This window comes from Anopheles arabiensis, chromosome 3 (genome assembly GCF_016920715.1).
Source record: "Anopheles arabiensis isolate DONGOLA chromosome 3, AaraD3, whole genome shotgun sequence".
Taxonomy (NCBI): Eukaryota; Metazoa; Arthropoda; class Insecta; order Diptera; family Culicidae; genus Anopheles; species Anopheles arabiensis.
The window spans coordinates 68,298,160-68,586,517 of record NC_053518.1 but is presented as its reverse complement, the minus strand read 5'-3'; the positions used below and the strand labels follow the sequence as shown (position 1 = coordinate 68,586,517).

The following is a 288,358-nucleotide window of genomic DNA, read 5'->3' as shown; positions in this document are numbered from 1 at the left end:
CTTCCATATGTTGTTATATGTTTATGGTTTTGTTTGTTTTGGTTGTACGTTATGTGAGAATTTTATGTCTCGTTAAATAATTTATCGTTCGTAGTTTAGGGGCTGTTTTGTTTTGGTTTCTAGCACAACTCATGGATATTTTTTTCTTTTAGTTTATTGCAGGGGTCTCCAAACTACGGCCCGGGGGCCGCATGCGGCCCTCAAGAGCTGATGATGCGGCCCACGATGACTTTGCCAGAGTTAATATAAATATTACGTTATTATGACTTTTTCAAATAAAATTGTATTTTTTACTTTTCTTATACAAAACTCAAACTTTAGTAACGCGAAACTGTACAAGTAACTTTAGTATTTTGTTATAAACACGAGATTTAAAAGTTCAATCATCAGTTAAAGGTAGCGTCAAATGGCCCTCAATATTGTTATTTTTGAAGCAATGCGGCCCGCGAACTGAAAAGTTTGGAGGCCCCTGGTTTATTTTATTGTGACTTCAATATCCTTTCATTCAATGCAGTAATTACTTGGCTCCAAGATTATCTATTGATGATAAATGAAAATTATGCAATAATAACAAAATATACTAATAAAATATAATAAACGTTATACTATAAATGATAGAATGACATCTCCATACTAAAACAAAACAAAATAAACAAACAAGAAACACAACAATTAATAAATAACAGACCTTACGAAATGGATTTAAAAACTGTAATGAGTAAGGATAAAAACACATGTACACAATATGTCATAAATTAAACTTCCGATCTTAGTTCAAAAAGTAGTAACAATAAGTAAATTAGTAAAAATGTAACAAAACTGTTAACAGAAGAAATTTTCGGGATTGATTCGATTAATAAAAACACATTAAATGTGTAATTCATCACGCAAAAAGCAAAACATAAAATGAACAAGAAAATCCAACCAATAAATCATATCTTCCAATACTAAAAAACCGCATAATGCACTATAGCGTTCATGCGATAATTGAAATTTTATTAATATTATCCAGCACCGCACCACGCGAACTGTAAAAGAAAATTCCCCCGCATGGAAGAAACCAAACAAAAAAAGTGTGCAGAGAAATCGACAGCCGCCAGTCATCGAGTGAGGAGTGCATTATGACGGGTACCTACCGGCAGCAATGTTTAGATGGACGGCCTTCGCGGTCAACCTAAATCACCGCCCAGCACACACACACACATACACTCTTGTCCGAAATTGCCTTCATTGAGGTCGACGGTTGGTTTGGGGTGGTGTTTTTCTTTGCCTCTGCCACGGGGCCGTACTGTCTAATTTTGGCCTAAGTGTGTGATTTATTTGGTCATCAATTAACCAAACCAAGCAAAAAAAAGACGTAAACGGACCGAAAACTTTTCCTCCCCGGAGACAAAAAAAAACACAGCATTTCACCTGCTGTCGATTGTGAAAAAAAACTGTCGTAGAGAGCGATCATATGGTTACACACGCTTGCGGATTTTGTCTAGCGAATTCACAAGCGGGAGAGATTTCGTGCCAAAGTTCAAACAGCGTTGACGGTACAATGCACGCTGGCTGCGGGTGCTGCGTTGTGATTTGTATCGAGAGAAGCGCGTCCCATTCGCGGTTAAACTTTCGAAGCGCGTGCGTCACGTTCGATTAAGCAAGTCGTTAGCAAAACTCCATTTCCAAAGCAGCAATGTCAATTCTTTACTTCCGGATCTATTTCTCCTTTCTCTTTCAGGGGTGGGGGGGGGTATTTCCGGTTGACAATGGCAGAAAAAATAGGCACATTTACATTTTGCCAATATGTGCAAACAAAAAAGAAGAAATAAATAAATCACCAACCGTACACATCGTCAAACCCGAACTTTTGGGGCGTAAGTTTTGCGATCCTCGCAGTTGCAGAATTTTTAATTTTCATGTATAAATATACAACAACGATTTTCCACTTAGCAAAAGAGGAGAAAAAGAGGTTGAAGACGTGAGGTATAGGAGGGGCAAATAAATTCGATGCGATTCACCGGGCAACGGGCGTATGCTTGACCATCAGTACGGTTGATTGGAGCTGCGGCATTTCGGATCGATGGCTCGAGTAGCCCATTAGCATCAAAATGCGATCAATAATCATCCACACCCACCCACACACGCACGGTTGCATTTGCACTATGGCAGCCCGGTGAACGGTACATTAGAGCTGGTTTGGGATTTAAATTAGGTGCAAATGCTCATAAAGATCAGATTAGACGAAAATTTATGACATTTGCAAAACATATATTTATTCAAACATAAAATATACATGTCAATCATTGCAACGATCCATGGGGTAAAACTCGTGTTACTCAACCCGTCAAAACGCATTTTTGCACATGTCGTTTATATCGTCTTCCTGGTTGGTGGTTGAAATTCAATCCAACCCAACAGTTCACGCCCGTGCCTGCCATCGGGCCTAAACGAACCGGTAGTAGCGCCAGCCTTCAACCGCTATCATAATTCCGCCAACTGCACTCAGTTATGCATAAAACTGTATCTTAATGCAGGGCCCCATACATGCGGGAGCTATAAAAAACCGCAGCCACACGTAGGATCCGTTGTCCAGGCGGGAAGGAAAACAAATGACCGTTCTCATCGGCACACCCAATGAGTTGGTTGGTAAAGTTTGCACGCGCGCGTCTGTGGGTAAGAAGGTGCGAGCAGGGAGAGATGCGCTAATGAACTTCAGCAATTGATGCAAAAATATGGGAAATATGGATGTGAATCTGGTGAATCGCCGTTAGTGGCAGTAGCGAAAATTATCGATCGTTAGATGGATTGATTGTTTTCCACCTGCTAATGATATTCGTTTTACTGTTGGACGGTTGGTTTGGGGGTTTTTAATGAGCAAATTTTGTTCCCACATGCAGGAAAAGCTACTGATTACCACGTACAAATGTAGTGCATAAACATGTAAAAATGAACACAATTTTTGCGTGATGTACCAATAACAAAAAATGCAGATAAAGTTGTTATTAAAGAAATAATAAATAAAAAGCTTAAGCGGCCAAAAAGCTCTCTCGCTTTCTCTCTGTGACTTAAAATTTACTCTCATCAAAGCTTGAGGCTTAAATATCTTGATGAAGCTGCACATTGGGATGAAATGTTGTTAAAATGGATAAATTTAAGTTACTTTGGGGATTAAAAAATAAAAATCTGTAGCATAATGTGCGTTTTAAAACACCCTTTTTGTGGTAATTTTACCAGTCTCATGCTTAATGGGAAAATGTTTCATAACCAATAAAACTTAAAACTAATAAACACAAACGTAAAAAAAACAAACAATTAATAACAAGCAAATGATAATAATTTTGTGTTTATTGAATATTTGAATGAACCTACTTTTGTCGTAAATACTCAAACTCATCCTATTCAGTCCAGATATGTTGTGGCAATGTGTTGCTTGTAATGTGTTTTTTTTTCAATGAAGATTGAAATATATTTTTAACGATAATAGGCTGTTTGATTTGTTGCCGGTCTCACTGAAATTAGTCACTGAAAGCCAAGGCCACAAGAAAACAAAAAACTGCATATTTTGATTACTATAAGATAAAAGTATATTAGGAACTTCGATGATCGCAATGGCATTATGTTCTACTTTTTCCTATTTTAAATTTATAGTAAATTTATATTAAATTTAGTACTTTTATTATGATAAAATAGATAATATTTATAGATAGTATATCATTTATTTGATACGATTTGTACAAACAATTCTTTAGTTTCTGGCTGTTAAACGCATCAAATGTTTTAGGAAAAATGCAATTTATACTGCACAGTACAATTATTGAAACAAATTATACTGATTTTATGTTTGCCATACACATTTGCCATTTGTTATTTATTAATTTGAAATTCAACGGGTCGCGTGGCCCTTTTGAAGCATTTAATAAAAATAACATTATAACATTTAAAACATAACATACAGATTTGAACAGACTGTATTTTAAGCTATTCAAGCGATGAGCTCTGTCCCAACAGGCTCCATAGTGTTCGTTATCTTTGCGAGCAAATGGACACCCTTTGCGCTCTTTTTTCCGCTTGCGCACTCTCTCGCGCTCTCTCACTTCCAAACAGTGTACCGGGAAACTATTTCCCTCACATTCCCTCACAAATGAACCGACTTGGGGTTATCTCACTCTAACTCAGCTGGAGCAAAGGCGAGCCTCACGTTCCCTGGGAGCAGAAGTCTGAGCACTGAATCGCGCCAAACGGTGGCTTTCGTGCTGACCCAGCACACGAGTTCCAATTGCATCGTCGACGAGTGCGCACAGGTGAAAACTCGCTGGTCGATCGCCCCTTGCACACAAACACACCTTCTATCCGGTTGCGATCGTGCCTAACATTTTTTGGTAGGTTGGTTGTGCTGATGCGGGCAGTGGTGTAGTTTAGAAACGGAAGAACGGAGTTCATCTACCTTGCGAAAGAGAAGCTGAGGGTCACAAAAAAAACAAAAACGAGTGACGATCACCTGTATTTGAAGTGAGCTCTCGATCAACGGAACATACGTTTGCACATCCACGCGATCGGCGTTGTGTGTGGTTCGGCCCGCCTGCGTGTTACAAGTGCTGCGTGTGTCAAAGTGTGTATCATTAGTCGGTTGTGTTTGGCCCCATCGGAAGGGAACGGTGCGTACCATTAGAGGTCAGGCTCCTCCTGTTCGACTTTTCGATCCGCTGGGATGAACAAGCTCGTCAAATTGACGTCACGCAGATAGGCAGTCAAAAAAAAAGCGATTCATTGCCGTAAGGTTGTGCCTGGTTGGTGCCGCCAGTCGGTTTTGTTTTTAAAGTGTTTAGCAAAGGGAAGCATTTTGTACTAGTTGAATCATCCTAAAAAAAAGTTGTGTAGCCGAAACCAAGCTCCATTTAGGGGGAAACGTTTGCACAGGTGCAGTGTAGTCAGACCGACCGAAAAGGTGGTTTGCCCGTGCGTCGAGATAGAGGCAGATTAAATCAATACCCTCTATCGCTATCTGCCGTTTCAAGTGGTCGTGGTGGTTCGGGGTGTATTATCGATTGATAACGCGTAAAGCCGAGACCCAACCTTAGCTCCAGCAATCATCATGAGACAGATCGGAATGGAGGTAAGCGTTTTTTTTTTTCTCTCTTAACAGTAGTTGACTAGGAAGCGGCTTTTTAAGTACACCGATTGTTTGGCAAACCTCAACCTTGCCCGCGATGTGTGGCTAATTGCCCTTACGATCGGATAGCATGTTCCTGGTCATCAATAAGCCGTCTTAGATTGGGGCCTAATCTTTGATGGGTCACCATCACCGACTCTATTTCCGGGGAGGTTTTAATTAAAGAGCAATCAGTAATGTTTGGCAGTACAATGATTACAATGAGTATTGAAGCAATATGACAGTGGCTCAATAAATTATGATTACGCTATTAAATTAGCTATCTTTTGCTTAAGCTTGTAAAACATGAGTTTAAGAAAACGAATCGAAAATGGTGGTAGCCAGCACCAGGGAAGAGTTAGCATTAATTTCCTGCCCGATACAAAAAGGGTCTCCATGCGGCAACCGAACCGAAACGATCCGTTTCCTGCGGGAACCCTTCCACCAAAACAAAAAAAAGAACTGTAATTCGATGAACGTTAATTTTCAACTCCGCACCACAACGTCCCCATCGTTTCGGACAGCAGCAAAGCCGACCCTTTTGCTACAGTGAGCCCTTTCTACTGCATTTTACGGTGTCTTCTTTTTACTGTCGGCGGTGTGACGGATCGCTGGCTGGCTGGGTTGGTTGGTGAAGTGGATCAAAACACCACACCACCATACGCACGGGACCATGTGGTGCGAGCGATCGAAGCGAATGCGTTGGTCCCCCGGCGACACCTGAGCCGCCCGGTATAAAATTTGGTATCGAAGGAAGTACGGCTTCAGATGCTAACAGGCTTCTACCACCACCACCACCAATCGACCATATGGTCCAGCGGTCAACCCGTGACGGTGCGTGTCTGTCTCGACCGACACCGCCGGACAGCTGATTCTGTAACGTCAGTGGATTGAGCATTTTTTCTTCTTTATGTTAGCTCGTGTTTTTTTTTGTTCATTAGAGCGTGTTGTGTTTTATTCTTTCTAAAGCGAAACTCTTTTTTGTAGAGCACAATTTGTAAAGTGATCATTAAATTTTGGTTCTGGTTATAAGCCCAAGTGTACATGAAGATTTTATTCTTTTTTCCATGCTTTTGCAAAAAAAAAAAACATTACCTTGAAGAGAGTATTAAATGAATGAATTTGCACTCTGTGTTTTGTATGAACGCATTAAAAACTTCAACATGGCAAACAAACAACAGCAGCATGTGGCAAAAGGTGTTTATTTCTTTATAAGAAATTCACTTCCCATGCGCGCAGCAGAGCTTTGCTGTACGCTATAACGCACGATAGCACGAACGCGAAGAGGGCACGTAACTTTGGCCGCTTCCTGGAACTACGATCCTAAGCCCGTTTTTATCGGAGCGTTAGCCCTTTATCAATGTGAGAAAATAAGCTCCAAAATAATCCAAACTCATACTATTTCCACACGCTTGGTACGAAAAAAACAGAACTAAAGCTTTCTGTTTTTGCTGCAAAAGTGGTCCTTTTAAAACAATAAACTTTGCTTCTGTTCCGGCACAACCATTTGGTTTCCGCATCGCCACTTGCTAATGTGGACATTATGAAGGGCCAAGACGACGGTTGAAGTGTTCATCATTTAATTCACATTTTTTCATCTGCCTGTCTGGTTAATGCAACGAAAGTAAAACAACAGCACAGAGCTTGATGCATATTGTAATGACCTAAGCCGTGGATGCCACTTCCTTCATTAGAAGTGTGAATCGTGTGTGTGTGTGTGGGGAGGGAAAAAGTCCTACTTGTACCTCTTCTTCTGCTTCTTGTGCGAAGAGTGTGAATTTTATTAATGCATCACTCTACAACATCCCCTGGTTTTTCCCATATGTGTAGAAGCGTTCCTTTCGCTTTCCGAACTGGCCGGGCGAAAGTCAGTTCCATTCCATTACATCTACGAAGCAGCGAAACAAATGCACACTTCCATTTGCTGTGGGGTGCAATAAACGAGTGCACTTCCTAATTCTTCTGCTTCCCGCCATTATGCTGATGGCGCTCATAATTTGTAAGCACCTTCCTACCAACCCCAACCAAGACAAAAAGACATACAGCGTGTCTTCTCCTTCAAGATGTAGTAATCATTTAACGGTAGTTTACTGGTGGGAGCCGTAGCCGGGCAATACTTCTATAAAATAATACCCCAAAAAGGGAGCCCCCTGTGTGTGTGAGTTGCCTTGTGTTGTGCCCGTAAGCTTGCGGGAAAAGTGATTCGGAAAGTGAAACAAAAAAAGCCGGAGTGTAACGGACCGCACGCACGAAGGTGCATCCGATCAAGACAAAACAAACACACACGCGTACATTAGTACATCGTGAGAAATTTATGGAATCACCACCATACTCTTACCCTCTTCCTCCCTGTTTGAATGTTTGATTGAAGAGAAGTGAACATAGTACAAATACACGAACCGTGTTATGCACAGGCGAGGTGCTGAAAGCGAGAGAACACAACAATTGGCAATAATTTATACACTGGTGGGTGGGCGGAAACGGAACCCCACGGGGGGAAGTTTCCTAATCCCTCCCCTACAGCCCAGGCTATCAGCAGGAAACTAATGTTATTATAAATACTCGCCAGGCACGCCAACGCCTTAGATAAACGATAAGCCGAACGTTACGCGCATGGGGCAATTATGCAAAAAAAGAAATCCTCAACAACTGAAGTAGAATTTGTTGCTGCAGTGATTATTATAATCGGCACACATCGGTACCCGGGTGTAATAGCACCCTAGCAAACACCGTACTAAAGAAACGTACCAATCAAAAAACAATAACCCAACAGACAGACAGATCAGCGCCGGGTTAAGCCGCTGAGAGTTAGCTCTATCCACCTAACGCCTAACGCCTCATTCTTTGTCGTTTCGCGTTACGCCGAAACACTTGTACAGCTTCTTTCGCCTGACTAGACGAAAGGTTGCATTGTTGCTTCAGTTCAAAACCTTCGAAAGTGTGTCTTGCCAACGTGTGTTGCAAACGCAGCTGTTGGTGTGGTGCTGCTTTTGGTGCACAATTATGTTGCCACTTTGCCACTTAGTCGCGGTCGGAGGACTATAACTAGACACTTCGGGGTTGGGGTGGGAGTGAGAATTAGCTAGCATCAGCACTTAGTGTATGGATGGGAACTGTTGTTTTGTAATGCCTAGCAGCAGCAGGTGAAAAAAAAACAACAACCACAAAATGGGCAAAATGTCAAGTAAATCTGATCGTCACCTTCGGAAGGAGAGTATTTTCTTTGGCAGGTTGGAGCGAAGTGAAATGTGCGTAATTTGGTGTGAAAGGTTATTCGGTTTTGAAGACGAGCTTTTTTTCTGAGCCGATGTGGCACTTACTGTCACTTTTACAATGACAACGAGACATTATTTGTTGGTTCGGGGAAAAGTGGCAAATAATTTTAAATATTTATGCGTAAAAACTGCCTTCGAAAACTTCCTTCGTTCCGTCATAAGTTTAGTGAAGCTTTAGAGGGGTTAACCATGTTACTACAAAGCCCTGTACTGATTCTCCTTGACGAGCAGGTGTAAAAATACGTCATTATGAGAGGAAATATGGCTATCTCCAGATAAAATAAAAGAAAATAAAATAAATAAGAAAATAAAAGAAAAAGAAATATTTAATGAAACATAAGTTTTTAAAACAAGTAAAATGAAATGAAATTGTAAAAAGAATCCTTTTGTGCATTTTCCTCTCGAACGCGGCTAAGAGGGTTTCGTCAGATTTGGACAGTGTCCATATCTCAGAGGCGTATACGAGTACCGGCACTATATAGGTACTATATAGTCCCAGCTTCGTCCGTCGCAACAGGTTTTTTGAGGTTAACTTAACAGGATTTCTCAGGCTGTAGAATGACCGGTTGGCTGCCAGTATTCTTGCGAGCAACTCTATAATAGTCGTTGTTGACCTTTGACCCAAGACAAGTGAATTCGGAAACGACTTCAAAAGTGCATTCACTTATCAGTACGTCACGCTTACGTAGGTTTGGATTATTTAATGATTTGAAATCGTTTATCCGTAATCAGAGGATCTTTACCGACAGGTCATCCCTTGGTAGGCTTCTGCAACATAGGAGAGCCGCAAACCAATAATGTCTATATCATTGGCGTATGGCAGGATCTGGGTTGACTTACAGAAGATGGTTTCCGTGGTCTCCACCCTCGAGTTCCGAATGGCCCTCTCTAGCGTCAAGTTAAATAGGAGACAGGCTAGACCTTCCTCCTGGCGCAGACCTTTGGTGGTAGCAAAAGGCTCTGAGAGTTTTCCATCCTCCTTCATCTGGCAAGTGACGTTTGTCATAGTCATTCTAACTAGCCTTATCAGTTTGACCGGGATTCTAAATGAGCTCATAGTGTCGTACAGTTTTACCTTGGCTATGCTATTATATGCAGCTTTGAAGACAATGAAGAGATACGGAACGTGTTGTGTCTGTATTCTGCCATCTTCGCCAAGATCTACAGCATGGTGAAGATCTGATCAGTGGTTGATTTTCCGTTTCGGAATCTTTTTTTGATAGTTTCTCGGAGAGTTTCGGATCTGATAGTCGGAACTATCTTTTCGACGTGAGGGACAAGTCAATCCTGAAGGATCAGGGAGAATATTGTATAGGCGGTATTCAACACCGTAATACCCTTGTAGTTGTCCAACCTGTCTCCCTTCTTGTATATGGGGTAGATGATGCCAAAATTCCAATCACAAGGCATCGATTCGCTGTCCCACTCCTCAGTAACAATTTAATGAATCTCATTTTCTACTCGTGCATTTCTATTATTGATCAGTTCAGCAGCGATTCCGTCGGTTCCGGATGCCTTGTTATTTTTCAGCCGACAGATAGCTTTTTGTGTTTTTATATGCTAGGTGTCAATAACATGACAATATCAGTTGGGGGGGCCTCTAACTGTTGATTAAATTGGTCGAAAAGTAATTCATCAAAGTACAGAGCCCATCGCGAGAGGACCTCTGGTTGGATACTAACCACATCTCCATCCTTGATGCAACAGTAGGTTACCTTAGGTACAATGTTGTTTCGGTGACCTGCTATCGCTTGCTAAACTTTTGTGTTGGTCCGTACGCCTCTCTGGTTTGCTCGAGTTCCTGCATGTTTTACTCTTCCTAGAACAAAAACTGTCACACCCAAACATACATCTTCAAACGTTACTTATTTCCCACTTCTAATTCATTATTAGATCTAATTAATGCTAAAGAATCTCTGAATCCGCTAAAGAATCCGATCGCGATCTCTGTCAAGTGTCAAAGTCTTCCGGATCCGAAGAAACTGCTACTTTGCCCATTCTCCAAAGCGATTGAAGAGTTCCTAACGGTTACGTTCCCTCCGTAAAACACGTCCGTTTTCTCCCACCCACCGGGAGGTGTGAAAAGCTACTCAGCCAAAACAATGACGCGCGCTCGTCGTCTCCATCGGGGAAGCAGATGTTTATCTGTTTCATTATGTACTATTAAAAAATTGTGACGAAAGATTGCTACCCCAAACCCACGGTATCATTTCACTCCGTATCTTGTGATCACTCGGAATGTTTGGCGCATCAATCTGGCCACAGAGGGTGTGTTCTATTGTACCGCGCTTTTGGTTGACATGTCTATCAAGCTTTCTTTATAATACCATTAATTAAGTTGACACGCTGAGCTGGGGTGGGAAACAAAAGGCAGGAACAAGATCAGCACACTTTATGGAGTTCGGTTGGAGTGGGAAAAAACAAAGGGAAAGGGAAATATGCAACGTAAGCCAAAAACGATAAAATAGCAAAGAAATAAATTGAGCCAAACACACAACAGATCTTAAAGCTCAAACCCTCGTTCATCTTACCATTTCGCTTTCTCTCGGCGCGAAAAGATCGAGAGTCCTCCCCGCTCAATATATGTTCTTTTGCCGTTCAACAACATTGTCGGGGGGCTGTTTATTGTGCATCTTACCTCACCGCGCAGCGTCGGTACGTTTTCACTGAACTGAAGGATGTTGATTTTGCTGCTGCTGCGGCCGTTTGCTTGTTGCGGATTTTATCGACCCACTAACAAACACTCTTCAGTGGGCTTCCCCGTGTTTACTGTCAGATTATAATTTCGCTTTTTTTTGCTTGCTTCTGCAATCTGCAATGCTTGTGCGAGTTTCATTGCTTGATGCGTACATGTTGCCCCGCGCGAGGAATTGCTATTTGGAAGGTAATGAAGGGGTAATAGGACCGATCCTACAAGCGCAGGTGTTGATGGGCAAGTCAGTAAAGCAAAAAAATCAAACAAACGAGGAAGCTCACAAAAGATGCAATTGTTAATGGTGTTACTGTTGTTGGTTAACGCTGCTTATCTGGCCCTCGACTGATTTTTTTTTATTGCTTTTGCAACTCTTTACTGCTGAATCAGTTGGAAGCGCTTCACGGAATGCAAATGCGTGCCTGCAGTGGTCAGACAACAGTAACAGTAACAAAGCACAAAAAAAGGAAGATAAATTCAATCACAGTGGGAGCAAAAACCCAACCACAAGTGTGTATGTGTGTGCATGCTTCAAACACATGTGAACCATGTTCTCTTGAGGCACTTTCTCCGGTGTACTTTGTGCAAAAAGCAAGAGGGTAGAGTACAACTTGAAGCTGCAGCAGCAAAATGATGATGGCTGTGATTTTGATTTCATCGGGCGAAGCCGGTTTGATGGATTTAATCGTGCAAAGATCGGGCAGATGATCGTAAAGAACGTGCTTGAGTGATTTGGACACAAGTGTAACTTTCAAGGTTTGTGCATCTTATTGTGCATTTCAAACGTGTCTTTGGAGTAAAAAATGCTTATCTTAAAATAGATTTAAATCTGCAGCTCTACAAAATTACACGCTACAAGCATAAACATAGCGATTTGCTTTTTGTGCAATCATGAATATTTATTTCGAAACTCAGATTACCTCACAAAGTCAGCGCGCAACGCTCAACATGGTAGCACATTTGGTTGAAATGCAAAAAAATCAAACCACCCTGTCTGATGCAACCGGTTCGTTCGAATGTTGATAAATGACTTACATTTAGCTGGACCATTTTGTTGCCAAATTGATCATGCCGCCAAACAGGGAGATGAGTTATCGTGCTGAAGGAACCGAACTGAGAGAAATATCGCCCAAAAGCCCTTGAGCGATCCATCGCACCCAAACCAAAAAACCGGTCCCCGTCACCTTCGCGCGAAAGGAAAGCGTTCGAAATACGATCACGAGCGGTAAACGACGACCGGAGGAAAGTAAAAGTCGCTCGTTCCGTCCCAACCGCCGATAATGGGTTCGTCGCTTGTTTATATCGATCGGGAATGCCATTCCAGGTACAGCAGCATCAACAGCAACATATTGGGGCAGTGTCATTGCCTCTCCTCCGATATACCGCGAGGCGCGCCATATATGCGACGGACAACAACAAAAAGGGCAAAATTTTGGGAAATTGATCATTCAGCTCGCATTTCCCGTCCGTTTCTTTTTTTGAAACGCTGAACGATCATTTACAAGATGCTGCAATCGTGCCTGAACACTAGGGAAGCAACAGGGGCAAACCGGTGCGGGGTAGAAATTATTCAACAGCGACGAATTCCATTGCAAAAGCAAAATCGTTGGGAGAAGAAAACAACGTGATAGTGCGCGGCCCCCCATCGCACATCGCACGGCCTCTGGGGGAAAGTGAGAAAGGTCACCTTCGTGCGTCCCATAAATCGAGCTGTTTTCGGTTCCGTTCTGCCGCAATCAATACACGGTATTGTGTGATTTGCGATGACTGGTGGTTTGCCAGCATTCGCGCAGCAACCCTCCTCTCGGTGCACACCACGCCAAAATGCTTTCCATTTTTGCTTTCATCGTCAGGTCGAAGCGTAATTTGCGCCAACCCTCAGAACCCTGGGGAAGCTAAACGAGAGGGGGGCGTTTGTGTTCAAAACGGGAAACTCGTGGAGTATGTAATGGATGGTATCTTGGGTCCGTGGTACGACCGAATAGGGATGAGGTATTATAAATTTTGCAAGCTTGTTTGCTTCGTGTGCAATTACGTGTGGCGAAAAGTTCAAAGCGCTCGGGCAGGCAGCTTGATAAGCCGATAGTGTGGGTCTTTCACTTTTTTTATCGGCGTTTTGTTCGTAAAGGTTATTTTGGTACTGGAATTTAGGCAAACGTTTGAGCGCGCTTGAGGTGGTCTGTATGACGAATTGGATTGTCTACTATGGGAAAGGTTATACAGTGTGTGAAATTCATAAAGCAGCAATCTAGCAGCAAAATCTTGATTGTTCGGTTTTTTGTTCAAGGCTCATCATTAGAGGCTTATCAAGAATTGTTTTAAAACCATTGCCAGAAAAAAAATAGAAAAGAGACCAGAGCAAAACTGTGATTGATCTCTTTTTTATTTTAAACTGGAAAACAAAATGTTCAGCCTGTCAGTGGAGTCATATATTTCTTCGGGGTTGTATTTTCCAAACCCATTTGATAGTTGCAGTCCGCCATATTGAATTTTTCCAAATTTAATACTAGAGGTCCCCGAGATCACTATCAGCGGAGATCGAAAACGGCCGCAAAATACTTAAATTACCCAATTTCCAGTCAAAATATCACTAACTTTCGTGTAATTTGGCTTGACGTGTTAGGTTTAGGGCTAGGCTGACTATTAACCGATCATTCTACAGTCTGAAAAATCAGTTCACCTCAAAGAACCTGTTGCGACGGACGCTGGGACTATATAGCACCTATATAGTGCCGGTACTCATACAGAAAATAAGAATGAAACAGACAGTGTCCACATACGTCGCTGAGATATGGACATTGTCCAAAAATGAGGAAACCCCTCTTAGCCGCGTTCGAGAGGAAGATTCTCAGAATGATACTTGGCCCCGTATGTGTGGAAGGACAATGGAGGAGCCGCTATAATGACTAGCTATACAAGAGGTACGGCTATGTCAAGTGTTTGGTTTTAGCCAAGAAATTAATTATCTAATATTCAATAATTGTAATTCTGACTGTATATTGCAATTTAAAACCTTCAAAATACTTATAAAATTGTACCAGAAGGGAATTTACTTTGCATTTGATAGTTGATGTGTCAAATCACTACAATTTGCTCAAAGAACTTATGAAAGTAAAATATAACGCATTGGATAAATGTTGTATTGTTGTAAGCACTACACACTCACTACTTGGACCGGTCTCGTGGTACAGTAGTCTACTCGTACAATTTATCAACATGCTCGTCATGGGTTCAAGCCTCGAATGGGACTGTACCCTCATACGTAGAACTGTCTATCCTGCTATGGTGATCAATAAGTCACTGAAAGCCAAGCCCATTAGTGGGTATAGGCAGGCATTGGCCAACGGCGCTTCTTATGCCAAAGAAGAAAGATCGTACTCTTATTAAAAAGTGCAAAATAATTACCAAATATAAACCTTCACTGAAAAGAAACAAATATACAGCAAACAGAGTATTTCTCTTTTCCTACTAACGCTTATGACGCTACACTGGACCATATCGAGTGAACAAGCGCTGGTGATTGGTTATCAATTATCGTACATGACAAGACGAACTGGAGACAACGTTTTTGATAACAGCTCACAACAAAAACCCCTGTAGCGCATACCTTTATCGGACCACCAGTTGCTGGACCGGTCGAGTTGAAACGTCCCAAAGATTGATGAACTTGAAAGGCGTCTTGAAAGTGCTTGTAGAAAATACATTAGAAAACGCAGCTACAGTCGTTTTTGGTTGACACCAACAACGTATTCGCTATCTTCATTTGAGTAATCGATCAATAGGTGCAAATTCCGCAAAACAAAACAACACAGTAGTAGATCAATAAAAATCATGCTGATCAATTAGCTATGAGAAATGGCAATAACGACAGTGGAACGACTACTCCTATATACATAAATTCCAAATTGAGCAAAATCTATTTTTCTTTACAAAAAAAAAAACTCTTTACTTTTTGCAATGTTTTCTTCTGAAATGCACTCCCGCAGTGCGGTTTAGAAAAACGGTCCATTTTACCGTGCCGCTGCTGCTTGACCGGTATTTCACCAACGCTCGCTTTATCTTATCAGCCCTCCACGCTCGTTGTTGGGCTCGAGGGAGCTCGACTGAATCAAGTGTCTCTCGCGGCTGCCCATATCGCGGCGCAAACAGCATTTTTGTTTCATTAACACCGGGCCGGAGGTACGTTTAGGTGCGTCCGGAGGAGAAATTGTTGCTGCCACTGATGTCATCTACCGTCCGCAGGTTGTTGTTGTGCACCAAGTAGGACCGGAGGAGCTCGAGTGTCTCCATCGAGGGGAACCCTTTGGGGCGATAAGGCTTGGTGCCAAAATTGGAAAGGCAATTTAGTTGGAACATAAAACATGTTTGCCATAAAAAAGAGGTGTACCGCGGCGGCAGGTATATGAAACTCGTTCAACTCGATAATGAATTTTGGCATCATTTATTAGTGGTCTTTTATGTTCAACCAAATTTGGAATTTAAAGTGCGTGAATCACTGGGCGTCTAGTGACTCAGCTTCCCGTAGAAGGAGAGGGAGAGGTATCGATTGTCAACGAAAGGGGTCCAGCCGCATTGCAACCCACTGCGTGATAAGATAATGTGCGTCTCTGCATCATGATATCATATTTACTAATTTCAAAAACACTATTGTCTTTAAAATTGATGATGTACTGAAATTGTTATGTATTTTGTAAAAATAATATTAATTTTTTTCTTAATAAAGAGCTAAAACTGTTTTCAACGTTTTTTATGGCATCGAAAAATGATTTTTATAGCATTTCACTTAGTATCTTAGTACTGTTTATTGAGTTTCAGTGCCATAGTTTAGAACTTTCAAGCCTTTTCATGCCATATCTAGAGGGTGTGTCCATCAGAGATTCGAGAAAATCTGCTAACTGTTTCAGCAAGCATGACAAGAAGCTTTATACGTTCAAACCGACATTATCAAAATTAGTGAACGACAATGTGCTCAAAGCTTGTTTATTATATTCATGTTATGGCTTAAATAATTTCATGAATATATAGCTCTTCTGTGCTATGACATCTAACCACATTACTCCTCTGAGAGTCGAGAAAGTCTGTTAAAAGATCCAGATAGTATGGAAAATTCCGAAATGCTTAAAAATGGGTCACTATTTGATTTAATTTACAGTTATTTCGTTGGAAGAAATCAAATCTACACCATAAACGATCGAAACAATTATACAAACACGGTTAAATCATACCTATTGCTATTTCTGTTCTATTTCCAACAAAGCTTACCTTCCATCGTTTGAAGTGGTCAAAGATGGAGGGACCTGTGGATTGTATTTACCTTCCGATAGCAGATAACAACACATCAAAAAAACGTGCGATTTGAAATGGAATAGCCATGTTCCGCTTTTTGTGGAGAGTGTGTGCCCTCGTTTTATTTACGTGACTCTTGAGTGATCACAAACCATGTAGAGGAGGTTGCAAAAGTGCATTCCTCCGGTCGCTAATACCATCCCGATATGGCACTGTTTGTCCAACCCGGTCCGGTCAATGGGGGATGTGAGTTTAGGTATGGTGCAGGTTAAAGTTGGTTTGAAAATGAGATAACATTGCCAGGTGAATTTGTTCGTGCTTATTTTTCTTTCTCTCTTCACCTCGATGCAGCTAATCATCTTTCCCGTTGGTGCCCACTTTTGCATTGATAGTGCATTAGAATGAGGCAGCTTTTCTCGCAACCTACAAGTTAGTTAGCTGTACAAAATGTAAATTGCGTAACGGATTTTCCGGATCTAGCAACGAATGCTAAACGGTCTCGAACAGCTTTCATGCAGCTGTTTCCAAATCTAGCATTGAGATCCAAATTTAAGACCCTCACGAAAATCGAATCAATTAGGCTCTCTCTCTCGGTTTGATTGACACACGATCAGGATGTCAGGAAATTCACTGAATAGTTTCTCTTACATTTTGCTGAGCATATCTTGCAGTGGGGAGCTTCGCTGCGGCAATTTCATGTCACTTTCAACACACCGGTAATTGTTTTATTGCTACTTCTGCGCGGTTCAAACTGTACGCTAGGCGGAACCGACACTCCGAACGTGTTGCCACGTGTTGGCGATCTAAATGTGTGAAACAAATCGGTCCTAAAACCCGTACGTGTGTGTCATCGACCTGCCGCCGGAGCTGTGTGTTGCTCGGGTGACGTCTTAAGTGTCCCGAATCAGCGGCAGCGGCAGCGCATCAACGTCTTCGCTACGCCCGTCTCGTTATCCAGCAGCACCCGTGCATGAACCGTGGACATTAGCGCTGCACTGCAGCGCCACGATGCCCACCACGATTGGAATAGGTCATGCTGCCGGGAAAGGGAAAGTGACAATCGCATCCAATCTAATCAGCGTGCCGTCAGCCGCATGGCATGTGAGGTGATTGAGGCAGCAGCAAAACAAGGGAGAAGAGCACACCCTACTAATGCATTGCAGGGTATGGGTTTGATTTCAATTCCGATTGTTGTTGAGCTGGCTTTGAAGAAAGAGATAGAGAAAAAAGCCCATGCCATAATCGGTTATCGTAAAGCACCGGGTGGAGACAATGTGCGCGTGTGTGGCAGATAACGAACGAAATGGATGTGGAGAGAATGGAGAAAACAGCAAAAGCTGGTGGAATTTATACCACCCAAAAGCAATAGAAAACTCATCTTTAGCGTTTCCTCTGTTTCCACTGCCTATCGCTGGTTTCTCACCTGCAGGTTGTTGCGCGTTCCTTCCAGCGCGTATTGCGCAACGAACGAATTTGGATGAAATTTATTATAGCGCGGCGCTGCTGCTTCGGTTGAAACGCGGGCTGCGATGCGATGGAATTCTATTAATTGCACCCACCCAAAACCAGGCGGGTTTGCGGGTTACGTGGCCAGCAAAGCCCCCGTCCAAAGTTCCGATCCGTCACGTAACGAATCGGCGGTGGATAATCGGATGAAAAGTGAAGCGCTTTATCATCCGCTTTGGAGGATGCTTTTGCTTTACTATAGCCTCATCTAATGTGCTTTCCGTGCTCCGTCCGAATTGTGGACTGTGTTAAATGCGATTAAAGGTTTCATGGTGTTATTAACATGTCATCTTCGGGGTGGTTATTATGTTTTAGCCACCAGACGTCCACCAAATGCATAATGGCGAATGAAAGGGAAAATTATAGTATGAATGCAACGTAAACATGTGTTATCTAATATTGAACACGATATTAGTTGTTTCATTATTTTTATAATTGTTTTAGCTAACATTTTGACAGGACTATGTACTATTCAAACCTTTTCTTTCTTCAGCCAATTTTCAATAAATAAAACCAATTCAATTGTGTACAAACAAAGATGCATTTTTAAATTGTTTTATTTTCTTTTTTCTGTTTAAAATGATTCATAGTACTTTTATTTAACTTAAAACAAATCCATCAAAATAATTTTCAACCTTTCTTGGGAAAATAATTATCCTCAGCAAAAAAAAAAACTCAATCCTTTCTTGAGCTTGAGTTTGATCGCGCCTTGTTTACATATTGCAGCTTGTTTACACGAATCGGCGTTTGTTTACGTATTATATCAGGATGAAATAATCTACTCTGAAAATCTGAGGCTAATTTTGTGTGTGGTTTTGTATGGAGTGTATGATTTTAGCCGCCAATTGTCCAACTCCATATAAAAAAGCTGGCTGATATCGTTAAAGTCCCCATTGTTGGAAATAAGTTTAACAAAAATTGCAAAACTAATTCAATTCTATGAAACGTTTCTATCTTTCGCATAAATTCTTAATGTGCATACTTGATGACCATTTTATTTTATAGCAATTGCATTGACGTGCTATTAATAGTGCAATAAGTTAGTACGATCATCCGTGATCATCGATCTTACTAGCGCATAGCATACATCAAATAGTTCAATAATTCATAAACTTCCATTCCATTTAAACTATTCAACTATCTCACGACCTCGACCATGAATTGTAATGCAATGTGCACTTTTACCTCCCCCCCTTGGCTTACCATTATGCAATGGACGCCGCCGTCATCCTTGTGACATCTTGTGCACGCTCTTAATCTTTCTGCTCGAGCTTTGTTTGCCGCTAAATCGCATCGCAGTGTGAAGGCACGGAAAAACAACAGAAAAACCACCACCGGTTGCACTTTTGTTGGTCGTCGCCGAACCCACTGGAAACAGTTTCAGTGGGTTAGTAAGGTCCGATGTGGTGAGGTAAGCGCTATGCAAGCAGACAGGCACGAAAATAAAGCAACGAAAACGAGAAAGCCAATGCGACAAAGTACAGAGAAAAAACCGCTGACCGGGCGTAAACGTGCCTATCGTCAGCCGAGGTCAGCCTTGAACGATGGTCAAATATTAGACGAACGTCGTCGGAGATTTGCTTCGGTCGTGGTTGATTGGAAAATAAGAAGGGAAAAATTATGATTTCTTTTTGGGTTTCTTCATCAACAACAAACCCGTTTGTTTTTGTGTAGTGTTGCTTAATCCGTTTTTAAGAGCAAAGAGATTTTGCTTTTTTAACTATTGGCTTCTTTGAATATCTTCAATATCTTCTTGTGGTTTTTGCACTTACTAATAAAACAACGCTAATATAAATGTTTAAGCTTCTCCAGTGTTTTGCACAAGCTTCGACAGCCTGCAGAGCATTATGTAAAACATTAAAGCTACAAAATACACGGCCCAATGTTCAACCCTAACTAACCATGGGTCGAAATGGGAAGGTGTTGAAATGAAAAAAAAAATGCTTTAATTTCATCCCCGCTTTTATATTGACACACTCACCCACCCGAGAGAACAAACAAAAACACACACACACACACCAGAGGGAGCTGGCGCAAAAGTGCAGCCACAAAGATTAAAAAGCAGCTGTTCTCGCACAAACAATAGAGTCGTTTAATTGCTTCAAGTGTTTAAGGGGGAAACAGTCGGGTGTACCGCTTTTTTAGCTGGTGGACGGTGGCGAGTAAGTAAATAAATAAACATAGCCACATACACATAGACACACAGGCTAGGGCGCAATTGTGGCATTGCTCGCGCAATCTTGTCCCGTGTGCAAACCGCGCCAAATCTCCCAGGAATAGAAGAACAAACAAAGATTTGGTCACATTTGCGTCATAATTGCTGGCAGTGGTGCAGTGCAAACGAGGGGGTGTTATGATGAAGTAATAAGGTGTTTGAAGTAGTGGAATGGGACAGTTTAAAGAGTCATGTTTGCATTTTAAAGACATTTCAGGTTTAATAAATGATTTGTGGAAAGCTCCCAAAAGTGAGAAAAGCTCTTTTGACACATAGTCTTATTGAGAGTTTTGTCACTATTTTATGCATTCAAATGAGCTCTAAAGATCAATTAGATGACTTTAATACAATCACCAATGAAGTAGATTTTAACTCATACAAGATCAAAACGAGATGGTTGTAAAAATAACACAATAACAGTTTTTTAAATGTAGTACACAAATTTACAAGTTGAAGAAAAAAAATATAAATAAGGAAATGTGTTTAAAAATGCTCCAATATTCTGTTTAATTTCGGCTGTTAAATGAAATAGAACAATAATCTGAAATACTAATTTGACCTTTTCAATCAATTCTTCACACTATGATGCATCTTTGGGCCAAGTGTAACTTTAATTGCAACACCTGCAATCACCTTCAATCAATGTTCAATCGAACCTAATTTGAAACAACATGTTTAATTTTCATCCTTGAATCAACGCGACACGACGGGACGAGATGGAGTAACGATGAAAGCTCCTAATGAATGATCGTACACATTTCTCCCCCCGAAACCGACAGAACACGTACCGGCGCGTGCCCAATTGGCCATCTCGTACACGGCGGCATCGTAAAGCATCCACGTGTCGAATCATTTTGGCATAGACGCAATACGCGCATAAAACTCCACGCTGGGCGCTATACGTGGCTGGAGCCTAAAAAATGAATGATCGTTTGGCGATATACCGGTACCGTGTGAATGGGACGGGGAGCGAGGCAAGTAATAGACACATTCCAACGACCATTCACTTCCGCGGGTAACTTCGAACATCCCCCTAAAAAAAGAAAAGAAAAAAAACATTCGAACTAAGCGCTTACGCACACACACTCTCGCGGCAAAAGTTCATTGGGCTCTATTCCCACGATTGCAAACGCACGCACGAAAAAAAGGGGGCCACAAAACCCGCGCAGTAGCCTTCCGAGCCCTCTCACACTGTAGTACATGTATGTGTGAGTGTGTGTGTCAGTGCGCAAGGGCTGGTGCGCGACTCACATGCGCTTTTAGATAGGTTTGCGCCACAGCTTCAATTAACCTCAATATACACGCCCGTACCGACCGAACGACCCCAAAAAAGTTCTCCAAAAATCTCTATGTGCACGTGTGTGTGTGTTCGCTACCGAATTTTCCTACTGGGGGGAGTGGAAAGATTGTTTTCAATTTTTGTTTCTATTTTTGTGCATACCGCGGCACACGCCGCTTCCTACCTTCGCTGCGTATGCTTGCGCATTCCATCCAAACGCATCACAGCGTGCCATGAAAAAAACACATAATGCTCACCATCACCCCTGTTGGGTGGTATGTTAACGATCGTCAGCAAAAGCGCTTCCTCGTGCGGCGTAAAGAAGAGATGCGAGTTTGCAAAGTTTGGCACCGGGCCACCTTTTTGTTCCTATATTTTCATTTGTTTTGTTTTCCTTAACTACCATCCCTCTTTATGTAGTGCCTTTTAATGGTCCCAGTTTAAGGGTAGTTAAGCAGCAAGTATGATTGTGTGGTTTCTTCTTCGATTTTTTTTTTGGTACAATTAATTGATTTTATCACTTATTGTAGGGGCAAATGCGTTTTTTATTTTGCTTTTGCATTTTCTCTTTAATGATCCATACTTCAGCTTAATTAACACTTTTCGTGGGTGGTTAATGATTAAATTAACGTGCCACGGCTCATATATTTTACCGATAAGAGCTTTTATTTTAATAAGCAAAAGTATTCGTAGGTCCATTTATGAAGCAAACTGTACTAAACAAAATTGCACCATTGCGTGTCTCTTCTGTTTTGGAATTTCAAATCGTTCTGTCAAAACCACCAAACTGCCAAAAAAAAGTACCGTTCCGTTGGGGCTCAAAGTTAACGACCGGTAGAAGAAAAATGATCCCCCTAGCAAGCGTTCCAAGCGTCGGAATCGCGCAAGCTCCCTCGCCACCGGTAGATTTTGACTACTTTCTCGGCTTCTAAGCTTCGGGCTAATGCTTGAAGCTTTTCCCCGTTTTTACACCGGCCGCTGTCCCGCGGGAACAGGAAAACGAACATTAAAATCAATCAAAAGCAATGCGATTTTAGGGGGGCTAGAGGAAGCAAACGATCAACACGAAATGAAAAAAACGCTAACACTTTAAGAAAAGCACCAACAATGTGTTTCCTTTCGGTGCGCGAGGTGTGAGGCGTAAGAAAGTTTTTCTTCTAGCTTACGTGTGCCCACCCCATTTAGCGTTCAATAAAAGGGTGTCTCCGTGTTGGCGCTGACTTTTTCTTTTTGCCTGTGGCATTTATTTTTATTTCCAACACAATTTTTAAGCCGTTTTCCCAAAGCCACAGGCGACAGCATGCTCTTGGCGCTCAAACGAAAGCCTTATTTATTGGACGAATCTATTCGAAGCGATCAAAAATGCAGATCAAGCTCGCCCCGAGCAGATTGTGTGTTGTCTGTGTGTCTTAATCGTGCTTGAGATGATTTATATCTTGTCCCGGAGCTGCGCAATATCAACTGGAGGAGAAAAACGATAGCTAATTAATAACTTATTTACAACACCCGAAACGTCCAAACGATCGAAGTTGTTTTTTTATCGTTATTGCATTGATCATGATAGAAAGTTGTGTAATCAGGGGATTGTTTGGAACGGAAAGGGGGACACAACCCGCCAGAAGGAAAAATACTATCAGACAATGTCCGATCGGGTGATTTAAATGTAATTAAAGCGCTTCAGCAGAAGCATTCAAACAAAGTGAGCCATTACGGGTGCGAGCTTGCGTCTTGCGAGATCTTGCTAATGATGGGAAGGAAAACTCTCACCCCACAGCTCTCGGCTCACCGTTTTACTATGATTGTTTTCTTCTCTCTCAAAAACAAATTGTACCGGGCAAAGCTTGGTGCCAAGTCAACAAGCGCACGCTGTCACTGTATAAACGCGCTAATTGAATTGTCAATTAAACTACCTTTAAAACTGTCCAATTAACTGATCACAGCTCGATTAGAGGGAGTAAAAGTAACTACATGATTTTCCGGAATTTTCCTCCACCACCAACAGCAACGGCAAGGTGGTAAGAGAAAACCGAAATCATATCTGCCAGTGCCGCGTTGTCAGCCGCGATCTAGCGTTGTCTTTCGCGGGTGACAATCTTGCCCGGGTTATCGTGCTCGGGTGAAACTGTCGAGGGGCCCTGTCCTGTTGCTGTCCTGTTGTGGAAGAAAAAGTGTATGTTACAATTCCGATGCGCGAGGATAACGCGCCGGTTGTCGGCCGGTTGCATTTCACTTTCAAATTGAAAACTGTCCCTTTCACAGTACGCCAACGTGCTGTTGCTTCAGCTGCTGCTCGCTTCGATCGATAATGAGCGCAAACGCAAATAAACGGTCCACCGACGCCGTGGACCTTTGTCACCGAGCCAAACGATCCTGTTTTTCCCAGGTGGTCATAGACCGAACCAAGCGGGAGGAAAAAGAGAAGGCCCTCTCCAGGCCTTAAGAGGGGCAATTAACGTTACTGCAAAGATGGGGCGCATCTAGAGAGCACTTGCTCTAAATCTTCATGTTCCCCCCCGTCGGAAGAAAGAAGAAACCCGCTCGATGGCAAAACGTAAAGACGATTAGACACTGTTTTCTCGTTCAGCGTGTATGGGCTACAAATGGAGTGGGCCCGTGCCAAGGCCGAAGGCCAACGCCGGTGTGTGTTTGTATCCGCTGGCGTGCACGTTTAGCGAACTTGAAAGTGAAAAGTTTCCGGTTTGACTGGCTTTGACCGTCTGTAACAGTGCGGGAGGTTAGGTGGAGAGTGTGCCGCTGTGTAGCAGCGAGTCTCGGGCAAGTACCTTTTTGCTGGATGCGTGCTACAAGACCGATGATGGCCTAGTTTCGGCTGAAAGTGTCTGCCCGTTGGCAGGTTGAGCTGGCAGGATAGCTGGCCGGTAGATGTCTGGTAGCTATTTTGATCCGATCGTCAATAATCTTGCAGTCATCAATCTTGAGAAATCCATCCACTACCAGTCGCAGTGGAAGCTCCATTGCCGCCAGGTAAACATCGGGGCTATCGGCACACATCGCATCTACCGGCCGATGCGAGGCTGGAAGTGAATAATTTCGCAACGGAATTTCAACGACAATGACCATTTTTGATCGGATCGTTTGGCTAAATTGCTGACAAATCATCGACCGTCGTTGGGGAGAATTTACAAAGTAAGGTTTAGTGTAAAATGTAGGCAAAGAACTGAAGGGGAGCAGTAGAGAAAGTAACACGCAGATGAAATAGTTGTATTATTGGAAGAGAAAATAGAACGCATCGGGATGTTTCATCATTTCTAACCGGTTTGTTTTTACTTGTAGTTTGACACATGAAACAATGTTAATACTTTTTATTGAACCTGAGGCGTTGGTTGATAAGCTGTAGCGAGAAAGAGAAAATCAAAAATTGATTTATCCTTTGTTTTGTAGGTATCTTTATACAGTGGCCGGCAATATAAAGTGGCCACTACTTACAATTTTACATTTTTTCCATGTATTCCGTGAAAAATGAAGTTATTGTACTGCTTTATTTTTTGAAACATTGTTCACGATATGTTTAAGAATGCGCAGTACCATAGCATGACAAAAATGAGAAGTTTGCTTCAAGAAAAAATATGTTTTCCAAAATTGATCAAAATCACTGTGCCAAAATAAAGTGCCCACTTTATTCATTCTACAGAAAATATTTTTCTAAACAAATATAACATCAAACATATAGTTTATATGCGTTCCTCTCGCATTCTTTACATGTTCGAGGATCTTTGACTTTATTTTTTTTTTATTTGCACATATTTGGCATTTGTTCTTCTTAGGAGTATTTCAGAGCTTTAACATATTTTGTTATTCCTAATCACGTCATTCTCACCACATTTGCATCAAAATTTGCACACGAAATCTCGATAGGATTAAAGTTAAGACTAAGTGGGAGCCATTTAAGAAGTTTTATTCGATTTGATTGAAAAAAAAAAATAAAAAATTCTTCGTGTATAACTTGAGTCGTCTTCCTGTTGTAACATAAATTTATTTACTCACTCCGTATTTTTCACAGAAAACAGATAAATTCACACAGGATGCTTGTATAGGTATTAGCTTTCATTATGCCGTCGATTCAAACCATGCTCCCCACTTCTCGTATAGAAATCCCCTCCTTGGTCATCACATTGCACTCTTCATACACATAGGTTTGTTGGATCGCGTCTACTTATTTTTGAACATCAGTTCTAATTTGGACTCATCTGTCCAAATTCCAGTTTTTCATCAATCTAACGATATATCTGCATGTTCTTGATCATATTGAAGCCAATTGGCTTTGTTAGATTGCTGTAGCTCGAGCGAGGAAGTTGAAGGACGCCACATCTAACGGGCAGTAAATTACGAAAATTGCAATGTGATAGCTAGGGGGTGTTTATCTTTAGAAGTAGCGTAAAAACTGGTGTGAATCGAAAGTACAACTATGGCTGATACCTTTTTTAACATTCTTCATCAATACTTTGGGATATTTCTTTTAAAAAAATGGGGTTTGAAAACTAAAAACATGTTCCTACAGGCTAGCATCTCAACACACACAATCAATACAAAAAACATTTCTCTATTAGTATCGTATGAAACACCTTGCATGTCCTCCATGAAGTCTAAATCTTGGTTCCATCGAGAATTTGAGGCAGATTCTATGTGCGAAGGTGGATAAAACTGGTGTCACAAACAAATAAATTTAAATTTAAAGCTCTTGATAACGCTTGAGAAGAACCATATGCAAAAACTAGATGCAGAACTAGATAAACCTTTAAAAAATAGAAAAAATACGCCAAAGATCCTCGAACATGTAAAGAATGCAAGAAAAACGCATATAAATTATAAGTTTGGTGTTATATTTGTTCAGAAAAATATTTTCTGTAGAATGAATAAAGTGGGCACTTTATTTTGGCACAGTTATTTTGATCAATTTTGGAAAACATATTTTTTCTTGAAGCTAACTTCTCATTTTTGCCATGTTATGGTACTGCGCATTCTTAAGCATATCACGAACAATGTTTCAAAAAATAAAGCAGTACAATAACTTCATTTTTCACTGAAAAAATGGAAAAAATGTAAAATTGTAAGTAGTGGCCACTTTATATTGCCGGCCACTGTACATATTTGATCAAAAACACTTAAAAGCTGTTCAAAAATGAATAAGTTAGAAACGAGTCACTTTCTAGTGACTTTGAGAATAGGATCCTGGTCATGGCACCAACCGTTTCAAAATATTTTATTTAAATTTTTTTGCTCAAATTTGACACGTTTAAATCATTTCAAATGTCCACTTATCATGCACGAGCAATGCCCAAATGCAATGCCTGTAGCAAAGACCTTCAAATCTGCAATAATAGATCATTGTTGTCACATTTGACTGCTATCCACTGAACAAAGAGGCAGTAGAAGCACCAGAAATGCTCTTTAAACAGGCAAAATCACCCCAAATAAAGAGCGATCGGGCGGTCGAGCGTCGGCTACACATGTATGAAACCGGAAGATATGATTGTACACACCGGATTACAGCCATGACTGCCATGGCATGTTTTAGCCAGAGCAACAGGGCAACGACGTGTGGTTTGTTCGTGTGGTGGGTTATAGTTGGTTTGTTTCTGTGCCCGCGTGTTCATTTTTGTTTCATTTTATGCGTCACAGTTTGATAGCAACCCTCACCATTTTTCCTGAGCGGTTGTACTTTTAGTCTGTGTTTGTTGCGTTCTGCTGGTGGTGTTCATGGATGCGGAACCGTTGCAGAACAGAATGGATCTGTTCGGGACAGTTGAAATTATCTCTTTTTTATTTTTAACGCACTGCACTTCGTTTCGCTCTGTTCTTTACATTGGGGCACGAAGCTGATGTTTGTTGAAATACTTACAATACTTGATTTTAAAGATAGCCCAAAATGTAGCAACACGTTTTACAATTAAGAGGGGGAAAAGACATGGTCAAGAATTTACCCATTTTAATGACACTAGCAGCCATGCTTGAATTCAATGGAGCAAAACATTAAACAAAAATAGCCATAAATCCACTCCAAAAGTTAAGCGTAATGCCTTTGAGTGCACAAAGCACTTGTTTCGCTGCCACAAATCCAGCGGCCGCCAATTAGCTGCGATAGATTGGGAATAGATTAGGTGGCAATAAATAACAACTCCAGGGGAATGAGTCTTTCAACAGTGCTCGTTATGCTGTTGAAGCTTGGTTACTTTTAACCAAAGCTCAATGATTTTGAGAGCTGCCCCAAGAGCTGCCCCGCAACGATACAGATCGTTTGCTACTGCAGTGCCTCTAACGACCAGCAGCCGGTCCGTTTTTCACGGCCACACCGAGTGGAAGCGAACCTGACGGAGGTGTTCCCGTTTGTTGGAGCGTTCTTATCACACAACAATTCAATTTATTGTGCACTTCTAGCATTCGACAATAAACAGAACCCGCCTGATAAGATAAACATCGCGGACCCCATCGGTTCGAATCGGTCCCATCGATTGCAGTTTGCTGTTTGGTGGTTTTTATTCCTTTTTTTCTTACGTTTGATCAACCAGCGATGTCGCGAACGACCCGATAGCGACGGGTGAATGGCTAGGCGGTATCTGCTGCCACCGTGTGGTGCGGTGGTACACGTCGTCGACCCTCACCTGTCGCACACTTCCGGCCGGAAAAGATCTTTCCTGTGCGATAATCATCCGTTCGCCTTACCGCAAGCGCTCGTGCGCCTCTGGTCGATGGGAGAAATTTTAGTAGCCCCAATTACCGCCAAGGTCCGTCTGACCTGCCGTGCAATGGAAAGCAGGAGGAAAACACTGTGCTGCTGCTGTGCAGAGCGGGCGAATGAAGCAAAATTCGAGTCCAAAAATGTAATAATAATGAGGTTCGTCGCTTCGTCTAGCGCACGCGGTCGTTGAAGTCTTTTGTTTCGCATCTCCCACTGATGTGCGGTTTTTTGGTACGGCCGACGTTTAGCTGTGCCACCGGTCAAAGATGAGGGGACGAATTACCACTACCCATCTTTCTCATTTCCGTTTCCGTGGCCGATCATAAATCAGAGATCAGAGATGAAGTTTTGGACATTTCGTGGATTCCCAGTGTGGTAATTAAATTTTGCGAAAACTTGGCTCAAATGCACGATGGCATCTGGATGGAGGGCCTTTTTATTACAGTGCTAGAGAGTTGTGTTTGACGTTTTAATGCAGTTCATTTTGGAAAGTTGAAGAAAAATGCTTCTTTTAAAGCATCCTTTAATGAGACCTTCGTTTCTGGGTCTGAACTAATTTTTAATTGGTTTCTTAGAAGTTTTACACAATTCTACCGCTTTACGCAAGCAACCAGCATCTTGTTCTTCACTCTAACGGCACATTTAGGTTCTGAAGCGATCCGTTCGTCGAACTGCACCTACATTAACCAGGGTGCATGGGGCCCGATATTTACACGATCTATTTACACACACGCTTCACTGTTGCTCAAGTTCCGGTATTTTCCACCTTGTTACTGATGGATAGAAAATACATAAAAGCAAACACACACAAACACACACAGAGGCGCAGAGACTCGAAAAAGACCTACATTCCGTGCACATCTCGCTGACACCATCGTCATGCTTCGGGAGGCAGAACTAACCTCTCACCCGGGTACTGCTCCGGAACCCTTTCCTTCGCCCGGTCGCCCGGTGCCAACTTTCCTTCCGTTCCTTCCGTTAGCTCCGGTCGGTACCGATCGCATCGCAGCGCAGTGCACCCATCCATGATGATGGTGATCATGCTGGTGTGCTGACATAAATGCATCTTCTTTGCCATCAATTTTCGGAATTGGGCTAGCGAAATGCGAGCAAGCATCGTCTTCGCGACGTGCCGGGCGTTGCTCACGTTTGTTTCCTCCGCCATGGTTCCAAGCTCAAGGCTTTTTCCCCCCCGTGCGCGTCAGCTGTTACCCTGGCTCATGCGATCTTTGCCGGTGATCATTATCCGCCCTACGACCCCTGTCGCTCAATCAACTCAGCCTGGGGAGTTGAAGAGGTGTCTGTGGCAGGGAGATAATAAATTATTTACGCCGGTACGGATCGCCTCAGAATTAAGTGGGTCATGCTACCCGACAGGAGGGGGTCGATATCCCCCGCCGGCCGTGTGGGTATGTGAGGAGAAATTTTAACACGTGCCACGTCTCTTCCCGCCTGCTCGCCCAACAATATTACCTATCGTCCCGCCGATAGTGGAACACCATCTTGCTTCTCGCTTTTCTATTAACGCATACCACCAGCCGCCCGTGCGCTCGCCTGTGCTTTGGATTAAATTGCAAATTGCACCACCATTGCGCTAAATCGCTCACGTTTTGTTCGTTGGAAAATGGACGGGGTAGCGGTGCAAAAGGGGAGCGAGTGGGAGCCGGTGATCCCATAGCCATTAACCGTGACCTCATGAGCACGACCGCGCGCGCGTCGGACTCCTTCGGTGTGTATGTAGCTCCAACAACATCAGCAAATAAAAAAGAAAACACCTCCTCTCCGGTGAACGAAAAAGGTTGGTCAGTTTTCTATTTTCCTTGCCGTGCCCCATAGACGCTTTGATCGAGTTAAGTTGTGTTTTCCTTTCCTTTCTTTTTTTGATTTGTTTTGTTTTGTTTTAGAGTGTGTGTGTGTGTGTGTACCCGGTCACCGAAAAGCGTACCCACATTAATCGTGACGCCCATACGTGGGCGTTGATCGGGGCTGCGTTGATCGGACACAAAAGGGAAGAAACCTCTCTACCAGCCAGAATGGCGAAAGAAAGGTTCAACGTGCTCGAGTGGTACTAAAAAAATATGTTTTGCAGGGCGTTTCTTGCTAGGATCGGGCCTAGAGTGTTAACACGGTTCCTCAGTAGGCTATTTAATTGAAATCCTAAATCAAATTCCTACGTAATCTGATCGGAAGGAAATAATTGAAATTAAAGGGTAATTGATTTTTCTGTTTGCATTTTCTTGCCGCTGGGAATTCAATAAGGAAATGCGTTTACTGCATTGCTTGTCAATTATTTGCTATCTGATGACAGCGCTAGAAACTGATTGTTATAATGGGTAAGCAAGCAAACGATTAATTTAAATGATACAAAGCCTCAGATTGAATGTTTTGCAATTATTTCTATATTAGAGCAGAGCACAGATTTTTTTTTTATTAAATAGCTCATGTGTTTTATAATACATGTTCAAAATTGATAGCAAAATATATAAAAAAAATACTTATAACGAAAAATTGAGAAAAAATCGATGGAAATATGAAATATAATCTCTTGCATCCTGGTCATGGCACCAGCAATAATCCGTTTTTATAAAATAATATTAATCATATTTGATGTTCGTTAAAAAAACAACCAGGTCCATTGTATTGTCAAAAATTGTCCACCAGTCTTGTGAATAATGTAAAATATTTCACAAAATTATTCAACTGGAAAGCCCTGCCTAATCCTGGCATTAGACAGGGCGTGCTCTCAGACGGGAACACCAGTTTTGCTGCAAACAATTTCCGCCCGTGCTTTCTATTGAAAATAGAGCCATTAAACGGGTTGAACTCGCTACAATCACAATAAAACGCTTTGCAAAAAAAAACCCTCAAACCCCCTGACTCGCTGTTCAAATAAATCCGATTTAGATTTGTTAGCTTCCTGTCACCGTCGTCTCGTTTTTAGCACGCGTTCGGTGGCCGAACGCTTGGGGCCCGATCTTATTATCTAAAGCCTCACCATTTACCGATGGCAGTGCAGTCATGCGTAGGATCGTTGCCGTTTGATCATTGCTCTTTGTTTTGCTCATTCCCCAGGGGGGTAGGGAAATAGTTTCCATTTCCGGGATTGGGTTGAAGAGGCCGATGTATCTTAATTTCTCGTACACTCTCATTCATACGCAAACGGTGAATTGGAAGTGAACGGATGCGAATTTGTGTTTGCAAATTTGCGCGCGAAATTCGATGTACAGTGTACCGTTAAGTTCGATGCTCGGTAGTGGAGTGGGGTATTATTTTCGTCGGAGGAAACAAACGTAAACAAGACCCAACGCTAAGAACACGTGGTGGCATTAGAAATATTGTATTTTTCCTTTCTTTTTCCATTTTACCGCAATATGTTTCCAAATTTTGTAGTTAATTCACACTGAACATGCTGCCGGTATTGTTACAGAAAGCTTCTCGGGTGTAAGAATGGCAGCTAAAGCAGGAAAAGAAGTAGCCGATATATACACTGCTAAACGTGTTCTACGGCGGCATGAATTAAAAAAAAAAAAACGCTTTACAACTTGTATGAAACTGATGGGATGGATATTCATTTGGTTTGTTAACTTCAAGTGATGCTTGCTTTAACGCCAGTGGCATAAAATTACAATTAAAAATAACGAAGCAGAACATCACGGTTGAGCATTCTGTCAGCTTGAGTTAAGCCTTGTTATTACTTGATATTTTATTGTTATTACATGCTTTTTTAAATTGCCATTTTTGTGTTTTGTGTTTTGTGAAAGAAAAGTTGCAAGTTGTGTTATCTGTGGGAGGCTTGTCTGTAAAATTATTTTCATCAAATTGTACAGGAAATCATTCGAAAAACATTAAATATTCCTATGATTTAAACAAAACCATTTAACTCCTTGACTGCAAAAACTTAAAAATAAAAAAAATATATAAAATCAGAAAGAGAGAAAAAGAGAAGTATAAAGAGGGAGAGAAAAAGCAAGCGAGAAAATTAAAAGAAATAAAAGAGGACAAAAAAATAAAAATTAAAAAATATAAGAAAGAATAAATAAAAATCAATATTATCCATGACGCACAAATATTTTTTATAAAAATGACTAAAATCCAATAATGAATGTATTATAATACTCTCATTAAATAATATAACAAAATTGAATAAAATTATATTGTTGAAGTAAATGATTAGAAAAATTTAGTTCTGGGCCTTTATATTTAGAGGAAATGCGAATTTTCCCCTGAAATAGAACAGCTTCTCCTTATTGCCGTTCAATCTAATCCCAAGAAAAATAACATTAATACTTCAATTCTTGGCACCGTAGGCAATCGAAACCGTAGACCTAATTTTCGCTCGCATTGCAGTCTAGTGCCGGCGCCGTAACCTATTTTCCACCTTTCCATTTATGACAGCTTCTCCCGCGTACTCCCACTGCACTCCTACCCTAATTGAAGTTTCGACCAGATCGTATCAAATTATCAAGTGGTATGGCGGGGTGAAAAGTACGGCGCAGCTTCAGCAATTCCTGCACGTGATTTCCTAACCTCGCACAAACATGCACAACCGTATGCAGATGATGTATGGAGAAACCGCCCGGCTCAATAATGGGCTCTAATTTGCAGCGAATAATTTCCTATTACTTGCCCGCAGCTTCGGACGGCTCCCGGTTCGTGCGTGGAAAGTGCTTAACACTGCACGGGCCAGCGGGATTGAAATGTGGGTTAGTGGGTGCGTAAATGAGGAGATCCATTGCTAGACGCGAGGAACGCGCGCCGGCTAATTGACGCCGATAAATCAGTATCAGATTTGTTCTTAGTGGCTGTGCGCTAGATCGGGGAGCCGCAATTGTGACCGAACAATAACCTTATCCGATGCACGGTAACGAGTTGGAAGTTCCGTTGTTGGAAAGTAGTTTGGATTGTGGCGCAATTTTTCATGATTTTCTTCAGTTTTTTTTTTGGCATTTGTAAACATTGTTTTTTAATAAGTGATCATCGCTAACAGAACCATTTCTTCCGTTGTTTGCCCCACTCATTCCAGATCGAAGACCCGCTGAAGCGGATACAGGAGGAAATCAACGAGGTGACGCGCCGGGAGCAGGAGCTGCGCGAAGGTCACCGAACCGGCACCGAGGAGCGGAACGGGCTGGACCTGAACGATGACAACCTGTCGTCGGGCAACTCGGACGATTCGGGCCTATCGCTGTCGCCGACGCCGGTCCACTCGCCGTCCGTGTCCAACCTGAAGGACAAGCTGGAGCAGAACGGGAAGGAGACGGCGCACCAGCGCCGGGCGGAAGAGCAGCAGCGCCGCGCGTTCATCTTGCCGAGCCCGAAAACACTCACACGGGCCCGCTCGACGCCACAGCTGTTCCACACTTCGACGCCCCCGAGACGCTTCAATCCGAACCCGAACCATCGCGGCATCATGCAGAAGTTTATCGCTTCCCGGGGCCGGCTGAGCAAGCTGGCGGCGAACGGTGGCGCCGGGGGCCACAACGGGCCGGCTTCAGCCGTGCCGCAAATGATGACAAGCATGGTCAGCACGAAAGCAGATCCGATCGTGGTAGGTTTTGTTTCATTTTATTTTGTTTTATTTGTTTCGCAGGAGGTTTTCTAGGAGGGCTGGGAGAAGATGAAAGTATTCAAGAGGTTATTTAGGTTCATTTCTTTCTTTGTGCGGATTAGTTTTGCCTCTTTTATGTTCTGAGTCCAATGTTCGCATCAGTGGCGATCGTATCATTTTGCTCTGCATTGGGTGGTCTGGTGTTTTGGTAATAAATAGGATTTGGCAAACTGGTGATGTAATCAAAAGTGACATTAATCTTTTTTCTGGACGTAGCTGTATCTTTTCAAACGAAATACTATAATTAAGTCGTACGAAGATCACGATCTTCCGAGGTCTTAAGTTACAGGCGGACAATAAAATGTTTTGTGAGCGTGTTTGCTATTTTTAAATAACTGTGAAAGTATTAAAAAAGAATAAAAAAAAGAAGAATAAGAAGAAAAAGAGAAAGAAGAAGAAGACTCAGAAGAAGGAAAGGAAGAAAACAAATAAGAAGAAGAAGAAGAAGAAGAAGAAGAAGAAGAAGAAGAAGAAGAAGAAAAGGGAATAAGAAAAAGAAGAATAAAACGAATAATAGAGAAGAAGAATTAATAGAACTTCAGAGATTTTAGAGCTTTGTACATCGTTTCATACAGGGTTTGAAAATGAGTTTTAAGAGTGAGTTCCTTCAATGTTTAAACACAAAAATCATGAAGATCCTAGGTTGAATGAGGTCATGCTTAAATTTTATGTTATTTGTAGATCAAATTCCACCTTCTTCAGGCTCTTTTGGGCATCCAAATTATTATTTTGATATTTTAAACTACAACAGCAAATTCCTGATAGCATCAGAAATGAAGCGAGACGCCAAACAGTAAATTAATAACTTCTTGTCTGTCTCTCCCTTTCCAGCCTTCGGTCGATCTGAGCCGCTCACATCTGATGATCCTGCCGACGGCCATCTCCACACCGCCCACCATCGAGCGGGACTCGAACGGCAAACCGATCCGGCGTGGCTACGTCCCGGTGGAGGAAAAGATCCAGCGCGAGCTGCGCGATCTGAAGACGCGCGAATGCGAACTGAAGCGAATCCGCAAGCTCAACCGCAACGCTTCCCAGTCGGACCTGTTGGACATGAACTATGATGCGTAAGTTGGACCAAGAGGGGCTAGTTGCAATGTGGCAGCACTGGAAAGCTCATCACACGAAACCACGCTTCCCATTGCAGGTTCGAATCGAGCGAGGAACTCTCGGACGAAGACAACACGGACGAACCGATCTATCCGCTGGCGAGAAAGCTACGGTCGACCAAATCGATCAGCGAACTGTGCGACGCCCTGACCAACTCTAGTCTTTCGCCAAGGTACGATAGGCAGCGATTAAGTGGGACTAAGCAAAGCAAAGGTGTCAAAAACGTAAACTGATTCTCCATTCACCAACCATTTGCAGGGAAACTCCTTCGCCACTGTTTGAAAACCGCTCGACGCGTATGGGCACCGGATGCGGTGGTGGCATGCGACCGGCAATGTCGCTGGCCCAGCTGTGCGATCTCGACCCACAGGAGGCACCTTCGTCGCACAAACTGATCGCCCAATGGGAAAGTCTCATCCAGCAGAAGCAGCAGCGATAGATTGAGCGGGAGGGCGAGTGGGAAGAATCATCCCGAATCCCGCGCCGCAATGCGGAAATGTGCGTTAAATAGTATCAGGAAAGTGAGCAGGGTTGCAGGAGGGAACGAGTCCCGAGTCCGGTCGACCCGAAATGAAAAGTTAACTAATTTAATGTGATGTGTTTTGTTTTGGTTGCGTTCAGTTCTACATTCCGTGTGCAAACGTAAACAATCGTAATAGTTTAGTGAGGGTTTCGGTTCCACTTTTCCATCAGCTGCTCTTGCGTTTTAATATGTTTTTCTTTTTTCCGTACTAAGCCACGATTTGTTATTTTTTCCCATCAATAATAAATGGCTTTTTTGCTTTTTATTTGTCACTTTAAAGAGCTTCAGTTACATTTGCTTACATTTTACGCTTACTAACCTGGCCGTTTTGTTTGAAATAATTTATTTGCTACTTATCAGAAATTGCATTATCAGCGTTGCATGCGAGTGAGTGAAGCATTTGAAAAGTGGTCACTTGCAGAAGCAAATATTACAGAGTTGTTTTATAAATTATTTAAACAGGAATAAGCAAAAACTCAATCTAAAATTCTTCAATAAAACTGCTTGAGATTAAGTTTCCTACTATCAAAAAGCAAAGTAGATAATTTTGCTTTTGTCATGAAGATGTCACTTCCTTACATAATCCTACGTTAAAGCGTGTTGGTCGAGACGCTTACACGAACCTACCTAAAGCTGAACTCATGCAACAAGAAAATAGGCTCAATCTTATCGTAAGACGGTAGTCGCTAGGAGCTTGTGTATTATATACTTATCGTGAATGTTTAGCATTATGCACAAAACATATAGTTGTATTAAGGAGCGTTAAAAAAAAACATTATATCGTTTATACTTCCATCGGTTTGCAAAGAAATAAGGAATTTTCGTCGGTACTGTTTTGCTAGTATGTAATAATGACAGAATAGCTGACAGCTGGAGAGGCAAATTGGAGGCATTTTTTTTTAAATTTTTGTCAGCGAGATTAAAAGAGTGTCCGTATCGAGCGTTTTCGTACGTTTATATGCTTAATGTGTTTATATTTATGCGTTTTTTTTTTTGTTTTTTCTTCTTTACCATTACCGAGCTAACTGTGCGTTAGTAATGGACACACTTAAGCAAGGATAATAAAATGAAATAATTTGAAAATAAAGTGCTTCTGCGATGTGCTATATCTAAGAGTGTTCGTCATTGTGTTTGAGTTCCGGTAGTTATCAACATGAATCAAAATTTTTTTTGTCATTTTCATTAACAGGTGAGATAACTTTTGTTTATTGAGAAAACTAATAATTAAACTAGATTGAAATATGAATTGTTTTGCAATACTTTTAGATCATATGTACTAAGTGTAAAGTTTTTAATGAAAATATGAAAAATGAATTTCTAGAAGCTCCTTCATCTCTCCTTCAATCATTGAACATTCTCATCTAACGTTCTTTGATATGGTGCCCTCGTAAAGCGTTTCATTTTTTTGTAAAAATAATGTATATAAGATAATTAATGTTACTGACAAACACAATCTTCACTATTTATTTATTTATTTATTTATTTATTTATTTATTTATTTAAATCAAAGTTATCGGGCAGTATGCCTTAATAACTTAATGCTTACAGAGTACAAGTTTAAAGTATGGCCCTAGAACTAACTTGAATATGCTGACGCAGTTGACTAACGGATTGATTGAAATCTGCTGATAACCCTAACCTATTATACACATCAATCATTTTGAGCAGTGGATCGCTGGCACCAAAACCAGTCGATCTAAAAGGGCTTCTTAGTAGCTCTCTATTTCTAAGACCTCTAGAGGGAGTAGAAAAGCAAATAAAATTTAAAATGTCAGGTGCATCAAAATCTCCAATTAATAATTTATGCATAAAAGTTATCTGAGCCGTAGTTTTCCAATGGTGTAAAGTCTCTAAGCCAAATAGTAAACACCGAACATTATACGAAGGACGTGGAATTTGGTTTGACCAGGGAAGACGATGAAACATAACACGTGTGATTTTTTTCTGAATTTTTTCAATTTTATCTATGTATGTGATTTGATGGGGACACCAAACTACACTGGCGAATTCCAGGATGGGACGGATTAAAGAACAGTATAATGTTTTTAAACTGAAAGGATCTTTAAAGTCGGCCGAGACACGTAAGACAAATCCTAACAGTTTAAGAGCTTTAGTGACGATAGTTTGATAATGGCTAGATAAACTAAGCTTACTGTCTAAAATAACTCCTAAGTCCCGAACCTGAGAAAAACGTGGAACGCTGTCTTCATTGATTTTGTAGTTATAAATAATAGGATTTTTTTTCTTTGAGAATGTTATACAACTACATTTGCTAACATTAAGTAACATTTCATTGTTAAAACACCATGCAGAAAAATAGTTTAACGAGTTTATTATGACACAACATCATTGTTATAGAGTAAAGCAGTTCACTATCATACATAAAGATATATTATACTTACAGATACCGATATACTTAATATTTATATTAACTAAAATTTTGAAATATTTTAATTTTCTTTTTTCGCATATTTCGTATCACACAATATTCTGTGAAACAAGTATACTTTCAGAAAAACTTGTGCAGTTTCGTAAACAATTAAAACTGAAGATTTGTGATGATACTTAATTTATTTTATTAGTGTATTACTTAATCAATAAATTAATTTATTTATTGAATCATATTAAGGCAAAGAAAACATATTTAAAGAATATTTATATTTAAAAAAGGTGTTATGACAGCTTCCCGAGAAATTGCAACTTTAACAATAACGAAATAAGAAAATAAAAATCAAACAAGAAAAAAAATGATTAAAGGTTCTGATAAAATCAGTCTTATTCTATTCTTGCAGTCGAGATGTAGAGTTGAAATATTGCGAGAATTTGGCAGTTTTGAAGATAAGTATTATTAAAACAGTTTTACAGTTTTCTGCTCTGGAAAAGTAAGTACTGATATGTGTTTAAATTATTTAGAATATCATTCAATCACCATTAAAACCAAATTGGATGAACCTATATAAGAACAAACTGTAGTTAAATCAAATTGGATTATCAAAGATAATTTTCTTGATAATTAGAAAATTTCTTGTTTATTAGCAAACGTTTTAATTTTGTACGCGTATTTTGAAGTCATCTCCGAGAGTTGATCCGGCGATTTTCTCTGCTAGTCTTCTAAAACAACAGGTAATAATTCAAAAAGCAATAAAATTTCTCGACTCGACTCAAATTGAGTAAATTAATAGAAAGAGTCTCAATTAGTATCAAATCGAATCAACGAACTAGACTGCTGATTTTTATCCAATCTTCAATACTGGACTATTCATATCGCAACAGTCGCAATACGATGATCTTAATACAAAAGCATGAATATATATATTAAAAAAAGGACATGAATCAAAAGGACTTAAAGCATGTTTAAAAAGTGGCCAAATTTTATATGTTTTATATGTAGTAATGACGTAATGGAAAATAAATGAAACTGAAAATAAAGTTTTAGAACAATAACATAAAATCGTTTGAATATCGACCACTATCCAGTTGATCATCCGGTGGCATAGACCACTGTTCGACTGATCGTGCAAACGCGTTACGCTGTGTAACAAATGTTATTTTATTTCACTCCCTCCCTCAATATTTTGCTATTGTTGCAAGAAAATCTGTGATTGTAAAAAAAAATCTGAGATTGTTATTTTTGTTTCTGCACAAAATCGGATGATTTTTTATTAATTCTTCTTTTTTGACTTCATTGTTGTAAATTCACGTTTTGGAATCGAAACAGGATAAATTTATTTTAACATTTACATAACTAGAAGTTGTTCCATATAGTAATCCTAGTATTATCCGTCCTCCTAGCAATGAAGAATATTCAAATCACGAAAGGTATCAAAGGTTTTCGTAAACCTGTTTAGGCCGACATAACCGCGTAGGTTGTTAAGTCGAGAAGAATAGGCACCGTGTAGTACGCATTTTCTTATTCGAAAAATGGTTTACAAATATTTTATTTTAGTTTACGTTACAAAAGATTAACTCCCTCCCCCATGTTACAAATCGTAACGTTTGAGGACCCCCCCTCCCTATCAGCGTTACATAATTGACGCCTTACACATCCCATAAGAGTCTATCTGTTTCAGAAATATTTCATAATTTTTATGTTAAATTTTTAAATAAAAAAAAGGCCGTACAGCCTTCCTGGTAGATAATGTGGTAGATAATGATCATTAAGCATTTTATGTCCTTTAAGGGTGCGTAAGATATACATTGTTAGCATGTGTGACAAAAAGTGCTATATTGAAATTTATTCCGGAAAAAATTGGATGAGCAGGAGTGTCAAACCAAACAGAACGTAAAACTCATTTATATTTTTATATGTAGACTCATAGACAATACACAAAATATCATTGTCAAATATAAATATCAAATGCAAGTCTTTGTAGAAATATTGTTCAAATTAAATTGTACTTTGGTGAAACTTCAGTTAAAATAACCTCCCATAACATTACAACAAACCAAAAATGCCATAGACACCCTGTGCCATTGCTGCAGCATAATCTCACGCGAGAGAAAACGCATATGCGTTGTAAAGAGAAATGATCGGCTCTCTCCTTTTCCGGGGTACGTTTGAAATTCCAATCCCTTTTGTAAAAGAAAGAAACAGTTCGAAAACTAAGAAAATCAAAATTTTAACATGTGATAGAAATAAAACGATTCATTGGAGGTAACCATATGAACTCCCAAACCCCCCAAAACCATCAGCATGCCGCAAACGGGCACGCATCATTGAGCAAAGACGCAGCAGCATCATCATCGGAGCGAAGCGGAACTGAACCTCTCCCTTAACGTAATTGCCTACTGCTGCTGCTGCACAAACGCAATCCAAGTTGCCTGGAGCGAGAGCGAGAAGCACCGGTCGCCGAAGCACTGCGTCTCCATGGATGGGTGCGGCGACTGCGTGTAGGTAACTGTTGATTTTCTTCTCACCTCAGCAACCCGCGCGCGGTCCGCGGGGGGAGTTTATAAAAGCAGCCGCCCGTGCCAGCGGACGACCATTCTCTCATCGGTTTGGAAAGCATCCTGAACAGCTATTCCCAAGCGCGAGGAAGTCATCGTCGGTAGCTGCACACCAACTCTCCATACAGTTTTGTGAATTTGTGCTCTTCAAGAATCGAAAACTCGCTTCATCATGGTAAGTCTAGTGGAGCAAAAGGGCAGTAATACGAGAGGAGTGGAAAAAAACGGTGCCAGTGACTCATCGGAAAATTACGTGTGACAGCTTGTGCAATCAAAATTTTCCATTTTATGTGCATCTCCAGAAGTTAGTTTATTTTAAAGCACCAATTCTTAGTTAGAAATGTTCGTCACCCAACGGTAAAAAGTGGCCACGTTCTTAATTCATTCCCTATTTTTACCGAGGCAAAACTGCCTCGCTTTGCTCCACCAAACTGTGTACGAAGAGAAACGAAATCACCTTCCGATGAGAAAGTACCGTTTTCTTTTCGTCAAGCCTCTACCCTCCCCATGCCCCGAAAAAACAGTCCAATCGGTCGTTTTTGATGCCAACCCTTGCGCTTTCGTGGCAGTTTTCCGTTCCATCAAAGTTTCTCCTTTCACCTGGCGCGCCGCATTTTCATCGCCGCCGCGTTCCGCACCAATGACTACTTGATCGAACCATTTCTCCCTAACTCACTTCTCCCTTGTGCCTTTCCCTGGTTTCTTCCTTTAGCGTGAGTGCATTTCCGTACACGTCGGACAGGCCGGTGTCCAGATCGGTAACGCCTGCTGGGAGCTGTACTGTCTCGAGCATGGTATCCAACCGGACGGCCAGATGCCGTCGGACAAGACGATCGGCGGTGGTGACGATTCGTTCAACACCTTCTTCTCCGAGACCGGCGCTGGCAAGCATGTGCCACGTGCCGTGTTCGTCGATCTGGAGCCGACGGTCGTGGATGAGGTACGCACCGGCACGTACCGCCAGCTGTTCCACCCGGAGCAGCTGATCACCGGCAAGGAGGATGCGGCGAACAACTACGCCCGTGGCCATTACACCATCGGCAAGGAGATCGTCGATCTGGTGCTGGACCGCATCCGCAAGCTGGCGGACCAGTGCACCGGGCTGCAGGGTTTCCTGATCTTCCACTCGTTCGGTGGCGGTACCGGTTCCGGCTTCACCTCGCTGCTGATGGAGCGTCTGTCGGTGGATTATGGCAAGAAGTCGAAGCTCGAGTTTGCCATCTACCCGGCGCCGCAGGTATCGACCGCCGTGGTCGAGCCGTACAACTCCATCCTGACGACGCACACCACGCTCGAGCACTCGGACTGTGCGTTCATGGTGGACAATGAGGCGATCTACGACATCTGCCGCCGCAACCTGGACATCGAGCGTCCGACCTACACCAACCTGAACCGGCTGATCGGTCAGATTGTGTCGTCGATTACGGCGTCGCTCCGCTTCGACGGTGCGCTCAACGTCGATCTGACCGAGTTCCAGACCAATCTGGTGCCGTACCCGCGCATCCACTTCCCGCTGGTGACGTACGCGCCCGTCATCTCGGCCGAGAAGGCGTACCACGAGCAGCTGTCCGTGTCGGAGATCACGAACGCCTGCTTCGAGCCGGCCAACCAGATGGTGAAGTGCGACCCGCGCCACGGCAAGTACATGGCGTGCTGCATGCTGTACCGCGGCGATGTGGTGCCGAAGGACGTGAATGCGGCCATCGCCACGATCAAGACGAAGCGCACGATCCAGTTCGTGGACTGGTGCCCGACCGGGTTCAAGGTGGGCATCAACTACCAGCCGCCGACGGTGGTGCCGGGCGGCGATCTGGCCAAGGTGCAGCGTGCCGTGTGCATGCTGTCCAACACGACGGCCATTGCGGAGGCGTGGGCCCGGCTGGACCATAAGTTCGATCTGATGTACGCGAAGCGCGCGTTCGTGCACTGGTACGTCGGCGAGGGTATGGAGGAGGGCGAGTTCTCGGAGGCGCGTGAAGATTTGGCCGCGCTGGAGAAGGATTACGAGGAGGTCGGCATGGATTCGGGCGATGGCGAGGGTGAGGGTGCTGAAGAGTACTAAAATCCCTTCCCCCAACACGGAAAAAGGGCAATTTTGCTCTGTGAAATGGAAAACATTTCCCACCCCGCACTCGATCGCGAAGACGAAAATGCCGGTTTTCTCCATTTTGAAGCACAAATTCAAAATTCCCAGAAGAGGTTGGTGTGCATTTTAACTTAATTTATTCTCTGTTGATGAAATAAAACAATTCCAACAAACAACATAATGCAAATTGTGTTTATTTTACTAAAATTCCTTTTGTGGAATTGTAGTCGAATTTCGTTAAATGAAAACCGAAAAAGTCCCTCTGAATTCCAAATGTTGCTCCAAACTAAGAAATGAAGTCATTGGTTGTAGAATATTTTATATCGCTCCATGGTCGAAGCGCACAAAGAAAAGCAATACACACACAAACAAGCAGACTGACGTAATTGTCAATACCGTTGTCATGCTGGTTGCCATCTAAAATCCCACCCCAAATCCACTCCCCCATCTCTCTGCCCAAAATGGGCCCATCGATCCACATGTTTTTAACTTCTATCACGTTTCGGGCTTCAACGTTGGAGTAAAAACTATCGATCGCCGCGATGACATCAGGTGAGCAGGTAAGTGCGGCGGCCAGTTTCGGTGTCATTCGCCCATCGCGTGCAGCAATATTCAACGGTTTCACACGCATATGGCGCCCCATTTCTTCGTACCGGTTGCGGCTGTGCGGACGGGTGTAAAAAATATGGGACTTTTCCTTCCGGTCCGGGGTTTTTTTCTTGCTCTGCTTTTGAGCCTCCTTTATGTAAATTAAGGACACGATGACATAATGTTAGGTATATCCTGTATCCTTTTGTGTGGAAGGCAAGAAGCTCCTTTTTGTTGTTGTCGTTGTTGTTGGATCAATTATCAGGGAGCATTGCACTCGTACGTTTGAAGACAAGTTGGTATGCAAGGCAACCGCGTCCAAGGTGGCAAACAGATGGTCTGCAGGGGCATTCTATGTTGTTGTGGTGAGGTTTTTTCAATACGCGTTGATCGGCGTATTTCCAAAAACGATTCCAATTTGTGTCGGGTAAGACGGACGGCGCGAGAGAGCGCGTGATTAAATATGCAAGAAAGTCATTCATGGTTAGATCACTTCCGCTGTTTGCTTCAAAACAAACTACACTAACATGCGGCGGATTAAAGCAGAGCGTGGGATGCTTTGCCCATTCACTTGCCTTAAGTAGGTAAGCCTTTCGGGCGGTCTTTAGCTATTGCGGAAGAAGCTTGATTTCAAACGGCTCTTCCCACAATTTCTGGGAGATTTTCATGGCGTTATTTTTAACTTTAATTTCACGTCACTTTTGGAAGCCATGGGGTGGGAACAGCACCATTGAAGGCTCAGTTGTGCATGTGCAGCATAAAATGGAATCATCGCGACACGCCGCCTGTGGTGGGCTATAATTAGAGCAGCTCTGTTTCCTAAATAGGGAAGAAAGGCAGTCCAGAGATAGATTTGTTCGTTGCGCTGAACGAACCGCACAAGCATTCAATTCAACAGCACCGCGTGTTTGAGAAAACATGACCGTGTGTACTAACGAACAACGACGGAGACTTGTACATCGTTTTTGGAGAATATGTTTTATTGCTCAAAATTAATATTATAAACAATTTGTTAATAAATCTGCAAACAAAACAAACCCGTCATGGTTTCGAATTTTGGGTGGATTAGGACTAGTCGACAATGTAGGAGTGGCTGAAATAAGACTCATTCCAGAGTGACTAAAGTGTGGATTCTGGCGACTAATGCGAAGTAGGCCTTTCTGGCATCAAAAAAATCATTTAATTAAAGATTAAGATACTTATTTTACCTTTCATGTTTAGGTGGCTTCTTAAATTATATATAAAATATTGGTTGAACTGGTTGACCTTCGATTCTCTACCTACTATTGAACGTTTTTATATGAAATTGAAAAAAAAAATCTCAACTGGCTATCAGACTTTTGTGAAACTTTCAGAAATTAGCTTTTACACAAACATGCATGCTTTTTGATTAAACTGTCAATCAACTATCAAGCGTTCAACTAAAAATCAGGCCAACTAAAAACTATTGAATCCTGATTTTAGTGAATAAATGAAAAAGTATCATAATTGAATAATTTAAATTAATAATAATTTCTTGAATATTGTGAAAAATACTCACCTTCCTAGAATTTTGTTAAAGGTAATATAGTTTTTTTTATTTAAAGTTAAACTGATGGGCACTTCAGTCCAACTAGTGTTGGGGTAGCACAATGGTCGTTCCTTGATTTAGAGCTTTCGCCGCTGAACAACAGATGGCGCTAGTGTCGTAACTAGGTATTAAATTTCGTTAAATAAAATTTTGAAGCACGAAAAGAACAATCAGTATTTCCCCCAATTTTGTGTATTTACTGAATGCATCATAGATGTAAAATATTAATTACATCCTTAATAACACACATTGTGTCGTTTTCTTCAATCTACCTTCACTAAATTGAAAAAAAAAACTGAGGGGAACGGAACTTACAGAATGAAACATTTTTCATGATAATTTTGATGAAATAGCTCATGCTTCCTGATAAAAGGTTGTCGCTTCGATTATCCACCAAATGTGTCCAACCTGTGTAATGTTACTGCACGATCACGAACTACTTATGCATAGAAAATCTATCCCTTAGTTAAATTTTTCGCAAAAACTTCCCTGCGCTTGGTCGCATTTGTATTGTATTGAATACATTGCCTTGCACACGTGTGCAAGCGGTCTTCTTACGCAACGCGCGCGCGGAATCTTTTCTGTCATTCTTTTTTGTTGATTTTTCTTGACTGTTATCGCAGAATTCCCAAGCAGCATAACTTAAACCGTGGCTATACCGGTAATATTTAGGTAATTTTGAGATACACTTGTACAGCGGTGCTCTTGTACAGCGGTACGATGCATCTCATTGTATTGCATTGGTTTTCCGTGTTTTTTTTTGCAGAAAAAATGAAATATTATGAACAATTTAAAATTATTTTGTGTTTTAAAAAATATTACTCTGTAATTTACTGTGGTGTTTTAGGTACTTTCTATGTTAAATACGAATAAAAAGAAATAAAATAATGTCTCGAAGTTATGAAATAAAAACATTTTTGTTACAAATTTTTCCACACTTTATACATGGTAAATATTTCAGTCAAAAATATTAAATAGCTTTGTTAGGCTTTCTGTTTTTTTCCGTTTTTTCTGATAAAAATGTTTAATACTTCAGTATAATATTATTGCAATTCAATATAGCCGGAAAACTGGATTTTTCCCAATTTTGTTAGTTTTCTTTTTTTGAGTTAACATATTGATTTTTGGCGGAAGATGGATTGATATGCACCGGCCAAAAAATACATGGTTACGCTTAAAATATTGCACTGTGAATAATAAAATTTGCATTTTAAACTGCCAACAATAATGTGCTTACAAGTAAAAATGAGACCAGTTAGATTCAAGGTCCTGCAAGAATAGTGAATTCCCTGGAATCTACTTGACTGATGGCTTCAACACCCTTTCTGATGCCCGATAGAAAAAAAGGCGTAATGCCATTACTAGAAAAAGAAGATAAGGAAAACGCCTAGTAGATGGTATTACTCAATTGCAAACGAACTTCAAGTAACGGGTGGTAGGATAACACCGAGGCGGACCGCATTCTGAAAGCGTGTACCATAAATGTAGGAAATGAAAAGCCACCCTCGACTGGCGTACGCCCGAGCGAGGATCCACGCGCCAGCGAAAAGCTTTGCGTGTTTTATTGGCCCACCAATAGATGGTAGTGGATGGTGCAGCCCAGAAAGTCCTCCCATTTTTCCAGGGCTAACTTTTCTCATTTGCAATAAATCATCTCGCACTTGTCGGTTTCGTTTGGGGGCGTTTTGCGCGCGAAACCAGGGAGTGCTCCCAAAAATCACTGTGTGCACGCATAGCCATGTTTTTTTTGTTGTTGCGTTTGCTTTATTGTGAAAGCTCTCCAGGATAACCCCAAGCCATGGCTTGCAGGATATTCGAATGCACCACATCATAGTACCGGGGTTTTGTTCGGGTTACCGTCGATGGTTTCAGCTGATTTTTTTGTGCGTTAGTTTGTGTAATTTTTGTGACTATTAGTGAACGTATACAGGGTGAGCATTTCATTCAACCATTTGGCCAGCAGCTTCGCTTCCCCCGCTCTATATGGTCTGAGTAAGATGAATTGCATGGAAGCGACAGAGCTAACTAGCAGGACCGGGCGGAACCGTTAAAGTCTGTCGGGTCAAAGTTTTTCGCCTGCCAGCTATCGTTCGTTCGAAGTGTCCTGCCACCGTACCAGAGGGTCCATGATTTATGACTCGAACGGTGAACTGAAGAAGCGGAGGAGGAAAAACTTTTGCGCGGGAACATTGCTCCACGCACGCACACCAGCTGGAAAAGCGCAAGCGAGCCGTAAAGCCGAACGGAAAGATTTTGGAAGAAAATCGATACAACCAGCGTGCGCGCTTTACCGTTGCGGCGTTACGATGCGTTACGGGAGAGTGAAATGCAGTGGGTTACTATGATGATGTGTTAGCCTTCTTGGCAACACTAGTAACAGTTGCAATGCAACAAAACTCCCCATCAGTGCGAAATACGAAGAGAATGAAAGAGAGTTTCTCTATCTCTCTTCGTGGAGAGATGAAATTTGTGAGTGCTCCAACTTCTCCAACTTATTTTTATGCTCTCGGGAGCGAGCATAACTGAACGAAGGTTGGAGTTAGTCAAATCGAGCCCTCGTTTTCGGGGGACTGAATGATCTGCTCCCAAAATGTAACATGTGGTGGAAGAACAGTCTTCTCAACCACCGGAAAAGAGCGATTGAAAGTTTTGGTCAGTTTTAAACGCCTTAGAGGATGAACATGTGCAATCAGGTGCTGAGAGTTTAGTGCATTTTAACAACATGAAAAATAATAAACATTGTTTCAAGCACAGAATATATTTTTTTAAAATTTTAGCAGAAAATAAAAGCAAAACTTCAAGAAAAATGTACTTTACTGTAAAAATGTACTTGAATTAAACTTAAATGCTTTATTATGAAACAGAAGTGTTGGTAAGGTAAGGTAGACGAACCATTAGTCCATATTTTCACACTAAGCGGCTACTTCCTGCTCGGTAAGATATTAATAGACGCACCAGTAATGCACCGTTAATCATATGCATACGGCGTAGGGTTGTGTGTCCACGATCGACGAGATCGAGGTGGTTGGAGACCTGCTGTTTTTGCATCTACAGACGACCCCAATCGATCACTTCCCGATGGGTGGTGCCGTGTACCCCTTGTCCCTCAAAGCATCGAAAGTAACACTTTTTTAATCCGTAACAGGAGAGCAAAGGGAACTTGTGCTACCCCATCCTAAAACTTGGCGATGTGTGTTTTTGTCCAAGAAAAGTTAGCTTTATTCTAGATTTGAACTCAGACCGTGTAGAGTATAATGCCGCGGACTTGGCCACAATACTGTACGCTCCGTGTCAAGAGATGACGTTTGATCGCCTACCTATTGCTTAGATTCAAAGTGCGTTAGTTCAATTTAACTCAAAACTGATGGAATTGTAAAAACGTAGTAAAACAGTTGGACAACAGTGAAAATAGTAAAAAAAATGACATCTATACGTCAATACGCCTTAAATTTTGAAATTTTTTTCTTCCTATTTTTCATCTTAAACAACCTTTCTCGCATTGCAACACATCAAACGCCCGGATTGATCCAACATCATCCCATCCAGCCCTAATGGCCTAAAGGCGTACGGTCGGTCATAGTTGGGTCCACAAGGTTTTTTTGTTTTGCCACCGCGCTACCGGCTACCCAATGACAATGTCAATTTAACACGGCTGTCCCGGGAAACCGGGAAACTGACGAAGGGGAGAACACTATTCCATTCCAGCACCTTCCGTCCCTTGGAAGGCGATCACTATCGCGGGTGAAAACTCAATTAATTCCACACCGTGTGTCTCGCGCTTCACACACGCGCGCGCGGGTCTGTCTGTGCTTGCGTTGTTGCTGCTTGAAGCTGGTTGGACCTCGCTGGACGGACAGGGCCGCTTTAGGGACGGAATTTTCACGGTCACTCTCATCTCTCCATGAATGACCAATGGTACGGCAAGGGTCGCTGGAATGGTACAGGATACATGACCGGAAGGTTGGATGGCTCGTGTGGGCTGTTGTTTTTGTCCCCCGAACGGACAAATGTGTTCGTTCTTCAGAGTTGTTCTGTGTTGCAGAAGCGGTAGGAACTGCTGGTTGACGCGAGTGATTTGCAGCATGCAATTTGTGTGCATTTATGCGGGCTTTTCCATTTTGTTGTAGGTTTTGATATGCTTTTTCTCTTATTATTTGTGTTCTTTTCCATATAGGTTTATTTTTTACATCATTCCGTTTTGTTTTTGTTTAACACTTTTAGTTTATTGAAATGAACTACTTGAAATGATATCAATTAGTGCAGTATGTCTTTAAGGTTTAATTAACAATCCGGCTCAAATATCTGCACGCTTTACCGTCCTTTCTCAATCCATCACCCGTAGCAAAAAAAAGACACAACAAACCAACTTGACCCAATATTTACAAAACTGTACAGAAAAAGTGTCCTTTCCCGTCCGGGCATCTCGTGCAAAACCGATCGATCTGTTTAAATCATTTTATCTGTTGGTTCGCATCTTTCTCGCCCTTGGCAGTCGTGCAGCAGTCCGGAACGGCATGTTCCAGCCAGTTCACAGTTACCCCCGGACGTACAATCTGCACGTGGCATCAACGTTTTCGTGTGTGAGTGTGTAGAGCATCGATTAACTATCACTATCAGGTCTTGGACCTCTCGCCCCGAACCTTTTTTTCCAGATCGGTATCGCTAACCTTTGCGCCTCTTCGTACCCGATCCCGTCGAATCTCTCGCCCGACACGAAAGTCGGGCTCTACGGGCATCGCTGACACAGTGCGTTCCAGGCACGCTACGAGGTGTCGACGGGAACCGGTTGATGGCACACGATGTGTAACGTCTTGTGCGCAAATGGGAAGTGTGTGTGTGTGTGTGTGTGTGGGGAGACCCTTGAGAAAATCAAACAAGCGCCACGCACTGGGTACACGCAGCACGCAGTCGGAAGAGGGATGGCGTCAGCTGTTTTTCAGCCACCTCCGAGCCACGATTTAATCCATCCAGGCGTGTTTCTTTACCGCTGGATGCTGTTGCACGGTGTAGATCGATATTTTATAGCTCGCTTTCGTCTTTATTCTCTAATCGCCACCAGGCGAAACGCTTTGTCAGATTTTAATCCGTAAACTAAACAAAACACACACGTGCGCACATGCGGTCCAAAGAGTGTTTTGCTGATAGTGTACGTTGGAGAGGAGCAAACAAAAAACGTGGTAAAAAATCGATTTGCTCTTTACATCGTGACATAGTGGGGGCATTTTTTGGGACTGTTTTTGTTGCTCCTTCTTTTAATTTGCTTTCCTTTTATTTTATTGTTTGCCAACGTGCTAACACTTCGCTACTATTCGCGTTTCATGCAATCGTTGTCTGAATATTTGTCGTTTTTTCTTCTTTTTTCTGTTTTTCTAGTTTAAATGTGCGTGAAATTGATTTTTTTTCTTCATGTTGTTCATTGCACACCACTTTCTTTCTCGATGTTTTAGTTTGTTGTGTTACTTTTGTCCTTTGGTTCTATGTTTTGATTTGTTTTGCGTTTATATGTGTAAATTTTAACTTTCGCAGTCTATTTTATGTATATTTTAACAATTATTTCTCATTACTTATATTGTTATATTTTTTCCATGTTCCATTGATCATGACATACTATCTGATTCTGTTATTTGTTTGTATTGTTGTTATTTTTTTTACAAATTATTTGTTAAATTCATAAGTATTTTCAAAAATCAGTTTTAGACATTCAGTGAGATATTTATAACATCTTTTGCATCAATATGACCGTGTTTTCCTTTTACTTTTGCCCACTAAACAATTTGCTGTGGTCATTTTTTCCCACCTACCTTTTTTGCACAGCTCCATTACTCCTAGTGTGACATTATTGAAGTGTTTATTTGCCCAATCCTCGTACAAATCCGTCCAAGTTTGGCGACCAGTTTATAGGCGATCGTTTTATGTTTATTTATCAATCGTCACCGGCTGGCGGTGTTATTTGATGGACTTTCAAACACAACCGTCCGTGTGCGTAGAGCTGTGGAAGGCTGTTGAAATGTGTGACAGAATCGGGGCACTCGGCGGAGGCCCATCCCAAAACTGCGCATGTTTATGGTCGCATCCCCATCATGTAGGGATGATGAAATCGTGGGAACTTTGGCACAACGCTAGACCGCATTGGCTTTTCACGTTCCGTAGCATTGCCCCATCATCAAATCCCGTTCCCGCTGCCCACCGATTTGTTTGCTGAGTGATCTTAACCCATCACATCAAACAGCAAACCATCACATCTTGAAGGCCAAAGTCATCCCAAACCACGCTGAAAACGCTGGCCAAATTCGACAGGAAGGCGTGCTTTGCGGTTAGAGAGCCTGTGTTGCCTGTTTGACCTGGATATCGGTTCTGGAGCGTTTTGCAAACGCGTACCGGGGCCCCCACGTCCCATGTTTTGACATGGCTCATTGAACGTCCGGTCCTTAGCCGAGATGGTTAGTGCAGATAAATGAAATATTTTAGCCATCTTCTCCGTCAATGGCAAGCGGGTAAGCAAAACTGATTTGCATGCCGTGATTGATGGGCTCATTTGTAACGTCCAGCAAATGGAGGCGCACCGGCACCACCACCAACAGCGCTGCGGCTGACCCTTTCCGATTCGCTCTGGGGGACCGTGTGGGATATGTTTACAGTTTTGCTTGAATGTTTCAATGTGAATGTATGGGATTGGTTTTCTTGTTGAAACTAAGACTCTTGTTCTAAATAGAAACTATTTAGTATTTAACAGACTAGACTAAATAATTTATTTAGGTTTAAATCCTCGTGAAACTAATTTTACGTTGCAATTTGTATTCTTAATTAAACAAATTAAACTTAATGTATTGAATTAAATACGAATTAAACCTAAGACAGATTCAGAAAACCATGCAAGCTAATTGCAACTCCAAATTAGAACAAATTGGAATAGTTTGAACCCGATTGTAATCGGAACCAATCACATGCCTGTAAATTCTTATCAAGCGTGATAGAACTGGCTAATTGTATCCCATTTACAATAAAACACCATCAAATTTGATGGTCAGTACTGGAAAGAGCGAATCTGCTCAATGTCACTACGGGTGAGGTTCGATTCGTAATCCACTTGATTCCCTCCCGTTAACACTCTTACCTATCCGGGACAGTAAACTGACCTGTACCACCACCTGGTCTGCCCTGCAGTGAAAGCGAAAAAGAGAGCAAAAAATAGTAACAGATAAAATAAAATCCGAAAATGGTCTCAAAATGGTTCTGGAAAATAAATCGCTGAAATCGAAACCCATTGAATAGATAGCGATCGCGAGTCGTGTCACCCGATGCTCGATGACCTCTCATGTACAACGGTGGGGGAGGAATAAAATGTCCATAGATGGGGTAGGGATTAATGTCCGTTCAGCAGGAAACAGAAGCCAGCGGTATGTTGCAGGCGCTTACACTATCAATTATCAAACGAGGGCTTCACTTTCGGTAGAAAACGTGTGCACGATGTTGAACAAAAATAGGACCGCTGTCGATGTCAACAGTGAGCGGAAATCCTGTGCCATGCTCCTGAGACTATTGCACATGTTGTCATAATTTGATAACAGTGCAACTGTTGGTGGTCAAACCGGTTTTTGAAATTGATTAGCCTAATTGGAACATATACTGGTTGTTTGTTTCCACTGCCAAAAAAGTGAGCAAATAGGCGTTCGTTTTAATGTTTTTGACAAGAAGTATCGAGTGTTTTAAAAAGGGACATGGTCATGTAAGTGTGATAATGAGGGTATTGTATTTAATTTCGCTCCATGGCCGTTATCAAAATAACCGAAATTGAATTGAAGGGCAGTGAGAAATAGATTACAACTCTGAAGAACAAAAAGGAAAAGTGATTAATTATTGCTTAATTAAACTGTTGCGTGGCGATGGTGTGTTTGTGTGGCGTGCATCTTTTTTCGGATGATGATAAGGAGGATTGTAAGGAGTGAAATAAAGTACATTCCATATGTTTCCAATGTGGTACGCATAATCAATGCAAGAATCAGTTCTGTAGGTTTAAGATCTTTTTCCAATCTTTCAATCTTTGCGGAAATCGCTTGATACTCTCATTTTTTTCTTAATACAACCTTTTTAATAGAATTACAATAGAATTACGTCAAAGTGTAAAACGGTGGTTTTTAAGTATGAAACATATAAACCAGATACGGCAGTGTCGTAGCAAAACAAATTCTTCTACACAAAATAATAAATAAATAATTAATAAATAAATAAATAAATAAAAATAAATAATTTGAAAAAGAAATATATATTTTAAGTAAAATTAGTAAAATACGTAGTAGACTTAGTAGACTGTCAAAATTGAGTAATGATTTTGTACACCTCAATTCTGTGATCATCTTTGGCACTACAACCGGTGTCGGTCAAAACCACCCTGAATCAATACAGTTATTGACTTTCAGTAACTTATCGATTATCCATAGCAAGATAGTCAATCTTACACATGGGAACACGGTCCATTCAGAGCTTGGACACATGACGGACATGTGGTTAAGTCGTTCGAGTTGACGACTGTACCAAGGGACCGGCCATCCAGTAAACATGTAGCTAAAATATATTTTGCATGTCTCATAAACTTCCCATATGTAAATTAAAACAGGTCTTTACTTCTTAGATTAGTAGTTACAATTTATCTATAATGGCATACATTTTAAAGAAGAAAGCTCCTATTACACCGTAAAGAGCTAATTTTTAGACCGTTGCACACATATTACACCCAAACATGGTTTAAAGCTCATATTACTAGAAGTTTGATTTATCCAGTTTGACTGCTCGTTCAGTATCCAGACCATTTATAGGTCTCGTTCGATTTTAGTCGTGTCCCGTGGTATTCAATTTCACTGTCCAAATAGGTGTAGGCCTCGGCAGACTCACTAAAATGTTAAAAAATGGCAACCAAAAATTGTTTACGGCTTTTATTGTACAATAAGCTCTATTCAATAATTTGGTTCATCTGATTGCTCAGTTTTAAATCTGTAGATGAAGAATCAAATGGCTTGAGTGTTCTTGACATAAAGGTTTAAAAAATTCATAAAATTCTATTTTTGTAAATGTGAGTCTGCTTAAAATACTTAGCTACTGGTTACGCCACCTGCTGTGAAATTATGCAACCACGCCATAGCTATTCGATACAACTCCAATCCAGTCAAACAGAACTCACTGCCGAGCGGATGTTTTCCTTGATATTTCTCTCCCGCAAGGCCATAACTTAATCACACAAACTACATGAGCGGGTCTAGCCATGCTTTTCCTTTGACGACTCGGTAACACCTCGCGGCAGAATGGTTAGCAGCGAGTGACTCAGCAGCACACGTCAGTGCTGCAGGGTTGTCGCCCTCCCCGCGGTTAGTGCTTAAAACAAAGCAAGGAGTGTCCGGTTTCGCTTACCTCTCCGGTCGGTCGTTCGGGAAGGATGACAGGTTGGTTAAATTCGGTGGCGAACAAATCGACCCGCAACGATAAGATCACAACGTCTTGCCCCGTTTTCTTCTCCTTCTTTTACTTCCTTGCCTTGTAATGGGGCGGTGTGAAAGTTGAAAGTTTAACTCAGCGGTGCGGCGGCGGCGGCGTATCCTTAGGAGGTCGTATTGCGGGCGAGCGAAACTGATTGACAAGCTCCACCGTCACGTTAGGCCCTGGGAGTGGGCAGTTAAAAGCACACTAATGGGTTACCACCCTCGATTTGCATCTATTAATTGGATAATATCCAATGATTGCGATCATTATCGATAGAGAGGGGCGTGAGTTTTGAAGGCTCCCCATGTAGCAAACCATTAATGGTGTATCTCGCTCACGCCTTTCCACCGACACGCTTGTTTGCTCTGGCGGAGTGTTTTTTTTTGTTGTTGTTGTTTGCCCTGATTCCCCTGCAGGATCCAATTGCCATGACCCGAGCGGAAAGTTTTGGAGGAGGTTAATTTTACCGTGGCAACGAAATTGGTCTCGTTTCTGCCGGAGACATACCCCGAGGACATGAGTGGAAATCAATCGATTAATCGAGTAATCCTTTGCCTGCAGTACAAGCTAGGACCAGCAAGGCAAACGGGATATCTCACTGATCTCACTGAGTAATGGCCAAAGGAAATGGATGGCAAGAGAAAGAATGAAAGAATAGGAGCAAAACAATGGCCATAATCGAACGCTCGGCATCGAAACCGTCCTACGCACAGATGCGACTGCCGGAGTTCCTAGCCGGGGAGAAGTCTATTCCAAGCCACTTCGTCCGTTTGTTAGCCTTTTCCCGTGGATGGTTCCCGGCAAACGTCATTCAACGAACCATAACTAACACAAAATGGACCCGGTTCCTGGAACATTGCTACTGCTGCTGCTGCTTTTGTCATTCGAAGGAATGTCTTCGATGCGAACTCGCTCACCAGAGGACAATGAGCTAACGTAGCGAAATCAATGCTTAGTCTAGCGTGAATCGCTGTCGCTGTTCGGGAGCTCTGTAAGAAAAACCCGGGCGAGAAGTCCCCGCTGGGACGTCGTTGTCGTTGTTAGCTACGTGTTCGGTGTTTGTTTGGGGATGGGAGATGGAGAGCAAAACCCAGTTCTAGTCTGCAGTGCTACAACTTCATGCTTCAAATCATCCACTGTCCATGGCCACTGGCAGGCGGCAGCTTATTTCTGCTTAATCCTGCTTTCCCAACAGCCCCTCAACGAAGAACGTTCCGGTGCCCTATTCTGTAACCTGACGGGATGCAACATTCCTTCTGATACGGGCGGTGAAGTGGCCGTGCGAAATCGAACGACAAGGAGCGAGTCAAAATTCCGGCAGATAAAATCGAAATGTCAAATACAATCAGTGAAATTGAGAGGAAACCCCATAAAAGCCATCTCCTGTAACAGGAAGCAAGGTCTGAAAACCCTGCAGCATGCCGCTGATAAGAGCGGTGTGTGTGAATGGAAAATTTTCGGGCGCACAAGCCCAAATGGATTGGATTGGAGCGATGGAGAGATGGTTAAAATGGTTATTATGAGGTGGCGGTCCTTGGTGGATGGTGCGGCGAAATATTACAATCCGAGGCAGGGAGCAAGTGTGTCCTGCTTACTGTAAGGTCATCCGCCCCCTTGACAGACAGGGCACAACGCTCCGTTGATGTGCTGTTCATAATTTTCCGTGGTGGGTTTCTCATTAGTTGATGCTCGAAGAAGACCTAATTTTCTGCAAGAGATTGATCTTCGAGTCAGCCGGGCGGTTTGGCAGTGAACCGTAGTGGGCCATCGGGAATAAATCGGTTGTTAGAAATGGGTATTGTTAAAGGCAAGCACTTTATTATTGAAAACGACGACGAAACACTGATTAGAAAGGCATGCCTACGGGTTTGTTTTGGCCTTTGGGAAAGGACTATTGATTAATTGGTTATTCGAAATATCTTGGGCTATTTGTTGTGGAGTTCTTGCAGTTTCTCACTCAAGCAAACATCAACCGAAACCCGAAGCAGCTTAAGGATTTGTGGGCATAATGGAGCAGTTTCTTTGATCGTGGCAGGATTTTTCGATTACGAAAATTACTAAATAACCCTTTTTCCACATCAAATCCCTTTTTGCTGGTAGCTTTTGATGAATGATGAAAGACTTCAAAGATGTTGCGCAGAAAAGCCTGCTGCTGTTGCTTCTTTATTATCACCAAATGAAGCAGAGCTCAGTAGCAGCTTCGGTTTTTGGGGGAGATGAAATAACCCCCTTTCTTGTCATCGATCTTCTTTTTTATGGCACCAGGTATTTCCTGGAAGCTAGTTGCTCCATCGGACTGTTAAATTAATTGGCTTTGAAGGCTTTGAGAGGTCGTACGGCAAATATCACAATAGAATCGATAGCAATTATTCAAACAATCGTAGGACATCTGAGATTAAATACTGCAACGACACTAGGATAGGGTAATGTTGTTGTTGTTATACTTCTATCGTTGAAAGCAACAGCTTTTACGCTTCTTGTTAGTTGAAATACTTTAAAGCTTTTATTTAGCAGATAAAATTAAGATATGGACCTAAAATTACTTGATTCAAACTATGATACTGTGAAATTGGTTTTGGTTCTCAAAGATTGTTAGGCATGAAGCCTTTTACGTCTAACTAAGTACACAAACAAGTAAACCAGAACAAAGCAAACACATGAAAACTGTCTTTCGTACTACAAAATCTCATCTTTACTACTTCATTTCACTTTCTAGTGCACATCTAGTCCACAAAGCATTGACAAAATTTAGCCAAATAACCATTATTCCATTTTCATGCACTGGCGTAGCATTTTCGTCTCCATCTAAGCGTTTCGGCAAGATTAAGTGTAGAAATGGTTCGCGCTGGCAGGATGAAATTACTTTTCCGGCACCGCGAAAATCCTACCGTTTTGCTATCGATCGAATTTCGTGGCGGGATTACCACTGCACAGATAGGGAAGCGTAGATAATGGCAGCTAGATTTTTGAATCTTTCAAATGTACTTTTTTGGGTGCGCCTCATTGAGCTTAGTTTCTTTTTTTAGCATTTTTTTTCTTCTTCTGCTCAAACGAAGGATCCAAAATGCTGGCAATAAAACTCAACTTCCGTCTTATGGCGCACGATGAAGCTATTTTAAAACCTTTATCCGGTTGGCGAAGGGAGCAACAACAAAAAACTTAAAGAAAGAAAGAAAAGTGGAGGAAAAAGCACTTTTTCTCCATTAACGAAAATTGAGCAAAAAAAAAGTGTGACGGTGCCACAGTAGCGGCACGAACCTATTTAGCTTTTCACCTTCTCGCGTTCGTTTTCGGGGTATTTGGGCTCCATCAGGAAAATGAGCTGAACTTCCGACAAGCACGTCCCTTTTCGAGGTGGGGGTATATGTATAAGAAAGCATTGGCAGGGTGGCGGAAGAAGGAGGAAGCGCGTATATTAGGAGCGTGTGTAATGTAAGGCTGAAAGGGAAAACAGTTTGAAGAAAGGAAGCAAACAGGTGAGCATAATGTTATTTTAGCATGGTTAGTGTAGAAGTTGTGGAATTTTGCAGCTCTTTTGAATTTAGATTGATTTAACTTACTGAAATTCAAAGTCCAATGTGTGGTCCTTCGAACCGGATTTTTTTGAGGTATTGAACCACGGCTTATAAACTGAACATGAATATAACAGAAACTCTTCTCTAAATCTAAATATTCAAGCTGTTTTAAGGATACCAATATCGGAACCGTAGATTTATAAGTCAACCAGAGTATGTGAAACGTGCATCTTCCGCATGTTTTTCACAGCCACCTGACAGATGTCTTCCAACATATTAGATTGTACTATATTAAAATCAATCAAAGATGTGCTAGTTTGTTTATATATTCAACGTTGAAGTAGGCAGTAGAGAAGTTGAATGTTGTTGCAATATAATGACAAAATTAAAAGCTACCTAAAATCGTGATATAAACAAAACAAAAAATCTACACTGTCCTTGAGCATCTCCATCAACGTATGAAGTGGGTCAATATTTTCAGCCACATCCAATCATCAAAGATCAAATACCTATCTTAGGGGCAATCACCAGTCAATCGTCGACCGATTTTAGGGTTTAGGCTTTTTTTACCCAATTCGTATCAAAACTACAACACAGGTGCCAGGTTGATCCAGCTAGATGTACTTTGCTCAACTGCCTATCAACTGCAACTCTCAACTGTGCTGCAATCTTTCATCGTGCGTCGATTGATGCGATCCCCCTTTCCACCTTTCCTGTGGTTCAGATTTTCTTCTGCTGCAATGTGCTGCTCATCCGGTGCTGAAAAGATTTCGTATCACCGAGGTTTCTTTTTTCCCCCTTTCCTTCAAACATCTCATGCAGCACAACCACAGGTTCGAACAGGTCCCAGCGTGCTACCTGACGCACATCAGGAACACCCAGCAAGACACACTCACACTCGAATGGAAAGGTTCATCATTAGCCGTACAATCGGTGGCATAGAAAAGAAGGCAACTGCACCACTTGACACGTTTCCTAGCGCCGGCAAACGATGCATGCATGGGGAGTGCATTTTGAAATTTGAAGTTCCTGCGAATGAAAGTCGAAGCCGGGAGTGTACATTCGAAGCGGAAATTCAAACCGAAAATCGTGTACCACCCCGGCTCGGACGCGGATCCTCCTCAGGTTTCGTTCGCTTCAGTTGTTGTTTACAATCGACTGCATTCTGGTGGTGCCATTGCGGCACTGTCAGCAATGGCGTTGTGTGTTTCCTTTGCTTCGATTGCCAAAGCCGGGTAAATACGGTCAAGGCAGATCTGGCAGAGACCGCCTGCTAGTTGCTGGTACCTCATCCCATTTTCGGTTAGTACCTTCTATTGGATGGCTCAACACTCAACAGTACCATTTTGCTGAAATGTCCGAATTTTGCCGGTCCACCGGACCGATGCTGGTGGTGCAATAAACATCCGTCGATCTGCATACGGCGGCAGGCCGGCATAATTCACGCCCTCCTCGCGGTCACCGTTGTGGTCGTCGAACCTTTTGAAATTCTGATCTTTGCTCTTCCGTTCGAGTGACGCCCGGAACGTAAAGTGAAATCATAAACAACGTACCGAGGGCCAGAGAAATTATGATTCACTAAAGGGGACTGCAGCAGCAGCAGCATAACTTTATCACTTGGACGATGGTGTCCAATGCAACTTCAAAGGCTCCCGCCCGAAAACCCGAATGCAGCGGATTCGGTGATTGTGTGGTTCTTGACTGTTTCGATAATCTCTCTCTCTGTCGTTATCTCGAACGGTAGGTTCTTTGCTGATGCGCGTTTGCGAGTCTATGTGGTATTGTCGTCCGTGATGCTCTTTCGATAGCAGTAGCTTGGGGTGATTAAAAAATTAAAAATTTTAATCAGCTTCTTAGCGGAAAACCCTTTCATAGTAGGGCTCAACGTGAATGACCATCACATGGGTTGCTGTGTGTGTGTGTTTGTGTCATACTTGATGCACCTGTTTGGATGGCAACGCATGGTTAGATGGAATTTGTTCTAGAGAGCATGGTTGAGCAACTTGTTTGAATTACAGTAGAACGTTGTTAGCAGCAGTCGTCCAAATCCTCAACTAAGTCAAAAATGTTAAAAAAAATTAAAACAATTTTAGAGTTAGAGTTTAGAGTTTAGAGTTAGTATCTAAGCATTAAGTATACAATTGTATAACCCTTGAGGCAAACAATTTTCAATCAATAAATAATAAAATAAATAAATAAATTACTATATATTTGATTCTTTTGCTTGATAAAAGTAAATTTTAAAAATATTGTTTGTTTTGTTATTAAAAGATTTTTGTAGCTACATCTTAAGTAGCTATTAATTAATGATATATTAACTATTAATAATTACTGTAATTAGTACAACAATACTATGTAAGCGCTACTAGTTATGCAAACTAGTTTTAGAACATCATGAACTTCCTATACTATAATGAACACGTAGGTTAGTATTAGTGTAGGGTAAGATCTGTAAGAATCTGTAGTGCGGGATAATTAATTGTATAAATAAATTAAATCTAAGCTTAATACACGTGTGTTGCACAAAATTTCGGCGAGAGGGCGCATTATCTAATCAATAAACCGAGTAGATCAAGGTGTATGTATTTGGTCAAGGGTAACTGCAAGCCACAAATGGCTTGCAAAGAAGAATGTTAGATTTTAAGCTTAGAAATAATCAACCGATTGAAAGAGACAATTGATGCCTTGGCTCAAAGTCTCTATAAAAATAAACAACAACAAAAAAGTTCTGTCATGTCGAGAAATGTCAACTTCACTCTGAAACTCTGAACAATTTCTCCTTGTCATATTCACCTTGGAGTAGATAAAAAGAGTAGATGTGTCATTTTTTTTTTAATTCTTGCCTTCAAACTCTATGGAACTAGATTTAACATTTCTTTTCAAATAGAGAAATAAACTTTTTTAAATCTTGTTTATGCTGCTGCGTTTATATGTTATAGAAAAAAAACGGTTGACCATCCCTGCGGCTAAGAGAACCGACGGTGTCAGTTAAAACGGTGGCGTCCAAACTTAAAGGGCTAAATTAATTTTCACCCACTTCCACAAGGTGTGCCCGGGAACGAGGGTTGAAAATTGAAATGAAAATAAAATTTCATGCCCACTGAGTCTTTCCTATCTTTTCCCACCTTTTCTCCCATTCTTCCAGTGTCGTGCGTTGGTCACCATTCGAGCCCACCGGAATCAAGAACAGTTGGTGAAGCTGGTCGTCGAGCTTTATTTTTAATGTTTTCGTTTGTAGCATTCTTTTAAGCTTATTATGTTTTACTTACTTAAGGAGCGTATCGTTGGGCTTATAGGCGGCGTTGTTGTGGTTTCCGAGATTTTTGGTGATTGCTTTTTTTGCTGCCTGGCACCCGAAATTGGACTTAATTTATCATAAATTTAATTGCTCTATTTCAGTACCGTGGGAAGCCAACAGAATAGGTGAGCTTTCGGACACAGATATCGTGCTTCTGGCGTGAAGTCACTGGTTGTCAATTACTGGACGCTTGAAAGGTAACACTAAGGGTTGGTGCCACACACACACCTGTGTTGCGTACATCATTGGCATGATAATTGGAGCGAACTTTCTGCGCGGTGTTAATCAGTAGAAAGTTGTGATTGGTCTATGGAAGCATGGTTTTAATTGATGCTGAGAATGATATTTATATTATTTATTTTTTAAAGACGGAATTGGGTGCCATGAGTTCAAAAGAAAATAACTAGATTTATTGATTGTCTTCATTAAAACTAATCTCTTTCCCTTCATTTTAATCATGTTGCAATCAATATTTTATACAATATCTAATAACAAGCATGTTTGTGTGTTTGGTATTAACTAATCTCTCGCTTAAACTTACACTTAATCTCCTGCGATAGTCCAAACTCTTGCTTGATCGATGGCTTGACCGATGCTGCGCCAGGAGCAACACAAACCCCTTGAACAATAGAAACCAATTTAGCGGGAAGGGTCCAAAAAGCTGCTACGCGACGCAAACATGGGTGCTTTTTTCTACCCATTTGCTGACCTTTGTGTTTGACCAGAGATCCGTAACCGACTTGCATAACAGCTTTTGGGGGGAGCTTAACTTTTTTCTCTCTTCTACTCAGCATACACAGACATACAGCTAATCTTCGCAACTGTAAACGTGTCATGTTTCCAAGCGTCACAATAGAGCAGCAGTGAGTATCAACTGCAAACAAAAAAGTGTGTGTGTGCATGTAAAATGTATGCGGCTATGGTGAATTTTTGGGAGCCGGGGCCGGGAGACACCAAAGCCGGTGGAGCCTGTGGGCAAGTTAATGATGGACGGTTTGATCTCAAGACCAAATTTAGTGTGCTTTTTCTCTCTTCCTCTGTAGGCCACCAAACCGAACCAGTCGGGGCCGTGTAGGTTAATCACCATTATGGGCGACGAAAGCATAATTAGAATATGAATAATGAACACGTTAATTTGAAATTTATTCAAACTAACACCGTGTTCGCGGTGTGCACCAGCTAATGGGTAAATCGGCTCTTCTTTTTTATTGTTTCGGGGACGTTTGCCGGCAGCATCACTCATTTCGTTATATTGAGGACTTTAGTCAGCACCTGTTTACGAGAGGGTGAATGTTTTGTTGATGGTTTGGCGAAATGGTTTTTGGTCCACGAAAAAAATAAGCTTTTGCAGTGCGACTGACCGGTACTTTGCATCGGAGACCGCTTCTGTAAAGCTTGGTAGGTCATTGCCGTGGAGAGTGGATAGCACAATTTGAAGATTAAACGATTAACCTATAAACTGATGGACTAGATTGAGAGTTCAAAGGGGGCTTTTTTAAATCGTTGTAATATCAAAAGAAGTTATTTTTGAAAAAGAGGCAAATGTTCTAAGAACGTTTGTGGTCCAAATGTAACAAATAAATAACTTCAGACATTGCACAACTTTGCGTTGAAAGGCAGAGTCCGTCCAATGTTATAGATTACAGTCATATGCTTTTGTTTAGTACAGTTTGTCTGTATGATACACAATAGATGTTTATCACGGATGTACTGTAAGTTACATTCATAACGATCCTCAAGTATTCTGCCTCAAGTGAATTAACCACCTTGTTTTGATTTCTTCGGAATACTCTTTTCGTTTTCGGTTATGTTTGTACGTCTTCTGTGGTGTTCATATCTTGTGTTACTTTTCATTTTAAATTAAGAATAGTTTTCTATGTTTAGTTTTGGTCTAAAATACCTCAGAATAGTGTACGTATTATTGAAGTTTATTTGATTGTTTTTCAATAATCTTTACAATTTTTAGTTGCACTTAGAAGGAACACATATTAATTTTAATAAATTTAAATGTAAAAGTCGCATGTTACGATTTTTCAGCTCAAAACCCTAAAAAACTGTAACTCTAGTTAATGATTTCAGCTCATAATGTACCTTGCATGTTTGCGTGTAATACAAATTTGGAGATTGTTTTAGTTCGCCACAATCAAATTTTTACACTTCTCACTAACGCTTTTCCGATGAGTCTCACTATTGGGAAATGGTACTACTATTCCGGCATGTTTAATCAATCTGCCAATACATATCGTGTTATCGGCATGGAATACTTTATGATATTATAGCCCAATCATCCTATCTTTTTGCCATACTGACTTCCCAAAGAGTCAGAGACCACTCCATGACGAGGAAACAGTTATCAATTGACTCGGTTAGCTTTTGGTTTTACAACCAATTCCTTTCGAACCCTTTTACTCCAAATGCAAACTGCATCACGATATCGCTCTAACGATTGAATTACACCGAACGACCATGACCATGAGCTAGCGGATTTTTCTAGCGTCAGACACTGAACTCAACATTCCACCATCATCCTCCGAACCGGTCAGAGAGCCCCAAAACAGACGAAAGAAAAAAAACGACGAAACCAAACCGAGAGCACTAATCTAGATTACATGATTTTATTTGTGTTGGCAGCAATGAGTTTGCTGAATTCTCGCTCGACACCGAGCATACAGCAATTTAGCTGGCTGTGTATGTGTTTCGAAAAACCACTGCACCATCGATGTTTCCGTCTGTTCGGGCTCAACCATCGCTGCCCATTCGGATCATGTTGTAGTGATAAAAATCTACAACTCTTCTGTCAGTGCAAACGCTGAGATGAGATGTATCCTGAACTGCAAACTGCATCCCATCGATGACGGTGGGAAGTCTGTAAGTCTGTATCTGTCAATGTTAGGTACGATTGCATTGCAAGTTTGTTTGCTGTTTCACTAGCGATGCTACACCTTTAAGATTGTAGGTGTTTCGTACGTACGGAATCTCGATGGTAGACAACCAAGCTTAACAACAATCGAACATAATTGTCAATTAGTGCGCATGTCAGCAGATGGCATTACGACGCTGAGCCGGAAGAGCGTGTATGTGTTTCTTAATAATAATGAGCCATCCTTCCACCCCTTCCCGTTTGACAGCTTGTTGGGGCGAAATTTCTTCATTAATTTTATCGTTTTCATTTCACCCACCCGACCAAGGGCGGACGGCCGGTGACTATCAAAACTGACAGCCCCGCTACGCAACGAGACGAGTATTGATCGTGGCTCATCATTTGTATAGCAACAAATGGTTCTCTTTTCCCCGTCGCCTCCGCCGACCTGGATGGAAAAAATACTCGATTACTTGCGCGAGCTCCAATTACACGGCAACGGAACGCGATCGGGCCCGCCGATAATGTCAACCGTAGGAACATGCAGCCGTGCTAGTAAAGCCCGTGTTCGTTAGCCGTCGAGCTGAAGGGATATCTATGACCCGGTGTGCCAAGCGAGAAGATGAAGCATCGGAGATTAATTCCGTACCGCAGCGATACCGAAGCGGCACCAGCGGCCCCGGTAACGAACACCACTACGAGCGGTGCCTCAAGCATCAATCTGCTACCACCGGCACCGGTGAGATTATCGACAAATGATGAACCCGGTGAGCTTGTGAGCTATTGCACTTGGAAGTATGTAATAGATGACGTTGGAGTTGTTGTTTGGTTTGGTGAGTGCCTATTTACTGTAGCATTTCCCAAGTTGCCATTGCCAAATGTTGCAATGGGGAAAGCTTGTTCATCGTTCCGTGGATTAATTTTAGTCTCGTCACACGGGCAAGTAATTTAGCAGGACATTTTTGTGCTGGAAGAGGTTTTTGAAAGGTTGTGCACTGATAGCGTGATAAAGTATGCTAAAAATTGAAACAAATATCCTAAAGGGATAATTTCACTAGTAACCGCAGTGCAGATTACTTCCATTACTTTCCTGTTGAACTTCTAGCTAGATGTTGCTGGGTGCCACACCATATTAGTTTTCCAGTAACTTTTACATGACGTGAATGTGAGTTTCAAAATATTTTGAGGTACTAGGAGACTTCTAAAAGCAGCTTAATGCACTTTGATATGATAATTTTTTCTCAAACAGTTCAGTTTTGCCCATCACATCTTGACAGGTTTTACTAATCTGTAATCTACGTATCGTGTTTTCAAGGTGTTTTGTCTCTAAACTGCTGCAAATATTTGATGTTACGACTTTGAATACTGTAATTTCTCCTTCAAGCTCGTAGCATCTATTCAACTTCTTCCAAGTGAAACCTCCTCTAATCCGACAGTTCCGTAATCTTGCAGATTAGAGCTTGTTGGCTGTATTGATTTTATTGATCTTTGCAAATTGATGTGAAATAAACCACGACTCTTGAAATGTTCATTTTACCGGTAATTTTTTTTCTAGAAATTGATTCAGTGTCAAAAGTGTGGTCCTTCAAGTTGGCGTTTTAGATGACTAAGAGTTGCCTAAACGTGGTTGCGGAAATTCACTCAATCGTGTTTGGGATATTACAAGTCGTGTTCGACCTCACAAACTATCGCAATATAATTTTAGTGTCATTGAAAAGAAGTGCCAAAGAATGTTCAAAATCCCTAGAACCCGACATCAATTCTGAAAAATTGCAGTTCTTTAAACGTTAATGTTCATTACGTCCGTAGTTTTATGGTTTTATGATCTGAAATTGAAGTACTCCATCTTTCAAAATTCCTAGAATATACTGACACGACCACCACGTTATGCACTTGAATCCTAAACCATTTCTCGGACCCGGTAGTATTCCTCTTACGGTAAACGGCCTTAAATTTTCCACTGGAAAACAACTTTCCCACACATTTGTGCCAACTCCATATCCTTTTTCCAAGCAGCCGAGATTGCTCCCTGTTCGACACCGATCCACCAGCTACTGCAGAATGCCCTGATTGACAGTGGACAGTAATTTATGCGCATGAATCTCGGCCCAGTCCCATCACGTACGAAAATGCTCCTTTCCTTCTAGCGCCCGTTCAACACGGCCGCCCGATAATGCTTCCCCAAAAAGCCAGACAAAGTTCGGTGATTGTGCACTCAGTGCACGAACGAACGAACGAACGATGCTTCTTCCTGCAGTGAGACCACCAGACCACCGGGGGGCCAGTTTTAATACGCTGCCGACCCAGAGAAGCACTTGAACTATTTAACAGTTTTCTGAAATTAATTTCTGACCCATCCGTGCGCGGTGTGGCTGCGGGACCGGCCCCGGTCACTGGTCAGACACTGGCAGTGTATGTGGTTGTGTGTGCTGAAGAGATTTTGAATTTCAAATTCATCACCGTTAGCCCAATGTACCGGTAGAGCATTAGAGGGACAGAGAGAGAGAAAGCGCGTATCCCGGGGGTAAGTGTGTTTGTTTTGTGCACATTGCACGCGAGCACCGGCCCGACCATTAGGTCATTATCATCGAAATGTGTATTTTGAGCTGTGTTTGACTTTTTTCTTTCATTCTTCCTGCTCCATCATTTAACAGGAGAGAGAGAGGTACACAGGAAGGGGATACGGGATTATACGCACATCTTCGCCCGCCCGGTGGGAGATAATCCGCCATGTGAAGCTGACACTTGGCGTTTACGGTGTTACAAGTGCTAGGCGCCCCGAGACCCTTCCAATCGACACTTTACAGGTGCATAGTGGTAAAAATGTGATGTCTGGTTAAAAATAGTATTTAGTTTCGTCATAAATGTTTTAGACTTAATATCATAAAATGCAAGAAATAATATTTTCATGTTTATTTTTATTCCTTCAAATATTTGAATATCACGCTATGTTATAATCAGCAATCTGTATAAAATGGGATTTTCAATTGCCATGTCTGACTTTTTTTTTAAGTTTGTTCTCATATTTTGTTCAACCACATACAATCCATTATTATTTTCATCTCAAATTTGGTATTTGTATTTGTTTAGAAAATTATATCTTCTTGAAAAGGATATTAATTGGATGTTGTGTATTTTCTATTTCATTGTTTTTGAAATCGTATCTAGTTTTTAAGAGCTTTTTATGTTCTGTTATCGTTTTAGTTTAATCTTTGTGTATTTATTACTCTAATTAATGTATATTACGATACTAGCAAACTGTTTTCTATGTATTATATTTAAAATTTAAAATTAAGCTTTAGCTTAAGACTTTCTATATATCTTCAAGTTTAAGCCATTTTCAACTGCTATTCGTTGCTTGTTGCAATTGTGTTGTGTTGTGGGTTATTTATGTTTTATTTTAACATATTTTCTGTTTATTTTAATATTCTCTTAAGACATGGGTACATCGTCCGTACTCGCTAGTGTATTTTAGATTTTCACTAGCTTATCTGGCGGCGGCTGACCGAAGCATGTAGCCAAATAATTTGGAGCTGGTTCAGAAAATATGTTATTTTTTAATGTGTTTTACTTAAACTGGACTGGAAAAGCTGTGTATATGATAGATAAATATATTGTGCAAGTATTTCAGCCATTTTCACATAAAAAAGGTAGAGAAACTACTTAAATTTGAGATCCGGCACGACCATTCCCTCGATGACCAAAAAAAGCTTCCACCAGCCACCGGCAGATGCGCTAGTGAAAATTTAAATTACATTAGCGAGTACGATCAATGTAGCCCGGCCTTTATATTTGATTCTATTTTTGTATATTCTGTTATTTCTTGGTAGTTTATGCATTAATTCTGAATATCGAATGCTTTACTTATTTCACCTTTTCTTATTGTTCATCATCTTTACCACCTGTACTTTCCCACTGTTCTCCACATCTACCCATCCACGTAGCACCAGTGAGAAAAGTAAACTAAAACGATCACACCCTAATCCGTTCAGTGGGAAACTGGGATGGTATGGTTTCGTCTTTCCCTAAAAAAAGGGCAAAAATCACAGCTAACAGCATAAAAAAAATTATTTGTTATGCCATTGCTCATTTCGTTTATTTGCCAACAGCAGAAAAAACCCCGCTCTATTGTTTCCTACTACGGTTGGTCGGATTGGACCATCAGAATGTTCAGAATGTTGTTTCGCCATGCTGGAACGCCATGTTTACGCTCGCCGTAATCGCCCATTGAGCATCACACGCACCGGGCTTTGCCTTTTTTCCGTGTTTTTCGGTCCATTTGCCACTGGGTGGCTGCACTTAGCGAGGCACTGAAATAAATAACACCATTAATGACACCACCTGCTCTGCTGACGTTTGTTTTTTTTTTGAGTGGACGAAAATCTTGCTTTACCCTTAACACACTGTAATCAGTCGCTTGGATGAAATGGTTTCTGCCTTTCCCATTGGGAATTGGAAAACGCGTATCGACTCTGGACCAAATGATGCAAACAGTGCCGGTGCATCATCATTTCCGGTTTCACTGGAACGCATCTATCTGCTGCTGGTGCTGCTGCTCCCCTTTCTGGAAGAGCTGGTCCACCGTTTCTAATCCCTAATTTATGGCCCCGGCAGAGGCAAACACGCGATCGCTCTAAATGCAGTGGATGAATTTAAAAGGTTGACAGTTTATTTTTTCCTACTCGTTATCGTTACTGCTGCGTTGTTGTTGTTGTTGCTTGTGCACCAAAACGCACATCTTTGCCAATCTCCAGACCATCTTGGACTCCAATCGTGTGTCCACACCCACACGCACACGCAAGAATAAAGGAACGGAAGGAAACCGAGGCGAGCGAGAAGAGAAAGACACATTTGTAAAACGGATTGTTTATTGGCCTTTATTGGTGATGATGTTGACGCTCCCACCGCGCAAACGGGAAAGAACTGTATCGCGCGATGTTCGACATGCTATCGGGCGTGTTTGGGAATAAATTTTCAAACTTTAGTAGTGCATGCCCCTTGTGCAGTGTGTGTGTGGACGATAAACGCATGAGTTATGGAATGCAAGAGTCTTGCAGTCTCTCGGAGTGGATGTTTGGCTTTTGTTGTGCTCTGCCTAATGAGCAGAAAAGGGAAGGCTGCAGGTGGGAAAGGCAGCTGTAAATTAATGTATTCAAGCACGGTTGGGGGTGTTCGAAAGGAGTGTGTGTGAGAGAGAGTTTACAAGTTAATAATACAATCATGACCTTGTAAACGGTAGCGGCGGCTAACTGGGCCTCGGCATTTGGCTCGGTGATTTATATCCTGCTGGGGTTTTGGGGGATTTTAAAAGGGAATACTAATGTCAAACAGTTTTGTTACATATTTGCTTCACTTGTCTCCCTTTAAATCTAACCAACTCTATCGAACGGGCTTTCAAAATAAAAAGGGATGGACGTTTCTTAAGGCAGCGGTAACAACAACACGAAGAAAAGTTTTCAATCCCTCTTCTCTCCAACCGATCTACATTTAACAAACGGACTCATCACATCACACGTCACTCTCGTTCTTTTTTTTTTCGTTCTTTACCTTTTTCCCTCAGGAGGAGATTTGCCCTTTCTTACTTCTACAGCACACAGGGTTTGAAATATTAAAAAATTGCAAACAAACCGTTCGGGCATGTAGCTGGAATATTAAAAACGCAACCAAACCGAAACCTCCTCACAAACACACCTTCCAGCCATCCATTCCCAACTGGGTGGGGAAAATGGCAAAAAATGTGTCACTCTCTTCCGTCACCTTAAAGTGACATTCGACAAGGAAAAAGGAAGACTGTGGGGGGTTTCTTTTCCCTACCTTTATCCTGTGCAGCAGTGGCAAGTGACAATGTACCACTTGCAAGGGAAGAAAACTCTGTCCCAGACAAAGCAACAACAACAACAACGAAAATGTAAAACCCCCCAAAGGCAGAATACAGTGCGGAAGCACTCCCACTACCACCACTACCACCTGGCGGGATGAAAATTCTACTGACATCAGGAAAATTAAAATTGCACCCAATTTCGCCCGACTGGATCGCTGCTTTTGGTGTTATTATTTTGTCATGATGCATTTTTTTTTGTGTGCAACCCCGCACCCTTTCTTGCTGCGGGTCCACTCGCCCCTCCTGGTTTGGTATTAATGCTCTAGATAAAGTCGGGCCCCAGTTGGTTAATTGGGTACCGGCGTGTGTTAGTTTGCATTAATACAACAATGCGGTATTCGTTGTCATGGTAGAACCTTGTTTTTCACGTCGGTTGTTTGGGTGCTGGGGAGCATAGAAAATATTAACAAAACATAACGCCATCTGGTACGAGTGGTGCATTTTTCCCTGTCGAAGCAAAGAGTATAGAAACCCATTTGGACTGTAGCCATATGTTACTTTAATGTTTGTTATTTGCTAAGAGATGAGGAATATGTAGGGACATTGTCGATTGTTTGCGAAATTGACACATTATTAATTGCATGCTTGGTAATTAGAAAATTGTCTTTAAAATTAACTGTAAGGTAGCATAATTGCTTTTGTTTAGCACTGTTTGGTTTAAAGTCAAACACCTAAATTGCATAATAATTGCGATTTTTAATTACTTTTGGGAGTGGGCTAGCATTTTTTTGTATTAACTGTGTTGCTGTGACTTCTTGAAATCGAAACGTACTTTGTTTTCTGGTAATGGTTTGTTTGTCTTTTATGAGTATTCAATCAATACCTTTCTGCCCCATTTATACATCGTTCATCAGATTGTTTTAAGAAACGTTTATGGACAGGTCTGTCCAAAGTTCAATTTTAAAATAAATTAAATACATTTAGGATGAAATTTATGGTAGAAGCAAGGGTTTTAACGTATACTCTACCGGATACCTGCCTATACAGGCTTTCGGGACTTGTAAGTACTGACCAATAGCCTTTCTAGCCGATTACTTTGCAGTGCGTAGTAGTGTTTTTTTTAAGTTTCTTAAGAACAGTATATTATAACAACTATTGAAGATTTTGAAATATGCAAATTCTTATAATTTTTTTATATTCTTTTCTTTTTAATCTTCTTCTTAATTTTATTCTTCTTCTTTTCTGCTTCTTTATCTTCTTCTTCTTCATCTTCTTTTTCGTCTTATTGTTGTTGCTGTTGTTGTTTTTTTCTTCTTAGTTTTCTTTTCATCTCTTTCGTCATTTTCTTTCTTTTTTTCTTATGATTATTTTTCTTATTGTTATTCGTCTAATTTCGGATAACAACCTTAGCCTGTGTAAGACATTCTAAGCCACTAATAAACTTGGCTATCTATGATTTGTCTGTGTACTCTTACAGTCGTTGCCGCCATAGAGGCAAACATTGATGCGCTCCGTCAAAAATTGATGCCCTAGAGAAGCGGTTTTCAAACCGGTGGGGAATACCCACCCAGAGGGGGGGGGGGGAATTTTTATCCAAATTTTGCTTGCCATCATGAGTTGCCATGCTATCCCCCCACTCATGAACTTGTGATGGGGGAAGAAGTCCTACATGCACTCTACACGGGAGGAAAAGCTTCAAAAAGGTTGGAAACCACTGCCTAAGAGACAAAAATTATGACACGCTGTCAAAAATTGGTTCCTTAGCGACAAAAATAGGTGAGTTAGTGAGTCAAAATTAAGCAGTAATGACTGTATCAAGATTGCTAGTCCAGCGTACAGATGACTTTAACCACATCAATGTTGTGCCAAAAACATACCTAAACATTGTCCAACACGCTTTTTTACTAGATTACATGTACATATTTCGAAATCTTCATTCATCACGATTAAAATAAGTGTTAAATTTAAGGAAAAAATAGAATATCACTTGAAATCTGATCGAGGTTTACCAATCGCTAGATAAAATATCTCTATTCGTTAAGTGTTATCAGACTATTGCGCTAAAAATGCGCTTAAAACTTTCTAACAAAGGCCGCTACCTTTCACCACTTGAAATTACGGTAAAGCTATCCAAAAAATAAAATAATGATACACATACATTTGAATACCAAAACTTTCAAACATTCTCCAAAAATGAACATGGGCATTGTTGTTCGAACCTTACAGGACCCATCATTCCATCAACCCATTTTAACATACGCTTGCTTGCCTGCTATCAAAAAAACATTGAAAACATGGCCCCGTGCAATTTATTTGCATATGATTAACGGGACGCAGTTCCCGCAGAAACGACCCTGGGCCACCTCTTTTATCAATTTGTTATTCCATAACCCGCACTGTGCGAATTTAAATGTTTAAATTAAATGTCCCCTCACCTCATCGCGCCGTGAAACAAAGGCCGGGCAGGAAGATCGATGTAGGGCGGAACGGCAGCATCGATCTACCGGCGCACCTCTCGCGTGAGAATATCCTTTGGTACCCAAAAACAAAAAAAAATATAACAACATGCTCCACCGAAGCATAAGACTATGTGTTTAACGCGCTTGGAGGGCAGAATGATACGGGGCAGAAGGTTAAAGAGGGGTGGTGGGAATGGACGACGAAAAACCGAAGGAACATTGGGTGCATAATTGACGAGCCGGAAGTTGGTTGGTATAAAATGTGAATTTCGTGTCGCACCAGCATCATGAAATGGCGCTGCTCAACGAGCCGTACGATTGCCAATTCACGCGTGTGTGTGTGTGTGTGTGTGTGTGTGTAAAGGTTGCAATAATTTTTGCATAAAATCCTTCCCCCACTCGTCCCCACGATTTCTCCCAGGTTTAATAGGAATATATCACCATCAGGCGCCGACTGCTACCGTTTTCGGGTCAATTTTTCGCATAATGCGTCCGCGTGTGCACGCAAAAAAAGGTCAGATGTGACCATCGTGCTACCTGCTGGCTGTTACAGCGACGAAAAAAGGGCCCCAGGTGAGCGCAGGTGACGTCATGGCAGGGGAGAAGGACAGTGCGGGGAAGAGTTATGCCACCGCCCTCGACCTCGAACATGATACGATGTTGGTGCGTTGTGCTGCGTTTATGTTTGCGTTTTGGGCGACACAGCCCGGTGCTTGGATCACCAATGGCGGAAGTAACCCCGCCGTGCTTGTTTGTCCTCCTCCCCCATCCCCTCCACCTTTCCCGGTGCGTGTTTTGTGGCACTTGTGGCTTACCGCGCTCGACTTTTCGTGCAGCCCGTTAAACGGAGCTGTCAATTATGAAATCATTTTGTGCGAAACCCTCTCACCTTCCAAGACTCGGCGGCTTGGCGGAAACGTGCATCCGGGGGCACCGCGGGCTTTCCGTGTGCGGATGAGGCAAGGATGGACGGTTATGAAAATGACACACTGCCGGTTAGGTTAGCTCGGATAGGAGCGTGCGCGCCCGCGTTAAAGAGTTATGTTTCGTTTACACCTTTTTTTGTGTGCCTCGGGCGCCCTGTTCCGGGCGTGACCCTGCGGGCTTTGCGGGGTTGCTGAAACAGTTACCTTTTTGTTGCTGGTTGTTTGTTGCGTTTTGCGACTCAACGAGTGTCGTAAACGTACGAGATTAGAGTGTTAAAGTTGTTATCAAATGTATGTGCGTTGTGGTTGCTAAAATTAAAACGTTATTTAACATTTTAATACCGCAATATAAACAGTGATTTGTTCTTAAATTAGGAAACGATTTTTCTTCTTCTTCTTCTTTGGCTCAACAACCGTTGTCGGTCAAGGCCTGCCTGTACCACTAGTGGGCTTTGGCTTTCAGTGACTAATTGATTTCCCCCCATAGCAGGATAGTCAATCCTACGTATGGCGGCACGGTCTATTTGGGGATCGAACCCATGACGGGCATATTGTTAAGTCGTACGAGTTGACGACTGTACTACGAGACCGGCTATGAGGAATCGATTTTTATAATATTTTAATAGCTGGTTTTGGTTGCTCAATTGATTGGTATAACTGACTTGTTTAATTATGATACAATATCATCTTAATGACATAATATATTTTATATCAGGGATCTCCATATTACGGCCAGTGGGCCACATGCAGCTCTTGAGAGCTTATTATGATCATTCCTTTCCAGAGCAATAGGCTAAAATTTACAAAAAAGTTTAATATAACTAAAGCTATGTTTACTTACTTGTGGAAATACTATTCTCAGAGGGTTTGGTGCAAAAAATCTCGTTTTTACGCTTGCTTACTCAAAAACTATCTTTTTTCCCAAATTTCCAAAAGTTGTATGATTGTGCTACCTCTAAGCATCTATTTATATGTGAGTATAAGCGTTCGTCACATTATCTAAATAGTTGTTTGTTTTACAAAGTATCCTCTTCCTATATATGGTCGTTTAAATCGTGAACCATAAACATGATGTACCAATCTCCATATAATAGAAAGTGGATCTGCTATATGGACAATAAGGTGTAAAACAAAATTCCCAAACGACTCTGGGACGATTAATGTATATTTATGGCACTTACTGTGGTAACAAATCAAACGCTTCATGCTAAGGCGTTCCTGAATTGGAGACAATTGCTTGATAGCATTGACAATTGCTCAAGGTGAATGGCCCAATCATCCATCTGAGAATTTGGTAGATGCTTCATAGATATAAGCTTTGTTGATAACGAAGGAAGCATTTGCTGGAGGTAGATTTTTGGGGGAATAAACTGGTTCATGACTTTACAAAAAAAAAAAAAAAAAAAAAAAAACAGCAGAAACTCGCAACATCCAAACGAAAGTAATTTGATTTCATTGATGACTCCTCAAGAAACAAATACATAATTGAATAATCAAAGCATATTAATAGTGTTTTCTAGCATCTTTGCATGCTAAAACCGTGTATCAAATTATTCAAATCAATCTATAAACGCTCATAAATAAAATGGGCTGCCTGCTGAATAGTCTGTGATGACTTGTGATCGATCGTAAAACTAAAGCGTCGTGAAAGTTGCGCGAACCCGGGACAGTTTAGTTTTTTGTCGGCGAGCTGTGTAGCTAACCAGAAGAAAACAAAAGTCCCTGCCTGGTAGGCCATTATAGTGCGGAATTGGTTGCATGGAATGTTTTACGAGCCTTTTATTTTTTGCCTGCCTTAACGGGGCTGAATTCATAAATAATAGATTGATCCTTTATTCGAACCGCAACATTGAGGCTTTTATCTGGAAAACGGGCCGAATAACACAAAAAAGAGCGACACACAAACAGCACCAAAGGTGAAGTGTTCAAAAAGGGTCAACTGGCCAGCGCGGAAGGTGCGAAGCGGAACCAATTTTTTTTGCGGCCCGTCCCAAACGGCTACCACTGCTGTGCCGATCGGAATTCCATTTGCAACCTTTTACCCGGCGTTTCTCATGTCGGTGGCTCATTTGGGAGAGAAATTAAGCACCTCCCGTAGCATGATGGAGTGGTGGCCATTGTTGGTTGGTATAATAAAGGAATGAGACGCAAAACACCGTGGGGAAAAAAGGTAAACAAACCGTCTCCTCCAGTCTGAATAAAGCAACCTAATCAGATGGTAAAGAGGGGCAGCAGCTCCTTGGGCTGCTCGGGCGCTTTGAAACGCCAGCGTCCCTTCCACCCAATCAATAACCTCAACCGAATCCAGCGTGTGCGAGCATTATTGTTTCACCCATGGCTCTAATTAATTAGATCTTTCTCCCCGGTACCGGGATCGTGTGATTTGTGTAAAACTTTTCCTCCGCCTCGAATGAAATAATTTCCGTCCAATGAATTCGCTACCAAGGAGAAGCGAACGATGCCGATCAACGGCAGCTGATTCCGTTGATGAGGTCGTTATTATTCATTTTGGAATAAATCTATGAGTCGCGTTTTGTGGCATACGGGGTGAATTGTTTTATTTTCATCCCGAAGTTTTGTATGGCCCAGAGACTGGTGAATTGATTTCTCCCATGAATTTATGTTTCCGAACTGTGCGAGCATAGATTCGGGGAGTTCGATATTCAAATCACGTTCGCTTTTCATTTGCAACCTGTGTGATGGGTTGGAGGCGCACAGGTGGATTGTGAGCACAATGACCAAGCTGATGGTTTGGGGGTAGCTAAAATCCTGACTGAGCTTCAAATTGATTTGCTTTATACTGATGAAAGCATGAGGATGTCTTAGATTTTGGTCTAGGGCTATTACTCTGTTTAAAAAGCTACGTGATAAGATTTTGATAATAATTACTAGTTTACTAAATAGATTACTACGCTAGCTCTTTATGTGATATTAAAAGATACTTGCCATTTTATAAAAAAAAACAATGATAATTGATTAATAATGATTTTGACAATAATTACTAGTTTACTAAATAGATTACTAAGCTAGATATTTATGTGGTATTGAAAGATACTTGCCATTTTATTTTAAAAACAATGATAATTCTTCATCACATTTTATAAAATAACATTGATATTCACATTTTCGAACTCGCAATTTTGTAGATATCCCTTCAACACTCTCACTCAATCTCAAAGTGATGTCACTGTGGAGAGAAGATGTCAGAAAATGTCAAAAATAACCAATGGTTATAACATGAATAGCTCAATTTTGAAATAAAATAACAAACAAATCTATAGTGAAATGATGGCATGCTGGTCCATCTTACAACATTGTTTTCATCGTCTTTTTTAGGCGATTATCAAGTATAATGGTAATGAGCATTGATTTGTCTTCGTTTTTGCTTCAAAATAGGCAAGTGCTAACGCTTCAATCCTTTGAATTATGGTCTTGCTTGCCTTTTATACGCTTTCTTGATATCAGATATCCGAGTACACCAGGTAGTGCAATGAATCGAAGCACATGCCTGTGTAGAGATGGAATGGTATCGAGTCCTTTCCAGATCGTCATTCCGTGCGTAGGATTCTAGTAATCGTGAAGTTGCATCAATAATAGCTAGCTATAAATGACGGGGGGTATTTAAAGGGTATTTAAATGCAAGAACAATATTGCTAGTATGTAATATTTTGGTAATTATTTTTGATTGAAAATGCTTCTTAAAAGTTTCTTTAAGGCACAATAAGTATTAAATATAATTGCGCACAAGGTTTATATAAAGATATGTACATATTAACTCATAAATGTTAATTGGAGAACCTTCTTACAATCTGTGACATCAATCTAAAATAAAGCAAACAAAAAGCTAAATGCAAATGCGAAACCGATATCAAAGGCTTCGTAATCAACTCTCGCCCTATGCATCATCAAATTGAAACATCATCCAAGGACTTCTTCAAATAAACACTAACGTCGCCAGTTCCTTCCCCACGCCCTGTCACCTTTTATATGACTTCCGCCTTTTTGGTGGATTACTGTTCACGCAGAACCACCTCCATGTGCCCCATCAAACCCCACAGTTGCACAGTTGTTGTGTTGGACATGAATAAATTAATCGGTTTTATCTGGGCTGTGTAAGTGTAACCGGCAGACCGATCTGTAGCCCCAACCGTAACCACCAGTAAGTGTTATGTTATTCCAGGTTGAAATAATGTTTAGCATTCGGGGGTAGATTTTCTGTGATTTCACCATCGAAAAGGGGTTTGTGAAGTGGAGCAAGGGGTCAGAAAGCGCTTCGTACAAATTCGCAATTTGTCCACCCCGTCACTATACTCGATGTGGACGAGCTGGTAGAGTTGTGGAACTCGTGTACGTAGTGCTTCCTGCAAAACCTATTTCATTCGCAGGGATTATTACTTCCAGCGAACCACCGATATTGCAGTAAAGGCGGCAGCAGCAGCAGCATGATGATGCGATGGTTTATACGGTGGGGAATATCCCAAGCGACAAAATCGACATGCTTTCTCGCTCTCTCAGGTTTACTGATCTATTGGGTAGAATGAGAAAGCATGTCGATTTTGTTACTTGGGTATCGGTGCACTTGTACTTGGAGTGGTCGTATGCGTTATTGGAGCGCGTCTTTCCGGTTTGCGCTTGAGTGTGTATTATTAAATTACTGGTCGGTAAATCATGAATTTTCGATGAAACCAAAACCCCCTTTTTTGATGCTGTGGAGTGCTGTGTGTTTCGACGTTTGGAACCCTTTTGGCAGTGGTGGTAATGTTTGAAGTCGTACGTGATTGGTCATATTCTATTAGAACTGGTTCGGGTGGAGGGCTTGCTGGAATGTTAAAGCTGAAGATGTGTCTGAAGATAGTGTAACAAGCAAGTTGATATGAGTTAGAGCGCGAAGCGAATTACACCACCAACAGTCCAACATCTCATTTAAATCGCATAAATTCAGCTTAAACTTGAGTGCAAATATGAAAAGCATATTTACACTGGACTTCTCTGCTCATGTCTGCATACGGAACAGTCTAATGTACATTTCCACATTTAGATATTCCCTCGTTTGCTTTAACTGAAGCTCCCTACCTCCAACTATTTCAGAACCTTTTCCGAGCTTCAACATTATCCAGGGAGCTCCAGAGCGCCCTGAAAAAGGGAAAGTTTCCATCGACCTCCGGAAAACGGTGCAGAACAGCTCCCAGTGGTTTAATGGAGGGACCCATTACATTCGGCATTCGGGGTGGGTCGCTATGCGAAGCGAAAAGCACGATTGTAATCGAGGCAAAAACCCAACATAATTTATGCTCAACGCTCCTTTCCCGTTCGGAGGGAAAGGAATCTAATCGGCAAACGAGCACATGAGCGACATTGGCCAGTGTGGGGTTGTGGAGCTGTGGAACCGAGACGTAGCAAACTAATGCGTCTGCCCAGAATATCCTTTCCTTCCTAGGGGAGATGTCAAGGGGTCTAGGCACACAGGCCTAGACACACATACACCATTCAACACCGAATAGCTCGTAATGTTTCGGGACATTCAGCTCGGATCTTCCGCCTCGTTGCAGTGACAGCTCTCCGCTACACTGCCTGCGTGGATACTTCCGGGTGGTTTTGCTTTTGTCCGGGGATTATTTGGGACCAGCGCACCAGTTTTCCCTTGGCTTTGGGTGGTACATTGATTATTTGTTTATCGTGCGTGTGTGTGTGTGTACTTGGTCGCGCGGTGTACATGCTATTGTAGCTTTTCTGGTGTCGAATGTTCGGTGGAATGTCCCAACCATTTTGTGTGATGGTGTCCCGGCCGATGTGTAATCAGTGCGCGTTATTCGATTTGCCCGCATTTGATGGCGATGGTACCGGTGGCTTTTGGTTGGTGATGGTGGTGGCTTTTGTGTGCACGATGATGATTGCCCCGTTATTGTTCGTCACCATTGGAGAGCACTGGTGATCATGAAAAAATAATTACCATCCGTTATTGGATTATTTAACGCGTAATAAGTAGTTGGGGGGAAATGGGAAAATAACTCATCGACACAGGAAACAATTGTGTTGGGTGTGAAGAAGGAGGAGTGCAACTGTTGTTTTGGAGGGTAAAACTGTACTACAATACAATTTTGTATTGTTCCTGTGAATCGGCCAGACGGCATTGGTTGTGTAAAGCTGTGATAATCATGAATAATGTTGAATATATCATAGTAACAAATTATAAGGATATGTTGGTTATAGTACTGTACGCATTAAGATGTCATGGTGTTTACTTCAAATGAATGCTTTAGATCTTGGATCGAACTTTAGAGAATTGCTGTGAAATTGAAATATTTGTAGAAGACTGTACTTCGTATGGCGCTATTAGTAATCTATTTTGATGGCCTAAATCCTCTGTTCTAATGACTTTTGTTCCAACAAAATATATTACAGGGGTTTCCGAGTCAATTTCCAAAGTCTACAATATTTGTCAATACTTGCGAGATTTTTTTCCAACAGCTGTCAAATATTTTATTTGCATCACAATAATGTTTCAGTCCTTTTACATGATGTTGAATACGTCTCAAGCTGGATTGAGTTTTACAGATCTTTGTGATGTGTTGAGAATCATATGTAAGAACTGATCTTTTATTATCATACATATGCATCATTTGAAAGCTGTTGAAAAACATATTGGGGGCGGTGAATAGTGAATAGGAACATCTTTCAGTGAAGAATAAGAACATCTTTCTACAATTGAATGTGTGGCTCAATCAAGTTCATCAAGTGATTATTCAGCATTCCTAAAAGCGCATATATTATGCGCATGACTCTTAATTCTGATCCAAAGTAGTAGCATCACATACATAAAACAAAGAATTATAAATCTCTAGGACTTTCATTACATCTGGCAGGTTTGATCTTAACTATCCCAAATAGTTTAACCACCTTACAGTATACAGGAAGACTTTATATAATAATCGTGCTTGAGCTTGATAACATGTCCACTAACACTACTTCTATTATAGGTGCTTTAACGAAAACAACTACTAACTGGAAAAATGTTGATTAAATGACAATGAAATACTGTGTACATCTTCCTACTTTCCGATTAATAGCAAGCTATCCCAGAAGAATGCTTGAATACAACTCAATACATTAAGTCCTTAAAATCGGACAGAACTGGAAAAAATAACTTAATCATTAGTTTGATAATGTCTCAAAACGTTTTTCGTTAGGGCCATGCTTCATAATAGAGAGATTGTGAATGTTCTGTGTCATATAAACGGAAAAATTGGTTTAAAACAGACAACACAGAAACATGTTTTAAAGTGCTAAAGATATGCGGGCATACACTTTAATTCCCGTTCGTCATCATTATCTGGAATTGAAAAGACGAATTCATTGCGCGCCCTTAAATGCCGAAGTATTCAATGTTTTCAGACAACCGTTTAAATTCAATTATTACTTCATTTTGAGAGCAATATAATGACTTTATCTATGATATTTGTCAATGTAGCTGCAGGGTTTTGCTACAATAACTTCATCAACATCGTACGATATGTTTTTTAAAGAACATTTTTACCCAGACTTCACTTATTTACAGTTCAATTTCATCGAAATTATGAATAATAATCAAGTTTACCTCTTTATTACGGTACAAAGCAAACCCGCTTCGTTTGTTGAGGGCACATAAAAGGGTTACAGTTCATGCTGTAGTTGCTTGTTTGGCTTTCTGTTGATCAATTCCCTTTTATTTTTTCATGCACCCTGCGATGATACGATACCGCTACGACCTCCGAATGTTTGTCACCAACCCACCACCGCCACACAACTGTACTGATGGCTTCACTGACTTTTCATTTCACGTTTTATGCTCTGTGGTCCGTGATTTTTTCTCTGTTATCTCCGCAAAACGTTACATCTCGGTACGTCGCCCGTTTTTTTATTCTGTTTCACTGTTGTCAAGAATGGTGGTTGAACAGCGCAAAAAAACTGCCTTTTTCATCATAATGTCAATGCGGGAATGAATCGAATAGGATGAAAGCGTCCTTCGTTACCTTTTTTTTTGTTCTACTCTCTCTCTCTCTTTCTCTCCTGCTTTGTGCTGTTTGGTTACATTGTTCGGAGCTTTCGGTTTGGTTTTGATCTAGTTTATGCTTGGGTTGTTTGCAATTTATCTGTCTGGTTTGTCAACAGCTAGCTTACACGTCTTTCTTTTTTGTTGCTGTGTGTTTCAGTTTTCTGCTTCGAAATTTGTTCTCTCGTGATGATTTGTGAATCGCATCGCAGAAAAAAATCATTTTCCTATTTTAAGCGGAACATTTGGTGCATTGCTTTTTCTTGCTGTAGTTTTGAAGCATGGTGAAGTAAATTTGGTTTGGCTGAGATCAAACTTGATATTTACTTTCGGTATGGGGCTCCCATTTTTTGTTGTTTACCCAGTGTAACAGCGCTACACTTTTGTTGGGTTAATGCGATTATTTGTTTTTTTTTGAGTAAAATTAAAACTTCAAATGAATGGCAATCTTTCATTGCAGCCCTGTGTGCGCTTTAATTTAAGCGTGTGTCAGATGTCGCGTTAGTTTTTTTTTGTTAAATAACGCCTGGATTTATTTATTTATTTAGGTTTACGTTATCTGGCAAATTACTGCCTACATAACAAATACAATTTTACAATTAAACATCTAAATCGAATTCGAACATATCTTTGACACATTAATGCTCATGCTGACAAAAAAACAACAATTTACCGTGCAAATGAAAAATAAATGAGAAAAAAAATTAACGAATTTGCATTAATAAAAATGCATTGTGGTAACATTTATTTATTGCCAAAGCGTTTGGACAAAATATTAAACTTAAGCTGCAGGAACATATTTGTTGAAAGTCTATGAAATAGAATTTAAGCTTAATGGTTATTTGTTGCATACTTTATGTTCATTTCGACTTATTTTTATTACTATTCAAAAGCAATAAAATGAAAATAAAAAACTGATCGTTTTGAATTCAACAAATGTTAATATAACATTTTATAAAATCGGAGCAAGTTATATCAAATTCTTGGTATTATTGGTATTATTTACTTCTTATATCTCTGAAGTACTGAGTAGTATCCGCAGAATCATTAGTTATGGATCGAGGAAATAAATTCATCAGAATTTCCATCTAAGTCTGAGATCTAAGTGTTGCAGTTTTTAAAGCAGATGTCTCGTTTAATATAATGTATTAATCCATTGATGTGTCCGTTAGAATATGTCTTTGTGTATCAGATAATGTTCTTGCGATAGTATTCAATTAATTATGTACATCCATTAAATAGTGAATATCGTTACACCTGTTGAGCCCTTTTACATCCATTTGCCAATTTTCATTTAATGTATCCTATTCCCATCAATCCAGTAAGGATGAGCTTAATGGAAGTAATTTAATTTCGAACCACAACTAGCTGCCACATGCGTGTGGTAAATTTTGAGCACAAACACACGACTGTTTGGTATCTCGGTTTAGCAGGATCATTTCTCTCGCGTGTACACACTCCGAACAAGAGACGGACAATATATTCACCTCCACACTTCTACCCAAACCATTAGCCTGCCCAAGGGGTCAATGTATTCTGCATCAGCCCAAATACGACTTGAATGAGAGGGGGTTACATTTCGGTTTACTCGCCCTTGTCGAACGAATGCGCTATTCCTTAGCGTTCACTATGGAAACGCATCATCCGCTTTGGCTGTGGCTGCTGTCCAGTCCAGTCCCATTTCCAGCAACTAATCAAACCAATCAGCATCATTGGATTCGGATATCTGTTAAAGGCTAGCGGGCTAGATTTGTGGGCCGCAAACGTCAATTGAATTAGCCAAGCACAAACGGTCCGGAAAGGGACGCGCACGATGGAAGGCAAACGTTAGAGGCCGCCCTTCCTGTCGCGAGATTTATTCAATTACCGAGCTCTTGTAACGCACGCGAGCCGGGCACAATAATAATGATGTTGGTCGCTTCAGGCCGCCCACACAAATAGACGTCCCCGGGTCTCCTCTTTCTGCTTCTTCTTCTTCGACCTCCCCTCTCAGGCATGACTAATGGTCGTTAGGACGGTCTCGACGATGCGCTCGATGTGCGGAGGTGTACCGAAGATGCCCAGCGATGACTCGCCCGCCTCGATTTACAGTGAGGTGTTAATCCCGAAAACTATTGCGCATCCGTCTCCGTACACGGGGTTGTATGCGCTATGGCAGCAAACGGCACACGGTTCTAATGTTCCTATGTGCCAACTCTCGTTTGGTCAGTAGAGTTGCAGAAGGCAGCGCTAGCAGTTTGTCTGAAAGGTGAGTGCACGTGCAGGCAGGAGGGGTTGAATTATGAGTTAATTAAATAATCTGAAGCACACTCACTCGCACACATTCGAAGAAAGGCTTGCAATGGTGGAGATTTCGAGCGTGCACAGCACCGCGTAAAGGAGGTTAAATATGATTGATGGCGATTCTATATTTACGCAGACCGGAGTCGTGCGGGTTTGGTGCAGTTTCGGACTTTCGGTGCGCAACGAAACCGCAACCGTCAGCGATGCATTTCGCTTCCACTCGCGATCGGGAAGGAAAGGCGTTCGGTGCGGAGTTTGGTGTGCCAAATCCACCACACAATAAACGTTTTCAGATTCGATACAGCCGACGAGCGGACGCAAACGTACGCCAGGATTCGGGATTAATGCCGTGTTTTCCCACAGCAAACCCGTTGCAAAGGCTAGGAATGCAGAAAGGCTGGCAACGGCTACGTCGAACGAGAGAGAGAGAGAGAGAACCGGCTGGGCAAATGTTTTGACAGATGTCAAGATGCAGAAAATGGGTAGCTTGAGGGGATTACATTAATTGCGATATTTCCCGTCCATTTGGGAAGAATGTGGAACAAATGCACCACATGTTCCTTGTGTGCATGTGTGAGTGCGTGTGTGTGTATTTGCAATTTTGCTTTTTGGTATGGATTTCAACGACGACGATGACGGGCGGACAATGTAGGCCGTTGCACCGGGCAAAACCGACGACGTCTAGTGCCCCCAAAAACTGTGTCCCCCATGTACCTGTAGGTGATCAATCACCTGGAAACAGTAACAGCATTGGTTGCAAATTAAAATCAACAGTACGGCCTGAGAGGGTGTATCGTTTATTTAGGCGCCCTTCGTCCCGAGCACGGACCCACAGGATGAACCCTGGAGCCACATCCGCAGCCACAGGGATTTGATTGATGTTCAACATAACCCTTGTAAACCCTTTTAGTCGGAGAGATTGCCATTTTTTTCTCTCTTACTTCTATGTTTCTGTTGTTTGGTTTAGGTGAACGAATCACGCTAAATCAAACATCATTAGGTGTGCAAATAATGTGAACTGTTTTTGTTGCAGGGTATAACTGTGATATTGTGGTACGTGTAGGTACATTACATCTTAGTGATGGGTAAATTGAAATGTTTTCGGGGTACAAATGAAAGCAAACTTACAAAACTTCAACCCAACATAAATATCTTTGCACAGTTCTATCCACTGACCAGGCAGAGGCTATGAGGTTGATTAAAACTTGACTCTTCTGTTTTTCATTTTCAACCCCTTTTTCATGGTTACATTTGCTGAGGTTAATTAGGGAGGTACATGTACAAGAAGTTGTTACAAATCGAGAACTAGCAGGAACATTCTTTGGTAGTGAACTAGTAAAGGATTGTGGGGTAAAATGGTCCTGCTTTGATACTGGCATAAATGAAGTTGAACGTTGACAGCAGTCCTAGCTGACTTTGGTGACATATTTCTTAAGTAAATTATATGTACAAAAAGGGATAGTATATGCACTGCATGCTAACAAATACCTTAAATACTTGAGAAACAGTTACTAAATTGAAAAGAATAAATATTTAGTAAAAAAAACAGCGTAAAAATGCTAGCACTAGAGAGGTTTTGGCATTGGTTTATTTATTTTAACTGAGCAAAAGTGTTGAAAAATTGAAAAAATTGTTTCCATAATTAAACCATTTTTCAAAAAATCTGCACCTAACAGACTAACTGAAATTGTTTTATATTTTACACGTTAGAAAATCATACAAACACACTTTCTCTCTGTAGTTCTCATTTTCTTATTATCTTTTTCTTTATGCAGCACTACGATTGAGGACGTGTTGTGACATGACCCGGACAACAATAATTTCCAGATATCTCAGGTTCTGGTAGCAGCCTTCCATTGATCAAGACATGTATTTCTTCATCTGGTCCAACCAACAAGCTCACTGAGCTCCTCTGCACCTCATGTCGTACTCAGAGTCGATGTCGAACTTCTTGTTGATGTAGCATAACACTGGCGTTCTTGTAATATGATGCAGCCATCGATCCTGACAGCAATCAAAGATTGTAATGACCAAATTTGAAATTTTATTGTTATTTAGCAATAATTATAAAAGTATCAAAAGTGAAGAAATATTTATTTAATTAATATATTTAACTATTATACCCATTAAACACCGTCTTCCCGTAAATCTACATCAAACGCAAACATTTTGCCTGCTTGTTTTTTGTTACCATGAGCCAGCAATGTTTTGATGTAGTGCTGTAGCGTTCTAGTTTATTCCCGGGCAAAATATAATGAGCACATCTATCTTCACGCTTGCTTACCGGCATTGGGGGAGAGCAAAAACAAGGGGAAAGTAAAACTGTGAGTGTGCAAAAATGTATAATTCGTTTTTCCGCAGAGCTTAGGGATACAGCAGAAACAAGATACAACCGTGCGAAAGAGATAAACGAAATGAAAGCTGGGAGGTTTTTGGGGGGGAGGGGGGAGTATGGTTTCCTCAACCGTCAAATATAATTAAGATGAAAGAACCTCACAGCCTTTGCCAAAGGTGCGGTAAAAATTAAAAACTTCCACCAAGGACCAACGGTGGCGAAAGATTAGAACCTGACGCGCACTGCGTTTACCGTCCAGCGAGCGAGAGCGAAAGGGAGCTTGGATTAGTATCAGAAAAAGGAAGTAGTCTTGGAAGATTCAGCCAGCTAGAAAGTTAAGCAGGATGGGCAAAAGAGGAAGTTAGAAGTAAAAAAAACTCTCCACGAGAGACAAGCTATGAAAGCGATAGCAGCTGATGTAATTAAAAATATGTAAATGAGACTCTATGTTGCGTGAAATCGGGGAAGAAAGTGCGTTTTGTAAGACCGCAAGACGAGCCGGTGTAACGGGTGCGGGCGATACCGCTGCCTGGCCGCTCCGTTTCTTTGCTTCCTCCGTGTGTAAAGGTGTGTTGTCCGTGGTAATGGTGGCGGGTATGATGATGCTGGCTTAATATTAACTCAACTTCATAATCATAGTGCTTTGCTGCGGAAAGCTCGACCCCGAAAACAGACGGACTGGAGCATATCTTGCAGATGAAAATGCTGGTGGTGGTAGTTGTGTATGTGTGTTTTTTTTACATCTTCTTCGTCTCATTCTGCGATTAAATACAATCTGTGCGAGTTGATAGTGAAAATATGGAAATATGACGGTTGCTTCACTGCTGGAGAACACTTTTAATTACAACTTTGATTTCTTTCTTTGCATTTCAGGCGTTTGTTTGTGTTTGTGGTGTGGCTTGTCTATCAAGGCGCTTCTGGCGCATGAGCGATCGTGCAGATGGAAACAGCCGGAAAATATGATTTATTGAAATGAAGCAAGCAACGCTATATGGGCTAATTGTATCAATTTGAGGTGTTCTTAATATATTACGTTGAAGGTTTTATTTATTGGCATTAGTTTAGTTTGTATAAGATGAAAATTGATGCATTTATTGTTGTTGGAATATAGCTTCTTCGTTACAGGTGAGATCTATAAATTATTTTATTATTTTTGGTTTAGACTTTGGATACTAAAGTATCAGTACAGTACATTATGTAGCTTTTTGTAGATGAATTGAATATTTTCCTGTGAAACTAAGTACAGACTTACCTTAAAAACAAGAACAAAAGATCCAATAAATCCACGTTTAATGTTCGGTAATTAAGGCGCGAATTATGAGATTATTTAGACGCGGCATAGTAATTACCTAGTGTAGTTTTACATTTTGATTAATTCCTCGACGCTGTGGCGGTGGTGTTCGGTTGCTTTTTATTGAACGTAGATTTTCATCACGCTGTCGACTGCTTGTGGAAATGGTAAGATACAGTTTTATAATTTAATTTAGTGATCCATCACTTTGAGTACCCTTCTTTTTTCTGTGTTATCTATTCAATAATCCTTTTTCAATACTTTCAGCTCCGTTGGCGCCAATGTGGATCGTGTGGACACATAATCCGGGATAGCAAATGATAAGGAAAAGTCACTTGCTTTGCGTTGCGTACACTCATCGATCATAAGCTTAATTCAGGACAGATAACCATTATCCAATTATTATAACAAAAATAAAAGATTGCTATAATCAGGTTATGTGACAGTACTTAACAGGTTTTTGCAGTTAACCTAAACACGTTGGCAACCTTTCATGATCTGTTTTTGTAATACGGTTTTATGTCATCGGGACACATCGATTCGATAGAGTGCTCAAATGACATTTAAATATTTACGAATCGATTGCATTCACAAAAAAAATGTTTGAAACAAAAAAATCAATTATTTTTATAAAAATCCCTCAAGTTCTACAATTTTGTAAAAAATCATCTCTTACAAACTCCCAAAGACTATGTTCAATGAAAACGTCTGCTTTACCCCTCTTAAATGAAAGTAAAAAAATAATTTCTACCCTACCTTAACTAAAGCAGCAATCCTATACTATCTACTAGAAAGGCATGAAATATGGTCTTATGGTATGCCGTTCCTGCTTGAAGCGGTCGTTCTCCTTCCCGTACGATAACCAAACCGAAACGCTTATTTAAGACCATGCTGAAAAGCATTCACTCACTACGCATTATTGTACTTCCGACGCTGTGCGTTGTGGCACAATGGCGTGGCTACTCCTTCTCCAGGTGCAATCCACAGCGCGATATCTGGCTCACCCGCCTATCGCCAATGATGCACCTCTAAACCTCCCCCCTCTGCTACTCTCCCCCCTTAGGGCATATCGTGTGGGCGTGAATACATTCCATGTAAAACCGCATCGCAACGCCGGCACGACTGTTGTGTCCTCAACGACAACGACCACGGCAGCAACCAAGCCAAAGGGGGCCTGGGAGACGCTTCAGCTTCCTGAAGGCTGCCAATGTTGATTCGCCATTTTGATAACCGCCGAAGACCGAGACGCGCTGTTTTCCAGCGCGGTGCCCATTTTGCGCTTCCGGCACAATTGCTGGATGGTTTTCCGCGTTCCCGGTGCTCGGGCGACGTGAAGTTATCGTCTTGATAACGCAAAATGGTTGTAATGACAAAGCCCTCGGGCTGGCCAGGAACTGGGGGAAGGAGAGGGGTTTCGGGAGCCGAAGTGGACTGGTAAAGAAGGTAGAAAGGGCACACTGTTCCAGTGTACCGGTGTGGCGATGAGGTTTTTGCCGAGTTTGGCAAACGGCACCAGACGGTGCTTTTTTGGCGAACCACTGTTAACCATTATGCGAGAAAAAGGGGTAGAATCCCCAATTCTAGCCGCAATCTACCGGCAGTGAAGGTTTTAGCTCGTGTGTGTGTGTGTGCGAGATTCATGCGGTTAGCAAGACGCTAGTCATACCCGGGATTGGAATCGATAGCATGCCAATGGGAAGAGATCGGCAGCTTAGAGAACTATCCTTGCACGTAACGAAAAAATGCTTGGAAATACGGAACCGCAAAAGCGATTACTCCAGATGGTGCTACAGAAGCTGTACATTGGATTTTTGGAGACACTCCGTGCTCTACGGTTTGATGTATGTGAATTTAAACCGCATTCTAGTTTGGAGTTTTTGCATTCTGAAAACAAATTTCGAATCTACGAAATTAGAACCAATCGGTAAGGTTAGGTATTATTGTAAATTTTTGTATAATTTCAAAACTATTTTTGAGATCTAGGTTTAGATCTTCACTACTACAAAAGTATCAGGTAAATGTAGCCAACTAATCTGGCTCCTTTCTTTCCTTAATAACAATGCTGATAAGATATCTTCAATTAAAACAGAAACCCGATTTTGCATTCTGCATTGATCCTACAGAGATGGGAATTGCTATAAGCGCGTTAGCATTGCAGTTGTCGTACATTAAAATATTGATACCAGACCTTTGATAATGAAATATTTTAAAAAATGGCAGTGGACTGAGAAATTCTTACAAAAGACATGTTTTGTTTGTTACAGTTATACTTGATGTTTCATCTTAATAAAGTTAAGTATGGAATTTGAGTTCGTATTTTTTAAATATTTTTAAAATAATTCTTTAAACCTTTGTTCTGCCTAAGTTTGCCTAAGTGCCGCACTGATAATTGGTATGAAAACCTATACTATGAAATCAATATGATAAATATGATAAAACTACTCGGCCGTATCGGGGTGGTCGTTCGTCGAAGAACGTTCGTCGCTCATGAGTGGACAGGGTTGTACCACTAGATTGGGCAGAACAAAACCTAGACGGTTTTCTAATTTTTGATCATAGAGGGCTATGAAATGAGTGAAAATGAGCGTCGCGGTGAACGTTCCCGGGAACGAACGACCACCCCGATACGGCCGACTGTGAAAGCTAATTCTTTGCATATGATGAGTTGGAATCAAACTGACGCCAGGATTTTGCTTTTTTCTATAACATCTATGAGTATATTATAAGTATATATATTTCTATAAGTATCTATAATTAAAACTAACAACTAAAAAAAGAATTAATTCAGCCAAGTTGCCTTATTTTAACGAAAATCAACATTTTCTTTAAAAAATGAAGATACACTTACAGGACTGTCTGCCACTGTACAAGCTCTTCAATTCACTTCTGGCGGCGATGTTTTCATAGTCAAAATTGAATCCACATAGAACGTCGTTCTGCACGTCGTTCGGCCAGGCAAAATAGTTCCACCGTTCCACTTCGGAAAGCCACTTCTGGGTGGAGATTATTGGCAAAAGATTAAAATTTATAGCCACTGATTGTTTTACTCCCGTGGCTATGTGGTGCACTTGCTCGCTTTGGCTAAAACTTTTAGCTCTCTATACGTTTTCATTCCCACTTCCTTCCTTCCTTCTGTTAGTCTTCACTACTAGGAGGAAGACAGCGAGGAGCATTTATGTCCCGGTAAACGCAAACGTCGTATTGTTTGCGATGGAAAGGGGATCCGTTTCCGATAGCGCTGATTCAGCGCACACAGCAGCAAAGCAGCATCTTACCCTGTTGTTACGGTGGGGTTTCTTGCCGCATTCGTGACGGTAACGGCCCAGCCCCAAATCCTCCGAACGGTGTCCCTCTTCTGACCAGATTACCGTAGAAAGACCGGCAAAAGCGAGCATGGAGAAAAACCTGTCATACCCTCAAGGTCCTAGCCCGAGACATTGAGGGTTGTTCCGGGTTGGCGAAAAAAGTTGTGCATATTTTTATGCTGCATCAGCCCCCGGGATCAAACCGACCGAGACGCCTGAGACGTCCTGGGAGGAGAAACGGGATCCGTGGGGTTTTTCTAATCTAAATACTTTCACGGTCGTGTGGGCATCGTTGCTAGCCTTCTGTCGCTAGGGACATAAGGGACAGAGGAAGCTTTTTACCCAATAAATCCCCACACTAAAAAGACAAGCAGCGAAACTTAGGTATCTCTCCCTCTCTGTCGCAACCTTTAAGCCGGTCGGTCTAGATTTGTGTATTATTTTTCGTGATGATCCTCGGCCCCGATCCGTACAGATCGGGTCGGAATACACCGGCTCGTGTGGGGCTCATATTGTGTGTGCGGCGGCCTGGCCTGTTCGAAAGGAATGTTAATGCTTGCGCTATTATTTTATTAACATTAGGAACGATCTAAAAGGCTTGCAGGGCATTTTTGTGGCCCTTTTTCTGCCGCTCGGTGACGGAAGCGAGTGGTGCCCGCCTGACCTGTTCGGATAGTATCGGCTCGTTAGGCTGGGCCGGTGTAGTAGCTCGGGCGGACCACAAGTTGGCACAAGTGACTCTTCCGACACTGAGAAGCGGGGCTGTAGGTAAGCAATGCATTCTTTCCGTTTCGCTGCAGCTTGGTTGTGGTGGGAGGGTTGCTACTCAGCCATTGTGCCATATATGTGATAGTTCCCGCAGCGGGTCCGGCTAGAAGAAGCGGCTTGGGGCAGCACGTATCCTGTACCGGTCGGTACAATAAGAAAGCAAATGTAATTCCACCTCCGCTTTGGTACCGAACGGACACCAAGACAGAAGCCCGGGACACGCTTCCGGTGGTCAAGCGGCGGTCGAGCACGAGACCGATTCGCCTATCGGCCACCAAGATTGTGCACCCAAACATGGCTATTAGTAGTACCGCTGGGTGGCTTATCGCACCGATACATTGTGGTGTGGTATTAGGTGCTACAGTTTTGCCCCCGTAGTACCTACGCGTGGACGGACTCAAGATGCACGCGCCGACCGTTGAAATCACATATCAACGCACGCAAACCGTGTCCGTGTGGGGCGGAGTGGTGGAACAAAACCCCCCGCCTTTCTTTGGTACGTAACCTGGCGTACACGTAAGAAGTCGCGTACTCGCACATTCCACAGCAGTACCTTCTGGCGCGTAGGAAGCAAAGTGTGCCGGTACCGTTATATTGACATATCTGATTGATAAAAACGCAGGCACAAAAACAACAGCACCAATGCAGGCACCTTAGGCTGGTTAGTGAAAGCATGCGGTTGGTGCCGACCGGTGGAATGTGGAGCTATTGGACGCTATTTGCAGGACAAAAATGGAACATATTTTACGTTTCACTGCGGGGATCGTGGGTGGGTTGAATATTGGATTTCTAAATGTCATTCGCTGTATTAAATTGTTTGCATGTCTTCCTCGTTTGCTGGAATTGCATTTTTTGGAAGATTATTACAGGATATCCTAGTATCTTCACATGCATTTACCAAATCATATGGTTCCTCATTTATTACCATTTCTTGATTTTTTTTTTGTGATCTGATATCATAATAGCATCAGTACATCTCATAGTGAATTTCAAAAGTATGCCAAGTAATTCAAAAAAACGACAGTGATCAATTCAGTAACTCTACAGTTGAAAAAAAAACAAAATTCATAATCCAAACAAATCCATCAAATTTTGAAGATTTGATGAATAAAATTCACGAAAAACCCGATATTGACCACTACTAAAGAAACTACTACGAGTTAAGTTGAATTAGAGAGCATTTAAGATATAGATGACTATGCTCCTCAAACCTCCATGATACTCTCAATTTCAATAGTAAAAAGAACAATTTCTTTAGGGGTAAGCTTTATGATTAGCGCGGATATCTCATCTTCTTTCCTGGCTCAAACTAGTTAATGATGTTTTGAGAGTATCTCTTGTAGATTGTTTGTTTTTATAGTCATTTTAGGCAGATTTGCTTCCGGCAGAATTACTTCTTTAATGAGATATTGAAAACTATTGAGATTAATTTTGCGGACGTATGCTCTTCTGAAGTCATATTACGCCCATTATTGTAAAAAAACGATAGATATGGACATATTAACTGAGATCTGAAGATCATCTTGGTATGTTCCACCGAATTTAATACTAAATGACCCTACGTATTGAACATAGAGTGTGTTTTTTAAAGCAGAATTAGTCCTAAAGTATTGTGATGACTATTAAAGAATACAGCAAATTACGCACACATGACATGTCTCGAAAAAATCTTACCAAGCAACCGCAAATTCTTACTCAACTCTAGACAGATTCATGCTGTGAAACGGCCAAACTGTAAAACCTCCCATCGTGAGCCCTCCCGGGCACGGATTCACAGCGAGAAGTTCATGTGTCAATCATAAACATTCTCCGGCTGCTGCTGGATACTTGCTCCGACTTGTGGCGCCCGGTTGGTTGCCGCCCGGTGCAGCTGCACTGCAGCTCCTGCGTAGGGTGAGCATATTTACTACCCGAGCACCGAGAGCGGCACCGAAAGCGGCCGTACGTCCTGATTTCGCACCAACCACGTACGGGCGGCTACCGTGATTCCCGGGCGGTTGGGTGTGGTTGGGATATGATTTATTTGATCATCAGCTCATGCTAAGTGCGCCCACGATTTGTATACCGATAGCCATTTATTGTAGGGCTGGGGTTGTGAAATGCCTTCCCCATGCTCCCCGTTCCCAATGGCCCGACGATCGCCAACCGTTGCCAGCGGTTGCCAACAGCCGACGGACAAATTGCGTGCCGTGTGGTATGGAAGAAACGGCACCGTGCGTTTTGGAACCAGAAACCAGTACCTTGGCATCGCATACAAATCACAAATTTTGTGCGCCGGCAGTCCATTAGCAGCACCGGGAGATGGGGGGGTGCTTTTGTAAATGTGACTGATTTCACCCCGTGTTTGATGGCTTGAGTATCATCCCACGCGGTTCATCTAGCTGTGGCAAATTGTCTTTCTTTTTCTTGTGTGTGTGTGATAACCTTGCCCGCGTTACGGCGGCTGCTAGTACGCGAAATGAATCACTCGAATGTTGTTTACCGTTTCGCCGCCATTTGTAGCGGCCCGGCGGTGTAAAAGCGCCACCGCGCTAACACGTTTTACATGTACGCTGAGGTGCGAATTGCACGTATTGAAATCTTATCCCGGTGCTGATGGGTGGGGGGTTGGGTATAAGTGTACTGGGTCTCTAGCTCTAGCTCCAGTTGCGTCAGCAAATGGCTGTTTTACTAATGCCGTCTTGGAAGTGGACAAGTTAAGTCGCCAGCACTACCGCAGCACCCGGCTGTCCTTCCTGGGCTCGTGTGTACCGCTTTGATGGCAATCGGACGGCAAGACGCCACTGTCTGGCACTGTGGGTTGAACAGGATTATCAAGTATCGGGTCAGGTATCGGAAGATTGCTATTGCAATCAGCTGGAATTTGATCCGATTTTGAGTGGTTCCAGTGTTTGGTTATCATCATTCAGCAGATCTAAGATATTCATAGATTTCTAACTCGGATATGTAAGCATAGGCATTAAACCATTTAACTACACCATTTTTACTATAATACATAGATTTTCATCATGTGAAGATTGATCTTTAAGCAAATACGGGTCGAAGATCAGGGAATATGAGTTTGACGAGATTAGAATTTAAAAGAGTCTTGAATAGGCCAGATAAAAAATATCAAATATATATAACTGTTGAATAATCATTATCTTTGTCATATAAACTGTTAATAAGTTTATTCTGTTTTATAGGATAAAGGATTTATTATAACATCCATTGCGATAAGCTTGATCTTCAATTTCTTGCTTGGAAATCTACCCATAGTGAAATCGTTGCCAAGTTGTTGAGGAAAGAGATACCTCGTACCTAATAGATCGTACCTAAGCTCCTGAAACGTATCCTTATTTACGCATCAGCTAGACAATGAAATACGTATAACAATACAGAGATTTGAGATAAAACTGGAGAGTACACAACATAAGCCTACCTTAAATCAATTGCTACAAACATAGATCGTTGTAGTGCTAGGCACCCATATTGTGTAAATAAATAAATTAGTTGAAAATTGAGCAACAGATTTATCTACTTCACAATTATGTTACACATATTCGTTGCTCATATTTTTTCTACATTAATAATATATAATTGTTTTAATGAAACTTTACAAAATATGGGGCCCTTTCCGTTTTAAGTTCGTAGCCTGAAATTTCAGCCTGTCAGCTGTTTGCATTGTATAGCAGTTATCGAGCAGTTATCTAAGTGAGTATAATATACAGATGGGCTTATCCCGAGGTGTTTGAATTTAGAAGGCTGATTTTTATCGCTTCTCCTACTGAATGAATATTGTAAGAGTGTTTTGAGTATTCGTCAAGCCTCCAGAAAGCTTGTTTGAACAAAAGTTTTCACCCATCGTGTCAAAAAAGTGAATTAATGCACATTGGGGTAAATGTAAACAACACCGTGTTTTCGAGCAGGTACTCGAATCTAATTCTAGCTTTGAGGCTAGAATAATCTAGACTGAAAATTGCAGGCTAGTTTTGTGTGTGGTTTTGTATGGAGTGTTTACATGATTTCAGCCCCCAACTGTCAAACTCCATACAAAAAACTAACTAGAATCGTGAAGGGCCCCTATGTTGGAATTTACATAAGAAAAGTACAATACGAACCATGCTCAACTAATGAAATATTATATTTAATTTATGCTAAATATATTCAAGAACGAGAAGTGATGAATGTACTTAAAGATTGTATAGTAGTAAATTATTTAGTATCTTCGGGCTTAAAACATCCGAATGTGATAAGTTTATTCATGGCGAACGAGTAACCGAACGCATTCTATTACTTCCGCTCTCCGAATAATTCACTCAACCATCCACATTTACATCTGCATTCACGTTTGCATGGATTAATTTCCAATTGGCATCATTGGTATCATGGGTATCAAAGCGTAGCAAGGAGCCTCATACAATATGCGTTTAATTTTTAGTTTGCCATTTTTAAAATGCACATTTTCACCGGCACCACATTCCGCAGTTCACAGGGCTGCATTTTTTATCACTTTTTTGTTTTACAAAACTATTTCCATCTCCGCCGAATTGAGCGCAAAACTAGGTGACGTCAAGTAGATCACACTCCCGGGGAAACGAATTCAGATTGAGTTAGTTTTTCGTTCTCTGCTCCATATATATTTTTTTTTGTTAGATACATTTTTGCTTGTTTGCATTTCACTAGCAACGTGGATGAGTTTTCCCCCCAAATCGAACACTGGTCCGGCACAAAACTCACCAACGAAAAGTGGGCCAACAGGGTAAATTATTCACGTCTGTTTTTGCGCTTTTTTGTAGTGAAACTGTGCCTCACTTTTTATGTGCCATAGTTCTAAAAAATAACATCGTTTTCGCACAACTGATCGCAATGCTAACGGCGGGCGCGCGCTCGTGTTTGTCATTCTTCTGTTTTTTTTTTTTGTTCATCCTGGGCCAGAGCTTCGAACTTTTGGTACATCATCACCAAAACAGGCACAGGAAGAACTGTTTTCAAACCCAATTGCGCCAGTAACTCGTAGATATACGCTGCTGTGCTATGGGAAAAATGAGGAAGATCGTTCTGCATTTTTGGTGAGACAACCACTCAGCTGGCCGGGGCGTTGAATGGCAACAGTTCGGTAGCATCCGTTTTAGTTCTCCTTTTTTTTTCTCTCTCCACGTAGAATAGTTTTCCACACCTTTGCCCATTCATAGCGCAGCGTACATACATATTATCGGGCACACAGATCAACGTCCCGTGTAGATAGAGCGTGTGTACAGAACAGGCGCCACCGAAAGAAAGCATAACGTTGCACAGCAGGATGCATCATCCCGTAGCCGGAATTAAATTTGAATAGGGAATTTATTCAACTCTTGCTTTTTACTCTCTTGCTGCATCGCATTTTCGATCGCTTTTTTTTATCAAAACCATTTCGAATGACGATTGCAGGCGCACTGTGCAATACATCTCCAAAATATCTACCTCAGCAACAGCAGCACCCATTCCGGGGAGGGTGCGTTAAACGATGTGAACTGTTCCATCTGTTTTCCATGCGGTGCAATAACGAGCGATGCTCCCATTGGCAAGGTAGCATGTGCCACCGGTTGGGCGTTCACCAACCAGCTCCGCAGTACACCTAATCGCAAAGGTGATAAAGTTGTACGCCTGATGTAGCTTCAGCATCCGGTCGGGTACCGAGGGTAGCATGCCATAGAGCTCGATCGTTCCGAAAGAGGGCCGGTTCATTCAACTCCGTGGAAGGTCCTTAGCGCGACGAGATAAATATTCATTATTCTCCTGCGCACGTAATTCAATGCTCTGCTTGTTGATTTTCAAAAGAGTGATAGAAGGGAAGGGTGGCTGTTGCTGCAGTTTGAAGGAGGACGCTATTCAAGAGGACGTCGACAACCCGTACCGTGGAGTGCATTTTTGGATCAATCAATTTCCGGTACTTTTCCGAAATGTTTCGATACACTGTTGCTCTATGGTTGGAATCGGATGGATGGATGGTGGGAAGTGTGTCAGATGCTTTCAGTCGGTTGTGTTCAAATGTTTAAGTGGATGTTGAGTTCTGCAATAAATTGTTTGTATCTCATAGAATAATTACAAGCTGCTAGAATAGTTAATCATGAAATTGAATTTCATTATTAATTTGAACATATTTGAACAAGTTTTTCTTTCAAATAAATAATAAATCATTTAATTTCATGTTTTGACACATTTTCATTAACAAAATTTATATATTTCTATCAACATGAACATTGCTTTGCAGTTGAACAAAGGAGTCTATTAAAACAGCTTAAACAAGCAGCGCTGATGGACGAAAAGAAATAGCGTAATGATTATCTTCCCGTCTGCTGCAGTACAGGTTGTGAGATCGAATCTGTGCTGGACCAAAATCGGTTATGTCAGTATAAATTAATATTTGTAAATGTGATCAAATTTTCAAAAAAAAAATCTATGATAACTATGACAAACAGGAGAACTTTAGTATAGTACTGACTTGACGTTTCATCTTAAAATTTAAAGTGTATCTTCAAACCGTATTTCTGACCTTAAAGCTTCGTGATAGTTACTAGAAAAAGCCCGTCAGTATGTTTCATTTTTCAAGAACGGTTTTTTCGTTCGAACGATACTTTGAATCATTTATTTTCCAAAAAGACGGAAAATTCTTCTGCCTATGCTCTACTTTCTATGGCTTTGGCAATGGCAGAACCTTTGAATGATGTGGCAATTTTTGTGTATATATTCGTACAGAAAAAGTCCATCCAAACAACTTGCTACAAAGTTTAAAGAATCAGAAACTATGGTGCCACTTTTTATTTGCCCTCCTTCTCAAAAACTAAACTAATAAATTTTAACGAAATAGGATCCCCTTGGAAGCGTCCACCGATCTCCGGGTCACTGGTCCTAGGTGTGCCAGGAGCTTGAGAGCGTACCAGCACAACCACACCACACCGCACGGTTATAATTTGTCACATCATTCGCCCCGGTTCGGGAGATGCGGTTCGAAGAAAGAGCTCCATCGTCTTGTCGGAGATGTCTTCCCGTTTCCGGGAGCGATCGTCATCGGCTCCTGCCACGGAACACGGAAGTGTGTGGGTGCGATGAGAAATTACTTTTGTGTGCCGTTTTGTATCACAGTTTGTTCACACGGGCGGGCACGAATCAATCACACCGTTGTTGTGCCACCGGGCTGCCAACAGCCAACAGCGGGTTCAATGGGGTTGTTGCGTGTGAGTGGAGTTTCCTATCGCCTATCGTTGTTGTCGAGATTTCTTTTGTTCCTTTTTTGTGTTTGGGTGTTTGAAGCAGTCAAAACGAAACGGTTGCGTGACTTGAAGATGTGATCGCTTCTAGCGAGCTTGCGCACGTGTTGGTCTTTCAAGTTTTTGTAGAATGACTGTTGTATACTTGAAGTAGAATCGATAATTCTATCCTTCAATTCAATCGAATCAACGAAACGAGGAGAATAAAGTACATTAAATAAAAACGAGAAACGAGAAGACGGATAAACACTTTGTGTCAAAAATATCCCAAGATTGAATAATTATTAACGAGACGTAATGTCTGGGCCCTTTCTGTTAAATTTTGAATGAAAAACACAAGTACATAAGGTAATCAGGTTCAAGTTCATAAGACGACCACGTGTAACCATTTCTCAAAGGAATTTATTTGGCCACCATCAAAATATGTTAAAAATACAAAAACCGTTCTAATCAATAAACCGCAGTAGGGATTGCATCACTTCAACCAGTGTAACGCGATGCTTCTCTTCAAAAACCGTCTCCCAACGCCAATTAGTGTATTCAAGCTTAATGCCACTCAGCTCAGAAGATTCACTCAAGTCAGCCGACGTGTGTGCTACGGATCATCGGTAATTATTCATCGTTCACTGGTATCGCCCATCGCCAGACGGGCGGAACTGTCAGTTTGCGTTTCCTAGCCAAGTCAGCGTGTAAAAGATGTTACTTCTCGCTTGACCGAACCCGCCTGTCGGGTCGGAGTTTGATCTCTTTGTTTGTTAGAAATTAAAATTTTAAAGCAAAACCCCGAACACATCAACCCAAATTGATAGCACGAGAGACTGGAGACTGGAAATTGCGTCGATTGCTTCCGCATTTTTTGTTTATTTATCCCCCGGTGTAGATAAGAATTTGAACAACAGAATCGGGCCCAACCCGAGCTGGTCCCTCGATTCATCCCTATCGGTTGCTGGGTGTGTTTTTACAGGTCCTTGACTCGCATGTTTCTCCGCCACTGAGTTCCTACCCAGACTCGGATATTGTTGTTTTTCGGTGCTACCGTCCAATAAAGCCTCTTAATACGCTGAAGCTGTAGCCGCGGGAGGCGCAACCGTTGTCCCTAGATGATGTCAACATAATCTGCCTTCCAGCTCGCCAAAACACCCCAACTCCGTGTGGCGGGATTAATGTTTCTGTTTATTTTTCGTATTATTCGTTCCCGTTTCACCGCCGTCAGTCGTTCACGGCGCTCGAATTGGAGCAAAATTCCTGCCACGATAGTATCGGAGTTTCGTGGTCGTAAGCGCACATGGCTGCAATGGTTGGAGGTGAACCAAAGCCGCGTTCGTTTGCTGCGCTCCCGAATGCTTCCGTGTCGGGTTGGGTTCGGGCTGTCATCTTTGCCAAAAAGGGAAGGGACTCAGAATCTGACATAAAACGGGCATCTAACTGCGTGTGCCGTACGCAATCTGGAGATTGCTAACATTTGGATGTTTGGAGCGTGGTTCTTTTCAGGCGCATCTCTCTCACAAACCGAAAGTCATATTTGTGCTGCGGTTCTCTTGTCACGGTCCGTAAGTCGATCGAAATTTGGTCGGTGTCGTCGAAAAGGTACAACAAGCTTTAATAGTGTCTCGGTGTACTTCAATGCTTCAATGGAAAACTCCCCCCTTGTACTGCAAATCTAGCGTGTAAAAGAGTCCAACTGTACATCTGCAGTCAAAGTTGACGTTCAATTATCGGACCGACCACGGTGGAGAAAAGCCACGACAGCTGCTCGAGAGTACTCGAGTGGTGAAACATTTTGCTTTAGCAAGCATCTTGACATCACTTTTCTTCCCGTGTAACATGGGTTTCGGTGTTGTACCTTGCCTGCCGGTTTGGGTTTTCAGCCCCTGGCCTTCCCGCGCCTCGTGTTAGTGCACTTTGGTAACATCATCAATATTTTAGCAGCGAGATTCACTCGTCTCTCGCTCACTCTGTATGCAGAGGCACATGCTCTGCACAGTTACTTGACACGAGCAAATAAACTCGTACAGTGAATCGTTGCTGTTGCTCGGTTTGTCATCTTTGGAAAGGGTATGCATTGAGGTTTGTGAGTTTTGTGTATTTAGTTTATTTTCCTACCTCAGCAGCTTAGGGTGTGCGTGCGTGCATGTTGCTGTTGATTTCTGACTGGTAAGTTTTTCTTCCCAGCATGACTAAAAGCCGTGCTTCCGCTGTGAAGTGCTTTAGCACTGACATGATGATTTGCTCGGCGTGGTAAAGTTGCTTTTGTCGATAATTTAACAAATGTTCAGTGATCTTGCATTTGTTGACAGTTTAGCGGCGTGATTAGCGTGAAAATTTGGCAATCCAACCTGTCAGATTTCGATCGATTTCTGTTCGACTGTTATATTAAATTTGTTTCGTTTTGTTTTTTTTTTTTATATGATTGTATACAATCTCTTTTTTCTCTTTTTTTAATTACCTTTTCATTCAATTCATCCTTGCGTTCATCTCGTTTTTCTATTTTAATCATTGCTCTCACCTTTTTATTTTCTTATTAATTTATTTTTGCTATTTCTTTGGTGATTTTGATGTTATTTGATTATTTGTTTGTTTATTTTTTTTGTTAGCTTCTTATCTTTCCGTTCCCTTTTTTTAGAACAATTACGTTCATGTGTTATTACTATTTTTTTATTGGGCTTTGCTTACATATCAATTATGACGTTTTTGAACTATTCATGAATTAGTAAATTAATTTATTGTATCTCTTTGTAAGTTGGTATATAATCTCCGAACTCTTAATGATTTGTATTCACTTGATCTTTGTATTCAATAAATCCTTACGGTTATGTATTTGTTTTGTTTTTGTTTTGCTGGTTACACTTATATTTTTATATTTCTATTGATTTAGTGTTTCTGTTTATTTAGTGAATCTTATGTTATTAGAAGGAGTACTTTCAAGATTTAGTTTCAATATTTGTTGTGTTCTGTTTTGTTCACCTATAACTATACCAAACATGGTGTTGAATAATTATGCAAAATCATGTTTTTTTTATCTGACCTTGTTTGCGATTTGCTAATCGAATATTTCATACTAAACCATCGATACCACACAAACGCACCGATCACAAGGCACACCGACCACAAAGCATACAAACAAAATGTCACCACACAAGCTCAGAAATTCAATCAAAAGATACAATTTTTAAATCGGCGTCCATAAATCATCCAGATTACGTGCGCTTGTAAGGCGGTGAATTAAATTAAGGTTTCCCAAAAAAAAAAAAAAGAAAAAAAACAACCCACTCTCACACAGTCACTTCAAAACGGTTCTGCCAATATCAATTAGTTGGATGAAATATGACCGATTTAATCAAATGCGCGATCTTAACCAACCTTTCCGGCACAATATCACTGAAAACTTATGATTTATAGCAGCTCGGGATGACTCGGATTGTGCCATTGGCTGCTCGACAACCTTTTCTGCCTTGTCGAACGCACAGTTATGATTGGAAGTTCCGTACAAGGCTGCCTATATAATGTGCAATTTAACTTTGCAAAATTATCCAAAGCTAAGCCTTACACGCTACCCGGCCCGAAACAACCATTTGGAGGTGCAATACTGTACAAGATTTATAGACACGCTCAAAGATCAAGCTCTCCGCGATAGATATGCGGAAACAATTAAACACATTTGCGGATGAAGGATCACAGGGAGGAGAAACAAATCTCGATCGGGACCTCAAATTCACAGTGCCTTTGCATCATCTCATCGCTCTGCTTTGCGCGTCTGGTGAAGGGGAGGAGATGGTCTTCTTTTGCAGTGTGGGGCATGTGGCGCCTTCGATAGAATCGAACCGATTTATTGCGCTTTATTGCAACCGATTTGGAAATCGGAAATTTTATGACAGCGCGCGACCTGTGACAGCGTCCATCCACCCATGATGCTGCTGCCGCTGCACGAGGTGAGGCGTTTTATGAGATCGTTTTAGCACCATCGCCACGGCATCGGGGCATGCTTTGGCGAGCGTGTCTGTCCGTGAGACTGTTTGTGATCGTAAAAAAAGCAACGAATAACAACATCACTGCGCTGTGTTTATCCAGCATTCGCACTTTTGGTTGCGCACCTTCTTCGTCGCGCCATCCTCATCTGGCAGGGGGTTTATGAGCGTTCGAAAACGTTTTACCTTTTTCGCATTTTTTTCTCGCGTCGGCTGAGCTACAAGGAGGAAGGAATTTTGTTCCCAAAGCGGCCAAACAAACGTTGGCTTTAACGTTGGCACAAACGCGGATTCCTTCCGCACTTTAAATCCATGCCTCATTCCAAGGTAAACTTTATGTTCGTGTTAGTTTTTTTGTGTAACATTTTTGCACCGAATTAAGGTGTTTTCAAACTCTCGTATCTGTGTTGCTGGACGTTTAATTTCTCTTCGGCAGCAGGCAAATTGTGCCATCAGGGATTGTATCCGAGAGTTGGATTGGATAGAGATAATTTGGAGCCCGCTTTTAATTTGCAGTACTACTTGCAAACGGGTTGAAAAGTTTCGTTTACGACTTTCGGTGTTTAAGAGAGTCCAATTTAACGGCTATTTTCGCCCGACGTTATCCTGTTAATTGTCTCCTTCTTGTACTTACTTTTGCGACGCGCGTGTGTGTGTGTGTGTTTGCTTTACTTTTTGTGCTTTCGTTTGCCAATACGTCTTGAACCAGACAAATTGTATGAAGCATTGGCAGGAAACATTTGGTTTTGTTTTGTTTTTTGACGAATATTTCTTCATTCTAAACAATTTGGTGCATTTTAACATCTTCAACATATTGTTTTAGCATGTTTCTTTATATGATGGCGGTAAATCGATGTTTAAATCTCAATTTAATGGTTACAACACTTTTAATACAATACTTTTTTATGAAAAATTTAATATGTCGCTTTTTTTTAATATTAGTTTCTTATGTTATTTACCACAATTATTTTGCTTTTTTAAGAAACTTTTGAATTTCAAATACCAAAAAGGGATTTTTTTATAATTTGGCGCCTTTAATAGTAGTTGCTTGTCTGTGGTAAATTTAGAAGGGAAAATAAAGCGTACATAAAAACAAACAATTCTTTGCTGTATGAAAATGCTTGCCCTCTACACCTTTAACATCATTAGATAATATTCTTATTACTAGACATTACACCACAAATGTTAAATTTTCTCTAGAAATCATAAAATTAGCTTTCCATAGCAATAAAGATAATTTCAAGATTCGAGGAATCAAACACGATTGTACTCTACAGTCACCTGATCCCTCCAGTGTCGTTTTTAAAACCATCATTAATCAAATATTACACATTTCATCGGGCTATACCCTGCCAAGAAATTCCATTCCTTGCCTGAGCAATCAACGGCTACACAAAAAAAGCTGCCAACTCATGCATTGATAAGCGACAATTTGTGAAAATTCAAATTGTTCACCTTACAGAAATTGCCACAAAATTGTCTTACAAATCCATTTGATGGATGGTTTTACGGAATAACGTTCTAATCTACACATTCGTGAGGCTTTTTTTTTCAACATATCTAGCTGTATGTTAATTTCCCCAGCTATATTACGGATGGTACTGATGTGTTTGCAAGTGGCACCAAAAAACCCCTTACTCTATTAAATTACCATCACCGCCGGGCGGGAGCATTATAGTATCCGGAGCATTGTATTACCGCACACGTACACAATCAATCCATCATCGTCTCAAGCGGCACGAGCCTCTTAGAAAATGGGTCTTTCCTTTCAAATTTCCCGCACACAGCCGCTCGGTCTCGGCGGAGTGAAGCTGTCAACGAGTAGTGTTTTGCGATACCCCTTTTTGGCTGCTGAATGACTTAATTGTAGCATTAAGCAACCATTCTGAAAGCAAACGCCGGTAAACTGCATGGTTGTGTCTGTGCCCAGTGTTGCGCCGAAACGGTAATGTGTGCTTCTCCAGGGGATAAGCCAGACGGTAACATGGAGTGGGAGACGTGAAATGTGAATCATTATTTACTTGAGTTCGATCGTCACCAGAAAAGGAAGGTTTGTAGTAGCATATTCCCCTACGGGATGCGTCACAGACGCGGTTTTGCAATATTTGAAATATTTCAACAAACGCTCCAGTGCAGCTGCTTGCGGGGATTTTAGCGAGAGAGAGAGAGAGAGAGAGATTGGGAAAGGTAGGGCAACAAATGCAACGGATACCCGTTATGCTTTGCACTTCAAAAGCTTAATTATCGTCGAGTGGATTTCGTCATTTGTTGTGTTACTTCATTTTACCGCTTTGCCAAAAGGGACGGCACGCGATGGAACAATGGAAACATGTGCGGTATCCCTACGTTCCGTCATGATTGCTATGGTATTCCATCCCGAAACAATGCACGAGAACGCAAATGTGTAGAAGATGAAGTGAGGATTTCCGTTTTCATCACTTCAGCCGACGGCGTAAGGATATTTTCAATTTCATGTCTGAGTTGCAGCAATGTGACGTGTGGTTCCTTTATCTTTCTTGGGGATTTTTTTTGTAGGCACCAAACTGACTGTGGCTCATGCTGTCTTCGCTCGGTGTTTATCTGCAGTGTTTCAGCGAGATCAGCACCGTCCGCCCGGATGGGGAATATGATTGATTACTGCTTTAAGTGATTTCATGTTTAATTTCTTGAATTGCTCAAGCCCTCCCAACGTACCCATAAGAACGTACGCAGCGCAAAAGACACCAAAACGAATGGACATTTAATCGGACGATTACAAATTCTTTCTCTGCAGCTCATCTGCTCGTGAGGGAGAAGGGGAAGTGGTTCTTTTTTTGCAGCGGTTTTGGTCCTACTCGAAGGCGCAGGGGAAACCGGATCTCGAAGGATGTACAGATGGATGGGTTTTGAAAGCTGTGGTCGCGGGGCGAGCTGCAGGTAATTGAGATGAGAGGCACTGGCAGCGAGCAGCTGAAAGCAGCGCTGGGTGCGCCATGTAATGCATCATCAATCAACAATCAGCCCGGGAAGGAAACGGGTGGGGCAAACGTGAGATCGTAAGCAAATGCAACCTGACGGATTCTTCGAGCTGAAATGGGGTTTGGGATTCCCGGAGAAGCGGCTTTCATAAAGCAGGTAATGTGATTTGAGAGTTACGTGGGGTACGTTTTGCAGTTAGGACGTTCGCCTGGTGCGTGTTAGAAGTAATTGGAGATTTGTATCTTATCTAGCTAAAAGCATCCAGCAATGTTTTAGTTTTACATTTTGTGAGTCTTTCTTTGATGCTGTTGATTCAGATTGTGAGAGCTGTATCTTAATTCTGAAAGGTACTTAGCTATTATTGAACTAATCAAAGAACTAATCGTAACATGGTTTGCTTATTGTGAAGAAAAGCTCTTTAGATATTGCAATAACTTGGATCTTTTATCTACTGTTTATTTTCTTTTGAGGTAATATCATTGTTAAGTGCAACTTGAACAAGTTTACTTTTTTGATGTATCTCAAGATATGGAATTCATAATGACTAGAATTCGTAATATGAGTATTGAAGTATTTAAGTTTAAATTTCTTTTTTTAGTTCTTCTGGGTGTGACAGCCTAATAGGTCATGATGTCCTTATACAGATTTACGAGACTTGCTGTAGTATGTAACCAGATATTCAGTCTTTCCAATAAGGTGTCTTATGAATGGAAATCGAACCACTCCCTGCCATTACAGCAGCTGGCGTGTCTTTTATTATTTCAGCACCAGCTTTCAACGTTGACAACTGATTTGATTTATTGAATTAGCAGGAATCAGAATTACACCTTCAACTTTACCAGTGCTGCATCAGAACTAAACTATTGAAAGTATTGTATCTCATGAGGAATAATCAATACGCGTTTAGCTCGACATGAAACAAGTGTAGTTATGCTTGAACATCAATTCTTCAGTAGCCAATTTTAAAAATATTGTGAAAGATGTAGCGGCCTTACTATAAAAACCCTTTACCAATAAACCGGTCAAGGATAAATTATAAAAAATGTTAATGATAATGCACTGAAATTGTACATGTAATAAATTAATTTACTCTGGGCCTTATCGATGGTTAAACAGTCTTTTAATGAAACATCAATAAACATTCATCAGAAAATCATTGAATAACAATTGATTACACGATAAGTCTTAACCATAAAGTATTCTAAATTATGAACAAACTCCGTGCTAGTCCTTCTTTATTTCATAATTACAGCTCGAAAAGATCCATCGTGTCTTTAAACCCAAGTAGTAAAGAGCTGTCATCGTGTAAATAATCTTCCGCGCGTCGTATCTTCCCCACCCACCGTCCCCACTATGGTATCAACAGTAACCAACAACAACCAACAGAGCATAAACATTCAGTAAATTCTTTGCGAATTGAGGGATATTCTTAAGCGCAAGCATTCCTCCCCGTCGTGTGTATATCGTGTGCGACCCGCAGGAAGAAAAAGCAGCAACAAAAATCATGATTCAATGAAGAGATAAGCTAATGATGCTTAAAGAGTTGATTGAGCTTTTGTATTGTCAATGAATCAACTGCCCCAGAGAGTGTGTGTGTGTCGGGAAGCCTGCCGGCGGGGTTTCTTCCTATATGAAGCCCATGTTTTAAAAACCAGTGTAGCGGCAATGCCTGCACCAGGGGTCTCATGGAAGTTCCCACCTGGGATGAGATGATGCGCGACCACGCCAGCCAGTCACCGTTTGCCGCTTGTTATGCATTTATAATTATCTGCTGCACTCGAAACCTGAATCACGGCCGTCAACTCCGGTACATTGATGTGACTATTAAACGGACGGTTTTCACCGCCGTCCTGTCCATACGTGCTGGCCTCGCATGAAGTACAGCCAATAGTCCCATATTAAGCGGGAGAGTATGTGAGCAAAAAAGCAAACGAGGGGGATCTCTTCCAGTCCCTGATAAGTAGACTTCTTGATCTGAAGAAAGCACAAGAAAAAAATAAAAAAAACCCTCTGTTTGATATGCAAACCAACTACGGTAGTTGGTGGGAAAAGCTGACGCCATCAGGGCGCCCCTGCTCCAATCTTTAAGCCTGACAAGCGGTTTGGTTGAGCAAAAAAAAAAAAGAAAATTGCGAAAGAAAATATTCTGTGATTCGGATTCGTTTATCGGTGACGTTGTCACCCGGCGTGATATCCACAATGCAATCGTTGGATGTCCTCGTCGACGCCATGGTCGTACGGTTGCATTCCCGTTTGCACCACTGTAACGAGACTCGGGAAATGATTGGAAGCGGCAAAAACCATCAGTCATTTGAATGGAGATAAATTGAAATCTATTTTAGACGATTGTTCAGTCCGTCACCTAGTCCGTGTAATAAGCCACGCTATCCCCAGCGCTAAACGAGCTTGTACCCCCGTGCATTTGCCGAGCAAGCGCATGCAAATGGTGGTTGTAATATTTCACTCCCGATCGATTCCCAGGACGGATCGAACTTTTCGAAAAGAAACTCATCCTCCCTACGACAAGGGGTGATAATGCGGCAAATGTGTGGCCATTAGTCAACGGTATCGCACCGGCAACGGTACCGTGCTGGCTGTAGGAAGCTGAAACCATTATGAATAGTTTATTTTTACACAATCAATAGATTTAATCAAAATTCATCGCAATCGCAAGGATGGGGTGTTTGTTTTCTGTGGCGAGGTCGCATACTTACCGATGGGAGAAAGTATGTGTGTGTTTGAGAAATACACTACAGCAAGGGTGATAAATATACCCGCACGGCGCGCATGACATTTTGGTGCATTTGTATGCATGCTTTTTCACACGATCATATGACAAATGTGCTGGATTTCATAACAGTGCGGAAAGAGTATGTTTTGCTGGTATTTTCCATACCGATTGTTCTATTGTCATACAAACATTCGAGTCGAAACATTAACAGTAAGTGATGACTTATCAAAGGTTATATCAGCAGAAACGTATATGAAAAGATCCTACAAATCTATTTATGATAAAAATAGAGTAAAGCATAAAAAAATGTGGAGCTGTAAGTTATTCCATTTATTTCAATTTTTGTAGATGGAATAACCTGACAGAGTTGACAAAACACAAAACAAAAAGTAAAAAACAGGACAATGGATTTTCTAGAAGACTTTCAGGCAACATTTTTCTTTATTCCTATTTTTTCTTTATTTCTTTATTTATACTATATAATTCAACAATACAACAAGCAAGCAATTTATTACCAAAATTTTTGCGATTAAGAATTTTACGATCAAGAGTTTTGCGACCAAGAATTTTGCGTCCAAGACTTTTTCGACCAAGATGTTCGGCCTTTGCCTCGTTTATCTGCAGTCTGAGGATCTCTGCGGTCTGCTCGATTCCTTAGTAGGCTTTTGTAACATAGGAGAGCCGCAGACTAATGATGTATATATCATCAGCGTATACTAGGATCTGAATTGACTTATAGAAGATGGTTGCTGTAGTCTCCACCCTCGAGTCACGGATGGCCCTCTCTAGCGCCAAGTTGAATAGGAGACATGCATGCCCGCCCCCCTGACGCTTGGCCTTAGGTAGTAGCAAAAGGCCCTGAGAGTTTTTCATCTACCTTCACTTGGCAAGTGGCGTTAGTCAAAGTCATTCTAATTAGTCTTATCAATTTGGCTGGGATTCCAAAAGATCTCATAGTGTCGTATAGTTTTACCCTGGCTATGATATCATATGCGGCTTTGAAGTCAATGAAGAAATGGTAGTTGTTTTGCCTGTATTCAGCCACCTTCTCCAAGTTCTACCACTTGAAGAAGACGTGAAAATGCTGCGTAAGACTCGGACTATTTGTGAAATTCTCCAGTATATATGTAATGTCCAGCGAATAACACTTCCAAGCAAAGGATTACTACTCCAGGATTAATATAAGACATACAAAGCTGTCTCCATTCAGATAAGGTGAAATGTAATTGTACGACCGTATACACTAAATATTGCTTATTTTTCAAGAGTTGTATTGTTTATAAGTAATTGACCTCAGGGATGAAGTGTTGGTGCCTTGGTTCGTGTTATGTTGATTGGATACTGCTGCTGCACCATATTTAAATCCATTCCTTTCTTTCAACAATATGTACTGTAATGCTTAATATGAACAATATCAGTCTAGGATTCTGAAGCGCTAATGTAATTGTAGTTTAAGAATTTCTTGAGGAAATGCTGTGCAGATTATTCCATAGCCTACTTAACCTCAATATTCCACCATATTGTTTCGATCCCCACTGACCGCTAGAGCATATTGACAAACGATTCACTTTTATACCCTCGTTACCATCACCAACTATCGACGGTTAGCAGATTGTAAAGACCACATTGCACTCAGTCATCAGTAAGCAAGAAGTTATCGTCATCCCTACCGCCAACATCTGAAATAGAAATGTTTATCACGCCCTCTTCGAGCATAAAGTTTTCCAATAAAAAAAAGAAACCAACGACACTGTTCTTGGTCGTGTGCTGTTTGTCATAAGGCTGCAGTCGCCATGATTGGCCAGATCCGGGCGAATAATGCTACAAAAATTCGTAAACAGGTCACCCAACAGCCGGTGATGTAGGCACACAACCTCCCCTCCCCCGCTAGCCCCAACAGCTCCAATGATTACGAGCAGTTTTTGTTCTGTTTTCCGAACTTTTTTATTTACTTCAGAAATATGCTTCTGCTTTACCGACCCCGCAAACACCCGCGAAATGCGCATAGTTTACAAGTTGCGTCCCTTTTTCGAGGGCGACCCGTCTGCTTAACAGCAACAGCTACAGCAGCAGCACCATCGATGGTAAAGAGGATCATTATAAAACTTTTCCAATTTAATCCACACATCTACACAGCGCGTTCGGGCGACGGTTCGATCGACGGTTATTACGAATGCTATGGAGGCATATGATGTACGGTGTTTCTTCGTCACTCCTCCTCCTCCAGACTCCGCAGATAGCACCAGATGGAGACACGTTGCACGTTTTCAAGTAGTTTGAGAAGCCATCATTTCGGAAGGGACAATAAAAACCGTACCACCCGAGCACTCAATTTTTTGCGGAACGTGCTTGTAAGGTGCCGTCGTTAAAATGTCGCACATTTCAGCCCCAGCAACATTACAGAGTGGGATAAAAATCTCATCAAATTCACATCGCAATCGACAATGGGTATCGGAAGGTGCACAGCAGAGCGTCGAATTCTGTCCAGCAGCAGCGAGGTACAAAAGCCACTCCGACGGAACGGTTTTGAATGGATTGAATCTTTATGTTTGGCGTTAAAAAAGGACACGCGAATTGCGGAGGATGGCGTGAGACACCATAAAATAAAGTAATTCCATCCATCCGATCGAGACACATTGCAGGGATCGAAGGGATAATCGGAAGCTAGTAAACGAAAGCATTTTGCAAACTCTCAACACCTTATCAAGGGTTTATAAAATCGATTCGGGTGCTTTTTTCGGGTGAACTCCAGGAGTGGTTTAGCATAGCTTGCATATTTGGAAGTGCAGGACGCGTATCAATGGCGATCAAAATTCTTCCCTTTTGAAGGTGCTGGTGTCCAGGCTTTTATGATGTTGCCAGGTATAAAATTTGACGCAAATAGGGGCCCCTTTCTTTAATTGTACGCTATTAAAACAAGAGCAAAGGTTGACTTGTTTCACGTTCCTACTGCTGTTCGATCTGATTTAAACACTTTATTGCAAAAAGGATAGCGAAAAAAATACGGATGTTTGTTGAAGAAAACTTTAATTTCAAACTACCTGTCGTAAACTGTGCTGTTTTACCCTTGTGCATCCTTCGCTCTGCCGGCACTCAAAAGTACTCAGGTTCAAAGGGATTCAGTTCCGTGTGGTTGGTGCATAAGGCTGCTCTTTCTCTCTCTCCTAGCACAACGATCACAGGTATTGGAGCGAATGTGTCGATTTGTTTGCCACTTTTCTGACTTTCCTCCCGCGGCAGCATTACGACCGCGGGAACTCTGGAAAGTCATAAATTTATCGTATAAATTTCGCCATTCACCAAAGGGTGTAACAGGGTCTCGAACGAGTGGTAGTAGCAAAAAAAAGAAAGGGTAACACAAGAACACGTACTCTCTGCGCGTTACTGTGGCGGTGTAAAGTTTATGGGGAGCGTAGGACAAACAAAAAGGCAAGAAAACGGGAAAACAACGGCGAACGGGTGTGCGGTGTCGTTCGGGAAGTAAATAAATTTTATTAGAATGAATCCTCTCACGGGCATCAATGGCTTCCGATGGGTTGGCTCGTTGGAAATGCAAATACTTGCCGGTGAACTTTGTCAGCCATCGAGACCGAGTGGTATCGGTGTAGGAGTTCGGTTAAATCAGGCACGTTTGCGTATCTTTGCATCGCCCGCCTGCCCGGGGAGTATCGTTATCGCAGTGTGCCTCGTGTCTATCTACGGGCTACAGGTTGTTATCAAAAAGACGCCCAGCTCATGTGGTGGCATGTGAAATCAGAAACTGTGTGTTACTTTTACAACGAGTTTTGAGTTTTGATGCTGTGCTTAAAGGTGGCTTGAAAGTTTCAACAAGGGTTTAGAGTTGTAAGATTGTTTTTCAATATTTTGGTACGAATATTACTTTAAATTGTTTCACTCAAAGTCAGATTTTTTTAAAGTATAAAGAACTTGTTACACATATCCCTAAATATAGTCGACGAAGTATCATCCTTCATGAAATTGATAATTTAGATGTTTTCCTCTCCTATTACTCCTCTATTCTATTATTATCCTCTATTCTCTATTAGTCCTATTACTTCAATATTGACTTTAAAAAAGACTGAAATCTCTGCAAGGTAAACTGAATATCCCATTCTACTTATTTCTAGAGCAATGGCAAATATAAAGTTTTTGAAATATGTAGCCAATCTTAGAAAGACAACAGTTAGACTTCTTTATCATCTTCACCAAGGTTTCAATATTTATTAAAACATAAATGACCCAAGACGTCAAAGCTTTTCAAAGATGGCATCCTAAGAATCATCTTAATCGATTTAAGCTATTTTTAACATCACATAAAATATAAATTATAAGATAAGATGCTTAATGTTTTAAACAAAGCTCAATCTTAAGAACAATTTATAACAGTCACCGTGCTATAATATCTGTATTAAATCGTTCAATTTGGGATGCTCATCTAAGCGCCTATCTCGTGCGATCCATATTTGAAACTCTTCTTGGCAGTGCATAATGACCTAATGGACATCAAGTTTGGTCATTGTGACATCACATGTACATTTAAGCAGAGGCTTGGATACACATGAAAGCTTCTTTAGCGTTAATAACCAAACTAAGATGAGTTAGTGTAAATGGATATCTAAATCTGCCCTTGCTTCTTCAAATACGGTAAATGCTATAAAATAACTCAAGCCCACTTATTCCCTTAAAAGTGTTTCTGAAAATTCAATCACATTTATAAATGTCTCTTTGCCATACGCCCAAATAATAACAACCAGCTGTGAGCCATCTATTGGAGTCACCTTGCCACCAACAACCACCCAGACAGTTTATGGAACTGATTTTCCTATCATATAACTATCATCATCTGCAACTGCATAGCAAGCAGAGGTTACCAAGGTCGTTATCATCTACTTCATCATCGGCGCTGATTGCTATAGTTATGATTATCGCTCGTATTCATCGATTTCGATGGTCGTTTGTTTCTTCATACGGGGGCCTGATATACGGGGGACACATCTTTCCATAACTACAATACCAGGGCAGGCCAGGAAAAAGAATAGAAGAAACAATCTCTTTGAAGATGCTCATAAATGTCCCCCGGACACTTCTCGCGTAAACGACCGAGATTAGCAGCTGGGGAGTATGTGCTTAAAACCGTCTTTCTTAAGCAGTGTAGGCTCTCACACAGAGCCGGAGGTAGTGGAGCAATGTCTGGAGATGCCATTTACCTTTAACGGTTCAACCACCAAGGGCAACCGTTGTCCAGTCAGCCCGCCACTGTCACTCTCTAGTTGACCTAATGTGCCTGTCGGAGCGTATAGCCGAAGGGGGAGGGACGCTGTATTGTCCACCGTGCTAAATTGTCAAGACAAAATGTTTATTGTTTGTGTGCCCCAGCTTCGGAAAGCCTCACCAGGTGTGTATCATCGATACATTCTTTTTTGGTTACGGGTGAATGGTGGAGAGCTTTTCCCCCCCTCAGAGCTTCGCCCTGTGTCCACTTGTTTTGTGAAGACTCCGTTTGAAGTCTCGCACGTCGGCTAGACCATCGACCGGTCTCCCCCACCGTGTTCCACACTGTGCCACTTATTTATGGTTATTGCAAAGGACCTGCGACCCAAGTCATTTACGCTCGACTTCAATCCAAGTGGCTCTTTACCGATCATCATCATCATCACCGGTTGCCACCGGTCGCTCGGAATTGGCTGCGACGAGGGAAGGGTGGGCCGTTGTGGCCGTTGTCTAACACATCGACCGCCATTGACATCGGGCTTCCAAGCTCGCGGTAGCGGTTGTTTGAAGAGGTTCCTGCGAACGTGCCCGCGTGTGTGTGTCTTGTTGGAAGTTGTTGCATACTTTGGCCCAGCCGTCTTTCGAACGCACTCGAGAATATCGAACGTGGCGCGAAGAAGTGAAAATAAACAGCTAAACTACCTGAAAATGAGAGTGCTCTTGTGGCCTTGCTGTGCCATTTAAGGAAGCCACTCCTTTTAAAGTATTCCGCGTGCTTGTGCGCTTTGCTCAGGGCTCCGGGATGATGATGATGCCGTACGGTGGCGGCGTTCTAGTTTCATACCATTGCGATTAATAATTAGGTACGGTAGAGGGTATTGCGGATGGAAGTTACCTCCGAAGCTGGTTTTTGGTAGGGTTTGGATGCAAAATATAATGCAAGGTTAAGGAAAGGACGGCTAAAAGATGGTCTTGTTGGATGGGACTGTTATTAATATTGAAAACATGGTAGCATTTAGACTTTTTGTTTATGGAACTAAGGGTTATATATACAATACAATTTAAAAAAAAGTTATGTGCTATTCACAATATAACAATACAGTCATTTAAGTGTAACATATCAGTCAAGTTCCCAAAAATTCTTACAAATTAGGTTGAAGGTTAGGCTCTTAGATGTATGTTGTAATGTAAATAATTTACGCTGCTCATCAAATGCTTATTAAACACTTGGTATATGGCTAGGATCTTCCAGGAATTCTAGAGGATATTGGTACTGGGACTGCTAAAGATACAGACCTCTTAAAGGGTTATGCGTAGTTTTCAGGGTATTGGGTAACAGTCATCTTACAAGGTAAAGAAATAATTGTCGTTACCAGATTATCAGACAGACTGACTTTTGGCACGATATGTACCTCGTGCAGATTAGCTGCCGTAGTAATTATTAAAACAACGAGCTGTTTTTGGCTTATTTTTATAGAGATTTCGAGCCAATTGACCTTATTTGCCTGTTTAAAACAACGAGCTATTGAAGACACCTCGAAGAGATACAGAAGATAACACCAGATAATCCCAGGAAAAGAGAAAAGGATAAAATGATATCCCAAATGGAAGATAAATGGCTGATCCAAAAATATGGCGTAAGGTCACGAAATAGGATCAAAAGAGTTCAAGACGGGCCAGTTGATCGCTCAAATGGAGGCAGATAAAAAAGTTTTGTGCAACAAATATTCAATATAAACGAAAGTCAGTTCTAAAAATATCTATCAAGCTACTCAACAAATTGTTATTAGGCGTAACAACAGGGACAGAACTATGGATATTAATTTGTATAAGCACCGAGACTCACCGAGGAAATATAAATAAGCTCTGAAACAATCAGGCCATTATAACAACTTATAATCACGATCATACATTGGTTCGGAACAGCTCATTAAATCTAAAACACAAAACACATGATCTTACAGATGAATGAAGACGCTATACAAATCTTATAAATATCACGTGGACAGAGTTCTCACGCATTCGATTTTGCTGAGACGACATTCTGTACAAGATAAGAGCATCAACAAGCACTTTGGATGATACAGATACAGAAGGTAAAATTTGCATCCATTTCATTATAAAATCAAAACAAGGCAATGCATTTTTGTGGTTCTTTTAACGCATTCTAATCCCCCTAAGTATGGTCAAAATGTTCACAAGGAACAAAGAAAAACATTAATCTTTCAATCGTATTCCTCGAGAGAGCCGGTGATATACCAACAGCAAACACCTCATATGCAAATGTAGTTCGGCCTGATTTATGCACCGTCTTCTTGTTCAAAACGCCAGTCCATCATATCATATACCTTTGCTGCCAATACTGTTTCGACACGCGGGTGGGAGAACAAGTGTTCTAGAACCTACTTCTAGAGAACAAGTGCTCTACAACAGCGCAAGGAAAGGGAAGAATCTGTTGAATTGTTTTTAATGTCGGATGCTTTCTGACACGAAAGTGATTGCAAATTTCTACACCCTGCCACATAGGTCCATTTGCGAATGTACCATCCATCGGCGCTCAAGAATTCAGAAACTTCACCAATATGACGTCCAAAGGGGATATAGTCTTTCGACACAATTTTTCATCACACACACACACGCGCTACATGCGGTCCGGGTGCAATGGTTTTCGTTCATATGCAGATCTTCTTTCCTTGCGGTTTGCAAGACATCCATTTAGCTTGACGGTACAATCTATGACAGCAACGAAACGACAACAGGAACAAGCGCACACACAAAAAAGGCTGGAGCCACAGTATCGATGTACATCGAAAGAACATATCTTCTCCGTCGACATACATACACACAGTCCCATGATGGGGTCCAACATTCTTTGCAGACCTGCTCCGGGACACCAAAAGGTGAAACCCGAGCTTCTCCAGTACAAATATGTATATTTTATTCGGCAAATATTGTCTTGCTGAGAGTCGTCCGCATGTCGTCCGCCAACGAGGACGCAAAGTAAGCGAAAGAATTGGTGGGTTTGAGGGGGGGGTGAAGTTTGACATTCTGCTCACTTGCCAAAGACTAAAAGGTTTCGATTATTCTCTCCAAGCTTCGAGTGGAAAGCTTGGCAGCTTTTGGGGAGGAGTGAAGCTAGAAGGATGGGTTTTTAACACACACAAAAAAGCGTTCTCCGATTGGAACTGTCAGCATGTGAAATGGATATTTGCATCAAGTCCGTTGAGCCTGTGGAGGATGTTAGTATAGTACTGAAGGCTTTTTAAATTTTAGGTCCTAGAGCCAGCAAGAGGAAGAAAAAACGGACACGTCCGGGGAAGTGGAACATAAAATAGGCGTTCCAATAATGATTGCATAGCAACTAGAGAGCAAAACTAACCACACACACACACACACCGAATAAGGTCGACATCTTGCTTTTGCAGCATGGCGTTGCTACTTGCCGACAGTCTTAGATATCCTTCCTTTTTTATTTGGTATCGCAATTTTATAGACAAATTTTCCTCAAACTCATTCTCCGTGCAGGAAGTATGATGGCAATTTTATGCCCCGGCATGGGTCACTACAGTTTGGTTGGGTGTGCGCTTGTGTACGTACCACATTTCCGGGCGATAAGGGAAATAAAGGCGACCGTTTGCAGCTACCAAGAGCGTATAAGCAATTATCATTCGGTGAATGTATGGGAGGAAGCTTTATTGGGTGAATGTTTCGGTCAATTAAAAATTTAATTAACATTCTGCTTTCGGCACAATTTGCCGTATATAGATAAGAGCAAAAGGGCTTGTTTCAATCAAGATGCAATTTCACAATAAGCATGTTTGGAGGACCCATTTTTTGTCTCTGCTATTTTGAATTCCTAAAGATCATTATGAGACATATGAACTGTTTTAAGTTGAAGTTTGTAGCTAATTTTGCTACCAACATCCAAAAAACCCTCAAAATAACCTTTAAATTACCCTATGTAGTGCAGTTTAACCTCAATTCTTTACATACGACCCGTCAAACAGCATCACCAAACGTAGCAAGGTGAAGTGTTAGCATTGACTTTGACAGCCACAGCCAGCTTGTACCGTATCATTATCATTTGCTGGGAGGTTACTTTTTTTTCTCAGGGGAAGTTACTTGCCCAAACACGGTACCATCCATCAGCAGTGATTGTTGTGCGCTTGGACAGCTTCTTGCCTCGAGGCACCTGGAGGCAGTTTTGGATGTCCAACGCGTTTGTGTACTGGTTGACGGTCTGCTAACTAGCGCGCAAAGCTACGCATCTAGCAGTGTGATATTTAACCAAAGGTTCCGATTCAGATTAGGATATCCTTTTGTTGTGAAATTAATAGGCATAAGACAAACGGCTGAAGAGCAGTCCGAAAGGGCACGGTGTCAAATCGAATTACCGAGAAGATCATTAAGGTCATTTGCATTATTTGGAGGCTGCTCTTGCATGCGTGTGTGTGTGACTTGCTTATCAACAAAAGGGCACAGTACTGTGATGTCTAAACTCTGTAAAGGTACTTCTCAAATATTGACAACTTTAGATCGTATTTCATACAGTCTTTATACTATAATCATATGCTTAAAATACACACAAGTGACTGGCTGAATAATAGCGCTAAAGCCAAGCCTCAAAAGGCAGCACATGAATGGAGTGGAACATGCTCCATTCAACCATCAAATTTCTTCACTGGCCGATGGAGTTTTCACCTTTGCCAAACCCGCAGTGTAGCCGGTTACGTTACCCGGGAACGCTATAATTACTAGTTTGATGATTTATAGAAGCCTTTGCTGTGCTATTTGATGCTTGTTTCTAACCCGTTCCGGTTAGTTAGGTTGCACATCACCCATCTGGCTTGACGCTTGACACATAATTGAATGCTCAAGCTGTCCCGGGTGCCCGGTGCCGGAAGAGGATACCTGTCCAAGGTACAGCGTTGCGTCCGCAGAACGCCAACTCCCCTGATGGATGGCGTAGCGAGAGGGAGTTTTTATTGATCCCGGAATGGTGAACTATGGCGGCTCTCCTGGGGCTGTTGCAGGTTTATAATTAATATCGCACGAAGCGTACACACATGTACGGTGGAGATATGATCGGTAGAAAGGTGAAAGATGGGCTTAGAGCAAAAAATAAAAAGGAGATATCTAGGAGGAAACGGCGCTAGCAACGATGCTGTTGACCCACATAAAAGTGGGTAAGGTAATGTGTGAGCTTTGCACGTCGCTTGGAGCGTGCAAGACAAATTGACTTATTTGTATTTAATTGGCTAGGTTGGTGTTTATATCTTTAGTAACGAATGAACGAGTTGGAAACTTTTTTTTGGTGCAAAATCATGAGGTTAAGACAAGTTCAATTAAAGAGTGGAGCAACAAACTGAGTTAGTTTAATACACTTCAAGTGCTGAGAATATTTGATTTAGCTGAGATTATTTGCTTTAGCTGAGTAATAAGCCATTATGTATTTGGACATTCGTTTTCACATATTGGGACATTCACTGTTTGTTATTAGTACAATCAAATTGCAAGTTCATGACCAAAACTAGCCTTTAAATTAAAAAAGAACAAAATTTGTAAAATTTTCGTGGAATTATCTTCATCCACACTAAGGAAATGATAAGTGCACTTTCAATAATAGTATCCCATGAGTCAGCAGACAAAATTTGACACCTCTATCAGTCGATCCAGGTGACCAACTTCGTTTAGAAGCGTGCGCCATCAAAGAATAGCACTCCGTAGCATCTAAACCGGACTCGATGCGACAGTTTGTGGACGGAGTGTAAGCCTGTTCCTGCATCTATAACATCTTGGCACTATATAGACAACGATCGTAGCATCGAAGGAATGGCTCCAGTTCCGAAGAAAGGAGCCAGTTCCGAATTGTTGACGACCATGAGCGATTTGAAATTTCAAAGGGAGCTGAAAATTAAGACATAGCGACAAGTGACTACATTGCTGCGTTCGCTTGACCGGGAGGTTGATGCAACCGGGCAAACAGTGAAATAGTACCTTGGAAATAAGAACAATCATATCAGGAAGCAGATCTCGCGTCCACTGGATTCGCAGCGGCAAGCATTGACAACAAAACTCAATGTGATCATTTCAGGAGAATTGTGGCTAAATTTCGATATGACAGCTTAGTCCGCGAACTGGTCCAACATCCCCCAGCTGTGTCACCTCAATTTTTTCGGGACTAACATAATGCAAAAGCTCTACTCCCACATTTTTGTCGCGAAAACTGAGGAGGGATTAATAAAAATCGAAGATTGATTTTAAAACAAGCCTAAACGCATGTCTTCGTTCGCCATGGCGAATATTTCGGATGACGGACGAAAAACAGTAATTCTTTTTCTTCTTCTTTGGCTCAACAACCGATGTCGGTCAAGGCCTGCCTGTACCCACTTGTGGGCTTAGCTTTTAGTTACTAGTTGATTCCCCCCCTTAGCAGGATAGTCAGTGCTACGTATGGCGGCACGGTCTATTTGGGGCTTGAACCCATGACGGGCATGTTGTTAAGTCGTGCGAGTTGACGACTGTACTACGACTGTAAAACAGTAATTATCTCTCTTAATTTTCTTCTACAGTCAGCCGAAAAAAAAACCAATTTTAATACAAACTTTACTTTGAAGTTTGCTTCTAGGACCAAGAGGATCGATGGTGTCATATAATAGTATGCGGCCTACTGCTTCAAAGGACGTGCGATCAAACCTGGACTGGAGCGGATTATCATTAGCCAAGTTTTCCAGTTTTTTCCAAGGTAATTGCTACATAAGGTATTTTAAAATACATAGAAAAGGAGAACAAAAATGAAACGGAGGAAAAACATTGAAATACATACGTATAGTAACGTTTCTTCGAACATTAAAAAAAGAACTCCAGTTTTGGTCACATATATATTAGCATAAGTTAAACGATTACACTACACAAACAATACCACCAACCTTTTTATCTACCTTAATCCTTACCGTTTATCATTTTTGTTTTAATGAAATGTTTGCACATTGATTGCATGTTTGCGCGCACCGGCTTAAAGCCACGCGAATCAATTATCACGCACACAGGGTCCTTTCCTTTTTATTCCCTCTCTCAATACTGCATTTTTTTCTTTCACTCCGGTAAGCATGATCCTTAACAACAAAAAAAAAGAAACCTGTTTAAAAGTGTTACCTTTTGTTATCCACTATTGCGAGGCGTTGTGGTGGCGCGCCGAGGCGTACGAGCAAATAATTATGTTCCCACGAGGGAATTCACAACCCCCTTACATCCCTGTCAGAAGGAGAGAGGGAGGGGGGGGGGCAAAAACCCACCCAGCAACCCAAAAAAAGCTTTCCATTCTTTGGTTGCTGCGAAACGGCGAAACGGCGCCAAAGCATAAAATTGTCGCGTTGTGTCAATCGCGGACTCTCTGGAAGCACCCGCAGCTCGCGCCATGAATGAATGAAAGCCAAAACAAAGGCTTCAAATTCCCTTGGATGGATTTATTTATAGATCGGGGAAGGGCAGCACAACACGCACGCATGTACGCATGCCGACACAGGGCGGTGGGGCTGTGGTGTTGGGAAAACATTAAAGTGAGCGCCGAAGGAAGAACGCGGACAACAGCAGTTGAAAAGCAACAACAAAAAAACGCACCCTTACGCCGTATGATCAAACAGCATCAGCCGGCCCTGTCCCGCTGGTGATGGTTTGCGGTCAAGCCACATCACGTGCGGTTTTTGAAAATGAGCTCGTTATCGTTATGCTGCCCGCATGCTGAAAATAATACTTTGCGCTTTCGGGAATGCTTTGTGTGGTTTTTTCCTGCTCCTTTTTGTTGTTGCTGTTTTGTCATAATGCGTGATTAGTAACGTGATATGTTTTAAATGTTCAAGCACAACGGGCCAGCTGTGTATGTGTGAGTGCATGTGTGTGGTATTATGTATTGCGCGGTTGGTTCGCGAAATGTTGCAATAATTCGCTAATAATGGCGCCGGATCATTAGAAGCAAATTGCAGCACGGCTTCTAATTCAAACGGTATAATGAGTGTGCGGTCAGCTTGGATGCTGTTTGCTGTGGAATAATGTGAGTGATTCTTATGTTCTGTTTAAATTTTAATTGCAATACCTCATTTGTAGGATAATATTCTACCTTATTACTTTTCAGGACATTTTTGCGGCCATTGGATTGTTGTTTAAGGCGAGATTTCCGAAGACATCTCTAGGAAAATCAATCTAAAGCTTGGATCATTTACAAAACTGGTCCTTAGGAATGTTTGTATGTATATTGCTTTTTATACCAATTGATATTGTTACTAGTGGCTGAAGTACAGATGATATAAACATAAACTTAAGGAAATTTGATTTGAACTAATTCTTCGATATTTTAGATATGCTGTGTTATGATATTCACGAACTAATAATGCACGAACGAACCAAACAAATAAAAAGAAATTTTATGCCAATAATGTTGTCCATGTGCAAGTGAAACGTTAAGCTCTGGTCCAAAGTCAATCCTAAATCACACACACGTTGCCGACGAAGTAAAGTCCTACCTGCGAGAGAATAATCGAATTCAATGAGGTGTTTTAATCTTTGAAGGATGTTATTATATTATAATATATGTAGCTTGGGCCGGTCTAGTGGTACAATCGTCATCTGGTGGCCGAACAAATTGACTTAACAACATGCCCGTCATGGGTTCAAGCCCCGAACAGACCGTGCTCCCATACGTAGGACTGACTATCCTGCTATGGTAACAATAAGTCATTGAAAGCCAAGCTCACTTCACTAGTGGGTACAGGCAGGCCTTGACCGACAACGGTTGTTGTGCTTAATGAAGAAGAAGAAGAAGATATGTAGCTTTAGTCAATTGCGAGTTCTAGAGCATTATTTAGGCACCAAGGATTAAAAGAGTCTATGTACTGTTGTACTAAATAATAATCATGCTGAGTTTTAACAGGCAAAAACAGTTTCACATCATCAGCATACATCAGATAAGCATTGAGTGTAAAACAAATGGTAAAATCGTTGATAAACAACAAGAACAACAACGTCCCTAAGTTACTACCTTTGGGTACTCCAAATAAACTAACGAACTCGTCAAACACAACATTATCAATTTTTATTCTGTATCGACGATATGATAGGTATGAATTAATCCATGAACAGTATCATATGAGAAACGTATGTGGAGATGTTTCTTTTCAAGTAGTTTACATATGATTCACACTATCAAAGGTAGCTTTAAAATCGGTATATAATCCATCTATGTGATATCTTTGGTTGAAGAAAAGCGTATACGTTGAAAGAAATCCAAGTAGATTGGTATGTTAGCAGTCCCAAATAACCAGCTCGAACTCCATAGCTGAATTTGAGGCAGTTTAACGATGAATCGTTCCGATGTCGTACTTTGTGGGTGATTAAGAGATGAAACGGTACTTGGTGTAACCATAAGGCTTTTAACAAGCACACGATACTCTTTGGAGCTTTGCGGATGACTAGTACTATCTGTAGGGTTGACGATGGAACTTTGAGGCTTTTTAAGAATGTGTACCGAACTTGGTGGAACTTTCGATACAAGGTGGATCTTGTCAAAGTGTCTAAGACAGACACCGTCAATCATCTCATTGCTGCTGTAAAAGTTAGATAAGTTGATTGAAGAAATTATTTTGAGTGAAGTGATTGTGGTTGTACAGTAAATTGTGTGAAATTTTGTGTATTTCATGAATGTTAAGGATTTAAAAATAAACACATGTACTTAAACAAAACAATTATTGTTGTAAATCGACAATTATTTCATCGATGACGCTTGCTTGAAAATAAAACACAAAGAAAAATAATCCCCGGCACCGCGGCATAAGGAAGCTGCTTAGGCGCTATTTAGTAGGACCTCCTGGAACTTCCATGCTGTTTATCTACTGCAAAAGGCGAATTCAAGCAGCGATCTTTAGCATGCCAAAATTAGTTGCTTAAGCAATTTTGGCTATTTGGGAGTGGAGCGTCAGGGAACATATCTATGTTGGCAGAATGCGATGTAGGGACTGCACTAATGCATGATAGTTCTTTGTACAGTCAGTTCGAAAATATAGCTCCAGCACACACATAAGTAATGCCACGATAGTTACCGATTATGCCTTTATCACCCTTCTTGTGCCGGTACTCCATCAGGACACATTATTGCCCACGATTTCGTTGAATCATGGTCATGGATTTGATCCACAAGGTTCAATAGTTCTTCAATCTGATTACTATACTTTGCGATTGCTCTCTTCATCTTCAATTTTCATAATTCATCAATCTCTCTTCATAATCCATCTATTTATATGAAATTGTGGGCTATCAGACAGCTTTACTGTACTGACATTAAATTCGAATGAATTTGAGAATCTATTATATTCATCAATTTACATTAATTTTGCAATAAAAAAATTGATTGTTAAAAAGTTTTTTTAAATAAGCAATCATTTTATCCAGACGTTTGATTTGCACCACAAAAGTAAGAACACAAATTTTTGGTCAGTGCACTTCATATATTGTACTCAAACATAACAATTGCCACTTGAAAGCTTTTACACCTTTCACTATCCTCTTTTTTACACTGCTGAATCCGAAGAAGTAAAAAGACAACATGTTAAGGCGTGCGAGAAATTAATTGTTTTGTGCAATTGCGGCATTGTCTCTTGTTTCTTGTACCCGCACCTTCATGAAGCTTTTTGATAAAAGAAAAAAAGTCACACATTCTTAGTGCCGTCTTGACAGCCGTAACAAAAAATAAAAAATTAACGAGTCAAAAGATGGCTACAAGATTGGTGTATGGTGGTTTTTTTCACTGGTAAAGCTCTCGTTACCGCCCTAAAGGCCCTATCCCCAGCGCCCACAGCATTCGTGCCGTGGGCAGCAGCGGCAGACGGGCGACACTTACGGGGCTGGCGGGTCATTTGCAGCAGAAAAGTGCGTACCAAGAGCAAGCGTATCGCCTTACCTTGCCAAAGCCCTTGGGGCTAGGGACTATAAGGGAAGCAGGTAGAGAAAAAAAGACCCTTCCCCAGATGGAAATAGGTGTTGGGGGGGTTTTGTCTCAACCAACGCAAGCACCACCACGCCATGGCTCGTGATAGCTCGTGATCGACAATGTGATGGGCGTTTGGTGTAAAAAAAAAAATTAGCATTGAATCGTAGTGTCGTAGTTTGTTGTAGTGGGTTAAGTGTTTATTGTTTCTTCTGGAAAGGTGTACACATGGTTTGATTGTTTCAATAAAGAGCGTAAAAATAACCTTAACAGGCGACATAACCAGATGAAACTTAGTGGAGTGAATGAGAGAATAAGGCATGCAATCGATGCTTAGTATGAAATTTACTCGGTGTTAAAAACTCATTATGAAATTTTTCTCAAAAAAGCTTAATTCAACCCATTCGAAGGCACAGATAAACATCATGTTATCAATTCAATTTTAAATGAAATTAAAACCTTAAAAACCCCTCACACACGTTGGCTGAACTTTCAATCACAACCTCGAATTATCTTTCCTCGATTGTTAAAAATGGCTGTAATTACGATAAAAAATATGAGCCCAAAGTATAGGGGAAGGTAGGTAAAGACGGACACGTTAAGGGAAATGGTAAAAATCTAGGGATATATAAGTACAACGATCTTGAAAATGTGCATATATTATCTTACACTCATGTTTTATCAGAAAATGTGTTAAAACTTTTAAGTTTCTATCGATTTTTGCGTTTTTTTCATGAATGAAAAACATGTTTTTTTCGTGCAGTTTTGAAATGTTCGGGTAAGACGGACACCTGATATGGGAAAGATGGACACCATGAAGGGTAAGATGGACACCTGTAGAAAACGTTGGAAAGTGAAGAGTTTTACATTATTTTAACAAATTCTATCGCTTTCCACGTCCTGGTACGTTTATAAACCAATTTTTGGCCTATTGCAACGACGATTCATTCAGCTGTGGTTTTAGAAATTGTAAGCACCGCTTCTAATATATCGTAGAATGCAGAATCTAAAGCATTATTGAAATATCGCGCACTTACAGCTGACGTTGCTCCAGCTTACAGAACAACAGTCTAGAACTGCCTTTAAGGAAATTACCCCAGTAATTTTTGAGGGACTTGTTAATAGTTTAATCCATTTTCCACCATGTCAAAATTCAACATTTGATGTTTGTAGTCCCATAGAATTTCTCATCTATTCCTGAACAATGTCGTATCAATGCCTCATCTTTTTATTGTTTAAAGTTGTCCAAGTCGTGACAAGATATTGGATTTCGTGAAGCGCCTCATCAGCGTCGAGCGAGTAATAGCATAACGAATGGCTACTATTTTGACCGGTGTTTCATTTCTCGCTTATTTCACTACTATCTCTAGTTACTGATTGATTTATAGCTTCGGAATACCCTTATTTAAGATATTTGAAGAAATATATTCATCACCAATTGATATAAGAAGTAAAAAAATCAATAAATTCGGTGTCCATCTTTCCCTACAGCAAAGTGTCCGTCTTTCCCGCTTTGGTGTCAGAATGTTTAAACCACCAGAAAACAATATTTTGTATTGCTTTTATCCTCGTTCTTTCGCCAGTTTTTTCATTAATGATCACGACAACCCATTCATGAAATAAAACTTCCGGAAATATAAACAATAAAAGTTGTAGAGCTTAAGATCCGTAGTAGTCAAATTAGATCCACAAGGATGCTCATGATTGAAAGTTTATTTTGTTCGCTGATTTAACCAATTTTGCATATATATTGCCAAAAATGTTCTCAAATGTGTTGTTCAACTTTAAGTTAGGATGCTGTATTGTTGATTTTTTCGAAAATTACCATTTTGATGCATTTATGAGAAGTGTCCATCTTACCCGCAGTGTCCGTCTTTACCTACCTTCCCCTACAACAAATAGCAAATATAAAAATCAATTTTGCTCGATTGTTATTTGCCCAAAACAACCCCAACGAGATGGAAACCCTTTTTGCACAGCAACCCGCGGAAGAGGAACCCAGCCTGCATGGGCGTTTCGAGTTCGAACTTCCCGAACTGGAAGCGTCAGTTGCGAAACCGAACTACCCGCGCAAATGGTTCAATGAAGGGGCAATAAATATCAAATGATTGGACCACGCGCGTCTGGCCTTTTTTGTGTGTGTGCATTATTTCTGTTATTATTTTTGCGCCAGCCTCGCTCCCTATACTCTGTTGTAACTGAACCTTTTTTATCCCTGTTCAACTGGGAGTTTTAAGTTTCGGCAGGTATCGCGGTACAAGCTTTTTTATTTATCGTGTGGCGCGTGATTTTGCGTGTCTGTTATGCAGTGTAAGCAATGCAAAAATGGGAATTTTGAACGTAATTTTAGTGTTGTAAATTTCGCGGTTTGATATGGAATGATATCAAGCGAAGAGTGTGGGAGATACTATCGTTTTACGCTATTATGTTGAAGATGAATGTAGAACTGAAAAGAGCTTGCTTGCCTGCGTTAAATTAGGTAACAGTCGTTTAAATGTATTATGTTACATAGTGGTGCTATATTTTACTATTATTTATGTTATAGAATGTTGAAAATATGTCAATAACATCGTATAAAAACAATGGATGGCAAGAACCAAGAATATTGTCATTAGGAGTAGAACTCATTCCAAAGGAATTCTGGAATAAAAGGATGTGATCTTAAAAACGTTTTATTTCTTGAAAAATATGTTTTGAGTCTGTCATAAATTACAAAAAGTGTAAGCTTAAAGGTACCTCCTTTTAAAATATCTTAAAATTGTAAAATATCTTAAATAAATTCAGTTTAAATAACCCAGAAAGGCGCAAAGGTGCGAACTATCTTTACGCCTGTATTTATTTGGCAAACAATCTCATTGCACTTTACGCCAAAGGGACGCCTGTTTTGAGTCCGTCAACACCAACGTAAGGGTGGCCCCAATATCCATCTCCTCCCTTCACACCTTCAACCGTTCCCTCCTCCCTTCTCTAATCGTGTGTCGGCCATCTCGGCCATGTGCCAAGTTTCACATGCGGTCTGTTTGAGACTGGCCGGTTCGTTTTTTAAATTTTTTTTGCTACCCAATCTGTCGAAACATAACTAATTAGTTCCTTCAGTCTCGCGACCCGTGCAACGATAACGACAACCTGTCGTCGTCGTCATCTGTGGTCGTCCGCACGGTCCCGCAGGAACCGCGAGGGCGAAAAACCTTGAGCGGGCGATGCGTTGTCGCACAATTCAATTCGAGGAAGTCCGGGACCGCGGGTCGTTGTCGATCGGCGTCTTGCCAAGCCCACGGATGCCAGCCCACCGACACCGGGCACTGCAAACACCTTTCGGGTCGGGGTGCCCTCTTGGCCAGAGAAAGTTGAACGATCGGCAAATGGTGGTGGCGCGCTCGCGGAAAAAAAAAATGCTGTCAAGAGTTGTAGTTGGCGCCCCGAGTGTGTAGCTGGTTGGGGCCACATGGCCGAGGGAGCAATCGAGATCGAGAGCGTGGACCACGACGACTTGGTTCGACAGCGTTCGAAAGAAAGCCCACGCAACGCTGGCGAGCCTTCTCGCCTTCTGGCTGACAGGGTAGCCCGTTGGATAATGGAATTTTTGTGCCGCAAAAATGCTTGCCTTTATAATTTGCACCAGTTTTCTAGCGGCGACCGCGCGCACCAGCGGCTCGTGAGGTAGGTGTTGCATTGCAAATGCAAATATGCTGTACCCCGTGTGTTTCTTTTTTTCTTCTGCTCTGTAGCGAGGACAGATCAAGTGGTTGTTACATTAAGATGTTGTTAGCATTACTTACACGCTGCCAAGATAAATGAAGACAAACTTGACTTTGACTGAAGTGATCGTTCTTATTTAGGTCTTGTGAGGCGGAGAGAAACATAGATAAAAACATAATGCTTTTCCGAAAAGGAAATATTCAATATGTAAGTTGTTAATTTGTTCCTGCAATTGAAATCAATTGAATCACAATTATGTACATGCCTAGGATTTAGAGTGAAATAAACAATGTACTCAAAGGACCAAGCAGCTTGAGTTTGATTCGAAACGCAAAATGCAAAAGTGCAAATTAAAACCATTGGTTTTGGTTGGTCATTAAGAAAAAGGAATATCCGCAAATAGATAGAGTTGGGAATGAAAATGGGAATGCTGACTCTTTTCTAAAGACTTTCGCAATTTAGTATTGCAAACCCTAAATATATATGGAGAAATCACATAATATTGAGTAAGGACAATAGTCTAAACAATAAAGTGATTCATATAACCAGTCTGTGTTGAGTTGAATTTTTACATTGATTTGGAGGATTTAACTCCACTCACTTACTTTTACTCGTTATGCAGATCTCAAGTAGGGAAGAAACTTGACTTCATAAACTCACAAAGGCAACACAAAAATTTCTTAAAAAATGTTATTAATAATTTTTAAATAATTTTTAAATTACCTATTATAATAAAATCATGACTAAAGCGGCCTCAATCGAATTTGATAATCCACTTAGTACTCTGGTTTTCGAAACTATTGCCAACATCGGTCAAAACGTAGCATCGAAGTTAAATCGGCTCATGTGTTCGGTGAAACAATAACAACTATGACAAAAAATTAGCATTATGCAGAGACAGTTCTATTGAGACCAAAACTATTCAAGTGTTTCATAATTTTAGAAAAATATTGTTTTCATGTTTTTAACCAATAAAAATACGTATTTATATCAACACGTCAAATTGAATGTGTTTCGTAGAGATAGGTATATGAGAGATGCCCGTAAACCGAGTATTAATGGTTTCAAAGGTATTAGGTATTATTGTATTAAGAAATTATGCATTTATATTCACACAATTATCAACCACTGTTTTCGAAAATATGTGTCGTATGTCGTAACATGTAGTAACTTCGTAACACGGATTTTTGCGTAAGTCAGATATTACGATTTTCAGACAACATTTAGTTGATAAAATGTAGTGTTTTAATTCGCTCAATTTCACAATTAATAGAATTCTTGTTGGATTAAATTTGGTTAATAATGTCCTTTAAGGCTCGGGCCTATGAAAATGTTGCGGAACATTTGTTGCCAAAACGTATGGATGAACTGTCAAACTGTTGTTGCGGGAACATTTTTGTTGCAAGAGAAACAAATCGATTTGTTTCATGTTTATTTGTAGCATGAACATTTTTGGACTTGTTTGCACACCAAAACGGATACAAAATAATTTCAACTTTATTTTATAAATGTTTTTGGGAATGAATTTTTGCACAGTTTTTTAAATAAATAGGAAATTTCATAAATGTTGCCATTGAGCAAATGTTGCCGCAACATGTTCATATACCCAGGCCTTAGCGATTCTATACGTTTAGGAAAATTGTAATATATTTGGCATTTGAAAAATATTGGAAAAGATAACTAATCTTACACATGAACTGTCTAAATTTAAAAAAAATGCCCTACTAGAGTGTCGCGTAACTTGGCGAAAGACTGAACATTAGATAAAATCTGTTTTTTAGTCCGGCATCATTCGTTACATTTATTACAACATTCAACTACATTTAAGGCCGTGTCTGTGCTTCATCGCATGCGATTTTATCGCACGTGCTGTCAAGCGCTTTTTCGTATGATATTACGATTATTTGGATGATTTTAATAATATAATGATTATGAAAAATTAAGTTTAGTTTGCTCCTACAAAACACCACACATTTAGTTTGACAGATAAAATCGGATGCGGCGTCGTACGAAGACATCGCACGTTCGACGTTATCTGTCAAATTCCATATAAAATTTTGACAGGCTTCAGATAAAATCGCATCCGATGGAGCACAGACACGGGCCTTACTGGAAACGATTTAATGCTCACATAGTCACAACGAATCCAAAACTAATCGATTTATTAATTGATTTCTAGAGTAATAACTCTTTCCAACACCTTCCGGTAGATTTGTAACGCGTTACGCTTTTCCCTGGGTAACGCATCACTTTCTTCCCCGCTGGATGCGACATTCGCTGTGTGCTCTCCATGCATTTTTTTACTCTCCTGACGAACCCTGCTACCCAAAAAAACGCACAAAAGAGAACAAACACGACACAAAGAAAAAAAAAACAAATCCAGCGAGAGCAAAACCGTCCCCAAACACGAGAGAGAGAGAGAGAGTGAGCGCGACAACGCGAGCAAAGTTTCGTTAAGCTCGTGTTGTTTACGATTTTTATTTGCTTCTCTCTCGCGCTCTCGCTCTTTCAACCGAACGACGACTCGGGTCGCGCGAGGCTGGAAAACTGAACGAAAGCCGCTCCAACGCAGCGGCGACCGAAAACATTCGTTTAGTTTCTTCCCTTCGGTGTGTGCGGAAGCGTGTGGTGCTGTCGAAGGTTTGTTGCCGGTTCGGCGCGCGCGTGTGTGAATAGTGTGCGCGGTGTGCAGGCTCGGAAAACAATACGCGGCGTGTTTTGTGCGAAATTTGCCACAATACCACCCGGAGGTCAACGTTCAACGCGGAATCATTCCGTTTGTGTTGCGTGCAGGTAGAAGAGTTGTTTTTGCGTCAAAGTTGTGTGTATTGTGTGGTGTGCCGATATAAAAACCACGTTTGAAGCAGTTTGCTTAATCCCTAACCTCATCGATAGTGTGTGGCTATTGCGGCCGGGAGTTCTAAAATTAATCCTTGATCGTTCATGTTCCATTAGTGTTCAGGTGCTGATGCGCTCTTCTTCCTTTTGTGTGCAAAAACGTCGATCGTTGTGAGGTTGAAAAGTGCTGAAAACTGGGCAAAACTCCGAAAAAAGTGGTTCCGTATGGTACTGCCAGTGCCTACTTTTCACCATCAATATGGACGGCGGAGGCGAAGATTCGATCGACGGTTGCAATAAAATGCATTTTACGACACCGCGGCGATGTGCGTGCGGCCGGTGCAATCCCCCCCCTCCTTTGCCCTCACCACCGTAATCCGCCCGAAAAGGGAGCAAGGGGGAGTTATTAATAGTCACATTTTCACCCAGGAAGCAACTCTCGCGGCAGAATGTGCTCTGTTGTGCCCGTCCGAGTATGAGATGATGAGACCCACGGGGGAATGGTTTTTATTAGAGAAAAGGAAACCGTGTGCGTACCGAATGCGTGTCAGTGTGTGAGCACGTGTGTGTGTGTAGAGTGTGTGTATGCTAATGATTTAATTGCTGCAGAAGATTAGTGCAATAAGCAATTTGGCGAGTGCCGGGTGTGTAAGGGGCAAGAAACGTGAAGGCAAAATTCAGATCGTTCAGAAATTTATTAAAAGGGCAAACTGTGCCTGTTCTTGAAGCAACCGTGAGGGAGAATCTGGTGGAGTTGTTGTTGGTGCCTTTTTAACGTTTTGCGTTTTTGACAGCAGCGCGAATTTACTGCACCGGCTCGTGCTCTAATCGAAGTTGGCAACGGTACGCGCGTTCGTCGTCTGCTAAGCGCGAGCAGAAGGATTTCGTTAGTGCCGTGTGGTGGTGGTGGTTCAGTAGCTCCCAAGATAAATGGCGGAAGTGTGGTGTTCAAAAGGCGGCCGGTAGCGAGATGGAATTTTTGGTGAATCTTTTTTAATTAGAGCAGAAAGAATGTTGCGAACAAGTAGACAACGAACCCGCAGTTTTTTTTTTTTGCGAAGAATTCATTGGATCCTGTGATACTGAAATAGCGGTGCTGAAAGGTGTTTTCGCACAAGGGATTGCATCCCAAGGAATACTCGCGGAACGATCTGCGTTATATCCATAACCTCTCTTTTATTTCCCTCCGTGTATGTCTGTGCGTACCTACGCTCAATTTATTTGAATTATGTGTGTTCTTGCAGTGTTTCAAACGAAGATTTATTTCCACATTACACGTTTGTGTTCGGTCGAAAGTGTGTGTGTGTGTGTACGGTAGAATGAAACGATAAGCAATGGCGGAATATCATCCTGTAGGTTGGCTCCACCGCCTACTAGCACACAAACGTTCGTATCGTCAACGATCGTTAGGAGAGGAGGAGACCCCAGGGTTAACCTTCCTTTATTTCCATAAATCAAAGGATTTATCAGACGGTGTCCGTCCGTGCCGCGTCTCTCTTTTCCTGATATATGCTCCCCTGCATCCACGGTCCCATGGTGGTGTGGTAAGGACGTGTCAAACGTCACACAAATCGTTAAATCATGGCTTTATTCTTTTTGAGGCTTTCTGCGCTTAGTTCCACGCTGTTGCCTTGTTTTTTCGCTGACACACTGAAATGTCCTCCTGCACGTGCTCCTTTTGTGGGAAATTTGATTTTTTCCAGTGAACTGATTACAATAGGCAGTCGTGTGGCGGACGTGTGTGGTGCTGCTCGCTTGAGCTATTTTTCGTCTTTCATCGGCATGCGCTTTTGGGCCATTTTAACCAAACACAAAAGAGGAGATTGCATACCCCCGAAGGTGTGTGCTGCTGCTACAATGTGGTATCACTTTATGCCATTAACCTCACTCTCTGCCTTTTGCATCGGGCAAGCGGATTTAACAGGTTCGCCGTCTAGCGCGAGAAGGACGGTTTTTGGTAGTGTTTTGCATTTTTTTCGTTAGAAAAAACACTGCTACGATACAGAGACAAACCAAAACACAAAAAAGGGAAATCCGTGAAGGGGAAACGGAAGGGAAAGGGAAACGCAATACACGCATGCACACGCACTGCGAAAGCGAAATGCTTTTATGTGTTAGGGCCATTTATTATTATTGATGGCGATTTATGGGACTCCGGGTTGTGTTTTCTGGTGTAAAACGGTGTCATACGGTTTTTGTTTTTGATTTTGCTTTTTTTTCGACGGGATTTTTATTTCCCGGGCATTGTTTTGGCTGGCAGGGAAGAAAATTGATGATGCGTGTGTGTGCGTGTGGTGATGGAATGGCCAACGCTGTATTGTTGTATTATTTTCGTCCCTTTCTTTATTCTGAGCAACAATGAGCAACAATCAGAGTGTTGGTTTGTCCACGTGCCATACATTTGGTTTTCCGAGATATCCATGATGGACGACCTTGTTGATGATGTCTCGGCAAAAACACCTATAGCTTGAGGTGGGCACGAGTCACAAAAGCAAAAATAATAATAATAATCTTCAAAAAAATGATTAAAGTGGATTTTTTTTGCCAAAGATGATAAATAATTTAAAAAAATCGATTTTATTACAGCAAGTGAATGTATGTGTAGTTTTTGTGCTAGTTGCTGAAAGTATGTGAAATAATGTTAAACGTAAATTAAAGAAAACAGAAGAAAATGGCATAAAAGAAGTGCTAAAAATAATGAAAAATGTAATACAAGCTGCTGCGTGAAGGCGAGAAGTGCGTGAAGTGTAAAGCAACGTTTTGAGTGTTAAAAAGGGAAATAATTTCATGGTAAAAAGAATTTCCCTTTCTAAAGATCATGAAATATAACAATCGAATAGAGTCCAGCTGATGAAAGAATAGTAAAACCGCAATCGAGATATAGGAACCGGCTCCATCTTCAAGAGATATTCAAAACATCGAAAAATGGTAAGCGAAATGAGTGTGATTTTACGATCTGTTTATTTTGCACTTAAGTTTAATCAAAATATTATGCTCGGCTTTTAGCTCCAATGCCAAATTCTCAAAAGAAAGAGCCCATTGATTCCCTAAATTACTTCTCATCCATGTCGAAAGCAATCGGGAGGCTTTCAAATGGAAAAGCGATTGAAAGCCCTTTAGATCTGGCATCATCGGACGGTTGTTGTTGAATGTTGATTATTTGCCTTTCTATCTCGCATTGAATATATTGAATTTATTAGAGTAAGAGTGTAGTTTGCCTGCTGTGTGTTGTGTGCCAAAGCGGTCGAATTTGGCTTTTCTGCTTTTCACAACGGTGCACAACCTATAATTTAGATAACCTCACTCTCTGCTCCGTTAGAAAAGAAAAGGTACAGCAAAATGGGAAGAAAATATGCTTCAATTTTGGCAGCGTGTGTAAAGGGTTGGTTTGATTTGATTGGTGATAATTTATGAGTGCGAGTCAAAACGTAACAATTTACCGCTCTTTCGATGCGCGTGTCTGATGAGGGGGGTTAAGCGATTTTAAACTAAATTTTTGCTCTTCAATTTTGATATCCCCCCAAGCGCTCCTGTCTGTGCTGGTAGCACTCACCTCACATTTCAATAATGATAATAAAATGGCATCTGTGTGAGTGCAAAAAACCAGGGAACATCTTTCGAAAATCGTTAACAATTTCAAGCACAAACCCCACACACTAATGCAAACATCGTTACGAATGTATCTTTCTTACACTATATCCCACTCTCTGGTTTCTGCCCGCCAGACGCGGAAGCTCGCATTTGCAACGTGCAACAGAACATTTAAAGGTTCTGTTACGACGGCGAACGGATCTGTGGGCCACGCGAAGGATGCGGCCTTGTAAATCAAACCCGCTCGGGTAACAGCGATCTTCTCAACCGTTCAACACCAATAATAAACCTTCCCGCTAGTTGCTCTCTCAAGTAATTTGAGGAGCCTATGCCGCAGAAGGGGGTGAAGAGGGATGAGAGATTTCTTTCTTGATCCGAATATGCAAAATTAAAAAAGGCGAAGTTTCTTAGAGTTGCAAAATCCGAATGGTTTGTTTATTAAAAGTTCGGTCCCTTTTATACCCCCGGAAGCCCATACAATTTTTAGGGTGTTAGTTTATCCTTTCCGAGGATAATAGTACATAAGTGTACGTACGCGTGAGTGCCGCATGTTAGTGTATGTGACGCATTTTTATTCCGCTTTTACACGTAGCGTTCCCGGTTTCTAGATTAAGGTGATCGCGCACCACGCGAATTTACAATTTGACACGTCCGTTACGAATTTAATAATTGCGAACGTAACATCCTTCCCCTCGTAATTCATTCTCGTGAATTACGAAAATAAAAAAGTGAGCGATTATTTCACTGGCTGCCTGCGTTGCTCGCTAGCCCAATCGCAGGCCGCAGCAAAGCCCTACGTCGGTGGGGTCTCCCCCTGTGTCGAAGAGTCTTTGTAGTCAGGGGAGCCAATTCCTCGTCTCGACAGGATCTCGTCTTCCTCGTTGGTAAGCGGTGGATGTACATATGGTTGTGGGTTGATCCTCATCTCCATCAGAACCGCTGCCGATTCGCCTGGACAGGGTTGTCGCACTTCCTTCTCGACAAACCGTTGCGTGGTGATGTCAGGGGGCTCAAGATGATCTACACCGGTGTGTAGTGGTGAGGGGTTGTGGGGATGTGTTCCACACAATGGCAAGGGTGCCATAGAAGAATCTGGAACCACAGCTTCATGATGGTGAAGTACGGGGATCGATATACCGCGATCTTCTTCATCTGGTTCCGCGATACGCTGGTCCTCGGACCAAGCTCGATTTGGTACCGTTTCCACGAACGGTTTCTGGATTATTTCCTTTCCACGATCGATCTCTTTTGATATCATCGTACTATCTGCATCGTAGTGGATCATCGGCTGATTATGAGGCGCTTCGGTTCCTTTCACGTTCATCCCGAAGACAGTCCAACCCAGCTTGGTCTTGATTGCCATTGGCTCATCACTTCGGCCCATTTTGCGCCCTAGTGGTATTAGTAGATGGCTATGATCGAGACCAATTAGTATAGTTGGCCTTGCGCTCTCGTAATCGCTGATGTCAATTCCTCTCAGATGAGGACATTTCTCTCTGAGAACGTTGCAATTGATTGATTGCCTCGGGAGCTGGAGATTCTTCACAGTTCTCATTTTTTCCAAGACCCGTTCTTTCTTCTCCTTCTCTCCTTTCACTAGGCAACTTACTCTCCTACTTTCTTTCTCTCGTATGGACAAATTCTGCGTCCACGTCATCGTAGTCGGCTCAGTCGGCCCTTCTAACTGAAGCTGATTAGCTGTTTCTTCCTCGATCAACGTAAATGATGACCCTGAATCTAACAATGCAAATGTTTTCAGCGTTTTATCTTCGTTGCGTAACACGACCGGAACAATTTGGTAAAGTATTTTTTGTTCTTGATGACAATTCTCCTCCGCATCGGCTGTGAAGTGCAAACGGTGATGCGTTTCTTCGCATGGATGTAGGCCGCGTTCTCGTGCGGCTGTGCGATTCTGTGCGGTGTAATCTATTCCATTTCTTGCGTATGTGTTAGTGGCCGGTGAATTGTTTTGTGCGTTACCAAAGTGGTTGTGATTGAACGGTCTTTTTGTGTTGGGCGCTGAAGACTGGTGAACGTTCATCGAGTGTTTTGGCCTTTCTGGCCGTTTTGGCAATTCTTTAAGTACCTTTGCTTGAGGCAGCAACCATTTGCCAAAATCTTCCAGCGATGGAAGAACACCCGGTTTGATATTGGTGGATTTATATTCGATCCATTTTAGATGCCTATCAGTAGGCAGTTTACAAGCCAACTCATTTACGAGGCGATGGTCTTGTAAATACATAGGCATATTTATTGCCTTTATGTTAGTGATCATGTCCTGAATCGCGTCGGACAAATCAGGTATTTTGTGCTGATTTTCAACACGTATGTTTTGCACGTCTTTAAGCAGCTCGTCGTACACGAGTTCTGCTCTGCCGAATTGCTCTTCGAGCTTCGTAATTATTTCCGGCACGTTATCTGGCTCGAGAAATAGACGGTGCACGCATTTATACGCCTCTCCCTTAAGGGCGTGTTGAAACCGGGTCATGTTTTCAACATTTGTATATTTAGCCTGCTTAGTCGTTTCCTCATACGCACGCTTGAATTTCAACCATTCTTTGGCCTTGCCATCGAAATCAGGTAGCTGATCAAAGGTCAAGCGTTTGAGATATGTGTTTGTATCTAAGCTGCTACCTTTAAGCGCTTCGATTAGGGCTGCAATTGCCGTGTTTTGGTCTGAGCCAGTCGACGCTGGAGCCTTAATCTTAGCATAGTCTTTTGTGCATTTTATGCACAAGAATGGTTCGTCTGCTTTAGGCAACCGGTTCAGTTTGGCACATGCCATATGGAACCAGCGATCGCATTCGTCGCATTGGACCATATTGGGATCATCAATCCGGCTGCATAAGCGGCAGCTACCATTGTCGTTATCGACGAACGGAGTAAGGTTTCTTTTCGTAGTCATGACGTAGCTAATGTGCTGATGAGTTCGTGTGCGTGTATAGTGCACAGATTTTTATCAGTGGTGTGGGTGTGCGATGTCGCACTGGTTCAACGGTGCGCAAGGGCTCTCCCTTGGAGCTCTCGCTTAGTGCTCTCTCACGCTATCGCATACGCAGCTCGCTGGAGCTGTACACGTATTAGTGGAGCCTATACGTGAGTGCAAAAGCGTAGGTGGAGAGCGGATGCAATCCTATCGGAAGCGATGCTGTCTTCCTCCTAGTGTGAGTGCTTCCTCTGGAGCGAGGATAGGTTCGTCTAGGAGCGAAGCAATTTCTCTTCGGTGAGAATGTAGAAGGCTAGAGAATTTGCGGAAGCTTTCATACCACGGGCAAATCTCTCTACCATACAAATATGAGGAAGATTCCTCTCTGGAGCCACCAAATATTTACGACTGGACCCCGAACGGATCTGTGGGCCACGCGAAGGATGCGGCCTTGTAAATCAAACCCGCTCGGGTAACAGCGATCTTCTCAACCGTTCAACACCAATAATAAACCTTCCCGCTAGTTGCTCTCAAATGGCTTTGAGGCTATACACGCTCTCTCGTCCGAAGGGGGTGATAGGGATGAAATTTCTGGTCAGGCAAAATTAAAAAGGCGAAAGTTTCTTGAGTTGCAAAATCCGAATGGTTTGTTTCATTAAAGTTCGGTCCCTTTATACCCCCGGAAGCCCATACAATTTTTTAGGGTGTTAGTTTATCTTAGTGCGCGAGGAATAATAGTACATTAAGTGTACGTACGCGTGAGTGCCGCATGTTAGTGCGTGTGACGCATTTTTAAATTCCTCTGCAATTTCGTGGGGAATCTTTATAATGCTGGAAGCGGTTTCGGTTTCCTGTTTGAAATTAAGGTGAATCGCGCGCGTCCATCTTTCATCTTGGATGCCATGTGGGTTTGGTGAGAGAACACTGAGAAGGGTGGAAGAGAATCGTTTAAGGGTTCGGAGGGAAGAGGTGTTTTATATGCTTCCTGGTTTAGTTGGGGGATCAGTAATGTTATCCTAAACTAGTGCAGTATTTTATTTCCGCTATTTACTGGCATGAATAATTGCTTGTTGTGTTCGTTTTGGTGTTATACTTCAGATTTTATTCCTGTTCGTGTATTCTTCGAAGTAGTTCAAGCATTAGTATAAAAAAGAAATGAATATCATTTGATCATTTCTTGATGACCAAATGCAGAAATACTTCAATTACTTAGAATCAATATTTTCGTATCCGTAATCGTTTTCTGCTAAACCACGGATCCTGAGGTAATTTTAAAATCTCCAGAGATTTGTTTATATTCATAATTAAGACTTCCAATCATCCTTCTCACACCTGAACTAAGCTAATGGAAACTACCGCTTAAATTTTGAGATTGTCAGAGAAATAGTTTTGTTTTGAGAATTCTGATGAGATTGTTTTAATAATTCTGGAGTTGTCGATTTTAGGGCCTTACATTCTGAAGAACATCTCTTTTTTATGTTGGCAATATTGTGTACTACGTATTTGTACCGTGATGTGCTTTCTGGAGCACAAACATGACTCGGACCCGACTCCGACTCCGAGTGACTTCGACTAAGGACGACTCCAATTTCGGGCGACTCCGACTTTGGACTACTTTTACTACGGCTCCGGATGACTCCGACTCGGACTTTGGACTAATCTGACTCCGGACGACTTCGACTCCGACTCCAAACGATTGGTTCTGACATTTTTGGAAGCGTATCGGAGTGTATTTCTTTACTCATCACTAGTGACGTTCATTATTTATTTATTTATTATATGTCAAATGCAGTTTCCAATAATCCTGTAGACTGCTCAATGTATTGCCTAACAACGTGAAGTAATTGTCCCTTCAATCCATCAGACAAATATACAAAGCCAATTTGAACATCTTGCTCAATCATATTCCTTCAGCATCGTTCGTTTCTCTTGAGAAACCTATCAACTCCTCGCAACCTCCTCGCAGACACCTCGCACCCCCTACACACTCTCACATATCAATTAGTCCTCAACACCTTTTAGCGTATCGGGCACGCTCGCGCTCACATCACAATCAATTTACACTTTTTGTGTTCGGGGGCATATCATCATGTGCCGCCGGTGTGGTGTGTGTTGGGCGCGCGAGAGCGGTTCGCATCGCTTTCCGTTACCGATATGGTTTGGTCACGTTTTTCCCGTCAAGCCACGCGCCGGAAAAATGACACACTGCTGGATAAATGTCGGAGAGAAGAAGGGACTCCTCTCGTCTTTGTGACATTGTCTGGGCGGGTGGGAGATGTCTGCGAAAGACGACGACGCGCTCGGTAATTGACACATCGTCCCCGTTTTGTGTGCCGCAGAGGAATACCCGGCGGAGTAAGCAGCGAACCGTTAAATGAGGCTGAGATTTAGCATTTCTTTGTAAACGGTTCCTTTGCAGTGTGTGTCGGTGACGTTTATTTTCCAATAGCGTCAATTTTCGGTTGCTCGTGTCTGCCGGAGACACATGCATTTAATGCCCAATTTGAAACCTTGGTGAAAAGAATATTTATGGGGGGAAAATAATTTAGGAACCAATTGGAAGACGTTTATTTGCCGGCAAAATGACAACTTCAGATTGAACCAGATCTTCTTTTGTTGAAAGATGATTGGTATGACATATAGATTTAGGGGATAAAAAATGGGAATATGTGGTTTATTTCCTCTCTTCTTGGGACAAACTCAACCGTTAATTCTATTATAATTCTAAATGTCAATCTCTCAAGCCAAAGATCCACAGTAACTAACAAATTAAGATGCTCTTTTTCTGAATTTCATACCTTGTCTTGTTGTCCCGAAAATTCAAGTTCAATGACATCAAGAAATCCCGTCAAAATACGCCAATGAACCTGGAACCTGAGTAGAGGAAATTTGAGAATGGTATTTTTTGTTCCTTCCCTATTACTTACTATCCATCGGCTTTTGGCTCTCCGTAGGTACACGAGATATATGCCCCGTGATGGTGATTTTCGTGGTGGTGCGCGTGCTCCCTTTGGTCTTTTGTTGTACAAATGCACGATCGTAAAACATGAAACTCTCTGTGGCCCTCGGCCTCAGCGTATAGCGCATCGTAACCTTGCTCCTGCTGCCATTTCTACCGAGTTCCCCTAAGTTTTGACTCCGAAAAGAAGAAGGTCGATAGCAGGAAGGTGTACTGTGCGGGGAATAAACCACCACCCTGATGTACGTACAATCGTGGCGTGCGCACGGACTAATGAAGGAATTAAAGATTACCGCACGGGCTTTTTTTCGGGGCCTGGAAACACGAAACTTTTTATATATCGGTGGCTCCCCGTTGTCTGACAATGATGACGATTTGATATCTTAGTCACCAGAAAAATCGCGCCTCCTTCCAGGGTGGAGTGGGTAGGGGTTTCCCTCTTGCACACTCCCCGGTGGTGGCTTTTCAGGCCACGGATTCCGGTGCTGTAAATGATGCCTACTTTTGGTGCGTAGGGGTGGTGGTGGTATAGGCGTGAAAGGAAGAAGCAATGATGAAAAGCATTAAAAAGTATTATCGAAGAGAGTTGGTGGTGTTGGGTGGCCCTTGGTGTGGTGGTCGATAATCTGTTTTGTGTTGGGCTTTCTTTTACCACCAAGTTCAAGTGGTAAGAGAATGATTAAGGCGGGACATCGAAATGAGGGCTTGATTTGAGATAATCTGTAAAAGTTACTAACTGTTTGTTTCGAGTGCGACCTCTTGGTGAGGCGTGATAAATGATACATTAATTATAATATCGTGGATTGCGGAAGTGAGAGGTAGATTTTTGGTTTCGGGAGCTATTTTTTTCCTGAATTTTACAATGCATTTACAGGCATGAAGTAGCTTAATTTACTTACGGATGCTTTGGATAATTATGAATATAAATTCAACTTAGAAAATATGACCAGCATGGATTATACATTTGATTTAATGCGAATAGGGTATAAGCTTATCTAGAATCCGTGGCATGACGCACATTCGTTATTTGCTTTCTACTTTTTCACATCACTATGAGTAGAGTGCCTGCTGTTTAAGATAAACTTATAAATCTTCATTACGAGTCGAGATCGAATGCTGCGTACTTGAAATACATAGCAAACGACACTGCGATTCAAGTTAGAGTGCCACCTGCTTAAGATATATGAAGAATTCATCATGACGAGTCGAGATATTGTGCCACTTTCTCGAAATAAACCTATACATCATGTTAAATTAGTTTAAACATTATAGATCCAATTTTGAAGCAGTTCAATTGTGTTAATAGATTAGTTTTGTACATTATAGGCAATATTTAAGATTGTATTTGTTTAACAGACATAGTAAATTAAATATGAATATTTTTTCCATTTTTTTTATAAGAAGTGATACTGTTCGTCTTTTAAACAGGTTTAGATGTATATTTTTGTGTAATTCATTTGAATTATAAAAGTATTAAGTATTAAAGTAAGTAACAGTATATGTAACTAACTATGCATGTAGAGTTCCCCGTTTTGCTAAGAAGCTTATCCCAAGTCGCCTCTGATTACTGTCAAAGGCGGCAATGTTTACATTAGAAACATCAGAATCTAAGCGCAATATCTATTTAAATCTAGCACTGTCGCGTACTTGTTTGTGCACACGGCTTCTCAATTATCGACCAATTCCCCCCAGCACTGTCGTATCAACTAACTGTGTCTTCCAGCCCTGGCTGGCATCGACAGTAGCATGTCGCATTTTTCCGTGTTTCTTTCCGGAACGCTTCCATCCTGGCAGCAAATTATGCTGGGCTCATCTAGCATCAACTCCTCCTCACATGGCTGGTGTGGTGCAGCAGCTGTTATTACATCCATGATTTTTCCATCCAGGGCACACTTACACACGCCACCAAGAGTAAGGGAGAAACAGAGTGTAGAAGCAGAAACAAGAAGGACAGGGCCCCGTGCAACATTCCAAGACCACGGCGTGTTGCCGCGTGCGCACTATGGGTTGCTTGTTGTGTGCGTTTGTGTGTGTGCGTGTGTATGTATGTCATCCTGACTTTGGGCCGGAACAGCGGAACATATGTGCGCTTTGTCGTCAGCGAGACCAATTCCTCCTCGCATTTCGTGTTTCCTCCTCCTCCGGCGTGTTTGTGTCATTGAATTGCTGCTGTTAACGCTTTCTGTGCGACCCTAGGCCACAGAAGCGGGGCACACATTACAGGAAATTCGATGCCTTTGAATTGGAAAATCAAAGGTGCTGCTCTGGGGTCCCGGTGCTCGATGAAATCCCCCGGAGAGAAGCGAAGGACTGCTGCAACTACTATTACCACCGTGCCGAAAAGAAGGGTCTCGATATTTCTGGGTGTCCCAAAACTGGTAGCCTGTGCCTGACGGTGATGCTGATGGTGTGCGTTACACACCAAAATGCAGTTGATGCTGTGTGTCGATCCTTGTGGGACAGGGTGAAGCGACGAACACGCATCGAAAAGTGTGATCAACTGTGACGCTTTGGGACGTCGGAGGGTCCTCGGGACACAGAATCCCGTAGGATCTTTATGCCACACGGCTCCGATCGATCCCTTGTTGTGGGCTTAACTGGGGTTTTGGTGTGTGTGTGTGTGTGTGTGTGTTTATGATTTTCCTCTTTTACTTAGCTGTGTGTGTGTTATTTTAACTCCCTTCGCTTCACAGATTCTTCAACCCTCATCATAATAAGCTTCATTTTGTTGTGCGCGCCCATCCTTCAATTGCAGGCCATCGTGCCGAGAGAAGATGGAAAGAAAGCAAGCACACACAGAGAAGGGACAAACAAAACCCGAAAAAACTCTCTCTAATTGATTGCCATTTATACCAAACGTATTATTTTACCCGTCTATCAGCTGAGAGCTGCTGCAGGGAGGGAACACAACCACTACTACTGTCAGCTGGAGAGGAAAATTTGCGTGAAATTACTGCATTTGGATTTGGGATTTTTAAGGGGCCCGCTTCCGATATGATATCGGCAAAGCTTCAAAGAAAAAGTTGGGCTCGCGGAAGCTTTGAAAATATGGATTTGCTTCACACAAGATAAAAGGCGCTCTGTCGGATTATCCACGCTTTTTGTTCACTGTGTGTGTATGTGTGTTTGCGCCAGGTAGGGTATTATTTAAAGGTAAGAGGGGCACGCTTTTTGTACGCGCTGCTATCAGGGGTAATAATTCTCTTTAACTGATGATTTGACGACAGGAGGCTGAATTTTTACGTTTTCCCTTTTTTATCTAAATACGTAGCTGTTGGGTGGTCTCTGCTTTGGGGTGTGTATTTTTTATGTTTTTGATGCATTTACACAGCTGGTTATGGTTGCAAAACTGTCATTTTAATTCATTTTTTTTAATTTTGTTCAGACAAGTTTTCTAGTTTAGAGAAACAAGCAAGGTCTCAAGTGTTAATACTTATTTAAGTATTTTCTGTTGTTTCATTATTAGTTTTGATTTTTGTAATTTATTCCTTGATTATCTATAATCAGAAAAAGGTTTTTCAGTTAGTTTAGTTACCATTGACTAAAGTAGGCTCGAACTCATGTCCTTTGTGTTGTTTTATCCGAGCGCTCTGTCCTACCCTACCGGATCGTCTCCGATTGATGAAGTTTATTGTCGATCTGTTGATTCACGCTATATGAAGGTCCTTTCTTGTCAAAATGTTCTTACATAGTGTTCACATTTACCTTTACTAAAAGGACAAACTTCAGGAGAGTTTTGAGCAAATTTATTGTGCTGCTTGTCACGTACTTTTTTTATTCGTTCAGTGTAAATATGCCTTAAGGCATTGATTACAACAGTCCGACCATCCACATTTTATCTCCACCCCTCGGATAAGCATTTTTCTCCCCACGGGCAGAAACCAGCTCGCAAAACCACGTAAAATGGCGCCTGGATGGTGAAAGGAAAACACATTCTCCTTCAGCACACACACATACAGAATGTCACCGTTCATGTGCGCATGCAAAAGAAAGGTCCCCGGCTATATGCGTGCGTGCGTGTACTTACAAACCTCGGTAATAAATTTTCTGCACGCTCCCAAAGTCATACATACACACACAAGGGGAGACCAGAACACGCTGCAGTAAGTCGAGCGTCGCAAAAGTGAGATGTTATCAATTATCAAATATTTTAATAGGGATTTGCGCCTCAGGGGGAAACGCAGCAGCACACGTTCCGCATTTAATCGTGGTTTGTTTGGTAAAACTGTTTTTTCGTCATGGTTTCGTCACCTTTCCCTAGCGGGCAGAAAGGCGGCGATCCCCTCGGAGCGGGGGAGAGGTCAACGCACAAACGGCACAGAATGCTTATCTGAATGCTAGAAGCGTTTTTTTTTATTTTGGAGAAAGAAAAAACGTGTATGAACTGTTGTTTCTCGTCGTTCGCTGGAGGGTGGCGCTCCCATTTAGTTTTCCTGCTGCTAATCGCTCCACTTCTTGCTAACAAATTGAAAGACCGGTCGGAAATTGAGCGTGGTGTGGGGATGATGCACCTTACTTTTAATGCTTGAAGGATCTTGTACATAATTTAATTCGCTTGTGCGTTACTATTCGTGAAAATAACATTCCCTGTTCTTGTGTTGGCTCTGCTTTTGAAGTTTTCTACGTTTTTTTTCTTCTTCTTTTGTTTGACCATCCAATAACAGTCATTCCATTACGGTGTAATTATTTTATCCAGCCGATTGAAATGGAGGCAATTTGTTTCTCTGTTGCTCTCCCATCTGCAACAAACTTTACCGGAGCGTGGAGTAAGAACATTAATTAAACTGAACCAGAAACAAACTTTGCCCAACAAGAAACAAGTATATTGGGCAAAGAGCATTTTCTTAACTCAAATCTTTTCCCGTATTGGTTGCTAAGCGAATCATTGTCCTTCTGCGTTTTGCCCGTAGGGTGATGAGATGGCAAACATCGATAGTAAACTTTGCTAAACGATTTATGTTTGCCAAGACCAGAGGAGACACGTGACACGCGTTTGGGTGGGAGTAGGTTGAAAGATAAAGAGATTCGTACAGCTTGCGTGGGACCCGGACCGGCAACGAAATTGTTGTCCATCAATAAAATAATATCAGATCAGTCCGGAGAAGAAGAGGAAAATTAAAGCAAAAAGGGACACGTGACGGTACAATTCCAACGCGCAGCAAAAGGGGTGTGTGGAGAGTATATATAGGGCCGCCAGCGTTCGAGCAGAAGTGATAGGCATGCGATAGGATTAGGATGTAATTGGCCTTGCTGGGCCAATTACTTTAACTGGTCGGGCACGACGGTATTGATGTTTGTTGTCGCGTAGCATCTTTTCGCCCCTCGCAGATCGGCGCTCTAATTGGTTGATACGAATTAGTTCAGTTGGTATGATGAAGTGAAAGCATTCTTCATATGGAGGCTATAACGTATTAGAGATGGCACTTCCAAGTTGTTGTTTGTTCTACAAATCTCGTCATGTTTCTCATTTTAAGTAGTACATTACGTTTTGCAGCCACATTGTCTTTATTATGAAGACTAGAAGGATTTAGTTTTTCGTAGCATTACGATTAAGTATGAAATGACTACTCGCTACAGATATTTTTCATATTCATATTGCGTTTTACGAATCTTCTCATTACTCCTTTGCGAATCAAGTAACTCACTCTTAGCTAGCCTTCACTCTTTTGTGATTCAATTCACTAACTCTCCACGCGCAATAACTACTCGTTATATTGGTATTCTACTTTCAGAATCAGTGTCAATGTGCTCATTGATAACAAAATTAAAAGTGCTGAGTTGAATCCACACTAGAGATGTGCTCCCCTGAGTAAGAGTGAGCAGAATCCTTCAAAGTGAGCAGAATCAATTTCAAAGAGTGAGTGAGTTTAACACGTTCAGTCCGGCGTTGATTTTCGTAAACTTTCCGATCAGCCGGCATCTAGAACGCAAGCAGTGGACTATGAACCAAACATGCATGTAGAAAAAATGAGTTTTTTCGCTATAATTTCAACTCTACTCTGTTCATCAATACTGTTGAGTGTGGGATGAGGTATTTATCAACCGCAATAATTCCTAGAACACCATTCTTTTACTTGCCCGCTGCTGCTCCGAGTAGAGTACAGTTGTTCGCAATGTTTGTTATTTCACTAGCAAAAGACCAATGGTAGGCCCCAGGGCTTGCCACCGGCATACGGGAAAGTTTAATGGCAGGCCCTGGGGCCTGCCACTGGGCTTAACGTGTTAATCCGAAATGAGTGAATCAGTCGGAGAGTGATTGAGAATATTAATTTTTTATGAATCTCTATACTCACTCTTATTCTTCTTCTTCTTTTGCACAACAAGCGTTGTTGGTCAATGCCTGCCTATATCTACTAGTGGGCTTGGATTGCAGTGACTTTTTGATTACCCATAGCAGGATAGTCCGTTCTACGTATGGGGGCACGGACCATTCGGGGTTTGAACTCATGAGTCGTGCAGTTTGACAACAACCTCGATTCAAATCACTGCGAGCGAGTTTTCTCATCTCTAGTCCATAGCATACAGTCTCTTGCAGGATCCAACTCCCTTACGCACTCGCTCTTACTTGCAGTGATCATCTCCAATCACAATCATATCTCTACATCAAATATCCCTACCAAAAAAGCGATCATTTTATCAAAAAATTCAGTGAATGGTTAGGTCCTCAACGATCAAGTATTCATTTACTTGAAATATAAATTGCAAATAAATCCTTAAGCTTTTATTCACATTTCATGTTTTAGCAGTGCCTTTCAATTTTACATATGTTTCTGCAATTCTGCAATTCTTCGTCTTTTACTTTGTTTCATATTATGATTTTTCTTCTCAAAATAACTGCCTAGTTGCACATAAACGTTACCAGCATCTTGATGTTTTGATCTCCGCTTCCACCTACCTTTTTTAATCATTCCTGCACAATCACGTTGTTGTTGGTCGTTGCTAGTGCGGAAACATTTAGCATACTGCCTTTGTCCCATTTCGGTATGCCTCAATCTCTGCTCCCATTTCTAATCCCCCGGCACCAGGTACAAACTAGAACAATAACCTCAAAACTGAAGCGAACCAGAGTGTCGTCGCCCGAGAAAACATCAAAACAAAAATAGTTCTTCCCCCGCCTGCCTGATGCTTCTCCTATTGCTGTCCGGCGTGGTGTTGCGACCTCTCCGGACTCTTCTCCTCGCGTCTGTAGACACAGGGTCTCGGTTTATTTCAACGCCTCGAGGGTTTATGCATGTCATTGATTTGTATGCTCTCTCCGTTAGCCTTGTATGGAGCTCTGGCAATGTGTGCGTGTGTGTGTCTTCCTTAAACAGAACCATAATCGCTCAAATGCATACGAATTGAAGATGCTCTCGAGTGAAGTGAAGGAGAGCTCTCTCTTTCTCTCTCTCCACTCACCTTCCTTTTGGTCACGTGACTTTTACGCGCTGACACCGGAGAGGACACAAGATGACTTGAGGTACGCGTGTTGTGAGATACGGGAAAGAGCGCGCTGGTGGAGACCACTCGATGCAAAAGAGGGCTCCACAAGGGCCTCCCTCGCTCAAGAGGAGCATCGCAACCAGCAGAAGAGGTGCCGGTCGAAGAGGAAGCAGAAAGCGGTTCATATTGTAATGTTTTTGTTCCAGTACACATGCACATTGGTATTCAAAACAAAAACAAGAATAAAAGAGAGCGAGAGCCCCCGGCGGGAAGCCTACGTTCTTTGTAGAACCTAAAACCCAGGCAGTGGTCCTCTGGATGCCACAGTTCCTTCGTTGGAAGAGGTAGTGCAGATCGTGCCTGCTGTGTGAGCCCTTCGCTCTGGAGAGGAGGTTGGTGGACCTTTTCAAAGTGGAAGGGAAGATCCACTAGAGCCTCATTGCTTTTAGCTCATGATCATGGTTGTGGTGGTGGTGTTGTCTTCTTCAAATCATCCACCATATGGTTAGTGGTTTTTATCATCGTTTCGTTTGCTCTCGTTTCGTTTGTCCTAGCTTTTACTTCTACCTTGCATCCACCATTGCAACTACAACCACCATCCATCGCGCGCGCTCTATGTGGTGGTACTTTTTATAGTAATGATATGCCTAATGTATGCACACAGGTCCGACCCGAAATGCATATGTAACGACGACGAACGGCGGCGTTGTCTCGGTTTGTCGATCCGCAAAAGGTATTGTTACGGTGGATAACAGTAGTAGCGCGCAGACCCTGAGGAAGCATCGCGTTCGTCCAGACATGGAACAACGAGAAGCATAAATGAATGCATGAGCGCTCTCGGAAGCTCTTCTTTTTCGGTAGGGCAAACGGAATGTGTGAGTGTGGTACTTTTCTGGTGCTGCCTGCCTGCCTGCTGTTATTATTATCGCTCATGACCATGAAAAGTAAGTCGCCGGTTGTTTGTGCGGCAGCAGCAGCACCGTGCCCTCCACCAGTGCCAGAAATGCGAATGTCGATCAAAAGAAGCGAAACAAAATCGCAAAAATAAAACGCGCTGCATATTATGTTTGTGCTCGAGTTTTGTGTAGAAAGGTATCAGGAGACGCCGAAACATACAGCCCGGTCGCATTATATGTTTATGGGGTGTTCTGACTTTGCAGCCAGACTTTGCAGCACAGAAAGGATCCTCTCGGTAGCTGTTGTGTGGTGTTGACTGAGAAGGCCTGTTGTTGGGTTTATGCATCGCGTTCGCATTGTTGCTTCCAGAATTGGTGCTGTGTTGAGGCATGTGAAACGTGCTCCGAAAAACTTCCTTTTTTGCACACTTCTTTTGCTCGCTTCACATACCAAAGCTTCTTATGTTTTTTTTTTGCTTTCCATGAGGCAGTGTCAGCTTCATACTTTTTTATGCTTTATTAAGTGCGATGATATGCAACAATCGTTCCGGATCAATTACATTTGTTGGTTTGGGTTTGTTGTGTATGCGGTGTTGGATGTAAACACATGGGCGGGTGTGTATATGTGTGTACATCGGGCCGCTTGGGGTGTTAAATGGTTGAGATGAAAACATCAGCCACATTTCGTGTGTTATTTAATTTGCTTTAGGTCCGACATTTGTTTAGTTGGCAGATGCATGGGAAGCATTTTTGGAGAGAAGCATAAAAAGCGCTTAGTAGTTATGTTGCAGCAATAAATATTTTCTTAAACATCGAAAAACAGTGTGCATTCATGTGTTAAATAAAATGATTGACACTCGTATGCATTTTAAGAGGACATGTTTTACACTATCGGACTAAAATCAAAAGACATAATAAAATTTAATTAATTTCATATTCGATCGAATGTATTTCGAAACGATGAATAGAAATAAAATCCGTAATTAAGAAAAATAATGCAATTACTCTTTTATTTCCTTGTTTTGTTCGAGTAAAATTTTATTTTAGGCGGCTTTCTGGCAGCCTTCGAACAAGACATCTCTGACAACCGAAACATCAGACACAGAACAACTCCGAACCCCCCCGGACGACTCTGGACGACTCTGGACGACTCTGGACGACTCTGGACTACTCTGAACTACTCTGGACGACTCTGGACGACTCTGGACGACTCTGGATGACTCTGGACGACTCTAGACGACTCTAGACGACTCTGGACGATTCCGAACGATTCTGAACCACTTCGGTTGACTCCGGATGACTCCGGACGACTTTGGACGACTCCGCACGACTCTGGACGACTCTGGACGACTCCGCACGACTCTGGACGACTCTGGACGACTTTGAACGACTCCAGACGATTCCGAACGATTCCGAACGATTCCGAACGACTCCAAGTGTCCGGGACTTTTCCAAGTTTCCAGGACTTTTACAAGTTTCCGTTCGTAGTTAAGGCTAATATGTCTTTTTCATTTTCATCAAGTCCATAACTTCAGTTGAATATGCTTATATTTATGCTTATAATCAACTGGCTTATAGATAAGGAACAATGTTGTTTATGCATATACTTACGATTTAGTTAGGGTTCTTGTTCTCGTTTCCTTTTGAAAATGCATCACACCAAAGAAAATAAGAAAAAATATCGTTTCAATATTTACGTTCTCTCTCTATGTTGAGTTGCGTTATTTCTTATCCACATTTTAGTGGATAAAACATTTTTGAATCTTTTTCTGATGTCAAATTTCAATGACCAATGACTGTATATATATATTTATCAACAAGATTCTAGGTATGGTTTTCTGATTGCTTAACTTATTTATCATTTTTTCTTACGTCACAGCTATGTGCATGCGAACTTCGGCAGCTTCTTGCAAACCATTGCCAAGAAGATACACCGTTATTATTAACCGGGCAAGACAGACTCTTGATACGGAAACGTTGAACTCCCCACTTCGCAGTGCCTGGGATTAAATCGGTAGGAGCACACGAAACACACACAAAAAACCCATCCTTCACGATTTTTGCAATGCTGGGAAGAATGCTACTCTCCGAGACGCGGGATGGGTGGCTTTATGGGGTTTACGAGAGGTGCGGTTGTTTGTAAACAGCGCGCGAGCTACATAATTATTATAATAATCAAATGATTGTAGAGCAGTAACAGCAGGCGAGCACGAGCGAGATGTTTCCTACTCTCTCTGTCTCTCTAGGCATGAAATCCGGCGGACAATCCTCCCATGGATTGGAGTGTAGATCTGTGTTAGATCTGTTGGTTTGCATTAGTCGGGTTCTCTAGTGACTCGTGTTGTGTGTCGGTTGAGGCAAGGTGCGCAGCGTTTGTTAGTTCGTTGACCAGTCACACCAAGGCCTGGGGAAGTTACCCGGGTAAGAAGCTCTCTGTGCAGAAAGAGTTAATAATGCTCTACATTTTGTGCGAGCACGTCTGTCGGATGTGTTTCCTACTCGCTTGCGCCTTTCGTAGAAGGCAGCAGCGCAGCAGCATATGCTGGGTGCCTCTCCAACGGTTGCTCCATTTCGTCATTGTGGTCAAGCCAGAGCCAGCCAAGGCAGAGTCCGCGCGCGCACCGTCCATTAATATCTTTTGGGGGCCACCCGATCACGAAATAGGGCTCCTTCCCACTGTCTTTGGGGCAGTGGGATAAGGGAGCGGATGCAATCGAAGGAGAATGGGGGAGACAACAGACAGACAAAAGGGTAGCTGTAATTTAGGTTGAACATAATTTTTGCTTTATGCCGTGGAATTTGTGCACTAATGTTGGGCGCTCTCTCTCTCCTCCTCTCTCTTTGTGCTTTGTGCAGCAGCAGTCGCGGCTGGTCAGGCGGCAAAAATGGAATCGTGTCTCCTCTACCTGTGCTTTTGCACCAAATAAGGGATTGAGCATGGCAATGGTTTTTAGATCGATTTGGTTATGATTGAACTTTGCATAAGCGCGCTCGCGCGAACCTTTCGATGGGAAGGCATGAAGGAGCAGGAGGGGCGACTTGCGGTTGAGGGGTTGCACACGAGAACCCGATTTGCTAAAGAGAGTGATTATTGAACTCCTCTTCCCCCACCATTGTGTTGTGTTGTGTCTTTTAGAGCGAGCTGAAGGAACGGAAATACACAAACCCAAGACATTCGGCTGTTGCGCCAGGGTATTGCTGCTTCTGCCATTGTAGTTGTGTGTACATTGAAGATAACCTTCCCTTTTACTTTTTTTGTTATCCACCTTTAAGCCACCAGGGGCACACACACAGGGTGGCAATCGAAGCAAAAGGATGATACGCGCGTCTCTTGCAAACAATGACCATTTATGGGAAGAGCGCGCCTGCGAAGGGATTTGTATCCCGGCCGTACACTTTGCAGGCAACAACTTCTCTGGAGGAGGAACTGTTGTACCTTACACTGATGCTGCTGCTGCTGCTGCTGCACTGATGCACAACTGCTGTCGTCTCCAAAAGGGTTTGTCGCGGTGTGATATTTTACCCCTTTGGTGGTTCTGTTGCTTGCTAGTTTTGTTTTTAGCGCTGCTTTCCATTTCAACGTGCTCTCTTGTGTTTTATGGATGATGGGCAAATGGAATGTCGTGTTGTTTCCTTGTCCTCGGGGTTTGTTTTATACTGCTGCCTTTTCACCGAGGCTCCATTCCCGCCTGTGTGGTGTGGTGCTGTCTGTGTCGTCCATGTGGGGGTGTCTTCTTCATGTGCCCGGTCAATAATTGAATGCGGCCGCGGTATGATGCATGCATGCAGCACGGTGTGTAAATTGGAAAGGTGTTACGCCGGTTGTATGAAAGCTGAGGGACGACGCGTGTGTGTTGTTTTGGCGGGCGTGAAAAGCGTTGAAAAATTGCAGCAAAACATGCGTGTACGACGGCGTGTGCGATTGAAGTTGTCTCTGTGCAGTGTGTAGACATTTTTGTCGTTGAACTTTTGACACCCTAAAGGGGTGTGTGTATGTGAGCATGGGGCGAAATGGTGTGTCATCTGCTTAATATTGCTTGCAATGTTTACACGCATTGCTGGAAACATTGTCAGTAGATTTGTTTGTTGAACACCACCGTGTAAGATTTATTACTGTCCATGGTTACAAATTGAAATGTGTTAACTTGTATTCATAATTCGAATACAAAGTGTTTTTCCCCCTGTAATGCTTCTAACTTAGATAAATTCGTTACGTTAGAATTATGCTAACAGTGATGGTGAATTAATTTTCTTTTAAAATTAGTTTAATGTGGCTTCAAACGATATTTTATTTCTAATTAAATTATTATAACTCATTTTGATCAAACGAATAGCAAAATGATTTTGAAACGCAAAATTATTTTTGAATAATGATAGTCAAAATACAATATGGCGTAAGACAACTGTCAATAAGATAAGACAAATATAACTATGTCGAGGAATGTTTCACTACCAGTGGATACTCATTTTGGTAAAACTAGTTTATTTAGTCCGGTAACAGGGTGGTGCAAAATTAAAAAAGAAAGTTTTTAATGATCTCCATTAAAATGAGGAGTACGCGGATATTACTGTCCTCGAAACCCATCTCAAATGAAAAACCCATTAAGAGACCTAAAACCAAAATAAACCCATAACGGTTCTGAAACCGATGTAGTATACTGCATACTGATTCAGGACCTGATTCTGAACAAATTCTGGGCCTGGAACTGATATTGAATTCAATCCTGTATTAGACCCTATCATGAATCTTTGCCGATCCTGGAACTGATACTAAACCCATATTCATGAACCGAACCGATCTTAGACTCATACCAGTCCTGGAAACGATAATAAAACCATACCGTTCCAGGAAACGATCATGAACCCATTCCGATACTGGAATCAATTATCACCGATCATGAATCCGTTCCAGTTCTGGTACCGATCTTCAAACCATATCGATCCTGGAACTTATTTTGAACTTATATTGGTCTCAAAATAGTTTTTTTTTCTCCTGGAACTGTACCCGGACCCTTTCCAGATTAGGAATCAATAATAACTCATTCCGCTGGTTGACAAACCATACGCACCCAGTAGTATGTGCAGGGTATGCCAAATTTAAACATTGCACATTTGTTTCCGTATAAGAGGGACTGCTTTTGCCGTATCGCTTAAAATATTTGGACATTTAATACAAACATATGCTGTTACTTTCTTTTTTATTGAGAATGGATCCTTATTTAAAAATGAATGTAATTTAAAAAAAATACAAAATCAAACTAAATATAGTAAATATAAGCGGAACTTAAGAAGCCACAGGATTAAATGAAAACTGTGCATAATACCTATGGCAAAAATCATCAGTTTTTGGCTGAACATTTCTTTGCATAATTATAATGTTTTTTTTATGTTTTACACACTCTGTATCAAATTTTTCTACCGCTAGCTTTTAAATGGTGTACAGTAAATCACTAACACGCTTTTTCCCTCTCTGTAATTCCAGCCTTGTGTACGGTTCCAGTAAGGCGCACATACCGTTAGCATCATCCAAAGGTAAGGTTTATATTTATGTTAAAGCAATCCCTAGCGGGTTGATTTTTTGGTTTGCAAACCAAACAACCAAAAAGCATTAAAATCCGCATCCGCACAATTAAGCACAAGCGCCGATAAGAATCTCTGCTCCATGTCGGCGTCCGGGAGTAGTAGTAGTAGTAGAGTAGGTGGTTGCGAGGGGCAAAACTTGCACCAAACACCGCAAACTTCCCTGCGGATTTTTCAAGAGGTCGTGCATAGCCTGTGACCGTGACGTGATTCCTCTTGCCTCCTGTCGGCATGCTCCTCCTGCACTCCCATCTGGGCAAAACTTTTCCCGCTGCAGGTCGTCGTGGCGCGCCACCATGACGCAGTATTTCATGTGTTGTTGTTTTTTGCTATCCCTTGTGGACATCAGCGGCAGCAGCAGCACCCTCTTCTTACTCTGTGCTGCATGACGTGATACCAATTAATTCGCCGCCTTATGACGCCACACGCGGGCGGTAGACACACGCTCACAGAAACATCCATGGATATACTAAACCACAGTTTCAAAGAGTAGAGAGAGAGAGACAGCGAGGTGAGAAAGGTTGGGAAGAAAAAGTTGGATACTTAATTTTAATTTTTACGAAAAGCCCTCGGCCTAGCGCGCACGATTGCGCATAATTCGCTCCTGGCGGGAGGTCTGCTTGGAGTTCTGTAATTTCTTGTACCCCACAGAAACAGACACAGGCAAAGGTCGGTAGGCGGCAAAGTTTTTCTTGTGGCGGCAAAAAGTTTTGGAAATGATTTGAAATTATACGTGTTTTTGTTAACCGTCGTCCCACTTCAGCACAACTAAATACCAAACGAATATGGCCCAAATGGGCAGAAGAGAGCCGCTCGTGCTTCGTGATGAGTGACGAACAACCTGAGAGTGTTTAGAACAGTTAGAACTCGCGCCCCCTTTTTCTCTAAATCCCTGGAGTGTTTTGTTCGAATTCTGACCAGCGATTTATCAAACCGTTTTCGAAAGTAATTGGAAGGCGCACACTCCAGGATGCCGTAAGCATTAAACTACCGTCTTCATGAGTACATGAGGAGCGCAGAAGAAGTAATGTCCTGCTGGTATCTTCATTGGATTTGGTTCTAACGGTGGAAGTCGTTTCTCGCCCGCAAAACCCCTTTTGGTGGTGAGCGCGTGATGAATGTTTTCATCGTTTTAACAGTTTGATATGCGCGCGCGGGGGCTATCAACGCCCGAGAACACAGTGCGTGCGATTCGAACAAACATTGCCAAATCGTGAGTCGACAGAATTGATGAAAATAATCCAATTAATGTCTACGACCCCCTAAAGGCGGTTCAGAACGGCAAACACATACATTCTACAGGAACTCTGGAGTGTGAAGCGAATAACTTGCGGTGAGGTGATCTGTGCTGAAGAAGTTGTCTGAAGGATCCGCCATGTCAGCATTCACAGCCAGTCGTGGCCTTCTGCGTCAAATTAAAGTCGGTGAAAAATCTTGACCAATCCACAAGATACGATCCCTTTCCTGTTGTTGCTGCGGCTGGACCAGAGGAAGTCTTCCATGCTGCGAATGAGGGCCCCCTATAATTAGAGTGTTTTAGCTAAATAATAGCCATTGCGCTGCGGTTCCCCTCTGGGTTGAGTGACGAAGAAACGTGCACGCGTGTCCAGCTGATTGCGAACCGAACCGGGGGAACACAATCCCCGTCTGTGTGGGGAATGTCCGTTGTTTGCGGATATCGTTCCGTTCCTCTCATGGTTAAAGCCGTGGAGGTACAACGTAGGACCCGTTTGTTTGGAATTTCGCCCTGGATGAGTGTCGCTTTTTTGACAGCTTGCCGCCGCCTCTTCTAACGCGCGGCGCTCTTGACGGTCGATCTCGGTCGATGCTGTCCGGAGTATATCCGGACGCTGTGTGCTCCACTACTCGACACATGATACGATGATGATGATGATGATGGTTTGAACGCGAAGCGTCGTTTTTACACCCAAACGGGGGAACAATGCACCACACAAAACCTTGGAAAATAGCCGAACAGCTCTGCTGAATCACGCAGAGGCGAACAGAGTGAGCTCTCCGTCGGACATGATATTCCGCTTTAAAATCATCCCGCCTGATGTGTGAGATGCGACGCGTTTTTGGGAGACGCAAGACGCTGAGATGTAGTGTTGGACATACCGTAGTCACGAGTGGTGACGGTACACACAGACTGAGGAGATGTGGTGTGCTCTGATGCCTCTGCTATCTGCTATCCAAGACATCGAAGGTATTATGGACGGCGGCGGCAGAGAAAGACCCGCCGTGTGTAACGGGTTTTCAAACGCTTTGCGGAACGTCAAGTGCGGAATCAATTACATTCGCTATTAGAGAGGTTGTGAATGCTGTGAATGCTTGTCGAATTTCGCCCCCCTGTACCATACAGCTGGAATTACGGTGAAGAAGAGGTTTTGGTGTGGTGTCTACGTTTTGGAGGAATGGTTGTTTTGGGAAGCAAATTGTCCTGTGCCGTGTGAGATGAACCCGTTATCGCATGCCTTTGTGGCCCTCGAATTGTTGTGCCTCCGTCCGTTGTGCGTGGGTAATCGATGATCCGTGAAATGGAGAGAAAGGTTCGCCTTGCAGAATCGCAAATAATGTCAATGTTTTGGAGTTTGGCAGTGTTTGTTTGATTCATTTAAGGTCTTTTCTTCTTTCTTTTCTGCTATTCGTAACTTTTACTTCAGAGTATCTGTCGTCCGTTCTGATACTGATCTGTTGATAGATGGCCAACGAACTTCTCTCCCACCGCTTAGCGTTCCCATTTCTCGGATATGGTTTGGTGCATGTCAATCGAATTGGAAAATTGGGATCGTGGTCGTTTTTTTATGTCCGCTGGGTTTCCCGTTTTTATATCCTCTCTCTTTTTGGCACAGCATGTCATCAACAGTTCGTTCCCAAACGTCAACTGCCCTGTTTGTGTGTACACTTGCTCTAAGTTTTTCCGATGTCGTCAAAATGCCTAGTCCCACTCGTCTGTGTGTCTATAGTACACTCAAACTCCTCAAGGCTCCACTTCTCTCTGTGTCCTCTGTTGGCTAAAACTCAGGGTTTTATAATTCCATGCGGAAGTAAGAGGCACACGCATCGGTTAAATAACTTCAATTTTAGCATGAAATAAATTCGGGACCGTTTTTGGTGATACGACACACGCACACACAGACAGTGTGGGAGATTTATAGTACTTACCCTCATGCCCGCTTTTCGCTCGTTTACTATCACGGGAACTCATTTATTCGACGGGAACGCAACCACCCCCTGGAACTTCCGACCAGCCTCGTCGGTTGATGATGCTGCTGGTGGTACTTCAACTCTGGGAGATGTTTTGCTGCTCTGGGTTATATATTTCCCATTCCCTTATCCTTCCGCCTTCCCACCGACCGGAACTTCCCGGACAGCAAAATAAGCCCACTTAGTTGCGAGGATGGAAAATGAAAACGTTTCACAAGCGCGCACACTCTTGTGTGTCTAGTTGTGGGACGATGAAGATACGACGGCAAACGGCAGTTCGTCCAGTAGTCCAGCAGCAGCTTGGTTACGGGTGATGATCAGTCGTCCACTACTCTCTCATGCCCTGAGATTCGCCAGCAGTAGTAGCATTGCCCGTCCGTTGCTATCTTTCATACGGCAACTCCACACAGGCTCGCTCCGTTTTCATGATGGCGAAAATGAACATTTACCCGGACATTCAACTCCTCCTCCTCCCGCTCTAAGGTGTGGTCCTCTTTGGTGTGATGTCCTTGATTGCCACTGTGCTGCTGCTGCTACTACTACTACACTCTACAACTACTGCCCTTGCGCTACTAACGCTCTCTCACCACACAACATCATCCCCACAGGGGAACAATTTTTCGCCTGATTCCCTTTTCCATGGCTTTATTCGATCAAACTAAGAAGATTGCTTTCTCCTCCCACATGAACCTTCCACTCTGGTGTCGGTCGGTCAAAAACACAGCAACGAAAAACCGTCTCTCTCTCTGTCCCCGGACATGTTTTCTCTGGTTCCTTCTTCAGACTGGAGTTTTTACTGCGCTTGGGTTCTCTTCTTCCGTTGTGAAGGCAGCCAGCCAGCAGACACTGGACGGCTTTTCCTGATTGCAAGTTTCACTGCTGGAAACTGTTTTCGTTGATTTGGCAACGAGGAAATAACCATCAAAACACACCATCTCCTCCTATCCTCTCTAGTCGGCTGCTCCTCCTCTGCGCGTCATCAATCCGTATTTTTTCGCTTTCGCCTCTTCCACCAAAATGTTTGCAATTTCCCCCATTTTGGTGCTCTCTTCAGTGTTTTGGTGGAACACTGTCGTCAGTGCTGGTGCTGAAAAATTGTCGAACCTCTTTCCGGAGTTTCTTTTCTGGTTGGGCCAAACACCATTTTCCTCAACTGTGCTCTCCCACCGCCCCAGCGTCCGACACCAGTTTAGAACTTTGGGTCTTCTTGTTTGTGGCTCTCTGTCCGTTCGAAAACAGTCTCCCTGTGGAGGAAAAGAGTACGCTTACAGCCTGTTAAAATGGAGCAAGTGTTGGTGGAGGACGGTGTCGTTGATATCCTTTTGGGCCCAATCGTTTCAAAGCGGGGCGAGAGATGTGTTTTGGTGTGCGCAAAAAAAGCCGGACGACAGAAATCGGGAAATTTATATACTTTATGCGATTTTTTCCATTAAATTAAGGTTTTTCTTTTGCAATTTCTCTCCCCCGGTTTTTTTTGCATCAAACTCGTTTTGCATCTTCCTTGGCATGGAAAAAAGGCACACAGTTTCACCGATTCATCCCTGGAGTAATTTATATCCAGATTTGTCGTCGGGATGTGCGTTACTATTATGTGAAGCGTTTCTTTCTCGCAAAACAGGCACCGATTGTGTGAGGGCTTGTGATATTCGGAATGATTACAACGCCGCGTGCGTCCCGTGTACCTCCACCCTAAAAGCGCAGAGACAATTCTTTTCAACCTTTATGTGTGCTACCGTGTTTGCGATATGATGTGTTTTTTTTGTCTTTTTGTCCTTTAGATTCCATAATATCCATAAGGCTCTATTGGGAAGGTTTGTGTATGCCCGAGATGGTGCTGATGTTTTTTTTTGTTCTATCCCAACCAATTTGGCGTTTTTTTCGTGCGTTAAATCTTTTCAACGTGATTCTTACACACTGCCGGTTATGTTGGTTAGGATCTTTTGCTTTGCCGAGAAGCGTTGAATTAAGTGAGAAAAGTTTTTTTCGGGTCAATGGAAAACGTTGTTTTTTTGTGGCAAACAGTCCTGAAAGCAGATAAGCGCCCAACGATGACAGTGACAAAATCATGTTTTTGTTTTGTTCTAGATCTTAAGTTAGCGTGTTTAGCTAGATATGTTGTGCGATGGTTCTTTTATTTATGAAATATTATATTTCTTCCAACTCAATTAGGGATATAGCTTTAGGTAAAGATATGGTTTTCTTGTGCAGTTTTGATGTCTGTTTGTTTTTAATAATCCATCGTAAAAGGGCTTATGAATTTTAAACTGTGTTTACACAGAAGCGTGAAACGAAATTGAACATGACTTTTGCATTTGCAGCTTCCCTTTAATAGTAGCTCTTCTTTCAATTGCAATTTTACCCTCCGTCCGTCCTGTTCATTTCACAGTTACCCCTTATGTGCGTACGCTATTATCCTAATTCGGAAAAAAATAATCCGACTTTTTCTCTATTCATGGATGTAAACATTGCATCTTTCTCGAAAACGGTGTATGTGCGGCTTAAGTAAGATTGATGTAATGTTTATTCTCCTGTACTGAGTGATTATGATGAAAAAAAAAACTGAGTCTTTTTCTAATGCTAGCGATACAGGGTTACATCAAATGACTCGATTATATTATATATCCATAATATAAAGCCTTGCTCAAGAGGAATTTTCTATATAAAAACTGATTAGTTATATCCTTCCAGAACATTGGTTTGTGTTACTTCAGGATGCAGAACTCAATCTATTTAAAGATTTAACATCACAACTTTACAATGCTGTGCTCTCGTGACAGCTTTCACACACATCCCTTTTTCACATAGCAAATCGAATTCGAAAAGTAATTGTTTACACTTTCATCCGTTTGCCCGTTCGTCGCTTGCCCCGTCTCTCACAGACGCGGCACCGTGTGCCAAAATAACAAAGTTTAAATTAAACAATAATATTGCCGACACAATTTCTTCTCGCAATCGAGCGCGACGAACACATCTTTGAGCGGATTGTCGATAAAATAGGGACCGTTGTGTGAGTGCGTGTATCTGAACGTTTGTATAAGCTCTTTTTCCGATAGTTTGAAATTTGTGCGCCGCGCCTCCTCCGGTCGTGTATATTTTACACAGCGACAAAAAACAAGGATCAGCGGCGCAATATTTTCTCTCTGCGCGTTTAATCCATTACAAAAATAGGAAACTGTTTTCATATTGGGGGAGAACGTGTGTGTGTGTGTGTCTCCATGAAGACACACAGGATCACAGTTAATCCACAAAACAAACAAGTGACACACACAGCAGCAGCACACACCACCAAGCGGCAGGCTTTTCCTTCTGGGCAGACTGGCTGGCGGCAATGTTTTTCATTTTGTTCCGCTTAAGCCATCGCATGAATATATTCTTTTCACTCGCGTTAGAGTTTTACTCCTGTGCCTTCGTGTACTGGGGAGATATGACTGACTTCAACCACAATAAGAGTACGCTTGCTACTGTAGTGTGGTGGAGCGGCCCAGAAGTTTCATGAATATGTAAAAGATATTCGGGGTGTATGATTTATGGTTCACTTTATTCCAGATTTCAGACAAGGGAAGAGAGGGAAATGAAGCGCCTTAGGCCTGGGATATTGTGGTGATGGTGGAGGTGTGCGCGCGGTGCGTTACACTAACGATTTCTCGCGATCGAGCGTGTCCTGCCGAAGGGCCAATTAGTTTGGCTGGTATGTGTGCGGGGTTAACATATTGCATAGATCAAAACCCGGGTGTGTTTGGGTGTATTAGAATGACAATAAATTATTGTAATTTTTGTCCCGTCTTGTATGCCCCAGCGCGTTTCCTTCCTCGGTGGGTGTCATGATTTTATTTTGTACTGAGATTTGTAAAAATTAAGCGTGTATGGGTGGTCTATGAATATCTATGGAAGATTAGAAGATGCATAGTAAAATACATATCTTGAGAATCTAGCGTTTTAAAATATTGAATTCTTTTGGTTTATTCTACTCAGCATGGCTCAATTACAGAGGTTTTCACTTGATTTCGCAAGCGTAGCAACGTTGAAGGCAACTGCAGCATTTGACAAGACAAGCACATCGGTTGTTTTCAAAACGTCATCATGCTTAAGACAATTTTCGCACTTGATATCACAATTCCATATCACAATGATATCACAATTGTTGTGGATTCAGTATTCAAGCAAGTATTCAACTATATGTACTTAACTGGATTCAGGTCAATTGGTAGCTTGAAAACATTATTATTTATAAATTTTAGAGAAAAGTTCCACAATACTTTTTTACGTAAATTCACAATTCAAAGGTTATGTTAAGTATGATGACGTTCTAAAAACAACTGATACGTTTGTCCTGTCAAATGCTGCTGTTGCGTTTAACGATGCTACGCATGCGAAATCAAGTAAAACCCCTGTATTTGAAATAAATTTGTCTTGAAATTATACCAGCTCCGATATTTTGTGACATTAACTGAAAATGCCTTAAGATTAACGTAAGAAACGCATTTTAAAATTATCCTACAAATCCAATTAAGCGCTCGTTTCCTGCAAACCATTCCATCAATCAGCATCTGCTCTGTAATTTGCAAATTATATTCAATAATTTATATAATTTATTTATTAGCGAACACACCATATCAGTTTGATGGGTCGTTTCGGTTTGCCATCTATGGTGCAATTTTATTATATTTTTATACAAAACCTTTTTGTCGTGCCCCTCCCCAATCAACCGACATCAATCATTATTAACACTTCCCGCAAAAATGCTTGCGGTTTGTATCGATTGTATTCAAATTGTTTTATGGAACCACCTCGTGCAGCGTGCACCACCACCGCCTAACCAAAAGAGAGCTCCGTTTCATGTTAATATCAGCGGTAACATAAATTTATATGACCCGTGTGTTCCGGCCCTGCTCAGTGCACCCATCTCCCCAGCGCAAAACGGGGCTGTGAGAAAGGAGGTGTGGTGTATAGGAATGTCATTCGATTTGGCTATACTTTATTGCCCTTTACATGCATCGTTGCGCCAAACTCTGTGGTCCACATTGGCAGCTTTTAATGCTTTAAAGTGGCATCAAAGACTGGGGAAGAGAGTGGAGAGATTTTGTTACCAATTGTGTGTGTGTGTGTGTGTGTGCGGATGAAACAAATGTAAATAAAGCCACAAAAAAGCTTCATAAACTATGGCATAAAATGCAATACCGCTGGTTTGCCCTGTTGTGCCGCCCTGTGTATGTGTGTTTTGTACCATTATAAAACGTCACTGTACATAAATCATCGGCTCCTCGGGAAAGAAGCGCTCACATATATGCACATGTGGAGCTGGTGCTGGTGTGTATGCATGCACCGTCGCCGTATGCTTTTAGGGTCGTTTATTTTCCCAGAATCAGATCATCTGCCGGTCGCGCGCGTTCCAGTGTGCCGTAAAACGCGCATAACACAACAGAACGATTGCAGCGTGAGCAGCCTCTCGTTCGAGTGATGCTGGAGCAGAGGGAGAACAACTTACAGCCGAGCATTATCCTAATCCTCGTCTTTTTAAACTCGTTCGAACCGCTTTGTTGCTGCTCTCGAACGTTTCGCACTTGCTGGTGATGCTGTGATAGAAAGTTTGTTTAGCTGCGATTTATCAATATTTAATCAACAGCCAGTGAATCATAATGATTCTTACTCCGGTAATGTTTATTCCGGCTCTTTGGCGTTGTTGTGTGCACTTCGTTCTTGCACTTTCTTGCACTTTCCGGTTTTTGGACCGGATGTTTCTCATCATTGTTTTGCCATGCGAGAGTGCACGAGAATCTTTTTGTTTTCTTGCGCTGATTTCAACAGCTGGTATATTTTAATCTTCAGAAAGATTGAATGTTGATTGTAAACATTTCTGCAGAATTTTATGTCTGGAACATGTCTTTGGTTTAATCATTTTTCTCAAATAGGCGCTTAGAAGCATAGATTTTGGGCGTTTTTATACACCTACTCCGAATAAGACCACAAAGATTTTCACCGATTATAAACTCAAAATTATACAGATAAATAGACAAATTCATCCCTTTTTAATGGATCTGTTTGGAAATGAATATACAATCCACGAAGTAATTTGACCCCAATCTCTTTAATTCCCAGATCCAAGAGATACATCAAAAGAAACTAATTCTGAACCCATACCGGTCTTGGAACGTATTTCCGACCAATAATGATCCCTAGAACTGAAATTGAACGCATGTTAGACTCTATTTGATCCTTAATATTTCCCAGAAGCTATATAAATATGAAAAATACATATTAGTTGCTATCACTAATTAACCATGCGTTTTTGAAACAATTTACTCTTTGCAATTTTAAATGAAACATTTATGATTTCTACAAAATAGTTTGTGACTTCTATTGAAACATTGACGATTTTATCTTTCGTTGTGATTATTTTGATTATTGTGATTATACATTTCAAATATTTTGAAGCTAAAATAACTTGTTACTAACTTACAAATCATGTCTTAATTGCTGCTCTTAATCCATCAACTCCAAATGCACACTCTCGACACCGTCATCAACCCTCTGCACCATGCCAATATCATCGTTAGCAACCTGCTTATGCTAATTGCAGTTTCACTCTCGTAATTTATTCAATTGCTCAATTGTTTAAGCGCAATATAATGACATAAAATTCGCCACACCGAGATGAATGTGGCGAATTTTCCCTTTACCCCCACACATACTTCTTCTTGCATACATATAATTGCTGCGCACCAGGCTGTGCCTTTCGGCAGGGAAGGAAGGCATAATACTTTGCTTGCTCTGGTCGTTTTTAGTGCTTTTGTTTACTTCGCCCCGGTTGTTGTTATTGCTATGGATCGGTTCTTTTTTTTATTATTTTGCTTCCACTGCCAGAGGAGCCAATAGTGCACTCGTCGACAGGCAGCGCTCGAATATATGCTGGTGCAGTGGTGTGCAACAGGAAATGACTGACAGACGAAGTCCTTCTTTCTTTTCGCAGTGTGTGTTACCACGGGTGTTTTTAAATCTTCTGCGCTCTCTCTCTCACTGTGGGAAATTTAATTTGCATTGGAGGTTAAATGTTTATTTTCTGCTGATTGATTCAGCTTTATGGCGTGCGGTTCGATCCCCCTAAAAGGTACTTTTTGTGTATTTTTTTTGCATGTGCAAAAATGTTGCACAAAAACAAGACGAGAAACAACGAACCTCGTGTGCCTCAATTCTTTTTATTTTACTCCTCTCCGCGTCTAAGTGACAAATTATTTTGGGGCATTTAATTGACAGTTCTTTTATTTTTTTTATCATTTGCCATTGCTGCTAAAGCGCATATAGTCGATGGTATGGGACGGGACAAGCTTCCTTTCGGGGCCTTTCCCTGCTCATTATCAGCATCATCATCATCATCATCATCATCGTCCTCATCATCTGATGCTGCATTGCCCACGCCCATCCCTTCTCTCGGCTGGTTTGTTCTGCAACAGCAGGGTTGTTCTGCTTGCATTTTACCTTCCCTGTTCACTTCCATCCCCTTACATTTGACGCGAAATTCTGCCAACGTGTTCAGCGGCGGCGTACTGTCACCACCACCACCCGTATGGTTGTCAGAAATATGAAATTGAGCATAATTCATTTTTTTTTGTTTCTTTCCATTTTTCGTCGGAAAGGAAGGGAGGGGGGAATAACGGCAGTTCTTTTTCTTCTCCTCCGTGACATACAAAACCCCCGTAGCGAAGGGAAATTCTTGATCCGGGAGAGATATAATGTGCACCACTGTCGCCACCATCACTCCCCTGCCTGTCCCATTTCCATACGGCTTGATATTTGCGCTTCATCTTTGGGCGTTAGGAAAGGACAGAGTGGGAAGAGAGAACCATACGGTGCTGCTGGCAGCCAGCGAAACAACACCAGTCCAACTAGCACACATTCTGGTTGACATAAATACAACGGTGCTGAATGGTCCGCTTGCAGCAGAGGAGCGCGCCAGTGTGTTCTAGGTGCGGTGGTGCGATGTGGCACGTGGTGTGACACACATGGTGTTGACATGCTTGGGCTGAAATATTTTTGCCACCCCACCACCACCCCATAAAAGGGAAGAGGGCGAAATCATAATTGCTCCTAAATGACTTCTTCGAACTCTCCTCTCCCTCACGGGGATGTTTTTTTCCGTGACGCAAACAGGGCACGAAAAGCAGTTTGATGAACCTTTCGCAACAGCCACCATCATCACCACCCGAAACCCTTTTGTCTCTGTGACTGCAAAAGTCGATTGAAAACGAAGGGGCCGCCACTGACAGCGAGAGAGGGCTGCGCCCCGATGGCATCAGCAGCAGCAGCAGCAGCATATTGGAATAGCAGCGCATAAATGTCAAGCGTCATCATTAATAATGCCTCTCCTGGCGCGGTATGGACTCTAAATTTTGCACATCCTTCTTCACCAGCTCCGGCGGCTGGTGGACAGGATGATGATGAGCGGGAAGAGAGGAAAGTTCAATTATTATTGTCAGCAGCAGGAGCAACATGAACTCCTCTGTTCGGGCGACTGCTCAAGATGGCAAGTGGAGTGAAAGGGAAAGTACGGTCCGGCGGGCGATGCTGTGTTGAGTGAATTTCTTCCGTCGTTTGCCTCGCCCCCATCCGCTCGTGTGCATTTCTAGAGTTGAATTTTCGATACACCAACAAATCAAATACCAGCTGTTGCGTTCGTGGGCACCACCTCTCCTACATACAATTGCTTGCGAGAGAGGGCGGATGCTTTTCTCACTGGTACACACACACACACAACACCGGGTGTGCACAGCACGACCTCATTCAATGGGCGCGCAATGCGTTACATGATCTATGCGCTGCCCGGCGGGTTCTGTTAATGTGCTGAAGAAGGAAGAATAAAAAACACTAGCATGGATAGCATGGTTGTGCCATAATCAACTTATCTTTGACACGGGGGTGAGATTTATTTCTATCAGTACATAATTTACTAGACACGCAATTATGAAAATTGAAAATCAGACGCGACCAACTGCGCAGAGGTACGATTTCTGGATGAAATGATTCGTTTATTATGAATCATGTTCATGATTCGGTGAATTGGTTTGATTCGTAAGCGCTTTTTAATGCTTCTTATCCTTATGCCGATTGAGTCATGAATAGTCATGCGTGTGGATAAAATGATAAAATTTAAATGTAAAAAATCCAATCAAAATTGAGTCAATTAAGACTCGAAAAAGTGATATTATTGACACTTGAATTGCTTTTTGCTTTTAATTATTATGCATCGAATCATTTACGGATAGGCCGAATCAGTCAGAATTGATAAGTTAACTATTTAAAATAAAGGGACAAACAATGAATAGCACTCATTAAGAGCATGTAAATGAATGAGTTGCATCTTGCAAGTAAATGTAGTGGGTTAATCTCAGCTAACACGATCGAAGAGGAATAACTGATGCCCTTACTTAGATACAATGATTGGGATAGTTAGTGTTAATCTAAACGAAAAAATGAAAGAAAAACGAAATGCCGGCTCAAAACTGACCGACTCTGACTTCATTTTGATTCTGATCCCGGCTGACTCAGATTGATTCAGACACTGAACGACTCCTACTGCAGATGACTCCGACCCCGGGTGACTCCAGACGACTCGAGATGACTCCAGGCGACTCTGGATGACTCCAGACGACTTAGGATGACTCCAGACGACTTAGGATGACTCCAGACAATTCCGGATGACTTCAGACGACTTACTCCAGATGAGGATTACTCCAGATGACTCCGGATTATTCCAGATGACTCCAGATTACTCCAGACGTCCTCGGATGACTTCAGACGACTCCGGATGACTCGGACTCTGGGTGACTCCAGACTACTCCACTTGACTCCAAACGGCTCAGGATGACTCCAGACGACTCTGGATGACTCCAGATGACTCTGGATGACTCTAGATGACTCCAGACGACTCTGGATGAATCCGGATGACTCCAGACGACTCCGGATGACTCCGACTCTGGGTGACTCCAGACGACTCCGGATGACTCCGACTCTGGGTGACTCCAGACGACTCCGGATGACTCAATACAATTCCAAGAGAGTATTATTCACAAGTGAAGAGCGAATGAGGTAAATCACAAAAAAGTGTTTCGCTCGACTGGGTCGCTGGGACTGGAAGTCGCTCAGGAGTAGTGAGAATCACAGAAAAGTGAGTTGAATCTCTCCCTCCTTCGATTCCTATACGTCTCACTGAATTACGACTTTTTGAAACAATTTGACGAACAAATAACAATCAATGAATAGGATTGCTGTGCTTGCGTTCCGTTCTTATTTATGAAAGTTTGTTTGAAGTGCTTGGTCGCTTACATCAGCGAAGTTACTTACATTTCAGTAACCTAAACTTATCGCACTTTCCTTGGGTGCTCTTTAAGGTGAAAGGGGAGCTCATCAGATAATAGTTTGAAAACGGCAAATGCATAGGAAAAACTGTTAATTAAAACAAATCCCCCACCAACTACCATTCTCCAAACCCATCCCCATTATCTTAATTGCGCTAATGAACAGCGCCCTTAGCGTTGTCAATTATCTTCGTATCGTAAAGAGCACTTCCTGGTTACATGTCGTTTTACGGCGCGTAGCGTTGCATTTCATTGTATACAGTGATCGGTTTTCTTCGCAGCAGTAATTAATTAAAAAGAAATCTCACCGAAATAAAATCCTGCTCTTAACAATCTGCAGTTGTTGCAACCCGAGAGTAGTAAATCCGAGTGCTTATCACCACCAGGGAGCTCTTGTTTGCGACCACCCAGTAAGGCCAACGGCAGCAGCCTGTAGGAAGAGAGCGCTACGGACACAACAGGTGGATGTGATAATCAATGCGAAAATTGCACGCGGCACCTTTAACGAATCTTTTATCTCGAATTAATTGTGGCGAAACCCAAAGTCGAGTATAGAGGGAGAAACGTTGCACAGTGAACGAATCGTTTTACCTACTGTGCAGTTCTTTGCTTTTGAAACATCATCTGCGCGGGGATCTTGTTGCTAGCGTAAATTGCATCTTTACCGATTATCTTCCCGCCGTAATCAAAGCTGATGGAGCGCGAGAGGAGGGATTTGTGTGGTACACCCCCCGTGCACGTTGCTTCGAGCGACATCGTGGCGTATAAAATGCCTCATTTTACGGACTCAAACTGACAGCATCCGGTCCTGGTCGTCCGGTTCGCGCGCTGTCATACCCCGGAGGGAAAGGAAACCCATCCAGCAACCGGTCACTTAGGATGTAAATGTTCTTGTGGGGAAGAAATTCGTTAATATTTAAATGCACTGGCCCGTTTCTGTCCGGTTTGTATCGGAAAGCGTTTTTCCAGTCTATTGGAAGACGACGCGTAATGATGTGCACAGGGGCGCCCTATGCTCATTTGCAAAACAGTGTTACTGTACGCCAACTGATTTATAAACCATAAGAGGTGTGCTTCTAGCACTCATAAATATTATGTCGCCAGTGGAAACATAATGTTGCTTGTAATTTAAAACAGATTCATAGAAAATGAGAGTAAGCATAGAAATGAGAAGAAAAATAAACCTGAAAACAAAGCAGGTAAACATTAAAATAATAGATGTAAAATAGATTGTATTTTAAGGGAAAAAACTAAACCAGATCAAGTTGAAACATATTAAAACAAAACAGTTAATCGTGACAGAGATAAAAAATACTGCTACTTTTTGTAAACCAGAATAGAACTGAACGGCAAAAACATGTAACCAGAGCAATGAGAGCGTGATGTAATCCATTATGCTAAATTATATCGTCAGTTAAAAAGAATCATAGAAAATAACGAAGAAGAAAATAGAGACTACAAATAAACAAAAAGTAAAACAGGTAAATATGAAACGAGTAAATGTAAAATAGATAACATTAAAAAGAGAAAAAACCTAGATCAAACTGAAACTGGTTAAAATGAAACAGAGAAAAAAAAATAGACAAAGACAAATGTTACAGATATAAAAAATACCACTTTATGTAAGCATGAAAATAAGAGAATTACAAAAAATATGCAACCAGATCAATGAGAGCGTCTAGCATTCTAAGTTCATGCTAATCAGCCTTATTGTTCTCACCAACACACCAACTGACATTTGCAGTGCTTGCAGCTTTAAAAAAAAGTATTTTTGCTTTAAATAATAGGCTCATGCTTGTTTACATATTTATACAATTGTTTCATTTTACGATGCGATGCGACCTAAGTGCGTTTGTTGTGGGCGCACGATGAAGTGTTTGTTTTTATGTGCTTTTTTATTTTGAATGCCGGAAAGCATCTTTTATTGCTTTGTTTTGTAGCAAGTATCTAATTATTTTTAATTAAATTAAAGTTGCTGGGTGTGAAAAGACAACAGCCGTCGATGAGATTTATTTGCTCATTGTTTTTTGTTTCAAACGATTGTTCAAAACTATTTGAAATAGAAATACGGTGTAGTGAAAATGATTTCTCTTTTTCCGCGCGTACTGCCAAGTTGCGTTCTATACACGTCAGTCTTGAACCATTTTGATTAATTCAATGTTTGCATTCACCGCACGGAAAGGAGAGAGACAGATTGCCGTGTGTTGTATGCGTAGGTTTTGAAAACAAACATGTGCTTTAATTGAAGATGCTTGTTTTCAATGATCACACCGTTTTATTTCCCCTCCACATCTTTGTTTTCTCCATTTTAGGTTAACCACTGAAATTTACTTCAATCACTCGAAACATTCAATCGAGCCATAAAAATAATACTCCGTTCTAGCTCGCTGCATACTGCAAGGTCTAGGGAGACGACAAACGGCGGGAGGAAATCTAGTTCTCTATGGTTTTCGTTTCGTAGCCTTCCTATTCAAAACAATCGTATCACGCACATAATCAGCCCCACGAAGGAGGACTGGACAAGCGCGCATCGCCAGAAGGAACGAACACAAGACACACCATTGAACCGTAAAGCCAGCGGTCTCGTGGTCGTCGGTTCCTCAAATTTAATAATAAAATAAATGTACGTCGATCATTTTACCACCCGACCGGCTCTCTTCTTCAATTGCGGTGTCATATCAAACCGCTGGAGGGACACGACGACCCAGAGGGGAGTGAAGGCCCGCCCGAACCCCTCTTGGAAGACACATCAGGGAAGCGGTTGTGTACTACCTTCTAACCCCAACGCCTTCGCTCGCTCATCGTTTTGACATTCAATGCTTACGAGTAAATTATGTTTATTTATGTTTAAAACATACATTCACGCACACAACACGGCGGCTAGTGCTCTGCTGCACGTGGTGGTGGTTCTTGTTGGTGTTGTGCGCCTTCCATATACGCGCGCTTTGGCTTTGCGTGGTGTCTCGAGAGGATTACGGCAACGTACCACCAACTCGCCTCCCCGTATCCCGTGTGTACACTCACACCTAAAGTTGCATAGCTTGATGTTTTCCGTCAAAAAAGGCCATTAACCCTTTATTGCTTTATTTTTCTTGTTTGTTGCTTCGGGTTACACACACACATTTCTCTATTTCTCAAACGCGCATCTCTCTATCGCTCTATTGTGCGTTTGTGACCGTCCGAATAGATTGAACCGGCGGTCTCCTTCTCTGTGCGGCTCTCTCGCTCGGTTTGTTTACAACTTACCCACCCACCCACACATTCACTAGCTGTGTTGTGTTAGATGTATTTTGCTCCCGCTGCATACTAAATGTGAATCGTAATCGATTTTCTATTCCTCCCCGGTTTTATTTGCCATTATTTATTGTTGTGTGATGGGGCAGGAACACAGGAGTATCGTAACGTGGGGTGACTGTGGGATGATATTAGTTTGGCTTTTGGGGTAGATTAGAAGTTTTAATTGCTTTAAAAACGGTAAAGTAACGTTGTGATCCTCCAAAAATAAAATTTTATACTTGTAATAACATATTTACGCCGTAACATTACGAAAGCGGTTAATATCTTGTAAATATATTGCAATGCCATCGATAATATCCTTCAAAAATATAAAGATTTCAGTTGAAACCACAATTTCATCACATGATATCACTAAAACATATCATTAAGATTCCATACCGAGTTTGTAATTAATTTATTATTTAGTTATTTATTTGCCAATCTTTTCTTTAAAGAAAGTTCTATTTAATTCGTTATCAAGCTTTTGTGGATGACGATTACGCCAAGCTATACGAAAGTTAAGATGGATTAGACGCAACTGCAAAAAAGAGCCAATTTGAAGCAGCAATATGGCTTAGAAGCAGTGAAGCATTTCGTTCTAAATCTTGCACGATTCACACACCAACACAAACACATACGCTTGACGAAAATTTACAGAAGGTGTGTAGAAATTCCACACCGTCTTCTGGTAGCACCTGATAGCATACCATACACTTAACCCACACAAAATTGGTCATGGAATCGGGGAAAGTGTGTAATGGGAACCTTCACAGAACCTTCTTATCGACATCTCTCCACTTACGACTGGGCGACTAGAGAACTCCTCTATCCCACGCGAAAGAGGTTACGATTATTGCTTTGCGAGAGATTGAAGACGCACCCGCACAACACAATCACACCCCGTACCTTACACTAGACCGAACCGGTCTGAAGAATCTCACCCGGTGAAGGATTTCACCATTTTCTTGAGCAGAGGATCCAAGGTTCCTCTAACCACATACACACACACTCTTTACGTAGCGCTCTGCCGCCTCTATTATTCCCACAAAAGGAGGTTGCCGACGCAACAGCAATCGGCTGGGGAAGGTCCGAAAGGATATATGCACGAGATGGTACGTCCGGACGGAGCTCCGATGCGGCGGCAAACGTGTGGAGAAAGCAGTTTTATACCATCCGTCGGAGGAAAGGGAAAATAGATGAAACCGACTTACCGAAAAGAGGCGTCATTAGGTTTTATGTGTGTGTGCGCAGTGCAATGAGCTAAAGGTAAGATAACGGAAATAGATAGGACGGGATGGAAGCGCACGCAAGGATGGATATCGGTATTTTATTTCACGTATTTTCAACGTTCAGCGTAGCTCCTAGCAGTAGGGAATGAAGCGCGGACGGAACTACGCAGTCTTTCCAGTGCGAGAAGAAGGTTGGAATATGCGTCGAAAGTAAAAAATGAGAAAGGATCTACTCTCCTGTGTGCGAAGCAAGATCCCGGACAGGGGGGGCACACACAATGATGATGAAAGATGGCACTCTACAGGGACGACGGATGAGACTCGTCGTCATCGGTGTCCAACAGTGAAAAAAGGTGGCAGCAGTGCTTGAGCAACTTGAAGATGATGCTGCTGCTGCGGATGCTCCTGCTATATCCAATGTGTTGGGAAAGAAGGAGACACCCGGTGTAGGTATCGCACGTATATGCACAGTCTTCGTTTACACCAATCCACTTAGGAGAAAAATGTGAAAAAATTGTGCTCCCAAGATAAGAGCCCACTTTATGCCATATGTGCCCTGTTCTTTTGCTGGAGAAGTAGTTAGTGAGGTACATTTCGTGCTTTAGTTTTCGTCTGTTCGGAATAGACTAGGAAGACTGAGAGCACATGGTAGCGGTGGGCTCTTCGTTAAGCTCTGGCGACGAATAGAAGGGGTAACAGGGGATGTGAACTAGAATTGATCGCCGGTCTTTGATCCACCGTTTATTCCGGAGTGGCTTTCCGCGGGAGCTCTCTCCCCGGCGACAATAAAGGTGGAAAGAACTTTTATGTTGGCGGAGTACGAAGAGGACAAATGTAAATGATATTATTCTCCCTTACTATAAGCCAGATCGGTATATACGACCGTGTAGAGACAAGCCAAGGTATCATGGAAGTGTTGAGGACGGCAATTAAAATAAAGTTACTTAGTAAGGGATTTACTGCGCCGCATGTGTGTGTCTTAGCGAAAAGTAAGATCCCCGTGGATGCTTGGGAACATGCCCGAGAACCTTCAGGCGTTCTTGGGAAGTTAAACAGAACCAGACTACATACTCAGGGTGGAGAGAAGCTCATTTCCCGAGAAAAAGCTCATTTCCCTTCGATTTACGACTAGCGCTGGTGTGGTGCTAGTTGGTGTCAGTAATAACACTCCACCAGGCAGGTTAAATCAATGTACCATTTTATGGCCACGCTTATGACCAGCATGAATGTCCGTCCAGGAAAATAGTTACTCCTTGCGTGTTTTGTGCACTCGTTTTACGTCTTTCACGGCAATGGTAGGGTTTACTTCTTGAGTGGGATATATCCGATAGCACAGCTTCTTCCCCTGGTGGTTGCTTTAATGTTTGCTTCATCTTTACGAATCGATTCCTGTAAACTGTCACCATTGCTACGAAGTAGACAAGTGGAGGCTCTGTTCTGTTGAGTAATGAGCACTCCGCACAACAACCTACCCGAATCTTTCAGAATGCCCGATAATGTTCCTTTACGCGAGCCTAACAGGTTTCTGAGGATATCGAGATGACATCCTCTCTCGCTCTCGAAAGTTCTTGAAAATCCATTAATTCTACGTTAACGTTTCCTCCCGGTCGACAATTTTCGTCGTCGATGTTTCTTCGGGATCGTTATGCGTTTTTGAGATATTCGAGCTGCGTGATTAATGATGTCACAGGTGCCGTCCGGAATTTTCAGGCGTGTTTCGGCCACACCGAGTGCGATTGTAAACGTTGTGTCGCTCGATTTTAAAAACAGGCTTCGTTTTGGAACTTTACTGCACGCGCTTGCTGTTAGGCGCCCTTCGATATCACTTCCCGGGAAATGCTTCAGGATTAAAACACGTCCCATTTAAAGACGAAATCACCTTAAAAGTGAAACACAAACACACTTCAAAGATTGTTTTTTTTTGTGTATGCTCTCTCCCCGGTCCTATCCATTCAATAGCCGTCGCCGTCACTGCTGTCACGCTAAAGAGAACATCAAAAAGGACAGCAAACACTCACAATCACACACACACACATTGGTGAGGGAGAGCTGATGCGCGGCGACCCTTTGGATTGGTTTTGCTGGTTTTTCGCATTGCTCCCGGCTATTAACTGTCCTTCCGCTCGGTAGAATTTATTCAGGTCTGGAGCTGTATTAAAGTCTTTGGGCTGTTTTCTTTTTCATACTTTTTTTTGTTTTTTAGAAATTCCCAACCGGAAATGAGAAGTCTCCCTAAGTGTGTGTGTGTGGTGGCGTAAGGGGGAGAGCTAAGATCGTTAAGGAAATCTAATTTCCCTGTGGAGGACGAAAAACAAAGGAACAAGAAGCAGAGGACCTAAAATGAATGAAGTAGCCGAAACCAAAAAAAAAATGAATGCAAACATTCCCTTGTTGATTCAATTTAACGCCAATTTGAAGGATAAAACCATTTCTCACTCAGGATGTTGGGTTTGTCCTTTTGTTGCGGGAGAGTCTCCCGGTATACAGGGCACAGGTAGCCAGATAGTGATGTCCTCTAAAGTCTTTCGTCTTTTTGGTGGCGCCATGGCGTTGGGGTTTATTTGATTGTGGAGGCTGAGGAACACTTGAGGGGTTGTTTGTTTATCGTGATTATTTAAAGGTTTCTTTGATGCATCCTGTTTAGTGTTACACTTTGAAAGTCTTTGCAGAGCATAAATTATTTTTGTTTAATACGGAGATACGTTGAAATCATTTAAAAAAGCTGTAGGAATTTCCGCCGAACATCGTTAAGATTAATTAAATCCAATTTTAGATATTAATGCTACTGGGGAACTTTTTTGCTGCAAAATCAAACGAGACTTCTTTTTCACTGTTGACTACCTCACAAAGCTATCGGAATGCTTACCAGAAGAACGTATTTAATATTTTCTCGCCTTTGTCTGATATCTGGTAATATTTTTAGGTGTGTGCGTTGTTGCGTTGCCTCACAAAATATGGTCCGCTCAAATTTATTCAGCTCGATAAAGCACGGTAATAAAATTTTATTGCTCTCTTACTTTCTGCCACTCACTACAACAATGCCGGTGACGACGATGCAAAGGCCTCGCCTTAAAGTCATTTTTTTCATCTCCGCATCTTTAATATTAGCCGGAAGAGACGAGAACGACCGAGGAAGAGTTGTGCGACATAAAATTAAAGAGTATAACTCATTTTATAAACGCTTGAGAGAGGGACTTTTCGCCGTACCAGAGAGCGTTCCGTGTGTGAAGGATTCTAATGTGTTATTAAAAATCAATTATAATCTCAGCGGGTGAGGCAGCCGCTGGTGTCTTTGGTCGTCGCGTAACTTTGAGCGGAAAAGTAAAATTGCTCCATGTGGCCCCCCAAAAGAAAACCTTCTCCGATCGTCGCTGTGGGGTCTCCCTGTGGTGGAGGGGTAGAAGAAGGAAACAAACGACATCGATCCCGCGGGACAACGATCAGAATGCGTCGTAGTATATTTCATGAAAAGGTGGCGTTTATGAAGATTCTTTCGCACCTCTTTTTTTGTTGGAAAGAGTGAGTTCGGGGAGAGGACCAAGATCCTAAGAGGAGGAACACATTGGCCTAATCGGCATTGGTGTGTTCACCACCACCCCGGTAGCGAGCGGGTTTGAACGATCCTCTACTGCGCTCTTATTCTTATACTGCATAAGCTCTGGTAGGAAATTTATGCGATTGTTTATTAAAACGTACCCCATGGTCACATTTAAGCGTCGAGAATCGGTCGTTATTCGTGTTGCCTTTCATGGCCTATACACCTCGGTCCCGAAGATGTCTTTTCCGTTCCGGGGCACTTTTTGGGTGGATGGCTTGAAGAAACAGAAAAAAACTGAACACCAACACACTGATTTTCGTTTTTCTTTTCAGTTTTGTGTACATTCTATGTGGACGGGGTTCATACGGATGTCTGTGTCTTGGTCGTTTTTCGGGTTGTCCCTTGTCTATGTCTGTGTGTGTGTGCGTGTTTACAGATCTCGGCAAAGGCGGCTTCTCGGGCATCGTCAATGAAACTCTTCCCAGCACTGGTTAGAACCATTAAAAATAATCGGTGGCAACGTTACCATATGTTTCCGCGTGGCCCGACGAACGCGGAGCACTGCGAAGGAAATGTTCCAAAAACTGGAATGAGAAATGTAAAGGGAAAAGGCATCGATGGTGGTGGATTTGAAGAAAAAGCGATAGAAAAAACGAAGACAATATTTAAACAAAATTGAAGATCCCTCTTCACACACTCCGGGAGAGAGAAGCTGCTTTGTGTGCACTTTTGTGGTCAAGATAAAGAAAAAGAGTTTTGTAGTTTTCGATTACGTTCTACAGCGTGACCGAACCAAATTTGACGCATGGCGCGTGAATGTAGTCTTTAGCATGTGGGAAAATAAAAAAAAGTATTAATTTACAACTGTTTCTGACAACTGTTTTTTTGTGTTTGTATGCTGTAGACAAATTTTGCACCACTGTAATAAACCATGAATTTATGACTGAAACAATTAAAGGTTCTTTTGCTCCCTTTGAAAGTCAGCTTGCTTTTGAGCTTACTTTATTGCCCGAAGAAAAATAACCTCCTTTTAACCTGCCCTGTCACACACGTGTGTGTGGTGGCGGCGGCTGACCGTGAAATGCTGTGCTAATCCTTTTGCGGCGGTTGTACATAAATGTGTTATTTTCGGCTGACTTTGACGAGCTCTCCGGGCCGTTTCAGCTGTTGTGAAATTAAAGAAGAAGTGTAGCATTTGAATTGTTTTATGCAAATGCTCTTGGGTTTGGTGCTCTTGGTGCGAGGCATATGGTTAATTTGTTTTTGTGTTTTTTTTTGGGCAGTCCCAGAGTGTGTTATGTTGAATTTCTACTTCTGCTGCTGCGGTGGCCATCATTTGGATGGACGTTTGGTGGCGGCTGCATAGGGTGTTTTAAATTAGTTTTTGTTTGGTGTTGTTGTTGTTCTGTGAATGCTGCACTTTGTTGCGGGGCTTAAGAGTTGTAAGGAGTGCATTATTGAACCCTTGTTAGGTATATTTTATGCTATTATGCACATATGGTGAATAATTGTCGTTTGTTTTGAGGAACAATGGATGAAAAATTAATCGAAATTGAAGTTTTCCTAATTTGATGAATTCGGTGGGCTACGTTATCATAATATTAGTGAACATTTAATGATGTCATTTGGTATCACAAACAAACCTTACGTGTTGATTGTGGGATTTAGTGGAAGCGAGCCTTTAAAGTTGTATTCACAGTATTCACACATTCCCAGTTGTAATGTTTGTACTATCAATTGATAGGTTTGTGATTTTCAATGACAATTTTATGACATGAAATGATGAATTTGTGACATGAAATGATCAATTTGTGATTTGAACTGATAAATTCTGATCTTAACTGATACATTTGTAATTTTAGCTGATTCATCTGTAATTCTAACTGATACATTCGTAATCTTGACAGATAATTTTGTGTGTTTCAACTGATTCATTTGTGATTTCAACAGATTAATTTGTGATATCAGCTGATTAAGTTGTGATTTCAACTGATTAATTTGTGATTTCAACTTATAAGATTGTGATTTTAGTTGAAACAATATTTTAATTGTACGGATACATTTTTTATATCAATTGATAAATTGGTTATATTAGTTGAACAATTTTTGAATTTTTTTTTGTGATATTTTCTTGATCCAGAATTAAAATGATCATGCTTGATCTGACTTTTATGTATTGTCGTTTATGAAAATGTTACTTTTATTATTGTTATTTCAAAAGGAACCCCCACGGTTTCAAAAGAAAAGCCATCGCTGCACTGTCGTGTGTTCTAGATATTTTAAAATGAAATTATAATATATGAGCAAATCGTGATCCATAAATTCTGCAAAACTATTCCGTATGCAAAACACCATAGAATGTGTGTGTGTGTGCGGTGGTACCAGTGAAAAGCCAGCTGCTGTGCAACTCTCGTACGTTTGCAGCCTACTGCGAAATGAAGGTGGCGCGCGCAGCAATCATAAGCCCTAGGGGATGGAATTGAACTACCTTTTAGTAGGGGTGTGCTGCATGCGAGATTTTGGGTCGAATCGCCTTTGCCACGGATATGAACGGGGGAAAATGTTTCCAATTGCCCCATCCACGCCCCTTAACGCCACAGGGTGAAAATCTGTCGAAGCGGCTACACACACATAGCGAGGAGAGAGGAGGAAGGACCATTTGATTTCGCAGCCGATCTGCTCGCGCGCCCGCACAATCTAAACTTTAACATTTAAGCTTCTGCGGTTAGCAATTGTAAAATCTCTCTCTTCGCTCCTCGAACGTTTTTCCTTATTGGTAAAATATGGCGGCGCTTTTGCTACGCCTGGAAGCTCCGATTGGCCTTTGCGTGTTTGATCTTTAACGTGCGCGTCGCGCCAGCTCACGACTTTATTTTCAAACTTGGCTCCGAGTTGAATTGAGCAGGCGGTAAAATTATATAGTGGCACTGTTTCTGTGCAAACAAAATTTAAACGCTTAGTGTACTGGTTATCTTTTTGCTGTCTTTTTTTAATAATTGGTAGATAGCAGAGGTTCTCTTCTGCACTGTGGCACAATAAGCGCTTTTGATCTGATTGTAATAATCAGATAGGAAGAGGCTATTTATAATAATTTAATCAAACAGTTAAATTACACATTTAAATCATAAACTTCTAACAAATTGCCAAGGTTGGTTGTGTATCTTAGAAAAACACGACCAAAGCCGATGATTTACATATCTATACACCCTTAATAAACTGATCCCATTTGTCTGTTTTTTCTAATTCCAGCGTGTTCCTGTCTAAACCATTCTTCTCTTCATGCGGTGTACCGAACGGAGCTTCCGAGAAAAACGGAGAGTGGAAGTGAGAACAAACTTGTGTAAATAGAAGAAAATAATTGGTAAACAAATTTGTTATCCCCATTTACTACGACGCATCGCGGTCGTTTGTCGTGCATGTCTACGCATCCTGCAAGAACAACAGACGGGAAACCCGTGACACAACAAAAGGCGCGCTGATAGCTTCCCCGAGCCAGAAAAAGGGTCCCAATTAGAGGCGACCACAGTGTTTTGGTTGTGCCAAGTTCTTCTCGGGCGACAAGGTGTCGAATTCAGCATATACAGACACACGCATTCTCCCAATTCCAACAGCAACAATGTTATGCGATCGTTGCCGTCGTCGGCTTTTGATGTGTGGCGTCGGTATGTGTTTGGAAGGAGCGCGATGAAGCGCAAGGATACACGTTGCTATGCTTCTTCCCAACATCGTCGGCCCTAGCAGGACGAACGGAGCTTGAGCGAACGTATTTGTGCGGGATCTGTTTGTTCAGAAAAGCATAAAAGTATGATAATGATGAGCTAAGGCTTTCGAGCGATCCCGGCGAGACAACACGAGAAATACACACTCGTGTGTGCGTAGCGCCAAAGCAAAAAGCGAAAGAAATATCTGTAACCACGATTGCTCCAGGTGAAACACGACTGTCGGTGGCGGCGTGGTTTTGTGAATTCTATGTTACGTGTTGTAAAGGTGCTGTGTGTGTGATACAAAAAAAAAGGTGCGAAGTGTGGTGTGATATTGAGGGAATTAGAAAAATTAATGTCGAAAGGTTCTGTCGGTGTTGTAGCTTCCGAATAAAGAGCGGAGTTTTCAGGTGCGTGTGTTGTTAAAAGCAAACTGCTTTCTGTGTGAAACATCGATGATGTGAAATTATTCAAAAGAAAAGGGAAGTTTTTGAAGTGATCGTGAGCGTATAATAGGCAGTGTTCTTGTTCTTCCTGCTCTTTGCGTTTGAGGCGGCCTAGAATAGTTTGATGTGCTTTCGATGTGCTTTAGATATATATAGTGTAAAGTGTTAAAAATTGAGGGCCTAGTGTTTGCCGCACGGTGGAATTGAAGATTCCACCAAGATTCCAACATGGGTTATCTGGTGTTGGTAACGACGCTTCTGGCACTGCTGATAAGCCCAACCATTCAAGGTAAGTAAGAGTTTAAATTCTCGGATCCATTTGATACATTTCACTTTTTCCCGTTTGTGATGTCGTCACTTTGTTATTTCATGTGCTACGATTGTGATAATAGCTATTACATCCGACATTCGACGATCTATTTGTGATATCAGGAGCCAAAATCACAACATCATATATTGAGTTGCTGTGACACGAATTTGTGATATCAAAATTCCTTTAGTTTAGACTGGTGCTTCCCATTGAGTCACTTAAAATTTCAAAAAAGCGTACAAAATTATGGTAAATTTTGAATGAAAAGTCGTAAAAAACGGAAAAGAAGTTGTAATATAATTTTCTAGAATGTTTGAGTAAATTTTGCGCTGGACAGACGCCTTGACAGAGTTAATCTCCAACCATTACACCCTTCTTTTTCAACACCGTGTACACTCTGTAGTGTTTCGAACGCGCAAAATGGAAGCGAAAGTCTAGTTAACTCTGCGTAACGCGCTAATTAATTTAACAATGTCATCTCGTTGACATCAATCAGATTAAAGGATTTTTTGTTGTTGCTGCTGCGTCCTTAAAACACCTTCTAAGAAGAAACCAAAAGTTGTGAGGAACTCGCGAAGTGTCTGGGCTTTGGTTTAAAATGGTAAGCGAGGATGTACGACTGGGATGTGCTCCACGTGCTTTCGCGGACAGGTTGGAAAACGGATGAAATATTTAATTTAATTTGAGAGCACCTCTTACAAAATTCCAAACCCGCGCTTAAGACGGGGTTGCACTGCCTCTTTTCTACCCCATTTCCCATTCCCTCAACCCTTCAGTGGTTTAAACTTTGAAGGCGAAATGTGAAGAGTTTTTGGAGAGAGTTTGTAATGTCCTGGGTGGTGATGTGTCTTGCGAAAAAGGGAAAGGATGTAACATCCGCGTGCAGACAACTGCAATATCGTCGTTTGGCATGGAGGAGGAAATATTTATTTGTCCCCTGTTTCCTTCGTTGTGCTCTCTCGGAGAGCGTTCTCTTGTTAGAAGGCTCAAGCGTTAAGAGTAGTGGTGTGCTTTCTGGAGGACACTAACGACTCCGATCCAACTCTAATCAATGTTAGTTCGATTCCAACTACGGCAAAACCGGAACCTCTAGTTTCACCTGGAGTCGTTCGGAGTTGTCCGGAGTTGTCCGGAGATGTCCGGAGTTGTCCGGAGTTGTCTGGAGTTGTCCGGAGTTGTCCGGAGTTGTCCGGAGTTGTCTGGAGTTGTCTGGAGTCGTCCGGAGCTGTCCGAAGTTGTCCGGAGTTGTTTGGAGTCGTCCAGAGTCGTCCAGAGTCATCCAGAATCGTCCAGAAATGCCCGGAGTCATCATTTCGGGTTTTTTCCTCTTTCGAGACGGACGACTTCGACTCCGGGTATCTTCGGCCATCTTCAGTAGTGATGAGCTAAACGGTTTGGGAGCCGGCTCCGGAGTAGTTGGTGCGGCGCCGTCTGGGAGTCGGATCCGTTAGTCCGGAGCCTGCTCCGGAGCCGTTGGTGCTCTCCGAAACGCACATCGCTAATCTCCAGCAAACTTTGGACGACTCGGGACGATTCTGGATGACTCTGAATGACTCTAAATGATTCCCTGTGTCTTCGGATGACTAAGCATGACTCCAGACGGCTCAACACGGTTCCAAACGATTCCAAAAAATGCTGGGTGGACCTTCATTCCAGGTGGTTCTAAAAATATCCAGAATTGGATCGGAGTTGACTCCGTATTTTTACCATCTTTACCCATCACTAGTTAAGAGAGAAAAGTGTTGTATATCAAGTAGCGAAACTGTTGTTTTGCAAGGCTGCAAGGCTTGTCTAAACTTTGTTTCTATCTTGTTTTATTTGCACTGAAGAAGGATAGCCAATCTTACCAGAAACCTTCCGACATGACCTACCCAAGAGTTCACAGAACCCGATTGTGCAGCTTCTTAGCAGCTACGCTACTCGAACGTGCCACTGGTTGGACAAAGTAATTGAGATCAAAGTTTGAGCCGCGAGCAAACTGTTGGAAGAAGCGGTAACAATGCTCCCCAAACCCTATCTCCAAAGTAACGGTGGTGTGCCTGAGCACCAAGCACCATCGGAACCATTTGCGGTACGGAAAAGGACCTCACTTCAGGCTTTGCCCGTGCGCTGCTTCGTCGTTAGCGTCATCTCGAGCCCAAGGAACAACATTTCCGGTTTGCGAGAAAGTGCAAAACATTTTGCCTCTTATCGCTGCGTACCGATCGTACCCGATTCTGACGTTTGGTCGCAGAGCTAGAGGGGAGAGAGGTTCGTTTCTGCGCTTCAAAATGATGTATACAAGCAATAGTCTCTCTGCTCGTGCTTTTGGGGGAGACGGCCAGCGCGGTTTTGAAGATCTTTCGTTAATGAATTTACTTGTGCAAAATGTTCGGGAGCTGCTCGACTGGGCTTAAATTAAAAGATACTTATCTGCATAAAATTATCTCCGATATTTCCAGTTGTTTCTGGAGCTTTGGTTTCCCTCCAGGCTCCTGTGGTGGTGGGTCCTCCTGTCTGATGCGTTCAATGTACTACTGGCCTGGCCGTTGCTGCTTCTTCGCGCAAGGGAGGTGAAATTTTCGAAACACCTTCACCATTATTTTGCGCCCTTGTTTGGGCGGTGGATTCGACGCCGGTCGCCAAAGCACCCGAAAAGACATGGTAATAATATTCCCCGCTTTTGGCAGGCTCTCGCTCTCCTTTCGCTGTGCCTTTGCCCTTGGTTGGTTGGTGAATTTTTAGCGCCTCTGGGGGCGAAGGCGATAAGAACAATTTCCTGCATCTTATGCTTCACGAAAACTGGGTGGAAAACGAATGTCCGGGAGAGGGTGCTGTAAGCGACGGCAGATCATAACGACGACAGGCGGCTGTGTGAGAGCGCTGTGGGATGAAGAGACAAAAAGAATTTAATGAAAATTACCCGAATTAAACGACAGTTTCCGTGAGTTTGTCTTTCTTTCGGTAGGCAGACAAACTCACGATGAGTGTGGCGCGAAGGAAAATGACTGCGGCTAGTTTGTTAACCATTGCTGCTGTTGCTGGTTGATTACACGATTAAAGTCGTCTCTCCTTCCCTCGATCCTGAGTGGGGACTAAATCGACAGCCAACCATTTTAATCAGCTTTTGCGCTTGAGCTGAAAAAAAGGTTGTTAGTTGGATGCTTGCGGAGCGCAAATTATGATTTTTTTTCGAGCAGGAAAAATTCAGGATACCGTTTGTAGGATTACTTTTTGCATTTAATGTTTCAGTAAAGAACAAGTAAAAAATGAAATGTTTATCTTGTATCAGTCACTTTGTATAGTTTGTTGATGACGATATTACCCAGAAGAAGAAAGAATCAGGATAAAAAGAAGCTAAAGACATTCGGAAATCTTAATGTTTAATGCAATCATTGGTGTGATTTGTTGTAATGGCGTGTAGGTTGATGTTGACGATAATATGCCATAGTTTCCTGGTCAGGTGTGCATTCCACATTCCACGAGCTTAATTACTTCTTCTTGGCTCGTTATGTTTTATTTTGTACATAATTTTGTGTACTCATTTTTTAATCAAATCCTTTTGCAATTTTTGTTGTTGAACAAAACAGTTTTATACCTTCCTTATTAGAGCCTTTGTGTCGCACTAATTGTGTCTTGTTTGAAACATGTTTAAGCGAGTCGCAAAATGGTGTTTAATAATAAACTTTTACTTTAAATACAACTTCCGCTGACAGGTTTTTATCGATGCTTTAAAGTTTTCACATAAAGTAGCTTTAATTTACGAAAGCTTCGAACTCTCCTCACGTTCTGTAGATGTTTAAACATTTTGTACACTTTGAGTGTGCACTTTGCTGCTCTGTTCTGTGTTTTGTAAACTTTTACACGCAATCGATTGTGCGAGAAGCAATGTCCAAAGTTCTTTTGGGGGTTGGGTTGAGAACAAAACTTTCCTCCCTCACTCGTGTGCGCTCTCGATAACAATTCTTTCTCGTTACTGGGCAAATCGATAGGAAAACTTTTTATCAGACTTTTTTAAATTAATGGTCAACAAAAAGGACCTCCAAGCAGCGAATGAATGGGTGTAGATTTTGTGTACGGTACCAGTCGGTGGCCTGGCCTGGTACGTTGCTTGAAGCTATGAAGCAATACACAAAAAAGCTAAATAAACATCCCCTTAATACTTCTCGCAAGCAAGCAGCAGCAGCAGAACCAGGAACAGCCTTACACCACCAACACAGCTTTCATATTGCTTGCTCTCTTCTAGGGTCAGAGAAGTTTTGTTTCCTGGTTTTGGTTGGGGTGGTGGGGTTGGTGGTTAAAAAAATGGAATATTTTCATTTCCTTTCAGGAAAGAAGCCGCCTGGTGTGCGAGAAGGAGGGATGCTTTTTCTTCCCTACGACCGTCAGCAGCTATTATCAAGTGTTTCGCTTTCGTTTATTAGATTGCGAAGCAAAAGTTTAGAAAGTGCAGGATGTTCATCAGACAAAAAATCAGAAAAGAAAAATACACCAACTACGCACCGCACGGACGGGAGAAAGGATGTTTAGAAGCCAAAGGCATCTTTTTTTTTTTTTGGTGAGCACATGAGGAGATAACTTCCCCAGCAGCCTTTCGGAGGCGTTGAGAAGAAATAAAGTGAGGGAAAAAATCAATAAGAAATTTTACTGCCCGGCTTTCCACATTACCTTTACACGCAACCCAAAACAAGAGGTGTGGAACTTTTTCCTGAAGTTTTATTTGTGATTTTTACGCGTTTCTCGGTTTACTCGGAAGCGGTTGGCGTTTCCGAATGGTTTATGTTCGATTTTGGTCGTGGGTTTGATTATAAATTTTGCTTCGTTTTCATTAAAACTCGTAAAAGTGAAATCAATTTACGGGGCTCGGTTCTCTCCCACACTTTCTGTGACTGTGTGTTTCCACAGCTGTGGGGTTTCATGTTTTACTTCTTGGGTTTTTATATTGATGTGGTTTTCTTTATTACTTGCAGATTGTTTTGGTGGCTTTTGTTTTGTTGGTCGGTAGCAATTTTGCTTTGCGAACTTCTTGAAATAAAAATAATCAAAATAAAAAATAAATAAAACTGAGCAGCAGTAGCAGCTTTTTTAAATGGAAATAGAATAAAAGCGCCTGTGGCTGTGCAATCCGTGTTACAAATTCCGATTTTTTGAATGCTTCTTTCAAATTTGGCCTTAGTTATGTTTTTAAGGTTTTCATTTTCATCTTTTTGAAGATAAGTCTTATTAGTCCCTTAGTAAGGCTTCTTCCCTTGTTAATTTGAATGCAAAAAAGAACAATATGATCAAACGTGCCCGTTGCAAACGTTTGTTGTTAATTCGACAAGATGACCTATTCTTTTCTGCAAGATTTATGTACGCTGCCAAGCTTTCTTCCATTCACTGCGTTTTTAGGTTTTATGCGCAGACAGCAACATTGAAAGGAAGCTTAAAAAGACATCTTTTGCCCTGTGTGGTGTCCATTCAATACCCATCGATATCGCGTTGCCTTAAGGATAGCCACTGGTGTATCGTTAGGTAGCAGGTGGAATTGATTAACTTTAATTTTCCGTCTATTGTGTTGGATTGGGGCGCGCGCAGCGGCTGTTGGTTCCCATCTTTCCCTCTCCCCGTATCACCTTCACTCCCTGCCTGGTAACCTACGGGCTATATTTTTGATATTATTTTTGCCCCCGGTTTTCCTTATTGCCCTTTGTCAATAATTTATTCCAAACAGTCATTTTCGTACAAGGCTGAAAACATGCAGACCCAGGAACACCGCAATAGAGAGTGTGTGTGCGAGAGAGGGAGAGAACGAGAGTGAGTGTGTCCTTCCTGGCACTGGAATCAGTCGATAATTCTTTGGCTGGGGCCGGTAATTTATGACTTCGGTGGCGCCCCTTCGAAAGCATTCTTCCCTTTTTTCTGCGAAGAACGCGTAAAAAAACGGTGGCGAAGAACCGCGCCGGGGCCCATCCGTTGGACAACAACCAATTACACTCTCGCTGCTCAGCCGCTCCCTTCCGTGAATTTTACTGTTTGCTTGAGGTTATTTCGTTAGCTCTCTGGTGTCCCCCTCCAATGAGCGCCAATATTCGATTTGTGTGAAGCACGATCATGGAGGGAGGAGAGTGCGCTGTGAGCATGATGGAGTTTTGGACCGTTTTGATAACAACCAACCTGCAGTCACGAGCGCACCCAAGACTTTCAGGACGCGCTCGTGTTCTGGTGTGTTTTGGAGGGATTTTTCGGTAGCCGTGGTAAAAAATGGAAAGTGGTATTCTCCTGTCAACAACAAGCTCGGGGAACAACGTGGTCGGCAAAAACTTAAGTCGGCGGTAGTCTTTGGCAGTTCGGTGTACATTGTTTCGACATGACAGCATCTTTACTGCGGCATCGTAAAATTGGCGTTCTTATTATTAAAGGTACTTACATTTTCGGTGACTGTCGATAGGAGAATGAAGCGTTCTGTGCATGAAAAGAGCTAGAAAGAAGATAGCTTCTTTTCTCTTGTATTTAAGTTGAAAGTACTTCAATTTCTCGTTTTCAAATCAAACATTAGTAAATTTCCTTTTTTCGTGATCCATAAACTCCATAGAAGTCAAGCTTTACTGTATAATGTATTTAACACCTTTGTGTCTAATCCGTCCATTTTGTAATGCAATGAGTTAGTAAAGGTCGACGACAAGAGACCAGTACGTGCTGCTACTGCCCCAAACCGAGCAGACAGAAGCACAAAGACCGAAAAGGTATTTTTATTGATTCAACCTGCAGTCAACCGTTTTCGGCCAAATGCTACTACACCCCCACCATCACGTCGTCTGTCGGTGGTGTCGCTTTTCGTCCTTGGTACCCTTCGACCATTTTATCACATTACGTGGCAAAAGAGAGGGAACGCTGCTAAGGAGGAATCGTGTTTGGGTGATGGTGAAGCACGTGCGCGCTATTCCTGCATTGTGATCCCGCTACACTCCCGTACACTAAATTCTGCCCCAATCCAGTAGAGTATCAGCAACAGCAGCAGCAGCAGCACTATGAAACTGCAACCCCTTTTGTGCCTATATAGGTGTAGTACACATGCGCGGTTAGGTCCCCTGCAATCGGGGGACAGAGCAGCATGTTGTGTGGACATCAGCGCGTGCAAAGGGTCGTCGCTTTTTTCGGGGGTTGCCTTCGACCTTATCTTGAACTTGATCTTGGATACCGGTCGCTCCCTTGTGGAGAGTAAACGTGAAATTCCACTGTGTTAGTGGAATGGCAGGCGGCGTACGTGTACAAGGAAACCCCTCGGAAACTGTCGTCTGTCGTTTGAGTTTGGGGGGTGGGAACACAATGGATATTTTCTCGCCTACTTTTTAAGGATGAGCTTGCCGGTGGGGGTTGATTTCGTGTGTGAGGTTGTGCAACGGCGGAGTAGAGGAAAGTAGCTGGCGTGAAAGGATGGCGGCTGTAACAAAGAATAATGTACAGTGAGTAGAATGAGTTTGACAAAAGCGTTTAAATTTTGGCTTGATAAATATAACTTTATGCATAGGACTGATGATGTTTTCATTCTAAGTATATCTCAAATTAAATTAAATAATTTCGGAGATCCACATCACTGAGTCTTTGTCGTCTTTGACACAGATTTATAATCCAAAATCCAGACAGCGTAGAAATTTTCATCATTCCATCAACATTCTTTAACATATGTCCTAGACATCTTCGTATAATCCTTTAATCCGTATTTTATCCTTATAATCTCAAATATATGTCTTGTGGATCTTCAAAAGATCTCCACCGTATTAATATTAGATTTCCAAAAGATCTCCAAAACATCTCCAAACACATGTCTAATATATCTCCGCAAGATCTCCAATAAGTCTCCAATAGGTTTCCAATAAGTTTGGACGAAGTCTCCAATAGATCCTTGATAGCTCTAAAATAGATCTCCAATAGCTCTGTAAGGAATCTTCAATATATTTCCAATAGCTCTCCAAGAAGTATATATAGGTTTCCAAAAGATCTCTTAGAGATTTTAAAAGGATAATGAATATGTTACATATTCAAATGAGCATCAAAATTGTCAATAAAACTAATCAATTTTCTCAAAGTTTACATAACTATTTCACACACTGTACTTCCAACTGTAATCTACCATTCCATCAGCCGAATGAGGAAAAATGGACGCTAAACTCATTTTCCCAATTTTCTTCCGAATTTTTCTTACCTCCTCCCTATATCGTGCGTCTCCGCGAGTTAACGGTTTCGTCCTGTTCCGGCTTCTTCGTATGATACTTCGAGTGAATGTGAAAATCCTTTGGAACAATTTCCTTCCGACATGCAATCGTGGTGTGCCGTGTGGATTTTCTCATTTTTTCGCCCTCCCACTGCAGGGTTGTTGTTACTTCTTGAAAACACGTAAAAACGCACTATGTGCAAGCCAAACTGCTGGTACTGCTTCTTCCGTTCCGCCTGGCTCTCCAGCGCGCAACAACTCTACCTGTGTTATCGTTTCGGTGGAATTTTCAATTCTGGTGGCGCCCTTTTACTCCATGCCTTAACACGTTCCGCGTCCGCCTTACAGGGTTTACCCCGGTCCTGTAAACCAAATTGTATCTCTTTCCTTGCCACGGACTAATACTCCCAAATCACGTGACAAGAATTCGTGAAAAGTCCTGCCTTGATGAGACAGAGTTGTCGTCGTCGGTGGGTTTTCATTTTTTGTTGTTGTTGCTTTTGGTGCGCTGTAACTTAGTTCCAACGAGTCCTGTTGTGTGTGTTTTTTAACTCTTGTTTTGGGTTGGTGTCCTGGTCGCTGTGTGTTGAAACCCGCTCGTCCCAACGGTTTCTAGACACGCGCACTTCTTGTGTGCTAGAGGCAGGAAACGGTAAGTGTATATCTCTACACTCTGCCATGTGTGTGTGCAACGGGCGTGGGGAGTTCGTTGGCATGTGTAGTGTGTTTGTTTGTCTTCACGACGGCTACCCACTATTCTGGACGAGTGGAGCGTTTACTCAACAGTAAATGTACTGGGAAGGGGAGTTTTTTTTATGGCCCAGGACCAGCTCAGAGCAGGAAACAAAACACTACAAGCTTCAAGTGTTGATGGGTGTTTTCTTTGTTTTGAACAGGACGTACTCTCTTGTACTACCGTGGGGTGGTGGGCCTTGAAAGAGCACACCTATGTGCAGCTTTTAGTAGCAGTGTGATTCGTCCTTCTTCTAGTCGCGCCACAATTCCACGCGCACCACGCTTTCTTCCACTAAGGAATGTGATGACAGGATACGATCTGCTTCGTTTATGCCGCGTAATTCAGGAAGGAACATGTTGGTGTTGGGAATGGGCACTTGGTTATCTTTGCTTTGTGCCTTGTATGTCTTGTATGCTTTCTTGGGTATGGCTCTGTTCTAGACATTTAAAAATCGATTTTGTTTGTCAGGATCCAGAAGGTAGATGAAGACTTTTTCTGTCTTCCTAATTTGATGTGTTTAAATAAGGCTTTTTGTATGTTTCGAAAATTGAATCTAAAGTAAAACTGGTTTGCAAGTTTTCGCCTGAGGCTGAATTGTTCATAATTATTACTTAATATTTCAAGTCTTATTTGACATTTGAAACATAACTTGATACCGAGATATTCTAGTATGACATCTTAATCATCCATTAAAACGATATTTAAACGCTGACATGATATGTTGATATCTGGGGTCTCCTTTGCGGTCAAATGTATGTCCGTCGTAATTTACATCAACCGCTTCGGTACCGTTGCTACTCGGCCACAGTTGAACGCGTCCGAGGTAATGAAGCGTGTGTCTACTAGCCTTTGAAGTGACTCAAGGTGGTGATAATTTCAATGTTGCTTTCTTCGACTCATATGTGTGCGTTTGTACGTATCGGTACTGCTTACGCAAGTTTATTGGAGGCCACCGAACAGCAGGGCAATTTGATATGATCGAGGTGATTAAGCGAATGGGCCATAAAATTAAACTCCTCTCGCCCAGTCCAGACAGTCAGCAGGTAGGCAGGCGGTGGATGGTAAGCGGTCATCTGGCGAAGAATGTCAACTTCATCAGTTAAATTACGCACATTTGTAGCCTTTCGCCTGCTTCCGATGCTCTGGCCTCCAGCTTGTTCCGAGTAATGCTCAACACTGAGCTGGATTGGGATGTGTGGACCTGGTTGCAAAGAATCCTTGAGCGCAGGATATCGATTTCATTCGTAATAAATGGCATTTTTCGAGGTGTGCGTTGAAATCGGTGCCATAAATTTTTGCGGACAGTTCCTCTCCAAGTAAGTACCACCTCGCTTCTTCACACACAATTTCTCAACCTTTACGGGCAATATTGACATCGGCTGTCAATGAATAGCCGATCATTAAGAAAATAAGTCATTGAAAGTGCACCGTATCGACTTACCGCGGTTCAGTTGAGTGTCTTTTTTTCTTACTAGTACAGTGCGTGCAATGCATAAAGTCTTCATTCTTATGATCGTGGCGTGCTTGAGTAAATACAAAACGAATGTTTGATGGTGGTTTGCTTAGCACTCTTACAGGCGGCACTTAAACTTCAATCGAATTAAGCATGCGTGAGCGAAGCATCTGCGTGCGGCAATCGATTCCTGTGTGACGACAGCGCGCGTATTTCAAAACGATCCCAGAAAAGCCCTTCTCATTAATCGCCTGGCCCTAAAATGGGGGTCCCATCGTGCCAACGAATTGCTCCACTGTGTGTTTGTTTGATAAATTGTACACCAGTGGAATAAATATACCGTTCATGCTCGACAAGTGTGTATGTGTTTTGGGAGAGTTAGAAAAAAGGGGTACACTCTAACCACCGCTCCCATGATTCCCACATTTTCACACGGTGCAGATCTTTGTCGTCGTGGGTTTTAAGCGCTCACGGGATGTGATCTGGATTACATCAAGCCTCCGATTTTCAGAGACTGTCATGGAGCCGGCGGTCGCTGTTCTCTCTCATGAAGCGCAAGAGGCCACGAAGAGAGGTCACTTTTTGGAACATGCTGACATATGCTTTTTCTCCGACTTTGAGTGATGGCCAGATCATTGACACGCTGTAGCTGCCTTGGGACATGTGTGCGTGTGTTGTGATGCATTTGTGGGCAATGCGAGAGAGTGTGTGTTGTTAAAAAAACCGTGAACATTTTTCGTTTACTCAAATTTCACCAGGGCGCGCTGCGTCTTACGCAACAAATTAGTCATATCAATTTATCAAAGTTATTAAGGAATGAATTATGGAATTATGAAATGTTTGGTTGGAAAAGAGCCATATGTGTTTTTGTTCTACATTATGGGATATATTTTGTCAATCCGTGAAACACATTTAGAGCATTCGTATTTGTGTTATTAAATAGTCTAATTTCAAATGTACTAAAAATGACTTTATAAAAACATTGAAATAATTTTCAGAGCGGACAACTCCTGGGAATGATTTTCAACTTTATGTTCCAAGCTCCCAGATTATCCGCTAATTAGATGCAAGGGTATAAATATGTTTGCAGTAAGAAAGCTATGACCACATGCTGCATTCAGCATTATTAAACGGTTGGCCCGCTGCGAACACGTTTCGACGCTAATGTGCCCTCATCCCGTCCTGCACTTACGTTCTAAATGTTTCCAATTCATTTTATTACTTCATTGCAGACAAACGGCAAGTAATTAACATACACACCGCCGGGGGGAGAGGGGTCATATTATAATAACGTCATATTCCGCAAATATCCACATATTACTCTACTGGGGGAGAGCAGTAACTCTACACTCTGACCGTGGTGTCGTCGTGTATTTAAAATTCCACTGATGAGCGATTCACGTTTGTCGATGACGATGGTGATGATGATAACTGCCCCACATATTATCCCGTTTAAGCGTAGCTCGGAGTGCAATTATCGGTGATTTGTGTGAATTTACATTTTAGCAGATGTGTTGCGTTGCGTCTGTGCGCTGTATGAGCTGCAAATGAGCAAAGCTCAGCCTCTCGTGGGGTCGTCCCGGTAGTCCTGTCCGGGAGTCAATAAAAGTCAATTGGTAATCGAATAATGATTACGTGGAAATATAAGCCAGCGATAGAAGTGGGAAATTGGACATTAACATGATTGTTTAAAAATCAATGTAGAAATTGTTGAGGTAATAAGAGGATTGACTTCAAGCCTGAAAACAATATTGTTTAAATACAGACATTATAGTTACCTGTACATTTTGCTTCATTTGGCACAATAACGACCACACATTTTGAACATAAAATACAAAAAATGGTTTCAAAAGAGAGCTCGCCTTTAAGTTGAATTTTATAACGTTTCGATACACATTTTGCCTGTGCTGTCAGAATAATCATGTTTATTGCATTGCTTCCCACGTACCCGTGCCTGTCATTTTATTCAATATCTATCCAGCATAAACACACACCAACTGACAGTGTGCAGCACAGTGCGTGATGCATTGGCAAAGTGCAAAGGCACATAAAAAAACGTTGACAGAAAGTAATTAAAATTCGCCGCAATCGCACGATGTGTATCGCAGCGAAAACGATCGCATTACGGCAAAGCACTTTTGTTTTTAATTATTTGCAATTAAAACCTGTTATTTTCACTGCAAACTGTATCGAACGGGGCCGGTGTGTTGTTGTTGGTGAGGTGAGGAAAATAATACAAAATAGCAGCTACAACCTTCTCGTTTTATGTGCGTATTGCTGCTAGCATAATGCGTAAAACTACTCCCGCTACTTCACGTCATCCATGAACAACAATTTCTCTGCAGTTTCAATTTTTCGACGGACATTTATCACTAGCGAACAAGAGATGCGTGTGAGTGTGTGGCAGAAAAACGGTTTGCTGTTTATAGTATGACTCAATGTGTTTGGTCCACTCCAATTGGACCTATTCTATTAGCTTGGAATGCTAATAGAACGCAAAAGCTCTGTAGTGATCTGCGAATCCGTAGCTTTTATGATGGAAGCCGAACGATGCAAAATTCCAGCCACCTGAACCTTCGTCTGCTCTTAGCGTTACAGCCCATAGGCTCTAGTGTCTGGCTAGCGTGTAAAGCTCTGGTGGTACATCGCGTAGGTCTGGTGTTTCTTTTCCATTAAAACTATGCCCCCAGAGCAGCAGCAAATCTGAATCGTGTTGGAAGCAGAAAAAAGAACCCCCGACGAGAGAGGCCGAAGGCATGCAAATTTGGGTCTTTTCACGCGCGCGCCGGCTGTAATTTTTATGAGTACACTGTTTAACGGCGCTCCAAACAAGCAAACATACAATTTTACCGTCCCGCTGTGTTGTCGTTTATTTTTTGTAGGCCCCCAGTTCCCTAACATGCTTGCTACCAGATTTTTACACGAAGTATGTTAGTTGGTTCTTTTCTTTTTCTCCGTTGTACAGTTGCTTTTGTGATTTACGATAGTGGTAGGTCTGTGATGTGTGTGTGTGCTCTAGTGTGGTGGAGCTCTGCCACAGGCCCGGGGTTTAGTTTTTATGGCACAATTTTATATACGTGTGTCTCGGAATGTTATCATGTTTTGGCAAAAATATACCCTAATAAAAGCATTTCATCAGCCTTTTCCTTCCCCCGGGGGCGGCGGTGAGTTTGCACGACCTGGTTGTGTCACCACCGCCGATGGTCCGTGATTTTTACCGTGCCATAAACTCGACTCGTCGTTGTCCATGTGTACATGTGGTTGGGAAACGTTTCACGACAGAATAGTTTTAACTGCTCGTTTCTTACTTGCTCTCCGACGATGTTAGACGAGAGTTTGTGCGCTGTGATTTCTTAGCTGTGAGACATGTGTGTTGGATCGGTCGGTTGGGGCTTTGCCGGGTGAGAGGAAGATGTACTTAACGGTGCTAAATAAATTAGCATTGTGCATGCAAATGAGAGGACATACGGTGGAGGGAAACGGAATCCAAATGTGTCTCTCAGGCGGTAAATTCTTTATGTACCGCAAAGCCCACCGTGCGGTATTGCACGTGTTTTGGAGAGAAATTTGCAATCGTGTGTACGGTGCTAGGTCCTCGATTTCTGGAGCTCAAGATGATGCCTCAGGATCTCCTTTACTTTAAGTGCCTTTTTTTTTTGGTAAGAAGTTGTCGTGAATTACAACATTCACCTACTAGCGCCATTATTTGTTGTACACATTACCATCGGTGTACACTATGTATGCGTTGCTTAATGGTATTTTCTTGTTTTCTTCTACTCCGCATTCCAGGTATGTGTCGTCTGCATCTCATTAACTTTCCCATGTGCCGCTGTGTGTGTATGATGTCGTCGTCCCCGTTCATCTCCATCGCCGCGCAATGACCGTGTGAAGAAGATCTTCGATCTTTTGAGTGCTATTTAATTTGCACTAGGCAGTGTGAAATCTTCCCGGTAGGGGTGAGTGAAACAAAAGACCGTGAAGGGCCTAACATCCGAGACATAGGCTCGCCTGGGACACTGAGGATGACCTTATGTGTGGCTTGCTGTAAGCAACAAAGTGCATAAAATTAGTGATGCATTCTATTAGCTCTCCGTCTTTACGGCGGGATGTACGCCTCCCCGATGCCAATAACATTACCAGCAACACCTTCACCGGCTACATCTCTCCAGGCCTTGTGGTCATTCGAGGTCTCCACCGTCTACGTCCTGTGGTAAAGACAATGAGCGAGTCTTCTCCAAGGTAGTTCGTAGCGCCGCCGGGTGATTATCATTTCTCGTGCCAAGATCATTAGCACGATCTGATCAAGTGGAGTGTTCCGCACACCTTGTTTCAAGAGTTGTCTTTTGATGTCTCAGCGCCCTTTAGCGGAAATTCAGTAGCAGCGAGGAGGACCCAATCAAAGATTCCACAGAGAACCTTTTGTGTATTTTTTGGGGGACATTAAGTAAATTACTGAGTAACTGTAATTTTAACATCCTTTCTTTCTTTCTGTTTTTGCACAAACCACATCTTCAACACCTTCTCTGCAGATGTCTGTGCTCTGTAGTTCTCGAGCGATAAGTCTTCTCAGGATGTTGCTGCGCCCTCGCCCCCTTATTTTGCATATAAGAACTGCTAATGACCTCGATCCCTTTTGCGTGTGCTGTACAGCGCTTCTGCAGATTACCGATTTGGATAAAACGGTTTGTTTTGGGGTTTGGTTTCTCCAACTCAGATTCCAGCCTGAGAACTACCTCGGAACAACACCGAGCCTTTGATGGTGGTGTTGGCATTTTCGAGCCGAAAAATATTGGATCTTTTACAGCAGGCGACCCCGTACCAGCAGCAGCGGCGGGTGTATGTCACGATCGCGAATCGTTCGACTGCATCTCTGTCCACCTCTGTGGGCTGATGGCTCTATTTGGGCATTATTTTGTTTCGTCCCAGGCACCACTCCCCTTCCATCAGCCGCTCCGGGGCACGCTGTACGATCAGAAAGGAAAGAGAGAGGGGCAGGCTACTGAGTGTGCGCCTGATGACCAAATCGTGATATTAGCGATCGCGCTTGGACAAACGACTCAAATGTTTGTCCCCGCTTCATTGGGTCCTCCGCGGAAACCGTTTACCTTTAATCACCTCAAAAACCGTTTTGCAGAGTTGGGTGGGTGGGGAAGCAGTGCAGCCGACGGCAAATGAGATCGTGTGTAAAACTGTCCGCTTGTGGTGGAGTCAGGTCGCAAGAGAGGGGGCCCCGCGAACGGAAGAAAGATGTCGTCAAATCGGTTTTTGGCCTGCGGGTTGGCACGATTTCAATAACAAATGTTTCAATTTAGCCGGAAAGTTCGTGGCTTTTACCTTCCCTCTACCCGTGCGCCCTTTACCTCCGTGACGGTTTTTATTGGTTTTCACTCAGGTGGGTGCGTGGGAAAGGTAATTTATTGTTGTAATTAGTTTTTGCCTAAATTACTTTACAGCGGCGGGCGCGCTGGATTTGTTGACGGCTAACGGTCGTCGTCCCCTCCTCCTGCCATAATGGTGAAAGGCGCAGAATCTGGAGCTCTTTCTCTCGGTTGCTCAGGTTGCTCCATAGCGACTGCTACTAGCAGCATGTTAATGATTGAACCATGGAGGGCAGAAATGGCTGCAGAAGAAGAAATGGTCACTAAATTAGCCATCTTTCTAGTGCGCAGAAATGTAACAAGCGCGCGCTTGGAGAAAATAGTTTTACTGCTTGCGTTGAAATATTTGCCAATTAACCGGGGAGAAGTATGCTTACGCCGAAGAGAAGCGGACTCTGGTACAGTGGGTGCGAGAGCGGGTAAAGTACTTACTTCCGGGGGGAGCCGGTTTAGCATATCTTTCGAGTTTAATTGCATAGAAACGTTTGAAAAATGAAACAAACAACAACATTAAAAAAGATAGGCGCTCTCTGTCAATCCTTTTCCACTGCTAATGAAAGTATGATTTATGTCTCAAATTTTATGCTAGCCAAATTATGTACTATAAAACTGGGTTTTATGGTGTAATTAAATTTTTAGTAATGTGCACGCCGCTCTAGGTGAGGCATCAAACGCAAGGTCGCCCCTGTGCGCTTGCCCAGGAAGATGTCATTCCAGTTGACTGGTTTATGGTGATGGCTACTGAAACTTTGGACACATTATAATTTTCTATTTCCAAAAGCGCCCGCACTGCTCTCGTTACATTAGCTATTAGAGGGGCTCGAATGATTACTTACCGCTATGTGTGTGTTTGTGTTTGCACGAAAGCTCTCTAATAAACTTGAGTTTTATGTTTCAATTATTTTAAGGGAGTGTGGGTGGGACGGGGTCGAATTATTAGGCGTAGTGTTTCTTGAACTACGGTAAATAAAGTTAATGACAAGTACCGGCTAGAGAGATAAAACATTAAAGAAGAGAATTAAAAGCTACGTAACGTGACGATGTATGCAGTCTTTCTAGAACACTTGCAATAATAATGCTGGACTAGATGGGCCACAACATAAGAGAAAGATGCTTAAATATTTTAATCTTTTTAATTTATTTAACGAGATCCGAATGAGATTTCGTCTAGCACCTGTTATGTTTTGGCTGAAGCGCTTAGCACGACACTGTGAGCGGGAGTTCTTAAGCAGAGTGTATACTTAGTTTATAAGCTATCTTTCATAACTCAAGCTTTTGCTCAGTAATGGAAAACATGATGTGATTCACTAATTTGTATTTAAGTTTTATATTAAATTGGATGGACAGTTACAAAAATGAGGCCAGCATTTTATTTTATCGTAAAAAGCATTTGCTTGTTTCGGTAGTAAATTAAGAAATTAAATTCGGTAGCAACTAGAAAATCAATTTTGCTTCAAAAAATCGAGATACGATTAACTATAAAACTGAACAGGACATGTAAATTCCTTTAAAAAGCATTTAAGACACTTAAAGAAGAAACAGAATCTTTGAAGTCTTCAAAATCCCTTCGTATCATTAGTATTGAGTTTGTTCATTGTTTACATTTGCCAATAAATAAGAAAAAAGTAGCAATTAATTTTTATTATTATATTATCTTTTTTTTAATAAACTTATTTTATTATCTTTTCTTTTTATGTTCCGATATACTTTTACGGTTAGAGTTGTTCTCGTTGTTTCATTTTGTAGCAACTAAGTAAGTCTGTAATATGATTAATATTTTCATCAACTTTTATTTCATGCATCGAATAGTAACGATGAAATACGTCTACCGTTTTCTAATCAAACCAACACATCGATAAAATAGCCTTGACAAAAAACATCCAAGGTCCCAAAACCATCGCCACCTCCCATATCATAAGGAGTAAATGGTGTTGTGCGTACAAATGAGCATACCAAATGGGCTAGAAAGTAGTAAAAATTGACTGAGAAAATGATAAACTGCTGCTGCTGCCGGGGTGGTGCTGTAACTAACTGCTCCGTTTACCATGCCCGACGGTGGGCGCCCTCGGTCGGCGAAACTTTCATTCTCTCAAGCGCAGCAACGAGAACAACGGCCCCACCGTTCCGATGTCCTGTTGCTGCTGCTGGTGCTGTTGGCTTCCGTGGGGACACATAAACTCAGCCACCTAATCTGATGCTGATGGCCATTAACCAACCAACCAGCTGGGTTTGGCTTCCTGTGCAAACCCAACACGACGAGAGTGGGTCGAAGAACGCGGGGCGACGACGCGAATCGGGCGTAAGGGTGCTTCGGTCGTGTGCCGTCCACACACTGTACACATACGTCCGGAAGCTTTACTAGTGTGTCGTTGGTGCCACTTTTTTCCGCCAGAGGATAGAGCAAGAGATTCCGAACGCCATCGTTGGGGTCGATCATCTTTTTGCTCGTATAATTTACGAGCCGAACACACGTCGTCTCCGACGCGATATGAAGGGTGTGTGAAATCCCAGAAACGGAAGGAGAGGGAAAGAGCTCTTTCCTTGTCCCTTTGGGGTGGCCCTGCAATGCCTGCTGCTACAGGGAGGCGTTGATCAATTAAGCATTTTACGAGTTTGTATCTATCTGAGGATGCGTTAGGTTTGCTGTGTTGGCGTCTGCCGCAGACCCACTTCAACTTGTCTTTTGCGTTTTGTTGGGTCGTTGTTTTAAGCCTTTTTTTAAATGAGATATGTTCTGCAACTGCTTCGAGCGAAGGTCTCGGTCAGGTCCAATAGACGCGCGCGCGCTCACGTTGGAGTTGTTGTTCTTTCAGTCATTTCTTTTTTGATCCCTATCACGTGCCACCACACCTATAGAAAGAGGAGATAACAACTAATTTTTGTAACGGGAATGGGACGTTTTTTGTTGTTGTTATGTGTGCATCACCACGAGGTTGCTTTAAAAATCGAGACGTCTGCCCCGAAAGTATGAAAGTAGCAGCCATCAAAAAAGCACCTGAAAGACACAGACCTCCGTTAATCCGCGCCACGAATTAATCTGACGCTCGTCTCAGATGCTCTCCCAACACATAAAACATTGTGCCTCTGGCAGTGGCTTGGCTAATACGCGCGCTCGCGGAAGTATGCCATAAATAATTATCAAAACAAATAGATGAGAGCAGATGCCGTCCGAAATATGGTTCATTATCAATTTAATGTCTCTGTTGCGCGCGCCACACGGTGTTGGTGAGCTGTAGTCTACACCATTCTTCTGCGGTGTTTGGAATGATTTTGGTATTTTTTTTACGTGTTTGGACGTGAAAGTAGCACGAGGTGCTGCGGAAGCTCTCATATTTTCGCTCGTTAGCTGGTTTGTCGCTGGCTACTATACGAGAGCCCGCGTCTTCCCATCACTGCAATAGCGGGGCTTCAAAATATGAACGATTCTGCGGGACCTTTAATCCGGTAATTAGTGCAAAGAGGGAGAGAGAAAAAATCGCACAAAAGTAGTGCACCACTTCCCACAATTGCATTTTGTAGCTAAATTAATTGCTCGCGTCCGCCTTCTCTACCACCCAACGCCGTATAAATCCGTACGACCACCACTCTCTTCTTCATGAACTTCAAATCATGGTGTGGTTGCTGGTGTGTCCATCAGCATACAATTGCACTTTTCTTTGGTTTGGAGCAACAAAAACGAGGCCGATGCTGGGTAAAACAACAGCAAATAAACGCGCCTCGGGAATGCGGGGTCCACGATTCCAATTTGTTGGTCGTGGCCCGGCGTGTGAGCTGCTGCCTGGCTGACGGGGGTTGGCTGGGTATAATTTAACCCCGACTCTAGTGCCCACATTGGGTGTCCAGAGTCTCCTCCAGAAGGCGGTGGTCACGACGACGACGACGACTACATGAAGAGCGATTGCGCTGATGGAAGCCTTCACGTCTTGCAGCAGCAAATAGCAACGGCTAATGGTGTGCTGGAAATGGTTATGGTTTGTTGATAAAGCTTCTTCCCGGTGTGGTGGCATCCAATAGTGCAACGCTTGATGCCCTTTAACGTGCCATTCAATATCAAACCAAAGTGCAAGAGAGCAGGGCGGAAGATTGTGACGAACGCGGCGGGTTGAAAATGGTACATTATTTATTTTGATTGTGTCACAAAAGATGTTGAACTCCTCTCGTCGCGGTCAATTTATGAGCGAAGAATACCTTTCATCTCTGCAAACAACGGGACGATGATGTTGCATGAGATAAACGGCGAGAGGGAAAACATTGGTTGTTACACGACGGCACTGTGAATGCTACATTGTTGTGCTTTGGCGAGTTAATCTGGATGCTTGGAAAGGGTTTCGGTTTTAAGTTCTCACATGAGAGAACTCCGGGTAAGTTAGAATTCCTATTCTAGCTTCTCGGAATCGTACTAAATCAGTAGTTCAGGAAGTTTTGCTGCTGCTATTACTATAACTAACAGCCGTTGTGTGTATGTTTGCTGATTGAAGATATGGATCCAGCAATCCTAAATGAGATTTTGCAACCTATGTGATGTGTGTGGAACCTTCTATTTGCATACATAATCCTGGGAGAAGTGTCTTTTGACATCCTTGGAGCTTTTAGATTCTAGTAATGCGCCAGTCCGAATGGTGGTAGCTTTTCGCGCTTGGCGTGTCTCTGCTGCTGTGCACACCTCTAGAGACATGTATCGTATTTGCTCTTCAATTCCGGTGGCAAACATCGACTTCAATTAGCGCGCACTGTACCGTGTGTACCGGTAGCACGTCCGCCGACGCCAAAGGAACCCAATTCCCGGGAGCAATTACGTGGGAGATGTTCCGCTGTGAACGCTTTTCCCTGATGTGCTGCTGCGCCTGTCAAACGTAATTCTGAAGTCGGTGGCTGAAGTCTTAGAGCAATGGCAGAGATGTTGGAAGGCAGACGCTCAAGATATGTGCGGTGGTGCGGTGTTTGGGTGCATTATGCTAAATCTAAGATCTCGTCGTTGTTCGCTGGTCTTCGTTGTTAGACACGGTTGGGTAGGAAATGATTTTCATATACGTGTGGGCGACGACGGGCATTTATTTCATGCCCGGGCCGTGTTCAGTTGTATCGATCGGCGAGAAAACATAAGTTAGTTGTTGGGGAGAACATCTTCGCTAACCTATTAGCACCTATTAACCGCATGCTGTAGCTCTCGTGGGTGTTTGTACGGGTCTTCATGTTAGCGGAGTGCGTTTGACATATCGATACTAATGGGGTATGTAGTGCATAAAGCGAGAGAGCTTTGTCATTGGTGAGACGTGCGAATGCTGTTATCCCTATTTTAGATTGAGTGTGCATTAGACATGAATGCAAGAGCATAATAATTGTGTCTCAAGAACCTACAGACATAGTGGACTAATAATGTATTCCGATTCCAGGCTACGATCAGGCATTGGGATATATTCTGACATTGAAGAATCGTATCACACAACGTTGTAACGAATGTGGTGTCAAATTGAATCAGCAAGCAAATGAGACCATAAATTTTCACACACTCCATTACCTCCAGCCTTCCCACATATCTAGCCAATCTATCAACCACAGCAGCTCTCGGGCGTGAAATGCAAATGTTGAAATTTTCGGGCACTTTTCCCCCCAGTGGCAATTTTTGGAATACAACTCTGGAAACCTCACTTCATATCCCAAAGGTGTGTGTGCCCCGTGCCATGTCATGTAGGCATAGCGACGGTGCGGGATAATGAAAACATAGGATACATGGATGGGAGGTAAAAGCATGGCCTTCCATCCACGTGTCCTTGAGATCCGTTTTCGGAGCAGTTTCTTTTTTCTCCCACCGTCGAAGTTCATGCTGTTTGCTACTACTGCGTGTGATTTCCTCCTGTGCTGCTGTTGCGCTCTCCTTATCAGAAACGTTGTTAGTAACGGTCGGTACACATTGGCGTTCTATTTTGTTGTGGCTGTGCCGAGAAAGTTGTACCGTTGCGTGACGCCATATAATTTGCCAGTTTCGTCTGAATTAGTGTACACCCATTACTCACTGAATTTTGGACGGCTCGCGTAATGGATGATAATGGCAGTTGACACATAACAAAAAGCAGCTTTTTGAGGTGTGTATGTAGCGGCATTGTGTGATCGTGTGTACTGCGGGACTTGTGTGTACAAAGGCGTGCAACAATGGGACGTTTGGTGTCGGTTTAGTATGATTTATGGAAGGCTTTTTAAATTTTGTTTTAAAGCTAAAAATATACAAATTTTCGAGCTACCTGTAGTGTTGTCAGAATGAAAAAGGTTAGGCTTTAATTGAGTTATTTTCCAACAACCAATTGTTTGATGTAATTTTTGAATTTCCAATTTTCTATGATGTTGTCTATATGCTCGGTTTAATTGTTTATCATAGAGTTTCTTCAAGAATTGGTTATTTTGAGATAGAAAATTGATGGTTTTAATCTTTTTGTGCACAAAAAAAATCAAAATAAAACACACAAAACAAAGAGCCAATTCCCTTGAATGTTATTCTAAGACAGCTTCAAATCATTTCGCATAAAGAGTTTTGATATGTGAATTCCATGCCATCGTTAAGTGAACAATGCCGCATGAACAATCGGCAATTAAATTGGGTTGAATAGAATCGATAAAATTATTGACCATTTCTCTAATTGAAACGAACGCGCTTGATTGAACGCGTGCTTTATTGATTTGTAAACATTGGTCTAACAAAAACAGATGTTCCTGATGTTCGTGCCCCTTTACCCTTTTCAAGCACACCGAGAAACATTCATTAGCCTAGAGAGGTAATAAACCGTACCGTCCGTACCTCGTCAAATTTCATGGTGAATTTTCGTCTTCCCGTGAAGAAGGAGACCGACCGACACTTTCCACTCAAAAAATAAAAGTTGTAGGCGGCAGAGCAAAAACACACAATGCACACAGTTCCGATTTCCTCCCCGCTTTTAAAAGGGAAAGGTATTGCACCGGGATGGCAAGAGAACTGAGCGTGTGATCCTGAAGTACGTGTGTGTGTGCGCGAGCGTGCGCTTGAAGTGCAGCTGCAACAATGCACAATTGTTGTACGCGAACAAACAAATATCGCAGGGGTACCACTCCTGCTGGTGTTGTGTTGCAGGCATCCTCTTCAGACTTGCTGAGTGCTGTCAAGCCAAAACTCACTGATTCAGCAATACACACATTTACAAAACTAGCAGCAGCGTGGGGGAGGGAGAAGAGTTTTTGATTGTGTTATGTTCTGTGCACAGCTTCGCCACGCACTGCACTGTTTGCGCTAGCGTGTCTCCCGCGCAGCGTAAATAAAAAACTTCAGATTTTTAAAAGCGAGTGTGTGTGCGCGGTGCTGCTGTGCGGTGTATTGCAGGTTGTGTTTGAGAGCTTTTCTTTTCATTCAGACCTTTCCCTTTTATTCTTAATTTGAATATTATTTTTCTCCCTCTTCTCGCTAACTCGGATGGTTTGGAAGATTTTCATAGCTCTTTTAAATAAAGAGAATTTTCCAGACAAAATGGAAAAGGGAGCTATTAAAATTGATCTAAAATCAAGTAAATATTACGGAAATAAATAATAAATAAAGAATAATAAATAATAAATAAACAGTAATAAATAAAGAATAATAAATAGTAAATAAAAAATAATAAATAATAATTAAAGAATAATAAATAATAATTAAAGAATAATAAATAATAAATAATAAATAATAAATAATAAATAATAAATAATAAATAATAAATAATAAATAATAAATAATAAATAATAAATAATAAATAATAAATAATAAATAATAAATAATAAATAATAAATAATAAATAAAGAAGAACCAACGAACAGATGAAAATGAACAGAAACATACAAAATACAAAACAAAAAACTCTTGTCTGCCAGGACAACATATTTCTTGGCACGTTCCTTTTTGCGTGCACTTCAACCAGAAGAAAGGGAATTACACGTTGGATGGCAAGTTTCATGCGATAAGGATAAACAAGAGCTAAATTCGTAATTTATTCCGTTCACCGCATCCCGTGCACAAAGGAAGAGAAGAGCAACAAAAACAAAACAAAAAAAACTGGACAAATTGTGGCAAAACTTTCATAATTACTACAGCGTCTGCAGATAACAAAGCTGTGAAAGGAAAAGATGATGGACCGTGTGTACTACTTCCTCTATTTACTCTACCGTTGGAGAAGAAAAAAACAGTTTCTTTCAAAGAAAGCAAAACAAAAGCGTGTCCTGTCGATGGTGCTATTACACTTTCTCTATTCACTTGCGGCGCACTTGCACCTCTCTCTGTCTCGGTTGGGTGTTGGGCACGAAGAAAGTGAAAGCACGAGAATAAATATCAGTATAAACACCTGGTGTGGTGTGTGTTTGTGTACGTTGATGATACTGTTTTGCTGTGCCAGTCAGCCAGCCCACTTTTTGCGCGTCTGGTCACGAATAACTCGCGGGGATTTGTCCATCCAGACGCATACACACGGCAGTGGCTCTCTGGTATCTAAGGTATTTTTTGCTTCCGGTCCTGCTGCAACATGCATCTTCTCACTGTTGGCCGTCTGTGGTTAGTCTATCGGGAATGTTGATGATCCCTGCATCACCATCATCCCCCGTTGGCCATTGCCATCGGTGTCGTTGCATCTCTTTTTTATTTGTTTGCTGTATAGTAGACAAGTTCCTCATCCCCCGTTGGCCATTGCCATCGGTGTCGTTGCATCTCTTTTTTATTTGTTTGCTGTATAGTAGACAAGTTCCTCGTCCTCCTTTTAGACGTGCTTTGCTAGATTGCAGCGCCTTGTAAACCGATGCTTTTGTGTTTGCCCGTGGATAAAGTTTCTCTCCTCCGGCGCGACCGATCCTGTGGTATTTAATTATTAACAATGTAATTATGAATTATGTGTCTAGTTTTCTAATTAGATTACCAGCCCGCGGGAAACTTTCCAAGAGGAAAAATAAATGAAACGCCATTGAAACGATGCAATTTACTCTTTGTGCTGACGAAGAAAACAGTACAAAAAAAGCACGTGGGTCGTATTGAACAAGATTATGCTTCAAATTTATGAAACGTAAAATAATTAAATCAAATTATTTGCATAGCCAACGTAGTCTATCGGGAAAGAAAATCGATTCATTGGACCAAAAAAAGAGAACTACCTCGCTTTCCGATCTACGTTGTTTCACACACCTGCAGACAACATTGGAATGTAACGGCGCGTTTCGCTGTCATAAAATAGCGTTAAATAGCTACAACAAATTACACGGCAGCACCTTATACCGAGGCGGTGTCCTCTATTGGAAAGCCCAACCCGAAAAGGATCACCAGCAGCCAGCCGGATTTTGCTGATCATAATTAAAGCATAGCTGCGGGGTCCTTCTTTCGCTCTATTTCACACAATCTCTCGCTCTTTGGGCTTTTAATTAAAATACAACTGCGCGAAATCGGCCGGCGCTTTTGTGCACGATGCCTGCGGGCCAACACCGTTCTGTGTGACACTGTTTACTCGACACTTTATTGCACATTAAATTTCAGGCTGACTGGGTTGCTGTTTCCCCTTTGCAAGCTCCTCTTCTGCTTATACCGTCTCCCGTCATGAGTTGGTTACGTGAAAAACGGTGAAATTGGAATGTATCTTTATGTGTGCTTTCGTTTTGCCATGCGCTTTTGAACGTGAAATTTGCTGTACGATACGAGAGGCGTGCACGTGCGTGTGTGTGTGTACAATGCTGACAACGATCTGCTGATGCTGCTGTAGGAGTTTTGGGGAGGAAAACAATGTTCTGTGTTTTCGCCATGGTCGTCCTCTGTGCTATTCTAATTAGACCTGGCACCGGTGTTTGCCTATAAATACGTTAGCAGTTCCTATCGGTGGTAGTTGCGTGAAGTGTAAATGCTGGGTGTGTTGTTTTGCATCTGCGAAAAGGCCGTGGTGCACCTGTTGCGTAGAACTTTTCCGCGAAAAGTAATTATTTGCGCCCTCGTATGTGGAAACCATCGTCACATGGTTTAGCATAATTGCATCAGGTTTTTAGATAAAGTGGCTGGAAATTCATCTGTGTTTGTTGGATGTTGTTGAAGAGTTAAAAGCCTTGATGTGCGTTTTCCATCTAATTTCAATAGCTCAGAATATCTAAAGACTGTGGTTATGTTCGCAAAACATTGAAGAATTCATTCCACTTCTATTCCTCTAACAATGCACTTGCGTTGATTAACATCCTTCACACGTATTTTGCATACATTTCGGTTCGCATGAACTTCAGCCAAAATATCAGCATTGCTTCCAAAGTGGGACCCAAAATTTGATACCCAGCCGGAAGGTCAACCAGCGCGCGATCCTCCAGAAATGGGCATCGGGGCGGCGTTATACACACGCGTGTTATCGATATGCGTTCGCTGGACTCTCTGGGTGACATCGTGTTTACCGCTCCGGTTACTTTGACGTGCGAGAGAGCAGTATGATGCGCCGATTCGACCCTGTGCCATGGCTTTATGGGCGATTTGCATAATGCTTACTGTTTCGTGCCGCTGCTGCTGCATCGTGTATGGATGGAAAATATGCATGAAAAGTAAAACATTTAAATAAAACGAAACACACACCAAAAGAGGGCATAAAACCAAATTCAAGAACGTACTACAACGCCAACAACGTTCAACTGCTGAGCAAACATAGCTCTGGAGGCTCTCAAGAGCATCTCAAGCATCATTTGCCGTGCAGAGGAGTCCGAGAGAAGGAAACATATACGACGCAACATATATACATCAAACCCCTTTCAGCAGTCCACTGCGGAGCAGAACAATTTGTTTGCAAATGAGACGATCTGTTTTTTTTAGATGGGTAGAGACATTTCACTCTCTTCCTGGTGCTTTGGAGCAAGATTGTGCTTTGTAATAGCCATCTTTGGCATTTTTAGCTTGACTTGGAATACGCACATGGTATATGGTATGGTGAAGAACATCAACGTCGTTTGGGCGTGAATATAAAACTTCCTGGAACTTAATCTATCGATGTGGCGGCTCCTCAAGATCCCTACGACACAGTGGGACATGATGGTGTGCCTGGGGAAGTGTAACGTATTTAATAAGGGAAATATGATCCAATTCCAGCAATGCTCACCCGAAAATGTATGGTCTAGCGCAGCAATATTTTGTCCAAACTTTAATTTATTCAGAAGGTGAATGGCAAAAGAAATAAGAACACTGGCGTGTGTCAATCTGTTGGGTGTAACAAATATCTTGAATATATGGTAAGTGACTCAACAGAGGGGAAAACAAGCGAATGTGATGCCGTGTGCCTTACACGATTTATACTCATAATAATAAGACCATCAATTCCCACTTCCAGCTAGTTTGTCACCAAACTTTTGGCACATCCGTTATTCTTTTGGCTTTTCACAACTTATTAAGCACACCGTCGTGAACTTCGCCTAGTTTTTCTCCTTACGGAGGGATCTCCACTAGGAAGGCACTCTACTGCGTTGGACGCCCCTATGCGCCTGTGAAACGAATCTGTCAAGTTACGATGATAGATTGTGCTGTCGGTTATGCATGATGATAGTGGAGTCAAGCTGCTGGAACAGAGACTACTTTTTGCACTATCCTCCAGCACCTTCACCCCAGAAGGGTAGGGTTAGAGGAATTTCATGTTTCAGCTGCGTTCTAGTCGAAAGAAAGTTAGCAAGTTTCGTTTGCTCTCTGTTCCTCGTCGTTTGAGTGTGTAGCAGCAACCCCAAGCAGCTACATCACTCACGACTGAGGATGCAGCAAAATTCTGGAAAATTACTTTTGGCGTTAATCCGAAAAAGATGGAATGGTTTGGCAGTGTAATGAATAGTCGTTGTGTATTCTCGGTGACAGATGGGATCCCCGGCTCGATGCGAGAGATGCCGGAAACTGGCACTGCAGATATTTCGTGTCGTTTTTGGGGAGAGTAAGATTGGGTTGTGAGCAGCGAAACGAGATGTTAGTTGACGAGATGGCAACAATCTTTCTTTGTCTACCCAAAAGGGTCAATATCGTATCTTTCTGCTCCCAATACAACAGCGATATACGATAAGATCTGAAAACGATAGCCCCCGATGGGGTATATTTTGCTTTTAGTCTGAACAAAGTCAGAAGGGTTTTTTCGGTGTCTTCCGTGAGGAATTAGAACACAAATCTAGCTTTGCACACAAAGCTAGGGTCTTCCAAACTTTTGCGACTACATCTGCCCGTCCCCAGTTCTGAAGATGTCCGCCCCAAAATCTACGATTATCATGTGGCAAGTGAGATTGATTACATTGATATGCCAGGCACGTCTTCCCGTCCAAGTCGGGCTCTCTACGTTTGCAGTAAAACTGAAGTAGCATCTCAACATAACCCCAACTATATCCAAAACGATTGTGTCTTAGCTTAGTGTCTGTCGCTAAGAGTGGGCCAAACGGCCGAGAGGAGAAGATTGGGAGCTCGCTTTGCGGGTAAATTTCATCCATCAGCACATTTTTTTACGGCACACGACACAAAGCGGCTAATTTTTCTGCGTCTTCGACAACCCATACGGAAGGAGCTGGTTTATAAGCGGTTGGCGTTTTGTTTTTATGGTGAATATTTACATTTTGCTGAAACTGAACCTTCTTGGCGCGTTCGTTTGTGCTTTAGAGCTCGTCATCCGCATACTGCGCCGGGGAGAAATAATGAAATCGCAAGACGTGCGCATATATTTACCCCGCCGGTTTATTGCTACGGTCTTTGATCGAATGTGGCTGAGCTCTTGAAGGAAATTGCTTATTATTTTGATTTGTTTATATTCAGTTTAATGTAAACATTCCTTTGAGTCTCTTCCTGTTAATGCTTTTCTGCGCGTGCAATGCTGTTTATAGCACGCGGCAGATGGAGCGAATCTTTGGCAACACTGCAAGCAGATTCGAGACGAGAAACGTTTGCTTTTTAAAGTTCGATTTTGTCATTAGGTTTTTGACAGCTTCATTAAAACTGCTCCTCCGCTCCATTTTATCTCTAACCACATCAGCGAGAACTCTACTCCTATGAAGCTGAAGTTTTAATTTCTCTTCTCTCGCTATCGACATTCAACCATCGTCTGAACGGAAGTTGGTTGAAATGAAGCAATTTGATTATCAAAAAACCTGTTTGATACTTGAGGCGCAGTAAAATAGTAAAGTTTTCTGCTTAGAATTAATTTTCAGGATTCGTGTCTACGATTTTGAGCCTGAACGCTTTGACGATCGATTTTTTTTCTCTCTATTGGTTGTGCTTCAATGTCACCAATGTTTTGTTTAGAGAGACGAGGAAGAAACCAGTCGCCGCCCGCCAGACTGTCGATGAGCATGAGAAATAACGATGAATTTTAATTGGGTGATAAAGCGAAACTAGTCGATCTCGCGCGCGTATATCAAAGCCACGATCTTCCGCGCACGAAGAGCGGAAAAGAAAGGCTACAAATTCGAAACACTTTAGGTTTGAGTTTGCTCCCCATAATAATTACCACGGTGTGCGATTAAAGATTAGTGGGGCATCGTAAATCATTCTGTGTGTTTCTCTCTCTCTCTGTCTCTATTCTGTGGTGTTTGTCCGACCGGTGCTGCAAGCCCACGCGTGTCGCGCGCGCGAGTATTTTCACGTACAAAATATGCGATATAAAATTAAACTGGACACACGACAATGATGCAGGGAATATCAGGGGAGTGCAGCGCGTGTGTAGACTGGTGTCCGTTGTCAGAGTAATGCTTCCCAAGGATGGATGGATGGATACAAGTGCAGCAAAATCTGCTCGCTGTCTGGAACCACCATCCACCACCTGCGCTTTGCGGCGACTCCCCCCCCCCCCCCCCCGGAGCACGTATTGCTCTGACAGTCATCGAAATGCCCCGCAACCCCACTACCGTATATGTGTGGAGATATTTCATCCAGCGTTTCGTTTTCATCCCACCTCACGTGTATAATATCCAGGGGAAAAGTGTGGTGCAGTGTTGGGAAAGGGGCAAAACGAGTTCAAGCTGCCGGTTTTACCAGATAAAATGATAGACAAACAAATTGGAATGCATTACTCGTAGCAACATCAGCTTTTTTTTTCGTAGGTTGTGCATGTTGTGGAACTACGATGTTGCTTGGACGACAGGTTGAGTGATGGTTTGTTAAGAATTAATAGACTAATTTCACAACCCCGGCGTGAGTGAGCTGGATTGGTAGGGTTGATGTTAATGTTGATGTTGATGGAATGCACAGACAGTCAATTTGCACAGGTCCATGTGATGAAGAAGAGTTGCGAGTTATTTTTTCTCCGCACTGAGTGGAAGGTAGTAGCTTAGCGGGAAATTAATTTTAAATTCCCAGATTAAACTTTATGTCGTGCACTCAAGGTCTTGCTAAGCCGAACTTTAAAAGGAGTTAATGCATCGAATTTTATTTACATTTGCAATTTATTTGGAAGTTTGCTGATGAGAATTTCATTTCGAATAGTAAGAATACATAAATAAATATAGTACATAACAGTGGAATTTCTTTGGGAGTATGGTTTGAGACCTGATCGCCATTACAATTGTGCTATAGTAGTCAAAACCTTACTAAAATTCTTGATGTGTTCCGACCGCAGAGTTGGATCTAATAAATTCCAGTATCTAATAAATTATACCAATTTACCTTACATCATCCTACATCGAAGTCGAATAACCAATTTCATGGTCCAAGACACTCAGATGCAAAGATGAGGTATGTTTTATGCCTCACAAATCATTTACAAATCAAATAAATTTTTAAACGGCATGATATGCCCAGATTTTACATTTCCGCCAAAACATGAATTCAATGAAGAATGTATAGGACCCGCTGATATGATACTTCTTGCACACACTATTTTCACATAATGAACTCCAAATATTCTTTCATAAAAATGCTTTGATTTATTTATGTTCCCATGTAACTTAATATTTATTGTTGCATAATTTCGTCTGGTTACTGGAATTATTCATTTTAAACATTTTCCTGGTTAATTATCATCTGGAACACCATCCTAAAGTATGTTCATTCATCAGAATTATGCCTTAAGTCTTGAACATACCGTGATTCTGCTTTTCAAGCAGCATCTTATCGTTACTATCGGGCTACACCCCAAAAGAGCGAACCCGGAAGTGTTAGCTCTCTTCCCTCTGGGTTGGGTGGCGACATAAAATCAAATGGGCTCATGATTTTGGATTTTTTCCGCCTTTGCGTACACACTACTTTTTCCGTCGCTGCTCCTCCTTATGATGCAGTCATTTACAGGAATCAATTCTAGACGCTTCCAGTTTTGGTAAAGCGATACGAGGCTCAACCATGAAGGAACGATGCGTGGCGTTTAAAGAAACAATTCCTGCTCCTTCATCTTCCCGTGCTGTGTGCGGCCTCCTCCAATTCATGGCTTTCCTTCATCGTTTGTCGCCACCACTCCCGAGGCACGCAATCGCTCGTCCCAGTCGCTATAGGAAACATCTCATTTTATTTCATTATTAAATCCGATGGAAAGATAAACACACACGCCGATGGTCACAGTCATAGTCGGATCGTGAACACACTTGACTTGACATCGTCATCATTATATGTGTGTATGTGGCTTGATTTTGGAGAAGGAGAAAAACCTCTGCCCCGGCGGACGCCCAGTGGACCTAGGAAAAGAACCCCCTGGGTGACTGTGCTCTTTGCTGTGGTGGAGTTGACACTAAGGGAATTTAATATCTGCTTTAACTTTGGACTCTTCCAGGGCGCTTATGGTTGCTTCAGTCTTAATATGTGGACATCCGTTTGAAATTAAGCTCGCAGCAGTAACACCAAGACCGGAAGTTATCCCCAGCCATATCGACTGATGGTGCTGCTGCAGTGTGTGATATCGCTCTGTCGCAAGTGTCTTATCGGGCTTTGGCAATCTTTTGCCGAAATAGCTATAGGGGAGCAGAGATATCTCTGAAACCATTTGGAAAGCGTATTCCCGAGGCGAGACCACCACCCTGTCACAGTTTCGAGCGAAATATATATATATTAATCTAATTTTCCTTTAGGGGGAGAACACTTTGCCATTGTTATATTCCTTAGCTTGTTCACACTTTTATACGACTGTGTGTATCGATCGGGGATTGTTACTTCAGCGTTTGCCGGCTGTTCTTCTCTTCCCCGGAGCAGCAGTCTACTGCTACAAGCGGTGTCAATTTTGTGGTGTCGGAAGTTAGATTCCGCAGTTAGATTAAACGGGAGCCGCTCCAAACAGTAACAACGAGGGCGCTGCTATTAAAGGCGCTCCCGGGCTCCTGTGTTTGGTCGATTCGGGCGCACCGACAAAACAATGGTGGTGTGCGACCCTTCATGAGGTTGAGGCATTTGACGGAAAATTGATAGCAGACCCAAAAGGGCGGCATACAAACGCGTGCAAAACGAGACGATATGGCAATGTTTAAAAAGGGGAGAATTGCTGCTAGCAGCAGCTTTTCGTTCTGAGTTTCGTTCAGATGAGGGAGAGAGGGAGTAGTGTATTTGTGTGTTTAATTTTAATTTTAAATGCACGAAACGCAAACATACACCCTCACAAAGCGCACAGCGCTGGAATTAAGTGAACAACTAGATGGAAGAGGGCGTATGGGTGCCATAAAACTGAAGTTCCTCCTGAGCCGTTGTGTTCGAAAGTCAGCACCAGCCGCGTTACTAAAAAGGGGTTACTCTGTACACCGAGCGTTTCGCTACAGTAGGCTACACAACTCGACAACAAAACGGCCCTGGAATGGAAAATGCGAGTTTTGGAACTTTAAAAGCCTATCAGTGCTCCACCAACTGTCGATCCCCGACCACTTACTTAAATCAGCTGTAACCGAAGACGGCGGAGTTGAAACATTCCAGCAAAGTCTCGAAAAAGTGGTGAGGCGAGTAGTAACGATTATACAAATCCCTTTGCGTGCACCTCACTCCCTCTCAAACTGGGAATCCGGGAACATCCCTTTGAGTTTGTACGCCTAGGTGTTGTTCAAACAAATGGTTCCGGTGTTGTGTTGGTGCGCAAGATCCATCCCCTCTCCTTTATGATGATTTGCATTTTAGATTACAATTTTTCCGACCGTCGCTCATATTTTCACAATTTAATTTTCACCATCCTCCTCCCGGGTTTGGGTTCTATTCTTCCTGATGCGATATTTTAAAACGATTCTATGATGCTTCTCCGCATACACACGGTCGTAGTGCTCGTAACACGTAATTGCAATGGAATGATGGGTTGAATATTAAGAGGCTTCCTCGGTCTGTTGTTTGTTTATCCAGCAATCGTTATTTTAGGGCAGCAATGGTTCTCGTTCTATCTGTGCAATGATGATGACGTGTTAACTCTCTTTCTATGTGTTTTTTTCTATGTGTATCCTAGTAAAGTGCTTAATTTTAGAAATCTGGCAATGTCTTTATTACCCCATTTCGGATCCTGGAAACGTGATTTGCTTATACTCTATTCCCATGGAATATTGATGAGTGTGGGGGACACTATGGACAATCAAAATCTGGAGCATGCTTGTTTGTCATTTTTAAGCTACACAAGCAAAATGGACACACTTTTGAAGCTCTCTCAAACTTGTTCCTACTCGCTGCCGACACTCATATCTTCACCTAATGACATGCGAAGTTTTCCACCGCAGAACCACGAGCCTTTGTTGACTAGTCAGACTGAGGGTTCTTTTGGTCGTCTGTTTCAAATTTATGACTTATTGACATGTTGTCTCTCCACTTCACCTTTCTCTGTGGCTTAGTGTGTCTGTAAACTAACGAATGTGTGAGGAGCCTGTAAGCTCAAGATATTGTCATCAATATTTCAGCAGGATCTAGTTCCACTTGGGGTGGAATCGGGGCGAGAGGTGTACGTAGAGCAACTGGTTAGGGGATTATGTTTAAGGCTTCCGCTAACGACCCCATCATTGCCATAATCCTTAATTTGTACCAATCACTCCTATCAAGCAAAAACAAGTTCTCCATACTCAAAAAAAGCACTCCAACATACACACGCACACACCGACTAAACTAAACTTGATAGCCAGATCATCCGCTGTTTGGCGCTGCGTGTGACTTTTCTTTCCCTTGCCTTCGGTTTGTTTTCGATGGGGCTGCTGCAAGCAAAGGCTTAACACACGCACACAACACAAGGATCGAAATGTTACACGAGTTACGGACACACGATTTCTTGCTTCACAAATCTTCCCTCTTCTAGAGCCTGGTGGACATTGTCCAAAAGTGGTCATGAGGTGGAAAAATAAAATCAAGAAACTGGATCACAGAGATTATGTTGTCCACGCAGTCAAGTGTGCGCTGTTGCTGGAGCTTGGCCTCTCGAAGATAGTGCTGCTTTTTTTTACGGGTTCATAGTGTTTTTTCCTTCTCGGAACGGAACGGCACGGGGGAAATGGAAACATTGTCCAGTTGTTCTTCGGGGTCGCTGTTCGATGGCTATCTTCTTTTTTTGCGAATTAATGAAATTATGATAATCCTTTTGCGGTTGGAGTCGGCGTCGTTCGGAAAGATCTGCTTACAGTGGAGCAGATTTTGAGTGGTTTTCGGTTGCTATCTTTTCCTTACCGCCGTATGCTTTTTGCTGCGTTTTCTCTCCAACACCTTGTGTTGCTGCTTTGCGCTCGCTTATCAAATCTCATCTTTTAAATCGCAGTGAGAACAGAACCGTGCAGAATATAATTAAGTGTGCTAATTGATTTTTATGCTTTTTTTCTTTTCGTTTCAGGTAAGAAATTCCTCCCATTTGTGATCGACGTAAGAATGTGTGGACTAGCTCAAAAGAGGTTTGCTTTACGGAGGTTATGGCTTAATGTTGGTTCCTTGGTGAATATAATTTAGTTCGTAGTGAAGTCATTATTGAGATGAGTTTATTAATTGTGGGTGTTGCAAATGTAGCCTTGTCATATATTGTTTTGCTAGTCTAACATTGTGTTAGTAATTGATGTTTAGAACAATGTGTTATTATCAAATGGTGTGTTCTTTAAAACACACTATTGAAAGAATCAACAAACTCTATTGTAGATCAATGTCTGAAGAGTAAACGTTTTAGGCCAATGTAAGAAGTTAGAGCGTAAAACATTCTCGTAACATCATGATGGCAGTTATTATTCAACAGTTTCGTAGTATTATTTTGAGATACCTAGCGAAACGAAAAAAGTTTCACCTCCAATAAATTATTTTAATTGTACGTCAGTTCAAATAAATAATTCAAATCAACTGTCCTGATTTCATACCTCCCAAGCAAAAAAAGGTGTGTTTGCCATCGACTCATAACGAAAAGCAGAACTGAATTCGGCTGAAACTTCCCGTACCCGCGTAATGCCGCGACCATGACGACAAACCCAAGTCAATCCTGTTTCCTTTTTTTCTCTAACCCTTGGACCACTACTCCGTTCAAATCTTCCCCCCGCGCTGGCGGCTCAACGTGTCAGCACGCTTTTGAAGAGACCGCGCGCGCGGGTTCTGGGCTCACTAACTCGGGAGAGCCCCAAACTCCCGGCCCCGAAACGTCAAGTTTTCTTCAAGTGTGCTCCGACAAGCTGGGAGGAGTGGGGCTTCGGCTTGAGAAGATGCCTTTGGAGCCGGTTTTCGTCACGGATCGCTGGGTCGCGTCTTTCGCGTATGTTTAACCCGCTCACGGGGCGGCACGGGTCGGCGGCACAATCCGCCCTTGGTCCACATTTTCGGGGTGATGAATCGTGTACAGCGCAAAGTGAGACATCCCGGGAAAGATGGATGATCTGGCCGCTTAAATTTAGCATTTGTTTTGGCGTTTTCAGTTGTGTTTGCTGAGTTTCTTCGGGGTGATGTCAACAGGCACACGAACGTGGTGGAAGATACTTTTCTGTCGTGTGAGTGCTGCAAGAAGAAGTTGCACGTGCTTTCTTGGCTAGACAAGAAGGCAAGAATGTTTGATGCAAGATTGTTAGCAGCAGAACAACGCCACTTCGATGAAATGTAGAACCCACTCGCGGGAGACAACAGCTGAAGGGTCAAAGGGGCTGTGAGAAAAAGCTGAAATTGTTGGTCCCGCATCGACCCTGGGTCCTGGGGTGAGTGTGTGTGTGTGTGTGTGCTTGTGTACATGTTAAAAAATAGCTTCAAATCATTCAAACAAGACCAAGACCTGGTTGTTTTCAGCTGAACGCTGCAATTTTCAGTTCGGTTGTTTGCTAATGGGATTATTAATGATGATTTGTTTGGGGCAGCAGCAGCGGCAGTGTTCAGCATGTTGCTGTTTTCCTTCGCTAGCGAACTCTGGAATGAGTTTTTAATGTCTGTTGTACGCTTTTTTTCTTCTCTCTTTGCAAACAGGTGTGTTTGTTTGTATGGAAAGATGATAGGAGAACATTAGTTTGTTTGGCTGTTTTTGATTATTTACATTTTATTGCATTCCTTTTCCGCGATGGATCTTCGTTTGGACCTGTCGAGGTTGTTGATTGAGCTTGAAGTTACGATTTCAGATGAATCACTTCATAATGTTTGAAGGATGGAAGAAATTTTTGGGTAGACTCTTTCATTGAATTTGAGGAAGTTCATTCAATTTGTTTAGGTATCGTCGTAGTAGACACATCTTTTGCGATGAATACTTCATAAAGCTTTTAATAACAAACGCGAAACATAATATTTACTAATGCAAATGGCTTTAAATTAGACTACTTACGTAATCCTGCTTTAGTATCTGTAATCGATGACAGTTTTATTTCCAAACGGTTGCTCGGACATCAATAAAATGTCGTCTTATTTATGTTGTGTCAACAAATCAACGCGCCGCGTTGCAAAGGTACAATGTCGTTCCACAATTTGGCTACAAAAAAAGTAAACGTCTCCGATACAAGCGTATACTACTTTCCTGACAGATTTGACGATTGATATGACCGTAACAGCTTTAGTGTGATACAAAAATACTACACACACACACACGGGTTTCTCCTGTCACCAGTGCTCGCCACCATACCACTAAGCCACTCTTCAAAGACTTTGAGTGTACGTTAAGGCTCCGCTGATGTGAGTTGCTGCCAGCAAGCAATCAAAACACGTTTTCGCAGTCACCCTTAAAATCTGACGCATAACATACACCAATTCGCTGTCCAGTTGTTTTTTTTTTCTCTCCTTGGGAACCAAAAAACAAAACCCGTCTATCCCAACTACTGTCTCTCAGGACTTTTTTTAGGACACTTTGGTTATTAGACGCGGGGGGAAGCGAAAGAAATTGATACTTAGAAAAACAGGGAGCATGATGTAGGCGGCAAAGAGAGTGGCGGCTTATCCTAAACGCACCGAAACTTGTGTTACTTCTTGTCATTGTCGCAGCTTGGATAAGTTGGACGACGCCGCCGTCGTGTCGGGAGTCTCTTCCGGCGGGCGCGTTAAAGTTCGCGAGGCAAATTTTTGCATGTCGTGTGTTGAAATTAGCGTGAAGCTGTGGTGTGTGTGTGTGTGTCTGGAGCGAAAAAAGAGGGGTGCCTCGTTGCCTTTGTATAGCTTGGTTGCGAGGAGAGAGAGAGAGGTAGAGTTGGAATTGTTGGGGCTTTGGAGTTAGGATACAGCTACCGATGAGGCCATGGGTAATACAGACGCAAAACAACAACGAAAACATGCGAACCCCTGCTGGTGCGTGTGATGCCCACGTACGGCCACGATTTGCTACTAGCCATTGATGCTGATTTATTGAAACAGTATGTTTCCCTTCAGCTGTTTAGCCGCACCAGCAGTAGCAGTAGTTGAGAGATCCGGAGATGGCAGCATAGGAAAAGAAGGCTGCTGAAACAGCCAGCAAGCGAGCGGATGGTTTGTGGACAGGTTTCAGACCTCAGCAACACATGTACGCCCTGAGGCCAGCATGTTTTGTGTTATAAAGAACAGCTGTTGCTAATCCAATCCTTTTATGAACTCTGTAACAGTCAAAATGGGTTAAGAAGTTCTGAAAACTGCTTTATTCTTCAGAAATCTCAAAGAAGTGTTAAGTTGTGAAATTGATACAAGAGTAACAAAATATGGCCTAAGTTCTACGATAGCTTGAAAGATAACCGTCATTTTAAGAGGCCACCGTGCTTATTATCTTAACTATCCCCTCAAACCAAATTCTTCTGAGATTTCAATAGGCAGTCGTCGAACTGAATGTCCGATAGTTCACAAGCCTCGAACAAATTGATGGACCGTTACCGTCCAGGAACCTTTCATCCCAAACCAGCTTTAGTTGAACTCTCCCTTCATGTGCCGTTGAAAAGACTCTCGGCGTATATACTTTGTTGTACAAACTTCTATGCCACGAAGAACCGCACAAACCCGCATTCTCGATGTGTCGAACCGTATCGAGTAGTTGATCTAAATTATAACTTGCAACTTCGCTTTTGGCACCGGGTGTCCGAATACTTTGGCGACTTCGCGTGCCGTACAGAGCGCTTCCCAAAGGGTGAACTAACGCAAAACCGTGTGGTCTGCGAAGGTTCGCGAAGACCAGCCTAGACATAGTTGCACTTAAATTTGGTCGTGTACAACTTACCGCTCCGGTGGTATCGCGTTCGTACGCCTGGAGACAGTGTGGAGTGTGCGAAATCGAAACGACGACGGGAAGGATGTCTGGAACGCCTCCAGAAGTCCGGCGGTAACCCACTAGCAGCAGCACCACCACCATTTTTCCTGGCCTGCATATTTTCTGCAACCAGTTGTTTTAACGTCTGTATCTTCACTTTACCGCCGATGTATGTACCACCTTGCCGCGCATGGGGTGTGGAATGTGTATACAAACTGGCGTTGAAATTCCGTTGACCCTTCTGAGCGGCGGCCCACTCAAACAACACGATCATCCCGCAAAGCGTTTGACTGGATGGGAGAAAATTATTTTCTTCTCATGTGTATTCAACACAAAAAAGCCCATCGCAATCTGTATTTGGAATTGTAATAAAAAACGCATAAAAAGCGGGCACCCCCCCCCCTCTCCCCCAGCAGTACCTTCCTGCGTGGTGTGTCGGCTTATCAGCGGGTGGTTGGTGTGTTTGCTACGGGTCAGTTTTGGTGAGTTAGGATCCTCTCGCCGGGATGGGATTTCTGTGTAGTAGTAGTGTTGGAGCCGCCGTATGATCAATGTTTTAGGCGTGGATCATGAGTATCATCATCATGCATGTTGTTGTTACTGTTTGTGCTGGGTCCATGAAATTGGACACTTTCATGCAAAGTTTAACGCAACGGGGGGATTTTGTTGCTATATTACCAGCTGTGTTTGTTTGCTGGCACAATCCGGGGGTTCACTTCTTAGTCCTCATGTCTGGTTTGCTGATTATGATGAACCCTACACGGGACAGCCCGGTCAATGTGTAATCAAATTTAGTGTTATTTTCGAGGAATAATGTAGTATTTTGGACGATTGACGCAAATGTACCTATCAGAAAAATGAAAAATAACATTATTTCGTGAAGAAAGTGGGATATTGTTGATGGTGTCTCGAAAACATGTAAGTGATTTTACGTGGTTATTTGCATTGCAATCAAGTATGTGAAAGTAAAAATAACCTTGCGATGAGAAAGTACTGCGAAAATAATCAATATAACTCAGCAAATATATTTATCCCTCCGATGATTTGGTATATATTATCCTACCCACGTTCATTTCACTCCATTTTCGTCAATCTCTTTTATGAATTAAGTTCATTAAATTTGTCATTTAATTAAATAATGGCTGTAGTTGTCACAATCAATTCTATACGAATATCCTGTGACGTTTGAAAGCGTGAAATATGAGGTTCTCGTCTTGGAAATACTACCTACTGCAGTTGACGTTGCCCCTGAACCTGGACAAATGATTCAAACAGTGTAGTTTTCAGAGGTTCTATAAATGTATCTTAAATCTTATTATGTGGTCTTTAACGATACTAGACAGCGTTTTTATATGGGTTTTACAGTTAAAACCACACACAAAACTAGCCTGCAATTATAACAAAACTACCGCAAACAAAACTAGCCTCAAAGCTAGAATTAGATTTGAAAACCTGCTCAAAAACTCCAAACAAGGTCGTGTTTTCATTTATAACAAGGTGCATTGTAGAGATCAGGTGGTGGAATCTAGAGTCCAGGTGGTCTAAAAACAGGCTTATGAAAAAATTGAACGTCTTTTTTTGTGTGAAGTTTGTTTAATGGGTGCAAAAATTGCTCAAACGGTCTTTCTGGTACCTTGACGAATACACAAAACATTTCTTCATTCAGAATACACACTAAAATCTTCATTCAGTAGGAGAAGCGATAAAAATCAGCCTTTTAAATACATACACCTTGGGATAAGTCTACCTGTATATTATATCAACTTTGATAGCTGCTCGAAAACTGCTTTACAATGCAAATAGCTGCTAGGCTGAAAGTTCAGTCTACGATCTTAAAAGGGAAATGGGGCCTTATATCTAATTTTTAAGCTATTGGTGCAACCCACAATCAATAGAACATATTGTACATATCACTCGGCTGTTCCATTTGGATAAAATGTTGAAAATGTTATATTTCATCTACATCTCTAACCTGCTTCATTATATTCTACTAGCAGGGATAGTAATCTACAATAGGACAGTCTAAATAGCTTGACAGCTTGAAATATTGACTGATCAACAACTAGGTCCTCAATTTTGGGCCAATAACAGCCTTGAAACTGTTCCACAGTCCTTAAAACGCAAGTTTGTTTTTACCACCCGTCGAACCACAAAGCTAAAAAGGTTTATAAGCACATTCTTGTCCCAAAATAGGTCAGGATCGTTTAGGGAATCAACTGTCTAATGGGGCGGGAAAAAAGAGGCAGTCGTCCAACAGCCTGGGCGGAAGCGCGGACGACGGACGCTCCTCGGTTAACCAATTTGCGTAAAAAAGCATTAGGCAATTAAGGGCGAAAGCGAGCGTGGGCGATACTACCAGCATAAAAAAGCCTAACCAAACGTAGCGCGCTCTCGTTATGCTATGCTGTGCGTCGTCGAGGCGGGCTTGCGTTCGTGGAAATCACACTCTAAATATTCTATGAATATGAAATGATACGCAACACCGAAATGGGGTTGGCGTGTCTGAAATTAATTAAAGCCTTAAAATGAGAGCCTCATTCACGCACGAGGAAAGGTGTAGGAGTGTAAGGACAGCATGAGGTGTGTGGCGCTCCCATTTTTCCGAGGGCAGACCGGAACAACGCGACCGGGCTAATGGAAGGATCAGCGTGAGCTTTTGCCGTGTGGGTGAGGAAAAGGAACAACAGCCCCGAGCCGACAATTTTCACCGAGCCATATCGACACACTGTGTTTGCTTTTTTGCGGTGAAGCAGTCGTGCCAACAGTCGTGTCCTTGCATTCATTCCCTCTTGGCTTGGTTTTGAGGCTTTCCTCCTAACACATGTGTGTGTGTTTGTTTCGGGATGAGCAGCCAGTTGTTGTGTGGTATAAAATGGCTTACCTCGCGAAGGCAATTTAGTGTACATCCGCATCATTTCCCTTCAGTTTTTTTTCCTGTTGTTCAGCACGGGAGATGGCGAGGAAAAGCATTTATTTGTCCTCTGCCCGGCTGGAAAACCGTGCTCCTGTTTCCGTTGTTTTACGTTTAAAACCGTTCGCTCCTGCGTTCGCGGTGTAGGAATTTAGGGCCGCTTGGAATTTGGTGACTTCCCTGAGGGGAATAGGAATTTTTGTGTGGAGCTTAGAGAATTAATGAATGCAATCGATTTCCCCCCCGAAAGGATCGTCCAAGCCCGCCTCCGTTTCTAGGATCCGTAGTTTGTACCCAAATTAGTTCCAAATTTTCGAAACCATTACCAAACACTTAACGTTATGCAGTCAGCCGCCGGGGAGGGTTTGATGCTGGTGGACTGTTTATGTGACGGCAAAGCGGGCGTCATCATCATCCCTTTCAAAAGCCATCCTAAACCATCGGCTAAAAGTGGTTTTGGCGGAGAATTAGCATAGGCCATAAACCCCCATTATTGATGGCTGGTTAAATTGGGTTATGTTTGCGTTGCGTTGCTTTTGTCGCTTGTAGTTAGTACGTCCGGGCGAAATCCTCACGGTGAGGCTTTTTTTCGGAGGGGCGATATACATTGACGCTTATTTTGGGTGGGTGTGGGTGCTTTTACCTGCTTTGAAGATTATCGGGACACTTTCCTGTTTTATTTTCGTGCTTGGTGGCACGTTGTTTTTGGGAGTGGAGATCAGCTCATTAAATTGAGCTTTAATCCGTTGAGATAACCTTTGATCCGTGATGTTTGATTTCAAGTTGTTGTGTTTTGGATGCTCCACAAGAATTTCATTTGAACTTTCTGATGCCAAAATGTTGTATAGAAAGTTGTTGAAAGTGTGATTTGTAAAATAAATCCTCGGCAGAGCTCTTTAAAGTAGAATTATCTCACTGTAGTTCCCACTTTTATGCTTATCTCATACAGTGAAAAAGACGAAAAATTACGCCCTGATGACTCCACCAATCTCTCCCCAGTGTTCAAACCACGACAAGAAAAATGGAAAAACTTGTACACGTTGACAGCTTGCAAGCTCATTATATGCCCGGTCTCCCGGTGGTTTCCACATCCAGTCTGCATCTCCCTTGGTGTACGAGCAATGGACCCGACAGCGTGTCACTCGACTCGGTGATGTTGGTTACCTTTGCCCTGAACTCTGAACAGTGACCACATAGCTCTCCCATCTCCCCATTCCTTGGTGCACTATTTTTCAGCTTCATCTGTGCTCTCGGAGTGGTTTTGAGGTAATTTTTCAACGATTGAACTGAAACCCCTTCCCTTCGCTCCATCTGCCTGTCACTGTGCCACTTTACGCTGCACTAAATGTTCGACTGGAGTGGTGTGTGTTGCTCCACGTGTTGTGCTCTGTACCGTTTGGCAAAGAGCCGAGTCACGAAGAGTCAAAGAAGTCACGTGTTGTTGTCCGGGGTGTTGATGTTGATGATGATGAGCATTGAATGTGAGCGCGCGCGAAGCGCGTTCGCGAAGGAAGACGTATGACACGGATCGTTGACCACAATTTCTGTCCCTTACACACTCTAGGTGTGGTATGCGTGTGTGTGTGTGTTGGTACACTTAACCCACCGTTGTTGTCGTCGTCGTTTTCGCTGTGCAAGAGAGATGAGTGATTAACCCCGCCAGTCAGTTGACCCGACAGAGCATCTCTGGGCGAGTGCAATAGTTTAGCGTCACTTCGGGGGTCGCCGGTGATGAACTGTAAGTACTAATTGGTACTCCCCATTATCCATCAGTTTTGTAGCTCATTTTGTAGCAGCTAAGCACAGTGGAAAGTATAATTTGTTATGTACGCTTCACTCCCACCCCCGATTAATTTAGGATATGTATTTATAATGATTCATTCACTTCAGAAACTTAATGTCAGATGTCGGTCAGAAGTTCATGAGCTTCATAAGCTAAACATATTTTATTGGACGTTTGTCACTTCATCATATCTGCATAAAACCAAGTCGAACTTTATAGTTGACTTGGTATAGTTTGGAGTTCTCTTTGCATGGTCAGTCCGTCCTGACTGGAACCTAGGATCATGGATGCTCCAAAGTTTCTACTTTATTTGACCCATCTTCCTGTCATGTCGCAAACACCGTAAGGTTGCACTAAAACGTGCATATAACGGCGCACATATCCAGCCGCTTCATCACAACTTTATCGCCATAAACAATGACCAAGTCTCGAGTGTGTTCCATGATATTTTCGAGCACAACCGAACGCGCCACGTAGCTCTAAATTGGGGAGTGAATCAGGTCGCGTCGGCGGAACTGGTGATGATGATACGCTTTAAGGCCCCGGTTTTTGTTCTTAACCCAAGAGCACGGGAAGGGACGGCGGGGAGTGTGTTAGCTGGGTCGTTAAATTTGTCAAAGGCACCGCCATTAAAAACTATATCAATAAAATTTCTCAATAAAAACTAGTGTAATGCCCCGCAGCGCAAAAAAAGAGTCGCCGCCGCCTAATTCCTCTTTGGTAGACAAAAACTGCTCTGGTTGATGATGGTGGCGGCAGTTGGACGGTTTCCTGTTCTGTGTGCTCTGATGGTGGTGGATACGAGATGCAATAAAAGTGCAAAAGGGGTATCCCAGCACAAGCCTGCGACCACAGAGAAAGAGCAGTCTGGGAATCGAATGTACGGTGGAGTTTCTATCATGTTTTAGATCCTCGTGCGAATGATACAGATTTTGGAGAGACTTAGCCGTCACTGGGGATACAATCTCCAAGACCGATCTGCTGGGGGAGATAACTCTGCACTAAGGTATCGTATGGGGAGTTCACATGCATCGTCGTCCATCGTTTTTCGGCGCGGGCTAACATCTCTCACTGCACAGCTCATAAATTTTCGGATGCAAAACAACACATTGCCCAGAAGAAGACTCTGTTAGTTCTTGCGATGGAGGGAGATGAAGAAGACACGACGGCATCCAGAGTAAGAGAAGCGCACGGGTGTAGTGGAATTTCTGTGGCGTAGTTTATATTCGGACCACACAGTGGCGCCCCTGGAATGTGTCATGCTGGTGGAATATTTGCCGGATGACACGAAACACGTCGTCGTCGTCGCTCACACGTACGCAAAGACGTTTTACGAAGTTGTCCGTTGCAGCCGACGGCACTGTTGTTGATGATTAGGTGTGCGCTCTGTGTTGATAACGATTTTAATTAAATTTGGTTTGACTGTTGTGTCGGGTAGCCGTTTAAATTGAAGGAAAACATTATATCACCCAATAACCATATCGTGGGAGAACGCCACAGTTTGACAAATGCTACTGCGCGCACCGGCTGCTGCTGCTGCTGCCTGTCTTGTTACTCCACTCACCATAATTTCCTACTTAACTGGATGATGAATGGTCACCATCAGTGCGATCATCACATCATCTGGCTGAGTGTGTTAAAAAAATAGAGTACACGGCGGTGGCACCACGAGCATTGTGCGGGCCACTTTTGCTTGTTTTTTTGCATGATGATTGGCGTTGATTTATTTATGGATGCGAGAGAGCCGCTTTCCGCTTTTGGGTGTGATGTAGCGCATTCCTCCACTTCGCTACTCCATAACACACCCCGTGTGGGGTTTACTCCATCCAAGCTGCATACTGCCTGAGGAATTTTGAACTATTATGTCGAGTGGAAAAGCTGAACGACTGTTGCTGCTGCACGCCAGGGAAGGAGAACCGGCACGACGGGAAAGAACGTAGTCAGCAGTCGACAGTTTGAACAGCTTGTGGAAAGGAAAATATTTACTCATCGCACAAGTGAACGGCGTGCCAGGCATGATTTCCCCGATTTTCTCACTTTGTTAGTGCGTTCTGTCAAGGAGAGTAGTGTGTCTGAGGTGTGATGGCGGTGGTGGTGAAAAATCAAAACAGACTGCGAACTCCAAACTGGACCAACAACACGCTGCTGTTCTTGTTGCAGAACCCTTTGCGTACTCCCGGTGTATGTAAAGGATGAAGCTGTCAAAAATGTCTTCATCAAGTTCGTTTGGTGCTGCTCTGGCTCTGGTTCATAATGCCATTCATCGTCGCACGGGTATGGGAAATTGAAATCGGCACAAAAAATAAAGCATTTTTGATCATGTTTATAATGGAGTGGCAACGGAGTTGTAGCATTCGAGCACGACGTAATGTAGCACTTTTTCGTGAAACAAGATTTTTGCTCCGAAGTTTATGGGCATTCTGGAAAGGGAAATTCATTGGAGGATGTCATCACATTTGCGTCGTATCGTTTGAGAATGATATAACTGTGGGTCCATCTTAAATAAGGTACCAACATGTGGATATGGAGATCTGAAAGTATGAAGACATTATTATGTATACAACAAATTGTGAAAGGAGCGTGGAGAAAAACTAAAACATACAAAAGAACAAAAATGTAATTAAATATAGGTACTGTTATACCCTTTTTAACTTGAGTATTCGATAATAAGAAATAACACCTAAAAGAGAAAGTCATTGAGCTGCAACGAAAACTTATTCTAAACCATGTAAACCAAATTTTAGTCTACTTTATCATTGTTTTATGTTCTATCATTACTAAAATATCAATAGCGTCCTAACGAATACTGCAAGTTATAACGTTTCGCTGAAGGCTACCTTAATGTTTGACTAATTGGGACTAGCATATATCTTTACTACTTTCCGAAGGAGTAACCGACTATTCACTGCGGCAAAAAAATAGAGGCAGCTAACACACTCAGTCACGAACCACATCCAACTACACAACATCTGCAAAAGCTAGGCGAAGGTAGTTGCTCGAACTTCCTTTCCAAGCCAACTGCGCTTGCAAGTTTTGTGTAGGTTTTTTGTTCGTAGGCAAGTGTGCCCATATTAACGATGCCTGCAGGATGTAGTAAAGACCCGATTTCTTAACGCTCCTCCTACCCATCGTCTCAGTTAAGGCACGGTTCTTCTACCATGTCTTATGTTGGCTGATGGCTGTGGAGCGAACCCCTCCGACCGATTATGGTGCATTTTCATACCACGCACACACAAAATGACATTTCCACCGCTGAGAGAGAGACAATGGCTAATAAATGTGCAATTATGGTGCCCCGGTGCTTTAGGCGGTTCCATCCCACGTACGGCGGAGCAGAAGGTTGGGGATTAAAGCGGGTTTTGCGCTTGCCACAAGCACTCCTTTGCCTCGTGTGTCTTTACATAAAGCGTGCATAAAACGTGCAGAAATTGGCAACCTCCCATCCGCTCGCTTGGAACCGCTTGTCGAGGCGATAATACGCCCGGGTCCACCTGATTGATCTTCGATCTCGGGTCGGTTTTTCTCGGCTCTTTTTTGCTAGAGTGCCTTTTGCTAGCGCCATCTTTGGCCGTTGTAGTGCGTCGTGCGTATCGTAGATTCTCTGTTTTGGTGCTTCAAACTGGCGCATATGCATGCATGTTGTGGGGGTGAAAGCATTGACAATTGCACTCGCGTGTGGGTGGTGACGGAGGGTGTTGGTGCACTTGGTGTGTAGGTTGCATATGCGTGGCACTATTTTAGACCGAAGCACTATCCGTTGCACTGTCTTTTGATCAAAAGACACACTTGCGTGTGCCCTCAATTATTGCGAGTTTTTCTTCTTCATAGATTTCTTGGTCGCTGTTGTCGTATGCAAAGCATAGGCGTGTGCTGTTATTTCAGGTTGTTGCCCTTAATACTGAGTATTAATATATATTTGCCATCGTATGAGTGGTTGTTGCGGATTTTAGATGCTCATATCAGTAAAGACATCCGTTGACGAAATAAACAAACTTGAAATGATGAGTATGAACATTCTTAAAGCCTCGACAGACGGTATGTTTGGTTTCAAATTTAAACTGTCTCGTCTATTCCACTCATCTGACAGATCAGACAGTTTTCGCATACAATGAATTAAATAATGAAACAAATATTTTGGAAAGCATAATCTCCAGCAGATTTCACACTCAGAAACATACAACAGTCGCAGTCTTCTTGCAATGAACTTCCAACTTGTGCATATTTGTCTGGGCAAGGTTCAACATTATTATCATCAATGCCATCACCCTTCCGTCTTAACCTTGTGTGTGTGGTGTCGCAACCGTTGTGTGCACTTTCGCTGCAGGCAGAATTGTGCATAAACTTTACGACGACAGGTTGCAAAAGACACGCCACCGCCATGTCGTCGGGTGGTGGTGGGCGCCTTAATCCGCAAAAAGCAACAAAAAGGAAGCAGCAGCAGAAGCTCATGGAGAAACCCGAACCAGTTTGGCGTGCTGTTGGCGGTCTCTCTCGAGTCATCGAATTGCAGTTGCTAAGGTCTTTGTGCAAGGAAACTTGAGAAAGTGCAACGCGAACCCGAAGGCGGTGTGTTGGCAACCAAGATGACACTCGCCAGACTTGCGTTGATTAAATGAAGCTGTCAAATTGAGTGTATATTAAACGGGCGTCCATTTGCATGGGCCATCCATTGCAGACGTACGGAACGGGGTTCGCTCGCTCGCCTATCATCCTTCCGGTTGGCCGTCTTCTTATCCGAGCTGCCTGTGCTCCTATTCCAATGCTTGCTATGGGCGCATCCTCTCCTGTGCTAATGTTGTTACCACTGCTGCTGCTGCACTTGAGTTTGCTGTCTAAGATATTGGGATCATGAAATGAGAGCTTGTTATTACAGCAGCAGCAGTGAGCTGGATTAAGAATTGTGCCTGTCGATTATGAAGTCACTTGCCTGGAACTTCCAGTAGAAGAACCTCCTCTTCTGTGTTACGGACGGGGGCCCAGTATTTAAGCCTTGTGAGCCATTTGAAATCATTACGAGAACATGGCGCTATCAACAGTTTCACAGTCGTCGCACTGAAAACAGACCCGCTCGCACACACAACACAGGCTTTTGGGATTAGTTTTACGCAGTAGTACCGTAACGAAAAGGCCGAACGACAAGGACTAGGTCCTCCCCTGTAAATTATAACTTTATCAACTTGCTGCCATTTTGCTGTGCGCCTCCATGGTGGTCTTCCAAGGTTTTTTATCGCTCCCTTGGGGAAAGCCTGGGAGAGAGCCCCCGTGCTGAGGAAAGGGTTCTACCGGATTATAACCATTTGCCGACCGGAAAATGTGGAGCAAGCTTTCCTCTTTGCAGGTGGAGTTGGGAGGACTTGGGTTATAAAATTTGCATATTTGACAATGATCCGGATTTTGCGCTGCGTTTAATTCGTGAAGCGTGTATTATAACATCTTCGATGTGGGGAGGGGGAAGTTACGTTTTCCCGTTTCCAAGGAAATATTAATCGATCGATTCTGTTACCACTCTGCTCTCTTCCCCCACAGGCCAGTACCGTGCACCACGGATCGTCGAGCATCCCAACAACCAGATCGTGCCGAAAAATGAACCCGTGACGTTGAACTGCAAAGCGGACGGGAAACCGGATCCGGCCATCCACTGGTACAAAGACGGTGAGCCGGTGAAGTTCACGCCCAACCATGTCCTGCTCCCGACCGGCTCGCTGTTCTTTCTGCGTACCCTGCACAGCAAGAAGGAGAATGATGCCGGTGTCTATCGGTGCGTCGCATCGAACCTCGCCGGTATTGCCGAGAGCCGGAACGCTACGCTGCAGATTGCATGTAAGTAGACTTGTAGAGGAAATTGATTTTCTGAACCTAGAACAACACCTCTTTAGACGTCATTGGAGAGCATCATGGTACCTGACGCTTGGTGTTATGATCGGCATTCAATTAATTTTTAAAAGAAATCGTTCATTTTTCACACTTTCAACAAGAACTGTGAGCTCTGATCAAGGTACTAGTTTCATTCTTAAAGAGATTTATATTCAATTTTTGAATTTCTTCTAATGTGATTAAGATAAATCCTGTTACGTTGGCTCTACACGTCATGTTGGCTGACCCTTTTAAGGTTTAGAATTCCAAAATCGGGAGTTCAAGAGTGCTGGGTTCGTTAGGGCATGGTCACACCTAAAACGCACCTATCCCGCATGTGACACAGTGTTCAATAATTTACGATACAAAGCACTTTAGAAGATAAGCAAATACGTCGAGTCCCGAAAAACAAATGGAACGATCGTTCCCTTTTGTCAAGGTCCTACGGATGACCCTACGATGCATCAATCTATCTCTCCCGGAACCCGTCGTAATGTACTGGTGTCGCGACTGCATCATCATCTTCTCCTGTCCTCGCCGCATACATCCAATCTATCCTTGTTGTCGGCGTTGAATGTGTGTAGCTCTTTCCTAGCCTACAATATATATGCAGATAGGTTTTAGACGGGAAGGAGATGTATCATGGCGCCATCGGCTGCCGCCTCTTATCCACCTCCGTCTCGCACTGCTGTCACACAAGGTGCACACACACACACCGCAACATCTATGCGCGCTGATTTGCATAATTATTTATTACAACAATAATCCTACCTGATCGGAACAGCGCGCTTGCATGTGGCAGGCAGCAGCATCAGCAGCGCACCTCAAATGGCAATTCCGTTCAAACCACTTTGTCTTGTATCTCCGTGGGGATTGCTCCAACACGTTATGTTGCGCCGTGCCCCACATCCCCACTCTCTTTCTCTCTAGTCGAGACGTACATTATCCACCATCAGATCGCCAATGCAGCGACCCAGCAGCTGAACTTAGTCCCAGGCCCATCTCATCCATACCCAGTATCTTTGTTCGAGGCGAGAGTAATGATGATAATGGAAGAAAGGCACAGGAAATTAAATGATACCACACTCTCTCTCTAACCGGCATCGGCGCAGTGTCCCTTGCCCATGTCGAGCGACATGCAATCGGCTCTGGCGTGGCCCTGTGGTTGAAGAGATTCCACCGCCAGTCTTCTTTGTTTATCCCATTTCGCTAATGGTTAGTGCTTCCTGTGTGCCGCCAACCAGGGAAGAAGACGCGGGAGCCTCTTCAGGTGGAGTGATGTTGTGTCACATTGAAATTGATGCTTTGTCACTTTTATAAATAGGCATGAGGTGTCGCACACGATTGATGATATTCGATTTGGCCTGGCCTGGTGGCAGTTCGGAAAACCGGCAACGGGCAGTTGGTCTGCTCCAATCGGTGGATATAAATCTCTGACAGGAAGAGAGAAGGAAGATGAAGAGAGAGTGCGCGCAATACACCATACACCTCTCGATGTTGTAGTCTATGCAGATTGAATTACGCGGATGTGAAACAATGGCATTGTGTTTGGTTTATTGGGGGCAAAATACGTAGGGATTTCTTCATAATGGTATCTTTTTCCTGTGTGATTGTTTTTTTTTATATTGTGAGTTAAATCCTCAGAGATATCGAAACCGAATGCCAAAAACATGTTTTTTAAAGTAAAATTATTATAATGTTATTGACGAATAGGTAGTAATGATATTGAAGGATAGATCTGATGATTTTACAAATATTTTACCAGGTAGTCCCATGAATCAATTTGATTACTAGACAACAACGACAACAAGAGATTATGTCAAACAATAATGCTAGAAATATGTTTAACAATTGTATTCTTAATATGAGTAAGATCATATCAGATGATATAAGAACTAGAAGTTATCACAAAGTCATTCACTTCGTATATACGTTCTTCTTATGATCTAGACAGGAATCATGATATAGAATTTGATAGAGGGAGTGATATTTTACAATTGCATTGAAATTGTGACTTCATTTGATTCTTGTTGTGCTAGTATTGTGATGTTGTATGCAAAATTTGGAATGTCGTCTAAAAATGTTGATATGCATTTGTTGAGTACATGAACGAACGATGTACGTTTACCCATTTTTAGCTTGATAGCTGGATGACTGATTCCAATTCTTAATATTTAAATTTAGGGAAAACTAATTTTTGTCTTCGAGAGATTTTTTTTATTCCAATTGGTTTTAATTCAATTTTAATATCCAAATCCCAAATTCAACTCAGATATAACATATTAAAATACTCATTAGCACAATTATTTTTGATGAATTTCTACACTCCATTGTCGATTGATCTGACAATGACGTCGCAGAGCAGTAATTGTATATTCGTGTTTTTCAACCAACCCTGTTTTTTTCGTCATTTCATTTACAAACGCGTATCTACATATGAATATTAATACAATGTCTAATTAGAGCGCGCTCTGATGTGTACGCTCTTTGCCTATGATGGCATTATTTGATCGACAGGTTTCCCCGGGCTGTGTTGATATGTATACGGTGCTTCAACCGCTAATGAAAACAAATTTGCATAAATTATGCGTCGCTGTTTCACCTTTCCCCAACAATTCACCGTTGCTCGATCGACACTTAAGACAATGGAAAGTGTTCTCCATGTAGTACGGCACTGGCTTTGGCAACAGGGTCCACACGGCATCGGCTTCGCCCCGTCAAAATGTTGATTAACAAAACCGGTGAAGTGCAGAAAGGCCGACAGAGAACCCACCCTTGTAATGACACTGGATAATGACATACTTGACATGCATCGCACCCAGAACGGTGAGCGCACATCGGGATGACTGACCCCTTTCCACTCCGGCACCGTTTCGCGCGTTCCGCACCATCATTACACAGGACAGCGAAATGGGTCTAGCTAATGCATCGTGTGTTACGTTTTGTATATGTCCTCCCGCGTCTGTCACTTGACGCTTGCAGATTGCATGAACATGTGCACACGGAACAGGTTGCGATCCGTTTAGTATGTTGGCTGACTGACGGCGGGTTGACTTACGTTACGGTTCATCGACGGCCGTTTCAACATAACCATTAGAGAACACGATTCTCTGCCGGTTGCATCTCAACTAACCTTTATAATTGAGCTCCCGTTCCGTTCACCTGAGCTCATAATTACCTGCAAGTGCGCACGGATGCGCCATCGATCCTCTGAACTACATTGCTGCATTTAACAGTGCACCATTGCAGCAGAGACTCGCCACCGCTCGCGCTGATGGTGTTCGCCTAACGCGCGCACGCGGGACAAATCTAAGTACCTTGTAAAATGGTGTCAATTCGATGATAATGATAGCCGCTAATGACAGCAAATAACAGGATTTTCAGGAGGTCTCGTCTGTTTAATTTCTTACGTGTTTTCGTGTTCTCTTCTCTTCCCCACCAAGTGCTGCGCGACGACTTTCGGGTGGAGCCGAAGGATACGCGAGTGGCCGCTGGTGAAACTGCGCTGCTCGAGTGTGGCGCCCCGAAAGGCAGTCCCGAGCCGGGCATCCGCTGGCTGAAGGACGACGTACGGCTGGTGCTGGACGAGAATCTGCGCTCGGCGAAGGAGATCGGCCGCATCCGGATCGTGGACGGTGGCAACCTGCTCATCAGTGACGTTCGGGCGACGGACGGCGGACGGTACCAGTGCGAGGCGTTCAATGCGGCCGGTAAGCGCGTAAGCTCCATCGCCCGGCTGATCGTGCAAGGTAAGTGAGGAAGAGTGCAGGACATGGACATGATAATGAGGCATAGTTTTCCGCAGAGTAAGATGTTACACCGTACTCTGCTTAGTTGTGTTTGACGGCTGCGATGGATGTGTATCTGTGGTTAACTTAATAATGCCTTATCGAAGTGGTGGTATGGGAAGATGCGATACTGCACGATGGTTGGTTTGACTTGCAAATCGCTGCAATGATGGTCCAACCGAGCTGACAAGGGATAATTACTTACTTTCTTGCTTCTCGCAGTAGGGCAGTGCATTGAGGTATTGGTTTGCTACAAAATAATATAAAATTACAAAACAATCATTGAGCATTCTTAGGAATTCAGAAATGAATACATAAAATTGCAGGGATACCTAGTTTATGCCATCGTGTAGCCAAGCTTAACTATCTTTTGATTTAGTTTTATATACAACCAATCATTTCCATCTAATAACAGTAATTCACAGTATCTTAGTATAGTATTGTCAGTATCGTCAGATTTAGTTGACCATGGGGTTTGTCCCTTTGGGAAGAGCTCTTTTGGAATTCCGGCCGAAGTGATAAGGCAAGTTAGAATGACTATGACAAACGTCACTTGCCAGATGAAGGTGGATGGAAAACTTTCAGGGCCTTTTACTACCTCCAATGATCTGCGCTAGGAGGACGGTCTTGTCAGTCTCCTATTCAACTTGTCTGTAGAGAGGGCCATCTGGAACTCGAGGATGAGACCACGGGAACCATCTTTTATAAGTCAACCCAGATCCTGCCATACGCTGATGATATAGACATCATTGGTCTCCGGCTCTCCTATTTAGCAGAAGCCTACCATTGGATCGAGCAGGCGACAGTGAACCTGGGATTGTATATAAACGAGGCATAGACCAAACTGATGGTAGCAACATCAGCGGCCCTACCAATAACTAATCCAAACTTACGTAGGCGTGACGTACAGATAGGTGATCGCACTGTTCAAGTCGTCCTAGAATTCATCTGGGGTCAAAGGTCAGCAACGACAATAGTATGTAAAATGATGATGAGAATGAGTATGAGAATAGTCATTCTAAACGCCTGAGTAATCAGTTCACCTCAAAAAACCTGTCGCGACGGACGAAGATGGGAGTATATAGAACCTATATAGTACCGGTACTAATATACTACTTTGAGACATGGACACTGTCAAAATCTAACGAAACCCTATTAGACGCGTTCGAGAGGCGGATTGGCAGACGAAGGCGCGACGAAGACCGCAAAGCGGTTGTAGCGCCGTATAAGTAACTAAGTATGAGATTCGTCATGAACTCATTATTTGGTCCTGATGACCATTTGATGTACTTTCCCTGTTTTGAATTGACTTCTTGTTAAGTTTCTATATTCATTTTATAAATGATCATGAATCGTTAGAAGATAATAAGAAAATGTCATAAAAATGTATAATATCATAGAATGATCCTAATCACTGACTCTATATTATAGAAAGTTGCCAGAAGTCTTGATTAGATAACACCAAACCGTAGAAAATGTAAGGAATTTACAAAATTTTGGCTACATTCTAACAAAACCTGCCCAGTTTCTTCAAAAATTACATTGAATATATAATTTTGTTTCACATGGTCTCTTCTAATCGCCTTTTCCGTACACGTTGATAATTCGACATTGGCTGAGCTTACTAAAATGTGAACCAGCTTGACAAATTATTTTCAACAATGCTTTTAACCTATTTTAAGCTAGTTTTCAACCACAATTGCTTGAAAAGTCACCCAAGCCTTTGATTGAGGGCCAATAATGCACAAAAAAACTCTGTCATCTAATTAAAATATCTTTTTTTTTTTGCTCAAAAATCTCATCGATTTATTTATAGTTCAAGCTCATTGGATTGCTGCTTGCATAAAATGAATTTAAAAAAGTTGTTTTTTTGATGTTTGTCTATTAAGTACTACCGAGTATGAGGGTACTCCTTTAATGATTTCATCATGCCAAAATCAATGCAAATCTTATACAAATGCCGTTGTTCATGAAAATCGAATCAGCAGAGTAAAGGAAATTAAATCATGGTACCAATATATAATTCCTTCCCTAGGATTAGTAAGGCAGCTGCACAAAATACACTTAGCAAAGCATTTTTATAAACGAGAGGATGCTTTGCAATGGTAAATAAAGCTCCCCATTTACATCATTCTCCCCATTAACAAAGCAAAAGTGCTGATCAATGCACTGCTGCTACTGCTCGCTTCGAAATGGTTGTAATCGAATTGTAAATTAGCAGCTGGGCCGAGAATATCACCCGTTTCGAGCCACTGCTGCTGCTGCTGCTGCTGCCACAAAGAAAAACCCAGCCGTCGGTTTGTTTTCCATTCGATTGGTTTTATCCTGCTCATAAATTTTTATATTACTTTCTTTGCTTACGCCCACCGTTTCTCTTTGTGTGAGTGTATGTGTGTGTGCATGGGGAGGCGTCGTTCTCAAACACTCACTCTCACTCTTACCTAAACGTTCTCAAATCAAACAGCGAAGGCAAGGGAGACGCCAAAAGAAGATTGGCAAAAGAATTGTTCATTCATCTCCTTCCTTCTCCCCAAAATAGGCATGAAACACACCAAAACATCGTCCTGGAATGGATTCGTCCTGGGATCTACCAAACCCAAGGAGGTGTGTGGTGTACGTGTGTGTGCGCGCGCTCACCTTCTGCGAAGGAATCCATAAACTAATCAAACGAGTTCTTGGGACGACCGGGGGTAAGAAGGGAGCAGTGGGGTAGTGCCTTGGGGTTTCTAATGCGCCATCCCCTGCTGCCAACCTTATACGCGCTTATTGTTGTGGGGATTGCTCGTTTCTGGGATTTATTCTTGTGCCATTTGCCGGTTTTCCGGTCACGCCTGCAGTGTTCCGCTTGATGTCAGTTGATTATTGCTGACTTCCGGAGGTATTGGCAGGCGCGCAGCGTACAACAAATGCACGACTCATGCTGCTGCTGCTGCTGCTTGAGTAATCGCCCAGCCATCCTTCCTCTGCTATCGAAAATAGTGATTGAGAGTTTGTTTCGAATTGTTTCGGCGGCTTTTTCCTTCTTCGTACCCACGATTCGGAAGGAGAAAGAAAGCCTTTTTCCCCAGTTTTTTTGCTGGAAGGGAACGGAATTCCTTTAATTCTGCCTTCGGGTTTGGGAGTCCTGAGCTTCTTAAAGCTGGACTGCTCCTTTCTTTTGCATATTCCCATGGTCCTGGCTAGAAAAGGATCTAAAAGCGCCCCACCAAGCACTGAGGCACCAGAACGACCCCAAAAAATTGGCCATTCTATGGGTGAGAAAATTGGAATATTGTGCCTAGTCATAAATCAATTCAAACGCTTTAGTTCCGATTCATTCTAATGATAGCAGCGGCACCATCTAGAGAGAGAGAGAGGGAAAGGGCACGGTGTTGAAAATCGCTTCCTCCTTAGAGGGTTTTGCTCGGCCCGTGTCATGGTGGTGTTGCTGTTTTTATAGCAACGGCCCCGAACTGCTGGCCAACGCAAATGGTCAAACGGCGTGTGAAGCGATTTAGGCGTTTTGAAGCAAGGGAAAAGCGGAGAAATATCGTGCGAAAAAGGGTCTATTTTTTGCTGACAAATGGTGGTGGTTTCTTGCAAACATTTTCCCTCGCTATTCCGTGCCATTATGTGTGGCCGTCAGGAGATGGATGGATTGTTTATCGTACCAAAGGTTGAATCGCTTTGGTGTGGATGTGTGAATTTATGGTCCTGTACGGCTACTACGTCTGGGCGTTGAATTTCGGAAATATTTTTTGTTGCTTCTTTTATTTTAGCATTTTATGGTGGCGTAACTATATTACTTTAATATTTAATCTTGTAATTGTTTTATGGGACAGCAATGTTTCCTTTCCTTTCCACTAAAATAATACCACTATTTATCATAGAAAATTAATAAATTCAGCCTCGAACGAACGGAGCAACACGGTGGCGAATTATGTGCAATTACATTAAGACTGTGTTTCAGTGATTTATATCGCAAATCAATAACTCAATGTGTCTTCTTGGAGATATTATTTATTCTACAGTCCAGTGTGGAGGACATCCACCGCCAGCCTGTTTTAAACTTGCTGTGCAAACGACCGAGCCTTTCGCTGAAAGATAAATTCCCGTTTCAGTGTCCTGAGGGTAACCATCCTTTCGTATGAGCATACTTTGGTTTGACCAGCACCGGGCGGGAACAGGCGTGCTCGATATGTTATGTGCCGGTGACGGTTGTCCCCAGGAGCTTTTGGGCTTTCTGCAAGAACGCTTAAACGCTTTTTATATGCCCTTCCGTCCATTACTGAGCCGCGCCGGGGTGACTGTGTGGTTTTGTACCGGCAAGGAAAGAAAAGGGTTCCCAATGAGGGACGAAACAACACTGAGCGGGATGCGACTGAAGAGACTGTTGCGTTTTTCGTTAACGTCACCGCCTCCGGGAGCAAGAGACCCACAGATAACGAAAGCAAAAGCAATCGGTACGAAAATAAAAAAAGGGATTTCCCCCCCATTTTTCGTAAAGTTTTACCTTTGATTGATTGATATCGGTAAATCTGCGCAGAAGGCGTAATTTGATCGTTGTTTCTGCGCGCTCGCGGGACCGAACGCCTTTTATAAAAAGTATACACGGACGTGTCTCTACCGATTGACCATCGCACCGCCATCATCGGCGCGGTTCATCAAAACTTACCCCGTGCTTCTTCTGCCTTGACGATCGATCTTTGGTTGGCTGCCGTTAAAATTCGGTTTCTGACATACACACGGTACACGGTCGGTGCTTCCCTAAGGGCTCTCGGACGGGCTGCGTTCCCCGAATGCATCCGTCAAGCAAGCAAAGGGGTTGAAATTGTAGTTTAAATACCGTTGCGAAAGACGACGACGCGTTTTTTTGTGCTCTTTTTTAAACATAAGTATGAAGCGAAATGTATATTTTACAGCGAAATTTTTCAGGTTTGTTGCTTCAAAGAATCACCTCCCCATCTTCATCAACGCGCACGAGGGGCGTTACAATGTTTTACGCCTCTTTAATGATTGATTAGTGTTTTGGGCTCTTCTTTTTTTGTTTTGTAAATTCTTATCTCGTCTCGCTCTCAGTTGCAGTTGCACTTGCGGGTAAATTAAAAGCAACGTTAGTGTTGTTGTTTTTTATGCTCAGAGTTCAGGCGAATTCTCTGTTACACATCCTATGAGCTAAGGGTTATATTTATGGTTAATTATTAATCAAGGCATTGCAATTAACGTTTGTGTGTCTAAACTGTTTTAAATGTGTTCGAGTTTTCTTTTTGTAGTTCTTTTTTCAGTTTTAATCTGTTCATTAGTTAATTTCCCCTAATAGTATGTGAGGCGTCGTTTGCGTGTACCTTTTAACATCTTACTTAATTTATTACACACATACATCTTTTGTGTTATGTGTTTCTCTTCTTCGATCCAAAAATATGCACAAACTATTGGAAAATTGACAGAATATTGATAGGCATTTAGAGTGAACTTTCACGGTTGTTTTCTGACGTCGTAAAAGCATCAATATTTCGAAGAGCTTTTCCTTGATATATTAGTTGTGATGGGTGAAAATCCAGATTCGATCACGATCTCACACTGAAATTTTCGGAACCGACTGCAGAAGGTAGTTCTGACCAACATTATCCGGAGTCATCCGTAGTCAGAATCAGAGTCATCCGGAGTCAGAGTCGTTTGGAGGCGGAAAGTTCTTCGCGAATTCGCGAGTCGTCCAGTGTCGTCCAGAATCGTCCAGAGTCGTCCAGATTCGTCCAGAGTCGTCCAGAGTCGTCCAGAGTCGTCCAGAGTCGGAATTGACCGGAATCAGAGTTGACCGGAGTCAGTCGGAGTCGGAATTTATGTCTACGGGCTTAACACTGACCGTCTTCGGCCGATTCTGGCTGATTCCAACGTCTGTCGACTCCGACTCCTGTCTACTTCGACTTCTGTCGACTCCGGCTCCTGTCGACTACGACTCGTGTCGCTTCCTTTTGTCGATTATGACTCCGGCCGATTACGACTCTGAACAACTCCGACTCCCATTTCTTATGACTCCGACTCCAATTTTGGATGACTTCGACTCCAATTCCGGATAACTCCGTCTCCCACTCCAGATGACTCTGAACAGAATTAGTGGTTCTGATTGTATCGGAGCCGGAAACGAACTTACAATAACCGGAGTCGGATCTGAATCGTGGTTGCGCTCCAGAAAGCTCATCGCTAGCTTTGATTAAGTCATATTTTGATGCTACGACTTAAAAATTGTTAGAAACGAATGATTACATTGTGAATAAGAATAGAGCCTTAATTTAATGTTTCAGGGTATGAGCCTAAAATACAATCATTTTTATTTTAACACATTTTCGATTATTGACATCAAATCTCGGTCTAAATTAATAATCTTCATTTTCCTGTTCTTCTCTCTCGTCATTGCAGTGAAACCTTACTTCAAGCTGGAACCAATGGACACAACTGCCCTGGTAGGGCAACGCGTCCAGTTCCGCTGTGCCGTCGATGGCGATCCAACGCCGCAGATCTTGTGGAGCAAGGAGAACGGTCACATTCCGGTGGGCAGGGCCGAAATTCAGGAGGAAGAGGACCGCAGCCTGGTCATCCGCAGTGTCGTTCCGACCGATCAGGGCATGTACATCTGCGAAGCGCACAATTCAATCGGCCAGATCAGCGCGAAAGCACAGCTCATCGTCAACTGTAAGTATAGTGTTGTTTTTTCCCCTGCTAAACAAACAAAGCTATTGATTTTCTGACCGGTGGGGAGAGTTAACAAAAATGTGTTAATTTTAAACAGAAAGTAAACAGTTGGAATAGTCTACACTTTTGTTTGGGTGTGGAGCTCGTCTCTTTGTTCGCTTAGAAACGTTCGCCACAAACGCTATCATATTTCACTAGTACTTAAACACCTGCCACACAGTTGTTGCATTATCATTAATCATTTGTGGCCCCTGCTGCTGCCTAGCGGTGGTGGTGGTGTTGTTTTCAACCATCGAGCTTTTTCAAGTTTCGCTTTCTCGCCCCATACACTCTCGACAGTGTTAGTTCATTTCCGGGCCCCGTATGAAGGAAGTACATTTTATCCAGCCCCGGTTTTACCAACCCGTAATGGCATCAACGAAAAGTCCGATAAGAATTAACGTCAAAGATTTACGACCCGGTACATCCTTTACTTTGCTCCTCTAGCTGTAAAGGGGTGAAAACACACACACACACACACATCCCATTTGTTGGATGTTAAACGTTTCAGAGAACTTCTACGGCTAAGTTTTTGCTTGGCTTTTGGTACAGTTGCATGCAGTTGTAATATATACGTTTTAAAGTATCTACCGGTATTATATGTGGTGTATCATTGGTTCTAAAAACAGACTTACCGAGGTGCGGGATTTGCTATCGCGCGTTCGTCCGCTACAGGAAACTCATGGTTTTATCAAACCGCTTCCTCTACTGTGTCTGTGTGCGGTGGTAGAAAGGCTTCGGTAAATTTATGGTACGAACGGATTCCACGGATTGTTGGAACTGTTGTTTATAGTTTGTGCGTTTTTAACCCTTGCGATGCGGTGGGATTATGTGAGTGCCGTACTTCAGGTGATGCTTTATTCTTCAATCAGAGCTTCACGATGCCATAAAACAGTAATTTAAAGTAATTTGTTAACAAAAATCGCTTCATAAGATGTCCCAGGCTTAAGCGCAGACATCTCTCCAGTGAAAGGTTTGGAATCGGAAGAATTAAAAGTCTCAATTTTGGAATTGAAACAATGGTTGCCTTTCTGAAATGCTTTCAAAGTCACTAGAGAAGATGATGCATCTCGCTGGTTTCGTTTTGTTAACTCTCAACCCCCCCAAAAACCGAACCGCCTTTGATCTCCACGACATCTTTCCGTCATCATCTACGATTGATACCAGCGCTCGATGCCCGTTTGATGTCCGATTTCGTTACAGCTCCACCGACATTCCTGATCAAGCCCCAGGACCAGAAGACGGCCCTGAACGGGGTGGCCTCGTTCAAGTGCACCGCGTCCGGCAATCCGCAACCGTCCGTCTTCTGGACGAAGGAAGGCTCCCAGACGCTGATGTTTCCCAACAATACGTACGACAACATGCAGGTATCGGTGCAGGGAACGCTACAGATCCGTGGCGTCCAGAAGGATGACGATGGGTACTACATCTGTTCAGCGCTGAGTGTGGCCGGTTCGACTGTTAGCAGAGCTTACTTACAGGTACAATTGATAGCACCCCGGACACATATGAATCGCTATCGCTATCCCCGTCTCGATAAGCATTGACATATATTCCAACAACTCAATTCCACATGTTCTAACGCTCTTCTTCTGTACTGTGTTTTTGTCGTTTGTTTCCCTCCCCCCGCGACAGGTTCTAACGTCAGAGGACAGCAGTCCGCCGCCGATACTGCAGATCGTACCAGCGAATCAAACGCTGCCCCGCGGCACCGTTGCCACGCTGCCGTGCCGTGCCAGCGGTAATCCGACGCCCATGATTCGCTGGATGAAAAATGCGACCGATATCAACCTTTCCGGCGGTAACGGGCGCATTTCAATCATCCAGGGTAGCATAAGAATTGATGGTAAGCATAAGGCTCGCTTTCGCCTGGGGCCGGGGAACAGACCAGCGCACGAACGTCAGTCGCTTTCGCCGTGGGGGTGAGCGTTCGCTATTTGTTTGTGGTGCTGCTACTACGACCAGCAGGCATCGTCGTCGCTCCATGCCAAACACTCCGGAACGATGGCGTCGAACCTAGAAATATAGTAATTGAAATACAACAAAATGACTCGGAGGGCACGCTTAAAGCTTTACGGTTGGGTTTCCTTTATGTTGTGTGAGGTCTTAGCCCCGCCGTACAGCGTTTGCATGTGCCGATACTTCTACACTACTTCCTCTCCGGGGCTGATACGGAGCTTTGATAAAGCACTGCCAAAGACGCGACGTTCGTGTCGTCCCACCGCCACATTGAACACGCCGCGCCGCGCACAGCAAGCATAACGATTTTTGCACAAAAAGTAATCAAACGACGGTCGCATTTTTCTAGCCTTATTTCGTGACGGGTCTCGTCGGCCCTCCCTAATCTTTGTTTACAATGCTAAGCTGGAACGTAAAAATGTAATTTCCCAAGTGCGTGCAAACGATGGATTACAGTCTCCGCGTGCGGTTTTTGTAGCATGTTTGGGCCGTATTTTCAGCGTTCAAGAAATAAAAACACAAAGAAAAGGACTACAGCAAGGAGCAGTAAATCGCGCTGCGGAAAGTTGTCCACATGCAACATTGTTTAATTGTGCACGTTTGGTAATGTTTGGGATAATTGGTATTATTTCAGCACGAGTCGACGAAAGCTACTTCCATTGACGTTGAAAAAAAGGGGGCGCGCACATACAATAGTCGCGAACAATGTTGCTAATGTTGGACGATTTGTTGTGCTTTCATTCGGTTGATTATGCCACTTTTTTGTGTTGGTTGTTGATTTGCGGAGAAATAATGGCCTGTTTTGTGAGGCTTTCGTTTATTTAAGCGCTCACTTTTGCATCTAATGTCTTATTTACTTTTGAGCAAATGCATTGAATGTATCTCTTTTGGGAGATATTTAAAAAATGGCTCCTATTGCATAGAGTATATTTACACAATATATTTTAATACAGTAATAATCAGTCAATTTCATTACAAAACACCAGCTCCACCCCCAACAAATCAGATGAAACCATTTTCAAAAAAAAAAAAAAAGATCCTTTTGTTCCTATCACTCCGCTGTGTCAGGTTGCAGCGAAAAGTCCGAACGTCTTGATAACAGGGGCTTTAATTGTCAGGCTTCTCCCGCCACATGAAAAGTGGGAAAATAAAGCGTACATCTCACGGGCCCAGACCAAAGAAAGAAAGCTACCAATGGGATGGGGATAGGAAGAAAATGGCTTTATCATCCTCCACAACAATAATACCGCACGCCCAGGGAAGAAGTGATGGAAACGCGATAGCAAGAGCAAAGCAGGAAGTGAGTTGACTTGGTGAAAAATATAATTACAGCTAACAATGCGGATTACTTCTAATGCGAGTTGAAAAATGGTGAAATGATAAGAGAGGCCAACCCATAGACTGCGAGCAATTTAATGCTGCTGGTTGGCTGACAAAAAAAAACGCAAGAAAAATGTTGCAACGGTAAAGATACGAACGAAATACGTCAAATGGAAACGATCGTTGGTGTGTATGTGTGTTTGAGTCTGTGCGGTTGTACGTCTTTATCATTGGGGATTTCATTTTAATACCTGTCTTTACCCGCACTTCAAGTTACTACGGCTGGTGGAAAAACGAACTTAGACTTGGTTGAAAGGAGAAGAAGACCACAGCACATTCTCCTCGGAGTTGCGTCAACAGACGAAGTGATTTTTTGTTTTTGCCCTATTGAAGCTCTCTTCTCGAAGAAAAGTCATGGAAGAAGGATAACTTACGCCATAGGACAGTACATTTTTTGCCCTATTACACCCTCCCGTAAGCATCTTACGACAGTGGAAAAACTAAAAGTTAATTCATTGCTCCTCTCCTTAGCTCGACAGGAGAAAATAAGGGTAATTAATTTGATTTTTTCCCGTATCTTCATTTACGGAAAGTGGTGCAATGTAATGAAGAAATCCGATTCCCTCTTCTTTAGCTCTTGAAAGCTTTCGTCGGTCTTAGGTATTCAAGAGAATTCAACAAATCTATTGGAAATATGTTGGGAATTTGATTTTAGTTTAGCTAAAACCTTTTCTCTCTTGAAAGATCAAAATCCCAAGATCTGCTTAAAGACCTCAATATAGCACCGAATTGAAGAAAACGAGTCATTTTTTCTGAGAAATCATATCCCCTCCTATGTCGTCTCGGTCTTGTGATTCTGTTACACATAATCTCGATTGTTTGCAACGATTACTATGCGCTCTGGCGCTTCAAACTCTGCCGGTATTCATAAATAAGGCAAACGATTGTCGGACGAGCTGTGTCGGGATTGCCGGGATTGTCGGTAAAGTTCCGCTCTCGATGCGCCCGTACCAAACCTCCAATGCAATCGCCCATTTCCCAGCGGGAGAGACGAGAGTGCATGATGCAGCAGTTTGTGTTTGTGCTGATGATGTCCCAGTGCCAATTCTTTCTCGCTGCAGCAGGCAGACCAGGGACAAGTCCCTGCCGTTTGCTCCGCTTGCATATATAAACAAGCGGAAGAACGTAGAAAGTAGCCCACCATGCAGCGATCATATCCCCGCAATGCACCAGTGCATCAAAGAGGGAGGGCACTTGGCATACACACATACATCGCATTCCTATCGCGCTTGATCGGGTGATATATCTGACATTTTCCCAAGCATCATCAGCAATAGCGAAGCATGGCGGGCAAGAGCGAGCGTGTGTGCGCGCGGGACGGCTTTCTTTCATTCTCGAACCGACTTCGCTCGATCTGGCGCGGAGGACTCTCTGTACCGTTTGTTTGGATGTTGAATTGTTGTACACCACCAGTCTTTCTTAACTACGCTTTTTAATCCTTATTGCAGATTTGCGAAATGAGGACAGCGGCTGGTACCGGTGTGTGGCGTTTTCTGAGAAAGGTGAAACCTCATGGAGTGCACACTTAACGGTAAGTTCATTCTTGTGGTGCAGTGTTGCCTCTTTCGTAATCCTAAGAGCGTAGGTGAACTACACTACTCCTCCTCTGACAGGCGCAACCAGTGCATAATGCAAATTTTGCAAAATTGAATATTTTGAGATCTCGAACACCTGATAAGCGTGTAGTGAAACTAACAAACATACACATACACACATCCCGATTCTCTCCTGCAGGTTGAAAGCAGCCTTTCGTCAATGCAGCACCGGTCGCACAATGCGGAACTGCTGCCTTCGGCACCGGGCATGCCAAAGGCGGTTAATATCACCAACAGCAACATTACGCTGACCTGGACCCGGGGTCAGGACGAGCTGCAGATGAACTCCGTAACGGATGGGTACACGATCGAGTACTACAGCCCGGAGGAGAAGGCGGGCTGGATCAAAGCGATGAGTCGCATCCCGGGCTATACCGCAACGGTAAGCGCCGCGGGAACTTTAGTGTGATGGGAATGGGAAAAATGGAGAAAAAAATGTCAATATTTGTGTTCTTGGCTTGAATATTTTCCGTTTCCAGATAACAAACCTTTCACCTTCCACTTCGTACATGTTCATCATCCGCGCTGAGAACGGGTACGGCTATTCGGCCCCTTCGCCAACGTCCGCCATCATCCGCACGCTTTCCGCCAACGATGGCGTGACGATGCCGGAAGAAATAGAAACAGCTCGATTGCTTCTAAGTGGGCAGGTTAGTGTCTTCTGTTTCTGTAGCGCAATTTCTTACGCTTTACTCGTGTCTCTTTACAACTCCATAAAACTGTTACCACCGGTTACATAAAACCCATTTAATTACACTACATACTAGATCCTGGAATTGGTTGACGCGGTCGCAATCAACTCCACCACCATCCGGCTGGAATGGCAGCTCCACATCAGCAACACGAATGATTACGTCGAGGGTTTGTACGTGCGGTACCGGAACCTATCCGCCGGGGCCGACGCCCAAAGCTACAGCATGCTCACCATACCGATGAATCCCTCCGAGACGTACGTCATAACGGGGCTGGAGAAGTTCACCCGGTACGAGTTTTTCCTCACGCCCTACTTCAAAACGGTCGAGGGACAGCCGACCAGCTCAAAGGTGGTACAAACGCTGGAAGATTTCCCCACGGGCGCCCCCATGAACGTGCAAACCGGCATGGTAAACTTAACGACGGGTCTGGTCAATTGGTTGCCACCGGTCGACTCGCACCTGAACGGTGTCCTGCTCGGGTACAAGGTGCAGCTGCGTGCGGCCAACTCGTCGAAAGTTCTTGCTCAGATCACGCTCAACGCTACGACGACATCGATCGTCTTTCACAGTCTTACGACGGGCCAGACGTACACGGTACGGGTAGTTGCGTTCAACCGGGTTGGGGCTGGACCGTACTCGAAACCCGCCTATCTCGTGATGGACCCAGCACACGTGATAGCTCCGCCGAGGGCGCACAATTCGCTGAGCGATTTTGAGGACACCCGGAAGCTAAATATGTGGCACGAACCCTGGTTCACGGTGCCGGTGGTAGTGCTGCTAATGATGCTGCTCGTGAGCGGCGTCCTCACGGTCGTGCTGATTGTGCGCAACCGGGCAAAGGTAAACAAGGAGATGATGAGCGCCACCACGACGGTGTCGGGCAGTGCTGGCGGCGGGATGACGGACCCAAGCCGGCGGCCGATGGTCGTCTCACGGCGCGACTGTCTGTGGATCGATCGCGGCTGGCGATCGACGGACACGGATAAGGATTCGGGACTGAGCGAGGCGAAGCTGCTGGAAAGTTCGCAGAACACGGCGAACTATGCGGACGTTAGTACGGATTACGCCGAGGTGGATCCGAGAAGCATCACTTCGTTCTACAACAGTCGTAAGGTAAGGTTTTTGAGGGGTCCGTTAGACGAGATCCAACAGACTCGTTTGTGGCCTATTCTAAGCATTCATTTTTCCAATTATTTCTCCTTTTTGGGTTTTACAGTCTCCAGACAATCCATCACCCTACGCGACCACTGTACTTGTGAACGGGAACTGCAACGACAACGGCAAGATGAGCTACCAGGGCCTGGACGGTTACATATCAGGAGCGTCCACCAATCGTTCCGATCCGGCAACGTATCTTGCTGGACATCCGAAAGCTTTCACGCCCGTGCCATACAATCAAGGTAAGATTTCCTCCAAAAATCCCCAATTCTTCGTTTATTCGTGTTGCTCTCCAAATGAACTATAAAATACTAATATTTCTTTACAAAAACAAATGATACTAAAATGTTTTGCCGTACTAATCGAAATCAAAACCTCCCCCTACTGCTCCGCCACCATTCTCCAGCTCCTCCTGCAAACTGGATTGATTTCCTTCCTCCTCCACCGGAGCATCCGCCACCGATACCACAAGCTTTAGACCACCATATACATCTAAATCATGTGTATCCCTCGGAACTGATCGGCGGTGGTGGTGGTGGCAATGGAGGCAGTAGCTGTCCACCCACCGCGATTGGTTCCCAGGGATCGTCCGCTCGTTGTGGATCGGCCCAATCCGGTAGTTATAAGTAAGTAGCGCGCCAACTGTTGTGTATATGCTTTCTCTCCCTCTTTGGTGAACGGTTTGGTCATACAAAGATACTAATACTGCTTTTTTCCTCCCTTCGCTCGCTTTCCGCGTTTGCGTGTTGTGTCTTGTTTTGCCTGGACGTACTAACACCATCGATTAATCGCACGCACACTCTCATTCATGAATGGAAACAAACCCAAGTAGTGGCAGTGCTCAACATTCATATCAATATGTAGATCCATCCCTGCTAGGACGCGGATCGTCTAGAAGCAGCTCGAACGAGTGCACCATGCGCAATGTACCACCGCTTCCGCTGCCGAACCAGCAATCAGCAGTTGGCCAGCAACAGCAGCAACAGCCGCCACACTTTCTCCCATACATGAACGGTGGTACGCCCGGATCCGCCGAACAGCAGTCACCTTACTTCAACGACGATGTGTACAACAGTCCGGTGAAGAACGGAGACGTCAACTATCATCCGTATCGGATGCCCAACTCGTCGTCGGCATCTTCCATATCATGCTGCCAGTCGAACCATTCCCGGAGCAGCCATTCGGGCGGCTCGAAAAATCACGAATTTCTAGATCAGCAGCAGCAACAGCACCACGCTCACCTACAACATCAGCAGCAGCAGCTTCACAACAATATGATGATGCAACAACATCACCATATGAACAAGTAAGTGCAGAGAAGATATGCCACATTTAGTAAATCATGTTTATTTTTTGGTTAAATATCAATGAAGAAAATGAAATTTTCGATCGTTAGTTTTTTTAATAGTTTGTTTGCATTCCGTAAGATAGCGCTGATGATAGTATCTCATTCAGTATCATTTTAAAACATCTATAAACTACGTAACGCTCACTGGGGGTACAAGCAAGTGCTAGTCTGCGTTATCTTTTGCTTCATTGCTTAGAATGAGCCTAAATTTCCAAATTTTTGGCGCTACGTAATTTATAGATGACCCCCATAAATTACCTAAATTGTCATATTATCTTGCGCTCTTTGTCTAAAAATTACAAATAAAAACAAAAGCCTTCAAATGAAAACACAAATATGTTTTGTAAGTCAACGACCTCATGAATAACATGAAACAACCTTCTCCAACAACCTGTCTTCTTGCTTTCCAGACTTAATGGTATGGGCAGCTACGATGGCCTAACCCCATCGAAGGTGGTATCGTTCAACGAGCAGTATCAAATGCTGGATGACAGCGGTCACCATCACAACGGCGACAGCAGCGGCGTACCCGGCAGAACGGAGCACGAAAACTGCACCTACTTCACCAACTACTCGGACGCGTCCGGTGCGAGCAGTAGCAGCGGCAGTGGCGGCTTCCGCATGCATCCGAAGTTTGTGAAAACCGTGCACGTAAATATTGAAAACGCCATCAACGGTAACTATCACCAGCAGCAGCAGCAGCAGCACCACCTCCACCAGCAGCAAATGCACCGAGATCAAACGCAGCAGCAACCGATGCTCATCACTAATGGCCATCATCACAATCACCAGCAGCAACAGCATCCTCCGTACGTGTACAATCAGCAGCAGCAGCAGGAACCGATCAGCGAACACGAAGAGACTGAAACAGACAAAATGCTGACCGGTAGCTACAGCGAAAACGAAGACCACACGGTAAGCAACGGTTGTTCCGGGCCCGACTCGGACACCCATGACGAGCTGTCGAAGACGACGAAGCTTACCAACGGCGGAAGCCACGAAGAAGATGACGGCGTGTCGCTCGGTCCGGTCTATGAGGAACCGACGGCGGTGCATCAAGCCGCATAAATATAGCGTCTGCGGGGTGAGTGAGAAGCGTTATCCCGTCACAGCACGTAAGTAGACGCAAGCGCTTTTATCTGCCGATTTGTTCTACACGCACACACAATCGTGCGTATTATCTTCCGGAATTCGCAGTTTAGGGGGTTGGTTTTTAATTTTGAACTACGCAGAATTGATTTCTTCGAAATAGGAGCTCGAAATGATACTTAGATGAGCTGGCTGGGGCTGTCTTTTAGTAAAGCGACAGTGCAAACTATACGAGTTTAGGTGAAGGAGGTGAAGTTAAGTGAAAGGTGCATTAGACAATGCTATAAAATGGTCACACAAGTCAAGAGGTACACAACACGACCCATAGGGTTTGTTTTTTCGCACGCCGGTGAACCATTTGAGATACCAAAAGATACGAAGGGAGGGGTTGTCCCTAGGAAGGTAATAATTTATTTAAGTGAAACGTTCGGTACTCTGAGATGAGAATTTCCCTTGCTGTACAGTTGATGTTTCGTTAGCGATGCCATTTAGAGAATAATTTCCATGCGTTAGGAGAGTTAGGAACTATTTTTTTTCTACGCTGAATTATTATTATTATTTTATTTTTTACTAAAGACCTCTGAAACAAGAACATTTTGCACTTTTAAACCATTCCTTTCTTTTGCCCTCATTGACACAAGCTGCAATTTATCTTACTTAGCATTGAATTGTGCTGACTGGAAGAAAATGATCGGTGAGCCTGTAGTACAACGGGAGTGTGGCTATGATTAATTTCATCTTTTCCCTGTGACGTTTCACCAAGCAAACATCACATGTGAGCTCTCTCTGTCTGTGTTGTCGGTCTCTGATCTGGAAAGCGTTGTGCAGAGAGAGCTCACACAAACTTAATATGACAACACACTTCCGTTGCGTGTTAACCCCGTCCGGCAGTGGGTAAATGTGTTTCGGTGTGTGCCGTTCATCCGTTCCCAGAGTTCGATGACAAGTGAACGCGGGTCGGTCGCCGGCGTTTCGTCGACTAGTAGCGCTTCTCGTACACGGTTCATAATTTATATTTAGCTGCAGAGCTCTGCAGTGTGCGGTGTCTTCTCGCAGTTGGTTGCATCGCTCTTACCCACAGACCACACTGCCGACCATCTTACGGTCGTACGGCCGTGTGAAATGTACTTAACTTTGGCAGAGTGTGTGCGGTGGTGCTTGCTGGTGCATCCGCCGAAACGGAATCCCCGGGATCATGTCAAAAATGTTTACTATCGTTCGCGTACTGCGCTTCTTGTCGGGTGCGACCCAGACCGAACGACCGGTGGCAGAAATATTGTTCAATAATGAAGACCGTGTGCAATGGGGTTAGACGATGTCTGGTGCTGCTGCAGTTCATCAGACTAAAATCGTCCGAACCCGCGCGCGGCAGACACATGATGTGAATTTTGGAATGCGATGCAAAATTCCATCGAACATGATTCGCCAATTTGTCTGGTCGTCTGGCTAGATCTGAATGAGGGAATTTTGAATGAATGTGCGCGAGTCAGCGTGTTTCGATAAAACCCTTCACTTGTTACGTTCGGGATTAGGTGAATCGTCGGTCTTGGATGAGTGAAGTGTTGGTTGGGGTTGTCTAGAGCTTTGTTTTTTGGCATGTTGAATCCCAAATACTTCCTTTTGCTCGTACGTTTAACCTTTCCTTTATTAAACTTTTTATGAGATGAACATTCACTATGCTATGTGGAAATTTTAAATCATCATTAAATGGAAAGATGAAGAACATACTCGTTTTACGCCACACACACACACACATGTGCTTGGGGAAAGAGAAATCATAATTCATCCCACTTTTAATCCCTATTTGTTGTTTTCGCCGTTGTTGTCGCGCTGTATGTTTTGGGTGTATCATTTTCGACAAACGTCGTACCATCACATTGTTCCAAGCGAGGCCACCCCGACGACGCTCTGTAAGCCTCGTTGGCCCAAGCAACATCTTTTGGAAGATGCCCGGTTATTCATCATCCTGCCCTGGGTGAATTCGTACTGACGTCGTTTCCTACAGACGAAAAGCTCACTTTAATTTCCGCCAGGATACCACCGACCCAAGGAAAAATGACTGTTTTTCCCCCGCCGCGGTTCGGTTTGCGCTACCAGCGAGTGCGCCCACTCGTTTGAAGATGTTTATTGTTATTGGCATCATAAAAGTGGTCTTAATGTTCATCATAATTGTCGCCATTAACGTTCCTCATGAGGTAGAACATTTGAGCCAGCAGGAACCGGAAGCAATGATTCTAATGTAATACTTCTCCGCGGGGCTGCAAAAACAACGAGTTGTGTTTGAGTGGGAAGGAAATTTTGTGGAAAATTAACTTTGAAGAGGTCTTTTGGAAAAGCGCTTTTTTGTTTTTATTTTTTTATTATTGTATCGCAAAATACTTTTTAATACGTTCCCTGATGAAATTAAATGAAATCGAATTAAATTCGCAGCAAATCTTCTTTTGTAGAGGAAAATTATTTTCAAACTACGCTAACAACATCATCATCCTGAGCCCCTGGGTTGAGTATGCAGAACGGTGTGCTGTATTATGCAGAACATGCTGGTTCCCCATTTCGAATAGTGTCACACGTAACGGAGCAATATCAATTAATCATAATCAAAATTTTATTAATTCGCAAACGAGACGAGTAAGCGCGCAATCACACCTTCATTTACCCCGGAATAACGAACTTGCATGTGCAGCAAAACGCGTTCATCATCAATATATACCAGTGCAACACACCACCACGCGATGAGGAGGTGATCGAGTGTGTTGGATTAAGAGGTAGATAGGACAGGCAGGAAGTGGAGCGGTGGGGCAGTATGCTGTTTAATCAATTTTCGAACATTCGGTTGATTGATAAACATTAAACAAAATACCCCCGGGACGTGAGAATTTGTTCGATTGAGAAGGTTTATTGTCCTGCACGATCCCAACGATCCTATTAACAATCTACGTTTATTGAAAAGTTGAGCAAAGAAATTATGCTGAGTGTGTGTGAGTGTGTGTGTTGTATTGTACCTGTGATATTATTTAATGTGATAAGCAAATACTCTCTTTCTCTCTCTTTATCCTTTTGAATCGGTAACGAGTTTCACGAGAGAAATTTTCGGTAGGCTATTATTTGCATTGATATTACACACAATTCTTTCTTTTTTTGCACTCTTTCAAACTGCTTACAAGTTTCACAGGAATTGAAAACTCTCATTTACTTTTTCTTTAATCGTGCACAGCAACTGCAAATAGTAGAAATTCTCTCCCTCTTTTTGGTGTGTTACCTATATACCACCCTCCCTTAAACAATACCGATTTTGCTAGCGCGTAAGACAAAGCAACAAAACTGTGTACAGGACTAAAAAGTAATAATAAGTAGCGTAAGCCTATGTATTGGAATCGAATATGAAAACAGAAATGCAAAAAAAAAGAAAACATACCGCCATAAACACAATAATCATACACACAAATAGCAATAATGTTCGCTCATGAATAGTGAAGCAATTGGGGAAGGGAATTCAGAGTGAAAAGAAAGCAGAATAGGAAAATGAAATGAAACAAGAAAAGATGTAAAAATGCTCTGGCGAGAGAGAGAGATGATCAACGTCGATTTGTGTACTGCATTTGTTATAATGAATGAGATACACTGCCGCGACAAAAACACATTGTACCAGCACAAAAAAGGTTTAAAAAGAGTGAAGCAGTTGATATTATTAAACAACACATATTAGCAATCCTTTTCCCTTGTAGCCGGTGTTCTGTGTAAGATAGGTAGGGAAGGTCTTAAGAATCTCGCTGACTTGAATCTTATAAAGCTCACTAAATAGCTAGCGCACACTTAGTGACGACGTACTGTTGTAACGCTTTGAAGCAATCTGTAGTAAAAACAAAAACAACCAGCATTAAACAAGAAATATCACAACTTAATAAAATAAAAAATGCGTCGTCGCTACTGGTGTGTCACTGCTCCTCTTTCCTTTATCCTAAAATACAAAAAAAGAAGGAAAACAAAGCAAAACGCTTCTCAAGAGTAGTCAAAAAAGTGTCCGCTTTGCATTATAAATGTAGATGATTGATGCATCAGCGAGTAAAACACAAACACAAGTATATCAGCAAATAGTAAATATACCCACACAGAAAACCACAGTCTTAAACAAGAGCTAAACGTTTTTAAAAAAGAAATGGCGGCAATATCCACTCGAACAAGCGAGGAGCAAGTGGTGTAGCTTTTAAGCGAAACAATGAAACAGGAAAACCGAAAACCACGGCAGGACGTATTACTTTACTGCATGCTCTTTTCTACCGGGTTTTTTGTAATGAAAAGCATATTTTGGGCCCCGCAGTTTTTGAGAGTGCGTCATATAGTACGCTCGGCGCAGCTAAATAGGTAGGATACATACTGTGGGTGCAGGAGCAAAATAAAAAGAGAGGAGAAAATCAAAGAGCACAACAGGAGTAGGAGCAAACGAAAAGGAATGTGCAATGTTTTGCAAGCAACATTGCATATTATTGTGGGTCAGAACTGTTCGACATTGAACATTGCAAAAGGTTGAAAAAATCCACATTAGTCGATGGGAAGCAGGGCGCCCCGGCCCCCTCAATGGGTTTGTGGGATACTGTGTATGGCTTTTGAGAGGATAAAGTTTTCGGTTGGTTAAAGTGAAAAATGTAGGAATTGTACGGAATTGCAAGAGTGCTGTAAATAAACTATTAAATCATAAAGTGATATCTTGTAGTGGAGTATAACAATCAAGGAAAAAATATTGAGAAAAGAGCAACGGCTTATTATGGTAGGGTTTTATTATCTTCTCATCCCTAATAACTGTGTAAAGCAATTTTGTAGTATTTTTTTTTTTATTTAACATATTTTAATGTTTTTTTAAACTTACTATCTCATTTTTATTTTTTTTAACATGATTAGCAATATGACAACTAATCTTATGTTTTATCATTGATGTTTTTATTACATTTATTTTTGTTTCAATCCGTTAGTTGTTTTATTTTCTTCTGTTGCTTTCTTTTATTATTTATTGAGATTATTCATGAATCTTCTTGTTATGTTATTCATGTTATGATGGTTTTCATGTTTAGGACCACTAGTCTTATGTTTTATCATTTAGATACATACATTTTTATTGCTTTTATTTTTGTTTCAACTTGTTATTTGTTTTATTTTCTCTTATTACTTTCATTTACTATTTATTGTGATTATTCAAGGATATTCATATTATTTTAAGATTGTTTTCATGCTCAGGACTTCTAATCTTATATTTTATCATTTAGATATTTAAGTTTTCATTACTTTAATTTTTGCTTTCAATTTTTTTATTTTATTCTATTTCTTTAATTTATTTTTTATTTTAATCATTCATGGATCTTTATATAGTTTTAAGAATTTTTTCATACTTAGTTAATGAAACATATGCATTTTCCTTTCTTATTTATAATCATATTTGTCGGCATTATGTATGTTGTCGAGCTTTTTATATAAACGAAATCATACTCTAACCACTTCTCTGCACCAGTTTTCCATCAATAGAATTATTAAGCCTCACCTTGCTAGTAATCCTTTGGTTCTGATGCCCTACGATACGGATTTATGCTCAGCAGAAAGGTGTACGTATTTTGCAGGAAGTGAATTTAATCAAGAAAGTGCTCACAGCTTACCAGACGCTCAGCTTCATTGTTTGCGCTCACCAGATGGAGAAAGCATACCTAGAACACTAAAGCCCTCTTCCCCGGCTAAAGGTAAGCCCTGTGTCTCTATAATCACAATACCCATAATCAAATGAATTGTAGCTGTAGGTGGTGCTGTGCGTTTTACTGGAATACATGTAGAACGAAGGAAAGATGATGGAACATTGCTTCAGAAAGCAGATTTCGATTTTATCCAAATGAAGAAAGGAAATCTACCAGGTTGCTCCATCGTTTGAAGAATCGTATGTACTGGAACTCTGGAATAACTCTAACTCTAACTACGATTGAACAATTTCGCAATTTTTCCAATATTTCTGAGCGTAGGATGTCCTCCACCGGGCTACATCATCTTGAAAGGTATGCCAAACAAATCCATTTAACTTACGCTCTTCTGTGTATTGAAAACCAGATGGCTCAATGGAACCAGAAGTTTTTAAAAAGGATGATTATTGCCTTCTCTCGACCTTTTGCAAACTAAGCTTATCGTAAACACGGCGTATCGTAACGTTTCGGCACGACCAATATGTATATGGATAAGCATCTAAATCGCCCCCAGTGTGTGCGGCGTGTTCTGAAATCTTGATCGCTCCAAGTCGCCGAGAGAGAAGAGTCTCCGGTTATTATTTTAAAAATTTGCTTCCCAAGACCTCTTCTGCCCCGTGCCAAAGTGCTCACATTATGGGGTCTTTTTCTCTCTCTCCCTCAGTTTTAATGCCAAATGCTTCTTATGCATTCTTATCAAAGAAATCTTCTTCCGTGCTTCCGGCTTCAAAAACAAACAAATGCGCGCCGGTTCGCTCCCCCCCCCCCATCCTATCACACAATAATAACGGCAGCGGGACTGCTGTTTGCGCGGTCGTTCAGCAGTTGTGTGATACGATCTGACCAGCCTCCAGCTGGCTGCCGAGAAGAAATTGAAATAATGGAAATGCCATCCGCAATGCTCTCTATCTCGTACCACATAACCACATCATTTTGTTCGTGTGATGAAAGCTGCTGGCGAGGAGGGAAAGCTTCCTTTCTTGCTGCATGCTTCTTCCGTATCACTCATTGCCGAACGAGCCGACACACGGACGGTGGTCGATGCAGATGGGCTGTTTTGTTGTAGGTGAATCAGAAAGCGAAATCGAAGGATCTCCCTTCTGGTAGTGTTGTTTGAGAAGCTTTACTTATCGCGCAGCAAAATAGGGAAGCATTCCGGAGACTTTGCCCTTTTTCTATACAACGGAATGCTTCCCCAGATCGGTATCTGCACTCCATCGTGGAGGGGGGGGTCTCTTTGTGATAGTCAAATTGCCGAGTAGCACCATTGCCCGCAGGTAGTGCAGGGAGGGAGGCTTATACGATGAGGAGATGAATGAGACTTTACCGTCATTTCTATTTTTCTTTGCACAGGGTATGATGCCTACAACAACCTCGTGCCTAAAGTTGGTCTTGCTTTTCAACTCCTGCTTTGTGTAGCGAAGGTATGAAAATCTACCGATGAATTATGACTTTGGTCTACTTTACCGCACCTGGCACAGATGGTGTGGTTAGTTGTGGTGTGCCGGTAAGAGGGAACAGGATGGCAAAAGAAAATCAGCTTTCCATCATGGTTTTGTGGGTGGAAACAGAAAGTAGGAGAAGTGCTACCCTAGGGCGTTTTTTCCACAAATGAAGGGAAATGATGCTTGATTCATCATTAGGAATAAATTTTAGCTTTTTATGAACAATGTTACGTAATTTACCTTTTTAGATTCTGCACAGCTCGCATAAGCTAATTTTTCCTCATTTTTTGAAATGTGAATTAGAAATTATTACATTGAAAATTGTATTATTTATAATATAACAAAGAATGAAACGTAAAACTCAACTTGAATCTTTCCTTTGATCAAACGTTTTAATTGTCAAGTACAATTTATCTATCGTTAACCTATGCTAGCCATTCATATTTATTGAAGATAATTGCGTGGCGCGCGCAGGGGCCTTTGCAATATTAAAATAAAGTAATACTTAAAAATAACCTTACTTGCTATATCATATCATATGAACTTTATTGTGCTTATTTTAATTAATATGGGAGTGCTCTACAATATGTAGTATACGACAACCACGAGGTGCCCAAGTTAACCTGTCAAGCATGCTAAAACATCCGTCGTAGGTCAAATCATTTTTTTTTTGTTTTTTAAACATCTCGTGAAACATGTAGTTCGCATACCTTGCATGTGTCTCTGTGTTTAAAACATGTTAGAGTGTAAACAAACATTGGGGGCTTTTGCGATATCAGCCAGCTATTTTATATGGAGTTTCACACTTGGCGGCTGAAATCATGTCAACACTCTATACAAAACCGCACTCCAAATTGATCTCAGATTTTCAGCTTAGACTATCAGGCCTATCATATACGACTCTCGAACCCGTCGGGAACCTCAGAATCGAACGGGAGAAAATTTGGTATCATATTCGTCGTTCGAATCGACGAAGGTTTCGTCGACTTTTTTGTTCTTGTTCCAGCGTGCTTGACAGTTGGTCGAAGCAACTGGTGAACGGAGTAAGTGTATACAAACTGATTGTGAATTTCTTGTAAATCAATATTTTCCATATATTGGTTACATATATTGGTTATTGGTTAAATGCGAGTTGTAAAAGTGTTGCTATACTTGTGTTGAATATAATAACAAATGCAGACAGCGGTCATAATTCATTCAATGGTTGAATTTGAGTGTTTCCGACAGCTTGAGCTGTCGGGAGAAAATCACTGGAATCTGCCCTCTCGATCGACATATATTATACCAGCTTCATCAACTCTAAATTGCTGGCGGAAAAGAAACTTGTCCAATGATAGTAAAATGAGCAAAATGATCGTTAGAGTGAATTTTCTTGGATGCCGAACGCAATATGATAGGCCTGTATGTCAGCCTGTAAAATATGTAAACAAACGCCGATTCGTCGCGGGTGCGATCAAAGGTTTGCTCACAAAAGGTTAGCTAAGTTTAATAAAAGTACCATAACTCATTTCAAACATACCAAAAGGAAACAGAACAATTTTAAAATGCATCTTTGTTGGTACACAATTGCTGAAATCGAATACGGCGGACCATAACTGCCACTATTCCACTGACAGGCTGCTATATCAGCTCGTTGGATGAAAAAAATATTCTTGAATGTTGGACGACATATTCTAGAGTACTCCTGGAAAGACATTTCAGGAATAATTCCGAAATTTATCTTTCGCTGACCTCATGTAACACGACCCACTGTGTCATGTGTAATAACACACTCGATATAATGGAATGGATTTTTATGTAGAACATGACTTTCTGTTTCACATAACTATTTTGTGTAGAACATATCTGATATATTTGTTTCTTACTAAAAAAACACCGTTTTACACCTTGACAGTTAAATTATCCTTCCTGACAATCTACATGGTCAAAACCAATACATTTTCGGCCGAGAGAAAAGCTGTCAAGCGCGTTTTGACGTATAAATTATATTCCAATTTCCTCCACCATGCGATAGGACCTAAAGAAGATGTCATTATTGTAAGTTGTCGGGTACGATTTCAGATTCTTACAGCACTTCCTAACAAACGCTCAGTAGTAGAAATGAAGTCTAAAGGAGAATCGAACGACATTGTGTCTTGTTACAGTCACTGCATCTATCCAGTGGACCACACAGTCACATAGACAATATGGTCTTACAAAACATAATTGAATGCAAAGAGTGTTCATTTGATGTATAGTTCAAAATTATTTGAATATTTTTGCAACATTTTTTTAACAGTTGTAGTGCATCAAATTGAAATAATAATATTCTACATTGTTAGTTGAATATAATGGACCCATTCCAGTGAATGTTTTTGCAAAAAATCTGTTATACCGAAGAAAAAAAGCACAATTCTATAAACCCACAAATATACCGGCCACATTCGACCACATTGCTTTGTACGAATTTGAACAGAAAAGCTTATTTTCTCAGCCAATTGAACGCTCAAACACCTATTGCGGCATCCTTGCCATTGCTTTTTTTAACTTTTCTTTCAGAAGCTGGGGTCCATGTCGGGGCAAATGTTACACCGCGAGTGTAGAGTTTTTTTTTATCGCAAACCGAAAAGTTAAACCTTTGCCACTTTACGCTTGCCACTTTCGAGGGCCTGGAGCAGCCGCCCTGGCAAAGTTTGGGAAAATCAAAAGTCAAAACTGTTTCCAGTGTACGCAAACGGGAGGGAAAAATAACACACCGAATAGTAGCAGTAAAAGAGATTGTGTAAAAATTCGATCCGTTGCGCACGATTGCCCTGGGTGGGGCGGTGTAGTAGGTGTCCTTTTTTTGGTTTTTGTTTTTTAAAGGTAAAAGTGTATTTTCTTGGCGGACTTTCCAGCGGCTACACAAGATGTTACACTTCATGTAATGCAAATGCTTCTTCCACTCAACTGATTTTACCTTTTGCGCACCAAGGGGGGGTTGATGTTCGGTATCGAAAGAAAACTTTTTCCTCACTCCAAAGCTACTTCTTTTCACCCCTTTCGCGCCCGTTGTTTTAGCAGTTTTAGCAGCAGGGAAAGGCAATTGAAGTGATTCCGTGCATGTACCGTTTCGGAGGGGAATCACTATTGGAAAGGAAGAAATGGCTGCGAAAAGGATCACGTCCCGAAAGCTTTCTTCTTCGCTCCCACACCCGTGAGGTGGAGACTCCAAGCGCTCTCGCTCGCCGTTTGTTTTATGAATATTTCAACCGTAGAAGTTGGTTCATAAATATGCAAGATTTAAAGTTTTGCAAACAGGATTCCGTTTCTTTTAACCTTTTTTTATTTTTGTTCTTTTCAAACACACCGACAACGACATGCACCACCTAGGAATTGAGGGACCGGCAGCTACCCAAGGAATTGACCCATGTACGGAAAAGGGAGTGCGCAGCGATGGTCGTGTCGTTTGGGTGATGTTGAAAGAAAAAAGCCAGAGCAAAGTTATCGCTGGTGAACTTTCCGATACGCATCACTAAATTGCCATCAGGTGGTGGTGTTTTTTTTTGTTTGCTGCTGGAAGGTCCTGTTGCCGAAAATTGTGGTCATTGGCCGAATATTGAGTTGCCTTGATTGGGTGCTACAAGTTGGCGGGGTCGGCGGTCAGCACGTTCAGCTTGGCCAAAGGTCCTCGCTTTTCCTTGTTGTTTATCGATTGACTTTATAGCTTTTCCTTTTGGTTGCGAAAGAGTGCAAGCACACATAATCCATGCGAATGAAAAGTGGCTTTTGTTGTTGTCCGATGGCTTTATTTTGGGCCCAGGCAGGTAGCAGCAAACAACAAAAGCCAAATGTCAGTCTGATGCTGCTGAGTGTTTAGTACGATGCATTTGTTCATTTCTTCAAGCTTTAAAAGGCTCAAAATATTGTACTTTCTTTCAATTTTGGGCATGTTTTATATACTTATGATCTTTTTAAACGAAATGGAAGCAATAAAAAAGCATTATTTTGATAATGTGATGTGCCTCTGCTGGTCTTCTATTTAGCATAACCGTCATAAGCTGACAGCCTATACAGGACTTTTTACAGGATAGTCGGAAATCTTTGCAACGGGGGGACGGTCCACTTCAGGCTTGATCCCATGACGGGCATATTATTTAGTTGTTCGAGTTGACGACTGTACCACGGGCCTCTGCTGGTATTACCTTCGATTAAATAACAATATAAACTTCCGCGCTTGAGCAACTACCTACTGAGTTAGGCCAATTAATTTTCCACACAATTTGCATCCCATCACAAGAGAGAATGGAAAGGAGAAGAAAGGTTACACTCCACCCGAGGTGTCACGCGGGACAATTAATGGGCAGCAAAAATAGAATGCACACTCACTTCACACTGCCCCTCCTCTGCTTCCAGCAGAACGCCACATTAAACTATGATAATCATCGGAATTGCAAATGATTGCGTTTGTCGAGTGAAAATCGACATAAAATTGCTGAAAAATGTAGCAAACCCGGCATAAAATTTGCCTTTACCTGCAGCGGTAGCAGCAGCAAGCACGCATGCACACAGGGATCCGGAACGGAAACGAAAATGGTCCATTCCCGGGGTCTCATGACACTTTTGCTCGGCCGGTTAGCAAAAACTCAACGCCCGAGCACGTTGGGTTGAAGGGAGAGGAAGAACCATTTGCTGCAAATACAATCACTTTTATCCTTTCGGTCCGTGGGGCCGGGCCTGGGAGAGAAGATGCACGTGAAAATGAAATTGTCACAAGATCGGAGTGTGTGACGGAAGCAAACGGAACAAAAAACCAAACCGGCCAAATAAGTAGTTAAGAGCGGGACACCGAAGGGGCACATGACATGATCGCGTATAATTTTAATTACGCGCACGGATATGCCCCCATCCCCGTAGTGTAGAGCGCGCGTTTATCTGCGTTAATTCGGGATATGCTGCATAATTCATGGCATTCCATGGGTTGGTGCGGGTCCTCCGGCCTCGGTCTCAGGCGTATAGAGTATGAAATATCGTCTCACACATCGGGTACAGGTAGGCAGGCACATGGGCATGTTAAAACGATTGTCCTTTTTTGTTGCTGTTGCCGTTGAGCTAGCCTTCTCTCGGGGTTCAGGAATACGGTTCTTTGTGCGCGCCAAAGCATGCGAATGGGGAGCGCTATTTTTTAAATTAAAATGATTTATAGAAATATCCTTTTTGGAATCCTTTTTTTTGTAGGATCTTGTCCAGAAACATGCTGATGCTAGCTAGTAAAAATATACAGGCTTGTGCAAAATGTAGCGAATCGTGTTGAATGTTCAATAGTATAAAACCCTCTATACTATTATACGCCTCCAGGAAAATTATGAAGAGCAACTGTCGGCCTCTTCTCATGGTTCAATCTATTTCAGTTTAAATCAATGTTCCTTTTTCAGTTAACAACGAAATCATAATACAATACACAACCAGTCAAGTTTCTATATGGTATTGGATACTTCATTATTTTAATAAATTATAGGAACAGTTGAGGCTTAACACCAATAATTTCATCCTTTTACAGTCATCTTCTTCAATCTCTAGTATCTGTTGAACATTTGAGCTATTTTAGCAGAGTTTCTCACCTTTTAGCTGAATTATATCTTCTTCTTCTTCTTCTTCTTCTTCTTCTTCTTCTTCTTTGGCACAACAACAATCGTAGGTCAAGGCATGGCGTGGCGGCCTGTACCACTAGTGACTTCTGAGACTTATTGATTACTCACAGCAGGATAGCTTTATATCCGTATGGGACAAGATCCAATCGGGCCTGGAACCCATGACGGGCATGTTGTTAATTCATGCGTGTAAACGACTGTTGAACGAGACCGGGGCAAAGTTGAGTCTAATAGCCCTCTCAATATTTGTTTGTTATAGTATCTCGTATATGTACAATAATTTATTTATTTATTTAGTATTATTTCATCTACAACTTACTTCTACAACTTTATTATTTATTTATTTGTTTATATTATTATTACGGCACATGTATAGCCCTATGTTCAGTCCAATAATGCTGATTTATATTGATCTTTATTATAATTTCATCCATAAACTAAGTGCCTATTGTCGTAAAATTAGACGTAATACAACCCTGAAATGACACTTGTACATTTCGAGACACTAAAGGATCAAATCAATGACATTTGAAGGAATTATTGAACATCAATAATAAAGGGTACTAAAGTAAATTTTCTTTATATGCTCTCAAGCCTCTCAATTCGAGTTATTTGCTAAGGAAACCAGGTTAACGAAGCGTGCACAATCACAGGCAGAAAGTGATTTCAAACGGAGAGGGTCATGAAACATTTTGCTACTTCTTATTATGTGTTCAATTGACGTCGTCAATTTGTTTGTCTAAATGACTACTAACACTACTATAATATCATAGTATCTTTGTCCAAGATAATTCTCATGGTGTTTTGGTTGGTTTTCCTTATTTCTTTGGGTTCTTTTCACGATTGAAATTCAATAAAAATGATTTAAAAAAAACTTGGAAAACGCTACATACATGGTGGGATGAATAAATCATTATGAGAAGCATACACAAATTTGTGAGAAGCTACCAAAACACCTTGGAAAACCTGTATTACTCTAAAGAAGTTAGAAGTTTGCAGTAATTTTATTTTCAATAGAGATTTCAACGGGAATCCCAAAGATTTGTTAACTTTTCATGGATTTTACTGTTTTTATAAAACATTGGCTTATTGGTTTTTAAAGAACCAATGAGTCGTGCGACAAATTAAAAAAAGAATCCTAAAACTGTCGAAAATACCTGAACATTCTGTATAAAAGGAACTATCGATTTTAAATTGTTTCGCCAAGAACACATACCGAAGTTGATTATCTATTCTTTTGTGCTCAGATTTAACCTTCAAAGTAAAACACAACAATCTCTATCGTTCAGGTTTCACCTGAACATTCCGTTTCTTTTCCGTAGCATCCTCCTTCTCTGCTGCGTCCAGAAAGAAACGTTGTCTATGCGAACAAGATTGTCCATTCGGAACAATTTACAAGACATTGAGCTTAAGGGTCAAGCGCTTAGCTGCCAATGGAGAGAGAAAAAAAAGAAGTACTTCTTCTCTAATGTATCCCTGCCACCGGAATCCAGACGCTGGCCAGCGCCACTCACGGAACAGGCGGCCGAAACGCTGTGCATTCCAACAAGGAATTGCTTCGTGCAGATCGTTCGCATGTTGCACGAAATAGCGTTTGCTTCAATCTCTTCACTCGCTTGCTAAACACGCGCTCAGGAAAGGGGGAAACGCTTGTGGCTCACACGAGCCACAAATAAGAACGTCCTCTATTGCCACCCAACTCCCCACCTCCACGGACACACTAGGTAGGTTCAAGCGCTTATCGTGTACCGACAACAAGACTCCCTGTCCTGCCCAATCCCGCACACGCGAACCCGGGGCTGATTGGAACCCGGCGACAATCCAGCCGGGTTCAACACGATTAATTAATTTCGATTAGTTTCAACGCAAGCTTTTGCATGCGCTCTCCCGTCTGTAGCCGCCGACACCACTCACCACCTAGTGTGTCCTAGTATTTTGCCCGTGTGTCACGATCTTGCCAACATGCGCCAGGAGACGTGATTAAGGAACCAGGGCGAAGATTTCTTGAATTTTTGTGTTTAAAACTATGTTACTTCCTAGACTAGAACATTCAACGAGGCAAAGAATCAAATAGATCAATAACTTATAACGGTAGGATAGACTTGGTATGCAATCTTCAAGATTTAAGCAAAAAATTGTAAAAAAAAACTGAAAACGCCGAAAGGAATCAATCAATCTCCGGAGCCCATCTCCTTGGGCAATTTTGGAAGAATTGCATTTTGAAAAGCAAGCAATTGAAAATTCGAATCGAAAACATTCTTTCTTTCTTTCTTTCTTTCTTTCTTTCTTTCTTTCTTTCTTTCGATTGATGATTGGAAAATATTTTCCCGAACCGCCGCTCGCTCGAAGGAGAATCACGGTTTGAATAGATATTGGAAAAGCTTTGGTATGTTTGAGTGTGTTGTCTGAGTCTTGTTTGCTTGGCCGATCATCATATCTTTTGCTCTACTGCTGGCACTGTCTGGATCGGGATTCTATTTTGATAAATTGTGCTTTCTTTGCGCGAAACTGACTGAAGGAGAGCGGACTGAAACTTATTGTAATTATTATTTCAATTTACCTTTTTTGCTTGCCCGACGACTGCTTTGTCCGACTTTGAAATGAAACGTATTTTAATCAAAACATCTTCATTCTTGCTAGGGCTTGCTTCTACTCAACTCCTTTAGCGAAACTGTACTTCAAGATTTTGCAGAACGAGTGAGGGGATTAAAATGTTATCTTTGCGCGCGCGGGAGAAAGGTGGTTGCTCTTGAGAAATAATGTTTGCAATTAATCTTGCTTATGCTTCCGCTTGCTTATGATTGCTCAAAGGCCGGCCTTGCACCCGTGTCTTAGGCCCATTCCATTATTCGTTAATGATTCGGCGCCGTCCGAGATTTCATGTTTTGGAGAGCTATGTTTTTATTTACCGTTGTCTAAATCCTCACAGTACAAGGGTGAAAATAATCTCCTTCGCGACGGTTTATCTTGATAAATATTTCACATTTCAATGCTTTGTTTATTTGCTTTAGAAAGATGTATTTAGAAGCTCGAGTTTTATTTAGAAAAAGGAGTATGATACATTTAAGTCTTTAATTATATATTGTAGCATAGGTGGGGTAATGATTAGGGCTATTAAGCCGTCTTATTTACCCAACCTTTCTAAAAATGGCTTCTAATGGGTCAAGTATACTTCCTTGCAGTCCTAATGAGTAGTTAAGCAAACGGGAAAACAAACGCAAAGCGCCAGTCACGCTATCGAATGTTGGGAAATAGCGTTCATAAAATCATATCTTGAGACAGTTTTCTGGGCAGTTTCCTAATCAACCTAATTACACATTCATAATCAATTACCGAGCTGAATAATTGTTTGCTGCCCAGCTCTGCTGTCAGCTTGTACCTTGTTCTTAGTAAAACAAGCGAACCCACCCTTCAAGCATCGAACACGCACTTTAGAAATTATTTTTACGTTACAGCTTAGCATTGTAAACGAAGGATTAAAACCGTGTGTAGCTTTACTCCTTTTGCTAGCCTTTACAGTGTGCAGCAAATGGTACTACACTTTGAGGCACAAGCGTCTTAGTTGTTGTGGAGTGCTGTTGGTTGTGTTTCAATTACGGAATGCTTCTTGCTCTAATGCCGCAAGGGAGTTTCAAATGAACGCGCGTTCCGTGAGAGCTCCTTTTGTCGTGTCGGTCGACAATCTTTCCACGCGGTTCCTCCGTTCCACATAGAAAGCGAGCCTTATGCTTACCATCAATTTTTAGCGTGCCACCCGTGGATGATTGAAATGCGCCCGTTACCGCCGGAAAGGTTGATATCGGTCGCATTTTTCATCCAGCGAATCATTGGCGTCGGATTACTGCTGGCACAGGCACGACAGCGTGGCAACGGTGCCGCAGGGTAAGCTGGTACGATCTGCAGTATCGACGGTGGATTGCTGTACTCTCACTCTGTACTGACACTAGAACTTGTGCGGGAAAACACTGTTGACAAGTACGCAAGAACATGGAATTGAGTTGTTGGAATATCTGTCAATGCTTATCGAGAGGTTTTTGCGATTTGATTCATATGTGTCTAGTGCTATCAATCGTACCTGTAAGTAAGCTCTGCTGCCAGTCGATACCTACATATTGGCGTACTTATTATTAGGGCTCATTCCAGAGCCTTCCTTTTGTCTAGAAGATGAATACTCTGAAGATGTCACTACGTTCAGGACCGTTTTCCGATAGCGAGGATTAATCAGAAATGTCGTTAGAGCTGTCGGATTTAATCAAAATGGTCATATTCCTGCTTCGGCAGGAGTAGGAAATATTTCTGGATTCTGGACAAAACTGTTCAACTTGAGGTAGAGTTCAGGAAAAGGTGCATATCAGAAGTGATGCCAGATGATTCTATGTCATCTTGCTGAACTTGAACAAAATTTGTGTTCTAAAATGGCATATTTCCAAAACGAGTTTCTTTTAGTTATAACTGTAACCTCAAAGATTTTTGAAGTCGTAATTCAAAATTCTTGAGGACATAAATCAAATCCTTAGAAAATTCGATGTTTTAATGGTATAACTCTTCTATACACCTTGGTCTAATAAATACTTTTTGAGTGTTATTGCTTCTACCGAAAAGGAATTCAAAGATTATTTAAGACTGCAGCATTAGTCCGAGACAGACAGTGATCATGCGTGCAAACCAAACCATCCGCAATATTGGAATTCCCAAATTGTAGATTGAAAAATTATGAACATGCAGGCACTTCATCGTTATGATTAAAACATATCCCCATGCAAATAATTCGCATTGGATCCCATTTTCAAACCATCGATTATACAGAATATCCCCAACTGTAGGATTTCCATGCACGATATATCCCCCATTCCAGCTCGTGTTTAGCCTCCGAGCGTATAATTCAGCTATTTCACCACTCATTGATAACCAATCGACCGCAACCACACCACGTCCCAATTGCGTGCGCTCTCTCTAATTGAACCTAGAGCGCACGCATTTTTAAACCGGAAATCCGGCAGACTAGGACACACGAGCAATGTGTGTGCTCTATTTCCCCGTAGACCATTGCGCGTCCACTCACCAATCATCACCATTTAATTCGTCGGCATTCTCGAGAGCAGTACCTAGTGGCTGTGCGTGCGTGAGGCTTTGCGACCCATGCAAATCGTAGCGCGCATTTAATCAAATTGTCTGCTCGTGTCAATTTGCATAAACGATGAAGTCGTCCCGAGGCTTCTCCCCGCGCCTCCCACTAGGGAAGTTGAAATTTTAATCAATTTAACAACAATCGGAAAACAAATCACTCGACAATTACCGGTTTGCGGGATTGCTTCGGGGATGTACAATTATGACAGGCGCGTCATCGCAGCAAACTCCACGCGTTTGCTGCTTCGCTGCAAACTCCAATCAATCATATTGGGAATTTGGTATCGGGAGTAGGATGCACGTAGCCGCCTCATACCACGGCCGGAAAAAAGGGAATGTGAATTTATCTGCTGATAAATGCGAATGCCTCAAGCCCTCTATGGCGTCGGTTGTGACATTTCAGCCCCTCTGTCTAGTGTCTTTGGGCGACAGCTCTAGTTTAATCAATAGTTTTCTATGCTTTTTTGTGTGGATTTAGCATGTTGTTGTGGCTTCACGCAGTCAAAACTAAGTTAAAAGTTTTGGAAGATTTCCATCATCGCACCTTTTCTCTTAAACGGATGCCAAACCACTCAACCAATGGTTGTGTTGCGCTCTTCCCTCTAATCGATGGGTAGTAGTCACATGTATCAACGTCATCCATTCTCCGCACACGGGTCGGCACACGGTTCTATAGGATGCACAACGGGGACAACTATTCCATTATACGGAGTCATTCGTTGCACAGTCCAAGGTGCCGTTTTAACTGATGTCACTATAAATCTTCTACGATTCAATGCGAAACTGTCTTCTGGTGAAGCTATAAATTTTAACGGAAGGTGCTCTCGGTGCTTTCGGCAGAAGAGCAAGAGTACCTTTCAACGTTCCCCTTAGTTGGTACGGGTTTCTTGTACTACATGCACTACAAAATTGGCAAAATACATTTGTAGGAAGGAGCGGAGATGAAATAGCAATTTCAAGCTCTAAAGGCTGTTTATTTTTTCATTTTAGCTACCTTAGGTTACGTTACATTTTGTTGTTTATTTGGTCTTGGTTATATTTCCTTTCATGTCAATTGAATTTGCTCATTTATTGTACAATTGTTTATGTTTTTCTTGTGTTTTATATGATACTTTACATCTCTTTTCTATAATTTATTTTTAGTTTTATTAATTATATTATAATGTTCCCAATTTTTATTTTTTAAGTTATCTATGCGTTTTTTTTTTTTGAAATTTTGTTCCTATTTCAATTTCCAACAAAAGATTTAAATATAGCTTTTAGAATTTATCACTTTAATTTTCAACTATTTATCGTATTTTTATTGAAAAAAAGAAAACGCAATTTAAAGAGAAATCCAACCAACTGTCACACAGTCCCCTATTCGCTATCGCAAGTTCCACCTTCCGGTAACGATTTGACTTCCATCTCGTAATATTCGATTCATCATCAATTGTGACTGATTTCCCTTTCAATATCCACTCGATAATTATTTTTATGACACTTGAGATATGCGCAATGTATGATGAACGTTCAAGTGTGGTGATGAACGTTCATCACACATGCCCGCGCTCACGCGCATTAGTTACAATGAGCCGCGGCTTACCTCAACAACCGTTCGACATGCAATTAAGACCACTTAACGACGTTTGCAGAAGAGGGTTTTTTGGAGGCGGCTGCTCCCGTCGTTGCTCAAATCCTTGTGTTTGGTGCACTGGTTGCAACTCTGCAAATATGGATAAGAGGGAGGCTTTTGCTCTTAATCTCCAATTGAACTGCTGGTGAAGCACACTGTTCGGGTTTTGATTTAATTCAGCTTTTACCAACCCAATTATCGCACAGTTTCGATGCAATAATAACGTTTAATCGGAAGCAATTTGCACAGCCGAGTGCAGTTTGGGTAGCTCAATGAGCCTTCAAGGAGCGGTTTATAGGTTTCAAGCAGTTTAAAGGTTTGATTGATTAATTCAATTGATGTGTGTATATAGGGTACAAATTAAACTTCTCTTGTACGACACTAATAAGCACAACAATTTACCATGTTAAAAGCACTTTTTAGTGCACTTAAGCAGGGACCATCTTGCATGTAGCAAAAATACATTGGTAGCAAGTATTAAACATCAATTACACTACCGCGCGGGACTCAGTGTGTAGCTTAAAGGGCCGTTTATCATCGGGGCGTTAGTTTTACTTGGCGACGAGAAAGATATCCCCGTTGAAAGAACTTCGCCACCACTCCGCAGGATGCACCCGATGTGAGTAAAGGCTGCATAGACACAAGTACACATAGTAGGTGACAAAAGAAGAAGATGAAAAAAACGGTAGAAAAAGGGAAAGCCCCAAGTGAGCGCATAAATTCTAGTGCGCTTCTGTGATGTGAAATTTATTGGAGCAATAATCGCAATTTATAGTACGACTCAGACAAAACATCTTCGTTTGCCTCTGCTTGCGTCTTAAAGGAGGAGATGGGGGTTGAAAAAAATAGAGGGTTTTCAACATGAAATTCCAACACGTTCTTGCAAAATGATCCATTTGCACGATGGCAATGGACATATGTCGCCGCACGTTCGTGTGGTTGTATGCATTTTTATGCAAACATAAAAATATTAAAAATGGGGTTGGAATTAAGACTTTAAAGAGAAAATGGCTGCCTGTGGTTATTGTTAAAGATAAGATTTCTACAACAAAATTATTGTAAAATATTTTCCAAAATATGTTTAATGTGAACAGCATAATATACAGAATACTAAGATGATTACTTTTTTGGGATCAAAATCACAAAACCAACGGACAATTATTCTCTAGATTCAATATTAAGTCATAGGGGGTAAACTCATTAACAATCTTTGATTAAAAAAATGCCTGTCTTTCAGAATCAAGTAATATGTGGACCCCTGGAGTTTGGTTGCTAAGACAGTGCCTAAAAAACCTCAAATTTAGTCCTGTTTTAAAATTTTGTTTATTCCCTTTTCTGTACATTTACCATCATCAGACAAAATTATCAAGACCTAAAATTAAATTAATGTCCCGCCGTGTGGTGTCCTTTTTTTTCGAAAAAAGGACATTACACCCCCTTAGTTTTCTGGCAGATTTTGCAAAATTATGTTGCAGTCCTGATTGTACACCACAAACAAGACCCAGCGCCGACCGTACAAGAACGACATAAGTTATTCGCCGCCAACCCGCGGAAATGAATCCAGCAAACAGGCGCGTAATTTGATTTACAACAAACAGTCCGCAGCTACCACCGTACCTCGTACGGGGGTTGCCTCGGCAAACTGGAATTTAGGAAGATTTGGATCTCCCCATCATCCGGTGGTGCCATAACCACATACACACGCGCGCGCGCTCTGTCCGTCGTTAGGTCATTAGTAGAGGCATCGTTAGGGTCATCCTCGTTTGAAATTGAGGACTCGGCTGTTACGGACAACGTGTGGCATGGAATCACACATACGCGACCGCCATGGTGAGGAACTCAATTACCAGCCCAGAATGTGTGGAGAGTATGCGTATGTATCCCTTAGAATCGGATTGAAATGTTGTCGCTGTAAATCCTTTTTGTGTGTGGGGTAGAGTTGGTTACGAGAACCAGTTGTAAACATAGCGACCAGGGCTTCCTGTAGGAAAATGGGAAGATCTATTAAGTAAAAGGGTGCTACGTGTATCTCGAGTTAAAAGATTTTCCTTGAAGCGCTGGATTTCACGACATTTTTGAGAACTTTCATGAAATGCACCAAAACTGCATCATTAATTTATCAGCTATTATTAAAATAACGTTTTAAGCACTTTAACACAACCCTATCTTCAGTGCCTTCTTCCTCCCCAAATGGAATGTTAAAGTGACCGGTCATTAACGCCTTATATGCAAAAAGTGTTTTTCTTATCTCAGATTTTATGCGAAGCGATTCTCGGCACGATCTTTCTCCATCTCTGATGCAGCAGCAGCAGCAGCAGCAGCAGCAGTAAGACCACAATTAGAGGGTGTTGGTCAAAATAATTGGGTGCAGAAAGTGGCACGCATCCCGCTAAGAAGCGTCCCAGCATTATCACCATCGGCGTGGGATGATAACTTCCAAGAATGAAAGAAAAAAAAAGCTTCCAAAAGACCCCAAAATGAAGCTTTTAATTGGAAGAACGAATCTCGAATGAGATAATTTGTTTCTACCTCGCCCCACGATGCAGCAACAGCAGTCAGATCGTGCTAATGATCGTGGCACGAAAATTGATAATCAGGTGTGTCGGGTCATTGTCGTTCGCATTTTTGGACACCAGTCGTTGGATTTTTTGGCCATTTAATGTATCTCACTCTGTCGAATGGGCATGGTTAATGGGAATTGCTGGTACTGGTGATAGCCGAACTTTGCTGTCGTCTCGTCTGTTGTGTAGGTGGCGCTGACCACGACTTTCGATAATGTTTACAAACGTGACGAGAACCGCGTGATACAATTTGAATTTCGTCGCTAATTTTGATGCTATCAAGATCTTGGTTGTGCGCTAAGTTGTTGCGTAGTAATACTGTGACACAAAATCAAGTTTTTTTTTTACAAAAAATTGTTTTAATTTGTCCTATTTTCGACGGAACACAAACTCTTACTTGGGGCCTTCAACATGCTGTCGATCCAGTTTATCGCCCCTGGTCGCTTGACGCCCTTAAGCCGATAAAAAATGCATCAACATCAATTATACTTCAAAAACCAACACAAACTCTCTCTCTCTCACACACACACACACACACATACACCGAGTACCAGCCACCTCCTAACGATCTTAACATTTTGATGACGCGCTTGATCAACGCGCCTTCACCGCCGGTACAAATTAAATCCTCAATCCCCGGTGGAAAGGAAATAGGGAAGCAAACAGAAACAGACTTTCTCACTTTGCCCAACCGACCCATTAGTAGAGGCACACACACACATACACACACACACAAACACACACATTCACGCAGCTTGTCCCACAGTGACAGGTCACAAGCTGCTCCCAAACAACACCCTTAGACGACGAGAAGAGACCCGGTAGGGAAATGGATCAAATTCCATCATGGTAAATGATTTAAATCACTCAATCAAAGGCTTCCCGCGCGCGAAAGCTTCTCTTTTTTCTTCTTCTTTGGTCCGAGTGTCTGAGAAACTGATACCCGGCGACCACCCAGCCACGTGCCATGAACGGGTTTTCGGCCTGTAGGCGCTGCCCTCCCATTTTTACTGGACAGCAGCAACTAATGCAACGCAGTGACGCCCCCGTATGGATTTTTTCTCTTTCATCTGCTGCTGTGCTCTTCTGCCCTCATAGAGGAGAGCTGTCTTGAATTTCTCCTACTGAACCGAGTGTCCACCCACCGCGAATGTCGATTTTTTGACGGGCGGTAAAAGTTGGAAGACTTGTTTTCCCTTAGCGCACAACAGAGGGAGAAATAATTGTTTTATATAAGTTGTGTCTCCCGAGTGTGGAGCCTGTTTTCTGGCGATTCAGCCGTTTCAAAAGGGCTGAAAAAAAAGATGATAATCATTTGCTGCTGCTGTGCTAGCGACGTCAAATTTTTGTCTCGTTTGATTTGAAGATGATCATTAAAAGCGGAACAACATTGAATCAGAAGGGGAAGGCGGCAAGTATCGACGGGGTGCCAATTAGAATGGATCATAAAATTTCCAACATGAACTTTATGATGCTTGTGAGCATAGAACCGTAAAAAAACAACAACTCGAAAACAATGTAAATCTCTTTTACTTTTACTTTCTGAGCGTGAGTTCAGCTTGTTGAGTTAGGTATCGCTTTACACGTGTTTTAATATTGAAGATTTTTTTCCGTGATAAAGATGTTAAATTTGATTTTTGAAACGATGGGGCTACGCATTGGTAATTAAATGATTTTGATGGGTAATTTTATCCGACACTCTTCAATCTTTTCGAATCAAACATTTTTCTTAGATTCCAATGATTTTCTTGTTCAAAGAAGATGGCTCTAGGTAATTGAAATTTTATGTCCAACATTTTTGAGAGTATATCTTCGTTTCCTTCTTCTCTTTTTGTGTATTAACATTATGTTTTTTTTGGTACTTATTTAACGTGGTACTTATTTGACATTAAAAAGCAACCAGAAGCTGTATTGTTTTACTAGGCACACAAAGCATCATCAGGCACAAAGAGAACTCATGCTGTCTTTACTTCAAATGACTTTGTGCGATTTTCTCCGCTTCGAAAAACAGGACAGCCATTAAATGAGCTTTTTCCAGAATTCAGGCAGAAATCGGAAATGACCGCAATAATAAAATTGCCATAAAATGATAAAAATGATCACATAATACTGCAACAAAGCATTTTTTTGTACAAAGGAGAGAGCACTTGGCTTAAGTAGCTTGTTATGCATTTCCAGTAACCGAGTTTTTATTGAAAGGAACTAAAAATACACTCCTTAGTTGCTATTTTTGTGTGTGTTTGCTTTGCCAATCTTCGGAATCTTCCTTTGACCAACTGTAATACATGCAAGAACAGTGCAGGCTTTTCATTATTCTATTGTACCCCAACGACAGCTGCTTCATTGCAACGTTTTCCACCGCTTAAGCAACCGTAACTCTAAGCGCAACACGAAGCACAATGCACAGTCTAGATTGTGTATTAAAGCTTCTAACAACAGTCGGCGTTTCAGCCCATTTTACTCCTTCAAGCCAATCAAACTCGTCCGCTTTCCGTAGCCAACATTCAAGCTTTTGTCTGTGAAAGCGTTCCACCCGGCCGAATCAAATGTAGTACACGGTGGACAAAACATTAAATCTAGGAAAAAGTAGGACAGTGGATAAAAAGAATGAATAAAAAAAAAATCAAAAACATCCTGATCTAAATACGCTCGCAGTAAACAGCAAATAGTGAGCTACAGAAAGGAGCTTGCTTCTGCCACATGTCGTATTGGTGGGCGGGAGGAAACACGAGGGAGTCGCATAGTCCCAGTAGAAAAGCCTTTAAACAATAATGTGATACAAAGTCCCGTGAGCAATAGAGAAGCGATGGTAAAGCATCGTAGGCAGGCAGTGGTAAGCTTTAGTAGGTGGTTCTCCTTTTTTCCAACTGTGACACACAATTCCTTTGTGCATGCAATACAAAGCAACAATCGTTCAAACAATAGCGACTCCTTTCGTATAAAATATACCAGTGGTGAGGCAGGAAAAATGGACTTTTGCTAGGGCTTGAGGCAAAAGAAAAAGTAAACGACAAAGCAGCAGGATTACTTATTCAGCGAGAAATCGTGCATGGAAAGTATTACTTGGTGTACGTTTGGGCGAGTACGGGTTCCGTTAAGAAGATTCGTGAAGTAGAGTATTGTTTTGTCTAGGAAAATTTTATTGTTTCTGTGAAACGAACAAGTACAATGTTGCTTTAAAGTTTCCGCTTTCTATTGCTAAATATCTTATAATTATATTTTTTAGTTAATTCTTAAGGCATAAGTGTTTGATTATTTAAAAATGTCCAATTGTTTAAGAAATATTGCTACATTTTTATAATTTTAGGGCATATTGCTACAATGTATCGTTACATACATCCTTAAGCAACTCCTCTACGTATAATCTAACCATTGGACCCTATCAACCTCTATTATCGACCAGTAAAATGCCAGTAACCAGTAATCTTAGTATCGGCATGATCGTAAATGCGACTCCATCATAACCGTGTACGGTAGAGCGTAACCGGGAATCACCCAAATGACCACACAAATATGCTCATTTCAGCACCACATAACCGATACTGATACCAATTATGCTCGACATTCCCGAAGATTATGCCATTAATATTCCAGCGGGCCCGAAGCGCTGATTAATTCTTTACGAGCAGCCACATGGAGCTCACACGCAAGCATCGAAACCAATCATGCGCAATTGTTTGTTCTTCCCTCGGAGCTGGTTACTGTGTTTTTTCGTCCTTCTTCTATAAGGATCACCATTTCTCATATCGGTATCGATCGGAAATGGGAACGACATCGTGCTCTGCTGCCAATCGATTGCTAGCCTGAAGTTAAACAATCGTGTTGGGGCGACTGGGCGTCGGTGGCACGTTGTAAACAAATAATCAACGTATCAAAACCATACCCAAGGCCAAGTACGATTTGATGCTACTACTGGAAAATTGGCGAAAGAACCATCTCCCTTCCCCGTCTTCTAGTGATATGGGTGTAAACGTGCTGTGAATATCTCTCTTCAATCCCAGTCAATGGGTAAGACCTTAGAGGAGCTTCATGGTAAAGACACATTAGGTTTGCGTCCTGTTCATACTCCCCAAAATACCGCTCCAGGACAAAGGATCGTTTGGTTGCTGGTTGGATGACCCTTTTTCCACCAGCCAAGCACAAACGTGACTTGGAAGTGAGGCTCCATTTTGCGGAGGCATACATAAATTTTCCTCAATTGCAATTAAGAAGGAGGTAACTGCCTCCAACGCTATTCCGCTATTATAACTTTATGTAATGAGTTTCCCCTTGTAAGCACCTTGATTTTCTTGCCAAACGAAGGTCTGATTATGTGTCTGGTGAAATAGTTTTCAAAAGAAATTTTGAAGAATTGCAAAACAAAACTAAACATTAGAGTTTAAAGCAATAGTAGTGCGTGTCGATTAGTTAGTGTGCTTATCGTTGGACAAGTTGAATTTCGATTTTTTTAACTGGAAATGTGTATTTATCTGTACTTTAAACTTACACCACGATCATTTATGTTGTTCCGTTTCCAATAACAGTAATAGTAGTATGTCCAGTACGTTTTATGTACAAATGAGCGCAGCAGCAGTCGATTATTATAAGGGAAGCCGGGAGTGTTATTTCTAAGTACCAATAAACCCGGAACCTTGGTACGTGGAGTAGAGGGTAAAACCATCCCTTACTCTGGTCTGTTCGGTAGATTCTGTTCCTAGTCACAGCCAGACAAACAAGCACCAGAGGAATGGCTTTCTTTACCCGTACTAACCATGCTGGGATCGTGTCCCGGTGCTCCGGTGCTGTGTCATGCAAAATTTATGATTTACGGACGTGTAATTCAATAATGCACGGCCAGAACGACGTGTAGGGAAGGTTGCTGCTGCTGCTGTTATTGTAGTAATCACGCCAGAATAAATGGTAAAATAGCGAACACCCCCTTTGACTACCGGTGTGCATGTGTGTGTCTTTTGCCAAACTAAACCCAACGGTAGCTTATAGACTGGTCCGGGTCCGGTTATGGGTTTGACCGCCTGCGTCGGTTTCGATGTTATTCTTGTGTCGTTTTTGGGGGATGAAATATTAACAAAAAAGAACTCCTGGTTTCTAGTGGGGATGCTGCTGTACGAGCGAAAGTGTTTGTTTTACAACATCTCCAATCGGGGCAGTATTACGTCGTTGTGTTATTAGGACTTTATTGCGTTACAGAGGTATACAATGTTTATCGGCCCTTTTTCGCAAGGCTGAAATCGTGTCTCTCAATTTCGTTATTTTTGCACAATATATTGACGCAACACGCATAGATTTCGTCTAGTGATGGAAAAAATGAAGTTATGTGTCGGAATCGATTTCAGTTAGCTACGATTTTTTGTAGAATCGAATCTAGATAATAGGTCCGAAACCAGTTTCCAGAATCGGCTCCGGAATCGGCTCCGGAATTGGTTCTGGAATCAGACTCAGTTCCAGGATCAGAATAGGCTCCGGAATCTCCATGAGAATGGGTCGTTTTCAAGCAAATTTAGATCTTTTGCGTCATATCAAATAGGAGTCGTAGTATCCACTACATTCGGACCATGGGATCATTGGGTAGTTCCGATTCCGAGCTCCCACCACTAATTTCGTCCTTTTTTTTCAAACTAATACATCGATCTAACACACTGATGATCTAGATATAGATGTATTGTTTTAGCTATTTTGAGGAGTGTTTCTGTTTACTGTTGAATGCAATAATTGAGAGCAATTTTACAGAACTTAAAAAATTTATATTCCTTTACGATAATGACTCAGTGTCTAGCGTATATTTAAATATTCTGAAGGCTCTTGTAAATATTTATAATCCTGCTATTCATCGACTTAGTTGTGAGCACAGCTTGAATAGGACAAATATTGAAACGATGTAAATTTCAAAAAATAATTTAAAAAATGCATATGATAGCTTTGTAGAGAACGCTCCAAGAGAAAGTTGCAAAGTCACATCATAACTTCATTCGTGTAGTTAAAAATAGCACCTAGCGAGCTAAAACCGCTCCATAGCATATTGTAGAGGTATTCAAATGTTCAATCCCACCACTTCTTTCTAAAACACCTTCTACGACCTTTGGTTGGCCAAAAAACCTCAAATAAAGGGGGGATTATCGCCACCACCAAGAACCGAAAGAGGTCGTTTTATCGTCGCCCGCTGATCTGCCCTAAGCTCGGGAAGCATCCTTGAACTCGACGGAAGCTCCCAGAAGAGTAATGTTAAACACAGGCACGCGAAAACTAGAAGAATCATAACATTCAGCACCCAGCAACAGCAGCTTAAGGGATTCTTCGTCGTCTTTGGGACACAATCCTACCGTGTGACTACCGCACCTTCTCCCCCTTTTCCTCCGTGGCAGCAATAATAATGCAATTTAAAACTTCACCAGGTGCTGACGCAGAAAGCGCTTCCCAAGCATCGGCAAAGGTTTTGGAACGTTTATTTTCTTTGTCCAGTAGAAGCAGTGCTTAATGCAAAACTGTCGTTCGGACGGAGGACTACCTTCAGCAAAACAGCCCTGGCCATGGCCAGCTGGTGAACAATTTAAATCCACCCGCACAGCAGGGGGCAGAATGCTTTTGGCTTTCATTGTAGCAACGTTGTTCGGGGTAGGGTGAGAAATTGTGCATAAAAACAGTCATCCTTTTCCGCTTTCCACTGCCTTGAACCTTAGTGCTCTCGGGGCGTAGAACGGATGGAAATATGCAAATTGCATCCGGAAAATGTTGCATTCCACTTAAGGTGCACAGTACAGTGGTGGTGCCTGGCAGGCAAAGTTTGAATCCATCGCATCCTCAGCTGTGACAGCACCAGCGGGTTGCACACAGTAACACCTGTCCGGGAGAAAGCGCGTCTACAGAATAATATCGATCATGCCTGCTATTGTCCGTCGCAGCACGGTTGGGTTGGGCTGACAAGGTTTATTTTTTCTTAGGGCTGATAGGGATTTAAGAATTTGCGTTGCCTACGGCACAAACAATGCTTAATGGTTGGGTGGCTGGGTGGCGTAAAATAAAGAAGAATGAGGACTTATTGAAATGCAACGCCTAACTATACTTTTGGGAGTTTAACTAACCAATCACGTACGATGCTAAAATGCAATAATTGTGTTCGTTTATGTAGGAAAGAAAGACCTTATTTGTTTGAATATATATAAAATAAACCTGTTTCGCTTAACAACGCCAGTGGGGAAAAAGATGAGTTTAATTGCCAGGATCTTTATTTAAGATTCTTTTAGCAAATATATAAATCTCATTTCCGCATTCTTATTTGAATTAATAATCTAAAGCATTACTTTGTAACATAGCTCATCAATTATTGGCTCTAATTTATCATGTGACTCGTATGACTTAGTTATAGAACAGTTTCATATACTTAGTTTACATTCTAAAACATTCTATAAAATGACGTACAATCAAAACTGGATGCCTTTGAGTCATAAATTCATGCCTTGAGGTGCCCTTAGTCCTTGTGTGAAAGTGAGCGTGATTTTTTTGTTTTGTAATATTTCATTAAAAATTTATCAAAATATGGCATTAAATGGAAGGATATTTAATTCCTCAACTATTTATTCCCATTTTGACATGAACATATTGAAAGAATAAATTAATAATAAATGCAATTAATTTATTATTGAAGGGTTTATAGTCTAGATATTTTGGAAATTGAAAATCCTTTCTTTTGGTGTATAATAAGCCATATTCTGATAAAAATTTATTGAAATATAGCAGAAACCCCTAAAATTTCACGTTCAATTTCACCGGGGCTCTAACGCGAGCTTTTTGCACAAATATTGCTGCTCTAGGGACAAAAATCGACGAACTAGAGGCAAATTGGTAAGCGCTGCTAATCACTTGTGATTTCTTTTCAATGATTATCGTGGTAAAAGTTTATAATAATTAAGCTAGTATATCCTTCTACGGAAGTGTTAAATACCTACCAATATGAAATATTTTCATTTGTAACGATGAATTCCGCTGTCTGTCTTCTCGACCAGATTCATTTCACCCTCTAATTGTAATCACCACGTGCTGTTATTATCACGTGCTTTTGCATGGCAGATACGCATTTCACGCAGCAAGGTATCCCAAAAATGGCTCCACTTCTCTCCACCAAATCTACCTCACGGTCACCAGCATTTAGGCCTGCTACAGGTAATGGGCAACCTCATTAGGAGAATGATGATGAAATTTTGTGCCATGACGGCTACGGCACAAGAATCTCTCAATATTGGCACATTGAAAGGCCGAAGAAAATGCTTCCAATAGGCATACCTTACACAGCGGCAGGCTGATGGCATTGGAAAAAAATGTCAATCCTGCTCATCATTATCATCATTTGCTCCACCATCTACCATCAAACCCAATAACCATCGTTAGCATCAATACCAATTGTTCTCTACCTTTTCTAGTGGGGTTTTAATAGCTGTGCGAGCTTTTCGTACCCTGCAAAGGAACAATTTTCTTAAGTACATGACGCGCATGACACCTTTTTGAAATGAGTTTTAATCTATCAATAATTAGAATGTTAAATTTTGCATGACACTTCCATTACCGTAATGTATCGCGGCACATTTTCATAAACCTTCTTTCCTACGTCTTGCAAGGCAACCCGAAAACGTCAACCTTCCACCCCAAAGACGCTGTCCAAGCGCAAAAGTGGAATGTTTATTTTTATTGTCATGTCGCACACCGCGTCAATATTGTGTCACGGGCGTGTCAGAGACGCACCGAAGCACCGACAGTTTGATTGCAATGATCAACGTAGTTTATGAGCTACCGTGTGTAGTGTAGTAGAATACTGCTACCTTTTCCCGCTTCTTGAGCGGTTGCCGAGGTGACAACCGAGTTTTTGCGATGACTCAACCGTATTTATTCGCGCTCCTCATGTGTGTAATCGAGAGGCACGATCAAACGTACCGCGATCGTCGAATCGATTGTAGAAAGTGATAATTCAGCACCAAAATACCGTGTGTGAGGTGTGCGATTAAGATAAGAACGGATGAGACGTCGTTGGGAAGGTTTTTTTGCCAATTCAAACACATTGATGTGTTTTTTTGTTGAGAAAATGTACTAAACGACTTAAATTTAAATGTTCCAATGTATGTTGTTGCTTTGCCTGCCATGTTTTCGTCTCGTTGCTGAATGAGATCATCATCCATTTATTTTGTTTTCGTTTGCTTGGGAACAAAGTTCAAGTAAAAATAAACATTTCTGTCATGTACAACCGCACTTCAAATGTCACCAGTGAAATAAATATTAAAAACCATTAGAAAGGATGGTGCAATCGAGATGTTTTATTCTTGTTTTATGTCCAAATGTTAAAATATTGAACTGAATTGCAAATTAAACAACTAAAGGGGATAGTTTGTAAGCAATGTGAACCTATTTTTAAAGTTCTGCTCAATGCACAGCACCCTCTACCGGAATCAACAAGTACTACTCATATAAGTGATGACAAATGATGAATACTTGTGTCCAATAACATTTACTAAAAAAAATATGTTTACTTTTTTGATACGAATATTTTATAAAAACATTCAGAAACAAACTTTTAATCTATGCTATTGATATTTTCCTTGCAAATCAAGACTTGAATATTGAAAGGTATTGTAAAATGGCCCTCAATAACATCGAAGTGAACCATACCACTGAACTGTTTGAAGATCCCTGGCTTTGCCAAGGACCAACTTACAAGCATTTGAGATAATAGAATCCCATAAATGTACATTAATTACTATCACATTATTCTCATTGTATTTGAATTCGAAACAATACACAAACAGTTATCTCCATTTTACATAAAGCTAGCACAAATGCCACTTCCGCTGCAGGAGTGCTACAGAATTCCACTGAGCACCGAAGCACACCAAATGTCCCGTAATATGCTGAGTGGAATGAATTAATTTAATGTTACTCGTTCGTGTCTCTACAAGCTTGTGTGTGTGTGGCTCCCTGAGAAACTTTCAGTCACTAGACACTAGATTCAAAAGCTCAGAAAAAAGAAACAACAATGCACAACACCGCCTTCTTATCATTGCTGCAAGCAGCAAGGAGCAAACTATTGCACACGCTTTGCAACATTAGCATTGCAAAAGGCCTGCTGTCCCTGGCTCAGTTGATACTGCTGCCGCTTCACATTTAATTAAGGTCCATGGGAGTAAGATGAGCGGGTTTCTCTGATGGAATAAGTTTCTCACAACCCCTCCTTCCTTGCTTTCCAATTATCGGTATTCGCAGGCATCGGGGCGAGTTGCACTACTAATGGGGATTCACAAGCAGTGTAACAAGCTTCCGGCTTCCGGCCGGAGTGCTGTACTGTGCCGAACAAGTAATTGATTCCTCGGTAGGCTTCTGTAGTTTGTTAAACTTTTTACCATTGTGGTGTGTGATGAAAGTAGCAAGGGATAGGGGAGGCAAGTGCCGGTGTCCTTGGAGCAATGAAAGTTACGAGAAACGAGTAAGTTTCTTGTCGGCGAATTGATTTCTAATGCCAGTGTGACTTGTCGTTTGAAAGTCGGCGGGATAAAGTTGAGTGGCAATTTGTATTGAAAACTAGGACAGTTGGTTTACGTAGATAAGAAATTCTTTTCAACTAATTCGAAACACTATCACACTAAGCAGTGTGTAAGACTCTTGTAAAGTACTTGTGAAAGAATCTTGTGACAATCTTCTGTTTCTGGGTGATAACAGAGTTAAATTAAATTCAACTATGGCTTTCTTAATGAATCATTGATTTAAAGAAATGAAAAACTGAAAGTTATTGAATAAATTAAGCTTCAACTTCGTCGAATTAATTTGACAGTTGATACATTGTCAAATAATAAACATGTAAGGTTGACACTGACTGTTTAGTATTATTCGAGTCGTGTAGAGGTCGCTGATATATTTTAATTGAGTTACACTATTTTCATTTTGTCCTCTATAATCTAAATAAATAGTCAAAAATGCTTTAATAACTCTTCAAATAGCCTGTTGCATTACAGCTAACTGATATAGTAGTGCTTTTCAAAATCTTGAAAGCTTTTCTATACGTCACATTAAATTTTCTCTGAATGATAGACCATTTAAGCCGTATGTACCCATAACTATGTCATCATTTCAACTAACACCTTCTTCAACATCCTCATTGTTCCACTAGCCATTGCACAAACCGCTGCACAATCGTCGTAGCCCTCTCAATCACTGCGGCATTGCTTTGTTGTTCGCTTATGAACTAATCCCGAATGCCGAATGGAAAAAGGATTCATTCAACTTCTTTGCCATTTCCCCGCCCCAGGTGAATTAGTTGCACAATTTCCCGCCAGGGCGGTGCGCACTACGCCAAAACGAACTATGTGCTCCTGGCACCGACAGTGCATCAGCACACTACAAACCAGAACTCTTATTCAGCATATTCCCCCATCGGGGGAAAATGAACTTCCCTCCTTTTATTGTTCGTTTATGCGAACTTTCACCGAGCGGAGTGGGGTGCTTTAAACCAGGAGCACGGCAGCTAGCAGCACGGTGGATGAAAAATGAATCGCTTCGTCACAGCAATTGAAGGATGGTCTCGCAGGACGTAAGGATGCGGACCATTTTATACCGGAATTGCTTGCAATTGGGAGCTCGTTAGGTTTCGCGGTGCGAGAAGTCATTTGGGAAAGGTAAAGGATTTTGTGCTGGAAGTTTTATTATTTGCTTCCAGGTGCACTATTTTAGGTGTTATCTTTGAATCTTTGAATCAGTTTTCTTTTCCTATTGTTTGGTTTGTGGGTCTTTTTAGTGATTTAGTTTTGTGAACATTTTCATACAAGTTTTATGGTTAAATCATCTAATATTCTGTAATTACGATAGTGCACTATAGTTTTGTTAGAGTTGCAACCTTTTTCGTATATTTTGAAGTTTTCGTTCAACTTTTTGAATGTGTTGTTTTCATTTTCTCTTACATTTTTCTCATTTTATTTCTTCGTTGTCATGTTTGTTTCGTTGTATTGACATACTCAATATACTAAAACTGACTTCCTAATAATTTGTAAAATAAGTTGTTATTATATTTCACCAACAAATACTTGTTGGTTAACTATAATAATTAATGGATAGGCTTAGCTTTTTAATGCTCATATAGTAAATTTGCATGCTAGTTTCAAAAGTAAAGCGATAAAGGCACTGTGATTCACACTAAAGAAACAAGAACAAAGAGCCTCTCTGTCTGCAAAACAACAAACAACTCTGCAAGCAAATGTATGAAAGCGAGCGAAGTTAAATCAGAGACGGAGAAAAAGAGTCAACCAACCCACACGCCGGACGGCGGCGGGCGGTGGCTTTGGCTGGGCATGGGATTGCCGCAGCCGCCAGTCGAACTCTCGATCGTCATGTGGTGCGACAATTTTCGCGCCTTCGCACCTATTGCCCACCATGACCTTACCGAACACGGCAGACACGGCCGAGACGGCAGATGGCTGAGACGATGATCCTCCGCACGCTCGCCCGCTGCTTTTGTGCGGCGTGGGTTCGGCTAAGCGTTTGTTTATGGTTGTCTCGTTTTCTTGGTGGATAATTAAATGCACGCTGCCCGGAGACTCGGGGTGATTTGCTTGTGAGCAAAGGGCCGTGGGAAGCAAAATGGGATGTAAAACACACACACACACAAACACACACTAACATACTAAAAACGTGTGGAACTTTGGTGGCATCTTGTTGTGAAAAGTGAAACAACACCACCCCCCTCGTAGGGGGGATAATTGTCACAAGTGCCACTTTTTTGTTATAAATTTTCATTACATTCCGTAAAAATGGGGGCTTTTTCCTGTAAGTTAAAGAGCTATTGAACGTCTTGCGTAGTACTGTTTTTTAAACTGCTCGTCATATACAGGTGTTGCAGGGAAAAAGCAAACATAATTTTTATCCAATAAATAACAGATTAGTTTTAATGGACCCGGTGTAACAACGACCCGTGTAATAATAAATAAGCAAAACTGCGCACTAAGACAGCAGCTTTTGCTCAGCCGAACATCTTCCACGACAATACATCACCCACTTCCGGGGTGTGGCGGGTGAAAAGCATCATCATGTCATTTACCGTGACAGTCTAATTGCTGTAACGGACACACCTTCCGATCAAAGTGTTGTTTCACCTGTCTCCCTACGACGATCCTGCGACGCGAACGGGGGTTGAAAGACCCAGCCAGACCACCCACACAGCATTTTAATCTTGCTGTACATAAATTTGTACACTTTATTCGATATCGGTACGCTTTACACACGTGTAGGAAGGCATTCAATAGTGCTGGCGGGCGCAACGCCTTTGGTGTAACAAACGAGCAGGGAAATAATTCTTCTCGCAGCATAAAATCTTGCGCTCGACACAAGAAGCTAAATAAGCGCTATTTAAAAACAATAGTAATAAAACACGGCTACGGTTTAAACTTTTCCATGCAACAATCACGATAATATGATGGCGGCGGGATGTGGTACGTCCAGTGATTGGGGAAGTTTTTGATAGAAGGCAATTTTCGGTAACGGCGAGTGTGTCTGCAAAGTTCATCCCCATCCTCTGCAGGGAGGAAATTCTTTACTCCTTCGTAGAATTGCACCGAGAGTCCGTTCAGAATTTCCATAATTAATTGCACATAAACCTTAACCGGGTGGATAATCCAGTGGTCGGTACAGTGTTGGAGATTGGCTTTGTGTCGTGGAAATCGAAAATTATCCTACCCAGTATAACTAATGGGAATTCAGCTCAAGAACATACATACTTACGAAGAATTGTGATGAAAGAGAACTAGGAGGACCTAAAACATATATGCAATTGTAGCTGTTTCTCTCGTTTTTAGTAGTTTGTTGCCAAAAAACAGCATTTCTTATTATTTTCTATTGTTATTTTTTTTGGATAATTTATCTATTTTTGCCACATTATTTTGTTATTTCGACAATGTACCATTTCCTTAATTTATCAGTTACATTATCTTTTTTTTAAAGAAACAATTTACTTTAATTTATTGACATCATTTACTGCTCTCTTTGGGTGAGGCTTAAATGTGTTTGCTACAATGTGTTGACTTTTATTTTATATTATATGAATAATATTGTTATACAACTTTTTATACTACTTAATTTTTTAAAATTATAATTACACAAATACGATTAAATTCCAACGGTATATTGTCTCGTTAAATGTGTTACTTTAATTCGTAAAAATATTTGAAAGAAAAAATTACCGGAGTTTGAAGCTGGATCCCATCAATTGAAATGTTAAAAATCATGTTGAAGAAATTAAAAAATATTATGATAAAAATGAAATCTCAGATCGATGTGGAATAACATTTTGCATGCGGGTGGTCTCAGTTCACTTTCAAAAGTTCACAACTTTACAGGGTTTTCATAGCCAGTTTCGAATGTAAACATTGTTATTTACCGCTTGTAAAATGTTATTACACATTGATCTCACGTTTCATTTCCATCATAATAATTTTTAATTCCTTCAGCATGCTTTTACAGGGTTTTCCAAGTCAGTATCGAATGTGAACATTATTATTCAGCACAACCAAAATGTTGTTCAACAGCTGTCAAATATTTTATTTGCTTCAAAATGAAATTTCAGATTTTCAACACAAAACAAAGAATTGTCATACTCAACCCAGCATAATACGTGTTGAAAATCATGCCGATGAAATTCAAAATTATGTTGATGGAAATGAAATGTCAGATTGATGTGGATTAATATCTTACTCGCGGTGTATACAAAGTTTAAATATGAAAGTGACTTTGAAAACCCTGTACACACATCAGGGTTCAGGAACAAACACAATCCAGCTTAAGAAGTGTTTAAAATCATGCTGAAGAAATTAGAAATTATGAGGATGGAAATGAAATATGCGATTAATGTGGATTAACATCTTCCACGCGAAGAATAACAACGTTTACATTTGAAATTGACTTGGAAAACCCTGTATTCACCGCCTCCAACATATTTTTCAACAGCTGTCAAATGATATATTTGCATAAAAAAAAATTTCATTTCTTCCACATGATTTTTTGCACATCACAAGGAACTGTCCTGATTGAGTCGTGTTCAAAATAATGTTGAAGAACTGAAACATCATTGTAGTACAAATACAACATTTGACAGCTGTTCAAAACATCTCGTAATCAATGGAAAATGTTGTACACATTGGAAATTAACTCGGAAAACCCTGCAAGTAGGCACTCCAACAGAAACTAAAAAAATCGCAAAACAGGAACAAAAACGTAAATGTCGATTGGATTGATAAATTTGCTTTAAAAAAGATATATGTTTCCGTGACATTTCTTCAAAATGCTCTCAATTTCGTCATAACAGAATCTTCTTCAATTGGCATGATCCATGAATTAACCATGGAGCGGAGCTAGAAGCTTGCCGTCCCCTGGCCTAGACGAATCCTGCTTCCATCATTCTCACCCAGGCACCATCATCTCGTTCCCACTTGATCGTTTGCCGTCGATGCATGAAAGTTGATAAACTACTATGAAAAAGTTGTAAATTTATTAACAAGCCAGCCATCGTGCTGAACGGAAAGGGAGACAGATCGTCCTGAGCCACTGCTAGGAAAAGGGGAAAACAGAGAGAGAGGGAGTGAGATCCTTCCCATCAGTCTCCATCGCTGGCTTGGCTTGGTGTAGTTAAAGTTTTATTCACAGGTTCCAGGCAATCGTTTCTAAAAGCAGAGATGAACTCTCCCCGTCGCTTTGCAGTAGAACGGAGGATATGAATCAGCAATAATCGGGCCGGTTTCGTTGCCGTCACTTCTATACAATTCTGCAGCACGATTGAAGCTCAACCGCCATTTGCATCACAATAGGAGCGAGCTTTGTGTGTGTGGATGGATGGCAGGATGGATGGATAGATGATTGGGCTCTGGGTGGGTGGCAAATACAAGAATATAGCCTGCAAAAAAAGTAACATCCTTGGCTCAAATTGGCCTCTGTTAAATCCAAACCAAGTCTCAACAACGGACGGTGGAGGCTCGAGCGTACACGCGCTCGTTGCACCGTATACGCGTTGGTCGCGTTTCGCATTACATGTGTTTATGTTTGGGCTCGGATCGCTAGCATAAATTTGTTGCCTTAGCTGGAGAAAAAAGGGGGTTTGGGTTAGGGGCTTACAGGGAAGGGAAGCACTATTTACGATACAGTAACATCGTGTTCCTTCTCTCCCACAGTACGCAAGCCGGGCAGCAGCCGCGCGTTCGCTCGCTTACAGCTTCAAGGTAGCCGGCGTTCATTAAAGGCTTCGTTCGCGTTCAAAACATGATGATGCTGGCGGTACTTACCGGGCACCAGTGAGGATGCAGTTGCATCGCCGTTGTTCCGTACTGGTGTGGATGGGTGTTGTTGCTGTTTTTTTTGTCTCTCTGCATGCGAAACATATTCCAACCCCCAACCCATGCGACGGAGCTTGGTTAGTGTAAAGTGTGTCTGTGTTTTTAATGCTCAAGTAGCGTTGGTCGGTCTGGATAAAGTGACAGTAGTGGGCACAATATTTGCTCTTGTTATGAGCGAAAAACACAAACGTTAACTTTAATTCGTATGGTAATTTTAACAAAAATGCTTGTAAGAAAGAGCTGTCATAAATTTGGCTAAAATTACTAATAGTAAATTACTCAATTGTATTTAAACGATTAAATAATGTAACAGTATCTTGAGTAGATGATTGTGTTGTTCCTTCTTATCTTGTGCTACTCACAGTGTATCGTTCACTCACTTAATGTATTGTTCATCTATTGCGTTGAACAATTTCAACCTGTAGAAGTAAAAAATTAAATAAAATTAATTAAATAATATTAGGAACAAACCTTCCTAAAAGTAGAAATAGATCTAAAACATGAAACAGACAAATAAATACACAAGTAAAAGAATAAAATTAAAACAAAAGAAACATGGAAAAACTAAATCAAAATCATCACTAAAAGTAACAAGATGTGTTGAAAACACACCACAAACAATTGTGAGAAGATAAGTATTATGAAAAATTTGTTTTTTGTTTCACTCCAACATTCGCTTATTTTGTGTCCACTACTGTGCTGCACTTATCCCTTACAATACTTGTTTGTAGTTGACCAGCCTCTCGTGTGAGACTGGGAGGTAGAAAAAAGAGAAAAAAAAAACAGCAACACCACTGTACCGAGACACAACACCGGTAGCGTACGGGAAGCGTAACGCGTGGCAGTTGTTATGAGCATCACGATTTATTGACCATTTTGACCGGAAAATGGTTGTGTGTAAAGAAACGGCTTACAACAACAGCATCAGCAAAAAAAAAACGACATGAAAAAAGTAATGTTTAATATGAATTTAATACCGGCGTGCTGGAGGAAGCATTCGAAGGCTAATTTCGATGCCCCACAACTCTCACCGAGGCAACGCCGACGCGCGATTATCCCTGAAAACCAATAGACATTTTTGTCAAATGATGGCACGTAATTTGAACCATGACCGAAAAGTGGGTAATCTGGTAATGAGCGCCCACCCGTACTACTCCAGCGTATCGAGAGTGATAATTGTTTCAGCGTTAAGATCCTCCTTTAGTGCGAAACTTGAGCTACTCTGCTCCCGTTCGCTGTCAAAACCATCCACTTTGTACTGCGGCGTTTCGGCTGTGCACCGCGAGGAGCAAGTTTTAATTTGGATGGCTTTTGCACGACAACCACTAAAGGGCAGCGGGAAAGGGTTTGGGAGCAAGTGCTCTAGCCGAAGAGGAGCACGATGAGTGGCTCTTTGCAGGGTGCTTAATATTCATGCGAACTGGCAAGAGCTTTACACTGAAGATCAATGAAAAAGTCATTTAAAACCTTCAAACCAATTCGGATATTCTGGAAGAGACTTCTTGGGTGGAGGATGGTTCTA

At 42.1% G+C, this 288,358-nt stretch overlaps 3 protein-coding genes and 1 long non-coding RNA gene across 10 annotated transcripts; all 4 read left to right on the top strand.

Annotated features, from left to right (window-relative positions):
• The first annotated feature begins 4,229 nt into the window (after positions 1 to 4,229).
• Positions 4,230 to 36,438, top strand: LOC120902839. Its single transcript, XM_040311876.1, has 5 exons — positions 4,230 to 5,098; positions 33,108 to 33,632; positions 34,524 to 34,759; positions 34,840 to 34,974; positions 35,061 to 36,438. The coding sequence occupies exons 1-5, from the start codon at positions 5,078 to 5,080 to the stop codon at positions 35,239 to 35,241; spliced, it is 1,098 nt and encodes a 365-aa protein (XP_040167810.1). The 5' UTR covers positions 4,230 to 5,077; the 3' UTR covers positions 35,242 to 36,438.
• A 3,844-nt stretch (positions 36,439 to 40,282) lies between these two features.
• LOC120902615 (tubulin alpha-1 chain) lies at positions 40,283 to 42,539 on the top strand. Its single transcript, XM_040311482.1, has 2 exons — positions 40,283 to 40,447; positions 40,985 to 42,539. The coding sequence occupies exons 1-2, from the start codon at positions 40,445 to 40,447 to the stop codon at positions 42,332 to 42,334; spliced, it is 1,353 nt and encodes a 450-aa protein (XP_040167416.1). The 5' UTR covers positions 40,283 to 40,444; the 3' UTR covers positions 42,335 to 42,539.
• Positions 42,540 to 47,124: 4,585 nt separating this feature from the next.
• LOC120904472 lies at positions 47,125 to 87,418 on the top strand. Its single transcript, XR_005739765.1, has 4 exons — positions 47,125 to 47,209; positions 84,954 to 85,201; positions 86,387 to 86,971; positions 87,072 to 87,418. It is a non-coding gene; the product is annotated as an uncharacterized LOC120904472 (long non-coding RNA).
• Positions 87,419 to 130,264: 42,846 nt separating this feature from the next.
• Positions 130,265 to 253,126, top strand: LOC120901311 (protein sax-3-like). Of its 7 annotated transcripts, none has more exons than XM_040309144.1 (17): positions 130,265 to 130,438; positions 133,070 to 133,411; positions 153,760 to 153,809; positions 178,706 to 179,892; positions 228,379 to 228,672; positions 232,149 to 232,454; positions 238,890 to 239,162; positions 240,405 to 240,682; positions 240,837 to 241,047; positions 243,989 to 244,071; positions 244,275 to 244,517; positions 244,615 to 244,785; positions 244,903 to 245,943; positions 246,047 to 246,230; positions 246,395 to 246,614; positions 246,821 to 247,294; positions 247,747 to 253,126. In XM_040309144.1, exons 4-17 carry the CDS (start codon positions 179,832 to 179,834, stop codon positions 248,402 to 248,404), a joined length of 4,497 nt encoding a protein of 1,498 aa, XP_040165078.1. In that variant the 5' UTR covers positions 130,265 to 130,438; positions 133,070 to 133,411; positions 153,760 to 153,809; positions 178,706 to 179,831; the 3' UTR covers positions 248,405 to 253,126. The 7 variants fall into 7 exon arrangements, with proteins under 7 accessions (XP_040165078.1, XP_040165073.1, XP_040165079.1 ...); XM_040309139.1 differs by having other exon boundaries at positions 246,818 to 247,294; XM_040309143.1 differs by lacking the exon at positions 130,265 to 130,438 and adding an exon at positions 131,215 to 131,445 and having other exon boundaries at positions 246,818 to 247,294.
• Positions 253,127 to 288,358: the final 35,232 nt, after the last annotated feature.

What these genes read in the sequence shown, in the direction of transcription:
- LOC120902839 (XM_040311876.1), top strand. Translation starts at nt 5,078, where the DNA reads ATGAGACAGATCGGAATGGAG. An exon ending in TGAGACAGATCGGAATGGAG is followed by an intron (nt 5,099 to 33,107) that starts GTAAGCGTTTTT and finishes CACTCATTCCAG; the next exon opens with ATCGAAGACCCGCTGAAGCG. An exon ending in AACTCTAGTCTTTCGCCAAG is followed by an intron (nt 34,975 to 35,060) that starts GTACGATAGGCA and finishes AACCATTTGCAG; the next exon opens with GGAAACTCCTTCGCCACTGT.
- LOC120901311 (XM_040309139.1), top strand. Translation starts at nt 179,832, where the DNA reads ATGGGTTATCTGGTGTTGGTAACGACGCTTCTGGCACTGCTGATAAGC. An exon ending in CGCCCGGCTGATCGTGCAAG is followed by an intron (nt 232,455 to 238,889) that starts GTAAGTGAGGAA and finishes TCGTCATTGCAG; the next exon opens with TGAAACCTTACTTCAAGCTG. An exon ending in GCCCAATCCGGTAGTTATAA is followed by an intron (nt 246,615 to 246,817) that starts GTAAGTAGCGCG and finishes AACAAACCCAAG; the next exon opens with TAGTGGCAGTGCTCAACATT.